Genomic DNA, 288,358 nt, shown 5'->3' with positions numbered 1-288,358 from the left:
TTTTATGAACAATAACTCATACCAAATCTCGTAAAGATATATCGTCAAATGAGAAAGTTTCCCATGCAAGCATTTGATTCCGATCGTTTAGTTTGTATGGTAGCTATAATATACGCTATGCAGATGACACTACACTTATAGCCGATAGCTTGATGGGATTACAAGAACTTGTAAGCCGAGTTAACTTACGTAGTGACGAATATGGCCTACGCATTAACATAAACAAGACGAAGTACATGATTATTAGTAGGAAAAACATATACAATGACACACACCTCATGATTAATAACAGTCCAATCGAAAGAGTTAAAAATTTCAAGTACCTTGGTTGTCAGATCAATGAAAATTGGGATTGTTCAAAAAAGAAATAAAATGTCGAATCGAATTTGCGCGAACGACTTTTCTCAAATACAAAAACTTATTATGTAGCCATGACCTCAACATCACAACCAAAATACGTTTTTTAAAATGTTATGTTTGGTCAGTGCTTCTCTATGCGATGGAAACTTGGACTCTAAAAATCACAGATATGAACAAGCTAGAGTCCTTCGAGCTATGGCTTATTAGAAGAATCCTAAAAATCCCATGGACAGATCGAGTTACAAACAGTGAAGTTTTGAGAAGAGTGAACCGCAATAGAGAGTTGTTAAGGACTATAAAACAAAGAAAAGCAGCCTACCTAGGACATATTATGAGACACTCTAAGTATGAGCTCCTACAAATAATTATCCAAGGAAAAATTGAAGGAAAACGGGGTATTGGCCGTAAACAACTTTCGTGGCTTCGAAACATTCGACAATGGACAGGAATCCAGAACATTGGCAACCTTATAGATGTGGCGAGAGATAGAGAGAAATATGCTGCGATAATTCAAAATCTGTGATATTTTTATTTTTTTTTTTCTTTCAATATACAATATATAGTACATATATTTAACATGTAAATACATTATTATATTAATATTAAGCTTATTAATATTGTACATAGTACTAAATGTTATATGATCACCAATATTCGAATACGAATTGGCAAAAAAAAAGAAGATTTTATAACTATAGTGAGTCGTTCTGAACAATTTCTTCGGAGATTACATTGTTGCCTTCGAAAATAATATATACCAAATTTCGTGAATATATCTTGTTAAATGTGAAAGTTTTCCATACAAGAACTTGATTGCGATCGTTCAGACAGACAGACAGACAGACGGACATGGCTAAATCGACTCAGCTCAACATACTGATCATTTATATAAGTATATACTTTATAGGGTCTCCGACGCTTCCTTCTGGGTGTTACAAAACTTCGTGGCGAACTTAATATACCCTGTTCAGCGATAGGCAGGGGATTGGTGGATAAAATAGACCACATCATCTTCTTCTTCTTTATTGACGTAGAAGCCACATACGCGGTTAAAGCCGATTTTATAACATCACGCCAGTCGTTCTTCCTTTGCGCTGTTTGGCGCCAATTGGAGATTGCAAGTGTAGCCAAGTCCTTATTTTTCCAAAGAACTTGAGATCTTCCTCTTCTTTTGCTTCCCCCTGTGGGTACTGAGCCGAATATTCTCACAGTTGGAGTGTTTTCTTCCATTCGAACGACATGACCTAGTCAGCGTAGCTGCTGTCTTTTAATTCGCCTTGAACTAAGTCAATGTCGTCATACTTGTGTATCTCATACAAAGAACCATAAATCTTCGGCAGATCTTCCGTAGCACCTGCTAGTGAAGAGTTATTCTGCGATGGATTTCGAGACGTTGTTGTTGGTCTAACCTTTTCTTGGTGATAATGCGGGTTCCAAGATACACGAAATTATTTACGACTTTGAAGTTACGACTTTCAACGGTGACGTGGCAGCCAAGTCGCGAGTTCGACGACTGTTTGTTTGATGACGGGGATATTTCTTTTTGCCCTCGTTTAGTATCAGACCCATTTGCTTCGCTTTTTTCTGCAACCTGGAGAAAAAAACTAACGCCGCGGTTGTTATGGGTAATTATATCGATATCTTCAGGGTACGCCAGCAGTAAAATATTGTACTTTCTCTATTCAGATCGGCAGTTCGAATTATTTTTTCCAGAAGAAGATTGAAGAAGTCGCACGAAATATTGTTTGGTATCGAATGGTTCCGAGAGGTCCTTCTCGATTCTGATGGAGCTTGTGGTATTGCTCAAAGCTTACACAGTCATATTAGTTTGGCGGGAATGTCAAATTCAGACATAGCGGCGTAAAGGCAGTTCCTTTGTAACTGTTTGAAATCGGCAAAGAGGTGGTGCGTGCCGATCTGCTTTTCACGAATATTCATAGTGAATGTCTGATCAGTTGTTTTCCAGGCCTGAAGCTACACTTCAATCGGGTTCGCCATCTCCTGGTGCTATGTTTTCACTGCCATTCAACAGGCTGGAGAACAAAGTCTTACTATTTTTTGATCATAGTCATTCTGTCAAGAATGTCCGTTTATTTGAAATTATTATTAAAAGTATACAAAGATGATTTATGTGAAGATATTATTCAACGAATACAGATTTATTTTTAAAAATTATTTTCGACCGAATCATAAAATATTCAAAAGACAATTAAATTTATTTCCAGCGCCTGCTAGCACTACCCCGTTTGCTTGCTTGTTAACGAATGCCTCTCACTTGTTAAAACTGTCTGTGACAATTCTGTAAAATATTTACCGGAAACTGAGTGTAGAAAATCAGGAACTTGGGAGCGAAATTTTCGACTAGATGAACGGCCTCAAGCTTTGCAGTAATTCTGCAAGGTGCCAGGAGATGTTTGCATGAAAAATAAAGGTTTCCTTTGCTTTGAAAGGATACCTAGTTTTACTTAGTTTGTTTGCTTGTTTCGAATGCTTCGAAAAAACTATAGAGCGAATGAGCACTATTACCAAATAGAGCGAAGTCGATTTGGTGTCAATGAAGAATAAGGAGGGTGTGATATTTTACTTTAAAACGTATTTGTCTTACATATCAGAAGTGCTTAAAAAATCGATTTATTTAAAATTTGGCGATCTAATTTTTCTAACTCAATCACCTTCCTTCTAATATTTGTATATATGTATGTATATAACTCATAAATAAAAGTATATGTCCACGTACATATGTATGTATTATAGATTCCCACGCTTTTTTGGTAAAAATTTCATTTTAGTAGGATTAAAAAAATTGATTAGTTTTTCATATTTTTGGTGTGTTCGAACGAGTTTCAACCTGGCAAATACTTAAAAAAGCAATTTCTCATAGAGCTGTCAACACGAATCTTAAGTGCTTCACATAAACGCAAGCATATGTTGCAACAAACAGCTAAGTATGTAGGAGTATGTGGCCGACTTAATAACTGCACAAGCAACAGTGATTGCCTTCTGTTATCCTGCGTAGGTGTGCGTGTGTGTGTGCATGTGCATCATATTGAACTGTAATTACTGTGGGAACTGTGATGAACTCGCTTGGAAAAAGAGTGAGCGTCAATGAAAGTAATTGTTATGCAACAACAAGAACAATACGTTATGCAGCAAGTGCACATCCTTGCACGTGCAACATACAACAATATATATGCATATGGTTGTTGCGCATTTGTTGCTGTTAGCACGTAAAACTCATTAATAGCTGTGTTGCATGCAACCATCTGGTTTCGATTGAGAAGGCAATGCCCTCAAACACACTTGAAGCGACAAGTTCCAGTGAGTGAGTGAGTGAAATGCGTCTCTAGGCTAAAGGATATGCGCAAGGATATGGAAAAAAATCAACGTGGTTTTGAAAAAAATGAACTAGTAAGCTATTTGAATAGAAAAAAAAATGCAAAAATAGAAAAAATAAATAAATATATAGCAAAAGTATGCTTAATTGACACATACAGTTGCATAAATGTCCATCATGGCTGCGGCTCATTTTCAATTTCGTTCTACAACATTTTCCTCCACTAAATACCAGCAATATTTTTGTTTGAAAATGATATGCGTAGTTAATTTTTATGACTTTTTACAGCTGAAAAATAATTTTCTTTCTTTTTTCAAAGCCACAATGGAAATAATGAGCGCAACCTGCGCACAAAAATAACAAAAAACGAAAAAAAGTGTGTTGCACAGACATAACTCAATGGACAACTGTCAATATAACTCATATTATTTATTTACTTTGCTGTGATTTTCTATGCTAAGCAATCACTTTCAGCTTATTTTCAATAAACTGTGAAACCACAAGCCACATAAGAGGATTGACAAGTGAAAATGCTGGAGAAAGTCGAGAGCGTTGCACAGTGCTTGGCGGTAGCAAGGTTTGCGGCGCAGAGGGGAGTGAAGGCAGAGGCAACTACACGCTGTCATGAAACTGTAATGTGAGTCAAGAAGATGTACTAGTAGCTAGAATGCTACTTCAGTGCACTAAAGGTGCGCATACATACACACATACATACATACAAACATAAAAATAACCTTTCATGAAAAAAACACATACAAATACACACTCATACAAACTCCGCATTGTACTTTTCGACAACGCGCATCTGTATGTAAATAACCTTAAGGCTTTGTGCGTGTATGCGCGTAACCAGCAGCAGCTCCTTGAGCAACCATTTACATCGCATCCTGCGAAAGTAATGTGTAATATCTGTCAGCTACCGTTAGCTGCTCTTTGACTTGTTATTGTTATACTTCTGCTGCGTACCATTGCAACGTGTTTCTTTCGTGTCCGTTTGAACTGTTGTCAGCATAACTATGTGTATGCATATCTACACATGTATATACATATATGTTCACAGTTAGTTATTTACAAGTTTTGTTTGTTTTTTGTTGGCAAGGATAAAATTTTCTCACGCATCCTGCGCTGCACCGCACCGCACTGCACTTGACAGTAAACTGTCATAATTTAACAGTTTCAATGTGTCGGCAGAAATAACAATAACTACGCGCATGCAGCGGCCGGTGTGTGCCCTGTAGGAAATCATTAAGATGGATGCAATTCTAATAGGATGAAACCGCTTTCAGTACCCAGTCAAGACAATATCTAAAAACTGCTTTAAAGAAAACAAACATATGAGGCTTGAAACTGTCGAAAGTTTTTCACTTCGAATTATCAAGGAAATCTTTTGTAATAAAACCGAACACAACTCCCTTAAGGCCGTAGTCTGGTAACTTATGCCTATTTTCATGACTTCTTTGGAGGGTGGCTTTTTATAGGAAAATAAAAATGAATAATATTGAATATTTATGTAGAGTGGTTTTTTTTACATATTGACAATATAAAAAAAAAATTATTTGAAAAAATTTAATACTTTATTACTATTAAGTATTAGTGTCACTCGAAGTTAGAACCTCAAAAAAATGCACGTGGGTGGCCCGGGTGATTTTGGCTCTTGATGTTATCTGAAATCAATTATTCTTGATTATTCTTAATCTATAGACATGTCATTCTGGTCGAAACTACTGAAGTTAAATTTTAAGGGTAAATAACAAAATGGCGGACTTTGAAAAAAAAGTCCTTTTATTCTAGCAAAGAAAGGGTTGTAAAATTAAAATTTAGAGGTGAAAAAAATTCTCGTTATTACTGACGAGAACTATAAGTGTGTAGAAGAGCCTGTTAAAATTTGAAAGCAATCAGTTTAGTAGAAAAAAAGTTAGGACCCGGGCCGACCAGAAAAACAATGTTTTGAGAAAAACGCGTTCAAAGTTCAACAACTCCGAGAAAGAGGACTCCGAGGCGCTCTAGGGAACTCGTTATAACTCCCGAAATATTTCGAATTTCTGTCTGAAATTTTCACAGTATATTCTCAAGACATTGTACTTTCAAATTAAGCAAAAAAAAAATTTTAGATTTTTTGAACCCAAGTTACCAGATTACTACCTTAAGTCACTTGGTACATACATATATAATATAATATATGAGAAGTGAGATTCGCCTACTCATACTCACTACAGCGCCCAATAATGTAGCTACATAGGTGGTGCTCCTGAAAAATACTGCTTTGATCAAACGAAGAGTAAATTTAATAATAAAAGGTGATCCGTTTCGAGGTTCCCTACTTTTTTAAAGAAAAAACACAAAAGTCTAAATTTAATGGACAATGTTTATTGTCAACATCTTTTGGCATTCAAAAATGATGTCGGTGAGAACGTAACCGTCAATGGCGCCATGTTAACCGACTATTTGATACCTATCGTTCGAGATCTCGGCGATATTTGGCTTCAACAAGACGGCGCTACTTGCCACACATCGCGTCAATCAATGGATTTATTGGGAGAACAATTCGGTAAGCAGATAACTTCTCGTTTTTAGCCGCTCTACTGGTCACCGAGATCGTGCGATATTACACCGTTAGACTCTTTCCTGTGAGGATATGTAGAATCTGAAGTCTATGTTGACAATCCCACTTCGATTCAGGACTTGGAGCGAAACATGCAAAAGAAGTGCTCGAACGAGTCATCGAAAATTGGACTCAATGGATGAAGCATCTGAGACGTAGCCGCGGTCTACACTTCAAAGAGATAATCTTCAAAAACTAACTGTGAAAGAATGTTCTTTCGAATAATAATATAAATTCCTCATTAAATATGAAGTTTCTGTGTTTTTTTCTTAAAAAATGTTGGGAGCCTCGAAATGGATCACCCTTAGTACAACTTTCATTGGTTTAAAGACCTAATTATATGTAGTACACTGCGAAAATCTCTTTAATGTGAGAATTTTCCTATTAGGCAGCTTTTCAAAGGCTCAAAATTCGTATGTATGTGTTTTTAACTAAAAATGTAAACACAGACTTACACACATGTTCCAGAGTAGTTTTATAGGTATGCACAATGGGTTAGCCAAGACATTGCCCTAGTTCTGGTTCATTACTTTTGATTTACAAAAAGTGAAATATAAGTCAAAGAAAAATAAATATTAGAACGCTTATTTATTGACACGTTTTGGTTCAGTGAAAGCCAGTGTCATTTGTTGAATATATTTGTGCAATGCTGTACCGGTTTCAAGAAGGATTAACTACGAAGTAATAATAAATATATGTGCATAACCTTGACCGAAGTCAGTTGAACTTTTTTACAATATTTTAGAGACTTCCTTTATGTGAAGACACTTGCATCGAACTACTGGTTTTGTACCGTTCCGAACGACAAATTGAAGTAGATCGCGACAAATAGAATTGTATATTTTTAGTATTTCAAAATTTTTACTATAAAATGTCTGACATTTTCTATTCTTTAATATTAAACAGCAATTATTTTTAATGATCCAAAAGTCTGCAATTTTCGAAGTGTCAAAAATGGAAATTTTACATTCTTTTTTTAAACATCTTCGACTTAACCCATTTGGCAAGCTTATACACACGTGCGCATATTACTTGGTATGCATGTGTGTGTGCCCTTGTTTGTGTCAAGTTTTGCCTGTATCAGTGACATTGTTGCTGTTATTGTTTGTGTTTGCATTTAACACTGCCAGCAACACGCCAAGTGTTTATTTTGTACAATAACAAAAGAGCAGACGTGTATGCCATGTCAGACCCACTACTCGACACCTGCCAAGACACCCTCTGCCGCCCACAGAAGCGCTTGACCTCAGTCATAACTGCTCAGCCTGCCGCTTGCAACCGCAACCGCACTTAAGGCTTTCATGCAACATTGGCCAGAGCCACGTTCATTCTGTCTGTTTGCTAGACACTGCTTTTGTTGTAGTTGCCTTCCGCTTTCGTTCCTTTCCTTCTGCTCGATTTTTTAAATTTAATTATTCGTACGAAATTTGTTCCTGTCATTCGTGGCACTTGTCGTGTCGTGTCTTTCGTGCAATTAACACTGGCTTGTCTACAAGATATTTGAATACTTTGTTGTTGTTGCTACATGTACCGTACCAATATATGTTGTTACGTTTTTGTTATTTTCATAACGGATTTTCGATTGAAAATTCTCACAATGGAAGATTATAAATGTTCTGATGGAAAGTGTGCTGGAGGAAATGCTGCGGGGGCAGGAGAGCGTGTAGAATTTAAAACCATTTTTGTGACAACTCACATGTGCTCGGAGCTGTCGAATGCTCATAATAATGCTCGTATTGGTTTACATCCTTCGTGACAGATGTGCATTAGTCGATTTTGTTTTTAATTGGAAAGAAATAATCATGAATAAAAGAGAGAGAAAAGGCTTTTGAACACGACGAAGAGATTTTTAGATAGGGTAGAAGCTTAGTAAATATTTCAAAAAAAGGTGATAAGTTAACAGTGAGATAGAAAAGCAAGCTTCTAAAAATATATTCAGAGCGATAAAGTCATTTGTGGAATGGAAAGCAGAAAGTAATGTAATTTTAGTGGTCGCTTCTAATAAACACTGTTATAAATACTGTTATTATAAGTTTTGTAAAAAAAAAGAAATAACCTAAACTTTGGTTGGACCGAAGCTAAGGGTATCACCAATAAAAAAGTCTCCATACATTGTCAGGACTTTAATTGATCTGTTTGTTTGTTTGAAAACTATGTATATTCTATAGTGCTCTTTGAAGATTGCAATATTGCTTTAGGAAGTAGTCCGTACCGAATTTTCTGAAGATATCTCGTCTAAATGAAAAGGCTTTCCATTTAAGGACTTTATTCGTATTGTTCAGTTTGTATGCCAACTAATGGTGATTTCATTTCGACGATTCCTACCTTTTTAAAGAAAAAATACAGAAACTTCAAATCCCCACTAGGGAATGTTTATTATCATTCGAAAGAGCATTCTTGGCCTTTATTTTTTGAATGGATGACATTTTTGAAGATTATATTTAAAAATCAAAAGTTGGCCTCGGCTACGTCTCAGATGGTCTATCCATTGTGTCCAATTTTCGATGACTCGTTCGAGCTTTTCGACTGGTAACTGGCGAATGACACGCATGATTTGCATGTTTCGCTTCAAGACCTGAATCGAAGTGGCCACCGAGATCGTGTGATATTACAGCGTTAGACATTTTCCTGTGGGGATATGTAAAGTCTGATGTCTATACGGGAAAAAGTCTAACGCTGTAATATCACACGTTCCTGGTGGCCAATCGACCGGCCCAAAACATGAAATTGTCTGCTCATCGAAGTGTTCTCCCAATAAACCAGCTTATTGATGTGATGTGTAGGAAATGGCACCGTCTTTTTGAAACCAAATGGCGCCGAGATTACGAGCCTCAATTTCAGGCATCAAATAGTCGGTTATTATGGCGCGATAACGGTTATTTTTGAAGAAATATGGATCGATGATTCCATCGGCCCGCAAACCACAAAAACCATTTTTTTCTGGATGACATGACAGCTCTGAAATCTCTACAGGTTACTCTCGCTTGTTTTGCTTGTTTACATACTCCTTTGTGCCTAATCGCTGACGCAAAATTAATCGAAAACTTAGGATCTTCTTGGAACTTTTCAAAAGCCCATATGGCGAAGTGATGTCGCTTGGGAAGATCGAGCAGTTTCATTTCTTGCACAAGCAGTATTTTGTACGCTTTCAATTTAAGATCTCGACGTAAAATGCGCCAAGTCGTCCCATACGTCAGTCCGAGTTGCTGGACAAAATTTTGCTAAAAAATGTCGGTTAACTTTACAAAACCCATAGAGAGAAACGATGTCGCTTGAGATGGTCGAGCGGCTTTAATTCTTAAACAAGCTGTACTATCAATTTAAGACCGGAAAATGCGTCAAGCCGTCCCATACGTCAGTCCGAGTTGCTGCGAACTGATCCGAATAGACTCTCCACGGTCTTTGTGTACACCTTCAGCTACAGCTACACCATTTTTTTTTCACTACGTGATGGACGTGGTCTATTTAGTCGAGTATTATCCTCTAATGAATGATGGGTCTCCAGACGAGTGATAGTCGCCCAGTTGACCGATTACGTTGACCATAAGTTGAGCGAAGCGCGCGAAACACATTATTTACAGAACGTGAATTTTCGTAATAAAGTTCAACGATTTGTAAACTTTGTTCAGGCGTAAATCTTTCCATGATGAAATGCCAAACAATACTGAACAAAAATATCTTGACAGCTTGCCACGACTAGCGCGTGATCTGTCAAAAAATGGCTATTGAAAAACTTCTACTTGGATCCCCCGTTATATTTAGTGCTTTGTGAAGCCATAAAAATGCAGTCCTGTATTCGATGTTATAAGTAGCCAAAGTTCTTTGAGACCAATAAAAATCGTCTTTAGCGTGGACCTCTGGATCTCTTACGATCAACCTTAGGCATAAAGAATGTTAGGACAGCGCTGGAAGCGCTGGTAGGCTAGCGCTGGCCAAGCTTTTATTCTACTGAGAGTGGCTTTGAGTTCCGTTTCTTGCAAACTACTGCGATTTAGCTGTGACCTGGCGTCCAATCTCAAAGTTATTCGATGCCATTGATAATCTATTTAAAAGGTCCAGGTTTCTTAGGTTTGCATAGTGACAAAGGAAACGTTATACTTTTTCAGAGTCATTACAAATTATATCTGCGCAATGAAATTAAAGATTTCCTGTTAAAGACAACTAGAAGTTATAAAGCAACTTCACCCAGAAGCGAATGCCAATATTCCCAACAATTAAAAAAAGTTATACTCTATACTGAATTGCAAAAAAAGTGTTTTTACCTGAAATAAATGTGAAATATTTAATAAAAAATTAATACGATTGCAGACAAATTATTAAAAAAGGAAATCTCACATAAACACACACAAATGTTCCATTAGAAACTCTCCGATTTATCAATCCTTTTAACATATTTTCATGCTACAACATTTCCACGTATGTACATATTTACAAGCGTAAACACATATGTACATATGTATGTGTTTGTGCGCCTACAGGCATTGTCTACTCCAATTTGCCTCTTGTGAAAACATTCTCTCAATCATTTGGCGTTGAGCACTCATAATGCCATTGACAATGTTGGCAGGGCTCAGATTTCAATTGCAGCACCATAAACTTAAATAAACATAACCAAAGCGTTCAATGAAAACAATGCAAACCAACAGCAGCAACAGCAACAACAACAACAAAGTCAAATGAAGCATACAATGCATTTGGGTAAATAAAATAAAATAAACAAAGCGTGTGCGCCTGTGTGAGTGCAAAGCGAAAAGAAAATAACAAAAGCAACAACAACAACAAAGCGCTTAAACAAAAACAGAAACACGAGTAATTGGTGACATTTAAAAATCATCCTGTCGAAAGGATCTGTGCACCAATGTACGCCAACACACACGCACCCACTCGATCACACACACACATGTATACACATGTGAGGGGATTTATGTGCACTTGTCAGTGCAGCGAAAATAATTGTACAAACATTGTAAGCCACTTGAATGACAATCAATTGCATTTTTTTTTTGTATTTTGTTGGTTGCTTATTGCTTTTATTTCTGTTTCTACTGCTGTCTGTCTGCATGTCTCTCATGCTCGCATGCTGCTCTTATTGTCGCACATTAAAAGGCTACTTGAGCTCATTTGGCTGCCAATTGTAAGTATTCTGCTTACTTAAATGGCTAACAAGTGCATTGGTCCTGCTCTTGGCATTGTTGTTGTCTTTGCTGCAGGCAGAACAGGATGCGTTAGTCAGGGCATTAAGGACATTAAAGACATTTAGTAGTGCAAGAGTGGCAGTTAATTGAAATAAATGAACTATTTTTAGCTGGAAATTTAGTTAATAGAGGCAAATGAACTTTTATATGCAACAGTTTTCAGATATTTTCCAGTTTTTGGCAAGGAGGCAAGGATTTTAAAAGCATATTGAAATTCTTCAACAAAAAATAAAGACCACCAAACGCAACCTAATTGGTTTTGGCTGCCAGAACTAATATTGAATGCGCTTTCTGATGAGCAACTTTTAATCCGACTTGATACTCAGATTTGTCAGCATGGCAACTCTAATTTAATTTTGATTAACTCAGTACTCAGAGCGAACTATTCGCAACACCATCACACGTCTTGAGACCCAGCATTCATTATTGGATAATATTCGACCGAATAGTCCACGTCCAGCAAGCAGTGAAGAAAATATAGCAGCCGTAGCTGAGAGTATACACGTAGAGCGTAGATAGTCGATTTGGCGGCGTTGGCAGCAACTTGATTTGACGTATGGAAGGGCTTGTCGTGTTTTATGTCGAGATCTAAAATTGAAAGTGTACAAACTACAGTTTGTGTAAGAACTGAAGCCGCTCGACCATCTCAAGCGACAACGCTTTGCTCTATGGCCTACTGTTTCCAAGAAGATCCTACATTTTCGATTAATTTTTTTCAGCGATCAGGCCCACTTCTGGTTCATGAGTATATAAACAAGCAAAATTGCCACATTTGGGACGAAGAGAAACCTGAAGAGATTCCAGAGTTGTCATTTAATGCAGAAAAAACCAGGATTGGTGTGGTTTGTGAGTCGGTGAAATCATCGGTCAATATTTTCTCAAAAACCGTCAATGGCGACCCTTATCGCGCCATGATAACCGACTATTTGATGCCTGATATTGAAGCTTCCCACACATCGCATCAATCAATGAATATATTGAGAGAACATTTCATTGGGTCGGTCGATTTAGACTTTTTTCTGTGGGGATATGTAAAGTCTAAAATCTATGTGGACAATCCCGCTATGATTCAGGACTTGAAACAGAACCTCACGTGTGGCTTGAACGAGTCATTGAAAATTGAACTCAACAGATGGACTATCTGAGACGTTGCCGCGGCCAACACTTGAAAGAGATAATGTTCAGAAAATAAATGCCAAAGAATGTTCTTTCGAATGATAATAAACATTCCCCTTTAAACTTGAAGTTTCTATGTTTTTTCTTTAAAAGAGTAGGGAATCACGAAGTGGATCACCCTTATGTTATATACTATACATTGAAGTGATGCTTCACCATCTATTCTACGCACGCAGCTAATAATTCTAATACGAAGAGATGACATTTTTCAACGGGAAGGAGGCATGTCCTTCAAGTGAGACCTGTCACTCTGCTGCACACTTTCCTTCTCATCAGCAAATGCTGTTCAATTATGATAAGGGAGGAAAATACAACAACGCGAGCTTGTGTTGTGCAGACATTCGTCAAATTTCAGAGCAAACTCGGTCCAGGTCATCACTTGACAACGTCAGTTTGCGTTTACATTTTGGCTGACCTTTTGACATGGTAATGTCAATGAGAAACAAAGTGAATACCGAAGCGGCGGCGTCGCACTCTTTCGATTTCCTTTAAGCAGCTTGTTTGTCTAGATGTCTGTTTGTCGTCTACACTCGGGATTTGTGCCATATGTTCGAGTTCAAAAGTTGACATTAAATTGACTGTATTTATAAACATTTTATTTTCGGCATACGATCGGCTAAGGGCAAATATGATTGGACTCTTCAACACAAACACCAACACTCGTGTATATATTTGTGTTGCTTTAAAAATATATAGATATGTATGTGTAAGGGAGTAGGTGCGTAGGGATTTTTACTGGAACATGCCCGCTAGGAAATGGAAAATCGAGGGCATAGTGGAACTAATTGCTCGCTAATAGTTTCGAACGCTTAAATTTGTCTAACTCGATTCGATTTCGAAACATGACGTATGGGTTTCTCATGTGCTTACAGAATGAAATTTGCTTCGTCGGATTAACGACTGTGGTTTGCTTGTCAAACATCAAAGATGTGAGCCATTTTTTGAAGCGCATTGTTATTGCCGAAGGTTGTTCACGAAAATGTAAAGCACAAAAGTTCATGGTCTAAAATGAATGTCAGTGAGCACGATGAAGAAAGTTCATTAATTGGGCTTCGAATTGCTTCTGCATTCGCCGTATTTTCGAGATCTGGCTCCGAGCGACTATTTGCTGTCATCCGATCTCAAAATTGTGCTCGCTGGAAAGAAACTTTCGTCGAAAGAGGAGATGATGGCCTATTTTGAAACAAAGGATAAATCAAACAGCAAAAATGGTATCGAAAGGATGTTGGGTCGCTATAATCAGTGTTTCATAACAAAAAAAGACAAATTTTGCAAAAAAAGTTTGGTTTCTATACAATTGATCTTAATCGCTTTGAAGAATATGATACTTGTCATCTCTAACAGATTTAACTACAGTGGAAATTTCCAGTGACTTCCTTGGGTAATTTGGCATAATTTTGAAATAGTAATAATAAGAGTTGAAATTTAATTTTTTCAACTACAATTAGTTGTCAAGGTGGCCAAATGGACTATTCTTAAAAATCATGAACAATGTTTATTAATTAGATAACCAATAAAACTGTTACTTATAGTCCGCATACAATTTAGCATACCTTTAGGCTGCCATTTTAATTGACTTCTGTTTAAATTTTCCTGCTGGGCATGCATCTACCATCAAATATTCGCACAAAGACATGCAAACAATTGCCTGTGGCAGTTTACATGCGCCTCACTCTGCCTTCGCCGTTGTCCTTTTGTTGTTGCAACGAGTATTTGTTCATTTTTTACATATCAATTTTATGACAGTTGGCAGGAAATGGGCGTGTACTACTGTGTATAATAAAAACGAAACTGAGAGTAAGTAAAAACAATAAAAACGCACATTTTCCACACCAAAAACAAAAGGGCAGCAGGAATAAGTCAACTACAGTCAACATATGATTGATAACATTGTTAAAATTGTATGTGTGTATGCGATTGTATATACACATACATGCTTACATGAATGCGTATGAATTTGTGTGGTTGACTGTTGCTCTGGCTTTATTTGTCGTTTTTTGTCGCGGCGGTCATTATTTACATATGCGTTTGTTTTTAATTACTCCACAAATGATTTATTTACTTTATACCGTGTATATTATAATTTTATTTCAGTTCCACATAATTACTGTATTTTGTTTGTTTGATTGCCGCAACAGGAGACATGCGAAATAAAAACAACAAATGTGTGTATTTACATGTATGTGCAGATCCTTGGAGATGGGTCCTTGTTTGCCTGGCGGTATTTAATGCGGGTTTTGTGTGTGCTACCGTGCAACTTGTGGCAATAAAATTCAATGTAACTGCAATAAAATCCAGTTTATTCGTTTTGCCTGTCGGCCGACAATTGAAGTAGGAGTGATGATGTACATACTTATGTATGTCGTTCGGCTGTAGGGATATGTGCCGGATATCTTCTTGGATGGTTTTTGGTATGTCTATAAAGAAGTTCAGCAGATCTTTTCCTTTTAACTCTGAAAAGGTATCTTATATCTCATTTCTAGCTTGCTGGTTGTTCCAGCAGAGTTCAAAACATACTCCAAATTGTATTAAAAACAAGAAATAAAAAGTTGACTTCCGTTGCACCGTAGCTGTAATACGCTATAGTGACTCCATTAGCAAAATTTCTTCGAAGATTGCACCATTGCACATTACACAATAATCCATGCCAAATTTCTAGAAGATGTCTTATCATATGTATTAAAAAATCTTTCATATTTCTATTGGTGCAGATACCGCTACACCACTTACACCAGTAATAGCCGAATTTACAACAGCGCGCCAGTCATTCTTCTCTTTCGCCATTTGGTTGCCAATTGAAGATTCCAAGTGTAGCCATGTCCTTCTCCACCTAGTCTTTCCAACGGAGTGGATATCTTCTTCTTCCTATGCTTCCCCGGGCGGGTACAGCGCTGAATACTCTCAATATTGCAGTGGTTTTATTCATTCGTAGCCGTCTTTTAACTCGCTGGACTTTTTCAATGCCGTCGAATATCTCGTAGAGATCATCGTTCCAGTGACTGTGGTACTCGCCGTTGCCAATGCGTAAAGGACCATAAAATTTCCGCAGAATCTTTCTCTCGAAAACTCGTAACGCCGACTCATCAGACGATGTTATTGTGGTGATGTTAGCGAGACGGGAATGATGAGGGACTTGTAGAGTTTGGCCTTTGTTTGTCGAGAGAAAGGACTTTACTTCTCAATTGCCTACTCAGTCCAAAGTAGCACCTGTTGGCAAGAGTTATTCTGGGTTGGATTTTGAAGCTAACGTTGTTGTTGGTGCTTATGCTGGTTTCAAGATAGTCAAAATTATCTATGACTTTGCAGGTACGACTGTCAATAGTGACGTGGGAGAATAGTCGCGAGTGCTATGACTGTTTGTTTGATGACAGGAGCTATTTCGTCTTGGTCTCGTTAACTACCAGACCAATTTGTTTCGCTTCTTTGTCTAACCTGGAAATAGCAGAACAAACAGCGTGTTGTTGAGACCAATGATAACAATATTATCGGTATAAGCCAGCAGTTCTACACTCTTAATGTATAGAATGTATAGTAAATTTCGCAAATTAGGTCTGGCGCTCGTATAATTTTCTTCAGTAATAGATTGAGGAAGTAAAGGGGGCTCCTTGTCTGAAATATGTCACAACCCGTCTACTTCCTTCCTACCAGTCTTTACTTTTACGAGGACATTAACCAACTGGAAATCGACACTTTCCCAATTTAGGAGCCGGAAATTTCAAGGAATTTTAGTCCTTTCGTCCATGCCCTAAACGCCTAAATCAAAGTCTTTATTACGTTTGCTGTGGTCGTCATCAAAAGTGAAGTTTTTCATCCGACATTGGTGGCTTATTTCCATTGGGGTCGCTATGTTAGTTTTATACACATTTATATAGCGATCCGCTTGCTTAAGACCGACGCCCGTTTGCAGCCACACCTATGGTGAAGAGACACTGCAATCGGACTTCAACGACCTCTTAAACCGAATATGTCGGAGTGGCTTCGCTGAAGCTTCCTCTCTTTTAGCCGTGACCTCAGGCTTCACATGGTTTGACTACCGCATCTTACACATGGATCACACACGTTTCCAGGGTGCAAGGCCAATGGACTTAAGAGTAGGAATTGGGTATAGCCCTACGACTGTAACTGCTTACCCAGAAGCATGACAATACCCCATTACACCCATGATGTATTTGAGATATCGATCTGAAATTTAGCACACGTTCTTTTTTTTCAAGAAACTGCTCATTTGTCGGAACTTGCTTTTTTATTTGACGAGATATCTTCCAGAAATTTGGCATGGACTTTTGTCCAAGACGACGATGCAATCTTCGAAGAAATTGTTCAAAACAAGTCAAATCTTTTGTATTTGTGAAGGGTATTAGAGCTACGGTGCAGCGAAGTTAACATTTATTATTAAAATTATGAAAAATAGGAATGCCCATTTAAAACATTACCACCATACATATGTATGTTTAAATAGCTACCCTATTCTACCAAATAAATCTGAAGTTAATGTAACAATTTCAATAAGCTCTATATTATCGCATTGCTATACTTAAGTACTGTTGTTTTTGCACGAAGTTACAATTATTTTATTTAATATTTTAATAGCCACAAAAGAAATTGAAATCAGATCAATGTAAACACTGAAGTGATAGTCAATTGCATTAATTGCGATTTTAATTAGTTCTGCAAGCAGATTGTTTCAATCCTTTGTGCTTTAATCAAAATATGTTTAACAAATTCGTTGCGTTTAACGGTATTTAATTGGTACATGGTTCAATGAAGAATACAAGGCCACTAGTTTGTGTTTAAATATTACATTTCAGTGAACTTATATTATATAATTAAAGCTGGTATTTATTATAAATTTATGTTTGAATCGATCATCAATAACACAGAAACATATACATACATATATACACATACATATCACAATATCTGTATGAACATTTCTTTAAATCGATCTATATATTCGATATATTTATTTTAAAATAATATTTATGCTCAAAAAACTTTTTATATAGATTAACTTCACCAGAAGCACAAGTTAGTTCAGAGAGGATATATTAGAAGGAGGGTATTTCAGTCCCGGTAGTTTCACAATAGATCCTCATAAACCTATCCTACCAACCTACATAAAAAACGGTCTCATCTAGTTTTATTAACATCATAATGAAGATGTCATTAATGGAATTCACAAAGTTAATCCTATAGGAGCTGGAAGAAGGTACAAACCAATTATATAAATTTTTAACACCAAATAACAGTATGAAAAGAATTTAGTTAATTAGAAAGACTAGAACACCTGGCGAATTGATTTTGGATATTATACCACTTTGTTTTCTGATTTCGTGCTTTCATAATTAATAGTTTAGATATCAGTCGCATTTGTAGTATTTTCGTTTGGATACCTTAATTGATCCTTGAGTAGCTGCGCAGAGTCGATTCGGCGCCGTTCTCAGCAACTTGAACTGGCATATGGAACGACTTGGTACGTTTTACGTTGAGATCTCCGTCTATGGGCTCTTGAAAAGTTCCAAGAAGATCCGACGTTTTCCAGCCAAATTTTGTTCAGCGATGAGGCCCGTTTTGGCCCAATGGATATGTAAACTAGCAAGATTGCAGCATTCGGGACGAAGAGCAACCTGATGAGAATCAGGATTCATACAGAAAAAAACAACGGTTTGGTATGGTTTGTGGGCTGGTAGAATCATCGGTCCATTTTTCTTCAAAAATGCCGATGTAAAGATAACCGTCAATGGCGACCGTTATCGCGGTATGATAATCGACTACCGAAAGTGAAGCTTATGATCTCGGTGACATTTGATTTCAACAAGACGCCGCCACTTCCCACATATCGCATCATTCAATGGATTTATGGAGAGAACACTTCGGTGAGCAGATAATTTCACGTTTTGGGTCGGTCGATTGGCCGCCAAGATCGTGTGATATCATACCGTTAGACTTTTTTCTGTGGGAATATGTAAAGTCCAAAGTCTATGCGGATAATTCCGCATCGATTGAGGCCTTGGAGCAAAACATCACGCGTATTGGTCGCTAGTTACCAGTCGAAGTGCACGAACGTGTCATTGAAAATTGCACTCAACGGATGGACCATCTGAGACATAGCCGTGACCAACATTTAAAAGAGGTAATCTTCAAAAAGTAAATACCGAAGAATGTTCTTTCGAATGATAATAAACATTTCTCACTAAACTTGAAGTTTCTGTGTTATTTCTTTAAAAAGTAGAGAACCTCGAAACATATATCAATATCTTATATCAGGATTACTAATATTTTGTGTGCCGAGTTTGGTTTCGATATCTCTAATTTTAATATTTCAAGAATATTATACAGAAGAAAACTCATTTATTGAATATAGTGTTTTTAACCCTTGATTTGAAAAATTCATGTTATAATATTGAAATATAATTTTTCAAAAGCAATTAAACGAAGTCTAGTGCAAAATGTAGGAAATATAACTAAAGAGTTTAGACGTACTTAAAATGAATAAAGCTTCTAGTGTTGAGGCTTTATTCTTCAGCATTTAAGGATTATCTCAATAAATAAAACAACAGAAAGTTACTAATCAAAATATATAATATATAATAAAATATACAATTTTTTACGAAATAATACACTTTTCGGTATTAAACAAATATTTTTCTACAATTATATATCATAATGACACACTGTACCTCTACCCACACAAGCACGCACCAACAATACAATAACGGAGACTGTCAACGTGCGAAAATCGGAAAAAATTTCAAATTGATATCAGTTCACACCTCATTGCATGTCAGCGTTTATAACAAGTCGCCGAAAAAATCCCATTCAATTCATCAGCAGTAATTAAAATGTGTTTTTGTTTATGACATTTACAGCAACAACAAGAACAAATGATGCTAACGAAATGCATTACAATAACAAAATGCAACTAAATGAGAGACGGATTAAATGCCACATAAAATACGACACATAAAGGCATCAACAGAGAAACGCGCACAAAGACATAAAGGGTGCAGAGTCGGGCAGGGGTAGTGGTAAACAGAGCCAAAACGACTGCTGCGGCGGTTTCGTTGCCTCTGATCTTTTGACGCTGCCGTGCAATATACGCTCTTCTTATATGAAAATTTACACAACATTTGTTGTATTTGTTGTCGGAATGCTTCAAGTGTTTTATAATAAAAATTTCAAAATCGTACGGCATCGGCGTGTTTCGAAAATTACCGTTAAAATTTTTCACGAATTTTTAATGGCCTAGCATTTGATGTGTGTGTGCGTGTGTGTGCAACGGCTGTTTTGTTATTGGTCTGTTTATTTCAAATTGCCGACAGCTAATAGACAGAAATAAAACAATTCGTCAAAAAAGAAAACAAATAGAAATGATTTTGTGGAGAACAAATGAATACTGAAACGAAAAAAAACAAAAACGTTCGATTTCGTATTTTTTCCGTGTGGACGGCAGTCCGTGAATGGTTTTTAGATGGCAGGCGAGACTGAAAATGAAATTAAAATTTTAAATTATTTGTGTGAGCAGAAACATATGTATTTCGACATGTACATACATATGTATGTACGAAATATTGAAACATGATTTTGCAAATAAAATTATTTTATGAATATTTGAGTTGTTCGGTATAAAAAGTATGCGGTTTAATAAAATTAAAGTGCGCGAATAATTTGAAAATCATGAAATTAAATTATTATTTTTTGAATTTAATTTTGAATGATTTTTTGATACTGCAGTGTGAAGAAATATATGCATAGTAGTACATATACCAGGACTTAAATCATTTTCACTGGTTGTAGAGAAAAGAACTTAGGAATATTTGAAGTCTCAAATGACAATTGTCCTATCACGCAGCCCATCGTATTACTGTAGGCAAAAAATAGTAAGACTTTTTAGACCCTGAACAGGGTATATTAAGTTCGTCCGGAAGTTTGTAACACTCAGAAGGAAGCGTCGGAGACCCTATAAAGTATATATGTATATAAATGATCAGTATGTTGAGCTGAGTCGATTTAGCCATGTCCGTCTGTCTGTATACATATATATGAACTAGTCCCTCAGTTTTTATTATACTCTCGCAACAAAGTTGCTAAGGAGAGTATTATAGTTTTGTTCACATAACGGTTGTTTGTAAGTCCTAAAACTAAAAGAGTCAGATATAGGGTTATATATACCAAAGTGATCAGAGTGACGAGTGGAGTTGAAATCCGGATGTCTGTCTGTCCGTCCGTCCGTCTGTCCGTCCGTGCAAGCTGTAACTTGAGTAAAAATTGAGATATCATGATGAAACTTGGTACACGTATGTAGCCAAGCATAAGAAGATTAAGTTCGAAGATGGGCAAAATCGGCCAACTGCCACGCCCACAAAATGGCGAAAACCGAAAACCTATAAAGTGTCATAACTAAGCCATAAATAAAGATATTAAAGTGAAATTTGGCACAAAGGATCGCATTAGGGAGGGGCATATTTGGACGTAATTTTTTTGTAAAAGTGGGCGTGGCCCCGCCCCCTACTAAGTTTTTTGTACATATCTCGGAAACTGCTATAGCTATGTCAACCAAACTCTATGGAGTCGTTTCCTTCAGGTATTTCCATATACAGTTCAAAAATGAGAGAAATCGGATAATAACCACGCCCACCTCCCATACAAAAGTTATGTTGAAAATCACTAAAAGTGCGTTAACCGGTTAACAAAAAACGTCAGAAACACTAAATTTTACGGAAGAAGCGGCAGAAGGAAGCTGCACCCAGGCTTTTTTTAAAAATTGAAAATGGGCGTGGCGTCGCCCACTTATGGACCAAAAACCATATCTCGGGAACTACTAGACCGATTTCAATGAAATTCGGTTTATAATATTTTCTTAACACCCTGATGACATGTACGAAATATGGGTGAAATCGGTTTACAACCACGCCTTCTTCCAATATAGCGTCATTTTGAATTCCATCTGATGCCTTCTCTGTATACTATATACATTAGGAACCAATAATGATAGCGGAATAAAACTTTACACAAATACGGCATTTGAAAAATATATAAAAGACGGATAATGAAATCTCGATTATCACTTTATCATGCGAGAGTATAAAATGTTCGGTGACACCCGAACTTAGCCCTTCCTTACTTGTTAATTTAAATTTCGCGCAAAGCCTCGTTCGTCGAAATATTTTTTTTCTAGGTTGGTACGACTGTCAGTGATATCTGTGCTAAATTTCAATAATGAAATGTTCCGTTGGCTGCATTGCATGTAGTGTCGTCTTGGTCATTCATAAAAACGCCTAAGGTCGTCCACATCAACAGCATCCAATTTAGCGATAAAAAAGTTGTAATTGGTGGGTTCAGTTTTGAGAGGATATAGAGCAAGTCCATAGACCACACAAAACTATGATTTTTTTTTTATCATCACTTCAACAATTTTGTGTGTGTGCTTCATGGCTGAAAATCGATACTGGTGGCCATATCGATGTAGGTTCGTTCACTGAACGTGTAATACGCTTGATGACCACTCGGGTTCAATGCTTGCAAGTTCGAAACCTAATTTCCTTCCAGAAAATTAACCATAAAGTATAAGGGCCCAGCCCCAATTGTTGCTTGCGAAGCCGAGAGTTCTCTTTTGTATCTTTTTCGATATTGTGCTCCACAGCAGAAATTGTGTCTCCTGTCCGCACTGTATAGCGTCGCCAAAAATGTACATTATCCGCTAGAGTAAACGTGGTGCGAAACCGGACGAAAGTTTCTTGAAATAAGGTTTCTGCTGGGGGATTATGTTGACCGAACTTGAGTATAAAAAACCAGCAGCTATCAAAAAATAGCAATCTCGAAAAGAGTTTTGCCACACGTTATAAGGGAGCCCATTCGAAGAAGCTCAATATGGCCTTCGCGACGTGGGTACTTGCTGATGACAGCCTTACCCCATGGCGCTCAAAAGTACAGCGAATCAAATCAATGCGTTGATCATGCTTATAATTTTCAGTACCAATTTGCAGTGTGGAACGAACACACTTATCACCTTGAGACGGCTCGATCTAAAACCACCACAATACTTACCGAGGGGCCAGTCCGCATATGCAGCGTCACTGTTGAGATTCGTATCTTTGAAGTCGTAGAGTCTATCTTTGTACCAGTATTAACATCAACAACAACATCAGCCTCGAAATCCAATGCAGAATAACTCTTGCCAACAGGGGCTGGGACTGAGGACTGAGTAGACAATTGAGAAGTAAAGTCCTCTCTCGACAAACAAAGACCAAATTCTACAAGTCACTCATCATCTCCGTTCTGCTTTATGTTGAAGAGACATGAATTACGACTACATATAATGTGTCCGCGTTACGAGCTTTCGAGAGAAAGGCTTTGCGGAAGATTTATGAGCTTTTGCGTAGTCGGTGGAACCATGAGCTGTATGAGTTAAACGATGACATTGACATTGGCTAGGTCATGTCGTCCGAATGGTTGAAAACACTGCAGTTTTAAAATTATTCAACGCAGTACCTGCCGGTGGAAGCTGAAGGGTTAGAAAGTTACACTTTGAATCTACAATTGGCGCCAAACAGGGAAAAGGAAGAAGGACTGGCGGGCTGTTGTAAACTCGGCATAACTGCGTAAGTGGTGTCTACGCTAATAAAGAAGAAGAAGACAATGTGGAGTAAGTTTAAAAACAATGCTTTGGCAACTGTATCTGAAACTCTATGCTACCAATTGATGTCAAAAGTGATACATAATATGTATGATCCTTTCGTTACACTAATTTCATTAATTCCTATAAAGTACTTTGGCCACTTAAGCGATTTATCAACAAACTCTAAAATGCTTTCAATAATTCTCGCTTCCTTAAGGTCAAGGTACGACTACAAAACCCATTTATAGCCACTTGAGTTGCATAAAAGTCATCAACGATCGAAATCATTGACTTAAGGGCACTCGGCAGCCATCAGCAAATTATAAAGACGAAGAAGAATGAACGAGTGCACAAGTGCAATGATAAGTAAATAAAGTGCAACGTAACTGTAAATATATGTACATATATGCTCCTGAGTACATTCATATGTGTAATTACTGAAAGGCTTGTCGAGGCATTTTGAAACATTGCCGCTATAAAAAACTACAACAAGAGCAAAAGGAGGCGATTGGGAAGGAAATCTGCAAATGGGCAAATGGAAGTGGCTGCAATGAATTATCTAAACATGACATAAGCAGCAAATTTAGCTGCAATGGGGGAAAAATTAAATAAAACAATTAAACGGTGTTGAGGCAGCGAAAAGTTGTGGAGGAAAAGTTGCATGTTTGCACATGTGTGCGTGTGTGAAGTGCGGCAAGTGCTTAGCGCAAAGTTTCAGCTGCAGTGGAGGCATGTAGTAAAACAAAAGTGGCAACAACAACAATTTGTGACACCGTAAAAGCGTAAACAGCAGAGTAAACGAGCATTTGAAGATCAGAGCATATGCACAACAACAAAAGTAAAAAAAAAGTTTGAAAAAGAAATAAATAAAAGCAAAAATAAATTATAAGCGAAGATTTTAATCAGATAAAATAAAGTCTTATGAAAATGCAACAAATGCGCGCACAGGGATCAGCTGGCAGTCGCGTGGCCTGAGGAAGCGCCTTGTAACACACACACACTTGCACACATGTTTCATTGTGCTGCCGCTAGAAAGTTATGTTGTTGTTTCAAAGTGCAAAGATCTTTTGAAAAGTTGCCAAAAACCGGCAGCATTTCCTTAGCGGCTGGCGTTGCCACAATTGGCGTCGCAGGCCTCGTTGGTGCCACATTGCCGCCGCCGACGCCGCTGTTGCAAGCTCATCAACGGGCGTGCAAGCGTTGCCTGCGGTGTTGGCACCATACGCACACGACATTTGTTGTTGTTATTTGATTTTTTGTTATTGTTACTCCTCTGTTAGCGCTGCCAGTTGCCATTGTGGCATACATTATTTTGTGTGTGTTTGTGTGTGCGCTTGCATTCAATTTAAGTTGGCTCAAATGGCGCGGAATTAACCGCGGCAAATGAGATTGTAACTTGCCTTTGCAACATCTTTGTTTGCAACTTTGCACTCACACACACACAGCATGCACTTGCATATGTGTGTGTGTGTTTTAGATAAAAGTGCATGCTGTTGGCTGCCGCTGCAGATCTTCGCACGCGTGGGTGCAATTTTCATTGGATTTTATTTAAATCGCTTGCCACCCGCTGCCAGCGCCGACAGCTGTTGCAAGTGTGCACCGGCGTCATTTTGCCACAAACGCGCACACTTGCTCACTTCGCGTGTTTATATTTCGCCTATCATTTCATGTTTTTCCCATCGTTTTTTGCCTTTGTATTTGCTGTTTTGTGATTTTGTCATTGTTGTTGTTGCTGCTTTTGTCTTTATCTCATTTGCAATGAAGCGTTAAAGAGGCCACTTTTATGTGTTGAAGGCCATAAATGCAATCGCCTGCCTCAACAATGGCACTCGGCGAAATGAAACTTTTAATCGTTTTATGCACCGAGTGTTTGAGGAGAGTGGAGAGGAGGACGGAGGACAGCTTACAAGTGGAGGTTAAAAATAATTGTCGGTAATTCTTTTAATGCAGTTCTTATGAAAGTGCAACAATAAAACGAAATTAAAGAGCCTTTGCGGAATAAATTTTGTGGAAATTGTGGTTTTTGGCACTCGGCAGATGTTCCCAACATAAATGCCGGTTTTCATACTGCATTTCCCAAAAAATGAGTAAATTGAAAGTTTGGAAAGTGAAAATGGGTGATCCAAGAAGGGATACTCTTTTCCCTTTGGCTTTTTTGACAGTTCTTCACTATTGTTTGGTGTTAGATATTTCGTTTTCAAAATGATCCTTAACATAAAAAATATTCACAAAATTAGAAAAGTAAGTGTAGTTCCATAATCTAGCAGCATTTTTTTTTAGTTGTTGTTTTATTTAATCATTGGGATTTGCTACTGGGGGAGAGCAAAGCATTGCACAGAGGAAAAGCGGGGAACGATAAAAAATTAAAAAACTAGGAAAAACTTATAATGAGATCCAAGAATCTCTTCAAATGATAGGAAATGTTTGAAATCATAGAAATAACAAGTAAGGAAGGGCTAAGTTCGGGTGTCGCCGAACATTTTATACTCTCGCATGATAAAGTGATAATCGAGATTTCATTATCCGTAATTTACATATTTTTCAAATACCGTATTTGTGTAAAGTTTTATTCCGCCATCATTATTGGTTCCTAATGTATATATTATACAGAGAAGGCATCAGATGGAATTCAAAATGGCGCTATATTGGAAGAAGGCGTGGTTGTCAACCGATTTTACTCATATTTCGTACATGTCATCAGGGTGTTAAGAAAATATTATATACCGAATTTCATTGAAATCGGTCTAGTAGTACCTGAGATATGGTTTTTGGTCCATAAGTGGGCGAGGCCACGCCCATTTTCAATTTAAAAAAAAAGCCTGGGTGCAGCTTCCTTCTGCAATTTTTTCCGTAAAATTTAGTGCTTCTGACGTTTTTTGTTAGTCGGTTAACGCACTTTTAGTGATTTTGAACATAACCTTTGTATGGGAGGTGGGCGTGGTTATTATCCGATTTCTTCCATTTTTGAACTGTATAAGGAAATGCCTGAAGGAAACGACTTTATAGAGTTTGGTTGACATAGCTATAATAGTTTCCGAGATATGTAAACAAAAAACTTAGTAGGGGGCGGGGCCACGCCCACTTTTCCAAAAAATTACGTCCAAATATGCCCCTCCTTAATGCGATCCTTTGTGCCAAAATTTCTTTATTTATGGCTTATGACACTTTATAGGTTTTCGGTTTTCGCCATTTTGTGGGCGTGGCAGTTGGCCGATTTTGCCCATCTTCGAAATAAACCTTCTTATGGAGCCAAGGAATACGTGTACCAAGTTTCATCATGACATATCAATTTTTACTCAAGTTACAGCTTGCACGGTCGGACGGACAGACGGACGGACGGACAGACAGACATCCGGATTTCAACTCTACTCGTCACCCTGATCACTTTGGTATACATAACCCTATATCTGACTCTTTTAGTTTTAGGACTTACAAACAACCGTTATGCGAACAAAACTATAAATACTCTCCTTAGCAACTTTGTTGCGAGAGTATAAAAATGGAACTTGTGGACGAAAGCGCAAAACATTCGCTGCAGACGATAACAAAATAGTACGCTACGCTACAGGGTTTGTCCGGAAAGTAATGAAACTGATTATCTTCCGCCGCGACTGCACTTCGGAGCGTGCGCCACCGACTGGATTCGGTATAGGGCGTTCCTAGCTAACGAACGAGGGGTTCGTCGGTTGTCTCCGAGCAGCTGGAGAGTCAGGGCAAACATTTTCGCACGACGTGTTTCTGTGAGTGGTGCAAGCCTGCATGCAGCATTAGAGCAGAGGTAAATTCTGTGTGAAATTCCGTAAATCTGTGACACAGATGTTACAGGCTTACCCAGATGTTGCTTTTGCAAGAAGTGGTTGTGTTTCTATGGCACCAGGCCTTTTGGGAGGGCCTGGAAGAGGTCGCTGATGAAGACCTTGCTGGGAGACCTGCGACTTCGACAAACACCGACAATGTGACTTGTGTGCGCGAAGTTTTGAACTTAGACCATCGACTAAGTATGCGTTTAATTGCACTGATGTTAAATCTATCAAAATCTGTGGTTCATGACATTGTGACGGTGCATTGAACATGCGCAAGAAGGTCCCAAAAGTGCTTACCAGAAACTGCGGTGAGTAGAAGCGTGTCAAGATAATTAGAACATGTGTGAAAGTGACCCACAATTTTGGAATAACGTAATCACAGGTGACGAGTCATGGATCTTTGAGTATGACCCCATGACGCCTTCAATGCTTGGAAATCGCGCTGGCAGCGCTGCATCGACGCAGAAGGAGCCTATTTTGAAAGTCTCTAAAGAATTGTAACGATTGGTTCAATAAATTTTTTTAAATCAACTCAGTCCTATTACTTCCCGACAAACCCTATAAATTTGTCAGAAGCCCACGAAAAATACCGCTACTCAAAAAGAAACACGTGGAAGTCCGCATACAATTGGCAAAAGAGCATGGCTCCTGGCCCCTTGGCTAAATGGCGATACATATTGTGGTCAGACGCATCTAAAATTTAGTTATTTGGTAGTACAGGATTTAGGAACTTTGTCCGGCGTCTCGCAAACTCAGAATATAATCCCCGGTTTACAACAAAAACCGGTAAACAAGGCGGCGCTAAACTCTTGGTATGGGGTTGTGTTTCACATAGTGGTGTTGCTCCAATTCACTTAATTGAAGGCATCATGGATTAAAGGACATATGTCAAAATATAAGATGAGGTAATGTTATCAGATGCCTCTTGGAATACGGGCATATCTACACGATAATGACCCTAAATATATTAGCAAGTACGCAAATGGTTCAGGCTGGTTATGCGGTGGTTTGCTCAGTCTCCTGGCCTCAACTCCATAGGAAACCTGTGAACCGATATCAAGAAAAGGGTAGCTGAAGAGACACCAACAAATTTGAGAGATTAATGGCAGGTAGTGAAAGAGACTTGGGAAGGAATGCCAACAAAACGTTGCAAAGCAATGTCATGGACTCTATGCCTCGGAGATGTGATGCTGTATTAAAAAACCGTAGTTATTCAAGGAAATATTAATTGTTTTATTATTCTGTGAAACTTTGGAAGCATTATAAGTTAAAATTTTAGAACAGTCTCGTATTACATAAAATACTCATATTTTTAGATGGAACTAGTTTTCTTATCTCGACTGCGACATAAAGCTTTGCTTGTGTTTAATTGAAATATTAATGCATCTTTAATGTTAATTAAAACATTCGTTTTTCTCATGTGGCCACCTTTTTTTTTTTAAGGTCAACTGTACACCTGAACAACGTTTACTTATCATTCAACTTCCCTAGGAAAATTCACGTTCTCTAAAGAATGTGTTTTGCGCGCTATGCTCTACTTATGGTCAACATAATTGACCTGCTGAGAGTACTATTCGCAATACCATCATCCATCTTGAGACCCAGCAATCATTATTGGATAATTGGAGAATAGACCACGCCCAGTATGCAGTGAGGAAAATATAGCAGCAGTAGCTGAGAGTGTACACGAAGACCGTGTAGTGTCATTTCGGCGGCATTCGCAGCAACTCGGACTGACGACGAGATTTTAAAAGCGTACAAAATACAGCTGCAAGAAATGAAGCCGCTCGACCTTCCTTAGTGATATCGCTTCGCTCTATAAGCTCTAGAAAAGTTTCAAGAAGATCCGACGTTTTCGAGCAAAATTTTGTTCAGCGATGAGGACCCTTTCTGTGTCAAATGGGTATGTAAACTAGTAAAATTGCAGCATTTGGGACGAAGAGCAACCTGAAAAGATTCAAGAGTGGCCATCTTATCCAGAAAAAGCAATGGTTTGGTGAGGTTTGTGGTCCGGTGGAATCATCGGTCCATATGTATCGGTAAGAATGTAACCGTCAATGGCGACCGTTATCGCGCCATGATAACTGACTATTTGATGCCTGAAATTCAAGTTTATGATCTCGGCGACATTTGCTTTTACCAAGACGCCGCCACTTTCCACACACCGCATCAGTCAATGGAATTATTGAGAGAACATCTCGGTGAGCGGATAATTTCACGTTTTGGGCAGGCCTATTATTGCCTACCAAGAACGTGTGATATCACACTGTTGGACTTTTTTCTGTAAAGATATGTAAAGTCCAAAGTCTGTGCGGACAATGCCGATCGAAATGCTCGAACGAGTCATTGAAAACAGATGGATCATTTGAGGCGTAGCCGTGGCCAGCATTTGAAAGATGTAATCTTCAAGAAACGCCAAAGAATGATTTTTCGAATGATAATAAACATTCCAAATTTGAAGTTTCTTTGTTTTTTTGTTTAAGTACCGAATCTCGAAATGGACCACACTCAGTTCAGGACAAGAATATTTCTTGTTCATTAAATAAACTTTTTTGATTTCATGAGTGTCTGGGAAGAACTATCAAAACGTTTTCCGTTGGAATTAAGTTGTTGCCCATTTAACCGTTTAGTGATTTTTCCTGCTTTGACAAGGATAGCATCAAGCTGCCGCTGTTTCTGTTGTATGCCCACTCTCTGTAGATCATTTCAAATTTACGAGTGTATTTCTGATTTGGAATATTTTCTCTAAGGATTCAGCGAACACGATACACTGTACCATAAATAAATGTAAATATCTTTGATTTATTTAAAATTCTTCGTAATTATAAATATTTCATTTAATAGCGAAAACTATAAGCTGCTAATTCTATCATGCTACATTTATTTGTTTCAAAATGCCCTTTCAATTTCGTTGCTTAAAAATTGTTGACGGTTCAAATTCATAATATTTTCCTAATTTCTATAAAATACCATGTAAAAGCGAAGAGCAAATAACTACAAAATGAAATTTCGTCAGAATTTCACATTCATACGAAAACAAGAAAAATAATAACACAGCAGTTGAGCTGCAATTATTACTTTCCAAATAAATTCATGCGATTTGACCGACGATGCTGCCGTATTTAATGCATTTATATGTAAATGCTGCAGCTTCACGATTTATATAAATTTTGTGTTGAAAAGGAAACTTTTCGGGGAAACTGCAAATTAAATGGAAGCAAGCATTCACTTTAATTTGGTTGATTCGATTGAAAGGTGCGCATGAAAATTTTCAAGAATATGTTTGGTTATTAAGATTTTAATAACTCATATTATTAAAAAAAAAAAAACAGTTCCTTTGTATGCATAGCAATTTTGTTTTCGAATGAAAAACTGCAATTCGATGTGAACATTTATTTCAGTTTCTGCAGTGCTGACTGATTCGTCGCATGACATCATAATAGAATTTCTACCTTAAGTGTCCACTGGGCTATATGCGTGAATATATGAAACGAAGAAAAATGCAGCCGCCATATTCAAAATCAAAACCATGTTGAAATTGATTGACTGTTAAACCAGATACAGTAATTTATTTCAGAAGAAGTACATTTCAGATTTGACTATCTATTGTACGCTAAGTTTAGACATAAGTTCTGTTACTATTGTATAATAAATTTTTAATAAAGTTAGTTTTATTTCTTAATTCGTATATTAAAATGCGCAAAACTTTATTTGAAATGGTCACTTTTTGCTTTCATGCAAACCATAACACGGTCATTGCTTAATAGGAGTTTGTATTGGTAGTTAGACGCTACCCGAAACAATGATTTTTACAAACTGTCCAAAATTCTGTGGAGTATTTGATGGGCCATGCTCTCCAACACTGACCATAAACTCAGTGGCGTAGCTTGGGCCGGCAAAACGATCTTCGCTGTTTTTTAATATTCAGAAAAATACTTAAACAAATTTTTTTACAAAATTTATTATAAAAGATAAAGAATTGCTCACTCACAATGTAATAATCAGAATAACAATGAAAAATATTAATTTTTTAATTTTTACTCGAATACTCTTCAATCTTTGAATTTGTCTTATATCTTTCTTAAAAATAGTGATAGAACTTAAAGATGCACTTTTCTAGCTTTAATCGCTGCAAAATCACATATCATATCATTGTAATTTAAAGTTGAAGCAGTTTCACATTCTATTGAGAGAATCGCAAGATTGGACAGTCTACTCTGACTCATGGTCGATCTCTTGTGAGAATTTGGAACTTCAGAATGTGCGTGGCTTCTAGTTCCTAAATTTTATATACTTAATATCGAAGATATTTTGTAAAAATTCACTTTTGTTCGAACCACCTCATGAAACCTGTAGGTAGGTAGATAAAGGGGGGCGGCAGAACATCTTTGGCCCCGGGCGCCCGAAGTTGTTGCTACGCCGCTGCATAAACTACATTCCAATGGATTCAAATATGGACATGAGACGGCAAATCAACCTCATCTCAACCCAGGAACCAGGACCACTGCTTTAAGCCACTGCCGATTCGTTTTTTGTCTTGTGTGATGGAGCGGAATATTGATTAAAGTTTCAATGCTGGCGAACGAAGATAGTATTGTTTAACTGCTTAACCACACTTTCTAAAAAATCCTGCTGGATACTTTGGTCTCGGTTTAAAACCCATTTTCACACGAGGGAAGAGGTTTAACGCCTTTGAGCTTCGATTTGCTTTCGCATCCTACCTATTTGTCAGATCAGAACCTCAGAGCTAAGAAGAATACTCTCTGAAATGAAATTTAGTGGCATTGAGAATGACGCCATTGAAGAAAAAACTACAGAAGTACTGTAAAAAAAGGAAAAGGAAAACAAAAAGGTGTGATGGTAATCTCAAAATGCATTTTTCGAGAATTAGTCTCCTTTACAACATTGTTGACAAAGCTATAGCTTTGAACAGGGAAACATTTTTGTTAGATTATCTAATAATAGCGGCTTCAGCTCACATCATAAATGTAACCGTTTTTGACATTAGAAGAGTAAACAGACATCAGCGCTTACATCGACTATGGAATAATTTTAGAAGCAACGGATATATAACCGTATTTATTATAGAGGGGTAGACGATAGTGAGGACTGATGGCGTTTTTTTCTAAGTTACTTTAATTTTATTAAGGTTCCTACTCGTATAATATATTTAGACAAAAAATTAACCTGACGGTCCGTATCAAGTGTCTTTGCTGCTAAAAAAAGAGCAAAACTTGTAAGACTTTGTAAGTTAAAAAGCCATTCTTCGAAATTCTTTTTCTCGGTTGGCATGACTGTCGGTGACAACGATTCCAAATTTCATATCAAAATAATAATTAATACATTTTCTGGTGCCGAAACGTTCGGAATGCTGGAAAAGGCCTTCAGTGATAATTGTTTTTCCGATGCAAGTGTTTTTGTTTTGTCCAATTGGTTCACAGAGAGTCGAAAACGCGTTGACGATGAACCACGTCCAGGACGGCCATCAATATCGGCCATTAATGTCTGTGAAATAATGCTTTCCGACTGCCAGGAAGTCTTGAAACATATTATTGCTGGGAATGAACTTTGGATCTATGCTCACGACCAACAGACGATCTATCGGTCGATCGATCATACAGTGACAAAGGTAAGCCGAAGCTGAAAAGACCACGTGGAAACAGTTCAAATATCAATGTTATGTTGACAGTTTTCTTCGATTACCGAAGTTTGGTGCGCTCCGAATTTATTCCGACCGGCCAATATGTCAACAATGAATACTATTAAAATGTTATGCGCCACTTACGTGAAGTTTATGCGTAAAAAGTGGCCGGAATTATTATATATTATATATTAATTTTTGATTCTCATTGATTCTTCGTGAGTTTTTCGCCAAATTTTAACTATATTGTGCTGCAACCACTGTATTCGTTTGATGTAGCTCTGTGTGACTTCTGGCTATTCAGCAAACTCACAAGACCGCTCTAGGGAAACCGTTTTGAGTCAGTTGAAGACATTAAATGCGAATGGGAAAAAAGTCGGCACAAGCGTATTGGGGCCAAGGGGGATTACTTTGAGGGGTACGGCATAGATTTTGAAGAATAAATGAAGGATTTTAAAATTATGGACAAATTTTTACTATTTTTTCTCATAGTAGTATGATTGGTGATTGTACGTGAGGTATCTGAATGAAATGGAGAGCCTTTTTTTGTATACGTATATGTCATGTTAATAGTTAATATATAAAATAGGATCGATACTACTCCAACTCCCATATACTACGCTGAATCATTTTCGGTTTTCTGACAAATCTTATGTCGAATTTGTCGGCCACTGTTTGAGTTATATAGAGTATATGTAGATATAAAACAGCTTGGATTCCGAACCTGTAGTTGACTTTTTCCGCGGCTTTGATTCCTGCAAGTTTCAAGAGTAGAAAATGTAAGTTTTCACCCGAACTTAGTCCTTCCGTACTATTTCCTATCTAAACGCCAGCTTTTGCTTGCGCAGTCGGCCACTCGGATTTTAACACGTATCATAATCTAGATTTAATTTACATACAATTATCTCATATCTAATTAGTGTTAGCCGATACAAACACTGCAGCAACAAGTTGCAAGAGTATTACAGGATCCAATGATACTTACTCTACATTTTGAACCAAAATCTATCTAATTAGCATATACATACATATATGTACATGTATGCGCAAATACTTCATACACTTTGGATGTAATAAACTTAAAAAAATTCTTAATTAAACAGATACTTAAAAAACAATATTTGTTGTGGTAAAGTGGTTATGATTCACATCCGCTTTTCTATATTGAAATATTTGTATTTCCGGTTGGCGATGCCCAAATAATATTCAGAATTAAACATAATGTTCACTGTCAATTTAGAATAATCCTCAAAATATTTTCGAAAAACAAGCAAAGCACAACAAAAGCAATATTTCATTACAGTCCGTCGCAGGTGTGACGTGAATGAATGAATTTAGTGTGTAGTGTTGGCTGGTGCTGGCTGACTGGTGTAGGCGGCGCGGCGTGGGCGGTGACCATGCTATTGGACAATATTTTATTTGATTTTGCGTTTTTGTTTCAATATTTTGACAAATTTTTATTTTAAATTTAAGCATGATGTAAGCGGTCGCACTTTCGGCTCCCGTTAAACGGAATTGCGGTGACAGACATGATTGCCGTGACAATTGGCGACATGGCAGTCCGGCCGACATGTTGGCCACGCGCCCAATTTGCAAGAAGACGCGACTGGGTGCGAAAAAAGACACAAAAAATAAAATAAAATAAAAGTGAAAAGTGCGGAGTCGAAACAACAAGTGTGGCAAGAACAAGAGCAAGCAAAACAGCGTGAAAAAAGCAAAAAGAAAATGCGTAAGAAAATCAAAATCAACACTACTTGAAAATATCACGACATCGCTGCGAACCGAACAGCCAATGGCGTGTCGTGATGCTTTGCGCGAAAGTGAGAAAAAGTGTTAAACAAATTTGTATTGCGAGCAGAAAGAAAATAAATAAATATTAAGTAAAAAAAAGCAAACAAAAAAAAAAAATTTTTGCAAAGCGTAAATGAAAACCGTTTTATTTGGTGCAAATGGGGCGCGCGGTCGAGCGTTAATCGCTTTCGAATTGAGTGCTCAAGTCGTGCGCCAAAAATTTAACAATCGCCTGACAGTCGCAAAAGTGGCAGGCGACACACACGCACACACACATACACACATGGAGAAGTGTGTGGTGGCAGGCAGCTGCCAAAATTGCAGCAACAACAATATGCAAAAAAAATAAAATAAGTGTGTTTTTAACGCACTTGAGGCACTTGCGGCCGCTCGCGGCACCTGACTCACGCTGGCCAAAATAAACAAGTCCCTGTTGCAACAGAGTGCCAACCGGAAAACACTTTAACCCCTTCGGCGGCAGTGTGGCAGCGTGTTTGCGCTACAACGCTGCCAATTCCAGCGCAATTTACAGAAAATAAAAAATGGAATGACAATAATTACAACAATAACAAAAGCAAAAACAAAGTTAAAAACAAGAGTCCAACAACAACAACAACTAAAATGCATGCAACAGCGCGGTATGAAGTGGAAAATGCAGAAAAATCGCATTCGTGGCAAGCAAATTAAAAACACATTGTCCCATGCGTTGCATGCCGCTTGCAACTGCAGCTGCAACAACAACGCTACGCTGCACTTGAACATTGCTGCGGCTGGTTGCAGCGTCAATGTGGCAGGATTTGCTAAAAATAGGCAGGCGATAGTGCGATTTGGCAAAAACCAACATCCATCCGCTTGGGCTAGCGCACACATGTGGCAGTTGCAAGCGGTTAAGCCACTTAGGCGTGTGTGTGTGTGCGTCGCGCGCTGAGTGTGGCAAGCGGGCGGCTGTGCTCGGTGCATTGACAGTTGGTGGTGGCCAACAACGCCTGCGGTGCGTGCTGCCCGCCTTCCTGCCGCCAACTCCCGCCCCACGGCCGCATCTGCAAGTCATTTCTCCATCGCACTTCATAATAAATTTAAACTGCAAATATATTGTATACAAATTTTCTAGTTGCTGCCTCTAAAGAGCATAAAAAAAAAACAAAAATAGATGTAAAAACGATTTGCGTTTATGTTGTGGCAGCAAAACAGAAAAAAACTGCAGCGCAGAAATTGCAAGTGTTAAAGTTCGACATAATAGCGTATAAATGTGTACACGTGTGCATGTGTGTGTATATATGATTGGCTGTGTGACGTGTCGTGGTGCAAGTAAAAGTAATCGTCAACCCGCAACACACTTGCAACATGTGTGCCAAGATCGCTGTCGCCGCCGTTGCTGCGCTGCACTTGCTGCTCTCGTCCGTGCGCGGCTTTGGCTTATGGCCGCACTTCTAGCAGAAGTGTAAAGGCTTTGTAATTCTTAATACAAACACACATAATTTAATTGTAATAGCACCCTGTAGGAAAGTGTTGAAGATCCTGTTCTCCGAAAGCCCATGGTTTATGATATTTCGCTCGCACTTTATACGCTCTGGAGATAAGGAAAAATAAATAATCGTCTAATGGTTTCAAATAACCCCATAAGAAGTAGTCTAATGCTGTTAAATCACAGCTACTAGGAGACCATTCTATGGCACAATTTCTTGAAATAATCGAATCTGCAAACTGTTTTCGCAATAATACGATTGTTGCCCGTGCTGTCAAGATCAACTTCTTTCAAATACGGTCATGGTTTTCAACGGTCAATACCGCTCTCCATTGACAGTAACGGTGTCACCAGCTTCATTTCGAAAGAAGTACGGACCAATGAATCTAATGGTTATTCATGAATAATTTGTGAAGTTTTTTTTTTGCACCAGAATCCACAGTTTTGTAAATTTACCGCTCCACTGAGATGAAAGTAGAGCCTCATCTAAGAAGAGTACTTTCTTAAGAAAATCGTTATCGTTTTCAAGTTGTTCCAAAGCTAAATCAACCAATTCACGACGATTACGCAGGTCCAATGACTCCAGTTCTTGAGTGAGAACAATTTTATATCGATGCAAGCCGAAATCCTGTCTCAAATTCCTCCAGGTTGTGGTTAGAGACAGTCCTCAGCAACATTTGCCTGAACGGCAGCAATATTTTCATTATATCGAACGGTTCTTTGCTTTATTGGCACTTTAATATTATGTAAAGGAAATGTATGTTCGAAATTTCCAGCAATCCAACGAAAAGCGAATGAACAAGTGGACGATTATTACGACCATAAAATGGCAAAAGTGTACGAATAGTTGAAAGGCTTAGAAGAGCATTGACTCGATTCAACTAATTTTAGATATTCAGACATGCTATTATCAAGAAACGATTCTATCTAAATTTCAATTATAACGAGAGATCCAAGTAGAGGTGCTCTTTTCAATAGCCTTTTTTGGCAGATCACGCGTGTGTCGCGTCAAGCTGTCCTGTTATTTCTGTTTAGTATTGTTTGGCATTTCATCATGGAAAGACTTACGCCTGGACAACTTTTAGAAATCGTTAAACTTGATTACGAAAATTTACGTTCTGTAAAGAATTTTTTTCGCTCGCTTCGCTCAACTTATGGTCAACATAATCGTTCTACTGAGCGTGCTATTCGTAACACAATCACCCATCTTGAGACCCATCATTCATTACTGAATAACATTCGACCGAATAAACCACGTCCAGCAAGCAGTGCAGAAAATATAGCAGTCGTAGCTGAGAGTGGACACGAAGACCGTGCTGATTCGTTTCGGCGCCTCTCCCAGCATCTCGGACTAACGTATGGGACGACTTGGCGCATTTTATGCGTACAAAACACAGCTTGTGCGAGAACTGTAGGCGCTCGACCTTCCCTAGCGTGATCGCTTCGCTTTATGGGCTCTTGAAAAGTTCCAATAAGAGCCGACGTTTTTGAGGCAAATCTTGTTCAGCGATAAGACTTATTTCTGGCTCAATGCGTATGTAAACAAGCAAAACTGCCACATTTGAGACGAAGAGCAGCTTGAAGAGATTCAAGAGCCACCATTTCGTCCAGAAAAAACAAGGGATTTATGTGTGTTGGTGGAATCATCGGTCCATATGCCTTCAAAAATGATGCCGGTGGGAACGTGACCGTCAATGGCGACCCTTATCGCGCTATGATAACCGACTATTTGATACCTAAAATTGAAGCTCGTGATCTCTACGTAATTTGATTTCAACAAGACTGCGCCACATCCCAAATATCGCATCAGTCAATGGATTTATTGAGAGAACACTTCGGAGAGCAGATAATTTCACGTTTTGAGCTGATCGATTGGCCACCAAGATCGTTTGATATCACACCGTTAGACTTTTGCCTGTGGGATGTGTAAAGTCTACAGTCTATGCGGACCATCCGAGACTTGGCAGCGGCCAATATTTGAAAGAGATACTCAGCAAAAAAATAAATGCCAAAGAATGTTCTTTCGAATGACAATAAACCTTTCCGGTTATATTTAAAGTTTCTGCGTTTTTTTCTTTAAAATAGTAGGGAACCTCGAAATGAAGAATTGGTTTGAATATTAAGGTCCAACAGGAAATCTTTTTGTTAAAATTCGAATTTAAATGAGATACATCGACTCAACATATTAAATAATCTATATAAAAAAGTTGGTCCACGATTTCCTACTGTGTTGCAAGCCTAATATAATATAACTTTTTTTAACACAATTAAAATAACAGCAATTTAGCAGAAAAAAGTGAAAACGATAAAAAAGATTGAGTTGGAAAGAGAACGATTTGCAGCGCGCCGAGCAGGCATGGAGCCACGGGTTGAACGCGTTTCGAAGGCAAAAAAAGAAAACGAGAAATTAAAATTTTAGAAATAACAAAGCTAAGAAGTGACATATAGCAACACAAACACAACAATAAGAGCTGTACAAACGTGTGTATGTATGTGGTTTTTTTGTGTGGTGTGTATGTGTGTATATGCATTACATGTGTTTATAGAAGATGCTAGCGCTAGAAAGTGAGTGTGAATAGGCAATACACAAATAGTAAAGGCATAAACAACTATAACAACAACAACAATGGCAAGAGCAGCAGCAGCAGTAACAGCTATAACGGAAGATGAAGGAGTGATCGAGTGGCGCAGATCCTCAGGATGCACGCACAAGTGTTTGTTGCCATGTATTGCTGTGTGTATGTGTGTTGTATGTGAGCGCATGTAAATTGTCGCACATGTGCATCATCATTGGTGCTATTGTTGTTGTTGCTGCTATTTTTGTTGTTACATGTGTGCAGCAGTGAAGACACTACCGCTGCCGCAGTATGCATTTAAAACCTTGCAACAACGGATACACCGATTTATTAACGAACGAAACGTGATCGGAGGCGGGTGTTCCAAGTGGTGCAACAAAAGCGAAAATCTCTTCAACGGCACCGAAAACAATAAATTTTCTTCTACGTTGGAAACTCAAAACCGCGCCGATCGTCTCAGTTTTGCGTAGTCATTGGGATTTCCCGCGCCGATTGGCTTAACGTTTTGGCAGCGTTGCCAAAATTTCGCACAGCGAAACTAAAGGCAAAATTTCGAAGCAACAACAAAGACACAATTAATTTTTTTTGTGCTAAAATGAAATGGACTCGCGCTGGCAGTCTGAGTGTCGCTCTGCAAGAGGTGACAATTTAGCACGTCGAAGTGATTCGCATTATTCAACAGCCGACACGCGACACACGCGCGCCAGCGAAACGCGGGCGGAACTTGTGAGACAAAAAAGTGAGTTAAGCACTTTGCGTCAATGCGAACGCGAAAATTGGCGAACGCGCGCTAAAAACATTAAACACTGGCCGTTTATGAGTGGCATAAAGTATATGATTTTGAATGTGAGGCAAATAGAAATTTAAGAAGTTCGCGACGGAAGTGACTTGAACTAAATGAAAAAATAAAAAATTGAAAAAATTGTGAAATTAAAAAAGTTTTGATACTACTTATTACAAACTAAAGCAAAAAAAAGTTTCGAAAAAAAATTGAAAAAAAAATCGGAAAAAAATTTGAAAAAATTTTGGAACATAAAAACTATTTAAAACAAAATATAGAAAAAAAACTATTTAAAAACTAAACAAAATTAAAAAAACATATTTTCGAAAAAAATTGAAAAAAAAAATATTTTCGAAGAAATTGTTTGAACATAAACCATTATTACTTAACAAAAAAAAATATAGTATATTTCAAAAAAATTTTGAAAAAGTTATTTCGAAAAAAACAAATTTTGAAAAAGTTGTTTGAGTATAAATTTATTACTTAACAAAAAAAAATTAAAAAATATATTCCGAAAAAACTTCGAAAAATATATTTTCGAAAAAAAAATTTGAAAAAATTGTTTGAATATAAAAAACTATTTAATACAAAATAAAGCCAAGAAATCCGAAATAAAATTTTCAAAAATGCGATTTCGAAAAAAACTTGCAGACAATTGTACATACATAAAAGGTTGTAAAAATTCACAAAATGTTTAACAAAATAAATATAATTCCTAAAAAATAAAAAAATATAAAAATGTTTATTTAAAATTTACAAAACATTGAAAACTATTGAGTAACAACAACAAATATAAAGTGACATTCTTTGAAAAAAAAATAATGATAAAAAATAAATAAATACAAAATTGTGAATTAATGTTTTTAATTTTTTTATAAAAAAAATTTAACTACTAAAACCAAAGAATTCGCTAAAAAAAATTTGAAAAACAAAATTAAAAAAATATATATTTCTTAAAATTTTGGAAAAAATATTTATAAACAGTTTTTAAATAAATTAAAAATCCAAATTATTTTTTAATACAAAATCATAGAAAATTAAATAACAACAACACAAAGCTAGTTGTGCCACTTCGCTTGCAGCTCAAAATGTCTGCCACCGTTAAAGTGAGCCCACCAAGTCTCAGCATATCACCGTTAACTGCAGTCAAGGTGTCATTTCCCAGTAAATCGCCAACTAACAAAGACAATAACAAACTTAAAAGTGTCAGTCATACCACTATGTTGCCACAAATTAAATTGCCACCAGCTTCACCGCTATATTCACCACTTTATCCAGCCATGGATGCCGTAGCATCTACACCTAATAATTATGCTAATAGCAGCAACAACAACATCAGCAGTGGCAATAACTGTGCGCTACTCATGTCACCGCCGCTCAGCGCCAAGACTGAGCAGGATAACTACCAGGAATCACAACAGCAACAACAACAACATCTCAGCCTACCACAACAACAGCATGGCGTTGACTTTCTTGCACCGAACTGTAATTTGAAAGCGGCTTACGGCAGCAGCAGTCACAGCTACACAGACTTCACCAGCGCCGAGTTGAGCTTTCCGGATTTTTCGCTCAGTTACATGGTTGAGACGCCCACATCGGTTTATGGTAGTTGCAACAGCAACAACAACACTGCCGATTGCACAACTGGCAATCAATGTGGCAACGACGCTTCGACTAATGTGAGCTTTTGCTGTGCTGACAGCGATGAGGTCATGTTGCAACAACAGCAACAACAGTGCCGACAAAAGCCGACAGCTTGCCAGATTGGTAGCAGCAGCAACGCCCAGGATGTGTTCCGTTTCGAGCCGGAGGATATAGCACGTCTAATATCGGCAGATTGTGAGACAAGCTGCAGCTTTGTGAACTCACCGACAAATGCGGGTGCAGCAATGCCGCAAGGTGGCGGCTTGTCGGTGACAAATACCTTACAAGCGTCTTTTTCGCCACGCACGCCCTACAGCCCCTACGTCGCAGCGACGAGCTACGCACCGTGTAGTGTGCCGCGCTCGCCGGGCATGTTGGGTGGCATGCAGCTGGTGGATGGCAATTATCAGTCACTACAGCAACAACAACAGCAGCAACAGCAACAACCAATGCAGCAGCAAATATCAGCAGCGGTGTTTGGCGGCGTTGAGAGCAATTGCAGTAACAGCAACAGCAGTTGTGACCTCGGTGACGGTAGTCAAATGTTGGTCGCCGGCACTGTGACCACTGACTGTTTGAACTTGGACATCGAGTACTACAACTATGATGAAATCAATTGTCAATCGAAAAATCAGTCGCCGTGCTCTTCGCCGCCGCTGGATCCCTGGATGACATTAAATCTAGCGGATACAATTGCGAACGCCGCAGCGGCAGAGACGGCGGCAGCGCAAGCACAATTGAAACACTCACCGAAACTTAGTAACACCAGCTATGCCGCCTATCAGTCGCACGAGGCGCAGTACATGCCGTCACTTACGTCGGAGATTAAACAAGAGTCCTCGACCATTAAGCTGCCCTCGATGATGTCCACCTTTGGCACGCCCAAATATGAGTCTGTCTACAACTATGACTATGCCTTTGGACATGAGGAGCTCGCCACACAGCCGCAACAGTGTGAGTACCAGTGTCAGCAGCAACAACAGCAACAGCAAGCGCAAGAGAGATGGTTGCCATACGATGCCACTGCCATGCCAGTTGGCGCGGCTGCCGTACACAATTACGATCATTTGCCCGAGAACTATCAAAACTGCAATTTGTTGCATGCGGAAAAACCGAATCGTGAACACAAAATCATTTGGACCATTGACGAGCTGGACGAGATGCATGAGGAGCTCATCGATGAGCTCTGCTCGGCCAGCACCAAACAATCGAATCACATGAGCGGCGATGAGGATGTCGATGTGGACATTGCTGGCTATTTCGAGGAGGAGAACTCACTCGACTTCGCCCTACAGGTGGCGGCAAGCGATGAGCGTGCATTCGATGATGCAAATGAGGATGATAACGATTCTGTGTTTCACATTAGTGACAGTGTCGTCGTCAATGCGAACACCAGCACAAATAACAGCAACAATAAAAACCAATTAGACCAACATGCCACACAGTCGACGCGCCGTCGACGACGCTACACTTCACCAGCCGTGACCGGCAGTGGGGCTGGCGCAAAGAAATCCACTTGTCACGGCAGCGCCACGGATATTGACGCGAGTTATGGTGCACATGCCCGTGGCGTTGTGGCGCGGCAAGAAAAACAAGTGGCGGACTTAGAGCACATGGATGTCTATGCCGATGAGGCGCAAATTTGCCGTTGGACCGATTGTAATGAAGAATTTCCCAACCAAGCTGAATTTGTGGCACACATTGAGAAGCGTCATGTTGATGCGAAAAAGCGCGAAGATTTCTCCTGCTTTTGGTTGGACTGTCCGCGCCGTTATAAGCCCTTCAATGCACGCTATAAGCTCTTGATACACATGCGTGTGCATAGCGGTGAGAAGCCGAACAAGTGTCCGGTAAGTGACAGTATTTTGGTTAATCAGTGAAATAAGTCCCTAATACAGAGGTGTACATATGTAATACATAAGTATGTATATATGTAGCCTAAAAAGCTTAGCGACTAACTTTTTCTTGCTTTAGAAAGTGTCTTACGCCATTAATTCACTTTGAGGTTTTAGTTTCAATCTTTCGGGACCCATTTTCGGTAGCTTCTTTAATTCCAACATTTGTAAATGTTTAGTTAAGCAGCATTTTTATTGTATTTATCAAAAATTGCGTTAGTACCGAGATTTGCGGGTCTTTAATGGGTCTTGGTAAAAGTCGGGCATATGTAAGTGTACATTAGCTTGTCAAGCTCTTTCTCAAAGTTTGAACGTTTATTGACGAGCGTCTTTAAGGTGCGTGGTCCCAATCAATGCTAGGACCTCGAAGCGTACGTACGTCTAAAACACTGGAGACATGTCTTCCGTCTATCATAAGTGGTCGATCTGGTCGGTGGCTTTTCGATCCAGAAGCAGAGGGGTAGGAATTTTCCTATTCTGGAATCTGTTACTACAGTTAACCATATTTCGGATCATCACCCATTTACGGATGTTTCATCATGGGGCCTGAATTTACCGACCCTTGTGACAAATATACATTCTTTGCCAATCTATGCGTTAAAGTCGCCAAGTTCGATTTTGACATTGCGGCGGTCACAGCTTCCTTCTTTTCTGTCGGGGAGTGGGCGTAAATCAGCGATATGTTGAAGAATTTCGCTTTGATGCGGATTGTGGCTAGACATTCATTCACCTGGGTGAATGCTAGGACTCGGCGACGGAGTCTCTCTCCCGCCACGAATCGCACAACAAATTTAGTACGCTCTTTTATATTGCCACTGTAGTAAATGCCACAAGGACTTACTCGTCTCAGTCCTTGTCACGTCCATGACACTTCTTGGACGGCGGTGATGTCAGCCTTTATGCTTACGAGGACATCAACCAGCTGGGCAGCGGCACCTTGTCAATTAAGGGACCAGCCCTTAAATCGTAATCCTTAATAAGTTTGCAGTGGTCGTCCTCATTCGAGACTGTTTTAACTTTATCTTGGGGTTATTTTTTACGAGGCAGGTCCCAAATTCAGCGCACAACCCTCGGGTGGGTTGGTTCGCTTTCTCACTCTAGCTCGCCCTCAAATGGAAGTTTTTAGCTACCCAGAGGTCAAAGACCGGAAGTCGTGAGCTGCTTGAGCTATATGTAAAAGAATCGTTTCTGGCCACTCCCAAGTGAATGGCGCTCAGAGAACTTTCCTCACTTGCATGAACTTTTACATACTCCATCTTCCAGAAAACATATACTTATGTACCTATTAGGAATAAAATTAAGTCGAAATTGCCTTAAATTGACTTAGCATCTTTCAAAATAAAAGTCTTCGAAAATTAATCAAATAATTTTATGCGTTTTTTAATGCGTTAAAGTTATTAAATTTAAAAATATACATGTAGGCACATTTGTATGTGTACAAACATACATACATACTTATGTAAGCACATAAATATTTACATTATAAAGTCTGCGCTGCCTTTGGTATTGATGACAAGTCAAGCTGCTGGCAATGGACTTGGGACCTGAGCACCGAGCACTGAACATCCAAATGCACAGCTGGGAGTTTGTTTGAAGTAAATGAAGCTATATGCACAACACACACACACACACACTCAAACATACATACACACATATGTGTTGCATGCAGCAATCGGCCTCACATGTGACTATGCCTCCGCTGCACTTGTGTTCTTGCTATTTTTAGAAAATAAATCTATGGATGAACGTTTGTTTATGTTAAAGAGTTTAAAATAATAAAAGGGAAAAGTATGAAGCGCATAAAAAACGAGTTGAAAGGGCGGTTTTATGTGCACGTGTGAATTGAAATATATTTGTGTGTGAATACTTAAGAAACATTAGGGTGGTGCTTAAAATATTGAAAAAAAAATTTTACACAAAATTTCTAGAACACCAATCTTACGTAGTAACCAGCAAAAGTGCTTAAAGAGGTCACGTATAAGTTTTGGTCACAGTTGTAGTTGATTAAGTTGTGCATTAATGTGTGTGAAAATGCAGCAAACAGGCTCCTAAAGGGTTAAGAGTACAAAATGTTATATATGACTTTATTTTTACGCCTAAATAATTGTTTTTATTTTTATTTTAATTTTTTATTTTATTTTTTATTTTCTTTTTTATTTTATTTTTTTATTCTATGGCTCCACCCTTATGGAGTTATGTACCCCAACACCTTTATTTCCTTTCATTTATTTTCGAAACAAATGCTTCTTTCTGCACGTAAAGGTATTTGGACTGCCGCTTGCGCTAACGACGCCTCATACAACGGTTGTTCATTGAATAACAGTATCTTCTGTTGAAGCAATAAAAACGACACATGCCATTTTCTGTTTGCCATAGACGATCGTGAAAGGATTATTATTAAAAGAAATATGCAAATGCTAGAGAAAAATACAAAAGCAAAAAAAGTCTATAGCTGCCCCAACCAAGTATTTTATATGCGCCACAAATGTTACAAGGACATTTGTGCGCTGATCTGCGCCCATTTCGTCAAGCTGCCAGCGGTTTGAGCGTTTCTCATAGTCAAAGAGACATAAAAAACGAAATAAACAGATATTAATTTTTTTTTTGGTTTCTAATAGCTGCTGGCGTTTCGCTTGGCACCAGTCGTCAACCTGCCACAGTCGCCGCCTGAAAAGGATATACTAAGCTAAGTAGATAGGCATGTTGATATATACATACACACATATGCGAATATGGTTGTCTAATGCAATGTGAGTAAACGTTGCATATGCAATTCCGTAATGCGTGCAGCATACTGTTGCAATATTGCGCGTTGCACTCTTTCTCCGCTAAAGTGGGCGTGTTAGATAAACTCAAGCGCTGTTGGACAGTGTTGTGCAACTAAAAAAAAGTTTTACTTTAAGTTTTTTTCATATTTCTTAATATCTGTTTTAATATCTACTTTTATTTACTAATCTTAAATTTATTTTCACACATCTCTTTTTTACAGTTCCCTACTTGCAACAAGGCTTTCTCACGTTTAGAGAATTTGAAGATCCATCAGCGCTCGCATACGGGCGAGCGTCCGTACGGGTGTCAATATAGCGGCTGCCTGAAAGCTTTCAGCAATAGTTCGGATCGTGCCAAGCACCAACGCACCCACTATGATACGGTGAGTGAAAATGGCAAACTTTACAACTAAAGGGTGTCTTTTTAGACATACATATGGTTTACAAAAATTAATAGATCGATTATAGTTTAATGTTAAGGTCAAGAATTTAGCTTTATTATAAAGATAAAGTTTTTCAATTAAGGTGTATGGTCATTTTAGGATTTAAAAAAATTGCTTTTTTCGCTTATGCTATGCCTTATAGACATAAGAATATGTTTCATGTAGATTTTTAGAGAGGAAATTTCTTTGAAACGCCTTTCGATGACTCGCTCAAGCATATCGGCTGGTAACTAGCGAATGACACGCGGAATGTTTTGTTTCATGACCTGAATCGAAGCGGGATTCTCCGCATAGACTTAAGACTTTTCATATGTCTACAGGAAAAAGTCTAACGGAGCGATATCACACAATCTTGGTGGCCAATTGACCCGCCCGAAATGTGAAATTATCCGCTCACCGAATTGTTCTCTCAAAAAATCCATTGATTGATGCGATGTGTGGGAAGTGGCACCGTCTTGTTGAAACCAAATGTCGGCGAGATCTTGCGCTTCAATTTCAGGCAACAAATAGTCGGTTATCATGGCGCGATAACTGTCGCTATTGGCGATTACGTTCTCAACAGCATTATTTTTAAAGAAATATGAACAAATCCATTCCTCTGTCTATATAGGTCACACTAAACAATGACTTTTTAAGTATGTAACGGCGTCTCATTCATGTTTTGGAGGAAAAGAAACAGTTTCGAAAAGCTCGGTGAAGAAGCGCGCTAAGCCACGAAACGAAGATGCGGAACCTTTGTTGGTCATTGAAGATAGAATATTAGGTCGTCTACTATGTAATTTGATGTACGAAGGGGTGCTAAGTATACATAAAATAAAAAAATGTGAAAATTATCGCGAACACTTGACGTATACTTCCGGCAAAGCAAACAAAATATGTAATGTTCTATCGAGAATGATGGGAAAAGGGGCGGCGTGTGTTCCAGCCGGCGATTTCTAAAAGCAAAAGCAATGAGTTCCGTGATACATACCAATATGGATTCAGGCGCTGGACATAAAACCTTAGGTAAGACCAATAAAAACAGTGCACAGGCTTTCTGAAATTCATGTAATGAGTGCTTTCCGAACGCTATCAAACGATGCTGCTGAAGTACTAGCCAGCATGCCGCCTATTGACATCCAGGGGGACGAATTCGCGCGACCATACTAGTTATCAGAGCCGTTTACAAGGCGGTAGAGAGAACCAAGAGCCTTACAATGTGACAGCAGCGGTGGCAAACCTCATTTAAAGGACGCTGAATGCCAGCGAAGCACCAGCTCTAATTGTGACAAAACTAAAAAACTTACAATAGATTAAGAATCAGTCAGTCCGTAAAATAGAGACTTAAATGTATTTTTCCCTCCCATTAAGTAGTACCTAATCCGCCAGTTTCGTGGGAGAAACTTGAGTTGGAAGTAGGTTAGGTTTAGCGGGTTAAAGTTTCGCACTCCGGCTTTTGACGACCTCTCTACTAAAATAGAAATAAAAAAAGACTGAATCGAATATGTAAGAAGATTAAGGCGACTATTCTCGATTCATTGGACCAACAACTAGTTCGGGACCACATGTAACGCATGATTTTTTAGTTTTTGTTCTGTAAGTAGGAATAGTAATAACGGTTCCATTTATTAATATCCACGTCAACTCTAAGTGCATGTACTAATTACATCTAACTGCTCTAGCTGCCTCTTTTGTTTTGCGCAGGAGTTGCAACAAGTTGAAAGCTTTTGCATAAAATGTTGCATGCGCCAAAAAGCTAGCTTCGTCGTTAAAATTTGCAACAAATTAAGTCAATTCGCCGTGTGGCGCAGTGCTGCCGCACCATTGAACTATCAACAGCATATGCTTTATTGCAAAATCCATCAGCTAAACTAATAGCTAACAACAACAATAAGCACATGTTTAAATGAATTCGTGCGCACAAAGTACGCAAGCCGGCAACAAGAAAAACAACAATAGCAAGTTGCGAGCACAACAAGTCTGTCAGAAAGCCACACCAAAGGGAAATAAGGCGACGCTGCGGCAGCCGTGTGTATGTAGTGGTATTAGTAGCACTAAGCCCTGTGTTCGCAACAACTCTAAGTAATTGCCGGGGCAGCATTTCTCGGCACGTGTGTTTGTGTTGTTGTTGCACGTGGGTGGCAGTAAAATCATATACATATATTTACATATATGCCGGTGTGGGTGGCTATGTGTGCGTGAGCGTACAAAGTGAATTTCGGTGGCTGCCTGTGTGATTGTTGTCGTTGTTGTTGTAGTTGTATGTGACTGGTGTTGCAGGCAGCGTGCTTTTCCTGGTTATTTAGAAGTTTGGCTGCTTATTTGATTTATCGCTTCAACATGCAACTGCAACGTCAGGCTGCAGCCACACGAGAGCATGCAATTGCACTCACATGCGTGTGTGTGTGTGCGTGTGTGTGGGTGCAGCAGTTAAATGCTGCCGGCTTGAGAGCCACAAAATGGCAACAACAACAACGAAATTATTAGCAATATCGAGGACAAGCGCCGCCATGGCAATGGTAAGGGCAACAACAACAAAATTACAACAACAGTAATAATATCAAGAACAACCAGGCAACAACAGTGCGCTGAGTAGTTGCTTGTAAATAGCAATAATACTAGTACAATATGCATAAAAGGCGTTGGCAACGGCATGCGTGCCACAAACACAAACACAAACACACGCTTACATACAACTACACACGTAAGCGTTTGTGTCCGCATTTCAGCTGGTTGGTTGCTTGCCACTGCCGTTGCAGCGTTTCAAGAAAGCGAAATTTGCTCTCCATCTGCCAGCCAGCCAGCCAGTGAGTGCAACATGTCGTGTGGCAGCTTTATGCTGCTTGCCGCAAATGCTTTCAAATGCATGTATTAAATGATTTACGTTTTGCTGAAGTTCCTATGATTGTTTTTGCCTTTTCTACTTTCATTATTGCAGCTGTTGTTGTTGCTTGTGTTGCATGTAGTAACTAGCTGCCTGTTTGCCGCTTTGTTGCTCGCAGTCGCGTACGACACGGGCAATATGAGTTACTGTGCTTTTGGGTTTGTGTTTATTGTTGGTGCTTAATGAAATTTATTGGTTGTTGTTGTTGTTGTGTTTGTTTCGCAGTGACCGCTTTTAGTGCTCCGCACATCTGGTGCATACCTCTAATACTATGGCATTTTAAAGCAAATTGGTTTTCGTATTTTGGTCGCTCAAGTTCGCTGGCATGGCCCACTTTTAGGCGCATATATCAAATTTATAAATATGTATGTGTGTATTTGAATAGAAATGTGGTACATTTCTTTCATATATAATGTGGTTTATTTTATATACTGTAGTAAATGTGTTTGCTTCTTGCCTCGGACCGTCTTCTCTAATTTTAATGAAACTATTAGTAGAGCGCCCAAAGCTTTAGTTAAATTCCGTTTATGAAAATTTTTCTTTTTAGTTACGCTAATGTGTTTACAAGCGTGTCAAAAGTTGATATTAGAATGCTCAGGAAATAGGATATTAGTGGTCAATAGCGAGTCTTGAGGCCTTCAGTTGTAGACAGCTTGATTATTGTACAATATTTTCGCAGGACATATTAGTTAGGTGGAGGAAAGCAAAAAGAACTAGGTGACACTGCTTCGTAATCGGTTCCACCTATCTCGTCTAGAACCCTTATTTTTCCGCTTTGGAATTCACTTTCGGCATATGATTTTATGCTAGAGATTTGACCACTTTTCATAGTCCTCAGTATATACCCTTCACTCCGCTGTTGCGACTCTACTTAATATTCTGAAGAGCAGACTTCAACAACTTCCTTCATAAAAAAAAAAAAATATTTTTTGGTCACTCGAAATACATACACTCGGTCTGCACTATGCCCTGGAGAGGGCAAAATGAAGGCAGCCACCCACTCAAGGAATTTTTGATAAGGTAGAAAATTTAACTATTTTTCTATGAAATTTTTTGAGCAGACTCTTTTTCATTGCTATATTTTCTCAAAAGTCTAATTATTTCTTGACCACTTAGCATAATTCTGCATGTATCTAGTTTTCTTAATAAATTTTTCATATTTTAAACTTTTTGTACTTGAATGTTGAAGAAAAGTGGCAATATCGTACCAAACTACCATATGTAGTTACCTCTATCTTTAAGCAGTATTTGGATGATTGGTTTATTGTATGATTTTTAAATTGTTGTTTATATTCAAAAAAAAAAAAAATTGACTGAAGCCAGGTGGCAACTCCAAAACTTTTTTGTGCAATATTCGTCATACACTTTTTTATTAAATGTTATTTAAAATTTAATATTTAATAAAATGTTAAGTTCAGAGTTGCCACCTTTAAAAATTCTTTTATTTTGGAATAAATTTTTAAAATTTTGTTTGTAATATGTTTTATGCCTATCATTCAAAATTTATAATTTTGTTAAAAATTATATTTTTTTTATTTTAAGAATATACATATGTACATATGTATGTATGTATGTACATACATACATATGTATGTTCGTGGCAACTTTTTTCATATAATATTTTTATATTTTCTAGTACATGTAGTTACTTCCATCTTTAGGTAGCTTTTGAAATGCTGATAATTAGTTTATTTTATAATTTTTAAATTGTTGTTTTTTTTCAAAAAATAAAAAAAATTAATTTAAGTCAGATGGCAACTCCAAAATTTTTTTTTGCACAATTTTCGTCATACATTTATTAAATGTTATTTCAAATTTAATATTGGGTTAAGTAGATTTTTGGATTTTAGATTTTTAGAGCTAAATTTAATTGAAGTCTGGTGGCAACCCTAAATTTTTTTTGTACAATATACGTCATACACTTCTTTATTAAATTTTATTTTAAACTAAATATTGTCTTAAGCACATTTGCGGAGTTGCCACCTTTGAAAATTTTTCTAATTTGGATTAATTTTAAAATTTTGTTTGTAATATATTTTATGTCTATTCTTCAAAATTTATGACTTTGGGTGAAATTAATAATTTTTTTTACGTGGCAACTCTTTTAGTATAATAATTTTTTTTAACATTTTATGTTTCATAAAATTCAAATAAATTTACGTGGCAACTCTTTTGTTGGTCCGCAGTGTTTTGCTGAGCACATTTACAAGTACGTGGCAACGTTTTGCTAAGTTTGCTTTAGAAATTTTTTATATTGTGAAAATATATTTACGTTGCCACTTTGAAAACAAAATTTAAAAAAATAAAATAAATATACGTGGCAACCCTTGCAGATATATATGTTTTGAAAACAAAAATTATAACATGTGTATGTATATATATTATATAATATATGTACAAGTATATGGCTACTTAAATTAAAAAAAATTTGGTATATTTTTTTTTATCTTTTTGCATATGGGTGGTAACTCGTTTTATTTTATTCTTAGTTTTACGAATACTTTATGCCATTCATTATTCTATTTGTCTCCATTATTTCATTTCATAAATTATTAAATTTAAAAAAATATTAATAAACTAAAAATACAAAAAAATTTCCTTTTGTCCTTGAATTACAGAAACCCTACGCCTGTCAATTGGCCGGCTGCACGAAACGCTACACCGATCCATCGAGCCTGCGTAAGCATGTGAAAAATCACGCGCTCCGCAATGCCAACGGTCATTTGGCCCGGCGAAAGTCGGCGAGCGCGGCCAGTGCCGGAGGCGCCAGCAAAAAAGTCAACAACAACAACAACAACAATGGCCAAATGACAACAGCGAAAATGCGCCGACATTCCGAATCATCGCTGGCGCATGCAACAGCGCAAACAACTGGAGGCGAGACATTAGAGGCGCAAACGGTAACAACAATATCAACTTTAGCAAGCGCCACAACAACAACATCGACAAACGCATTAGCGCAAACGACACTAATTGGCAGCAAATTAATGAATAATACACAGAGTCAGTTGCAAAGTCAGAGTCAGCAGTCAGTGCAACAAACAAGACAGCAGCGCAGCAATAGTTGCAGTGAGATGTCAACACATTACAACAACAGCAAGAACAATTGTAACAATAAGCTGTCTCATTATGATAATCGCGATGAGTTGATGACAACAACAACAACAGCAACTGCTGTGGAGCACACACCACTATTGGCAACACTAACAGCTTCAATGCCAACAATAACAACAACAACAGGAGCAGCAGCATTAGCGCCCATGTACAAAGCTGCAACAGCCATGTCATATACGATGCGGCAACATGCCAATAATGCGTCGTCGGGCGTCAACAGCGACATGGCCACAATATTTGTTGCCACGACTAATACCGGCGGCGGCAAAAACAACAACAGTAATGGCAATGGCAATGAACAACAGCAACACGACTATGCCACAAATGGCAGCAAAAGCAATTCGATGAACTTTAATGAGTTGTCAAATTGCATTGTAACCATCGAACACAATCAAAATGAGAATTCAATTGATTGCAGTGACGACAACAACGGCAACAGCAACAGCAACAGCAACAGCAACAGCAAACGCATTAGCCACTGCGACAACAATGAAGCCATTAACAAGCCTCCCGGCGCAGCGCGTGTGGCATATGGCATGCGACAGCCGGACGCGAGCACACAGGAAATGGATACGTTGAGTGTGTGCAGCAACAGCAGTAGTCGTAGCAGCGCCAGCATCAACAACAACAACAGCAACTGCAGTTGTAGCAGCAATAATGAACACATCAATCAATTAAATGAACTTGGTCAATTTTTGGTATTAAGCCCGAAGGCCACGCACAACAGCAGCGCCGACATCGGCAAACAGTCAATAGCGTGTGCAACAGCTGCAACAACAGCGCATGCCGTTGCGTGGCATACACCAACTAATTGCAACAAATATATGGATCATACAAATACCGCTAATATAACGGCTATTAGCAACATTAGCGCGGATACGGCGCAATCCACAGCTGTGGAGGCACGCACAACGGCCTCTGCGGCGGCGGTGGCGTCGGCAGCTTGTAAGCATATTAACAGCAAAGCCCCACCGCCGCCACTGCAAGAGTTCGTCTCGTTCGAGTATGTGAAGCGCATGTTGGCCGAAACATTCGAGCCGAAGCCCACCGATATCCCCAGCGCCAGTCCCGGCGGTAATGCCGCGTATATGGCAGCCAATCAGCCGACACTGAAGGCCGCAAATAATACGGCCGGCGAAGGCGCTGCGCGCGCGGCACAAGCCATTAGCGCAAATAAACAATGCAACGCGGCGATGGCGCAAACGGCTAATGGACAAAATGCCGACGCGGCTAAAAGCACTTGTGACAGCGCGCAGACAAACCGTGGCAATGGTAATAGCAACAACAATGAAAACGGCAGCGCAGCCAATGCCGGATCGGATTATGCAAATAATTTCGAAATGGATTATTTGCAGAGTTTCATGTAGTGCGAACGCGCGCGCTTTTGCCTGCGTACCCACACATGCCAACACACACGTGCCACATATCTCTCGTGTATGTGTACGCCCTAGCTGCATCGGTGGCACAATCCATTTGGCGGTAGCAGATTGTATTAGCCTCAGCAGCCATGCAGGCTCTGGCCGCGTAAGCCTATTTCAAACTAATTTTAATTAATTCTCTTCGCTCATAACGGTATTTCCTTCGTTGCAGCAGCAGGCGACCAGCTTCTAGTATAGCATAGCGAATAGTAGTGAAAGTAGGCGTATAATTGTATATTAAGTTGCTCATATTTAGCTTTGATAGACACTGCAGTTGACACCAAAGACATTTTCAATTACCAAATAGTTACCAAATGTTATAGATAATTAGGTATAAGTATATATAGAAAATCATAAATCATCACCTGAAATGCAAAATAACGTAACATTACTTTTCGTCAGTTTACAGGCGAAGGAAAAACGTTATAATAGAAACCAGTCAAAGTGAAACAAAAATTGAGTTGTGGTTATAAAATGGTTATAAATTGGTTACTAATTGGTTATCATGCACTCATATTGAATCAAAATTAGAGTTTTGGTTATAAAATGGTTATATATTGGTTATCAATTGTTTATCATACACTCATATTGAAACAAAATTTTAGTTTTGGTTATAAAATGGTTATATATTGGTTATTATATGGTTATATGGTTTACAGGCGAAAGAAAAACGTTATAATAGAAACCAGTCAAAGTGAAACAAAATTTGAGTTGTGGTTATAAAATGGTTATATATTGGTTACTAATTGGTTATCATGCACTCAAGATAATAAACCACACATTATTGAAACAAAATTTTAGTTTTGGTTATAAAATATATAAATATGGTTATATGGTTTGAAAAACCAATAGAAACCAGTCAAAGTGAAACAAAATTTGAGTTGTGGTTATAAAATGGTTATACATTGGTTACTAATTGGTTATCATGCACTCATATTGAAACAAAATTAGAGTTTTGGATATAAAATAGTTATATGTGACCAGGTCTACGGAAAGGGGGCTTAGGTGTCAAAAAAAAAGAGAACAATTAATGAGATAACGAGAAACTGACGATTATTTTTAACAGCTTTTCCCAGAAAACTAGTTTTCGCACATTAGCTCCCTTTTCGTAGACTAGGTCACATATATTGATTATTATATCTGACAACGATTTTCCAGTTTTTTTTTGTTGGTACGTTGTTTTGTATTTTAGGTAACGATATAAAATTCATACTTATCAGTTTCCAAGGATCTCAAAGTATTTGAGTTTTAAGCAATTTAGGCGCATATTTTTTAAACTAGTTGCAAATATTATTAAAAATTGTTTGATATATATTAAAAAAAAATATATATAAATTAATATATAGACTAGTTATATATGCCTTACCAAATGAAAATCGTTCCAAAGCTTTAAAGAAATAAATTTAGTATACAAATTAAATAATTGTAGGTGTAATACAGCATATTTACTCAGCCCAAGGCCGTTTCCAACAGTTAAACAAAGCTTGTTAAATTTTTTTAGGTTATATCTATCCTTTAGATAACTGATATAACAATTCATAATGTTAAATAATATATTTTTGCTGTATTTAACGAAACTTGCCAATCACAACCGCTGTAAATATAACAAAAACAACAACAATAACAACTTTAAACAATTAGAGCTTATAACTTTTTTTTAGAAAAACTAAATTTTATTTTACAAATATTTTCAAAATTTTGACTTTTGCTAAATTTTATGCAATTTTTAATTTGAAACTTTAATATGACAATATTTATCAAATTTTTTTTTTTATTTTTTTATTTATTAAAAATCATAGCACTTACATGTTATGTTTTATGCTACATGTTTATGTTTTACAAAAGACTTTATAAAGCAGTTGTCATGTGTTTTTAGGTAAATAACAGTAAAGGAAAAATGTGAGACACATTTTTTTTATTATTACTTTTATATTAATCATTGTTCACTCTGATATTAAAAATTTTTTTTATTATTGTTGTTATGGCAACACTTGTAAAAAATTTATTAGAAAAACTATAAAAGTTCTTTCAAAAAAAGCATGACATTTTTGCAAAACAATTGAGCGATTCACGACCTGACGTAAAGCATCGTAAAATCGTAAAATTATAAAAAAACAAGTGTAAAAATTTATAATTTTACGATTTTACGATGCTTTACGACAAGTTGTGAATTGAACAAATGATAATAAAGTGTTTGCAAAATATTTTAATTAAAATGTTTTTTTTTTTTAATTTTAAATAAGTATTTAGACACACTAACATTATTTATTAGCAACCCTTTCAATTTTTTTTATTTAAAATTTTTTTTTTATAAAATAAAATTAAAAGTTCATCCAAAAGTTATTTTTATTTACACAAATAATTCTAATATTAAATTTAATATTTTTTTTTTTAACTTTCAGTGGCAACTATTGTAAAACTTGTATTGGCAACTCTTTAAAAATAATTTTTTTTATCAAAAAATTAAAAGTTCTTTCAAAGTTATTCTGCTTTAGACATATAGTTGTAATACTCAAATATTTTAATATATTTTTTTAACTTGTAATGGCAACACTTGTAAAATTTTTTTTGTTGTCAGAAATTTAAAAGTTGTTCAAAAAGCTGTTCTGCCGTTTATAATATAATTTTAATATTAAAATAAAAATTAAAATTGCTTCCAAAAGCCATTCTGCTGTATATACCATATATTGTAAAGCAGAGATGTAAATTTTTTTAAAATTAATTAAGAAGGTAGCATTATAGTTTCAATTTAAATGCGTTTTTATATCTATTTATGCCTTTTTTTTGTAAAATTATTGCTGTTGGCACACTCAACCCAGTTTATTAGGTTTAATAAGTTCTTTTTTCAAATGTTATACCTTTGAAACTCTAAAAATAACAATCTCTTAAATTATATAACATATATATAACATAACAATTTTTCTAAAATTTAAGTTAATTTTTTTGCTTTTATATATTGAAGAAAAAAATTAAGTTTACTTATAAAAATTATATTCTACATGAAATGACAAATTTTATATTTTATATCGATATTTTACATTTAATTTCAGTTAGTTTACCCAATACACTTAAAAGTTTGAGTGCTTCCTCTTGAATTTCCTTTTGGTGATTAAAGCGTCTTCCCCTCGCTAATTTTAAGCATAATATCTACGACAATCTGTAAGGACTAGTAAATAGCTTAGTAAGCATAGTTATAAAATACAAATAATTTACTTTTGAAACTAGGTTAAAGACGTAGAAATTTATTTTATTGACAAATATTTAAATGTTTACAATAAAGACAAATAATTGCTTGAAAAATTAAGATTGTAAATGTTTTTATTTTGTATCAAATTAATGAAATTGGATGAGAGAAATTATTCGCCAATAGGTCCCATTGGAGTTTCGCCAAACAATTTCGGAAAATTTTAAGATGCTGCGCGTTTTTTAGAAAGACTTAGGTCTGTAATACCAAGAAAGGAGTAAGACTACCTACTTTCGACTACCTTTCCACTTTAAAATTAATATTTTTTTTAATTTATTTTTTGTTCCGCTGACAAGAAAGTAGCTTGGTTGAAGCTGTAAGTCGAAAATTCCATGCATAGTCATTACCCTCTTCATCTTAATTGGCGTCGACACCACTTACGCGATTATAGCCGAGTTAACAACAGCGCGCCAGTCGTTTCTTTTTCCGCTACGTTGCGCCAATTGGGTATTCCCAGCGAAACCAGGTCCTTCTCCACTTGGTCCTTCTAACGGATTGGAGCTCTTCCTCTTCCTCTGCTTCCCCCGGCGTGTACTGCGTCGAATACTTTCAGAGCTGGAGTGTTTTCGTCCATTCGGGTAGCCAGCGTAGCCGCTGTCTTTTAATTCGCTTGTCAATGTCGTCGTATATCTCGTACAGCTCATCGTTCCATCGAATGCGATATTCGCCGTGGCCAATGCGCAAAGGACCATAAATCGTTTTGAAATGTTTTTTCATCAAATACAGTGCTTTCAAAAAATAACGCTTTCTTTTTCTAATGTGTAGGTGAAGGAGAAATATAGCTTTATTTAATACTTGTTCCGCGTTAATAAACCTGACATCTTTGATGGCAACTTGCAACCAAATTGTCGTCATTTTGCACAGTAAGCGACCTCCAGATATGTTGGAATAGTCGAATGAAATATTTTGTTGACGTTAAATATTTCTATGATTTTTTGGCTTTCCATAAAGCCTAACAGTTTCCCATTGTATCGGCGTCTAGTTGGTGTGATGACCAATCTAAAGTAAAAATGTGGTTTTCTTTTTACATTGAGTTGATTCTTTCAATATCCAATCATGGTTATATTGGCCGTAAAACATTTCAGCTGACTGCTTGCACCTTTTTAATACAATTTTATCATAGTAACGGTGTTCAAGTTTTCTATGAAGCACCTCTAGACCCTAAATTCAGTAGCAGAAAACCATCCATACACATTCACCGTTTGGTGGTGCCTAACTCCTCTTCTAATAAATGTTTGTCCTTTGCTTAGCCAAACACGCCTCAAGGCGTTGAACAAACTTCAAATTATCAATATTTCATACATGGCATTCAACATATGACCAATTAAACATGTGGTGCATTCGTGAAGAACCGCATCCACAAAAGTTGCACCATCTTTATCAAACAAAAAAAAAAAAATACTTGTGAAACAATTGTTAAAATAAATAAAAGAAGTAAGTTCTAATAGAATAATGATTACTCATCATTAAGGCATTTCGATCCTTGAAACAAGACTACTTCTTCACAAAAAAGTGTTTTGTATAGTAATATTACAGACCATTGAATCTATTTTTTATTGATTGAGCCAGTAGAGGAGCCCATCGACAAACAAAATTTAGTTTAAAAACATCGCGTTTTCTTGGAACTTTCTACTTAAGATCTAAACGTAAAATGCGCCAAGTCATTACATACGTCAGACCGAGTTGTTGCGAACAGCGTCGAATTGACTCTTCACAGTCTTCGTGTACACTCTCAGCTACGGCTGCTTTATTTTCTTTACCGCATGTTGGACGTGGTCTATTCGGTCTGATATTATCCAATAATGAATGCGGAGTCTCAAGATGGATGATGGTATTGCGAATAGTACGCTCAGTAGGCCGATTATGTTGGCCATAAGATGAACGAAGTGCGCGAAACACATTCTTTACAAGATGTGAATGTTCGTATTAAAGTTGAAAGCTTTGTAAACGTTGTTCAGGCGCAGGTATTTCCATGATGAAATGTTAAAAATTACTGAACAAAAATAACATGATGACTCATGTGTAGTCCTTAAAAAAATGGCTATTGAAAGAAGTCCCTCTATTTGTATCATCCGTTATATAGCGTGCTTACCTTAGAATGGCATTAAAACAAGAAAAAACGTTAACTTCGTTTGCATTAAAGCTACAGAATCCTTTATTATTAAAAAGTTTTCATACAAGAACTTAGTTTTGATGGTCTGAGCTGAACAATTTGTTCGGATATTGTAGCCTTGCGTTAGATAATATCCGTGGCATATTTTAATAGGATATCTTATCTTATCAAATAAATTAGTTTTCCATACAGGAAATTGATTCCGATTGTTCAGTTTTTGTTCCCCCTGCTGGTACGGGGAACCCCTCCGGGTTCGAGGGGAAACCGAATATACCCGCGGTAAGGCATGCCTGTCGTAAGAGGCGACTAAGATCCTGGCCACCAATCCAGGGCTGTATGGAAGCTCAACTGGTCGTAGTTTCGGCTACAAGGTCAATACCAAAGACTTTTACCTGGTACCACGGGGAGCAGTAGCCCCTAGAGTTCGCTCCAGTCTGCTCATTGGGTTTGGCCCTTTGTGGAGATTCGTGGTGGCTGTGGTTAAAACCCAAATCGCGGGAAGAACTGACTTTGTCAGTAGAATGAGGAGTTGCATTGCAACCGGGTGCCGGACCCAAAGTACGGCAGAGGTTTTAGATGGGCCTCGAGCCCTACCAAAGTGGTTAGTGTGTCCATGCCACACTGCCGATTGGTACTGAAAATCGTTACCCAATTTTCAGGGCGCTGATCGACGCATTGTATTGATCCGTTGTGCTTTTGAGCACCGTGGAGTTAAGCTGTCGCCAGCAGGATCCCACGTTAAACATTATCACATTGTTGTTCAGTTTTTGTGGCATATATTTTCTACAGGGATCCCACGTTAAACACTATCACATTGTTGTTCAGTTTTTGTGGCATATATTTTCTATAGGGACCCGATATTGGCAGCTGTTTACGTATATACAGAGAGACGGACGGATTAAACTCAGGGTATAAAACAGGTCTTTGATATTTTAGATGTTTTTATATACTTTGTATATTTGAAATTTAGAAGACGGTTGAAATGTCCCGAAATAATGGGTTCTAGTGGGCATGACAGAAGTACATATATATATGTATTTTCGTAACTGTTAGCAAACGTACTGAAGAGTAAAACATATGGTAGTCCAAAAGTCTTTTCGTATTTCGTCAAGATATGACGTTGCAGCCGAATATCTCCAGTGCTACCAATCACATTGCGTCCGTATCGTGCTGGAAAACTGAGATTTTAAGCTTAATTTAACGAAAAAAATCAAATTCGGTCAAGTTGAAAAAAAGTTACAGCTGATCAAAAATTAGTGAAATAATGAAGGAATCCGCTATATTTTGAAATTTTTGTATAAAAAAGGGAATTCGTGAAGTTTACGGAGACGATGCTGTATCAGTTCGTGTACCACAACAATGGTTCGCTCGCTTTCGTTCTGGAAATTTCGATTTACACTGATGAAATAATATCTCTAGCGGAAAAATGGCAAAAATATAAAAAAAAATTAAGTTGAAGTTTGATTAGAAATGCGAAAAGACTTTTTCGACTACCCAATATACAACTTTTATCCGTATAATGTACATTTGCTGGCATTATCAAACACTATTACTCAGACCGATGGGTCCAATTACTGATTTTTTTGTATAATATGAAATTTAATTCAATTGCTTTTTTACTTTTTGTTGTGGAGGCGGACGTAATCTGTCCTCTATGCGGCATTTCACTGCGCTGTTGTCTCAAATATTATAGGTAAGAGCAACAACAAAGTTATCGAGTTGAATTCGTACATGAGTGTATGCGGATACCTCATTAAAGTGGTTTTACCGCTTTTTACAGTCTTATCGAGTCTTGTTGGCATATTTTGGATAGCTTTTACTATTGTGAATCTTGTGAAAATGATAAATTTCTTCTATATTTAACTCTATATGAGTTAAACACTTTTAAAAATTAGCTTATTATTAACAAATGTAGAGGAAGACTGCGAAATAAACGTAATTTCTATGACTTATAGGCTGATAATCAATTAATAAAACTGAAAAAAAGGACAAAAGATTGATTTGATTTTTCCAAAACCCATTGATTCATAGCTTTCGAATTCACAGATCACTTTTCATTTACACGCAATTACTTCAATATATCAACAACAAAAACGTAATTTAACCAAACAATGCCAATTACTGCTGTTTATAATGCAGTATTATGTTGCTGCATCACACACACACACACACACACACACACACACACACACACACACACACACACACAAACAGATAAATGCTACACGAAATGACTGCAATAAAACAATTTGTTAAAAATTTAATTAACCGAAAAATAAGCTTACAGCTGAGCAGAGAAGAAACAAGCAAACAAAAAAGTGCAACAACAAAAACAATGCAAAGTGCGGTGCAGTAGCCGAAGAATGTGCTGGTTGCGCACACAACAATATAAATCAGGCGTGAGCAACGGCTCATGAAAGCAGACTACAGCAAGCACTTTTCAATAGCATGCACACACACACTCATATGTACATATATGCACGTATGTATATGTGTGCGTATAGCGTCACATGTGCTTGTGTGAGTGCCGAAAGTTTGCCAGCGCCACACGTGAGGCAACAACTTTTAATGCTAAACTACAAGCGCATTTTGTTGCAAAAGTGCACACACACATATGCACACATGTGCACTCCAGTGTCAAGGAGCTGCCTTGAAAGTGCCTGCAGTTGCCGCGATAGATGGGTGGTGGCGAGAAAGGCGGTGGGTTGCCGCTGCTGCGCCGACAGTGGCATTGGAGCACATAATTCATGCGCAAATTAAGTTTCAACTTTTGCCACCAATTTATTTATACGACGCAACAATAACAACAACAACAACAAGAGCAATTTGTATTGCAGTTATTTTGCGTTGTTTTTGTGGAAAGTGAACGTCGCTTTGCACTTTGCTCGCGCAAACGCCGTAGCACATACTTGCAACATCAACAACAGTTATCAGCACAGCAACAACAGTTTTCAATAAGCGCTAACTAATAACAATATCACGCGCGCGTTGTGTGCATACAAGACAACAACAACGGCACCGCACACTAAACACAATAAATTAGATTTTCTTGTATATTTCGTGGCCACTTGCATGTTACAACAACAAGAACACAGGAAAGTTATAATGCGCTGGCAGTAAGTTTTTCTTAAGACGGTAATGAAAATGCTGCTCGTAGAATGTGACATTGGTGGTCTTTGTTGCATGCAAGTGCAGCTGTGGGTGTGTGTGCATATGTGGCAGAAACACAAAACGCATTTTTGGTTTACAATTAGTGCTGATATCATGAGCAGTTGGCAACCCTAATGGAAGTGACGGACTACTGTCTGAAAGTTAAAAACAAAACTTCAACAATTCTGGAAATTTCTGCTGCTGCAATAAATGTTGCAAGTTTTAAAATGTGAACGAATATTTTCACCAGAAAATACATCACAGGCGAAAAACAAAATTTTGCGAAGTAGCAAGGACTTCTATATAAAACTTCAAGAATGTTTGCAGATTACCTTTTATTGGGAATGATATTTAGGGGACTCACAACTTGTCATAACGCATTGTAAAATCAGAAAATTATATACTTTTACAATTGTTTAAAAAAAAATTAAAAACCTCTACGCTATGCTTTCGGTTTATTATAACTTAAATGGCGATCCAAGTAGAGGTACTTTTTTCAATGGCCTGTTTTTGACAGATCACGCGTGAGTCGTGTAGAAATGCCATGTTATTTTTGTTCAGTATTCTTTGGCATTTCATCATGTAAGGACCTACACCTAAGCAACCTCTACAAATCCTTCAACTTTATCACGAAAATTCATGTTCTGTATGTGTTTCGTTCACTGGTCTATGTTGACCATCATACGTAATCGGCCTACTGAGCGTACTATTCGCAACACAATCACCCATCTTGAGACACAGCATTGATTATTGGTTAATATTCAAGCGAATAGACCAAGCCCAGCACACAGTGAACAAAATATAGACCCGTAGATGAGAGTACACGAAGACCGTGGTGAGCCGGTTTTGCGACATTCGCAGCTACTCAGACTGACGTATGGAACGACTTGACGCGTTCTACGTCGAGATCTTCAAATGAAAGCATACAAAATATAGCTGTCCAAGCGACATCGCTTCGCTATATGGGCTCTTGAAAAGTTCCAAGAATATTTGACGTTTATATGTCAAAGTTCTTCAGCGATGAGACCTATTTCTGGCTCAATGGGTATGTAACCAAGCTAAATTGCTGCATTTGGTATGAAGAACAACCCGGAGAGATTCAAGAGCTGCCATTTCATCCAGAAAAAACCGGCCACCAATATCGTGTAATACTACACGAAAAATTATTTACTGTGAGGATATTAAAGTCTAAAGTCTAGGTGACAATCCCATTTCGATTGAGGCCTTGGAGTAAAACATCATGCGTGTCATTCGCCAGTTACCAGTCGAAATTCCTCGAGTCGTCGAAAGTGGACTGAAGGAATGGACCATCTGAGACGTCGCCGCGGCCAACATTTGAAAGAGGTAATCTTAAAAAAATAAATGCCAAAGAATGTTCTTACGAATGACAGTAAACATTTCCCTATAAAGTTGAAGTGTCTGAGTTTTTTCCTTAAAAAAAGTAATTAACCTCGAAATTTATCACACTTTATAACTTTATGAGACTATATGAAACCCCTAATTGTCTTTACAATGTCAAACTTAGAACTATCCAATAAATTTCTTAAAAGTTTACTGCTTTAAAAAATACTATTTTCTTTCAAAATCCAGAGTCTTAGCCATCAGTTTAAGCAATCAATCTGCGATCTCGCCAGTAAAAATTGAATTAATCGCCGCTGATCCGATTTATGTAGCAATTTACAAATTTATACTGTGTGAGTTTCTAGAGGTATTCAATTTCCTACATGGTAAGCTGTCAGCAAGCCGTCAAAATTTTTGTTTGACATTTTTTTGCAGTACATTTCGACAATTTGCCACTCTTACAACGAAACAGATGTTGCTTTAGCAAGAAGTGGTGTTTTGGTGGCACCAGGTCACCGCTTGGTATCGAACGGCTCGGCGATGACATTCCTGATCCTGACGGAGCTTTTGCTGTTGATCAACGTCAGTTTAAACAGCCGTATTAGCTTTGCAAGGATACCAAGTTTAGGAGTAGAAACAGTTGCTTTCGTGCTATCGAAGGCGGATTTAAAATCGACGAAGAAGTGGTGTGGGTCTATCTTTCTTTCGTGGGTGTTTTCCATGAGTTCGCGCATGTTGAAAATCTGATATGGTCAAATCAGTGTGTTGACGCTGAGCTTAAGGGGGTTTTCTGGTCTAGGATTTCGAAAAAATCGATTGTTTTTGCATATTTAGAAAGTTTAAACTTTCAAATATATGACCTTGAAAGGATTTTACAAAATTCGACTTTTTTTCGGAGATACAGCCGATTTTGTGACGTGGCGTCCGTGTTCACTAGAACTGTCTCCTAAACTTTAAACGCATTTTTCTCGAAACTACTTTTTTTGAGATGGTTGACATGATATCTCAAGTTCTACTGAACCGATTCCTTTGAAATTTGGTATATATCTTCTTTATATAATGCTCTATCGCGTCTGCTTTGCATCTACAAAGATTTTAATTTGAAGTATTTTTAAAAAATTCGAAAAGTTCGAAAAAATCGGGTGCAAAAAAAATATTTTTTTCAAGGCGACGCCATTTTGTTTAGTTTTTTTTTTTTTTTTTTTGAAAATGGTCAACCCGATAACGACATCCTTACTAATGAATAATCTTCTTGTTTATTGTGTTTTAGATCTCTACAAGGGTTGAAATCACGTCAACCAGGACGCACCGGTTTTTTTGAAGCCCCCACTCCACCGTCACGAAAATGTCAATCAATAAAAAACAAGAAAAAACGTTAACTTCGGCTGCACCGAAGCTAAATACCCTTCACAGGTGCATTTCTGTTAGTAACTATGTATTCAGCTTGTATGCAAGCTATATGCTATAGTTAACCGATCTGATCTATTTCTTCGGAGATTACATTGTTGCTTTAGGAAATAATATACACCAAATTTCGTGAATATATCTTGTCAAATGTGAAAGTTTTCCATACAAGCATTTGATTCCGATCGTTCAGTTTGTATGGCAGCTATATGTTATAGTGGTCCGATATCGGCCGTTCCGACAAATGAGCAGCTTCTTGAAGAGAAAATGACGTTTGCAAAATTTCAAAACGATATCTTAAAAACTGAGGGACTAGTTCGTATGTACATATATACAGACAGACAGACGGACGGACAGACGGACGGACATCGCTAAATCGACTCAGCTCGACATACTGATCATTTATATATATATACTTTATAGGGTCTCCGACGATTCCTTCTGGGTGTTACAAACTTCGTGACAAACTTAATATACCCTGTTCAGGGTATAATAAATAGTAAAAATGTAATTTTTTTTATCTTAGTTTAAAAAATGCCTAAAATTCATGCTTCTAGACCAGAATACCCCCTTCAGTCTTCCGCACACTAAACTCGTTAGAACCTTATATGCGATATTAGGGAGATTTGTCCAACGGTAAGTGGCGCAGATTGTGAAACTCACACAGTCCAAGGTTCCAAACAAGCTGATGCTGATGAATCTAGTTCGCCATCTCCTAAAGGTTATGCCCTCTTTGCTATTCAGCAGGCTGAAGTCTTTCCTCCATAACTTCAGAATGCTCTAAGCATCAGCGACTAGATCACTTGGACTTAATGCCTTGAGAGAAATACAGTACAGAGCTTTGCTTTACTTACTTTACTTTCGAAAACAAAAATAAATGACGCTTGCACGTGAAATGTTGGGAGTAATAATCTGTCCAAATCTATTTCTTACAAGAAACTTCTACCCTTTTCGTGCTAACCCGCGAATTTTGTCCCATTTAGGTGCTTTTATTCAGTATATGTTTATATTGAAAATAAGTGGCGAAGCCTTGTTCAGCAAGCTCTGTTATCAATAATTGGATGCATATATGTATAACAGTGTGTGCGCCCACAATCGTGCGTTTTGACTGTGAAGCTTTTTTATATAAATATTTTATGAGCAGTTTCGATTCGGTGTGAATTCACTGCTTTCTGTATGCAGTTACACAACCGCACCGAGAATTTATTTATTTGTATTGGAGCGAGAGTTTACTTACACATATATATATATATATATATATACATATATATATACATCGATAGTTGTGTGCGGTTGCAAGTAGTTGCAACGGTTTTCATATAATATAAATGACTCGCTACATTTGCATTCGCATTTCATTGCGGTTGTTGGGGGGCAACGCGGCGCTGGCGGACCGGTGGGTAAGTAGGACGTACGAAAGTGAAAAAGGAATTGGCAGGTAACCAGCATACCACACTTGTATTTATAAAACAAATTTCAACTGGTTTCGCTTTAATTAATTAATCACATTAAATGCTGCCCGTGTGTGTGTGTTTTGCGTGTGTGTGTGTGTTGACTTCTGTTGCTTTATATTTTAAATGGATTTTAAATATTTCTCTCACCATAAGGCGTGGGCAGTGGCGTTAGTGGCGGCAGCGACGTTTTTGTTGGCCCATTTCGTTTGTCTGCTGGTTGATAAAGTTGATGTTGATGATAATGATGATGTGGATGGTTTTATTGAAGTACGCTCTGCGGTTAACCGTTGGGTAATAAATGCAGCAAATATGTTGGAGCGCCCATGTATGTGTGGGTGTGTGCGCTTGTGTGCTTACAAGCTCTTTGAAAGCACTTTTGAAGGCGATATTTAATTATATGAGTGCGGTTTTATTGATGATAATGTGTAAATTAATGGATATTAAAATTGATAAAATGACAAGTTTGATATTTTATGTTATCTGATTGAGAAGTTTTGCAATTATATGGTTAGTGCAAGTAATTGCAACATGGGCTTTAGTAAAGTGAAAAGCGAAAGAACTCTCACTATTGCGGAGAAGTGAATCTTGCTACGGACAAGCAGTTCAATAGAGTATTGCGTTCCACATTTCCGGATAGATTTTATCACTGAACATGTGTTTATTGCTGACCAACATTTGCTAAGCTTTCGCGAGTTATATGTATCCAATCGCGAAATGCAAGAGGACAGGAGAAAATCCCCACGTTTACAGCGTAATTGGGGTACGAGTGTCTTTCCTTACGAACTCATCGGCTTACCAGTTTTCAACAATTCAGTAGTGAGCAGACACCCAAATGGGTCTAATAGCGACAAAATAGCTTGTTATTATTGCTGACACTTGGTGACTCGCTTTGAGCACATTGTCGCCGAACCAAATCCTGATTTGCGTCTCTGTTTTTGGAGTGAATAAATACGTACCTCCCTGAAAGAAGCTGCCACCGGACCAACATATCTACTGCCAACTTGACGACTGGCAATTCTGCTTGAAAGACACAGCACAACTGTAGATGTAGTTTTGATTTGATCTCGTGTGGTAGCCGGCGTATCGGTGGAATTTCGAATGGAAAAATGACCACATTAATCGGTAAGTTATATGACATGTAGTGAAGACCTGTGTTAGCACAATTTTATAGTTGTAGTGAGAACCAAGAAACTAGGAACTAAAGATATTCTACACGCTCCCTTACATACAGAGAAAAATACTGTCAATGACATTATTGATTCATAGTTTTCGAAAAATGGAAATGGAACCATGGCTATCGTCAATAATGAGAGAGAAAGTAGAACGATTTGTGATTTTTCTGTGCTTCCATTATACCATAAATAGCTTTTTGAGCCCAAGTTTTGTGTGCTGTTTTTATTTTGTCAATTGGTAGCTAAATAATGTAATTAAATTCATTGGACAATTTTTTTTATAATAGTAAACTAAACGAATAGCAATTACCCATCTGAAGAACAACAAAGCGGCGGGATCCGATGGATTGCCGGTCGAGCTATTCAAACTCGGCGGCGAAGAACTGATAAGGAGCATGCATCAGCTTCTTTGTAAAATATGGTCGGACGAAAGCATGCCCAACGATTGGAATTTAAGGAATATAAAAGGAGACCCCACAATCTGCGCCAACTAGCGTGGGATAAGCCTCCTCAACATTTCATATAAGGTTCTAACGAGCGTATTGTGTGAAAGATTAAAGCCCACCGTCAACAAACTCATTGGACCTTATCAGTGTGGCTTTAGACCTGGAAAATCAACAACCGACCAGATATTCACCATGCGACAAGTCTTGGGAAAGACCCGTGAAAAGAGGATCGACACACACCATCTCTTCGTCGGTTTTAAAGATGCCTTCGACAGCACGAAAAGAGACTGCCTGAAGTTGGTATCGCCGCAAAACTAATACGAATAAGTAAACTGACGTTAAGTAATACCAAGAGTTTCGTTAGGATCGGGAAAAACCTCTTCGAGCTATTCGGTATCAAACGAGATTGCAGACAAGGCGACTACCTGTCGTGCGATTTCTTCAATCTGCTGTTGGAGAAAATTATTCGAGTGCAGAACTAAAACAGGTAAGTACTATCTTCTATAAGAGTGTATAACATCGACATCATTGGCCTCAAAACCGCGCTGTTAGTTCTGCTTTCTCCAGAATAGATAAAGAAGCGAAGCAAATGAGTCTGGTAGTGAACGAAGGCAAGACGAAATATCTCTTGTTATTAAACAAACAGTCTTCGCACTGGCGGCTAGGCTCCCACGTCACTGTTGACAGTCATAACTTCGAAGTTGTAGATGATTTCGTATATCTTGGAACCGTCATTAACAGCAACAACAATGTCAGCCTTGAAATCGAACGCTGAATAACTCTCACCAACTATTGATACTTTGGACTGAGTAGGTAATTGAGAAGTAAAGTCCTCTCTCGACGAACAAAAATAAAACTCTATAAGTCACTCATTATTGCCGTCCTGCTGTATAGTGCAGAGGCATAGACGATGACAACAACTGATGAGTCGACGTTGCGAGTTTTCGAGAGAAAAATTCTGCGAAAGATTTATGGTCCTTTGCGAGTTGGCCACACCGAATATCGCATTCGATGGAACGATGAGCTGTATGAGATATACGACGACATTGACATACATAGCCCAGTGAATCAAGAAACAGCGGCTGCGCTGGCTAGCTCATGTCATATGATATATATAATAAAGTAATATCAGATATTCTAAATCAGAAATTCATTATATTTGCAATAGAAGACTTTAGTAATATGCTTCTCGATTTGTATAAACGCCATCGGTTACACTATATGGCTATCGAAAGGCAGGCTTTCGTACTAAATAAAAATGCTTGAGTCGAAATTGTTTGAGCATGCAATATGGACAGCAACATGACTAAAAACGCCAAGCTGCTGAAAATGTTGATAGTGTTTATAATAATTGTCATGTTAAAGACCACGCATTGGAAAGTAAATAATATTGGGTAGTCGAAAAAGTCTTTTCGTATTTTGTCAGTAGATGTTACTGTAATCATATATCTCCAGTGCTACCAATCACATTGTGCCATACCATATAGTGTTGGAAAGGTGAGATTTTCATTTAATCAAAGAAATTAAATTCGGGGAAGTTGAAAAAGTTTTACAGTTGTTCAAAAATGAGTGGAAATAACGAAGAAACTCGCTATATTTGGAAATTTTTGTATAAAAAAAATAAAAATGCTTCCCGAACCTCTAATGAAAGTTGTGAAGTTTATGGAAACGATGCTATATCAGTTCTTGTAGCACAACAATGGTTCGCTTGCTTCCGTTTTGGAAATTTCCAAATTTCGATTTATACTGACGAAAGTTTTACAGTGATGGAATAATGTCTCTAGCGGAAAAGTGGAAAAAGTGGTCGAACAAAATGGTATATATTTATTTATTTATTTATTAGTACAAATATAAAAAAAAATAAGTTGAAGTTTGATTAGAAATACGAAAAGACTTTTTCCACTACCTAATAGAAATAGTAGAGTGCAATAATCACGTAAGCACTACTTCTCGAAACGAGTTTCCTCCTGCGAGATGTTGCTGAATCTCAACTAAAGCGGTTCATTCTTGAAGCGGATGATTACTGGTGATGAAGAGTAAGTCAGTTGCGATAACATCAAGCAAACTCGGGGTCAAAATGTGTTGAGCCGGTGCAAACAGTAGCCAACACGGGATTGACGGTAAGGAAGGTTTTGTTAGAAGAATTTTTTTGAGATCGACAACCAATCACTTGACGGTCAGGAAGGTTTCGTTTGATATTCACAGCAAATCACTTACTAAGAGCTTCTCCTTTACAGCAACACTATTAATTCGGACTTGCACTCTCACAGTTAGACTGTCTGAAGAAAGCAATCGCCCAAAAGTGGCCAGCTTTGGCTAATAGCAGGAGAGTTTTTTCCAACAAAGCATTGCCAGGCCACACACAGCAATAGTGACTCACCAGATGCCCCGGAAACTATTAGGCTTTTATGCATCTATTATAGATTTTGAAAGAGATACTAAGTGCTTGTTGCTCCCAGTGCATGTCTATGGCGAATGACTTTGCTGTTAAAAAATTTGCCACAATCATGACGTGAAAATCAAAACTCAGTGAGCCAATTGTTTCCACAAGAGTGAAATTCAGAAATGAATACCTTCAAAAGGATTACTACTGCGTTTATATTTCGCTGGTAACTTTTGAATTCATGATGACCTCTTTAAATACTTTTTATGCTCTTATAAATTTTTGTTGACTGCTGATAAATAATGTGTGAAAATGTATTATTATATTGGCTTAATAGATTTTTTTTTCTAATTATTGCTTATTTGCCTCAATTATCGAATTTGACCTTTTTTTGGTAAATTATAGAGAAAAAGTATGCCTAATGAGCGCAAATAAGCATTAACTCATTCTGCTCCATAAATAATTCTACATAATTATGCTGCGTTAAATTTTCTTCGACATTCCGATACATATGGCAAAGCCAAGCTAAGAATGCGTTACATTTTCAATGGACCCATTTGCAATCGCATAAATTAGCCAGGCTGTGCTCAACGCATTACCGCCAGTCCGAAGCGATAATGCGAAGAACATAATTTAAGCAGACTCCTATCATCTTCTGTGCATTTACAACCACGAAGCACCAACAACACCAGCACTACAGATTTTCCAACAACGAAAATGAATTTTTGTCTTTGCTTTGCTGCCGCCACTCGCTGGCGGCCCAGCGCCCAGTGCCCAGTGAAGCATTTGTGCTTGTTTCATTGACTGGATTTTAATTTGTTCTCGTGTAATTTACAGCATTTCAACGAAATGTGGCGCTGTTTGAAATGTTGCAAGTACATCAGCTGGCCCTTAAATGCAATAAATATGTTGCACGTGTACATGTGCATATGTATGTGGAAGGCATTCGCCCAACAGATATCATATTAATGAGCGGTGAGAGAAAAACGCACACACACACATATATGTAAATATACAAACGCTCAGCGGTGTGGCAAGTGCATTTGCATGCGCTTGCAACGGCGGCGGTCAATGCTGAGGATTTAACGCTGAGCTGTGGTCAACTTCTCACCCGAGAAAGCTGCTTTTCGTGGTCGTACGCACATATTGTTGCTGTGGTTGTTATTGTTGTTGCATGCAACTTTATTGCTGCGCTTGCTGCCAGCAATTATTTTTAAATCAATTTTAAAATGTTCGGAAAAGAAATTACGCGCTGTCGCTGTTTTAACAAACACGCACAATCACCTGCATACATACAAACACACACATACATGCAAACATGTGTAGTTAAATATTGGCGGCGCGTGTATTTTTAAAAAGTAACTGCATTTAATGTTATTGCTGCATTGCATCGTTTTTCCTCTTTTTGTTGCATGAAAAAATTATCGTGATCATGTTTTGCTGTTGTTGTTGTACTTTTCAACAAACAGCCGCCGTTTTTTTATTTGTTTTTCCAGGCGTTGCGAGCAGCGCCGGCGTGTGAGTGTGTGTGTGTGTGCTCTGCCCAACATTTGGCTGAAGTAAATGCGGGTTTTGCGCTCATCATTAATTTTACAGTTGTTGCAAGTATCCAGCAATCATGGCAACGGTAATAATTTGCGCTCATTCATGAATAATTAATGCTTATTTATTTTCATACTTACATTAACACACACAGCCAAATTAACATGCAACATAAATATGCACACAAACACACACACACACACTTGCACACATCTCAATAAACATATATGTATTTGTAAATATGTACCGTTATGCCTGTATTTGTGCATATTGTTAATTAAACGCTGTCACGCGTTTGCGTAAATTTGAAGATTTATTTACTTAGCGAAATTGCCATACAACTGTAAGTGCACACGCACACACACCATCACATATGCGCTCATAAATGTAAAGCGCAGTAAGTACTCGCTGTAATTGCCTACATGTGTGCAGTAATGCGTTAAAGGCACAAATTAAATATTTAAATGATGCATTGACATGTCGAAGTGGTCAATTAAAACTGGTAATTTATTGAGGTTAACGGTAATGCCTCGAACCGAAGAAATCACTACTTTTTATGGCGTTTATATGGCAGCCTGTGTAGACATGATTGGCGGTATTTTCAAAGCTACTCGAAAAGTTCAGGTGGAACTTGTAAATATTGGCGTTTGCAGAAGCAAAACTCGCAACCTCTACTTATATACATACATAGCATATGTAATGACGGAAACAATTTGCATTCCGTTTGGCGAATTTTTAGTATATATTATATATATTAAATTCAATTTCAGGTTATATATTACTCAAAGGAACGCTGGAGGAACGCGATAAATAGAAAACAACACGAAACCCGAATTTCTTCGCATAAACATAAGAAAATATACATATTATTATGATATATTATGATTTGAAATCTATTATATATAGAATCTGGCAAAAAAGTACTTGGGAATTATAATGGTTGCGGTATTTTCGCTAGTTGCCGCTGAAAGCGCGTAGTTCTAGTTTTATTCGTCGCATCGGAAAGCTCATTTCATCACACTTGTTTGATTGATTGTCGTTTCTTTTAAGTCGTTCGTGAGTTATAGCGTCGCAAACATGGAGCAAAATAAAGAGAAAATACGGCATATTTTACAGTACTACTATGATAAAGGCAAAAATGCATCTCAAGCCGCCAATAAAATTTGTGCAGTTTATGGACCCGATACAGTTTCCATTTCCACCGCACAACAATGGTTTCAACGTTTTCATTCTGGTGTAGAGGTGGTGGAAGATGCGCCACGCTCCGGAAGGCCTGTCGTCGAAAATTGCGATAAAATCGCTGAATTGGTCGAAAATGACCGGCATAGTAGCAGCCGTAGCATCAGTCAAGAGCTGGGCATGAGTCATCAAAAATTCATTTCAATTTCAAAAAAAAAAAAAATCAATAAAAATACCGCAAGACTTTTTTGACAACCCACTAAATAAAACGCAAAATATTTAATTATTCATCGATATTTATTTTGTTGCCTTCAAGATAATCGCCATCAGTTGTAATACACTTATGCCAACGATTTTGCTACTCTCCACTCCTCGAAATGCTTTTCATAGGCACTTTTTGGGATGGAACCAATCAGGAACAAATTTACAATGCACAAAACCATGAATATCGAAAACAAAAATGAGCAACACCTTGATTTTTGAGCGGATTTGGTGTGGTTTCTTTGGTTTTGGCTCTCCATTCCGATGTTTGTTGACTTTTTTGCATGTCTTACTCATAAACCCATCTCTCATCGGCAGTTATAATGTTGTCCATGAATGTGGGATTGGAATTTGCACGATCAAGCATGTCCAATTAGATCTGTTTACGGTATTGTTTTTGAGCAAAAATCAGCTTTATCGGGACGAGTCGAGCTAGAACGCGTTTCATACTCAAAATATCCTGAAAAGTCATTCGAACAAGCTCGCGAGAGCTGTCGAGTTCTCTTGCTATTTTTCTTACTAATGCTTTTCTGATTTTCAAGCGCCTTATGTTTCACTTTTTCAATATTTTCATCAGTCGAAGATGTCGAAAGTCGTCCAGCACCAGGCATGTTTTCAACGATCTCTCAACCGTCTTTGAAGGCTTTGTGGCTTGTTTTTGTCATAAAACTGAATCAGCGTAAGCCTTTTCCAACATTCGTAACAATTCCGCACCCAAAATTTGGTTAGAAATACAAAATTTGAGACAAATTCCTTGTTCGATATTTTTATCAATTGTAAAAATTTCAACGTACTACTGAGTTTTACTGACTTAAGCAGCTGCTGTAAACAAACTGGTTGAGAGATCACACTCATACTAAGCATAGTAATAAATTTTTTTTAGTTTTTTCAGGTATTTTATTAAAAATCGCCTGCGATTAGGCTCCTGAGCCAATAGAAAAATTCTTAAGCTAATTTTCAAGATACCATAATCGAGAAAGCTAAAGAAACAGTGTTTGAAAATCTTCTGTTGTCATCACAAGAGATAGCAAAGAATTTACATTTTTATTGATCTAATGAAAGGGGAGAAAATTTCGATTTGGTCGAATGAGAAGAAACTAGAGCTTTTGGAAAGGTTGTTGATTCAGATATTAAAAAAGTGTTTACTTTACTAAGCTTTATATAATTTCCGAAATAACAGAATGACAACGGTTCCTATTAAAACTGGACATTAAAGTATATACAAAGTGCGTTCCAAAGTGAACAGGACTCTTAAAAAAACAGAACGAATGGTTTTTTTGGCAAAATCAATTTATTTTATTCAAAATAGTCTCCTTCTGCTTCAATACAGCTCTTTGCAAGGTCCAAAAGCATGTCGAACGAGTGTTTTAGCTCGTTGGCCAGTATGTCGGTGTAAGCCTTTTGAATGGCCTCTTCTTCTTCTTCTTCTTAATTGGCGTAGAAACCGCTTAAGCGATTATAGCCGAGTTAACAACAGCGCGCCAGTCGTTTCTTCTTTTCGCTACGTGGCGCCAATTGGATATTCCAAGCGAAGCCAGGTCCTTCTCCACTTGGTCCTTCCAACGGAGTGGAGGTCTTCCTCTTCCTCTGCTTCCCCCGGCGGGTACTGCGTCGAATACTTTCAGAGCTGGAGTGTTTTTGTCCATCCGGACAACATGACCTAGCCAGCGTAGCCGCTGTCTTTTAATTCGCTGAACTATGTCGAAGTCGTCGTATATCTCGTACAGCTCATCGTTCCATCGAATGCGGTATTCGCCGTGGCTAACGCACAAAGGACCATAAATCTTTCGCAGAACTTTTCTCTCGAAAACTCGCAACGTCGACTCATCCGTTGTTGACATCGTCCAAGACTCTGCACCATACAGCAGGACGGGAATTATGAGTGACTTATAGAGTTTGGTTTTTGTTTGTCGAGAGAGGACTTTGCTTCTCAATTGCCTACTCAGTCCAAAGTAGCACCTGTTGGCAAGAGTTATCCTGCGTTGGATTTCTAGGCTGACATTGTTGGTGGTGTTTACGCTGGTTCCAAGATAGACGAAATTATCTACGACTTCAAAGTTATGACTGTCAACAGTGACGTGAGTGCCAAGTCGCGAATGCGACGACTGTTTGTTTGATGACAGGAGATATTTCGTCTTGCCCTCGTTCACTGCCAGACCCATTTTCTGTGCTTCCTTGTCCAGCCTGAAGAAAGCAGAACTAACGGCGCGGGTGTTGAGGCCGATGATATCAATATCATCGGCATACGCCAGTAGCTGTACACTCTTATAGAAGATGGTACCTTCTCTATTTAGTTCTGCGGCTCGAACTATTTTCTCCAAAAGCAGGTTGAAAAAGTCGCACGATAGGGAATCGCCTTGTCTGAAACCTCGTTTGGTATCGAACGGCTCGGAGAGGTCCTTCCCGATCCTGACGGAGCTTTTGGTGTTACTCAACGTCAGTTTACACAGCCGTATTAGCTTTGCGGGGATACCAAATTCAGACATCGCGGCATAAAGGCAGCTCCTTTTCGTGCTGTCGAAAGCAGCTTTGAAATCGACAAAGAGGTGGTGTGTGTCGATTCTCCTTTCACGGGTCTTTTCCAAGATTTGGCGCATGGTGAATATCTGGTCGGTTGTTGATTTGCCAGGTCTAAAGCCACACTGATAAGGTCCAATCAGTTTGTTGACGGTGGGCATTAATCTTTCACACAATACGCTCGATAGAACCTTATATGCGATGTTGAGGAGGCTAATCCCACGGTAGTTGGCGCAGATTGTGGGGGGATAAAAGAAAGGTTTCCTAGTAGATTGAAAACCATCAGAAACGAAAGACTCACACAAAAGCTGAAAACGCTTTAAACATGTTTTCTTATTTCTTGCACATATTATTTCGTAGTAGGAGCTGTAAAACAAGCTATTTTGGGGCTTTATGATACTACGTCAATGCAAGAAAATAAAAAGTATTTTAAATAAAGAAAAATACGGTATGTTTGGGACATTAGAAGATAAGTTTCAATCAAATTCCTTGAAGGGAAAAAACTTTTTTTACGAGATAAATATAAAAAAACAACAAATTTGTTTGTGTAAATTTTTCGCATAAATTTTGAGGTTATGTGATAAAAGTTTGCACACAAAATTTAGAACCCTTTTTATTACCTACAACATTGCCCTGCAACTTTTTTCTATAGTGCTCGTAGTTTTGTAAAAGATTTCAAATAAGTAATTTATATAACAGAGAATTATTAGACGCCCTGGCGTATACGTAACATTTGTGTTAATGTAAAATACTACAATTACATTAGGCATAAATATTACTTATACGCCCTGGCGTAAATGTAGTACTTTACATTAAGCATAAATGTTACGTATATGCCATGTTATTCGAATATATTGTATCTGTCAGCTTTTGAACTAAATGGATTTGTAGGAAATGTGGGGAACGTGATATTATTACTGTAAGCATGACTATTTTAAGCAAGAACAAATATTGATTTATTTTCTTGTTAAGACTTTCAAAAAAACCGCTTAATTAAAAAAAAATAAATTAATAAAAAACACTTCTTTAAATTTGTATGTACTTAATTGACTATATATTTTACGTATGTAAATATTCATATTTTTTCTATTATAAAACAAAGCTTAAAACGACAAAATTTCTAAATTAAAAATAATGAAATTCAATAGTCAATATGGAGCAAGTTGATCCGAGCAGTATAGGCCAGAGGTCTCAATATGAATCGGGTTGTCTTCATAAAAATCCTCCATAAAATCCATAAAGGTCCTCCGAAATGCTACACCAAAATAATAAAAAATTTCCTTGAATGTTTGCAATTAATATCTTGATGGCCGTGCGCTGTCACGCAAATGTAACACTTATTAAAAACAAACTCTCATCTCCGACAAGAATTAGTGATAACACAAAATTAATTTTTACCTGTAGTCGCCACTAAATTTTTGAAATGATTGCATTTGCGATATGATCAGCGATTTGTATGCGCAAAAACAACGTACGCAGGAAGCAATTACAAAACTAGTTTGTATAATTTTGTGGGAAAAAGGTCCTGCGGTCATAAAATTTTACGCCCGATGTGATTGTTGCACGATTTTGGCACCGATAGTGACAGCATAAACAATGCTAAGCACACAAATGCAAACACAAACACACACCCGCACACACATACATACACATAGATGCTGCTCAGTGCATTGGCGCTAATGCGCTCACCGCTGAAAGCAAACAAATATGCTGATGCCACCTAATGCATAAACAAATATGCGCGAAAAGAGCGCGGATTCGACAGCGTTCGCGGGCGGCGGGCAGATCTTGTTGTTTTCTGTGGTGTGTTTTGTTTGACGCCAAACACCTGCTGGGCGACTTCGCTTCGTGCGTTCATTGCATTATTGGCATTTAAAGCATTTTTGCTTACAAATACATACATACATACATAAATGTATTCAGTATTTGCTCGTGTGGAGCTGCAAAAGTACATATCTATGTGCGTATGCGTGTGCAACAAAGCAATTGAGAACAGTGCACAAACTGAAATTCCCCATTAAGAGGCAAAATAAATAAAATGTATTTATAAAAATTTCCGGTGGCATTAAGGTGTGCTTCTAATTGTATATCCTGTTTCTCGAGACAATGAAATGCTTGAATTTTGTTCAGATATGCTTCAACACTTGTCCACGTTGTATCACAAACTATTTTCCTTCAAAATGCTCTGAAAAGAAAGGCGAATATAGCATTGCGGTTCAATTGAAAAAGCATATTTTTGGGCTGAAGTGTTGCTCTAGATATTAGTGCTCGAAGTCTGCTCAAATAAGGAAATATATAATTGTCTTTTATTAGATAATGTTTTATAATTTTTGCATGTTCTAATTATTTTGAACATTAAAGTGTAAAACAATCCTTTTACTTAAATTTAAAGCATAACAATAATTCCTCGATCTGGTAAAAGGAGCTCTTAAACTAAAATTTAAACTAAATAGTCTTCCTTCTCTGTCAGAATATTAATTGAAAAATTATTGCATTTCAACTGAAGCGTTTAACACATGTTCTTTCTATGTGCTTCCATTCAAAAAGACATCAAAATTCCAGATTACTTAAAAAAAAACGTTTCCAGCTGGAAATTAGTGCAATGCTTAAAGGTTTAGAGCAAAAAAAAGTTCGCCAGACTGTTGTCAAATTGATGAAATAACAAGTGAATTTAAATTACATATATTCGAGAACAGTTTTGTGCCTTATAGCGTTGACAGACGGCAGCGTTAATCCGGATTAACTGCGCACTTAATCAGATCCAAATTTGTAGGTGACAGACGGCAGCTATGCGAGTTTGAAACTCTCATAAACAGCTCATTGTCCTTTTTATAATGTTTTCAATGAAAATTGATAGAAGATAAACATTACGGTTGTTAGCCGACCAATTTTTACCAAACCATTTTTTATTACAAAAGCATATCAACACATTATTTTTAAAACTGCATCATAACATAGAAGTTTTATTGATATTATATTGAGAATTTGATAAACAGCTGTCAGGGTTGCTTGTATTTCATTCACTATAGATGAAAATTGGCCATTTTTAACAATGTTGCCAACGAAAATCTCACAAACTCCCTAAAATTTTGAGAGTTATTTTTGGATTCAGCAACGGAGTTAGCTGTGGTAACTCCCGAAAAATGCAATTAATCTGGTTTAACGCTGCCGTCTGTCAATGCTATTACTGTAAATGCGTTCACAAAAATTTTAAAGGTCCCATATGGAGCACAGAAATATGATCAAACTAAATGTGGTTTGAAATGTGTATAATAATACATCTCTTTATATACCTTATACGTATGTACGTCTATGTATGTATGTAGTTCGGAGCATAAATCAACATTATTGAAATTTATTATCTCATACCTTTGAATAATAAATTTTTATTTTAATTTAATAAGTCGTCAACTTTCTATGTGCACCCTATTGGGTTTTCATTCACACCGAGGGTCTCATAAAATCTGCATTGTTCGGCGCCTGAAAGTGGGCAACAAATGAATGCGCAGGGCATGTGTAATCATTTTCGCCAAAAAGTGTTTGCATATTTTATAATATTCTACTCTAGCCAAGTGCAACATGTTGAAGAATGGTTGAATTACCTTGTGCATTCTGCTGAGCTGTTTTCCGCATAGCATCGGGTGATCCAAGCAGACGTACTTCTTTTAATAGTGTTGTTTTGGTAGGTCATGCGTGATTCGTATTAAGTTGTCATGTTTTTTTTATCAGTATTGTTTGGCATTTCATCATGGAAAGACATACTCCTGAGCAAGGTTTACGTTCAACTTTATTACGAAAATTCCCGTCCTGTAAGGAATCTGTTTCGCGCTTCGCTCAACTTGAGGTCAACATAATCGGCCTACTGAGCATACTATTCGCAACACCATCACTCATCTTGAGACCCAGCATTCTGAGCTGAGAGTGTACACGAAGACCGTGGAGAGTCGATTTGGCGCCTTTCGCTGCAACTCGGATTAACGTATGGAACGACTTGGCGCATTTAGCATCGAGATCTTAATTTGAAAGCGTACAAAATACAACTTGTGCAAAAACTGAAACCGCTTAAACTTCCCAAGTGACATCGCTTCGGTCTATGGGCTTTTGAAAAGTTCCCAGAAAATTCGTCGTTTTCGAGGCAAATTTTGTTCAACAATGAGAGCCATTTCTGGCTCAACGGGTATGTAAACAAGAGCAGTCATTTCATCCAGAAAAAGCAACGGTTTGGTGTGGTTTATGTATCTTTTCCAAAGGATCACGCCATGGTAACCGACTATTTTATGCCTCAAATTGAAACCCGTGTTATCAGCGACATTTCGTTTCAACAAGACGCCGATACTTCACACACATCGCATCAGTCAATGTATTTATTGAGAGAATACTTCGATTAGTGGATATGTTCACATTATGGGCCGGTCAATTGACCACCAAGAACCTGTGGGGATATGTAAAGTCTGATGTCTATAACAACACAAACACATGGCTCGAACGAGTCATTGAAAATTGAACTCAACAGATGGACGGTCTGAGACGTAGCTACGGAAAACATTTGATAAAGATAGTCATCAAGAAATAAGTTCCAAGAATGTTCTTTCGAATGATAATACCCGTTCTCCATTAAATTTTAAGTTTCTGTGTTTTTTCTTTTTCGAAATGGATCACCTTTTAATTGTCATATGAACTGAAGAATCAGAATTAAGTCATTATATGGAAAGTCTTTTCATTTGACAAGATATCTTCACGAAATTTGGTTTGGGTTACTGCCTAGTGTAATCTCCGGAGATTATTATAGAATATAGTAGCTGTCAAACAAACAATTAGATCAATTAAAATCATGATCAATGTATGGAAACTTTTTTTTTTTTTTGGTGATAGGTGCTGTAGCTTCGGCCTAACCAAAGTTTAGATTTCTTCTTGTTTTTTCCTAAACTTATTGTAATAGTACATACAACAAAATAGCAACAAATCAGACACAAGGCTTCGATTTCCGTTCCTATGAAAGTCGGTTCCACATAACATAAAATGGACGCATATTTATGTATGTATATTCGATGAAGAACTCCGAGCTTGGCAGCTTTCCTCCAAAATAATTTGCGAAATATTATTTTACCGCTCCAACAACAACTCAGATCGAATAAAAGCTCCCTTATTATTGCCATACCTGCGATTGCCATGGACGTGTGTATGTATTTTTATGGTTTGTTTGTGCGTTTTCATTGCATCGCATTGCATATTTTCCGAATCTGTGGATTTTGAGCGGTGTGTTTGGTTAAACACAAACACATGTGATGGCTTAGCGATTGAAACTCCATCCTCTGCATTGTTGTTTTTTTGTGCTTGCGCCTGCCTGCGGCAAACGAATTATCATAAACAATGCCAGCCATGGTCACTGGACATAACAAACAGCAAACGCCTGTTGTGTTGTGCCCTGCAAACCCACACACATCCACAAATACACATGTGTCTGCGTATGTGTTGAGCATATGCATGTGGCGGCGTTGCACGGCATCATTTATGAGTTGGCGCTAAAAGACATTCACAAAATGAAAATTGCACCAAACCAATAGCATTTAATGGGCGCTGAGCATATTCTGTGTTAATATCAGCAGAACAGCAGTTATGACCATGAAAAGTATTAAACTAGTAAATTCGAAACACTGCTTGTGGTCTTAATAAATTCCGAAAATTCGTTGACTTTGGCAATTATTTTCAGGGATGCTTTGCAGATATTGTCAAACAGCACGTGGGAGGTTAAAAGCCAATTCATAAATTAATGGACCATGAGATTGGAGCATACAGCATTCGAATGACTATTGTCGTGTAAGCCAATAGTACGAAGTATTTATGGCGAGTTTGAGAGTAGTTTTAACACAGATGACGAAAAATCAATAATTAAATGTGCAGATCCGGTAGCCGCAAACCCATAGAATCTGGGCCCTTTGAAATCTACGTATGCTTTGATTTCATCCCAAAATATTTGGATTACCAGGTCGCCGAGTATAGCCCTGGCTGTCGTTGGTCTGCTCACATAATTTCGGGGGAAGCATGGGAGAGAAGGACTCGCTGTAGAAGAGATTTGTTTACGAATGGATTAAGACTTGCGGAGAGGTTTGGGTTAGGACTACACCGTCAGGGACTTTCCACCAGCACCAGTTTTGGGCTATCTGACCACCACTTCAGCGGTGGTGGCTATCATAAAAGAAGCAGTGGCTATACTGCTCTAGAGTCTAGCTAGTTGGGAGTGATTACCTTCCATTCTGATACTAGTTCAACTTTATTAGCCTTAAGTTTCTTGACTCTGTGCACAAGTGATGGGATATGGTTAGACTGCTTTGGGTGCCTAAACTAGTATGACTCTCGTTTCTTGTTGGAAAAACATGGTCACAGTAGTCTCAGTACATAACGCATTATCGTCGTGAAAAGTCTGTGCATTTTCTGCCCCCAAAACCACTAATTTACCACGAATTTCTTTACGTAGATGCCTTAAAATAGTCAAGTAGTATTCCTTAAGGGGTCACTTGGGTATCCTCGGGTAAAAAACAGCATTTTTTCAAATTTTTTTTTCTCATATTAAAAATGAAAAATTTTATTTGAATTTTAAACATACAAAAACAAAAAAATTAACAAAAATTTTCTGAAATTTTTGGAAAAATATATTTTACACTATTTTACGACGCCATTTCCGGTGATCCCTCAGAAAAAAGATGCGCCCGTGTTGGTAGGAGAACTCCTTACATGATCGTCTAAAATGAAAAAAAAACGTGTTTTAGTTCAAACCTTAACTTAGAACTTGGACGAACGAAAAAAAACCGAAAGTTGGATTTTTGGCATATATTATTACAAAAAAATTGAAATTTCGTGACATTTTTTGTTTTTCTCAAATATTTGTAATCCAAAAAAAAACTTCGTAAAAATCTTTAAGAATTGTATCTCAAAGACCTGTGTAAAATTTTATGTAGAACGTTTGAGTAGTTCTTGAGAAATCTTGCCAACCGACTTCAAAAGCAGAATTTCGAGAAAAACGCGTTTAAGGACTGCGCGCTTATTCTAGCTAACCTCGAGCGCACAAGTTCTCACGGCTGCTGTAACTCCGAAACTTTTACTCGGATCAACATGAAAATTTAGGACATTATTCTATAGGTATTGTAGAATTTGATAAGATAATCGAAAAAAACCGATTTTTTTTTTTAAATCCGTACACCCATGTAACCCATTAACGACCGTTTGACCTTATGGAATGAATTCAAACCATACTACGGTAATCTAAAAGGACAATGAACATGACTATGATTTTCGCCCGATCTTGATTTTAATTTTCGGTTTTTGGTGCGCTTCTTCTTCTTAATTGGCGTAGACACCGCTTACGCGATTATAGCCGAGTTAACAACAGCGCGCCAGTCGTTTCTTCTTTTCGCTACGTGGCGCCAATTGGATATTCCAAGCGTAGCCAGGTCCTTCTCCATTTGGTCCTTCCAACGGAGTGGAGGTCTTCCTCTTCCTCTGCTTCCCCCGGCGGGTACTGCGTCGAATACTCTCAGAGCTGGAGTGTTTTCGTCCATTCGGACAATATGACCTAGCCAGCGTAGTCGCTGTCTTTTAAATTGCTGAACTATGTCAAAGTCGTCGTATATTTCACACAGCTCATCGTTCCATCGAATGCGATATGCGTGGCCATCGCGCAAAGGACCATAAATCTTTCGCAGAACTTTTCTCTCAAAAACTCGCAACGTCGACTCATCAGTTGTTGACATCGTCCAAGCCTCTGCACCGTATAGCAGGACGGGAATTATGAGTGACTTATAGAGTTTGGTTTTTGTTTGTCGAGAGAGGACTTTGCTTCTCAATTGCCTACTCAGTCCGAAGTAGCACCTGTTGGCAAGAGTTATCCTGCGTTGGATTTCTAGGCTGACATTGTTGGTGGTGTTTACGCTGGTTCCAAGATAGACGAAATTATCTACAACTTCAAAGTTATGACTGTCAACAGTGACGTGAGTGCCAAGTCGCGAGTGCGACGACTGTTTGTTTGATGACAGAAGATATTTCGTCTTGCCCTCGTTCACTGCCAGACCCATTTCTTTTGCTTCCTTGTCCAGTCTGGAGAAAGCAGAACTAACGGCGCGGGTGTTGAGGCCGATGATATCAATATCATCGGCATACGCCAGTAGCTGTACACTCTTATAAAAGATGGTACCTTCTCTATTTAGTTCTGCAGCTCGAACTATTTTCTCCAGAAGGAGGTTGAAGAAATCGCACGATAGGGAATCACCTTGTCTGAAACCTCGTTTGGTATCGAACGGCTCGGAGAAGTCCTTCCGATTCTGACGGAGCTTTTCGTGTTACTCAACGTCAGTTTACACAGCCGTATTAGTTTTGCGGGGATACCAAATTCAGACATCGCGGCATAAAGGCAGCTCCTTTTCGTGCTGTCGAAAGCAGCTTTGAAATCGACGAAGAGGTGGTGTGTGTCGATTCTTCTTTCACGGGTCTTTTCCAAGATTTGGCGCATGGTGAATATCTGGTCGGTTGTTGATTTTCCAGGTCTAAAGCCACACTGATAAGGTCCAATCAGCTTGTTGACGGTGGGCTTTAATCTTTCACACAATACGCTCGATAGAACCTTATATGCGATGTTGAGGAGGCTAATCCCACGGTAGTTGGCGCAGATTGTGGGGTCTCCTTTTTTATGGATTGGGCATAGCACACTTAAATTCCAATCGTTGGGCATGCTTTCGTCGGACCATATTTTACAAAGAAGCTGATGCATGCACCTTATCAGTTCTTCGCCGCCGTGTTTGAATAGCTCGGCCGGCAATCCGTCGGCCCCTGCCGCTTTGTTGTTCTTCAGGCGGGCAATTGCTATTCGAACTTCTTCATGGTCGGGTAATGGAACGTCTGCTCCATCGTCATCGATTGGGGAATCGGGTTCGCCTTCTCCTGGTGTTGTGCATTCGCTGCCATTCAGCAGGTTGGAGAAGTGTTCCCTCCATAATTTAAGTATGCTCTGGGCATCGGTGACTAGATCACCTTTGGGGGTTCTACAAGAGTATGCTCCGGTCTTGAAACCTTCTGTAAGCCGCCGCATTTTTTCGTAGAATTTTCGAGCATTACCACTGTCGGCCAGCTTATCAAGCTCTTCGTCCTCACGCATTTCAGCCTCTTTCTTCTTCTGTCTACAAATGCGTCTCGCTTCCCTCTTCAACTCTCGGTATCTATCCCATCCCGCACGTGTAGTGGTCGATCGTAACATTTCGAGGTAGGCAGCCTGTTTTCTCTCCGCTGCGACACGGCACTCTTCGTCGTACCAGCTGTTCTTTTGCACTTTCCGAAAACCAATGGTTTCGGTTGCAGCTGTACGTAAGGAATTTGAAATGCCGTCCCACAGTTCCCTTATACCGAGTTGTTGACGAGTGCTCTCAGAGAGCAGGAGTGCAAGCCGAGTAGAAAAACGTTCGGCTGTCTGTTGTGATTGCAGCTTCTCGACGTCGAACCTTCCTTGTGTTTGGTGGCGTGCGTTTTTTGCTGCACAGAGGCGGGTGCGAATCTTAGCTGCAACAAGATAGTGGTCCGAGTCGATGTTAGGACCTCGGAGCGCACGCACATCTAAAACACTGGAGACGTGTCTTCCGTCTATCACAACATGATCGATCTGGTTGGTAGTTTTTCGATCCGGAGACAGCCAGGTAGCTTGATGAATCTTCTTATGCTGGAATCTAGTACTACAGATAACCATATTTCGGGCCCCGGCGAAGTCAATCAGCCTCAACCCATTTGGGGATGTTTCGTCGTGGAGGCTGAATTTACCGACCGTAGTGCCAAATATACTTTCTTTGCCCACCCTGGCGTTAAAGTCGCCAAGCACGATTTTGACATCGTGGCGGGGGCAGCTCTCATAAGCGCGCTCCAAGCGCTCATAGAAGGCATCTTTGGTCACATCGTCCTTCTCTTCCGTCGGGGCGTGGGCGCAAATCAGCGATATGTTGAAGAACCTCGCTTTGATGCGGATTGTGGCTAGACGTTCATTCACCGGAGTGAATGATAGTACTCGGCGACGGAGTCTCTCTCCCACCACGAATCCTACACCAAACTTGCGCTCCTTTATATGGCCACTGTAGTAAATGTCACAAGGACCTACTCGTCTCTGTCCTTGTCCCGTCCATCGCATTTCTTGGACGGCGGTGATGTCAGCCTTTGTCTTTACGAGGACATCAACCAGCTGGGCAGCGGCACCTTCCCAATTAAGGGACCGGACATTCCAGGTGCATGCCCTCAATTCGTAGTCCTTATTTCGTTTGCCATGGTCGTCATCAAAAGGGGGGTCTCTCATCCGAGGCTGGTTGTAGCTCTTCACTGGGGGTGTTTTTTACGTGGCGGGTCCCAAACCCAGCGCACAACCCTTGTAGGGAATGTTGCGCCTTCTCACTTTAGCTCGCCTTCGAACGGATGTTCTTAGGCTACCCAGAGGATACTTGGTCAAAGACCGGAAGTAGTGAGCTGCTTGAGCCATGTGTAAAAGAATCGTTTCTGGCCACTCCCAAGTGAATGGCGATCAGAGAACTTTCCTCACTTGCGTGAACTTCTACACATGACTCCATCCTCCAATTTAAAACTTGGACGAAGGAAAAAAACTGAAAGTTGGATTTTTGACATATGTATATTATTACAAAAAAATTGAAATTTCGTGACATTTTTTGTTTTTTTTTTTCAAATAGTTGTAATCGAAAAAAATCCCTTGTCCAAATCTTTAAGAATTGTATCTCAAAGACCTGTGTTAAATTTCATGAAGATCGATTGAGTATTTCTTGAGAAATCTTGCCAACCGACTTCAAAAACAGAATTTCGAGAAAAACGCGTTTAAGGACTGCGCACTTATTCTAGCTAACCTCGAGCGCACAAGTTCTCAAGGCTGCTGTAACGCCAAAACTTTTACTCGGATCAACATGAAAATTTAGGACAATATTCTAGAGGTATTGTAGAATTTGATAAGATACTCGAAAAAACGGATTTTGTTTTAAATCCGTACACCTATGTAACCCATTAACGACCGTTTGACCTTATGGAATGAATTCAAACAAGACTACGGTAATCTAAGAAAACAATGAACATGACTATGATTTTCGCCCGATCTTGATGTTAATTTTCGGTTTTTGGTGCGCTTGGCCAACAGTTATAACGACTTCAATGAACATAGGATCCTCAATAGCGTTGTCAGGTATCTATTTGCGACTTCTTCCTGATACCGTTTCAATAAAAGATTCTGGTATTGTGGTACAAGTCTCGCATTTACACATTTTATACCCAAGGATCGATGACTGATTGATGTTGAGATCAACAGCTATCTTACAGTTGCCAACACGTCGACATTCAAGCACTATTTCTTTAACTTGTTCGCTGTTATTGTCATTAACAGAGGTGCATGGAGAACTTACATGTGGCAAGTTCATGACTTCACGACCTGCACAGAATGCTTTGAGCCACTCAAATACTTGAGTTCGTGAAAAAGTAGACTCCCCAAAATAGTTTTCCAACATTTTCAACCATTCATTAATCGTGATTCCAATGGAAACACAAAATTTAAAGTAAAGTCGTTGTTGAATGTTTTTTCCGTGGTAAGAATGGCCGGACATACTTATTGACATGTGGTGACTCCGAGATAAGCGGGCAAGAATCATATAGAATATTTTGCTTGCGGTTTCTAAACAAAATGTTATCCAATCCAAAGGAGGGAGTAACTTTGCTAATTGTGCTTCGACTCTTCTCTCTCTACTGTTAGGATTGCTTACTCGGCAGAGGTAATGCAAATGTTCAAAAATCTGTATATCTATGAGTTCTAATTTTGTAACTTAATATCTTTGTACAAACAAATAATATAAAATAAGGTAGTAAATAACACTAATTGCTTGAGATTCCGGTATCAATTAGAGAAATCAGATTTTACTAGAAATTATTTTTTATTCTTTTATTATGCCTACAACCATGCTCCCTCTAGATGGCTAGCGTTATCCATGCGGCGGCATAACGAGCCCGAGAATCTAATTTTGTTAGCGGTAAACCAATTTCACTTTTTTTGTTGTTGCATATTCTACGCTTCACAATGGGAAAATGCTATTAAAATTGAAATAACCGCACACTCGGTGCTGCGCGCGGGCGAACAATGGCAACAATTTTGCTTAACAAACCAGCCACAAATTTCGCGACGTGAAGCAGCAAACACAAATCGCTCCGTGAACACACAGGCGCACACACATGCACACAATCATACATGTTGGCAAGGTTTTATGTATGTTTGTGTGCGTGTGTGGGGGGAGAGTTTGTACTTGCACTCGTACAGTTACATACTTAAGTAAGCATAAATAAACGGGGAAAACACAATCAAATTGCAACCAACAGCAGCACAAACAACGAAAGCTACAACAAGAACTACAACAAAAACCACCTTAACAACAACAGCAGCAATACAAACACAGGCAACAGGCAAAAGGTAGTTGATAGTCGGTGGAAACAACTGAAAACCGACACCGCGGCGACCAAAGCGAATGCCAACGCATAACAACAGCAACAACAGTAACAACAAAAGCAAAAACCACATGCAGACTAGAAAAGAAGTCGACAAAACAATATTGTGAGTGGATGAGTAAAGCGTGCTGTTTGCTGCTTTCTGGCTACTGGCAATGGCGCGCGCAATAACAACAACAACAGAAAGGCGCATTGTTTGCTACTGTTAACTCTGCGCGCGTGTGTGCGTGTGTACATTAATGTTGGTGTGGCGTACCGGAAGTCAAGCATATAAATAAAAATTAAATTTCCATTGATTAGAAAATTGTAAATGCATAGAATTTTAGTATCGCTGGCGGAAAATCGCTACCAAACGCCATCTTTGATTTACATAATTGCTGCAGCGGATGGCGGATGCGCGCGCAAACATACCCACACATCCACACACATACATAAATACAAGTGAGCAAGCGAATACAGGCGGTTTTGATGTTGTGTGTTGCGGTTGGCGCTGGTCAGCTGGTTGGCGCACTGGCTGATGGCAGGCAACGGCACAAACACCCACCTACAAACCGCTAAGTGCACGAACGACAGCGCAAAATGTGTATGCTTGTGTGGGCGCATGGGGGTGCGCTGGCAAAAAAACGGCGCATAAACAAATGCTGATGCTAATCGCTTGCCAAAGCTACAAACCTGCTGCGGCCAGCTAATACGCGCCGCATCACGACGTGCGCGCGCGGCGTTTTTTCGCATTTTTTCCCATTTTTTCTGCGTGTTTACCGCGCGCAGCAGCACAGCGGATGCTTGTAATTTGCCATGTTCGCCATTTGTCCGCGCTTCCGACTAAGCGCGTCGAACCAATTGCGCGACCGGGCAGCAGGCGCGTTCCTCTCGCGTAGCGCGGAGTGTACATTGCTGCCAGTGCTCCGCGCGTGATTTCGCTGTGATTACAATATTATTGAGCACAAATTTTTACACACTCCACAAATTGGTGAGTATTCGTAGCAACAACTACAACTACAGCGCTTAGATATGGCGCGCAATTGTGGCGATAGCAACAACAAATGTGTACCGTCAACCGCCAAAACCAACCGGATCAGTGAAATATGTGGGGCTCTGGCTGCAGGAGTCACCACCAAAGCATGCACACAATGCGCGCTTGCCATGTAGTTGTTGTCGCTGCTGCTTGCCATTTGATTTCGGTTGGAAAATTGTGAATATTTATGGATATTTCATATTTAGCGCAATCCACGAAATGGCAGATTTACTTAATAAATATCTCGTACGGTTTGATTGCATTGTTGCTGTTACTGTTTTGCCTAACGGTTTATGTACATATATGGGCTTGGAAGTTTTTAATTAAATTGCAAATTCAGGCAGAAATTATTTCTGGGCATAAGGCGGTGGTATGAAAGTGGAAATTTTGAAAATTTGCGTTGGAGGTCCTTGGGTCCACATTAATCGCCTCTCATTTGCAAACAAGAATTTAAAATCCAATTATGCTGGAACTTGCATTTCGAATTGTGCACTTATCAAATGGAGGGTCATACTCGTTAGTGCTTATGGAAATAACTTTATCTTATGTTGTCCTTAATTTATATCCCGCCAGCGACTACCTACATATATAGGCATTTACATAAGGAACTCGGTAAAAAAAGTTGAAAGTCTATAAGTAATGGAAGAATATTTTTTTTTTTTGCTGTTTATTTAAGTACAACCGCTACATGATCTTAAAACAGTTCAACAAATATAGTGAGCATCATGGAAATAACTAGTTTATGATCACCGAACGATAAACAGTAAATTGTTGAGACGAAACGTTCAAAAGGACCTCAAACCGAAGACGCGGAAGCTCCGAAAAAGTCTCTACCTCTCGGGCAAACACAAACGAGTGCAAAAATCTCAGCAAAACTCAGTTCAGAACAGGGTGACAAAGTGGGTGCCAAAAGAACCTGGAAACTTAGTATATCTAGAATATCTGTAGTGGGTTATGGCCAGTTTACGGAATGGTGCCAAGCTCTACTGCTTTCCTTCAGCCAAGCATCGAGAAGAATAAGTAGTTACAGATGTTAATTTCATATTTTGGAACTCGATTCACAGATTCACAGATCACCGGACACCACCTAAATGCGCCACAGACGAGGATAGGTTTTAGAGACTGGAACAATCTATAAGTGACGTAATTGGGGTGCTAATGAAGATTGAAACCCGTTGCCACCAGTTATTTTTATTATTAACAATTTTCTGCTCTGGTAAAAGAAGTTCTCTGTAAACAATAGAATAATATTCTATATGATTTTACTATTTATACTAGCTACTTTTCTGCTGAATTACAATAGTAAAGTCGGAATAAAATTCAAGCTGAATTCGTTTAACTTTTATTTACATTAAAATATATGAATAGTACCGAGTTTTCTTTATACACCAAAGCAAGGAGGAAATCTAAGAGCCCTAAATAATAAGCTTTCTAGTTAGAGATCTCTCTCGATGGAAAAATTACGTTCTGTAAAACTCTCATTATTCCTGTTCTATTATACGACGTGGAAACATGGACGATGACGAACCGATATGAGAAAACTTTTGGAAAATTCGGGAGAACAGCTCTCTGCAAGATTTGTGGAGCCATCCGCGTGAGCGTTGAATATCAAATGCAGAAATATGAGCTTTACGGCGAATTGACTAAAGTTAAACGCAAAAAAAAAAATCCAACGAACACGCTGGTTAGGTCATGATATTTGCATGAGAGATGATGCTCCAGTCAAAATCTCCTTCGATGTCTCAGGTGAACAAATTTTAAGTCTCGTGTAAATTTCTATTGCTTCTTATATTACTGCTTGTGGTAAAAATGCTGAACGCTTTTCGGTGCATAGCGTTACTCTATACTTCTGACACGAACAGGGTATGCTAAGTTTGAAGTGAAGTTTATAACACACAAGAGTAATCTTCGGAGAACATATAATGTATGTATATATGTAAATGAACAGCGGGTCTAGCTGCCTCGATTTAGCCATTTCCTCATATAGTAAGACTTTGTTCATAATTTCAAAGTTAAAATCTCTCTATATCATCTCCCTAAAATTAATCCCTTTTGGCCTCAATACTCTTGTGTCAACGTTTTTTCCACCAAACCTCGATAATCGAAGAAAACTGTCAACATAACCTTGATTTTTGCTTTGCTTTGACATGGTTTTTTCTGCTCGGCTCACTTTTGACACGATATTCGGCCGATTAATTGTCTGTTTCCGACGCTGTTTTTCGAAAAAATTGATTTATTTTTTAGCCAGTCGTGCTTTCACTTTAGGCCCAAATAATCTTTCAAAGTGGTTGTCACTGATCTTTTCGATAATTCAACGATACCAATAAAGTCTCTGACTGTTAATAGTCGATTCTCATTCCTTTATTTTGTTGACCTGTTGGTTATCAGTAATGTTGATGGCCATTCTGGGCGTGATTCGTCCTCAACGTGTTCTCGACCCTCTTTGAATAATTTGTACCTCTCAAAAACACTTGCTCGCGACAAACAGTTATCACTGAATGCGTTTTCCAACATTCTGAACGTTTCGGCACCACCAGAAACTTGATTCCGCACACAAAATTTAATGGAACTTTTTTTGTTGGTTAATTTCACTCATATTAATAATCGCCGAATCCTCTTTATGCACTTGAGAAAGACAAGGGTACACTAAATAGTAATCATGATTTTGATGTGACATTTGGCATAGAGGTTACTCACAGTCATACCAACCTTGAAGAAAAATATTTCGTCGAATGAGTTTTCGCGCGAAATCTAAATTAAAAATTCTACACCACAGTAGTATGAAAACTAGTATTTCAGTTTATGAGATATGGATCTGAAATACGCCTTTTCTCTGAAAGAAGTTGCTTATTTTTCGAATTAGCCGATATCGGGTCACAATAGCATATAGCTGTCATACAAGCAGATCGATGAAGATAAAGTCCTTGCATGAAAAACGTTCCTATTTGACAGGATATGTTTCGGAATTTCTTACGGATGATTGTTGAGAGCTACAAATTGTTCATATCGAACCTATAACATATAATGTCGTACAAACTGCCCGGCCAAAATGAAGATAAATAGATTCGTATGGCATTTTGGGATATGTATAAGAAATGTACCTGTAAAGTAATATATCTGCGACGCAGCGGAAGTGAACGTTTTGTCTTGCCTTAAATGATTTTAACTCGGGCAACTAAATTCTAGTATAATCATATATACATAGAAAGATCTAATTTAAATAAAGATAGAAGTAATTGTACGACGAAGTAATAATAGAAATTTACTTTAAAAATTTGTAAAAGGAAAATATTATTATTATATATTAAGTATAATTGAAATTACAATAAATGTGAAAAAACTCTAACAACTAGGGCTGTCGGTTAGAAAGTATGATATTCATAAGTATTTAAGAGACGGCAAGCATGCAAGAACATATAAATATAACATAATTGTCCCGTTTACAACTACATTATTATATTGCATATACATATGTATGTATCTCACATCCGAGGCTGCTGGTAATTTTACTCGGCTATAATCGCGTAAGCGGTGTCTACGCGAGTAAAGAAGAAGAAGAAGTATGTACATATATATTCCTTACTGATGCATAAAGGTTTGATGGGCAACAATTTGAGTGATTAGTGTCAACCTGACAGTTAACCCGGGAGCAGTAGCATTTCTGAATTGTCCTCCGGTAAAATTCGCAAGGGCGGTAGGAAGAAGTCAAATATCATTCCCGAGTGATGACAATCGACAGGATAGAAAATTAGAAAGCTTCGAGCAGTTGCTATTCTGCGGATATGTTCCTACTTTTAGGACACCCAACTTTCTTGAAAACCAAATATAATATAATATAATTTATTTATTGAAGTTATACTTCTTATACGAGTTCGGAAAAGGTTGGAATAGATTCAGGTTGCGCAACCTTGCTCAATATGAATCTACGCAACCTTGTCTGCGAAGATGTTCGAGCAGCAAGCGAAGCGGTGACAATCGGCGATCGTTTGTTCGTTTCTTTCGGCACAGCTCGGCTTTTCTACCAACAACACAATGTTGTCATGCTTATGCTGTTGTTGTTTTTGTAGAACAATGTTTCAATTTTTGGTTGGTGACATATTCAATTAAAAATAAATTATGTTGGGATTCGAACCTACGTGCTCGTCGTAACTTTTCAAGCGCTTACCACCAACACCACCATTGACACTTGTATTGCGTTGTCATAATTACATATGGTTTGGTTATGCATGAAAGAAATATACAATGGATCGCCGATTGTTACCTCTTTCCTTGCTGCTGCTGCGCATATGTACGTTTGTATGCTTGTTCATTATTGAAGTTATACTGCTTTTTCTTTCCTTTGTCTTTCATTTCTGCGAATTCTCAACTATTTTATGTGAGCTTTTGTTGAAATACCCTGCGTTGGCCGTTGAAAAATTAAGGCTATACTTTACAGGATTATTTCTGTAGTTAGTCTTCATCTATGACGAGGTATGTATATCGTTTTATCTGACAGCGTGAGGTTTAAGAAGTTCATTTCTAATTTTGTCTTGTGGCATATTAGAAATGATGTTTCTTCGAAAATCGTTCGCTTACAACGGATAAAACGACTTCTGAGTGGTGATTTTAATGAATAAATTCCTTTTGGTTGAAATGCTCTGCTTTGGCCGTTGAAAAGTTAAGACTATACTTCTCAGGATCAATCATTCCTTTCATTTCTTCAAAGAAATTAATGACCTTTAGAAATATGCATATTTGCATTATTTCGTTGTCATTTGCATATTTGTAGCAATAGAATTTCTATGGCATAAGTAAAGTAATGGCCGCCGATTGTCACCCCGCTGTAGCAGCTTCGCCTACAAACATGCGTAAATATGTATGTATGTATACGTATGATCGTGAATACATATCGCGCAGATTTTTGCGAGAAGCACCAGAAAGTTGTGCAATTTATGATTTTTAGCTTTTGCCATCGTCGCGAAAAGACGACTTGTTGGCAAAGGCAGGCTCGGGGAGATAATAAATTATAATAAATTTATAAACTGTGAATTTAAGTTTTCTAGTTTTCTTTCATACAAAATGATATGCATTTCTTGGAATATCACTAAGAAGTATAACTTCATCCGCGCGTAGGGACTCCACGCACCTTTTTTTTTCAGATTTTGCAGACTTTACCATGGTTCAAGTCGTATTGTTTATCAGTATTCTTAAAATTAATGTAGCTGGCCCCTTCTAAGTAGAGTGTCTGTTAGATCGGTGAGTTGTATAGGCTTTTGAAGAATTTCTAAATGTTTTATATATCAATATCCAGTAGAAAATTTGGATTGCATATACAGCCGTTGACAGCTAATTAGAAACGCGATCATCTCTTCATTCGACGAAAATTTTTTCCCAGGGAGCATTCCTTTGAGATCTGAGAACAAGAAGAAGTCTCTGGGTGCCAGATCTGGAGAATACGGTAGATGCGGAAAAAATTCGAAGTCCAATCCATAGATTTTGGCTATTATTTTCACTGACTTATGACACGATGCATTGTCTTGATGAAACAGAACTTTCTTTTTCTACAAATACGGCCGTTGTTCGCCGATTCCTTCGTTCAAACGCTTCAATAAAGGTATGCAATAGTCACTGTTGAAGCTCTTTCTTTTTTCAAGGTGGTCCATAAAAAGTATTACATACGCATCCTAAGAAAAAATACGTCATAACCTTGCCCGCCGCCTCTTGTGTTTTTCCACGCTTTGGAGCCGATTCATCGTGTGTAGTCCGCTCGGATGAATGTCGATTGTACTTCGGAGTTAAATTCGTTTTTATCAATTTTTGTTTTTACCATAACAAATGTGCTTCACTCGATATGATAGAATTCTCAAACTAATTAACCGACAGCTGTCAAGTTAATACACGCGTCTTTTGAAGGTTGGGGTTAACTAAAAGTCACAAGGATTTAATTCCAGCAATGTGTAAGGACGAGGACTTTTTAATTGACTAGTTAATTAGTAACACTATGAACTTCTAAGGAAAAAATCGAATAAATTGCTGGATACAAACCTGTTGCAATTGCACCGCCTTACTTCTGAAATCAGTGAATTGATGTCAACACAACCGTGATACCACCACATACTAGTTATATACAATCTGTCACTCATCCTGAAGCAATTAATTGCACTCAATACAAATTTAATGCAGCGCCTTCCCTCAACCGCTACCCTCCACTTTCCAAATGCAATTATAACTCCATTTTTTCTCGGACAACTCTTGTTTTTTCTTTTTTCCTCGCTTTGTTCGGCGCTTTGAATTACACTTAATTCGTTTCTTCATTTACGGCGCGGCACTTTCAGCTAACGCACCGCCAAAGCCCATTAGCCCGCAAAAATCAATTTAACCCCACAATTGGCGCCGAATGCAAGGGGAAAAAGTGCGGAAATAAAATTCAATTATCGCTTTTAAATTAAACTGCCACTTCCGGTTTTGATGACATTATAATCAGTTGATTGCAAGGTGGTGAGCCGTGACAGGCGGCGAGCGGGGCTAAAGTACTCTTACTGCGGTTGCAACGTTAGCATAATAACCGATTAAGCCGGCAAGCGGACGAGCGACGGGCGGATGCACGAGTAAGGGGGGGCATGCGCGGTTATATTTGCTTTTTGTTATTTGGTTAGTGGTGGTCGCCAGTCATCGGCGCTGCAGTTGCAATTGACACGCTCGGCTAATGGCAGTTGGTTAACGGACGCGGATTGAGTGGTTAACTGAGTTGTAGGTTAGCCGCTCGATTGCTTTGCCGACTTCCACCCACATGCAGACAAACAAACTTTATATTTACATAGTTACACTTTTTGCTGTATACATACATTAGGGTGGTACTAAATAGTTGGGTGATATGTTTTTCAGGATCACCCTTGAAATCGTTAATTTAAAACAATAATTTTAGTCACAGTTGTAGCGGGTCAAAGTGAGTCGAATACCGCGTCAAGTTAGGAGCACCCAAGTCATCTCGAAGTTAGCTTAAAATCAATAAGTGTTGTCTTCGTTTACAGTGCAGTTCATTAGTAAGTAAGTAAGCTGTATTTTAAAAATTTCATAAGAACCACAACTGTCTCCAACCAGTATTTAAAGTTATAGTTGGATCTTATCTGGGTTTTCGCTTTCGCCAGCGTTTGCTGGTTCCTTAACTGCAAAGATTTTAGCTCGGCATTGTCGAATTAAAGTCTTAGGCTAATACATCCAACCAGTGTGGTAAGGTTAAGAATATGTTCAGAAGCCAATTACGAAATTTGTAGGAAGAAACGAAAATGGAATTATCTCAACACCTTTTATATTGCCCTTCTTCGTTTGGAGTGAGACGATGTAAAATTGTCTTAACAACATTTAGTCTATCCCCCTTAACGAGTTTAGGCCAAACTCAGATTGAATCTCACACAGTAAGCCCATCAGGTGTGCTATGTGAAATTGAAATCGATAGCATAAATAGGTTTGTGATGAGTTCAAAGAGTTCTTAGAGACATGAGATTCAACTGCCTTTATAAACGATTCGGTAATCTGCTTTAGAACCAAACTCAACCCAATTCAGCGATATTTAGTAGTGATTTCATTGAGCGAGGGGTGCAGGCTGGAAACTTTTTATTGACTCTTGAGGTTCACCCTAATATATGTATTTATATACAACACAAATTATATGTAGTGTGCATCGTTTAACATCACAATTGATTTCTACTGTGTGCTGTACTCGCAGGAGTACGGGAAAGGATGCGAACGAAAACTAATCAACTTGTCATTGTTTTGCATAGAAGAGGCTTGGCGCGCACAAAAACAACGCCGCCTGCAGTTTTCTATCCAATATTGGGCTTCTTTGCAATTTGCGCTCCAATTTCTATTATTATTCTTGATTTTTCTAGCTTCAGCACCAGCGCCTTCTTTGGCAAGGCACAATTTATATATAGTTATTTTAGCAACTGCCACGGTGGCGAGTTGTGTTCGCTGATGTAAGGTCCATTGTCACACGTCAACGCTTGAAAGCGCGTGTCAAGCTCAGAGCTTTTAGCCATAACGCAGCTGTCAATATTCTGTGGCGGTTTCGCAATATTAATTGGTGCAAAGAAATTATTTAATGCAAAAGCTGTCAGTTAAATTTATCGCGAAAGCGGCGGTCGGTTGCAATGGTCAGGCTTTGTGCTTAAGGAAATGCAAGAAAAATCGGAAAATGGTCATGCGACCGCGGTCGTTGCACATGTTGAGAAGGGGAACTTGCATTAAGTTAAGTTTAAGAAAAGATTTCGGAAGAATAGAAGCAGGCGATAGCCCTAAAGAGTAAATAAATGGTATTAATAAATTTAGAAATAACATTTTTGGCGAGATGATTGGACCAAAAATCACATTTTAACCATTAACCACTCCCTGTATTCACCTCATATGGCACCGTGCGATTTCTTCCTTTTCGGAAAGAAAAGCGTTAAGCAAGCGTAGAGGCCATTCAAAAGGCTTGCACCGGCATACTGGCGACCATACCGGCCAACGAGCTAAAACACTCGTTCGACATGCTTTTGGACTGTGCAAAAAGCTGTATTGAAACAGAAGGAGACTATTTTGAATAAAATAAATTGATTTTGCCAAAAAAATCATTTGTTCTGTTTTTTTTTTTTAAGTCCTGTTTACTTTGGAAAGCATCTTGTAATTTAGAGGGAACATTTCTAACGCCATTCGCTATCGCGCTACGGAAGCTTTTATTTTATTTTATTTTTTTTTAACCTTTTTATTTTTTTCTAAGAAAAACTGTCGAAAAAGCGCAAAAATCGCCACTTTTTGTTCAAACCGCAGCCACTTTTACAAATTTCAAAAAAAAAAAAAAACAAAAAAAGCTTCCACTTTCCTACAGATTAATTATCTTTTTGACATTTTTGTTTTAGACCAAAATTGCGGCCGATAATTTATTTAACTATTATCCATATAAATAGTAAACATAAAAAAATCATTTTGTATTCGTCGTGAGTGTATTTATTTAAAAAAATCGGACTGATTAGTTAGCTTCAACATAAAAAGAAATCGCGAAAATCAGTGATTTTCCGGACGGTCACACTGAGACGATCTCTTAAGTACTAAGCCTATAATACAAAATTTATCTACACAATTCATATTCGTTGTTTTCCATTCTGGCGCCTTGTATTTGAAGCCTTATGGTCTGACGCACTACATTTTGCCAATCCACACTTCATATTAAACAACTTAAATATTAAGGTATATGCGCCTTAAAGTAATGACACTAATAAATAGATCAAACCATTCGAGAGCCATGGTCTTTGATGTATAATTTATCGTTGAGGGGTAAAGTGATGGACAAATTCAACCGCATTTGGTTGCGGCTTCCAAAACGTATTTAAGCAACTTTATTCACAGTACACATTGAGGTAAATTTGGATTGCCAAAACATTGGGTTGTGCTCTGCCCAATCTACAAAAAGGGTGATCCAACTTAGCATGAGATAAACCTCCCAAACATCGCATATGAGGTCCTATCGATCGTGATGTGTGAAAGATTGAAGCTTATGGTAAACAAACTGATTGGACCTTATCAGTGTGGCTTTAGACAACCAATGCGCCATGCGCCAAAGATTGTAAAATACCCGTGAAAAGAGAATCGACACGCACCACCTCTTCGTCGATTTCAAAGCTGCTTTCGACAGCACGAAAAGAAGCTGCCATTATGCCGCGATGTCTGAATTTGGTATCCCCGAAAAAATAATACTACGTATTGTGTAAACTGACGTTGAGCAACACCAAAAGCTCCGTCAGGATCGGGAAGGACCTCTCCGAGGCGTTCGACACCAAACGAGGTTTCAGACAAGGTGACTCTCTTTCGTGTGACTTCTTCAACCTTCTTTTGGAGAAAATAATTCGAGCTACAGAACTAAACCGAGAAGGTACAATCTTCTATAAGAGTGTACAGCAGCTGGCGTATGCTGATGATATTGATACCATTGGCCTTAACAAGCGCGTCGTTAGTTCTGCTTTTTCGAGAATGGATAAGGAAGCGAAAAATATGGGTCTGGTTGAGAACGAGAACAAGAAGACAATTCTCAACTTCCTTATCGTCGAAATTCAACGCAGAATAACTCTTGCCAACAGGTGATACTTCGGACTGAGTAGGCAATTGAGAAGTAAAATATTCTCTCGTCGAACAAAGACTAAATTCTACAAGTAACTCATAATCCCGTCGTGCTATATGGCGCAGAGGCATAGACAATGAAAGGTTCTGCGGAAGATTTATGGTTCTTTGCGCATTGGCCACGGCGAATATCTCATTTGATGGAACGATGAGTTTTACGAGTTCTACGACTCCATTAACATAGTTCAAGGCGAATTAAGGAACAATGGATACGCTGTCTAGGTCTTATCGTCCGAATGGATGAAAACAATCCAGCTCTGGGAGTATTCGGCAAAGTACCCACAGGGGGAAGCACAGGAAGAGGAAGACCTCCACTCCACTGGAAAGATCAGGTGGAGAAAGACCTGGCCACACTTGGAATACGTGCTTTGCATTTCTTAGCCTTTAAGATTCCTCCAATGAGCCTTAGATATTAATACTCAAGATTTAAAATTTTTTTGGTCTGGTTATCTTTTACTTTTACCATTTCCGATGAGAAAAAAATAAGGTTAAAGTCGACATTGAGCATTTTGAAGTTAATGACGCTTGGTCTCATAGATTTGACCAAGACTGACAAACAAAAACTATCTTCACGTTTTTTAATACAAATCTTTATTATTGCTTAGAAAGTGACTCCTTTTGAGCCAAATTAAGTTTACCTACAAATGACTTTTAATAGCTTCAAATGGCAACATGCAAACATTTCTTGCTCCCAAATCTGCATCGCTTCAAGTAGACGCATCAAACCGACGTTATTGACCGAGTAAACTTATGCGACGAATTTATTCAGAGCCACATCAAAGAAAACGATGTGCATCGCTTTGATTTTATACGGATTTGGACGAGGATTTTGCCATGCTATTCTCTGCAACGCCGACCTCATATTCATAAATCAAGATCTCGCCACCAGTACTGATGTGTTTGATAAATGTAGGGTTCTCAAGGTATCGGTTCTATAGGTCTCGTATCTCTTTTGTGACCTCCACTACACATTGGTTATGCAAAAAATTCAGGCCTTTTGTCACCAGTCTGGTATTAAAACGCTTCATACCCTAAACATTAAGCAAATGTGTGGAGTCGACACTTTTTTTATGTTTATTCCTTTGTATAAAATAGGCAGACAAACTTTTCGCGTCATAAACAAACCCATGTCAAGTACACACTAATAAATAAGTTTGAAGAATAAACTTCGCACGAGCATAAAGAAAATTGTATCAATCTTCGGGTTGAGTGCACATTTTTAATAAACTAGACTGAGTTCAATTTGATCAGATGGTACAGAGAGTGGTAAAAAGCCTTCAAAGACCGTCGAGAGATCCTCGAAGACCTGTCTCGTTCTGGACGACCTTTTTAACTGATGACAATAGTAAAAAAAGTGAAGGATGTGGCGCTTGGAAATCGTCAGAAAAATGTTAGAGCGATGATAAAATTCGTTCTTGCTCGACAAGATTATCTAAACTTGTTGCTAACTTTTTTTTCAAAAATAGTACCGTAATTAGGTCTCTTTGGACATACTTGATCGTGCGAGTTTCGAGCCCACATTCATAAAGAGTGTTATAACTGCCGATGTGACATGAGTTTGACATGCGAATAAGTCAACAATCATCGGAATGTAGGGAAAAAATGAGTCCAAAAACCGAAAAAAACATGCCAAAGCCGCTCAAGAAACATTATGCTTTTCGATATTCATGATTTGTTGCATTATGAATTTATTCCGGGGGAAAAACTGTCAAGAAGGAGTTCTAATTATTATTTAGGCATTTGCCTGAGAACATTCGTCGAAAACGGGCGGAATCGTGGATGAATAATTCACGAATTTTACACGATCATAATACACCATCGCATCGTGCCATGATTGTGATCGAATTTAAAGCAAAAAACGCAATGAATACCATCCATCAACCACCGTTTCCACCAGAAATAATCCCGTAGGATTTTTACTTGTTCCCCAAACTGAAATTGTCGCTCCGGGGAACCGATTTCCAGTCGATCAAAGAGATAAAAGAAATCGCTGAAGCCGCCAAAGGCAATCCCAAAAAGTGCTTATGGAACATGTTTCGAGGACTGGAAAAAGCATAAGTGTATTACATCTGGTGGGGATTGATGTGAAGGCGAAAAAATAAATATTGTTAAACAATTAAATATTTTGCGTTTTATTACAACTTCCGGTTACCTTTTTGTCACAATGTATGTATATTTAATTACTATCATAGAGTGTTGGCTAATTGTTACTTATCTTTACTAAGTACTCCATATAAATATAATATAAATGTAGGCTAAGTGAACTTGCACTTTAAAAAATATAGCATTATTGTTGTTATTGGTTTTAACCTTCGGCGCTAATGTTATCAGTTAGCGCCTTACAACTTTGTTGTCATATACATTATAATGAGTGCGTGTGTTTTTGTTTTACTTGTTGTTGCTATAGGACCATGCATTGCCTGCCGCCGACGTGGCCTTAAGCTGTGGCCAAAAGGCTGGTGACTGTAATAGCCAGTTGTTTTGTTTGTATTGTTGTATTGGTTGCATGCTGATATTGCTGCAAGCAACTGCTTTCGCTGTTGTTATTATTGCTATTTGCCGCAGCATTAACTATGTTTTGTTGTGGTTGCTTTTAGCTCAGCCACAATGTTGCCCTCTGAACGCCGTGCTTTGACCGCCGCCGCCGATGGCGACCGGAGCACCAGTTGCAGCTCGATGGCCGCTGTGTGCCCTTCTGCTGTCGCTGTCGTGTCACCAATACAACTTAATCGCATTTTCAACACATAATCAGCACTTTCCGCTGTGGTTGCTTGCAACAACGCCGTCGTGTCAATGGAAGCTCTGGAAGAGATGTGAAAATTTTGTATGAAAAAACGTGTTTATTAAATGTTGTTGGAGGAAATTTTTTAATGACTTTATAAGTTTGCACTTTTAGAAATGCTTGTTGTTGTAAAATTAAGTTTAAAATGCTTTTAATAAATTTAAACTCTTGAAAGCGTGACCTCGCTGTCGCGTATCTGAAGCGGTTAGAAAATTATGCAAGTTCAGCAGCAATGACGGGCACTTGTAAGCGTTCTTTTTGTAATTCAACTCTTTCACTTTGACATTTCTCAATAGTCGCTTTGCCTTTTTGTTGCAAAGGATTCCGCTGAAGTGGCGCCTTTTGGTCACATTTTATTTCCCTTCTCTTCTCTTGCACTTCAGCTGCTTCTGCGAGCAACACAAAAGCTTGTCAATACATAAGGCTCTCATGCATACACACATACACAAAAACACACAGATGCACTCACATACTTACTCTTGCGCTTTTATTCTAATCCAACATTCCCTAGTTTGCTCTAGTTGCTTCTCAATATGCCTCGAGTACACATCCTCACTGCTTCCTCCCATATCTTGTTCGGCTTTGTGCATATCCTGCACATCCTTGTTGTCCTTGGCGTTTGGGTCGCCTACGCAATCCGCATTGTCCTTCTGGTCCACTCCACGCCACGCATCACTGAGCGCATTGTCCTCATTGCAGTGATCCGTATTGTTGTTGGTCTTGATGTTGTTGTTGTTGTTATTGTAGTTGGCATTATTGTTGTTGCTGCTGTTGTGTGCACTTTCGTTTGCGCCCGCTTCCAGTATGAGCACCACATCCGCCAGAGGCTGCCGCAATGGCACAGCGACGAGTGCGCGCTCATCACCAGCAAAGCTCAATATTGGCAGGCGATGCTCCACTTTGACATGCCGCTGTAACTGTGATGAGGCTGCAAGTAAGTGAGGCAGTGAGTGTAGAAATTCAAGACTCAAAATTCAAATGAAAAGGAAATCTCTTTCTACGAAACGATCTTAAATGTGCTGGTTTTAATGATATGAGATTTTAATTTGTTGATTTAAGGCGCGGTCTTGGCTTGAAAAGCCCAAGCATGTGGAAGCTAATCGCACAAGAAGCAATGCGTTCAAATTCAATGTCTAGTAACAAAAAAGGGGTTAATGCAAAGAGGTTAACGCGGGATGACGAGCAGATCCAGTGTACCACTAAACAAAGAAAGTTGCCCAACTAGTTTTCGACCACCTCTGAAAGCACCGGCGCTATTTATAATTCAAACTTTGTCTATCAATGTTTTGAATATTACGAACTGTGACCGAGTCGAAAATAATATTCGCCTGAATTCATATGAATCAAGCAAGCAATTTCGGTTTTATACTCCAAAACTTAAATATTGGTTCGGTTGAAAATTGGAAGCAGTTTCTGTATCAGATTCACCCTCAAACAAATTATGATATATAGCCGTTGGATTTTAAGCATGCTCAAAAGGTCTCGGAAAACACACAATTTTTAATCAGGTTATTCTCAAAATACAATTATCCAACAGGTTTGATCGCTGTCGGGATAATAAAAGAAAAGATAAACTGACAGTAAGCTTCGTTTCAAATAATGAAATCACTGTGACTTCAAGATCCAAGTTTGAACTAAACTTAATGCTTGAACTCTCAGTGAAAAATTTTAAAATCTTCTGCTTTTAATCTGTCAGTTCAAACCATTTTAACGGGATCAAGAATATATTTTATTTTTATATCTTAATCGTTGTAAAGGGTGTTTTTTTTTGACATGTGGTTTTCAATGAAGCAATACTTTTTTCGAAGTTGGCCTCTTAGATAACTGTTACCCAGTTTGTTTGCCATTTCATTGTCGACATATTCGCTATGCAAAGTCGGTAATTCGAGAAATGCAGGTATAGATTTCGCAGCAAGTTTACTCTAAATAACCCGAAAAAGTCCATCCGCAATTGCGCACAATAAATAGATCTGTGCCCATCCACTTCAAGGAAGATTTTACGGAAGGATCTTGCTTTGCTGATTTACGAAATCCAGCTCGAGCAAGCATTGAAGCCGAACGACCACTGGTCTATTGACGCAAAGCGAGATGTCTATCGCTCCTGATTTGAACAAGAAAATTTTCTTGAACTATGAAGCTCAATTTTAGGTGAATAGGTACGCTATAAGAAAAATTATCGCATTTGGAGTAATGATAATCCACAAGTCACTGTTCAGACTCCGTTACATTTTCAAAAAGTCACTGTTTGGTGTGCTCTATGGACAGAGAGAATCACTGGTCCATATTCTTCAAAAATGAAGCCAGCCACAATGTTAGAGTCAATTGGGAACGAGAGCCATGGTTACGGACATTATCGTGCCTGAATCTGATGATGTTCATGTGAACGATCTTTGGTTCCAACAAAGCGGCGGTTTATGTCATACAATCAGCGGCAACAATCAATTTTTTAAGAAAACATTTTTGGTGAGCGTAAATCTTGTATAAAGTCGTTTGTCTAAGCAAAAAATTGTCGAGAATTGGGCTTGGTACTTTCGAAAAATTTCCACGCTCCCAAGTGCAGTAGAGGCAGAGGCTGGGTGAGATAAATCTATATCTATTCTCTTAAACTCAATATTAAAGTTTCCGCTCTGGTGGTTATTTTTATCATATTATTTTTTATTTATTAATTTTGGTAGATAGATGAAGTCTAAACGAACCCCAAAGAAAACTAAAGAAACTTACGAACTTAAGGGTTTTAAGTGTTATTTTCCTTCTAAATTTGGATCTCCCTAGCACTGCTTCAAATAGCACTGGTCCGAGAAAGCTTATTATTGTTTGGATCTTAGGATGAAGTTTACCTTCAGTTGCCCATATACGAACATAAATATTCATAGATCGTTGCTATTACACAATTGTCTCAAGCGATCACATAATTAAACCGAAACCTACCAACATTCTACTCACCGTTGAATTTCTGGTCGCAACCGTCGCAAGGACAACGAAAAGCACCAGAAGCAGCTTCACGCAACTGCTTGCGAATAATTGCAGGTGCCACACTGGACAAATGCGCCACCGAAGGTGTGACTGCTGGTTGCTCCGAAGAACTGAAGGTAGAATTAAGAGCGGCAGCAGCGAGACACGCTTCAGTGCTTGTAGCCGCCATTAAGGGAGGCGGCGCATCCTCCGATGCTGCTGAAGAAAAGAGCGATGACGTCAACGACGATAAAGAACGCAATGACGAAGTTATTGATGATGACTGCCCCAAGCTGTCCACTGGCGATAACAACGCATTTTTGTGCGCCGTAATAGCAGTAATTTCTGTAGCGTCATCAGGCCGCGCACGGCATGCTTCAATTGATGCAGCCAAATCGTTAGCATCCACTGAAGTGGAGAACACACCGGACGAAAGCGATGAGGCAGGTGTTAGAATTGAATGCGCCGAGGCGGTGATGTCACTGCGACTGCCGCTGCTGCAGCTGCCACCAATGCTGTTGTTGGAGTTTTTCCTGCTGCTTGCCAGCGAGTCTTCGCTGCACTGCATCAGAACGGCAGATGTGCGGAGCATTGCATCTGTTGCTGCTGGCTGGCAGAATTTATTTAAATATTCAGTGGAAGAAGTCAGCGTGTGGCTGGCGGGACGGCGCTTGTCCACGTAGAGCAACGTGGATGATGGACAATTGCAGATTTCATGCTGTTTGTTGTTTTTGTAGTCATTAAAGATGCTTTGAGACGGCGATTGACTTCGCAGCATGGACGGACAACGTTCCACGGCGATGGCGATGACATTGGCTGGTGGTGTCGCTGTTGACTGGCTGTCAGTAGTGCTGGTGGCAGGTGAGAGCTGCTGTCGCTGCCTTTGATTTTGCTGCAACCGCCACGTACTCAATTGTGAATGCGGTTGAACGTGCTTTTGCTGCGGCGATATTTTTCCATTTATCCATTCTTTAACTGCTTCGAATTCTTCTTTTTCCGCTTCTTCTCCTTCCGCTGCTGGCTGCTTGTTTTCGCACTGTGATGTGGAGTCATTTGTATTCGGTGCGGCTGTTGGTGGCGGTGTTGCCGTGAAAAGCTTTGGCACGGCATTTACCTGCGCCAGCTCGCTTGTTGTTGTAGCATTTAAAATTGTTTTTCTTGTTGTCGCACAATTCAATGGCATTGTCATCGCCATCCTCGTCCCGGTCTGCTGTTGCGTGCGCATTAACAATGCGGGAGTTTTCGTTTCGGCTGCTGTGGCTGCCACCACCTCACATATGCCGCCGTCGCCAGCGCCGCCATTGTTGTCACTCAAAGTCGAGTGGTTTTGTGAATTTTTCAACACCATTTCCACTTCGCTGCCGGCATTTCGCGCAGATCGATGCGAAATGGATGGTGATGGCGATGGCTGGTGTGGACGCGAGCTGGAAGGTTCCACACGTACGTGCGTCACTGTTGCTGGGGTCGTTGCACCAGCAGACGTCGTCAATCCATTATCAATGCTGCTCATACCAATAACTTTGCCATTCAGTTGTCCACTTGTAGCTGTAACACTTGTTGAGAGATTCTCCGTGGATGTGGCTCTGGTATGCCATAATTTCATTAGAATCTTTTTTCTTTTACTCGCACGCTTCGTCGCACACATTTCCGTTGCCGCAGCTGTGTCTGCCATCGGCGCATCCACCTTCGCGGCGGTGTCTATTTCATTTGTGAAGCTAAAATGTCCCAGCTGCCCACCACCGGCTGCCACATGTTGACCCGCACACGACGGCGCTCCGCTTCCCTGTGTCGCTTTCAGCCAGCTCCGCTTTGCGTAGATACTCGCAGTTCTAACTTCCGTTTGCGCATCGCAGTCATCAATCGTTTGTTTGGCCGCCTCGGCGCGTCGCCAACGTCTAGTCAGCACTTTCGCTGCACATTGTGCGCCCGGTCCGTATAACTTCTGGCGTAATTTGTCTTCATTGCCGCTACACAAATTGTATGCGCTCGTGATAGCTGCGTAGATTTGCTCGGCAATTAAAGCGCGCTGTGGCGTGTAGCGGTCCCGGCAGACGGGACAACGTTCGGCGCGTATGCGACAGTCGAGGCACAGCAAGTGACCGTTCTGGCATTGCATTACCGGCGGTGTGATGCTGTCCAAACAGACGGGACACTCGATTATGGTCAATATGGATTGTACGATGGTGGCGAGTCGTTGCAGTGTGCGTGGCATTGGCGCACAGCAAATGCTCTGTGCGTTGGTGTTGTTGTTATTGGAGGAGTGATTAGGAGTGAGAGCGAGCGTTGTAAAATATAAAAAAATTGCAATTATTTATAATGTGAGTAGAGGAAGTTCGAATGAATGATTGAAAGTCTATGAAGTGATTGAATGCTGAGTGGAATTGCGTTGTTTTCGACTGGTCATTAATTATCGGACAGTATTTGTTGATTGCTGTAGATAATGTGCTTTTTAAATTCCATTTTCAAATAAGTAAAAGTATTTGAAGTTTTTCTTGAAGATTATGTCTAATGTGATGAAATTGGTCTTAAAATCTTAAATGCAGAAGAGGAATAGAGGAATAGTTGGTTGTTTGGTTGTATGTTCCTCAGCAGAGTAATAATAATGCCTTACAGACTGTGAAGAGAAAGTTTTCAACAATATTTTTCCTAACAGACTGCTCTTCTGTTTGTTGTAAATCCTTTATTTTGAGGCATTCGAAGGTTTGGTTCTCAATTTAAGCTTAAGATTCTTATGAATTGTACAACCAGAAGCTTGCTGTGGTTAACGATTCTCAATTGCCAAGAAAGCCGTAGTATTTCTAGTAAATGTCTACTATTACATTACTTATGGTATAAGTATATAAGAATCGTTTATGGACCAAGACAGTTCACCGGAGTTTTGGTCGAATACTTAAACTTTAGGTTTTGCTGTTCTGCTAAGAAGAATTAATATTTTTGTTTCGCATATATTTGTTACTTATCAATCGTGGATACATTTAAGTACCAATCCTGAACCAAGTTTAAAGGTCAAATATTTTATGTTGTTTTACGTTAATCTCGCATGAAATAATTGCTAGGTTTCCACACTAAGCTATAGGGTAGATAGACCAAGGACTAATGCAGAACATCAAGCACGTGTTATTTTCGTATGCAAAAGTTTTCACTAGTTTTTGTGTGGCTCAAAAACCTACTGTCACGTATACGACAATTTATCACTAATGGAGCATTCTTCAATACATATTTGTTTCAATTTTTCAATAGGAGAAGAAGTGCAGTGAGAATGTCCACCGGATGGGTCGAAGCTAGGCGGGAAGATTGGAAGCGAAGTCTTCTGTTAGGGGTCCTACGTCAATCTTAACTTTTTTGTACAGGTCCTCTGTAGTGCTGCTATTAAGGTGACCGTAGACGTAGTGCTACAAAGTACAGCTTCTTTTAGGGAGATGAGCATAAGCTCGCAAGCAGAGCGCCAATAACAGCGCTGATCTTGAACAAAAGTGCGCTCAAAAGAAATCAAGAAGTATCTGGAGTCACTATAAATAGCATCAAGGTACTTCATCATCAAGCTCGTTTGGTTGGCTAGTCATAGCCAGCTAGTAGGGGCACCCTTGCTCCGCTTACATTGGAAGTGAATCGAATAGGATCTCCATCTTGCTTCTTGCGTTCTAGCACTTACTCAATGCACTTAACAGGCACTGTTCGACGACGCGCTACTGTGCGACTTCGGGTTCCTTTAGACCTAGGGGCCTAGCACGCAGGAGATCTTCTGAACTACTTACTTGCTAAGCAAAGTTCATCCTGCCGCAATCGTAGCGATTATTGCTATTGCTGCGGTAAGGCCAAAATTCTTTGTTCAATAAGGAAGGGGTGATGGATATATAAAAGCGCTTTCTCCTTCATTTTCCAGGCTTTGCAAGACTGATGTTGAAACATTTCGACGGTCTTACCATCTGTGAACTAGGAAACATAGCAGAAACTGATATTACCCGTATCAACAAATTGTTGATAGGCTGAAAGCGCTTTGTCGATCTGTGAAAACCTTATGATCTATTGTATAGGAATTTTCGGTTAAATAACTTATCGGCGTTCTAAGCAGTTTCTTGTTAGGATGTACATCGTAATACACATGGTTCCCTATGTGATCGATAGAAAAGTCGGAGCGTATTTTTATATGCGAAGCAAATTTCTTTGGATGTGAGCTAATCTGGGAGAAAATTCTACATCAAAATCTATTGACTGGAAGTGAGGACGTTAAGAATATTGTAATATGAGCTTTCGTTTGGTTTTTCGAAATTATTTCTAGGAGAAGAAGAAGAATACTGAGTGTATCAATTATTTAAACTTTAAGTGCTCTCTTTGTACATATTATTATCATGAGTTTATTTGCCACATTTGGTGTTTTTCTATGCCATAAATTATCCTCAAGATTAAATCCTGATTCACACTCTTGCAAACTCAATTTACTGCTCTTTAAAAATCGCTACTTCTATTCAACAAAATTTTAGAAACTATTTAATAAAATTCCAGTCGCCATTCTGTTTGCCCCATCTGCACCGTTCTCAATCTTTCCTCGATTTCTCTATTTCTTTTGGCACATATCGACCACAATTTGGCTTACAGAGAGACTAATCACTTTTCAACTGCAAAATGAGAGCGGTTGCAAGGTAGACTAAGCAGTTTTCGCTTTCACTTTGCTATTATTTCCACACAAACTATGCCATAATTTACTTAAATCAAATCACACATATGTATATGCACACATACACACACCCACATACATATATATATATATATAAAGGCAAAAATGTGAAAATGTTTGTGAGGATGCAATGTGAATGCAAAATTTACCTCCGGGTCACATTTGAAATCACTACCACAGTTCCAGAGCAGCAACGTGACATGTCCTGATTTGGCTTGAACCAATTTTGCAATATCCGTTATGCGCAATCCCAACACGTCTTCGCCATTAACCTAAAAATGAAATTTTAAAAATTGTATTTTCCGCATTTTGCAAACGAACAAAACGAGCAACGCGCGCGCACCCGCACACACACACACGCATACATACATATATGAGAGCATTAGAGTTCACATATGCAAGTGGAAATAGAACGGCATAAATCACACACACAGCCACACACGAAAAATCTAGTAATAGAACTAAATGTGAAGTAAAGCGGCAAAGATGCAAGTTATATACAAATATATACATATATATATTCATATATATATATGTATGTGTCAGTTATCATATGCTTGCGCGTATGTATTTGCGACGAGCGAGAGTGAATTTGTGGTTATATTTACCTGCCAGTTGCCTTGGTATTTCTACACGTTGTTGTTGTTGTTGTTGTCATTGCGGCCAAATTGCTGCAGGTTGTTGCAGTATTCACCAAATCAATGACAGCACTACAACAACACAATACAACAAAACCTCAAAGCTGGCAGAAGGGTAGACAGGACTATATGAGTACAGGATAGCATTAGGTTAGCACACTTTTGATTTACCCAGTACTTCGAAATAAGCGAGAATAAGTTATATTTAGACTCCTGAAACCAGGAGCTTCTTTTCGCTGAATAAGAATAATTCATTGTTAAAGCAATATAAAACTTTTTTAAATATTTTAACAGAACATTGCAGTTTACACCATGTTTCAATGGCTAACGAGCGTGATTATGAATAATGGAAATCAAGACCACTCTGGCGCAAACTAAAGTTACTTTCAAGCATGGAAAGTTTGCTGATATCTCACTTCGGTTCTACTAAAGATGTTGAATGATCTTGCAGTGTAGAAATACCTTACGCAATGAGAATACTTCTCTCATTCAAGAATGTACATATTTATATGGGGATAAATGGGATTTTCAGAAACAGTTAGACAAAACGAAAATTGAAATTTCGGCTTGCTTCCGAACAATGTCTAACTAAGCCAGATCCAGATCCAGACTATACCTCGAGGTATTCCTAACAGCACTCAAATTTCGGTTTAAGAAATTTTTTACAAACAATTTTATTTTCGCATGTCTGGTTATGTTAGTTAGCCAACTCCAACGGCGCAGCTTATGAATTTTGCTTATTTGGATTTAACGTTATTATTGTAGCTAGGAGTGAATGGGCAGTATGCGATCCGACATCAGAAAAATTCTTGTATCGTTTCCAGAAGTCGTCTGCTAAGAAGAAGCACAGGGACGAGCCAAGATCGTTTATTTAACAATAAATATGAGATAAAATGAAAATACCCTAGAATTGGTAGTAATGTTATCTTCTGTACTTAGTGTACTTCCAGAACTTTTAGAAAACAAACAAGAAAAGAATTAACTCCGGCTACACTCTAGCAATAACATTTTTTTTACCTTGAAAGGTTAGAAAAAGATATTTACCTTGCTCTTGATAAATCAGTTTATATGACAGCTAAATGGTATAGTAGCACGATATCAAATCCCACAAATGAGTAGCTTCTTGGCGCGAAAAACTCAGATTGATATCTCAAAAACTGAGGTATTGAAAGTGTACATAGAGACGAACATGGCTAAATCGACTCAGCTGGCCCTGCTGATTATTTATATGAATAATCTATACGTATGTTGCCTTTTATATTTCGGGATTCGAGAACAAAAACAAATTTTAAACAACGAAAATCGCTTTATTGCTTTTAAAAATATTCTCCATTAAGATCTATACACTTCTGCAGGCGTTTGAACCAATTTTCGAAGCACTTTTGCTACTCTGATAGAGGTATCTCCAAAATATTTCTTTTGAACCCATCCACTGCCTCTTCAGATGTCGAAAAGCATTGACATCTTTGTTTTTTTTTTGTTTTTGCGAACGGCAATAAAAAGTAGTCATTCGGTACCAAGTCAGGACTGTACGGAGGATGACTCATCAAATCGATGTTTTGAGTGCTACAAAAAGCAGTTGTTTTAGTCGATGTGTGAGAGCTCGCGTAGCCGTGGCGAAGAGTGATCCGTTTTCGGTGGTTGGTTTTCTTGATTTCTTGAAAGACAACTGGCTACGATCTTGCAATATCAGTTTCCGCATAGCCTCAATAGTTTCCGGAACAACAACAGATTTTGAACAACTTTCCCGACACTCGTCTAGCAGTGATCCACGAACTCAATTGAAATCACTATACATACTATCGATGAATACTAGTACTTTATAGAGCTTCATCGTCAAAATGTAATTAAGTTCATCCCTGCAATTTTGATGAGCTAAACCGCGACATAAGTTGTAATCGTGCGAATGTGTTCGCGATTTGATTTGATTTGATTTTCTGGTTTAAGTTACTATAAATAACACAAATAGCGCTCGTATGTGAAAACGTTCTGAGTATGCATGCCATCAAAAATGTCAAACTTTACTATAAAGTTGTGGGTTGAAAGATTGCGACGATAGGGTTATCAAATTCCGAAATATAAAGGAACCCTACATATGATCTCCGACGTTACCTTCTGGGTATCTTCCCTAATGATAATTGAATATGCTTTATACTAATTTATCGAGTTCTTTAATTCTCTCTTTATAGAGAGGTAAAAAAATTCAAGAATTGTTTAAGATCAGAAGTAACCAAAAGATATAATTCCGGAGCCAGACGTACAACATTGTGGTTTTCAGAATGACAAAAACGATCGGCCCAAAATAATATTGCTACGGAACTAACAAAAAAATAACGCTTGCTAAAACTAAACTAAGCTCAAGAATATCAGCCAGCAGTGAATTAATGACGATTATTTCGTTAGTTTTGATTGACCCACCGTGAACCATATGCCGTCAGCCAACTCAATTTATTATTATTAGCGATTTTTTTTTAATGCTTGTGTTGTTTATCTGACAGGACGATTATGACGACCACAATCTTAAAGTTCAGGCCACCCGCTTCGAATTTCGGTAGTAAATTTTAACAATTTCGACTCATTGTTGAATTAAATATCTTTTCACGATGAAATGACAAACTTTACTGAACAGAAATGTGAAAAGATCGGGAAAAAGTATGGCATCGTTTGTTGTCTCTTTTGGTCTACTATTGAAAATATGTATATAAGTGGGGATATATACATATACGGAATATATGTATATAAGAGCGGGTCGATTTACAAAAAACGAAAAAATTGCGTATGCGGGAAATACTCTACAGATCTTTCTGAACATCGTTGCACAAGGAAATAAATGTTCGACTCGCCCTAATATAGATATGAATGCATAGCTAGCTTTTTAAGCGGTTTTATGCACACAGACATATCAACTATATGCGTATGCGTGCGTGTGAGCATATATATGTATATACATATTTAGTTATATATCCTGTGTAGCATTTTGACAGTCGCTTTGACACGTTCCTCCGGAAATGTCGATCGCAACGCTTAATGATTTGTTGAGTGTCAAAACCGCAAAATGGAAAATCGATGACTTAAATTGACAACATTTCGCTTGAGAGTCGAAACAATGACACAGACTTATTGCTCCAATTATATTTGTGTATACGCTTATATTTATCTTCTGATAGTCATGGTACTCCTGGGCCAGAGTACAAACTATTTCAGTAAGTCAATTACTTATGAGCGATAATTGTGCCGGTAAAGCTTCATAGCAAATGCGTGGTAACATTTTATTAACTTGTTTATTTACCGTTAAGTGTCAGAAATGCAAAATGAGTGAGCTGCGCTTGTCTCTCTTACTTTTCGTTACTCAGAAAATTCAAACTCACTGCCGTTCAACTGCTGTATCGACTGCACGGGCTAAGCCCACTTTAAGCTTACTTGAGTGTACTCACATACATACACACGTTTGGGAGCTTTTCCATTGTCGAGCTAAATGCTTTACAATTTGGAAACCAGTTTGTTAATTTACACAGCTTCCGCAGCTACTTGTTATTGTTGTTACACTTTGTTGTTGTTTATAATGGTTTTATTCGCTAGCCTATTGCATAGACGCATTTTTGGTTGTATATGTCGCTATGTGTATGTATGTATGTTGTATATGTAAGTAACTGGTTCTAGTTTGCTCCCTGAACCTGACCTTGTCTACGATTAAGTACCCATTCAACTTCTATGCTGCGTAGAGTGCGTACTCGAAGAGTGTTGGTGCAAGAGCGGCTGGAAGGTGGCAAGAGGGTTTCATTACATGCTTGAGCAAGTGTTCCGCTAAATGTTGGAAATGCGGAAAATATGTGCGTAACACATTTCAAATTGAAAAAAAAAAAAAAAACTATGGAGTGACCTTTGTTAATAAAATGTTTTTAATAGAATGTTCAGCTGAGAATGTTCTGCCCACTTATAATTTAGTCGTGATTTTATTATGAGTAAATACGTGTAGTTATGTGAATACAGAGTTTAGTTAGTTAAATCGTTATATAAATATCTATTTTTCGGGAAATAAGTAACATTTTCGACGATAATTTAACGGAAGTGATTATAGGTTTTGTAATGAAGATCAACATTTTTTTAATTTTTAGCAGGTTAAGTGTTCTGTCAGTTAGTTTCCGCCAGTTTGTGCAATATCTCATGCATCCCTTTCCAAACTAGTTGGATTAAAATGTACTTCAGCAATGTTTCCCAACATTGGCTCTGCTTATGTTAAATTCTATCTTTCTCATACATACTTGACAAGTACTTGAAGCCAAAAACCTCTCGAAGTAAGATCTCAAGTAAAGAAGAAGCGCCTTGAATTCATTATCTCTAAAAAAACTGAAATTAGGACAGCATCATCAGCTATACAAACTGATCGGTCAAAATCAAGCTCCTGTATGGAAATTTATTAACGGGTGATCCATTAGAGGTATTTTTTTCAATAGCCTTTTATTAACAGATCAACAGAGAGTCCTGTCAAACTTCCATGTTATTTTTGTTCAATATTGTTTGGCATTTCACCATGGAAAGACTTACGCCTGAACAGCGTTTATAAATCGTTCAACTTTATTACGGAAATTCACGTTCTGTAAAGAATGTGTTTAGCGTGATTCGCTTAACTTAAGGTCAGTGTAATCGGCCAACTGAGCATACTATTCGCCACACTATTACCCACCTTGAGACCCAGCATTCATTATTGGATAATATTCAACCGTATAGACCACGTACAGAACGCAGTGAAGTAAACATAGCCGCCGTAGCTGAGAGTGTAAACAAAGACCGTGGAGAGTTGATTCGGCGCCGTTTGTAGCAGCTCGGACTGACCTATAAAACATCTTTGCGTATTTCACGTCGAAATTTTAAATTGAAAGCATACAAAATACAGCTTGTCGAAAACTTAAACCGCTCAACCTTCCCAAGTGTCATCGCTTCGCTCTATGGGCTCTTGAAAGTTTGCAAGAAAATCCGCCGTTTTCGAGCCAACTTTTGTTCAGCGATGGGGCCATTTTCTGGCTCAATGGGTATGTAAAGAAGTAAAATTGCCACATTTAGGACGAAGAGCGACCTAAATATATTCAAGAGCTGTCATTTCATCCAGAATAAATGAAAAAACCACGGTTTGGTTTGGTTTATGCGCCGTTGGAATCATGGGTTCATATTTCTTCAAAAATGATGCCGGTGAGAACATAACCGTCAATGGCGACCGTTATCGCGACATGATAATCCACAATTTGATGCCTGAAAGTGATTTCGGCGAAATTTGGTTTCAATAAGACGACGCCACTTCTCACAGATCGCATCAATGAGTGGATTTATTGAGAGAAGCAGTTATTTTCACGTTTTTCGCCAATCAATTGGCTCCCAAGATCGTCTGATATCACACCGTTATACTTTGTGCTGTGGAGATATGTAAAGTCTAAAGTCTATGCGAACAATCCCGTTTCGATTTAGGGCTTGGAGAAAACCATCACGCGTGTCAATCACCAGTTACCATCGAAATGTTCGAAAGGGTCATTGGAAATTAGACTCAATGGATGAACCATCTGAGACGTAGCCACGGCCAACATTTGAAAGAGATAATCTTCAAAAAATAAATGTTAAATGTTAAATAAACGTTCTTGTGAATGATAATATGAATATGATAATAAATAACATTTGAATTTTCTATGTTTTTTCTTTAAAAAAGTGAGAAACCTCGAAATAGATTACTCTTTATAAGCTTTTATACCATGACTTTGAGAGTACTAGTACATTTTAGGTTTCTTCCCAATACTCAGTATTCAAAGTAGTCATAATATTAGACTACACAATAACCGTAACTAGAATAGAGTCTAAATTTTTATTGAAAATTCTTAAGCAAAAGTGTCTTTATAGAAATATTAATATTTTATTCCAATGTAATTCTTAAAATTCAAAATTTCTCTCCAACATTTTCAGGGCAATTTGATGAAATACATTACTTGAGTTTGAAGTGTCGGTAAGCTGTCTCAAAAGAAGGACTGTAAACGTTTTCGTGGCATTCTAACACTAAGTTTTACAAATTCTAAAAATATCTTCGTTCTGTTATGAAAAACATCTGTCTTAGAAAAAACGATATTTGAACAGCGCTTAAATCTACTTAAGTAAAATAGTGAGTTAATGATATAATGTCATTAAAGCCTTGTTAAGTACTTTGTAAGCGCCGTTAAACAAGCTTTAATTACAGTAACATTATGAACTCAGAATAGTTTACATATGAAACATGTTGATTGCAACAAAAGCAATTTTGTCATGTGAGACTTAGAGTATAAAATTTAGACAGCTGTTTTGGTTTTTGAGTGATATCCGGGGCAGAATTTAGTACCAAAACCAGTTAGAAAAACCTATGCCATATATAAAGTAGATTAAGTCATTACCGAGTTCCTACTTCACTGTTTGCTTTTTTACTCAACCTCGTTAAATTCTCTTCTCTACTAGTATAATAGTGGCAAAACGTTGTTGAAACAGTAACGCTAGAATCCATTACTTATAGTCTGTATCTATAAGTATACATTAGGCGGGTTGATTTGCAGTGAGCCAACAAAAAATGGGAAAATTGCGTAAGCGGCAATTGTTCTGCGGATCATTCTGAAAAACTTTGCCGAAGAGACAATGTGTCTGAAATCGGTTTCGAGCCAACGTTTTTTAAGGTGAAATTTTTACTGATCATAAACATTTATTCAACAGTTTTTGAGATATCCAAATGAAATTTAGTATGGTGCACTTCGATATTATATAGATCAGATGTTGGAACCGGTCAGATCGGACAACTACCTTTATCACATATCTCCCGTACAAACGATTATTCAGACTTTTTAAACTTCACCCTAAAAATATCTGTCTTGAAACCGGTTTTAGACCCATGGTCTTTTGGGCAAAGTTGTTCAGAATGATCCGTTGAACAATTACCGCATTCGCGATTTTTCCATTTCTTTACGTGATTCAAAAAAAAAAAAAAAAAATCGACCCGGTCTATTACTCTTATATACATACGTATGTATCCTACATTTTACTGCAATATTTGCAAATATGTGTTAAGTAAACCCTTTAGAAATTTTCAAAACAACTCACATTGGCACAAGTGAATATACATGTACATGTAAATATGTGTCTGTAAATATATATTTATATACAAGCATGTATGTCATCAAAACAACTGTACATATTTATTTAAGATTGTCGCGGTTATTATTATCTTGTGTGAAATATTATTCGTGCAATTCCAAAGCAATTTGAAAATTAATTCAGTCTATTCGCAGTTACCATAGAAATATATTCTAACTATACAAGTATATTTTCAATATAGACACAGCACAAGTAAATGACGAAGCAAAATATCAAATATTTTTTTATTGAATAAACACTTTTTAATAGATCATGACACTATTTATCTGCTTAAATGTATTAAAAGGCTTTTTAGTATTTCTTGTATAAATTCTTCTGTTCTTAACTAATTGATCTCCCAGCCATGAATAATGTTTCTAGAAAAGCCAAAGTAGAGCTAAATACAAACATTTCATAAATCTTTTTTTGGTTAGAGCTAAGTAATGCCTTAGGTTTAGTGTGTTCAAGCGATACCTATTTAAGAAGAAGTACTAATACATTAAATAAATAAAAATACTAAAATTAGTAAAATACTAATATATTAAAGAAAACAACTCCAAAATTTCAAACAGTCCAAACCGAACAATCTGCGAATTAACCTTACAGTAATCGGTAATGATTCTGGACATAAAATTGATTTAAGAATAGTAATCCATACCTTTTTTAATATATGTAGACTATGAACAATTGGTGTTTCTAAATCTGTTAGGATTCTGATGGTTCATTTTAATATGTTATAGTTTGTCATACTCTTAATTATAATGTAATAGTTTCCTTCACCAAAGATTACTCTAATTAGATATAAGGATATATTAGGTTGTCAAAAAAGTCTTGCGGTATTTTCGCTAGTTGGTGCTGAAAGCGCGTAGTTCTAGTTTTATTCGTCGCATCGGGTCATGCTATACCTTTTTGGAAAGCTCATTTCACGCGCTAACAAGTATTTGATTGATTGTCGTTTCTTTTAAGTCGTTCGTGAGTTATAGCGTCGCAAACATGGAGCAAAATAAAGAGAAAATACGGCATATTTTACAGTACTACTACGATAAAGGAAGCCGCCAATAAAATTTGTGCAGTTTATGGACCCGATACAGATTCCATTTCCACCGCACAACGATGGTTTCAACGTTTTCGTTCTGGTGTAGAGGTGGTCGAAAATGCGCCACGCTCCGGAAGGCCTGTCGTCGAAAATAGCGATAAAATCGCTGAATTGGTCGAAAGAGACCGGCATAGTAGCAGCCGTAGCATCGGTCAAGAGTCATCAAAAATTCATTTCAATTTCAATAAAAAAAAAAAAGTTCAATAAAAATACCGCTAGACTTTTTTGACAACCCATTATATGATACCCACATATATATATAAGTAGATGGAATTCCTTACTTCACAAACTATTTGACCGAGATCAAAAAAGTTTCTTTCATTTCATTGTCATCGAGTTATCTAATCATATTTGGAAAACAAATGAAATTAGACCCAAACACGCGTCTCCTCGCTTTATATTTCAAGTATTATCAACGTAAAAAATGTTCCAAAATCCAAATCTAAAAATTACCAAACAAAAATCCAAACTTTTTTCTAAAATATATATTAAAATCACAGACAAAATTATTTGCCGACAGTTTTCGCGTTTGGTGTGAATGAAGTACATACTTGTGCAATAGATAAGGCGTGTAGAACAAGAAAACATTTTGTGGCAACAAATATTTATGTTTTGCACATGAAGATGGGAAAATGTGTGTTAAGTAAATTAAATAGAGCCACGTGACTTTGCATAGTGGTATCGCTAAGTGTAACAAAGGCTACAAAGAATTTTAGAATAATTGTAAATTAGAAAGGATGATTTCATTATGAATCATGATTTAGTGTTTTTACATTGAACTCTGTCATTTGCATTTCGTTCTTCGCCATAAACACTATTTTGTGAGCATATAAGTAAAAATCTCTTGGGATGCACTAAGAAAATTTTAGCCCAAGAAGGTTTAGTGTAAAGCATTATACCTGATTTTTTCTATACCAAAATATACATGAGCTATATATCCAACATTTTTTTTTTGCTTTATTTCAAGTGTCCAATATTTTGACCAACCCATCATTACACCCTGAAGATTTGCTGAGCAATTCTAGAGCTGCTTTAAAGAAAAAAACTTTTGCGCGATTTCTTAAAGACTTTTCATCCTATAACTGACTCCTTAGAACCAATCTTGTATGAGAATAAAGTCCAAGCTATTGCTGAACTCTGGTACGCTAACTAAAATACTACATGAAAAAAAAACTAAAATATTATGAATATTTCCCATATTTCGCAAGCTGAGTCAACCACGTAATATTATAATTAGAACAAGTGTTCCAAAAATAAGGTAATATTGAATGCATGCCAAGATATCAGGTTTGCCAATGCATTATGCGTATTACAAAATGTCACAATTGTTTACAAATTCAAAACAAAAACAAACGCAAAAACAACAAACTGTATGCATTTGCTGGCCTCGTCATGACTTGCATATGAATCACAAAAAGAAATGCGGCGTTTAATTACAACTCGCATTACATTAATATTTAGTATACATATGAACATGTGCATGAGTGTATGATTGCCTCAAAACAAAACTGAGTTAATGAGAGGCATGAATGGAAAATAATAAAGTGAGGGTTTTAACAGAAACTCTCAAACGCTGAAAATATAACAAACCAGAAATAAAGAATAACGTGAATAAATTTCCATCAAAGGTAAAAAAGTAATAATAAAAAGAAAAATTAAAAAAAAAAAATAAAAATAATATAAAAATAGAACGAAAGTAATTGTTGGCAAAAACGACAACAAAAACAGCGCAAAAACAACACATGTACAAGTATTATGACATCATTACGCCATAAAAGCTATATAATTATAGCAACTATTTTTTTTATATTTGCACAAATCAGAGAAGATTTTAATTGGCATTAATTTAATAGAGCGCGTGTTCGATTGTCAATATTTTTCAGCCGGTACTGGTGTAGCTTTTATGAGAAACGTGAAAATTGTTAAGTATATTCAGAACTGTAGCTAGAAGTTTTATTATTGTTAGAAATTTGTATTACTAAACTTTATTTTTAATAAAAAAAAGTGTGTCATAACTTGAAAGGGATTTCAAAACGTACTAAGCAAACAGCAAATATTAAGCGAATGGTGAAAGATTGGGAAAATACTACACCTGATTGCCTTCAAACTCCACTTTTGTTCGTTTTACAATTCATACAAGAAGGTAGTCAGTGAAATATATTTAAAATGTATATCAAAGCGCCGGAAAACAATAACTTATATAATTTCCAATGCAAAAATTAAGCTGAAGGCTTTTTAAGGCTGTAAAAATTATAAGAAAAGCAAATTCGTAGCAAATGTGAAGCTGTGCTTTGAATACTCATCTAAAACCCTTCAAATTTTGACATTTAACAGCGCTTAAATTATTTCTTCTTTAATATATGGCCATCCCTCTTCCTAGTTGTTAAGGTTCTAACAGCGTGCATGCTGTAGATTGTGAACCTTACCGCACGCTAGCTGCAGAAGATCTATGGCAGCAGACGATGTGGCGTTCCCTCAGCACTTCTTTCTGTATTGCTGTATTGTTTGTGTTATCAAGGCATAAACACTTGGGGCTCACACTTTGAGATGTCCCACAGAACCAATGAGATTGGAAATTTTTATTGGACACATGCTGCTTTGCTCACTTATAAGTTCGAATTAAAGGAGTTCTATTTTTATGGCATCACATAATACAATTCAGAACCTATCTCATTGACTTGATATTGAAGTTGTCCTTTCTTCAGCAAAAATTACGTATACGACATGGCTGTCCTGGCGAATTTAGAATGTGCTATAAGAATTGCATTAGAACGATATGCTTAAAGATTACAGTACATCGGGAATTATTGTGTATATATGTAGTACATACACAATTTGTGTATTACACACTCGTGTAATATTATTAATGTCAGAAGTAGAGAAGAAAATAGTACATTGTCTTCTGGTGGTGAAAATCATAAAAAAAGTGTTACACAGTGAAAATTTCACTTTGATGCGAATTTAGAAGTCGGTTAATATACAAAAAGCGTGTTTAATTCTAAACGTATTCTTATTTATCAAAACAAGACAACTTGAGCTCAAGAAAAACTTAATCAATAAAACTGAGCTGCCTAAATTTACCATGCCTAAAATCTTATATATAAAAATTAATCGCAAAATGTGTTGCTAAGAGCATAACTCAACAACGTCTGGACCAATTTGGCCAATTCTTTTTTTATGTGTTCGTTGAGGTTCGAAGATGGTTTTTACGGCGAGAAAAATTTGAATAATTTCCGGAAAACCCCTAATAGCAGCCCTATTCTTGTTCCCCATATAAACGAATGAATGTTTGTTTGATAGTAACGCTAATGCTTGAGAGCGGCTAAACTAAATTGATGAAATTTTCAGATAGGGGAAGGTTCAAGATAAAAAAACCGTTTGCTTTTCGTGAGGAAAAGTCGGAAAATTGGACAATTTCAAATAAAAACGTAAACATTTTTTTTTTAATTTTTTATTTTTTTTTAATTTTTTTTGTTTTGTTTTTCAATTATTTGAATCGTTCAAATTTGTCATTTGTATTCATTATTCCGGCTTTTCAAAAAAAATAAAAAATTATTGAAAGTTGTTCATTGAAAACGTTATGTGTGTTTCACACAAAGTGATCAATTACAGATTGAAATTTGTTACGATGCCCTAAAGAAGTCGCTCTAATATCGGTCGGCGTTCTTTTTGACATCAACATACATTGGCAGCCCAAGGCACATGACCGAGTACCAGGATGCGATGACATACGTGCGGCATTATGGATCGCGATCAATCAGCGATCGTCACGATGTCACAGCACGACTTTTCAAACAACGATAGTCGATTTTTGATGGACTTTATCTTGAAGCAACGTACGTATATATGTGGTGCTGTTAGATTCTAGATGTACTCTGTTGAGTGGCAAAGGAGAGGTTTGTCGCACGTTTGGAGAATGGCCAAAGAGTGTATTTCAACCCAGAGAATACATTACAGCCAGTGGGAACACCACCAGCAACAAAATTTACCCTGACGAGTTTTTTCTCAACTTTCGTCACTGATCCGTTTGCGAGAACATTGCTCTATTCGGATATACCTTGATATTGATCGTAGAAGAAATAATTGGGCAGAAAGCAAGGCCAACCAGTAGATGGGCATTCAGGTGTGTTCTCAACTAATACATAGGGACGAATTTACACAATCCACCTGAAAAACGACGATTGTTTCTACCTTCGGTTCCTATTGATTAATGCACGCGGTTCAACTTCATTTGAGTCATTGCGTAGTGTGAATGGTACGGTGTGTGCAACTTTTTGAGAAGCGAACCAGCAATTACAATTGCTGGAACATGTTAATCACTGGAATGCAAATGAAGTTCACACACTTTTCGCGATAATCATTTCGACATATCAGCCTTCAAGTCCGCGTCTATTGCACGCGCAATGTTAGGTGCGAAAATACCGATGTTGTTGACTTAAACTGGAAGATTCAACGTCAAATTCCGGGAGACTTGCGCTCATACAAATCGATCGATCATCTTGACAATGAAGACGACGCCGTGAATTATCCAGTGGAATTTCTAAATTCTTTGGAGAAGCTTGGTATGCCACCGCATCATGGAACCCGACTGATTGTGACGCACCTATCGAATACAAGGGGGCAGAATGCTTGATTCTACTAATTCCTTTGAGTTCTATCGATGTTCTATCGATGTTCAAACGTGTTCCGTTTCCAATGAAACTTGCATTTGATATGACAATCAACAGGACACAAGGATAGTCGGATAGTGTATGGCATAAATTCGGAAATGCTATGTTTTTCACATGGCCAGATATACATACGTGGCGTGCTGACGATTCTTTTCTGTACACCGGCATAGAAACCAAAAAATGTTGTTTATTAAGCTGCGTTACATTAAAAAAAAAAATTAAGTAATAAATTTAACTTTCTTTGCATTTCAAAACACATAATATCACGCAGGACAACGGCTGCGGGGTCAGCTAGTATATTATAAAAATAAATACTAGTAAATTGGTGTCATGGAAAAAAGTTCCCGCTAATGTCCTGATAATCTCAGAATCCTAATGTTATTAGTCACAAAAACAAAATATCGCTTCGGAAATCATAAAAAATGACAAAAGAGATGTAGCGAAATGACCCCAATGCATGAAAGTTTTAAATCTTTCTGATGGTACAATATGTCTTTTTGTCTGGTCATTTGTTGAAACCGTGATATAGCTACCTTATTAACATCTCGATCAATTGTCTAAGGAAACGGTACAATCTTTAAAAGAAATAGGATCAGTCAGCATAAGCATAAGTCATATATCTACCATACAAACTGATTGATCCAAATCAAGCTTCTGTATGGAAACATTGCTAAACTTTTAAATAAAATGACTTTGAGAGCACTAGTACATTTTATGTCTCTTCTCAATACTTAGACCCAAATTCATCATCAAATTAGACCAGTTTACACAGTAACCGTAACTGGAATAGACTCTGATTTATACTGAAAACTTTTAAGCGTAAGAATCTTTATAGAAATATCAATTTTTTTCCAATGAAATTCTTACAACTTACATTTCTCTCCTACATTTTGACGCCAATGTGACGAAATACATTATTTGAGTTTGAAGTGTCGATAAGCTGTCAAAGGAATGGTGGTAAACATTTAAAACTTACACAGGTGTTTTGGTTTATGTGTGACATTTGGGGCAGAATTTAGTACGTAAGACGGTTAGAAAAACGTGTGCCATATATAAAGTAGATTAAGTCATTACCAAGTTCTTAGTTCAGAGTCAATTTCTGGTTTCACGAAAAGTGTTTGCTTTTTTACTTAACTCACATTTTCTTCTCTACTAGTACAATAGCGAAAGTCTGTATCTATAAGTACACATTAAGCGGGTTGATTTACAGAGAGCCAAAAAACGGAAAAAATCGCGTTTGCGGGAATTGTTCTACGGATCATTTTGAACAACTTTGCCTAAGACACCATGGGTCTAAAACCGTCTTCGATCCTGCGTTTTATTCAAAGAAACACCGATATTTTAGACCTTCACTCCTATCTAGTGGATTTCTCTTCAAAATTCGTACTATTTAAACAAACTTTAGCAATAATATGGACATTTATGTTTGGAAAGTTCTATTTTTAAATTAATTGGTTTTATCTTAGCATAGTTAACGGATTCATATATCTCAGTTCCATAAATATTTATCACATAATTATCGCATATTATCATATTTTGCATATATTAATATTTTTTATATTTTTATATTTCTGCAACATGTTGCTACAGGGTATAATGGGTTTGTTCACCTAACGGTTATAGGTATCACCTAAAACTAAGAGAGATAGATATAGATGTTCTATCTAATAATCAGGATGACGAAAAGAAGTTGAAATCCGGGTGACCATACGTCTGTCTCTCCGTCCGTGCAAACTGTAACTTGATAAAAATAATTTAAAGGAAAACTTATGTGGGCAAACAATTTTAAAAAAGTAAGCGTGGCACCGCCATCCAATATATTTAATGTACAAAACTCCTAAACCAATGAAGCTACAACAACCAAATTTGCTTAGCGCACATGATATAATAATTATTGTCGAAAATGGCTGAAATCGGAAGATAACCTTGGTCACTCCCCATATAACGGTACTGTTAAAAACTACTAAAATAAATCAATAACTAAATACGCCAGAGACAAAAAAAATTTACCTCCCTGTGAAAATTGGACGATGGGCGTGATGGCGACCAGTTTTTGGTAGAATCACATATCTCGGAACCCAGCCAACCATTTCGGCCAAACTCGATAAGTATCATTCGTCTAAAATTCTTATGTTGCTGTGCGAAAAGAGGCGGTATTGGACTTCAACCAAGCCCATTTTCCAAATAACAGATTTTTAAACTTTATCTGACTCTTTCCTTTCCAGTGATCAAATCAAGAAGCAATTAATATAACGAGATTAAATTTTGCTCGAATAATGCCTTTAGTGTATGCCACTTTATGACCAAACATTTTCCGAATTTAACCAAAACAGTTCAAGATCCTAGGTACCGAATATGTGGACCTAAGTATCTATAGTTGACTATTGACCGAAAATATAGGTCAAAGTGTCAGATATATAATTGAAATTGAGGGAGTATACTTTCCTTACAGTAGTTTTTTTGCATATCAAAAATGGTTTGAATGTGGTCAATACTTTAGCCTTGACAGACGGCAGCCCCTCATATACCAAATAAAAAGATTTTCGAAACTCATAAACAGCTCATTGGTGACGGTTGTAAGCCGACCAATATATCGGGCAAAATTAGTTATCATTAACATAGAAGTTTTAAAATATTGAGAAGAGCCAGGGTTGCTTGTTTTTCTTATAACGTTGCATATTCCCTAAAATGTTGAGAGTTATTTTTGAATAAAATCTGTGGTAATTCTTGAATTAATCCCAAAAATGCAATTAATCTGGTTTAACGCTGCCGTCTGTCAATGCTATTACCCTCCCATATACTTAATAAAAAGATTTTCGAACTTCCAGGTGACTTTAAGCCGCATATATCGGGCAAAATGTGAGTTATCTTCAATAAAATTGAAAGAGCGTGTTTTTCTTATAACGTTGCATATTTGTGCTTAGAGTGAATAAAATCGGCTTAAAATCGCCCTACACCCCATATAATTAACAGACACCAACTCAAGAATATAATAAGATGACAATATGCGCAAATTATTATATTTTACGACTTTACTAAAATTCCGCTTATGCTATTTGGTGAATTTTTCTGACATTGATTTAATTTTGTTGTTGAATAATGTTGCAACGCTTACACTTCTAAGCGTTTGTGCTGAAATTCTTGAATTACCATACTTTCAACTACAAAAAATAAATAAAAATATTTTATTACTTCAAGAAAAAAAGCTGTCTGAACGAGTTATGAATGAATACTGTAGGAATTTTTCACTTTTTGCTAAACAAACATTAACACAGCAAATGCAAATGCAGTATCACACACACACACACACATGCAAGAAATAACAATTGTCAGTTAATTGCATTTTATTGCATAAACATTAAATTTTTATGCTTTTTGTGGAACTTACTGACCTCCAGCACACAATCGCCCGGCTGCAGACCGCTCATTTCCGCTGCGGTATGTGCATCGACCGCGCTCACCTAATAACAATGGAAATCGAGAACGAATGCATCAGTGAAAACGGCAAGGCAAAGCGGTTAACAAATAATATTACAAATTACATAATGCAACTATATGTATATCTAAGTATTGATTTTGTTGCGCTCAGCGATTGCGGGCCGAACGCATAGTATAGACTAGATTAATCGTTAAGCATGCGCAACGAAGCACTTGGCATCACTCATACGCACCCACGGATAGGGATCCCACTTGGTGCGTGTCAAATGGAAGCCACACGAACCCGTTATAGTCTTTCGTATGCGCAACAAACGCACTGACGGCGCGTAATGCGCGTAAATGTCGTCAGAATCAAAGACGGCTGCGGGGTCTTCCTCATTTTCGCGTGGTATTCCTTGGTGTGTAAAACCATTCTGTAAATACGAAGCATTTTCACAACCATTTGCAAATTCGTTCTTCATCGTCGCGAATTTTCCGTTAATTTACTTTACACCCGTTACATTGGTCGCGTGTATTCCATCAATCGCGGCGTCTAAATTCTACTGACTATGCAGCGCACAGCAGATCGTCTTCACACCGGTAGGTGCCGACAGTTACAATACACTTGCATATTTAAGAGCACATACATACATACAAACACACGTATATAAACAATGGCTCGGTGCGGCTAAGATCGTGTGCACGCGCCGCAATCCGCTCTGCTAAGCCAATTTCGATCGCAGGTGGGCTATGCGCAGAGTTGCTACGCGCGCACACACACACGCACACTTATGTTTGAGAGAGAGCGGCTATCCACAATGCGCGCTCAATTTGCATATTCACGTGTGAGCGACAACAATGCTTCATTTATTGGTGCGGTGTGTGTGTGTGTGAGCTGAGAGCACCAACTCGTTTGAGAGATTTTGGAATTTTTCTCAGCTGTGCACAAATTTTGTTTGTAATCTAGGGCAGAGTACGGTGATAAAATGTAAATTATATAGTCATCTATTAATTCACGCTGTGGACAGGTTTACGAGCCAGTTATTTATTTTAATGATTTCTATTAGAAGTATATTGCTCATTCATCAAGGTCAGCGCTGGGCAATTGATTCGCGTTGAGTTACTAGTAATGGAAAGAGAAACTCGTTTTCTTTTTTTTGGGAATTAGAGAGAATCATTTAAGCATAGAAGCTGTAAACCTTAGAATTTGTTGCAAGGAGCTAAGAAGTGCCAAAATCTCAATATCTCAGATTTCAAATGATTTTTAACTACAGCGCATTTTTTTCGAAGAGCCTTTTTTGATAGCAGGAAGAAGCATCGAAAGCCTGAGTGTGGGACTTTAATCTGCTAAACCTAACCTACTCCCATCTCTCGAATCTCCCACGGGACCACTGAACTTCATGGGAATAAAGAAGATATTTAGCAATGACTGATACCTAATCTGTTGAAAAGTTCTCAATCTTATCATAATTTGATCTGCCGTTTTGCTGCCAGCTTTCTCTTTTACAGAGGACTCGCGCATAGTCAAACTGTCCACCGTGCGTCTACTCTCAAGTTTGGTTTACAGCTTTTCCTTTTAATTGAAAACTGAGGGCAATGATAGAGTACATGTTCAGAGTCTTCTACACGCTCTGTACACGTCGCACAATACGGACTAAAGTCATAACAATATTTGTATAGGGAGCTTTTAAAGCACCCACGGCCGCTGAGTATTTGGGTCAAATGAAAAATTAGCTGTCTATGTTATCTATCTAGCCACGAATGTATGCCTGGAACAGTTTGGACATCCATCGTCCTTTGCAGGAAGTTTGCTACCGTAGTTGCCACATTGTTATGCATTTTATTCTCTCCTCTCTTTTTGCTGCTGTAAAATCTCTCGAAGACCTATAATATGAAGGATGTTCAAAAAGATTTGGCTTCTATCATACTTATTTGCACCGAGCTCAGACTTGTAATTTTTTCATTCTAACCGTAAAATAAGGGTTGTAAGCAGTGAAGTGAATGCGTCTACTCTTCTGAAAATGAAGTAAGAGTTGCAATGTTTAACTCAATCTTAGTACTTGCGTTCAGTTGTCATGTCTTGAGTACCATGAGCAACGCAATTTGTTTGACACTATAGTTGGGAGTCAATCTTTCGCAGATAGTGACTAGAGACTAAAGTCTATCGGATGAAGACTCTGTTTCGATGATGACCTCTGCTAATAGTCTAAGGAGTATAATCAAGCGTCATCTGGTGTCTGGTACGGGATGTATTACATAAGATAAAAGTTCGGCATAGCCTGAAGTAAGGTGACTTTGTTTTATAAAATGTGAATTCTTTATTTCTTATTGCAAATTAATCTCTTCTCCTATGAAATAATTCCCGTCTAATAGAACGCATGTCTGCGCACGCTTTTTCCAGTTTTCGCAACTGTCTGAATAGCCTTTTCCGGTATAGCCTTCTCCTTAATCGTGTCAAAACGGCATTGGCGTTTTGAGTTTTTTGAACAGCTAGGGAAAGCACAAGACCATCAGAAACTTATGATGGTTGTTTAACGATCTGAGTCAAGTTTTTGGCAAAAGATTGAGAAGAACTAATGATAGTTCTGTGACATTGTGATTATGAACCACATTTTTCCGATTGTTTCAGATGAAATGCCTGCGTTGTTTGCGTGGATAACGCTCAAATATTATTTGTGGACATTTTGGTCCCTTAAAGAGTTTACGATAATCTTCGCACCTTACTTTTTGATCGCAGTACTATAATGGACGTCGGAGGAGAAGATAGAAGAAGAAAATAGAAGAAGAAGATAGAAGTTACAATGCCATCTTGGAACATGTATTAGATCGAGATTTAGCTTTTAATTAATTAAGCTTTCTATCTACAGTCGATAAAAAGTCTAAGCTAAAGGTGATCGACTCTATTACAAAGCTATTTATTAGGTTGTCAAAAAAGTCTTGCGGTATTTTCGCTAGTTGGCGCTGAAAGCGCGTAGTTCTAGTTTAATTCGTCGCATCGGGTCATGCTATACCTTTTTGAAAAGCTTATTTCACGCGCTAACACGTGTTTGATTGATTGTCGTTTCTTTTAAGTCGTTCGTGAGTTACAGCGTCGCAAACATGGAGCAAAATAAAGAGAAAATCGGCATATTTTACAGTACTACTACGATAAAGGCAAAAATGCATCTCAAGCTGCCAATAAAATTTTTGCAGTTTATGGACTCGATGCAGTTTCCATTTCACTGCACAACGATGGTTTCAACGTTTTCGTTCTGGTGTAGAGGTGGTCGAAGATGCGTCACGCTCCGGAAGGCCTGTCGTCGAAAATTGCGATAAAATCGCTGAATTGGTCGAAAGAGACCGACATAGTAGTAGCCGTAGCATCGGTCAAGAGCTGGGCATGAGTCATCAAAAATTCATTTCAATTTCAATAAAAAAAAAAAAAATCAATAAAAATATCGCAAGACTTTTTTGACAACCCATTATATGGAATATAACATGAAATAAAATAAGGATGATAACTGCCAACAAGTACGATGAAGTATGATCTCCAGGAATTTTTTTTTGATATAATCCATTCCAAATTTCATGAAGATGTCTCGTCAAATGAAAATGTTCTCCATTCAAGCACTTGACTCCGATCTTTTATTTTGTATGACAGCTATATGCTATATTGGGCCGTCATCGGCAGTTCTTAAATATGTGGAGCTTTTTGGAGGAGGTAAGGACAAATGCAGAATTTCAAATCAATATCTCAACTGGGGGACTACTACGCGTATATACATATTTAAAGGGACCACGACGCCTAGAAGATTTTCTACAACCACACATCATTCCATGGGCGATATTATAGCCCTTTGTCATGAGGCGCATTATCATGAGAAACGCTAATAAGTATGAAGAGCTACACTGCGGTGAAGCAAAGAGGAATGCTGTCGAGTGCTCAAATGGAAGAAAGAAGTAAATAGAAGAAATTCACTATTGACTGATAAAGTACTTGTATAATTATTAATTATTATCTTATTTATTGTTTACTAGTAAGGTAAACATTATTATTTATATAAGAAGTAATTTCTTTATCTTTCTAATGAAGTTACTAATTAAATATAAAAAAATATAATAAAATGAAGAAAGATAAAAACACATCGTTGAACACTTACACATTAAATAATCTTTCATAGTGAACTATGGAAATTTTCAGCTATGAAGATAAGGCTTAAATTACGTTCTTATGTGACAAGATGTTAATAAAAATAGTGCTCCACATGTACAGTAAGTTATCATTATGCTAAGTATAAAGATTTACATTTACTATGAACCAAGATTGCCACAGCTGTTAGAGGAGAGGGGCAGTGAGCTTCTTTACGTATGGGTCAGCTTGTGGGGAAGGTTGGTGCCCCTGCACTTTTATTGTCAAGAGTTCTCTATGAACTTCATCTTCAGACCTCCTGACTATTGCAGTGCTTTCCAAGACGAGGTTGCAGCCCTTAAAGTAGCAGTAGATTTATTGCTTCGAAGTGCAGCCTCCTTCAGTGAAGTGACCATCCACTCAGATGTCAGGGCGGCGATATTAGCCTTAAACTCATTAACAGTGCGTTCAGGATTGGTCAAGGGGTGTCTAACCTTGCTGTGAACACCTTTCGGACATCACAACCAACTGACGTGAATGGAAATTAAACGCCTTTGCAAATTTGTATATATATAGCAGTCCACGTGCGATGTCTCGAGATCAGCCATCTAACCTAACCTAACCTGACCTAAGATTACTATCGGCAATATATAATTTTGTTGGCGTAAAGAATGTTGTTTTCAAATACAGAATTTCCTAAAGGGTTAGTTGTCAAATCAGCTGTTAAACAAGAACTTCTACTCATCATCAATAAAAAAATCATATTTTATTATTTCATAACGGAAAGCCGTTCAAAAATAGAAGAAACCTATTTCCAAACGCCGGTTCTGTGCAAGTAAGATATGTGCACTAAAACATTTTGTTCATAATAGCTCCGAAGCTCACCTCAGGTTTAATACTTATGTAGAGCTAAGTTATCCTTTTGTACTGCCCTTTCTCTCCTCTTTTCTTCACTAGCGTTCTAAACGATGATATGAGTATGTTCTCCATAAACAAGGGAATAGGTATCGTAAGGAATCTCACAACGCAACTTGGCAGATAACATTTGCTTTATATCGCACAATCTGCGACATGAACGAAAAAGTCAATACTCGTTGGACTGAAGATAAACAACGCAAAAACGAAGTCCGTGAGAGTCAGTCACTCCAGCAGATGTTACATAAAGACTGACAATCAGGAAATTGAGTTAGTCGACAGCTTCTGCTAGTTCGGAAGCATTATAACAATTGAGGGAGCAGCGGATACCAGCTGCATTATAATTAAGGACAGAGTGATGTTTGGTCGGTGTGGGCAAGCTCGCAGATTTCCAGAAGCACAAAGCTCTAAATAATCTTCACGAAGTCGACGCTTTTGTATTGTAATGAAACGCGGCTGTTATCTCTTTCGAAGACTCAAAGACTTCAAGCATTCATCAAAAAGTGTTTACGAACTGTCTTCAGAATGTTCTGGCCAATTAAAAATTATAAAAAAAGCATTGTAAAGGCTTTATGCTCTATAAAGGAGTAACAAGTAAAAAAGCAGTCAGGTCAATAATCTATACTGTTAAATCCCTTAGGGCTGACTAGTTAGAGAAGAACATTTGTTGCGTTACCGATGCGATAAGATCGGGCATACTCGAAGAAAATAAATTCCATAAAGCTTAGCAACTTCTCAATTCAAAATAACGGAAAAGGCTTACAGTGATTTAGTTTTTTCAAAAACACAAGTCTACGAGTGGTACAAAGTCTTCAAAGACGTTCGCAACATCGTTGAAGACATGCCTCGTTCTGAATAATCTTCGACCTCTTCAAGTGATGAAAATATTTAAAAGTAAAGGATATGGTGCTTGAAAATCGTCAGGCAAGTGTTAGAGAGATGGTAAGAGAGCTTGAAATCTCTCGCGAGTCCATTCGAATAATTTTGGTGGATATTTTGGGTATGAAACGCGTACTTGCTGGACTCATCCCGATAAAACTGAATTTTTTTTCAAAAAGATCACCGTAAACAGGTCTCTTTGGACATGCTTGATCGTGCGAATTCCGATGCCACATTCATGGAGAGCATTATAACTGCCGATGAGACATGGGTTTATAAGGAGGTCTATTTCATTGTATACGTATTGAGGCTTTTGCGTGAGAACATCCGTCGAAAACGGGCGGAATTGTGAAAGAACAACTCATGGATTTCTCGCGATGATAACGCACTATCGCATCGAGCCACGACTGTGATTGAATACCATCGATCAACCACCGATTGCTGTTTTGTTTCGGGCTCATTCGCATAGATCCATGATTCGTCACCTGTGACGATCTTATAAATGTCTTTTGAAGCACCGCGATCGTATTTTTTCAGCATTTCTTTACACCAATCCACACGAGCCTTTTTTTGAGCGATTGTCAAATTGTGCGGGATCCAATGAGAACAAACCTTTTTTACGGCCAGGTGTTCATGCAATATCGAATGTATGCTGGTGGGAGAAATGCATAGGCACGCCTCTATCTGAAAGATATGTTACATGACGGTCTTGCATTATCAGTTCACGTACGGCATCGATGTTTTCTGGCACAACGTCTGTTTTTGGACGACCTTCACGGAATTCGTCTTTGAGCGAGCGTCGGCCACGATTAAATTCGTTGTACCAGTTTTTCACAGTGCTATAGGATGGTGCTTCATAGCCATATAAAGATTTTAGTTCATCGATGCACTCTTGTCGGGATAATCCACGTCGAAAGTTGTGAAAAATGATCGCACGAAAATGTTCACGAGTTAATTCCATTTTTTGGCCGAGATGAATTTTTTAATTCCCTGTAAATAAAACAATTCACGATTAAATGACAAAACGTTCTGAGTGATGTTATGCTAAAAAATGTCAAATTTTCCAATGGAAATGTCAGATTGCACCAGGCAACACTTAGTGTTGCCCTAGGCCAGAATATATATAGCAGCCCTCGTATAATCAGCGTGACGAGCTGAGTCGATTTAGTCATGTCCGTCTGCCAGTCCATCTGCATATACGCCAACTAGTCCCCAGTTTTTGAGGTGTTGATCTGAAATTTTGCACACCCTTTTCTTGCCAATAATTTGTCGGAACCGTTATCAGACAACTATACTGTTGAGTTGCTGTACAAACGAACCGAATAAACTCAGGTTCCTATATGGAAACTGTCTTTATTTTACAAAATATCTTCGCAAAATTTGGCCAATATTATTATCTGCAATCGCACTTAATGTTTTTCCGATATAATGAGTTACAAAATTATACCGAACAAAACAACTTCGTTACAATTTATTGTAATTTACGATTTGCGGCCTAAAAAAATCAGCTGCCGGTTCTTAATTTTTTGGACTGCCTCCACAGTTGTGCTTAATTGCTTTTACTCATTATAAACAAACAGCTAAATGATTTGATGATAAAAAATTAGACGAATAAAAAATTTAGGAACCTGTTTGAATAGCAAAATCTCACAATTTCCCTGAAAAGACAAATCACTATACACAAATTTTTTTCATTCAATAAATACCAATTTTACATTATCTAGAACTGATGGTAAAAAAATATTTTTATTTTTCGTGGTTTTAAGTTCCTTACCACCGAGACAATGCTAAGCTTGTAATGACATTTTAACCGACTGACCCACAAACAATTTAAGGCGACGGTGTATGAAATAAAATGATTTGCCATTATCACCATTGTGACCACAATTTCTATGTACAACAAAGCACAAAAAACCACAAATGATGACTTTTCACAAAAAAGCTGAGAGTAAGCTTCAAAAAACAGGCAAACGTATAATATTCTCTTTGTATGAAATTTGTAGCTTTTTCTCTACATAAAGGAAATTATGGCTTCACATTTCACACCTTTGTGAAAATACAAAAAATTAAAAATAATACAAAAATCACAACAACAGTGTTGTCGAAATCCATTGAACAGATAATTGAGCTCCAAGCAAGCATGACAAGTCTGCGTGCAAAGCTTTTTATTGCACAAACAAATAAGCCTGAGAGAGTGTGTGTGTGTGAGCCATTGTTTGTGGACAAACAGAAAATTTTATAGACATGAACATATATATAATATGTATATATATTTTTTAGCACATATCTGAAATGTGGCGTTTTAGCGCTTTTTGTAGTTCTTGCTGTCTCGGCTTGGAGCCGCGTCTTCCCACTGGCCACACATGCGCTTGCACGCAATTGTTTGCTTGCCATTTCAATAACGTCAATTATAATTAACTGTGCGACTCACAGAGCACACATGCATAACACTACCAAATATCACACACACACCCACACATATATAGTTGATGTATGCGCATCGGATTTGACTACTTGACAGCGGCGGCGGTTTTACAATTGCTCTTTGACAGCATCCGTTTAGCAGCCGCAGCTTCTGTTCGATCGCCCACACACTCACACACACACACGAATAAGTAATTGAGCAGCTGATTGTGCTAAATAATAAACTATAGTAAATTTGATGAAAAAAACAAACAATAAAATTGAGTTTGCGGTTGTAAAAGTTCAGCGTCCCTCCGATGCACAGCGACCGCCGGTGACTTTTGGCAATGAACGAAGCTGTTGACTCCCCGCTGAACTCGAACCAAAACAGTAATTGTCTTGCAATTTGTCTAATTATGTTCGTAAAATAGTTTCGTATGCGCGAAATCGAAAAAAAGGAATTTTATTGGAATTTATTTGTAAGAGTGCATTTACCCTTTCAGTTGAGTTCAGTTCTGAAATTATTTTGAAACCGCAAGAATGGGAGCTTTTAATCGAAAATGAATTATTAAATGAGCTATTTATTTTTTGCTTATATTCAAAGTTTTCTATTATTTCGATATATTTCTGCTTTATTAGTAGAATGTGATTAGTCTCTGACAGACCGCTTAAATGGGTAGCCAATTCGACAGAGTGTCACTAACCAAGCTTGAATTGTACTTCACGGCGAGACGTGAGATCTGTCATGATTTCTAAACAATTTTCTCGTTCGCTTGGCTCCGGATTTATTTTGCAACTTTTATTTCGTCGATCTTTGTTTACATATAAGCTTCTTTAAAAAAAAATCAATTTAAACCATGCTCTGATTTTTGTGAAGTTTTCAATATGTTATTGTTATTGTAGAAGGTAAAAACATTATATAAATTATAAAATATTATATAAATAATATACTGGAATACGTATTTTCTTAAAAACTTTGGGCGAGATTAAAATCGAGTACGATAACGTTTATGTTGATCTAACGATCTTGGCTTCAGTGCTTCTTCTCCTATTGCGAAATTGAAAATTATCTGCATAATTTTGAGGAACACTGTTGTTGAAAGTTTAAAATTCTTGATGGTATAAAAATCTGCATATATGCTGGTTATGGCTGTATAGACCCGACTGACGGGGCTTCAGCGCTCTTTCCTCGTTTGCTGTTGGTTTGCTCAAATAATTTTTGTAATTTTCGATCCCATGATTTATACGCTGAAGTTGGTAATTGTTTCTGGTGGCAAACCCGAAAAGATGTACAAATCCCAAGCAAAATGATCTCGTATTTCCGTTGAATAGTATGCAGACTGTCTGTGTTTGCAACATTCGAAAAGAATTCCATCAAATAATTAATTATGTCTGCTTAATTTGCAGAATAAAAAAGTACTAAATACTTCCTTCGCTGTATATAATTAGCCTTAAGCCAACGGGGAGAAAATTTATAACTAACACATCTAATGTCGTTTGGGTTCAGTGTCTATTTCTGTATTTGGTACGTGTCCATAAGCCCAAGGGCTCCTTTTGTAGCTTCGTTCCGACGTTATAAGTTACCATATCTTTAGTCCCTAGAGTCTATACCTACCTAAGCAAAGGTAAACGCTCAAGAGCTGAGATAGTTGCTTTAATTTTTCCCTATAATAATCTCTGACAAACTTTTAACTCATCGTGCTGTAAAAATTGGCGGGAAAAAAATTGTCTAGAGCTACCATTGCAACTCTTCATATCCGTTTTAGGTTAAGTTTTTAACAGTAATATAGTATTTGTACAAATATTGAAATTGTTGGGTTGTGAAGCCATATGCTGTTTTTTTTAGATTATCTTACTAAATAACGTATCTGACTTTACTTGGTAATGCGGAATGGCGTAAGACCTTATAGACCGGAATAAAATCGAATTATTCTAGAAATCCGAAAAGATTTCTTCAATTACTTCGATGTATGCATAGATCACTAAATTTGTTGTGGATAATATCGTGAACTCATAATTCAAAAATCTACAATACAACCCTTTCAGAAGTTCTTAAACTATGGCCACGACTTTGTAAAACCCAAAAGGAAATGTCGGAATACCAGCGTGGTCAGCGTGACGAGCTGAGTCAATTAAAACATGTTCGTCTGTATAAACGCGATCTAGTCTACCAGTTTTTAAGCCTAGAGTACATATAACGCAGAAGATATACTGAACTGAGAGTTCATCTCACCGCAATCATAGGAGTCTGCGGTATGACTAAAAATCTTGTCAGGCGTTAGTTGTAAAATGGAGCAGGGGGTAGACTTCGTAAGAGGCGACTAAAATCCAATATGTACTATGTCTATTATTTAGCTTAGCTAGAAATTTCGGCATAGAATTATCAGAAATTATACATATGACTCAAGCAGCTCACTACTTCCGGTCTTTGACCAAGTATCCTCTGGGTAGCCTAAGAACATCCGTTTGAAGGCGAGCTAAAGTGAGAAGGCGAAATATCCCCTACATAGGGTTGTGCGCTGAGTTTGGGACCCGCCACGTAAAAAAACACCCCCAATGAACAGTAACAACCAGCCTCGGATGAGAGACCCCCCTTTTGATGACGACCACGGCAAACGAAATAAGGACTACGATTTAAGGGCATGCACCTGGAATGTCCGGTCCCTTAATTGGGAAGGTGCCGCTGCCCAGCTGGTTGATGTCCTCGTGAAAATAAAGGCTGACATCACCGCCGTCCAAGAAATGCGATGGACGGGACAAGGACAAAGACGAGTAGGTCCTTGTGGCATTTACTACAGTGGCCATATAAAGGAGCGCAAGTTTGGTGTGGGATTCGTGGTGGGAGAGAGACTTCGTCGCCGAGTACTATCATTCACTCCGGTGAATGAACGTCTAGCCACAATCCGCATCAAAGCGAGGTTCTTCAACATATCGCTGATTTGCGCCCACGCCCCGACGGAAGAGAAGGACGGTGTGACCAAAGATGCCTTTTATGAGTGCTTGGAGCGCACTTATGAGAGCTGCCCCCGCCACGATGTCAAAATCGTGTTTGGCGACTTTAACGCCAGGGTGGGCAAAGAAGGTATCTTTGGCACTACGGCGGTAAATTCAGCCTCCACGACGAAACAACCCCAAATGGGTTGAGGCTGACTGACTTCGCCGGGGCCCGAAATATGGTTATCTGTAGTACTAGATTCCAGCATAAAAATATTCATCAAGCTACCTGGCTGTCTCCGGATCGAAAAAACTACCAACCAGATCGATCATGTTGTGATAGACGGAAGACACGTCTCCAGTGTTTTAGATGTGCGTGCGCTCCGAGGTCCTAACATCGACTCGGACCACTATCTTGTTGCAGCTAAGATTCGCACCCGCCTCTGTGCAGCAAAAAACGCACGCCAACAAACACAAGGAAGGTTCGACGTCGAGAAGCTGCAATCACAACAGACAGCCGAACGATTCTCTACTCGGTTTGCACTCCTGCTCTCTGAGAGCTCTCGTCAACAACTCGGTATAAGGGAACTGTGGGACGGCATTTCAAACTCCTTACGTACAGCTGCAACCGAAACCATTGGTTTTCGGAAAGTGCAAAAGAACAGCTGGTACGACGAAGAGTGCCGTGTCGCAGCGGAGAGAAAACAGGCTGCCTACCTCGCAATGTTACGATCGACCACTACACGTGCGGGATGGGATAGATACCGAGAGTTGAAGAGGGAAGCAAGACGCATTTGTAGACAGAAAAAGAAGGAGGCCGAAATGTGTGAGTACGAAGAGCTTGATAAGCTGGCCGACAGGGGTAATGCTCGAAAATTTTACGAAAAAATGCGGCGGCTTACAGAAGGTTTCAAGACCGGAGCATACTCTTGTAGAACCCCCAAAGGTGATCTAGTCACCGATGCCCAGAGCATACTTAAATTATGGAGGGAACACTTCTCCAACCTGCTGAATGGCAGCGAATGCACAACACCAGGAGAAGGCGAACCCGATTCCCCAATCGATGACGATGGAGCAGACGTTCCATTACCCGACCATGAAGAAGTTCGAATAGCAATTGCCCGCCTGAAAAACAACAAAGCGGCAGGGGCCGACGGATTGCCGGCCGAGCTATTCAAACACGGCGGCGAAGAACTGATAAGGAGCATGCATCAGCTTCTTTGTAAAATATGGTCGGACGAAAGCATGCCCAACGATTGGAATTTAAGTGTGCTATGCCCAATCCATAAAAAAGGATACCCCACAATCTGCGCCAACTACCGTGGGATTAGCCTCCTTAACATCGCATATAAGGTTCTATCGAGCGTATTGTGTGAAAGATTAAAGCCCACCGTCAACAAACTGATTGGACCTTATCAGTGTGGCTTTAGACCTGGAAAATCAACAACCGACCAGATATTCACCATGCGCCAAATCTTGGAAAAGACCCGTGAAAGAAGAATCGACACACACCACCTCTTCGTCGATTTCAAAGCTGCTTTCGACAGCACGAAAAGGAGCTGCCTTTATGCCGCGATGTCTGAATTTGGTATCCCCGCAAAACTAATACGGCTGTGTAAACTGACGTTGAGTAACACGAAAAGCTCCGTCAGAATCGGGAAGGACTTCTCCGAGCCGTTCGATACCAAACGAGGTTTCAGACAAGGTGATTCCCTATCGTGCGATTTCTTCAACCTCCTTCTGGAGAAAATAGTTCGAGCTGCAGAACTAAATAGAGAAGGTACCATCTTTTATAAGAGTGTACAGCTGCTGGCGTATGCTGATGATATTGATATCATCGGCCTCAACACCCGCGCCGTTAGTTCTGCTTTCTCCAGGCTGGACAAGGAATCACAGAAAATGGGTCTGGCAGTGAACGAGGGCAAGACGAAATATCTCCTGTCATCAAACAAACAGTCGTCGCACTCGCGACTTGGCTCTCACGTCACTGTTGACAGTCATAACTTTGAAGTCGTAGATAATTTCGTCTATCTTGGAACCAGCGTAAACACCACCAACAATGTCAGCCTAGAAATCCAACGCAGGATAACTCTTGCCAACAGGTGCTACTTCGGACTGAGTAGGCAATTGAGAAGCAAAGTCCTCTCTCGACAAACAAAAACCAAACTCTATAAGTCGCTCATAATTTTCGTCCTGCTATATGATGCAGAGGCTTGGACGATGACAGCAACCGATGAGTCGACGTTACGAGTTTCCGAGAGAAAAGTTCTGCGAAAGATTTATGGTCCTTTGCGCGTTGGCCACGGCGAATATCGCATTCGATGGAACGATGAGCTGTACGAGATATACGACGACATCGACATAGTTCAGCGAATTAAAAGACAGGGGCTACGCTGGCTAGGTCATGTCATCCGTATGGATGAAAACACTCCAGCTCTGAAAGTATTCGACGAAGTACCCGCCGGGGGAAGCAGAGGAAGAGGAAGACCTCCACTCCGTTGGAAGGACCAAGTGGAGAAGGACCTGGCTACGCTTGGAATATCCAATTGGCGCCACGTAGCGAAAAGAAGAAACGACTGGCGCGCTGTTGTTAACTCGGCTATAATCGCGTAAGCGGTGTCTACGCCAATTAAGAAGAAGAAGAAGAATGCTATAATACTTACCTTGAACAGATATTATAGACTTTTAATGAAATTCCTTCTGATGAAAATATGTTTGAAGTTCAAGCGATAAATGCCATTGAGTTTGATGGATGTTCAACTGGTGGTAGCAAAAGTTATGACCAAAGTCTTAAATATGGTACCATGCCGAGCGGGCTGACCGCAGTTCGAGCGAATTTGCTCATTGAGTTTGGCCTTTTGGGAAGATTCGTGGTGGCTGTGGTTTAAACCTAACGGCAGGTAGAATTAAAATTCTGTTCAGTGCGGAGTCGCACCGGGGCCGGGTGCCGGGATGGAGAACTATGTATATAAGGCATTGTTACAAACCGCGAACATATTGTTCAGATCAGACCTATGAAGGGAATTAGGGCTTCAGTTTTCCTGTTTCTAGCTGTCTGCGATTCGTTGGTTCTCTACTCGTTAACCTTGAGCCCTGTTCTTTTGTCCTGAAATTAGCATGTGAGTGTGGCGATTTGAATTCGATAACAGAGAGTTAATATGTTTACTGTTTTGAATGGCCGAAATGTCAAATATCGTAAAAAAAATTGTTATTGTATAAAAGCGATTTATTTATCGTTACATAAATTTAATAATAAACTTTTTATACAGAAATTAGATACTGCGGACTTAGATGACGGAAGTTCTACCGTTTTACACATGACTTTTGCAATTTCACATCCAGGATGCTCGTGCCATTGGATTTTGATTTTCTTTGTCATGCTTCTGTCCGGATCGTCATATAGACTATTCAGTGGTTTCCCAATGTTATTCACATTTTAGGGTGTTGGCCGTTTACCATTCTTGGCAATTTCGTCCACTATTTTATTACCCTCGATGCCTTTGTGCTAGTAGAATTGAAGATACTTGCTTCTGTCAAAACTTTCCACGGCTGCGGTTCTTATAATTTTATTATCGAAAAAAAGACTATAAAAGCTCCAATTTTGGGTTCGAATTTTTTACTCGCAAAAATAAATTGTTATACTTTAATAACGTAAAGCTTTGTCCAACCTATTCCATTCTATTCAATTTCCTAAATAATTTTTTAATTCCACACATAATTTCATAGCAGTAAGATAAATATATAAAAGTATAAAGTTGGGACGTAGGCCTAAGCAGCCAGTTCTCTTAGCTTCCTAGTCTGTCTGTAAATTTATTTACTGGTCAAATTTAAATAAATAAATAAATAAAAGAATAACTTTCCACATCACAAATTTGAAAGTAATTTTCAAACATAACAGGCAACGAATACCTCCCACACAACGCGCACTCACTCGAGAAAGCTACTCAAAAAGCTCTGCCACGCAAGCTTACACTCAACTTCGGCTAAATGCAAGGCTTTCAGCCACAAGCGCTAATGTGTTTGGTAATAACAATTTTCAGATTAACACGGGTCTTTGAGTGGCGCGCACATACGTCTCTTAGTAACGCTCGCGCATGCGCATTGAGAAAGCCAAAGTGAATTGTGCAAACGGAGCGAAGTTTTGCGAATTTCACGCGATAAGCCAAACAAGAAATTAGCAAATTTGTGCAATTATTTACACATGTGCATAATATTCGACTGCAACGTTTAACTAAAAACGACTTGCCAGAGTTGAGCAGAGCGCGCGCATGCGTTGGCCGAAGTGTAGCAAGATCAAGCGCGTAAGTTGAAGGCGAAATTGTGGTTCAATCGTTATAAAAAATTAAATATTGTGAATAAAAGCGACGAATAAAATAAGAAGTGTTTGAAAAGTAAATAATATAAGAAAACAAATTTAGTTAATTTTTAAACTAAAATAAATAAAAAAGTGATATTTTAGTTAAAATAAAAAAAAAAACAAATATTTTTGAAGAAAATATTGCGTTGAAAAGAGACTAGCAAGTGTTCTACAGAGTATTTACGCTGCATTTGGTAAGTTTAGAAAACTTGTTCCTTTTTTTGGATAATTGTGCTCAATATTTTTGAAAAAAAGTATTTTAAAAAATTTAAAAAAATATTTAAATTATAAAAAAAATTATAATATAATTTATTTATTTTAAAAGAATAGAAAAATAGTAAAATTATAAAAAAAATTTTAATATTTAAAAGAAATAATAAAAAAAAATATTTAAATTATGAAAAACAAATTTAAAAAAATATGTACATTTTTTATTTTGTCTTTTAATTGAGTACAATTTGCTTTTTTTTATTAATTCTTTTATTAACCGAAATTTATTTATTCTTATCAACTAATGCAATAACGACCGTAAGCCGTACAATTTTTGAAATGTTTGTTTTTTTCCAAATAATTAATTAAAAACTATTTTTAGTATTGACCATATGTGATATATAAGAATTTTTTTATCAGCCCGTGTTATGTGCCAGTCATCTGTAAGCATTTGATGACCAATCGTCATTAATTTCGAATTAGTTCTTATGCAAATACTGCGAAATAAAGACCTCCACATTATTCTTTCGTAAGCAAATCATGTTTTGCCGCACGTGCAGCCAAGCAGTGCGACCAACGTGATGCTGTGCCAATCAGCCAGATGTGGGTTTCATTGAACTTTTTTGTTTATTGAGCATTTGGCTTGCTAATTGACACAGGTGCCTGAAATATTTTCTGCTTCTTCTCCGTTTTAAATATGTAAATCTAAATGTTAATGAACGGATTAATGTGATCAAACAAGAGTTTTGGATTTTCCACTTCCTTAAATACAGTTATATTGAAACTGCTATAATGTTACACAATGGCAACCTGCATTCTTAATGTGTATTTTATATGCACTGACCATGGAATATTAAGTTTGTCATGAAGTTTATAAAAGCTAGAAGAAAACGTCGGAGAATCTAATATTATATGTATATACATATATGAATGATCAACATGACGAGATGAGTCGTTGTAGCCATGTCCGTTTCTTATATACGCGAACTAGTACCTCAAATATCGATCTGGAATTTTACAATTTCTCTTCAAGAAGCTGTTCATTTGTTGAAACCGTCGTTGTCGGACTACTATAGCGTACAGCTGCCATAGAAGCTGACCGATCATAATCCAGTCCTCTTTGTCATTCCAATGTTGTATCACTTTTTACAGCAGCCTAGCTTATCTTGTCAAAAATACATCCACGATCCCTTCGTTCTTCAAATGAGACAACTATGCTAACTTATAGACTTTTAAACAAGAAAATGAAATCATTTATTCACCATTCGTATCGCGAAAAAATTACGGTTTGGTGCTTAGATTTTGTAGGAAATTTACTGCTCTATAAAAATGGTCTTATATGATTTTTCGATTAAGTTAAGCGTTTACGAGATAACCATCGTCAAACATCAATGCATATTAAGAAGGATCAAAAACAAACATTTTTTTTTTTTCGTTTGGTACTCTGAAAAATAGGTTCCTAGACACCTCTAAGAAAGCCTCTCCAAAAACCTATGAGTTTCATCATTCATAATGATTTTTTTCATTGAGTTATAAAATTCATAAGAAATAAAAAATTTTCCCAAAAATAATCAAACTTCAACCGTTAATATCTTTTAAACGGTTGGGTTTACGAAAAAATCGTCACGACCTTTTTTGTAGAGCCTTCAATTTCCTACAAAATCTATGGAACAAGATATTTTTTCAAGTAGTTGGAAGCGAGATATAAATTTTTCTATCTGATAATATGAAAAAATAGAAAACTGTATGTAGGATGACCTTCCCGTTACAATTAAGAACTCATGCTTGGAGAGGCTTTCTTAGAGGTGTCTAGGAACCTATTTTTCCGAGTCTAATGGACTTAGACTATATATGGTTCCAATAGGATGGCGCCACATGCCAAACAGTGAATGTCACAATCGATTTATTGAACATCAAGTTTGGTGAACGTGTTATCTGACGAAATGGCCCAGTCGATTAGCCGCCTCGGTCGTGCGATTTGACGCTGTTAGACTATCTCCTAAGCAGCTACGTCAAGTCTATGGTCTATTCCACCAAGCCATCGACGATTGATGAACTTCGTACGAATATCGAAGGTGATATTGCAGCAGTATCGTCCGATTTATACTTGAAAACCGTCGAAAATTGTGTTGAACGGCTGGACTTCTGCAAGAGTGCCCGTGGTAAATTATAAATAAGGAGTGTCGCCATCTTTTTTAATACCGTGTGTTCTTCTTCAGTATTGCCTTCTGGCATCAAGTTGCGCTCTTTTAAGTTTTTTCCATAGATACGCTGCGGACTAGTTGATGCATCTGTTAATCATAATTTTGCTCGTCCTTTTCTGACCTTCCCCTAATTGCTCTTGTCTTAAGGTCTATTATCAAAACTTTTCTGGTATTAGGACTAAATCAAATTCATTTTCTTCAAGTCTGAAATTTGATATTTTCATTATTGCTGAGACCTGGCTTAATTCTAGTTACTATGACAGTGAGTAGTATTTCGATTAAAATTTCTTTTTTGTTTACTCTAAGGATAGAGATTCCGAAAAAACCGGCTGTCTTAGAGGTGGTGGTATCCCTCAACCTCCTTCCTATAAACCTCCTAATAGCTCTGTAGAGGTGTATTACAAATAATATATCCAAACTGGTTTTAAATAAAATGAAACAGAAAAATATTTGTTTTTTTTATTGACTCTAATCTAAGCAATATTATCTAGTACGGTTATTCCTATAGCATTGCCTTTATTCCCTACAATGTTTCGGCTACTCACGAGTTATATCTCATCTGATTCAAATTAACCCTTATTCAAATAGTCTTAATAGATTTTTTGATTTAGTCTTTCTCAGCGATAATTTAAACTTTAGGTTACTGGATGCTGTTTCTTCCAAAAGCGCATGCCTCCTTCGTTCAATGACAACATTACAAAAAACTGTTTAAATTGCCAAGGCTCTTTGTGATATCCAAGCATTCTTTCATAATTGATTTCGATGGTCTGCTCTACATGTATTTATAAATTATTATCTTAACTTTGTTTGTCTTCTCTCTTCAATAAGCCTCTGTCATCTGGTAATTTTATTTCAGACTGGAAATTGACATTCACTACCTCTACCCTTAAAGGTGGTAGAAAGGTTGTAGTTTCCAATTACAGGCCCATTGCTAAACTCTCTACCATATCCGAAATTCTTGAGTGCCACGCTAAAAATAAGTTATTTGCAGTTAACTCAATCATTAATATCTTTCAGCATGGATTTGTCTCTGGTTTTAGTGATTATTGCCTGCCTGCCTACTCAGCTGGATTTCAAGTAGATTGTGTTTATAAATATTTTTCTAAAGCCTTTTATAAAGTTTCACACAATATTCTAATTAAAAAATTATTCTCTTTCCTTTGTGTAATTATGTCACTCTATAAATATTATCAGGTCGATTGTGCTATGAGGCCTCTTGTTTTTACACGAAACATAGCAGCCAATTCAAGTTACTGCGGATCCAGAGCATGTTTTCGAATTTTTGTTAGTCGAAAGTGTGTGATCTTTATGCGCTAAGGGTCTCCAATGACCTCACTAACATCAAAAATACACAAAATAAATTTGGTTCTGGTTCTGGTTCTCTTCAAAAATTATCGGTTTTCTGGATATAAAGCATAGAAGAAAGTTCTTTAATTTGGTACCCTTTCGCCTTACTTTAGCAATATTCTGTAATAATAAATTTCCTAATTTGAATTATTTCTGTGGTGATTAATTTATAAGCATCAAACCTCTTACTAACAATCAGTCTAAATATATGGGTAGGAATGAGAATTGCAATAATTGGCAATGCCTTGCAAAATATTATGAAATTTTCCAATTTAAGTAATTTACTTAATTTGGAAAAATGGAATTTCTCATAATATTTTCTCCCACTAACTTACACTAACAACTCCCTAATTATTATTTTTCTAGAGTACTTTCCGAAAGCAATTATTAATCAGCAAAATAAATACTCAATGAAATGGGAAATATTTTTATAAGCTCATATTGCGAACTTCCGCCTCTTAATTGAAACAAACATTTGCGCATGAAACTGGTTTTGTGCCAAAAGCGCTTAAGTACATATATATAAATAAACAAATTTTTGTTTAGAAAAGGTATAGGCAGGCCTATACAACTCACAAACGCTTTGGTCGCACCTATGACGACATAAATATGAAACTAACTGCAACTAAATGAGCACTCAGGCGACTGGGTGTTAGTTTGTGACCATTAAGCAGTAGTTAGTTGGTTCGAAGCCCGCTACAGATCTATACAGACAATTAAATTATGTTCTATCTTTTTTTAAAGAATGAAACTGCTTATTTGAAAATCTATTAAATATTAAGTGAGTCTCTAAAGCCATTGAACCACTCAATTGCCTAGTTTAGTATTGTTTTGTTATAGAAACACGGCCACAAATCCAAAGCATCAATTTCAGCAAATCAGCTGCTATTTTTAAGTGCGTTGCGTTGAAGTGACTTGCCGCTAAAATGCAATGTAAGCACTCGTTTGTCTAGCGTATAGCGAAACCACAAACACACACACGCGGAAGCCCCGCGCACTTCGTCCAACTATCTGGGGAATAAAACGCATGCGCAACAATTGTTTGCGGCAACAGGCGATTGGGCCACATTGGCGCGTTTGTTTGTATATGGCACACTAAGTGCTAGTTTCGCATGCTCCGCGGCGTTTTTTGTTATCGTTTTAAAGAGCTTTATTTGTTTTTACACATTTGTGGGTTGGCGCTGAGCTGCCGGTCTGACGGCTTGGCGGCAGGTCTGGCCGATATACTATGAGCTATGAATTTGCTTTAAGAGCTGTACACACAAGTAAATCTGCAAATTTGCGCACAGACGAGGTGCGGTTTTGGTGTTGCCACTTGTGACGTAAGCGTTTTGCTTGGAGCCGCCAACTTTTTTTTTTTTAAATTGCTGCTTTTCGCCGCGTTTTTTGTTTGAAGTAGCTTGCGCGCTGCGAATATCGAAAAAAAAAATATTATATATATATAAATATATATGTATATAGTACATACAAGTATATCATATATTATCACAAACCAACTTCATTGATAATTTTTTTATTTACACTGCCGTTGCACTCCTCCTAAAATTACAGTTAAGTGCGAGTACAGATATATGTATATATATTAGTATTTACTCTACAGTTAAGTTATTATTATTTAATAATGCTTTGCTTAGAGATAAAACCGCAGCTAATACCTGCCTAACCGCTAACTGAGCAATTGGAGCGTGAACGACACTATTCAGTTATTTATTTACGAACATTTTGCAATGCTCAGGCGCCGCTTAAAATACAAGCGTTAATTGTACATTCAAAGGCTTTTATTTATAAATTTATGTTGTAATGATTTTGTAACTGTTCAGTTGTGATTGCCTAATGGAGCATTGCTTCTGATATAATTGAGCTCATTAATAAGGTAGACATAACTGTATATTCCCACGAACCACGAGCCTCACCATCTGATAGAATATATACGTGCTTTTCAGACTTTAGATATACCATATGAAACACTATTGATATACCTTATATAGGATGGTACCATTTATAGGATGGTACCATGTATAGGATGGTATGTCAATAGTCTGAAAAGCGCGTATATTTTCTATTAGACTAATATGACTCGTGGGAAATAATATTTTCGGTTGTTTATCAAAAATTATTTTTCGACGAATAACTATCACTACTTAAAGCGAAAAGTTATTTGTTGAATACTGACTTCGGGAAGAAATCATGAAAAACAACTTTTTTTCAACATTTCTTTTCTCATATAAAAAATTAAATAATTTTTTTTTTAATTTTTGTAGTGTTAAAAGTATACATTATTAAAAAAAATTGTGAAATTTTTGAAAAAAAAATATTTTAAACTCGGCCATTGCGACGCCATTTTGGGTGACTCCTCGGAGAAAAAGATACGCTCGCGTTGGCAGGATAACTCCTTATAAGATCATCTAAAGTGAAAAATACGTGTTTTAGTTAAAATCTTAACTTAGAATTTGGACGAAGAAAAAAACTGAAAACTGGATTTTTGGCAGATATTTTTACAAATAAATTAAAATTTCAGCGAAAATTTTGCGACAATTTTTTTTCAAATAGTTGTAATCGAAAAAAGTCTTCCTAAAAGTCTTCAAAAATTGTAACTCAAAGACCTATGTAAAATTTCATGAAGATCGGTTGAATAGTTCTCGAGACACCTTACCAACCAACTTCAAAAACACAGTTTCGACGAAAACGCTTTTAAAGACAGGGTACTTATCCTAGTTAGCCTCAAGTGCACAAGTTCTCAAGGCCGTACCTCCGAAACTATTACTTGGATCAACTTGAAAATTTATGACAGTAATCTAACGTAATAAAAAAATCGATTTTTGAAACCCGTAAACTCATGTAACCCCTTAAATACGTTACGACATTTTACCCCGAAGATTTAATCGGGACGTACCGAACGCCATGTACCAAATCCAATGCTTCGAAAAGAGAGATTAGGCAGGGAATACTGCTCATCAATTACCTCGAGATGAGAAATCAATTTCATTCGAAGAGTCAGAATAATTCTGCGTACTTTTGCTTTTCGTCATTCTCAGCAACTTTTTTTTTGCTCTCAGACCTTAAGAAACTGCTTGCTGAGGAGAAATTTAAGAACATTGCAAGGAAATCGGCAAGACGCAGGTCTACATCCAAGCAATAATCTTAGGAAAGTAAGATACAAAAGAATATGCGGTTTGTGTTTTGGTGAAAAATAGCATACTTAGAATTAAAAAAAAACCCCTGCTCTGACGTCCAAAATATTTTCTACCTTCCAAACGAAAGCTTCAAATACCTGGGCAAGCGATGTTAAATTTGCTGAGAAATAACCAGGTTTTGTTGTAAATCAATTGAAGTTCTCGATAACAAGTCTTCAATTCGCTTGCGAAGATGTACCTACACTACACATTATGTAGTCTAGTCTGACGTAGGGATCCTCAAAAACACTAGGGGTATTCACACCAGCTTTATTAATTCGTTAGTCGTTACTCAGTAGCTTTTTACGTGGGTTTTGTTTTTGTAAAATTAACAGATTATCGTTTGCAAGGAAATCGACATGAGTTTTTCGCAACATCACTCAGCTGTTTTGTTTAAGTTGTTGCCTCAAAAGTTAATTTAATTCATTGCGAAAAAATACATTTGCTGTCTACTACAAATTAGTTCTTGACAATTTTTTCAAAAGTAAGTATTTAATTTAATTGAATCAACTGTTTTGGAACAAAAGTTACACCCACTATTGATGTACAGCAAAAAGTATGTTCACAGTTAAGTGTTTTAACGAAGTATCAACTAACGAACTACCAGATTAACAAGTTCGGTCTGAATACCCCTACTTTGTTTTTGGTAAATTTCAAATAGATAATTGCCAAGTCTTATGTGCGTTTATCTCTTTATTACCTCTGCTACAGTAGTGTACTTGGATCTACTTTGTTAAACTTAGATAAGGTTAAAGCTCTATGACGATCAAGGTTTTCTTGAGACTTGGTTCCACTTTATGTTGATATAGCAGAAATTTCACTTGAAGCACTCAAGATCTATCCATTAAAAGTACTTGTTACATAAATGTGAACTTTTGTTTCACTTTCACTTCTAGACTCTTTTTTGTTATAGTGAATCATTATATATTTACTTACACGTATTCTCAGAAAAATCGCAAATCCTTTGACTGCAGTTTTTCTATAACACAAGGTTTATGGTCGACACAATCGATATTTGTCTACGAATACCTCTCAAACCTTTCATACGTTGTTTTCGCACGAGATATGCAGGATATTATGTACATATGTACATATGTTAACCCCGCTAAGTCTTCTTGTTTGACTTTCGGTGTGTCAGAGCACCTGTAAAAGGTTTCTGAAGAAGATTTGTTCGTTGGCTAATTGGCGTAACTACGCTGGCTGATGCAAGCTGGACTTTATCACGAGTTTTACTCTGCCAACAAAAACAATAATGGAGTGTCTTCAAGCGGTTGCAAGTGGAACAAAGCGCGTGTTACTCAGTTATTTGAAAGCAGATAAGCAATATTTCGTACCATTTGAAGCACTTCCGTAATTGAACTCACGCTTCTAATCTTTTCCTCTTAAATATTTTACCAAACTAATAAAAAATAGCCGCAGAGCTCAAAAACCAACGCCATTAAGGCAACAAAAGAAGAGTCAAAGTTGACGCGGACGCCAATAGCTGATTAAGTGTACCATAAATCAAAAGTGTTGACAGCGAACGTTCATTCGAAACACCGTAGAGTTGGAAGTACAAAAACGACAGAAAACGTAAGCTTGCAAGCCGCGAGCAAACAATTAAATAAATTTGCATACAGGTGTTCCTATTATTAAACATATATATCTTTATATTCGCATCAACCGGTAAACTATGAATAAATATATGAATACAATTTGAAAACTACCGCATAATTAATAACTCTGCTTTGCCAGAATTTTACATTCAAACAAGTGACAGCGTTCTTTGGCCAGCCGCCAAGCCGCCAAGCGCTCTGTGCTCGCGTATCAAGTGCGTCTGATCAACGTCACGCAGCGCCAATTCTAAACACTTGAAACCGGTATTGAAAACGATTTCATGGTCAATGTCAGTGAGTAAAATTAAAAAGTAGCAATTGTAAAGCTATTCGCCAAAAACCCGTTGCAGTAAAATATGATAACGGCATTTTTGGGAACACTTTTGTCTAATTTAATATGCAAATGTTTGAGATTTATTTCTGAATTAGGTCATGAAATGTTATCTCATAATATTAGCAGTAAATAATTATAAAAAATGTAGCAAAAAGGTCTGTGAAAGATTTAAATTTAAACAGACTTAAAATCAGGCATTAAATCATTCCTAAGTTGCAATATTTTGGTTTCAAAGATGGATTTACTAAGCGCTCTGCTCCTTCGCACGTTTTTAATATCGTTTTGAGCTCAAACCTTTCATCAGATTGAAATATCCTAATCCGATATTTTTTTCAAAGAGATCTATGTAAGGGGATAAATATTGGCTAACAAATTATTTGTGATTCTTCCTGAAAATAAAAAAATGTGTTTCTACAAATACACATAAGGCCACAAAATTAAAAAAGTTCGAAAAGCACGAGAATATTTTGATATTCATTAATTATAACATCAGAAGGCACCCCTAGAAGTCCAAGCATTCTACATTTTAAAAGTTTCCCCAAATATTTAAAGATAAGAGCCATAGCTTTAAAATTTAATGAAGCGATATTATGATGTTCTAATTAATTTTTAGTTTAAAAAAAATAAACACACACTTTTTTGGCAGAAAAATTATTTGTTGTAGAATAATAGAAAGGCGTTAAAAAAATGCAAAAATTAGCCTTTTCGTTGTCGAAAAAGTGAGAATATTCCAAGAGTAAAAAGTACAGAAGAACAAATACTCCAAATACTGTAAGCAAAAAATAGTAGGTAAGACTTTTCAATTTAAATTTTGCGCGAATACCCATTTATAGAAATAAGTGGATTCGGCGATTTTTACACTGAGTGAAATTATCTTTGTTGAATAGTTCCATTAAATTCCATTTCCAGACCGAACCTCAACACGTCACGTCAATAAAATAAAGAAATTGGTGCTTGAGATTCGACGATTAATAGTCAGAGATCTTATTGACCTCGTTGGAATATCGGATGGATTAGTGAAAACCATTTTGAAACATAATTTGGGCCTAAGAAAAGTTATTGTTTTCGAAAACAGCGTCGTCTTAACGTCTGTAACCAACATCGTGCCGCAACTTTGGTATTTGTCAGATTTAGCTCCGTATGACTTCTGGCTATTCAGTAAAGTCAAATGACCGCTACGGGAAAACCGTTTTGAGTCATTTGAAGACATTAAATGTGAATCACTACGCGCATTGAAGGCTATTCCGAAAATTGGCTTTAAAAACTGTTTCTAGGATTGGAAAAAACATTGCCAAAAGTGTATTAGGCCAAGGGAGATTACATTAATTATGAGAAAATTAAGAATTTTAATTTATGAACAAAGTCTTACTATTTTTTGCACACACTAAATATGTCTACAGGGTCTACACTCGAAGTGTAACCAATTAAAAAAGCCATAAATTCGGTTTGGAAAATTATTTTTATTTATTTTAAAGTACAAAATGAGTGGAAATAATCATAAATTCAGGACCAATTCACTTTTGCTAAATATGACCACCTTTTGCCTTAACTATGGCCTTGAGAGGGTCAAAAAACGAGTCACAAGCTGCCCGAATGTAACTTACCGGTATTTTGGCCCACTCACGGACAATGGCTTTCTTCAGCATCTCGAGACTGGTGTATTTTTTCTTCGGATCTTGCTCTCAAAATGGTTCAGAGAGAATAATCATTTGGATTCGCATCTGGTGAATTCGAGAGGCATTGTGTGGTCGTAATGATGTTCGGAACGTTGTTTTTCAGCCATTCTTGGTTCACTGGCACTTGTGAGACGGTGCTGAGTCTTGTTGAAACGTCCATGGCTTGCGACCGAAATGTTTGTTTGCCTACGGCTTCAAAGCAACTTCCAGAACACTTTCCCGATAATATGTCGCATTTACTTTGACGCCAGGCTCGATGAAAACAATTGGAGAGCACCCATCTGCGGTGACAGCGGCCCAAACCATTATTTGTGGCGGGTGCTGCCTCTTGGTGGCCAACCGATGACTTAAATTCTCGTAAGAACGGTCGGTCAAGTAAACCCTATCGTTTTGAGAGGGAATGTTCGGAATTTGACCGCTTTCGGCCAAACGAAGCAACTGCTTCGCTCTCTCAAGTCTTACTTGTTGCTGCTTCGATGTGAGATCATGGGCCTTTTAGAACTTGTAAGGCTTGACCTTGAGCTCATTTTTTAATATGCGTCGCATGCTGCGGTCGGATATGTTCAGTTCTTTAGCCATTTTATTGGCACTTCGTCGTGGATTTCGCTCAAGTCGCTTCTTCACTTTCCGAACCATTTGACTTCCATCGCTGATCACTTTTTTTTTGCGTTCACTGTTGGCAAAACGCTTTTGTACACTTGTGAACAATACTCCGAACTGTCATTCAGCAAATTTATAAACAGCTGATTCCAGTGCGACGGCTGCGCGAACGGTCTGAATTTCTTCGAGTGACGGACCCTGTAAAGTGTCGAATGTGAAGACCACGGTTTCGTAAAATTAGTTATTTTATGGTAAAATTGATAGCGAAATGCTTTAGTTCTTGACGTCATGAGCAACAATTGTTTACAAACACTATTTAACTTTGACAGTTTGCCTCTTTTATGTAACATTCTCGATATTTACATATATGAATGTATACGAAATGTTTATGTTTATTTGCAATATACATAACCTCCTCATATCTTAGCATGAACTTGATGCGAAAAGTGCGTCACTTTGGCATTTTGCCTTTCAAGTGTCACTCTAAGCGGATTTGTGGCCGCTTGGCTCGAGCCAAGTACATCACCTGTCAGCGAGTTGATAAATGAAGTGCGAACTGTTAAACGAAAATAAAATATATGAAATAAAAGTTAACACAAAGTTAAGAAAATCGCTAGAAAATATTACGCTTCCTCATCAGAACTCCAGCATTATCGGCAAAGCTGAAACGCAGCCAGTATTCGAGGTATTCTGCTAAGCCTGAGCAAGAGTGTGGATGTAGGATAGCGCACATTGGAGGGTGTTGTTAAAAAAATAAAGCAACGCGGCACCAAAACTTTTCCGGCTGAGAATGTTGCCGCCGCTGTTTGCCGCCAATTGTGGCGTTGAGCATGTGAGTTGATGAATTACGCTGACCATTTAAGCGGGCGCGCACCTACTTGTTACTGCATATGTACATTTGTTTGTATGTGTAAAGCAGCGCCAATGCGTTTGGCTTGAACATTTATTTATAACTTTGCCGTTCGACAGCTTTTCGAGTTCGTTCATTTGTTTTTACTTTTATTTTTTGCCTTTTATTCATTAAACACTTAAGGTTTATTATTTTTTGTTGTTGTTATTGCTGTTGTTGTGATGCTGTTGTTCATTGTTGTGTGCTTAAGTGCGCTCGGGTGCTGCCAACATTTGCTCTCGTAGTTCCGGTATGAGCTTAAATACCTGAACTCACACAAATATATATAACAGATGTCTGTATATATGTGTAGATGTATGAGTGTTTCGATTTACTCACATGCGGATACGTGTAGCTTCTACAGCAGATCTGCGTTCATTTTTTCCCGAGGTACGTGAACTTTTTTTGCGCGCTCATAATTATTAGTGTTGCTGTCGTGATTACCGTTTAAATCCGCAACTCACTGAGGTACGTAAGTATGTCCGCCTTGTAGCGAAAATATTTTATGATGAGTCAGTGGCAAAATTTCTTGATTTTTGTAGATATATACAAACATATGTAATGCTTATAAATATATATTATATATGTACATGTATTTTACGTGAGCGCATTTTTATTTCCCCCTTTCTCAAGTAAATCACACAAAAGCTCGCACAATGAATTGTGTGTGTGTGTGTGCTTTCATTATTTGAAAATTACTTTAAAGCAGCTTATGCCCATATTATCTATACATACACAATAATCCTGTATATACGTAATAAATAAATGAAGAAAATATGAAGATACTATGAGCCGGCAAAGGCTTAAGCTCATTTCCAAAGAATTAATTAGGTTAGGTTACTAAGTAAATGAAAGTGAAAGCTTTACTTCATATATATTTCAATGTTAATTAAATATAAGTTTTAGGTGTTTCTAATGCCATGGAGACCATTGTATATTAAAAATCAACAGAACTGTTGCCAAAACAGTTTCTGAAAACTTTTGAAGTGATTCTTGTAGGATTTAAGAGAAGAGTCGCCAAACTTTGCACACCACAATCCGCACCAAATGGTCGATTTTTGAGGATGCAATTACGTTTCCTGAACCACACGAGAATTTGACTCACCCTAATAATTTTGTTTGTTGACAAAGCCAATAAGCCATAAATTGGTCTCAACTGAGAATATGATTTTTCGGTGAAATCGGCGTTGAATCTTGAATAGTTTCCAAGCGTTGTAACAAAGTTAAATGTTACATGATGATATGGCAAGCCTTACTGAACACTCTGACGAAATTTGACACAAATCCTTAAACAAACACGGTCGCCACGAGCTGTCAAAATCACGTCATCTCTGTTGGTAGACGCTGGGTGTATTTGAGGCATCAAAACATTGAAAAAATAAAATTTGTATACTTATGACAAAAAAGAACTCAGAAATTGTAAATAAAAAGCAAAATAGTCCTTGGAACAGTTTTTAATCACTTTTTGGGATGTTCTTCAGCTTCTTCAGCGAATTTTGTTTTATCTCTATAATCGACTAAAAACGGATTCCACGGAGAGGCACTTTCAGTTTGGGAAACTAAAAAAAATCACACGGAGCCAAATCTGATGAATACGCTGGTTGATCAATGGTTTTTTGTTTTAAATTCGATCAAAATCGTATTCTTTTAGAAAAATTTCATCTTTATCGGGATGAGTCGAGCAAGAACGCAGTTCATACCCAAAATTTACACCAAAATCATTCGACCGGACTCGCCAGAGATATCAAACACCATATCCTTCACTTTTTTAATACTTGGCATAGTAATTAGGGACAGTCCTACCACCTTAGAAAAATAAATTATTTTGAATTATCATTTACCCGGGAATTTTTTCCATTGGACTTATAGTTTTTCCTAAAAATCGAGATAAACCGTTTTTAACCAGTGACTTGCTCTTTGAAGTAAAGTCTGAGTCATTCACCGCGCATAAATGATTTCATTGACTGTAACTTGTCTAACAAAAATAAAAGGGGTTTACCAAAAGAGTTTTAAATATACATATGTATGTATGTTACTTACTTCTGGAATCATTAGCAACAGTGTTAATTATCTTACCATTTCGGATAACGGAAGTGAGGGGTGAAACACACAATGTTTTAAGCAATATGAAGGCGGGAAACTACAAGTTAAGTAAAAGCCTACTAAACAGGCATGTTTTTGGCTAGATAGCAATTCCCTTATTCTCTAATTAGTTTATCATGAGTTCGGAGTCAGAGTTGTAAGCCGCTATAAATGTATGGTATTCATATTTAAGTTTTGTGTATATATGTAGATATTTTCTACCATCGCAGGCTTACCATTAGGCTATTATGGTGAGCCAAATTAATATAGAGTTTGTGGGTTAAAATTAACGCTAAACCAAGGAAAAATATATCTGGTAATTCGGTGTTCTTCAAGAATCATCTGAAACAGTTTGGAAGTTATGGTTATTTTTAATAATGAAAATTTGTTTGAGCTATTTATATGGGCAACTATTTATATGCTCACTAAGAGAAGCGGAAAAAAGAGAGGTTATACTAAGAGCATTTTTTAGCCGACTTTTGGAAATGGAAAAGAATAAAAACCTATTCTAGCTAGAATTTAAAGTTTTAATAATATATTTAGACATATTTTCCACCACTATTGCAGTGATTCCGGCTTTCTCCGTCGATGAAACCTAAAAAAAATTCTCAACTCATAGATATTGTCCGTACATTGTCCTACGGTCGAAAAAGAAGTTTAAATAATTTACAAAATTTTTGAAAAGAGTTGATTTTACCCAAATTTTGGTAGTTTTTGTACTTTCAAAATTAGATGAAAAACTGGTATGTCATTTTATGTAGAACTATATACAGAACATGCGGAGTTTGATAAGTGATCGAGACATTTATCGGCGAATAATCACTTAAACAAATTTGAAAACTTTGGTTTTGAAAAAAAAAATGGTTAAAGGTCAACTGATGAAGTTGATTGAGCTGAGCGTATACACTTTAAATGGCTTTATGATAAAAACTAATTGATATATTGATTCAAAACCTTAGTATGCTATTTTTATGGGTATAAAATATTGAAATATGTGAAAATCGATGATCGTTTAATTTCACACAAAGTTTTGGGGTGATCACGGTGACAGTTCAAACACCATTGTTTTCTCCAGTAGCTTTTGGTATGGTTGAGGATACTTCACGTATCGTTATAGCACTTTAAGCCTGTTACGAATCTGTGGTGGGGAATAACATATATTCTAGTAATATCTAGTATGTTTTCACCACAGCTTAGGAAAAAAAGAAGGTATGACACTTTATTAACTCGTTATCGTTTCAAATATTATTCGCATTTTCCAAGGTAGAAGTTAAGAAATCTTTTTCACTATAAGTCTCCTGCCATTAAATTTAAACCACCTTTCCATAGCGCCGTCTTTAAACTCAAGGTCACCAAATCGTGTTTAATTTCCATTTCGTTCTCCGCCCGTTTCAGGGCTAAGCCAGGCAATTACCCCGCTGTCATCGAAAATGCCGCCCAACCAACGGCTTTGAGCCATTAATGCGTTCATGCGATGCACACGACGGCGGCTTCACTTTCGATGGCGATAACGTGATCGTCATGTAAACGATGTCATTTGTAATACAACAAAAATTGCAACAAAAACAATAACATTAATGGCAACAACAACAGTAGGAACTGTGCTAACGAGAAGCGTACAACAACAACAGCGAGGTAACACCTGATCGACAAGCGACACACGCCAACAACAACAAAAACAACAACTGAAATTGCAGTAACAAAACAGCAACAACAACATATGTATGTTTAAGGCCGTCGGCGCAACCAAAGAGACAAGCAAATAGCAAAAATTAAATGAACATTTGGGCGCGTTCGGCGTTGCATACAAATAGACGCACCCATACATACACAGCAACATAAATTAATGTTCATATATGTCCACATGCACGTAGCGCCTTGCTCAGGTGTCTACTCACGTGTGTCGTAATGACGCTGTGCACTTTGTTGTTGTTGTTTTTATTTCACCGCTTCACGTTATTGGGGTTTTCTGTGTTAGCTCACAGCTCCGAAAAGGGTTATCAGCTCTGTGGCTGTTGTTATTGTCATGTTTGCACACCGATTTTGTAGGTGAAGGCTTTGTGCCAATTCAAGCGGCAATTAAATTCACGTCAACAAACACGCATCAACGGCCAGCGAACGCCAGTGAGAGCCAAGTGACAAGCACTTTTGCCCAGCGTCAAGCGCTGATGGCACGTTGTCGCGCCCGCTCTTGCCGTCTGTATGTATGTGAGTGTGAGGCAGCAGTTAACGGTGTCTTTATTATTATTGTGGCTTGGCAAGTGGCGTGCTGAGGTCGCTGGGCAAGTGACTACCACATATGATTGTGGGATTTTATCTTTGTTGATATGCTTGCTTTGCTGCTTGCTCGCTGTCCGGCAGAATCGCGACGGAAAGACAACACACTGAGTTGTGGGGTTTGCAAAGCTATTTTTTCTGAAATCAGATGTGGTGGTAACACACTGATTTTTCAATTCTCTGAAGAAATCCGGAAGATCATTATATATAAATTGTATCGGTAATATATAGATCTCAGCTACGATCTGTGGCCAGAGAAAAATGGATTAGCCATAAATTCAAATAAAACTGAGCTAGTTTTATCTAACAAAAGATATAAGATCTCTGACTCTCCCCTTATTGGAGATCGGTATTCTCCGGCCCGTAGATCGCGTAAAATACTTGGAGCTAATCCTTGATAGGAAGTTCTCAAAGAAGCTAAACATCGAGGAAAGAATGAGGAAGGCATATGTCACCTTATATTCTTGTAGGCGAGCAATTGGGAAAAATGGGGTCTCTTACCAAAAGTGGTGCTCTACTCTACTAGATCGCTGCAAGGCAGAACTTTCTTCGGCTCACATATCTGCGAGAGATTTGTGGACGGGACGAAGCCGTTGTAAGAGGGGTGCAGTGAGTTTCTTTATGGACGTATCAAAGTTAAAGGGGAGAGTAGGAGGTGGAGTCTTGTGTCGGGAGCTCTCCATCAACTCTAGTTGCAGATTAGCAGACTACTGTAGCTTCTTTCAAGAGGAGGTGTCTGTCCGCACTCAGCGGAATTACTGGCAACTGCAAAACCGATGACCTGTCCAGGGAGGGCACTCTTTCTTCAATTTGATGTGATTCTCCGATGTCTGCTTGATTCTGGCGAAGGGATCATTGTACCTCCAGTGAGCTTAGAAAACGCTGTTTCACAACCAGATCCAGATCCTTCTGAACCGGAGTGAACCCTATGGGGTCGTCCAAACTACGGGCTTTTAACCAAGTCAATCTCACCACAATTATAAGTATTCTGACTGTGTGGAGGAAGGAAAGGAGAAATCATCTTGTCACTTCCTCAAGCTTTTTCTGGACTAAGATTGAAATATCTTTGAAATCATGATCGATATTTCGTCGATCGATGAGAATCTGATGATATATCTTTAAGGAATTTCTGGATAAAACAAAGTACGAATTTCTGTTCGAGTCTGGTCGTTTATTAGGAGGGCTTGGTTCGATCTGTCGTATTCGTTATACAGCACGTCTGTTTTTTACGAATACTTGACATTTAAGAGGGATACTTCATACAGTCTCTAGAACTGCGAAGTTCTTAAATATCTGAAATGAGTTCTAGATAAGGCTGGATAGAAAAAGAGAAAATTGGCGTAACATGTCTACTTTCCTGCAATTTCGTTCACGTGCCTACTAATGTTCACCCGGCTCGCATATGATGCCAGTAAGTTGTGCCCTGTGACTAAGGCAACAACCGACCGGCAGTCTTTTCGAGAGCGTATGACTAAAATGCATGCTAGTTTCGTTCGCATATGACCTATTCGAATTTACATGTCCCTAAGATATTCCTTCTCACTTTGATCGGTCTGACAGTGTTTTCGGAAAGCGTATTACCTGTACTGGTTCGGTAGCCAATGGATGATACTTTTGTCTCAACAGCTATTTCGTTTCCTGGAATGTTCTTGTTGTCCCCCATTGCTGTTGGAACCCCGTATTTTAAAAGTTTAGAATTGGTTTTTATTTTTACTTTATCGATTTGTAAGCCGAAAGCAACATTCGTTGAAAAATATTTGGGTTTACTGATCGCTTAAGTGATTTAGCAGTTTGAAAGATATATAAGTTTATTCCGACAGAAAAGTGACGATAATTTCCTTTTGTTATATGTGAATTTCTGAGACTCCAATACATAGAAGATTCATAAAGTTTTGATCAAATCTGCTTCTGATTATGACACCTTAATCCCAATTGTTCATATTGATGTAACCTTACCTGACCGGTCTGAGGCTACTTGTATTTACAATGTGAGACAAGTAGGTTAGTTCAGGAAGCGATTCATAGTTATTTCATGATTCCTTGGCAGATTTTTGGGATTGCAATTTGCAAGTGAAATGTTAGAGAACCTATCCATTTAGAACTACAGAACACATACAATCCCTTTTTTCAGAGAATCGAGTTACCCAGTTTTCGCTAACAGATATTTACCAGGTTTGAAATTTATTAGACTGTAAAATACATTGGAAAAGTATACAAAAATTTCACAGAAATAAAAATCGGACTGGACCTTAGCGCCATTGATGGTTTCCAATAGTACCACAACTATTCCGTACTTATCTACTAAGTTTACTAAATACATATATATAAAATTTTTATTTCTAGCCATCACTATCAGGCAAAGGAGAAATTGATCAATAAAGAAATGCTGAAAATCTGCAAAATAAATGCCTGTCCGAATGGCACACTGGGCCTACACCTAAGTCGAGCACCCTGGGATCCCTATCCGTGGGTGAGTGGCATACAGGAGGGCTCCAGCGCGGAAGACGCCGGCATGCGCGTCGGTGATACAGTGCTGGAGTTCAATGGCAACGATGTGTTGGGACAGAAAATTTTTGAAATTGCAAGTAGAATACGGGAACATTGGCAGAGTGGTGCAACCGATGTAAGCGTGGTGATTTGGCGCAATCAAGCGGAGGAAGTCAGCAGCTGCAGTGAGGACAATGATGAAGATTATGAAGAAGCGAGCGTAACGAACAGTAGCGATAGTGAAACGATGGCGTCACAGGTGGAGGGGCAACGAAAGGTGAGTGAAGTATATAACTCTAATATTTGTTAAGGGTTCAATAACTCCTAAGTTAGGTTGGGTTAGGTTAAAAGGTCGCTCTTAACAGATATCTTACGTGGACATCTTAGAAAACCGGTCAAATAGGATATCCAATATAGTTGATCATAAGATTCTCTAAAATCAGCAAAGTTCTTTGGATCTATCACCAATATGTCTTACGGTTCTTCCAAAGACTGAAAAAAGGGAGAAAGCGACTGAATGCTTCCAATTCATCTCCATACAAGTTTGACATCTTTTGTCCAACTCAACTTTTAACTTGATCCATGAATGTGTGTTGGACAACGCATTGCGGCGAACTGAATTTTGCTAAGTTCCTGCTTTCCATTCAAGCACAAAAAAGATCTCGCAGATCCTTTGGGTCAGTGCTAGAATATGCTAATTGAGATCCAATTTCTTCACATTGGAAATTGAGCGGAGCAGAGGTGTCCCCTCTGGCTGGCTCATCGATTTAGCAATTACCAGCTATTCCGCTATGGCCGGGTACCCAAACGAGTCTGATAATGAAGAGGCTTGATGCCATTTATAGTGAGGACAGTTTTGAGCGCAAAGTTAGTGAGCTCAGCGCAATTATTGCCGCTCTGTTGTCGGAGCGAATGCTCATCTCCCTAAAATAGGCTGCTATTAAGGTAGCTGTAGACGTACTGCCAGCAAAAAACACTACAGTGCTTAAGACTAAAACTAAGATTGTGAGCACCTGACAGAAGACCTCTCTTCCAAACTTCTCTCTTAGCTTTTTAACATACGTGCAAAAGTTCATTGCGCCTCTTAGTCAGCGACTACTCCCCATCCACATATGCCTCATCGGTATGTGAGCATATTGTGCTGGGATCAGCAATTTAATTGAAAGAGAAGAGAACTTCAGCGTGTCTTTTTCGGACTCCTTTATGTACCCAGGTTCCTTGAGTCTGAAAACGCCTCTCGCAACATTGTACCTCACATTATTTTGCTAATGTTGGAGTAGTCCGCAGACGCTGATGAGGGCTGCTCATTGGACATATTCAAGCTTCTTGCTAATGTAGCTTTTTCGGGTCTCCTCCTACAGAGCAACATACTATAGAACATATTTGGCTACAACCTACTGACTTTTTTAAAAGTTGTATATAAGTATTTCTCTCAAAAAATTACAATGATTAAGTCTTGAAGGCCTCGATCAACAAAAAACATAGATCGTGTACATTCTTGGGTGATGAGTTCGCACTGCACCGGGGATACGAATAAGCTAGTGTACCCTTTTCGAGTCTGAAGACGAATACCCTATAGAGAATTATTGCCAAGTACCTGCTGAATTTTTTTGAAGTTGAACCTTGAGCTTGAATTCCTAATTCCTGAGTACACAATAGGGAATTAAATTTCTTTTCCGACCCAACAAAGGTACTATGTTTAAGTCTTGATGATCTCGATGAACAAAATGGACGGTGCATATTCTTGGGTGATGATATGATAAGGACAATATCAAGGAATTGGCGGAACAATTCTGGAAACAGAAAGTTTAGAAAATTTTATATCATACAACAAATCCTTTTATGAACTGACTTCACCATGGGAGGAGTTATTTTCCAACGTTAAAATTAGTCTATGCAGTCAAATTACGCAAAAAGTTTGGTTAGGGTTTGGGATTGGTTCCTTTGTTTAGCCTCACAGCCACTCACGGGCACAGCTTTCTACTCTCTTTCAAAGTTGACTATATTATCGCAGCTTTTGATGCCACTGAGTTTCTAAAAAATCAGTTAAAGAACTCTTCACTTCTGTTGTGCCAGATTTAATCTGCTTTTTGAAGTCATTTTCGACGCTTTTTTAGAAACTAAAGCAACATATCGTCAACTAAAATGTAAAATAACGTAACATTACTTTTCAGAAGTTTACAAGTGAAGGAAAATATAGAAAATACTCATATTGACCCAAAATGTGTGTTTCGGTTATAAACTGGTTATATATTGGTTATCATACAGTCATATTGAGACAATATTAGAGTTTTGGTTATAAAATGGTTATATATTGGTTATTATATCTGACAGCGATTTTCGACTTATTTGAATTTACGTTGTTTAGCATTTTAAGCGATTATATGTATTTCAGAAATGACTACGTCCAGCTAGCACCACAGCAACTCAAAGCTTTTTGGCCTAACGGCTTCTTTTTCACGCCAATATAGATTTTCTTTACTGTACTTTTTTTACTGTTGCCAGAACTTCACTACGTGTCGAACATGTTGCAACTAGCACGCGATGCATGCATTTTGTTAGCGTTTCTTTGTTGTTGCAATACGTTAATGACTTCTTCACGCAATCTTCATTAATTAAGGTAGTCATCACGCTTTGCTATTACATAAATGCCAGAGAGTCAGCTACATGTTTGTTGTTGTAATATGTTTTTTGCAAGCATACGACGAGAATGTGGGTCAGTCGTGCCTCTGCAACGGCATTAAACGCTTCGTTTGTTTCCAGCCATAACGGTAGCACTTAGCATTGGCTGTAAATTTTTCACGCATACCTAGCGAAGTTATTAATAAACCGTTTAACGGAAACAAACTCAAGGTCACATTACCATATGAGCAGTTTTAGGTTAGAAAGGCAATAAACCGTTCGCAAAAGTTACGAAATTTGAAAAATTTAAAAATTTATGAAAACAACTGCAGTGCATAAGCGCAAAGTATTGTAAATAATAATACTTGAAAAAGTCAACATTACATTGTAGGGATGAAGACCAGCGCTCTCATTCAATTGAGGAAATTTAGCTTATGAACAACGGCCCAACCGAAGTGAAGGACTTTCAGTGTATGCGAGCATTACCCAAATACAAATTTAATTATGTCAGTATGAGCAGCAAACACGCATACATACATATACATGAGTAAATGCGCTCAGCAAACCAGCAGCCATCCTGCCGCTCCGTTTGACTTGAGTGCAGCAGCCAAACAACTTTATTGAATTATCCATGCAGAGGCAATATATTGACTGTCATTACGCTGCATTACAATTTAATTGACCTAAATATGCAAACGTAAGCCATAAACAACCGCAAGCACATACGCACACACACACACAAACACACTCGATTGTTAATCGCCAAAGGTTTCTAGGCTTCTGAGAGGAGAGTGAGTGAGTTCATGAAGTGGGGCGCATATCAATTTCAATCAATTATCAAAATCTGCCTCACGCTGCCGTCGCACGCTTTGAATATTTACTTAAGACCAAAAACAAAGCGAGTCATTGTGCATAAGTAGTTGTAGATAGAAATAAGGAGGTGGTTTACTCGATTAATATACGCCAAGTCTCCCGTAAAGGGCTTACATATAAAATGGGTAAAATAGTCAAACAATTAACGGCACTTAGAGAAAAATATTGAGATCCGTTCAAAATTCTAGTTAAAACTATATGGATAGATATTAAACATGATATTAAGTATAAGTCTTACTAGTTCGCTTCGCACCTAGTCCATAATTTTTTTTAGACAAATTCGAGATTCCAGACAATAAATAAAGCTTTAATATTACATGCGCGACTAAGTTTTCGCTGAAAATCTTCGCTGAATCTGAGGAATATACCGTTTAAGCGTTTCTAGGTAGGTTGTTACGGGTTTTGCAACGTGAGCCCGAGTGTTGTTGTGCAGCAGATTCATCTTTTCGTGCTTCTCCCTGTATTGAGGTCATAGAGAACCAAAATTACTTGTTTCTGAATCCCTCACAGCGCAATTAGTCGTTTTGAAATGCCATGGGTGGTGACTCCCACTGCTGCAGCAAGCTCTTCTTGTATGTGACATGGATTCTCGTCGAGCAGCGTATCCTTCTTAACGATTTCGTAGGTTTTTGGCCTTATTTAATGTGGATTGTCGTTAATACCGAAATCGCCGTCTTTGAAGCTACGAAACTAATCACTGTGCGCTGTTTCACTTGAGGCAGCACCTCTTAAAAAAATGTCTGTAATTCCCGATATGCTTCAGCCGCTGATATCTTTGACTGAAAAAAGAAAATCAACACTTCGCGCAAACGACTATTATTTGACAAAAGATCGCACATTATTTTTCAAATGTCTAGGTTAGGTTCATCACGTTTTGCATATATCGATATCGATATCGATCACCATTAACTGTTGCAATCTTACTCAAGTGTCGAAAGGTTTTCAGTAAAGTGCTTGCTGCAGCTCAGTAGGATGAAGGCTAAATGTTTGATGAAAGAGTTCATTAGAGCAGACTTTAAAGTTTGTCAGAGTATTTGCTCCGTACTCTTAAACAGCCAATTTCACCAAACTCATGTATTCGCGTCACATATTCCTTATCTATTTACTTTCGTCGTTTTAGGACACATAAGAGGAGATAGCGTAAGATACAGTAAAAGTTGCTATATTTATTGATAGCCTAAGTATTGATATGATCTTAGTAAAATGAGTAAGTCCTGTAAAACAAACAGTCGCAGTAAATATAAGCTCAGTCTTATCTTATTCAAAAGTATGTATACGCTTGAGAATAACCTATAGCTTAGGCATGCCACTGGGAGCCTTGAAAGAGTTTAGGTACTCGTTAAATATTCAGAATTTTAAGTTATTAAGTCCAAACATCATTATGAATAAACTAATTTATTGAGAGCGTTTCTTCGTTTCTACCGACGTTATAGAAATATTTATTATGCGAAAGCTTCAAAATTCATAAAAAATAAAAAAAATATTTCTAAAAAAATTTAACGATTTTAAAAATAGCGGCCAGTCTACTGCCATCGATATCAAATCAAGGTTTATAAGAGTTCGAGAAAATGAGCTGACGATCACTCTGTCTAGAGACATGTTAAGATGTGTATATTTATGTGTTTGTGTATATTTTTAATCACTAAAAAATCACGCTTTGATGAAGGCATTCAATTTTCTAATGTTTACTACTTCGAACAAGTTCAGCGGGTCGAATATGTCGCAAGCTTCTAGACTTGTTGAAACATTAGTCGACGGTCATGAGGTCCTGACGTTGGTGTCAGATCTCGGCACTGGACTTATTATTTGGTACTGTTGTTCAGTTTCAGGAAATATATTGAATTTCTGGAGAACAACAGAATTAAAATGTTTAGCGAATGCCATGAATCTTACCCCTTTTTTTCCTTCTCCAAGAACCGAAAACGTGAACAAAAATTCATCAAAATATAGATAATAAACTTTTTATGCCCTTTTATTTTATAAAAAATGCTATGTGAAGGTGAAGAATATTACAGTTTCGATGCAACCGAATAAAATATTTTTTCCTGTCTTTATTGAAGTTAGAGTAGTGAGGTAGGTTAGATATGAGGTCAAGTGTTATAAGGATTGTCTAGATACTCTGAACACAATAAATAGACTCTACGTCTTTTTTTTTAAATTGTACAGAGATGAAACTTATGTAAATTTCGTCTCAAAATCGCATAGTTAGCACTCATATGGATATCGCAGAGGAACAAGCCAGCAAGACGATAAATGTATATAGTATTAATGGAGCTCTTAAGAAGATGGACTTAGCTCAAAGTTTTCCATTATTGACCATGCTTTCAATGGATCCCATAGGTTGTGTAAATAGTGGTCAACCAGGAACTTTTTATTGCAAAAGAAATTTTATAAGGAATAGAGTTGTGAGTTGTGAGTTCAATCATCTACAAGTTAGTGGAATATTGACTGAAACTACAAACCATGGACGCTGGTGAAATTGATGAAAATCTGAAGAGATTTTGAGTACAAAGAGGCAATGTTGATTATTTGCTACCAAACCGCCGAGTTGGGGGATGGGGTCATGTGTAGAAGTTCACGCAAGTGAGGAAAGTTCTCTGATCGCCATTCACTTGGGAGTGGCCACAAACGATTCTTTTACACATGACTCAAGCAGCTCACTACTTCCGGTCTTTGACCAAGTATCCTCTGGGTAGCCTAAGAACATCCATTTGAAGGCGAGCTAAAGTGAGAAGGCGAAACATCCCCTACATAGGGTTATGCGCTGAGTTTGGGACCCGCCACGTAAAAAAACACCCCTAATGAAAAGGAACAACAAGCCTCGGATGAGTGACTGCGCCACGTCGCGAAAAGAAGAAACGACTGGCGCGCTGTTGTTAGCTCGGCTATAATCGCGTAAGCGGTATCTACGCCAATTAAGAAGAAGAAGAAGAAACCGCCAAGAGCTAAAAAAGTTCTTCTTTGAAATAGGAATAAAGCTTTTTGTCCATGGAGGTATTTTACATTTCTGTTAGGTTTCTATAAATAGTCCTATACTTACAAATCCTTTTCATATCTAAAAAGAATTTACGCTTGCAAATTTCTACTTCCCACTTCATTTATTTAGCCAGCAAAGTCTCAGTTAGTTACAGCTCAAAGGATTTACTCAATAATATTTTATTTTTCGTATTTAGTACCACAATATTTTCTCTCCAATCAAGAAAAAGTTGAAAAATACTAAAATTCCCACCGTGAGCTCCTTAATTGGACAGATTTATTTAGAAACTTTCCAAAATTTCTACTCAAAAATTTACTTTGCTTCTCTCTCTCTTTTCATGTGAACACGGCGACTTTGCAACTTTACATTGCGGCGCATATTTGCAGCGTGTGCAGCGGGCGCATCAGCAGCATTCCAGCATTAATCAGCAGTCACTGCAGAAGTTCGCCACATGCCTGCAACACATTGCCCAATTATTGGAGTGTCCTGTTTGCCTTGAGGTAAGTGGCATGCCTTGCATATCGATGAGTTGGCAATAGTTTGTGGGCAGTACGAAGGGCGGCGGCGGACAGCCGTAGCATACAGTTAGGTTTGTTGCACGCCTAGTTGCCAGCCATGGCAGTAATTTATGGTTGGCGGAGAGGGCGAGGGGGAGTGGGCACACTTTGTGTTCATGCATATTTGCGCGCATTCAATATGTTTAATAAATGAGTATGGGTGTGTGTGTGTGTGTGTCTGTGTATGAGTGAGTTTGCATGAGTGTTTGAGTTAGCGTGTTTGTCTATTTTTGTTTGCTTGTAAGAGTGTGTGTATTATTTGAGTCCTTAACGTGCATAGTTAGGCAATGATAGCGTCAATATGAGTCAACTTGCATGTATGTGTGTGTTTGTACATTTCTGTATGTGTGTGTGCCTACGCCAATTTAGCTAGTTAAGCCGTTTAGCTGCGTTGCGGGCCGAAGCGGCGGCGGCGGCGCGCAGTAGTCAACCGGTCAACTATTAGCTCGAACAATTGATAGCGCATACATATACAAAGCACCCATGAGTGTATGTGTGTGTATGTGTCCTTGTTTACATATAAGTATATGTGTTTGCAGTGGATTGCAGTCACAATTGCTAATCACAGCCTTCGCATTTGTGTTTGTATTTGCTATTTACTTTAGTCGCTGCACGCGTTGCAATTGTTATTGTTTGTTTTGCAGCGCATTGCCAAAAAACGAGAACAAAAATCTGCGCAAAAACACACGCAAAAGTCTTCAAAAACAATATTATGTACACACTTGATATTTCATTTGTGTGCGTCAAACATACAAACACACATATACGAATACAAACACATACACACACACTGAGGGGGCATATATGCAAGCGCTCGCTTGCTTGCAGCGGCAAATTGGGATGCCATGCGCTAAGTAAATATGAACAACTACAACAATAGCGCATATGTGCATGTATGTATGTGTGTGTGTCTAACTAACAAGCACGTCTAGCGAAATTAAGTTTGGCTTTGCCGGCGTGGCAAACTTTTTGCGTGCACAGTTTTCCGCGCTGTTGTTTACTTAGCTCCGTGTTTCCATGTGCATTTCGTGAGCTTGCGTTACTCGTGCTACAAAATAATGCACAAGCACTTGTGCACTCTCAGCGCACCTGAACTAACACTAACACAAATAAAACTGCAACAACAACAGCCAGAACGAAAAGTTAAACGCGGTCTGCGCAATCAATTTGGCGAGCTGAAATATGAGGCCATTGCGCTGTTGAATTCTTTGCACGCCACGGCGTATGAGTAACACTTGCAGGAGCACTGTTGATATGGGCATGAGGGTTGGCATGGCGTATGAGTAACATTTGTTTGGTAGCTGCTTGAAGAAATCTAATGAATATGATTGCAGTGATTGCAGCTGACTTTGCATATGCTAAATTTAGGAAAATAGCAGATATTGAGTTGAAATAATAATGCAATAATGATCAGAAGACGAACTAAAGTATTTAAATATAGAGAGTGGTAGAGAGTGGGAAAGATGGAGCAAAGAAATGAGGTTTCCCTCAAATAGGTAAACAAGGTACGCAGTCACATATTTTCAGGTTTAATTTTGCTATTTTTTTAATGAAATGCTCCTGAGAAAATTTGAGTTTCTGGAATTATTTGCAGAACGTACATAAATTGTCTTCCTTTTTGTTTTTTTGGGTGACAACAGCAAAAAATACTTATATTTTTAGCACTTATAAAAACTAGAATTATTTACTAAATAATTCAAAATTGAATTTAGAAAGCAATATCATGAAAATGGCTTCATTTATTAATTATTGGTTAAAATTTTTATGAATAATTATAATTCTGAAATTTTATGCACATTTCGTAGACTACGAGGAAGTTTTCTACCGAATCTATTGTCTAGTAGCGGCCGCTGAGATGTTAATTGGAGACCCAGTTGAATTTAGCTCAACAGACCTAAGGCAAATTAGAAAATATTTAATAAAAAAATATATTATTTCCGAACGCAAAATATTTCCACTCACATGAAAATAAAAGAGATGTCCAAAAATTTGGCTTTTTGTAGTCAAGTTTTTAATACTACCTACAAAGCTTAAAAAAATCTATTAAAACTTAATATTCTGAATAATATATGAAACCATTTTGAAATACTGTAAGAGATCCTCTTCTGTCTTGACACTATATTAGCACCAATGTGACTCAATGCTAAAGGCAATATTCGTCAGTTACTGAAGGCTGTCAAATAAACAAAGGTAATAGCAGTAAAGGCTAGTTCATAAGATCTAAAAGTCTCTCATTTTCATATTCTTCTCACATACCTAAATGATGCCGCAAGCAACACAAGACTAATATCTTTTTGAGGCTACACTCTTAGTTAGCGAGATCTGCTTCGAAAACAAAACACTTTCCTGATTACATATAGAGGTGTTGCCAAAATCATTAAAGAAATTCAAATGTTTTTTATTTAATGAGAAGTAGAGTCGATAAAAATAAGTTCTGAAGTTCTGAATATAACATCAACATTCAAATGGCCTCCATGACTCCTATTTCAAGAACGAATTTGACGAATTCAATTTGAATAGCACGTTTAGTATTGCCTTCTAAAGCTTGAAGAGGGTCTGGTTTATTGCTGACGACCAATGACTTCAAATCACCCCAGAGAAAGTAGTCTAATTGTGTTAATTCACAACTAATTGAAGGCCATTCAATGTTACAATTTTTGAAATAATCGAGTCTCCAAAGTTTTCTCGCAATAATTCGGTTGTTACACGTCTTGTGTGGCACGTAACCCCGCCTTGTTGGAACCAGGTGTTGTCAAGATCAAGTTCATCGATTTGCGATCATAAAAAGTTGGTTATCATCGATCCATACCGCTCTCCATTGACAGTAACGATGACACCAGGGTCATTTGAAAAGAAGTAATACATCAAGATATCAATTCAGGTGAATGTACTGGTTGTTCATGAATAATTTGTGGATTTGCTTCGCACAAGTTTGGTTTTTTTTTTTTACCACGCCACCAGAATAATGAAAATGAGCTGCGTTGAGGCTGAAATTTTTTTTATTTTCTAAAAGAAATCGTTATACTTTTCAAGTTGTTCCAAGGCAAAATCCACATATACATACATAAAGAGCAATAAATACATTCTTTCGTACCGCTAAATTAATTAATTAATAATATATTTAGCGAAATTCCTCAAACCTTCTCGATTAATATCAATGGAATTTACTGCAAATAATTAAAGTGCAATGCTTTCGTATTCTCCTGCAATTGGGAATATTACATTAACAAACAATTAAAATTATTTGCATTCCGAATGGGAAATAAGACAGCAAGAAGGAAATTATTGCACGCAGCTTGAAGAGATGAAATATGCATGTGAGGTTACTAACACACATATATGCAACTGAAGATGTTATCCACACACATACATTATCAGAATAATGTTTACGCACAGATATCTAAATATCAGGGCCAGCGGCATTGTGTCTGAGAATTCGAAAGCACAATTTCGTTCAAATCAAAATTATTATGTAATTATGCCAATAAATAGTGCAGCAACAAATTGGAAGCGCCTAATTTTGTATTGTGCGAGTGTCAAGGCGGAAATTTCGAAATGAAGGCATACTAAAGTAGAAATTCTAGCATTTTGCTTACTATAGACTGGAAAATGAATTGGCCAAGTGAGACAGCATTGGGATTAGGCTCATTTTAATATATGTATATGTATATATTTACAATTGAGTAACCCAGTTTGAGTTGTTTTGTTATTTATGACCTCTGTATGGTTGGCATGTTCTGATAAAAGTCTCTTTATGTGGAAAATATAGACAGTTCGACATTGTCTGCAGCTTTTTTACCAATACAATACAATTTTTTTTTTGAGATTTTTACTACGATATTGTTCAAATCTTTAACTGCTGTTCGGATCACCTCGTATAGGTACCGATTTTATCGGAATCAGACTATTGCGCTGTTAAATTCTTTGCATGCCATGCCGTATGAGTGTTGGCGATCACCTCGTAACGCTTTTATTGGACTCAGTTATAGCGTTCAAAGGGCATTTCATAGCATATTCTATTTTCGTAGCTATTTGTAGTTGTTTCAGACTTGTTTCTTAGACTGTTTTTCAAGTTTTTCTCTGAGATATCTGGAACCCATTGCTGTTTAGGTTCCGGAAAAGCGGAATTTGAAGCTATAATTTTCACCTGAATAAGCTGAAATTAAAATTTAAATCCCTTTAATTGAAATTACTAAGATAAAGATTCTATTAGGATTTCTATAAGAGGGTTTTCACTGACAAAAATACTCATATATAAGATTTTTTAAGAAAACTCCAGTAATGCTAAGTTTCTACTTTAAAGAAACAGAAATAAATTCTGGAACACGAAAAGTTGTTTCTGTAGTTATGTGTATATAGTACAAGAAGTATTGTGCCTGGTTTTAACTTTATATGAACTTTGAGAACTTGTACTAAAATAATAGCTATAGCATGGCGGTATGAAATGAAGTAATAAGGAGATCGTGCTTAATCAGTTTGGGCGCTCTTATGCAAGTTGTTGGAAAACCATAAACAGTCGATTATTACAAGCTTCTTTTGAAGCGCATTTTTTCGCCACAGACAGTTCATGATCACTTGGTGCCTGGTCCCGACTATAAGATAGAAATAAAAAACCATCTGCCATTGCCGAAATTGCTCGTATTGGGCTGTTGAAGTATTTTGAAGATTCTTCACATTCTCCTGTCCTGGTGTTTGCAAATGTGTAAATATGGCATAAGAAGAATGTGTTGGCAGATGTATACACAGTAAGTCAGGTAAAAGCTTGAGTTCAGATTTTAAAATATTTATTTAATAATTTTGTGCAGACCTCAATAATATTTTATTCCGCATGTGCAGTCAGTAGTTAATTTTAATGTTATATACATATATATGTATATATATTAGGGTGTCCCAGCCAACAAGGGCGAACTTTTTTTTTTCGAATTTACTTACGCATACCCGCGATTTTTTTTTACATTTGATCCTTATAACTCAAATAATAAATGTGCGATGTTGGGATTGAATAACGATAACCCGTGCCGACTTGACGTTAAACTTGAAATATGAAAGTTAGTATGGATGCTTTGTAGGGATTGCGGATTAAAATATTTATGTAGTCAATAATACACCGTTTTACATATATCTTATATTTATTGAATATTTATAAATAACATTATATTATTATTTACTAAATTTTCTTTTCAAAGTTTTCTTTTTACAATCTGGATATATCTGTCTGTGTTCTTGAACGCAACGTAACAAAAATTGCTTTTGTTACTCATCGACGGTGATTAAGCCAAGAAAGTCTTGCATTAACTTAACCGCTCTTTCAGCGGTAACTGCTCTCAGTGTGTAAACCTTCTTTTTAGCATATTGGAACGAAGCATTATTTGGCCATGTAGTTGGAGACTCATTAAGAAAGCTATCATTAACTATTTTAAGTCGATTGAATAAAGATTTGCTTTTTATTGAAACAAAGTTATCGAAGTTTTTCTCTGAAATAAAATGCGACAGTTAACATAAAATAAAACAAATAAAAACTAAAATTATTGACTCTCATACTAGCCGTAAAGTGGACCACAAAGTTCGTCTTTCGATGGTATGTAGCGTTTACCGTTGGCCGATGGATATTCTTTAGTTAAGTTAGCAACTATCTTTACTTTAGTTTCTTGGTCAACGTCATCGTCAAATAGAGACAAGACTGTGTTGGCAAAAATTTTGTAAAGCTGCCTTTGAGATATTTTTAACGATTATTTCGTAAGCTTTCATGGTGCATAAAAAGCATAAGTCTTGGAATGGTGCTTTAACAGCTAAAATACATTGCAGCCAAGGCTTGATGTCACGATGAACAGGCAGACGTCTAACAAAGCTGCCTTATCCTTATTTGAAATTCGTAATTGAGAGCTAAGTAATGAAATTTTTAATGAATAAATTGCTCTTGCCATCCATCGGGCTTGGTGCATTGCCCCTGGAGGCCGGATTCTAATTTTGTTCTGTGTATCTCCGCCAAGAAATATTATTGAAAGCTCAATTAATTCTCGATAATCATCTCTAGCGATTTCTTTAGTCAATTCAGCTTGGTAAAATGCTAATAGTTTATCAATTTCTGATCTACTCAGGCATGATAACTTTTCAGTACTGACCTGTATTTTCTGGGAATCGATATTTTTCCAGTTTTCTCGAAACTTTTTGAATGAAGGTATATCGGGGCTTGTAGCTACCTGGGGAATTTTAGCTTCAAATGCACCTTTTAATACCAATTCGTAGATTGATGACGGCAAGCAAAAATAAGCATCTCTCTGTATAATTTCTGTTCTAGAAGCACACGGGCCCCATTAATACGACCTGTGTTTGAAGCCGTTGTATCACAACAAAGGATCTGCACTTTATCTTCAAGATTCCAGTCAATGATAGAATTCCAAACTGCCTATGCCTGTTCGCATCCTGAAGAACTGTCCAATTTTGGCACATCAATGAGTTGTTCTTTATTATCATACGAAATAACTATTGGGAGACGTTCTTCTTTAGATTTACGTGTATCTAAAGCCGGTAACAGTTTTCCATCCCAGTGAACAGTTACAGTAGCCGGAACCTCGTTTTGAAAATAAACCTTAATAGCTTCTGTGCGCTCTTTTCGCTTTTCCTTGCGAATTCTTTGAATGGAAGACTTGCTAATATGAAATTCGTCAGTGTTATGTCCAAGTGCCTCAATAGTCGCTACAATAATAAACACAGAATGTCGCATACTTAACTGACACCTTTCTAATGCTGCCACTAATTTTGGAGTAATGAAATTTTTTCTTATGTAAGTTTTACTAGTACTGGGCTGTGTCGTCTCAGTTGGAATGGACAGATTTTCTTGTAGATCAATTACTTCAGAATCGGAAGATACATTTTCTTGTAGGGGCACAGAAGATGATGTCGAAGAAGTTAATGATGAAACATATTTAGCCCGCCTCTTTTGCTCTTCAAGGTTTCTAAGACGTGACTTCTCCTCCTTTTCTGTAAATTTTTTGTCCACTCCAGCCAAGTGACCAAGTCGACCTGGTTGTCTCTGTTGCTGCAAGAAGACTCTATCTTCATTTATCCTTATTAACAGTAACGCATCCGCGTGTGCAATATCAAACAAGTTATCCAAATTTGTAACAAACTCTTGTCGACGCTGCTCAAAAACTGCTTGTGTTTTGTTTGCACTTTTTTGTAAATCTCGCCAAACTTGGTACAAGGTTACCAATTTCCTAACACAGTTAGGAAATGATTTAATCGGTGTACGTGCCTTTTCCCAATAGATAAAACACTCACGAATAGTAAGGTTAGCACTTTCATTGACACTTAAATTCACTTCGCGAATATTATGGAACAAAACTGAAAGTACTTGTCCATTAAAGGGAAGTTTTGACCCTGTTATTTGACGTTTGACGTCTCCTATTAAAAATATTCCCTTTGTATAACTACGTAATTCCACTGACATGTTGACCGAACAAAGAAAATGCGTTTACTAATCAAATAAATAAGCAATAACAAGCTCATCGATACATGAGCTCCCGCGCGCCTTAGTATTCAAGTACCGACATGTTTCGATGCAAGTCGGCACGCTTTACCGTAGTTCTAAATAGACGAAACTTTTTTATAATTAATTATACATTATTTAAAAAAAAAATAAGAGGGTATGCGTTGCAAAAATCCAAAAAAAATTTTTTGGGATACCCTAATATATAGTACGTATATATATATCAGAAGTCTTCTCTAATCAAACCACTTTTAATTACATATGTATATGCATATCTCCCTAGGCATATGAAATTATATGTAATAATTGTTGCATCTTTACGAAAATAATTTTATGCCCTGAACATTTCTCTGCGAAGCCACAGAATACTATATTCATGAAAATTAAATAAGTAATAAATACTTGAATTGCACAAGTAACAGTAACTTAATACAGGCAATGTGCAAACTTGGCACTGCTTAAACCAAATGAAGGAAAAGAGAGGCGATTTTGTAGGCTACATACTTACAATAAATACAGCTGAAGTCATAGCACACAGCTCCGGAATGCAGCTATATGCCTTTAGACACATATACACACAAACACATATTCATACATGCAATTATCTAATTTTCGAAAGCTACTGAACTGCTCGAATACTAATACTTTTGAGCCGCAATACACTCAATTTGCTTTAATGGATAATTGCTGTTGTGCACACACACACAAAAATACATTAGGGGGTCCGTTTTCGTAATTTGATTTTTTTCCTTTTTGCAAATGCTCACTGCAGTTTCAGTTTTTGCCCTAAAAGTGGTATCCCACATAAGCAAGGACTTTTTTTCAATTGAAACCGTGACTAAATCATATTTCTTTTGCTATATACAAGGTTTGTCGCAAGAGAAACAGGACTGTTAAAAAAACAACAAAAAATTAATATTTTTCAAAAGTTATATTTTTTTATTCAAAGTAGTTTCCTTGTGCTTCGATACACCGTTTAGCCCGGTCAATTAGCGTTTCAAATGAGTGTTTAAGGTAATTTTTCAGAATGCTCTTGAGAATATCGGTCGTCGCCTTTTGGATAGCTGAAATGTCCTGAAACCAGTGTCCTTTCATGGGCAAATGAAGTTTTCCAAATAGGTAAAAATCACAGGGTGCCAGATCAGGTGAGTAGGGTGAGTGATTAATGGTTAATATAGAGTTTTTTGTCAAAAAACCAGTGACAAGCGTCGACCGAAGACACAGCGCATTATCGTGCAACAGGCGCCAGGACCCTGCCTCACGGTATTGTGGTCGAGCACACCTTCCGTAGACCCAATTTATCTATCAAAATGCGATCAATGGAGTCTTTGGTGATATTTAACTCCATTCCCATGTAATGCAAAGAAGATTTTTGTTTATTCTTAATAAATCCCTGCACTTTTTCAATATTGTTTTGGGTAATCACTGATTTTGGACGGCCCGACTTCTGATCGTCACAGAGGTCCTTCCGACCTTCTTGGAATCGCTTAAACTACTCATGCACATTACTACGGGATAGGCACTGATCACCATAAACTTTTTTAATAATTTGAAATGTTTCAGTAAACGTTTTCCCAAGTTTAAAACAAAATTTAATATTTGAGCTTTGCATTTTACGACCGATGACCAAAAGCTGCTGTCACTTTTTGATCGATAACATCGATTGTAGTTATCCAATTGTTTTGAAATTTTTACGAAATGTCAACAAGAGATCAAACTTTTTATTTCATATACCCACCAATAGGTGGCGCCACCAGAAACAGTTACATTTAAAAAGTTCTGTTTCTTTTGCGACACGTACGTACGTGTAAAATTTTATTTTTTGAAAATTTCCAATGTGAAGGTGAACTTACAACTTTAAAACGGTGATATTTTATTGCAAAATTTTCCGCTTTGCAAAAAAGTTCAGTAATTTTTTTCATAAACACATTCTTTAAATAGTAATTCGCAGCTAAAGTAAAGCATCAAATTAACTGAGCACCATGCAAGTGATTTATTCGTTCTGGATTACTCATACGACATGGTGTACTGCATTGACATAGTACATTTAATGCATGACTCCTAGAGCGGATAACTTTTAAAGAAGACTTGATTTGAAAAATGTATTTTAAAGCCTTTTTGCAAAATTTTGTATTTAGATATTACTTTTCTAAAGTTATAGACTTACTTGCTTCGAGATAAAAACTTTATAGACTAAAGCAGAAGCCCTTAAATATAAAAAAAATCCATAGTAGATTGTTTGTTTACCATAGTAACATAAAAATGTTTTATACCGCCACAAAAAAATTAAACTTCAGGTGGCGTTTGTAAGGAAACAATCATGTTGCAACATAATGAACACCCTAATACACAAATATAAATTAATATGTGTGTGAATGTGTATCGGTGAGTGCAATAATATTAGATCTGTAATTCTTCCCAATACTCGTGCGAACTTCCAAGCCGACGCGTTGAAGTGCAATATTTTGAAGCTTTAGGTGAGCTTAATCCGAGGAAGAGGAAGAAGAAGCAGCATTATGATTTTAGCCTTTGGTAATCTGTTTATTTATTTAAACACTGCATACTAAATGCATAAATCTTAGCATGACTTTGTGTGCAACAACAACAGCAGTTGGTTCGAACTAGTCTCAAACTCATGAGGAAATAGTACCGTTATAAGTGCTGCTAACATTGTAGAATGACAGTCAGTAGACAGAATTATTTACAAATTTCGTAAATAACAATAACAAACAAATGCTTTACATGTGTGCTTAGGTATGTGTAGTTGTGCGTATATACCTTGAGCTTATTGCTCAAATTCTCATAGTTGAAGCACTTTCGCTTGAGTGTTGCAAAATTTATTAGTTGTATATCTAGAATATAATTATATTTCAGTTTGTCTTAAGCCTGAAAAGTAATGTGTTTCCATATAAGTATGGAGCTGAGGGCATTCCAAACATTTTTGATTATATACATATTCTATCGTTTAGACATTGACAATTACTTATGAAACTTTTAGAAAACTACCGCTATTTTGATGATTTGAACAGTTGACTTATTTAAGCTTCTTTAATATATATCAAGAATACGTGAACTAAACACCTTATTCCATCATCTAGAACGAAATACTGCACACTCTCTGGCAAAAGTAAAGAGGTATTCAATAAGAGCGTTGCTATAGTTTTTAAAATAATACAAAAATGGTTTGGGATATCAGTGATATTTTTGATTCCTGTGAAAGTACATTCGATTCCATTATGTATAGAATTCGATTTCTTTTGCATGGGCACCACGGGGACCCTTGCAGAACACCAAACGCCGAAGCCAATTTTCGACAGTTTGCAAGCATAAATAGGCAGATACTGCTGCAATTTTACATTCGTTATTCGTACGAAGTTCATCAATCGTCGCTGGCTTGTTGGCATAGACCATAGACTTGACGTAGCCCGACAGGAAATAGTCCAACGGCATCAAATAGCACAAAAATCGATTGTGACATTCGCTGTGTGGCTTGTAGCACTGTCCCGTTTAAACCACATATTGTCCAAGTCCATATCATCTAATTTGGGTCAAAAATATTCGGTTATCATTGAGCGGTAGCGATTCCCATTCACAGTAACGTGCCGGTCTTGATCATCACGGATGAAGTACGGCCCAATGACACCGCCGGCACATAAACCGCTCCAATCCGTAGTTTTTTCGGGACGCAATGGTGACTCATGGAGTACGTACGAATGTACTTTCACAGGAATAAAGAATTTCATTGAGATCTCAAGCGTTTGTTTTATTTTAAAAACTTTCGTAGCGCTCTTACTGAAAAATCCGCTTTTAAATTTGAGGCCACTGACTCCGATTTTCGGTCGTTTGCTGTCCCATCGGTCTACTCTTTTAGTACCGTATTGAAAAACCCTATATATGTATGTATATAAAAATGGTAAATAACAACGTGTGCAGGATCGCCAACATATCAAAATTTGTTCGCTTTGTTATTATGAGTTGAAATGTGAAGCTGACAGCTATAGACCGCATAATCGAGATCACTAAAAAATACTGAAGTAGCAATTATAAGTTTAATTGCTTTGAAAATAATCAAAGTCTCGGTTCCTTATTAGAGAGAGACTGAAAATCTCGGACAGCTTATGTTAAGTATGATTTATTTTTACAGTTTCCTGGTCCTGGTACTGAAAGGATGGTTTAAACTAGTATAATAAATACTAATTCATTGGTTTTGTAATAGTTATCTTTAGTAATCTGAATGTGGCGTTGTGTGAGTGCGTTTGGGTGTACGGCGTTGGGAAACCAATTTCTCGTGCTAAAACATTTTATCTGGCAGTTTTGTGATAGCTTCAGTCAGTCTTGATTGAGAACGCGTCAAAGATAGCATGCGAAAATGTTGATGAAGAATGGCATTTGTCGAACCCAGCCATCATGTAGGCTCTATTTCATTTGCCTGGAAGCTAAATCCGCAAAAACTGGTGGAAACGCAAAAAGCTCGATGTGTGATGTTTTACTCTTGAAGACTTCAAGCGAAAACGATCGTAGTCGAACCGCGTTGAGTCGCTACAAACGGCCAAGACAGCATTGACCGCGAGGAGGGTTTTGTTCCGTTTTTGGTGAGATTGTCAGGGAATCATCTATTATGAGTTACTCCCATACGACCAAACTATTAATTCGGAACTGTCTTGTCAATAATTGAGCCATCTGGGCTAAACAAACGCCCAAAGGTTTCTAGCCTTGGCCAAAGGTAAATGAAATGTTTTCTATCAGAATAACCCTAGTTGAAACACATCGAAAGTGACCCGTTAAAAGTTTCAGTAGCTTGGTCGTAAGAAATTGCCAATAATTAATATTAAGCTCAACAAGGGTCAATGCATTTTCCGTGAAAAGAAGGAGAGGCGTACAAAAACCATATGCGAAGAATGTCAAATTTCTTTTTGCAGGATTGCCTGCTATCAAGTGGTTACAACACTTTCTTTCTATTTATGGCGTATAATTTGGTTTCAAAATGGAGAATATTGGCATTGGTTTCTAATTTTCCTCACACTCAAAGCAACAAAGTTTTATTTAACCTTATTTTATTTAAAGTGATTACTTTAAGTTCTACTAGAGTATAAAGCATTGAGATTTTAGGTTCATAACTGCTTAACTGATGAGGCGCACCTCATAATACATAACTTTATAAGTTAACTCATTATGGGTCCGTATTCACTGTATTCAGGTTTAAGTTCTCCCAAACCAAGGAGATATATTATACTTAATATATAACTGAAAGAAACTTAAGTAGCATTGGCTTTTGGACCACCTTCCGAGTTTAGTATTAGTCACAAGGAAATATTCTATCTGCTTAGAAGAGCACGGCATTGGTGCAGTTTTTCAAAACTTGCAATTGATTTGTATTTAACAATGTGAAATAAGACGAAATTGTTGCTCAACAATAATAATTTTGCATACTTTCAGAGACAAATTATAATTAAATTAATTAATTTCTAATTGCAAATAGAGCACCTGCCGTGTTAATTTATTGTTTCTGGATTTATAGTTGCCAATTCTTATCTCACTGCACGTGAATCAGCAATTTCTAATTGCGTGGCATAAGCAGCGATGCTGAACGTTTGCAAATGTTGTTGTTGCTGTAATTGTTATCCTGGCAATTTAATATTTCATTACCGCCGGCTACTGCCACAAACAGCAACTGTGTCCTTGTAGGCCTAATATACACACATAAGGTATACAAATGAAATGCTGTTTCTTTGCGTGTGTATGTAAGGTAATATCTACACACACATACACATAGCGCAGAAGACATTGTTTAATGACTACCTGTTTTACAGTTAAGCTTTGTTTTATTAAACATTTTCTTAACAAAAACAAACATATAGAGCACAGAAATTATTATAAAATATATTGTGTGCATATACTTATGCATACATATATATTAGGGTGGGTAAAAAACCTTATTTTCAATTAAAAAAATTCTCAAATCAAAACATCAAAGTTTTATAAATTGTTTGTAGGTTTTCTGTTCGCCGAACTTAGATTAAGCGAGATGTGAATTTATTTATATTAGGGTGGCTCAAAAAAATTATATTTTTTTCGCTTTGTACGCTGAAAAATTTCCTACAAAACAATGAGTTTTGCAAATTAAAATGTTTTTTTTTTGTGTTTTGAGTTATAAAATTCATAAGAAAAAAATGTATCTTTAAAAAAAATCAAATTATACGCGTTAATATCTTTTAAACGGTTAGGTTTACGAAAAATTCGTAAGAGACCCTTTCTTAGAGCATTCAATTTTCTACAAGATCAATGCAAAAGGGTATTTTTTCAAGTTGTTGAAAACGAGATATGAATTTTTCCTTCCGATAATAAGAAAAATAAATAGAAAACTGTAAGGCGGAGTAACTGTAAGAGCTCTAACCTGGAGAGATTTTGATAGAAGTGTCTAAGGATCTATTTTTTAAAGTACCAGGCAAAGAAAAAGTCATTTTTTTGACTCAAACTAATATATATGTATATATTATATACAAGGGTGTTTGTTTGACACACAATTTTGTTAAATTTGTTCGTAGCAATTATAGTTATAAATATATGTTTTTTAGTGCAAAGGTCACTTGAGGCTATGCACACTTGTATATACAAGTATATGAAGAGAAATGTGTGTTAGTGATGTATTAATGCATGTGTCCGTGCTAGCATAGTACTTGCTTATTTGCATGCTTGCATTTATTCTAGCATTTAAGCTTATATTTGCCAGGCAAACAATTCAGAAGACCATACATATTGGAAAACTATTGTTATATAACATTTAACTAAACATTTCTTTATACATATATGCATATATAAACATATATCTACAATTAAATAAATATTTATGATCATCAATAATTTTCACTATGTGGAGACTGACTTAAGCATACAAGAAGCCTATAGATTGTCTATATTATCAATATATATAAATATATGCACATACTCTTGTATATATAAACATACATATATACATACACAGTAAATACCCAGAATTGCACTCTCCTATTTGCAGCTACTAATTTTCTTCTTCTTCTTCTTCTTCGTCTGCCAGCAAATGGTATTAACATTTTTGTCATCATCTAATTCTATCATTGTGGTTGTATTTGTGGTTGAATTATGGTTTCATGTGTAGTTTTTGTTATCTTGACTTTTGCATTTGTACACTAATACATACATATCTACATATGACTTATATGAAAAAGTGCATATACATATACCCAACATACCCAGTAGGGAAGTCGAATGCGCTGCCACTGAGTGAGAGAAAAAATGAAAAAAAGTTAAAATCCTATAAACTGTTATCAAATAGAAATGTACAGTTACATAAATGAGTACTACAATAGCCAAATTACCAGTCATCAGTTGCAATCAGCCGATATTTTTCCGCTTGACCCGTTCCACCAACGCAGTCTTAACGCAGCCTGTTTACTCCCTCACTGATCAATTGTTCTATTTCTCTTGATTAGACAACATTATAATAGCAAAATTTTGTCTATCCTTAAACCTTATACTTGCTGAAAATATACCAAATGCACTGGAGCTATTGTAACCTTCACAGGTGTATTTTCTATAGAATAAAAGGGTGGGAAAAATTCTTTAACTTGATTTTGTTCGATCAGTTTGTATGGCAGCAATATGCTGTAGTGGTCCGATCTAAACAATTTGTTTGGATATTGTACCGTTGTCATAGATAATAATGCATGCCAAATTTCGTAAGAATATCTTGTAAAATAAAACAGTTTTCATACAAGATCTTCATTTTTATTAGTATAGACGCTATATACTATAGTGGTCCGATATTGATGAGACCGATAAAAGAGCGCCTTCGTGAAGAGAAAAGGTCGTCCACGAAACTTCAGATTGATTTCCCAAAAACTGAAAGAGACAGACGGTCCAATAGACATGACTAAATCGACTCAGCTTGTCATGCTGATCATTTATACATACATATATGTATATAATATACAAGTATATATATGGTAGGGCCTCCGACATTTCCTTCTTCGTTTTACAAACTTCGCGGCAAACTTAATACAACTTGTTCTGGTGCAACTGGCCTTGCGTCTAGAAGAAAATATCTCATCCTCTCTCTATCTTTATCAGTTTCTGGTAGTCATTTAATCCTTCACATTAGATAAAACTCAATTATATTCATAGTCTGTTGTGGAAATATTCATGCTCGTTAAGACGCATAACTGGGATTTGTTCTAGTATATTCCACAAAGTTTCTAAAAACTGTCAAAGTGTCTTCTTAAACACATAGGTTGGATTATGTACGAAGCCTGAAGGCAATAACACTACGAAAACAAAATCCACGGTCTTTGTAATGCCAAAGACTCTTTAATTTGCACGTACGTAAAGCTTCATTCGTTGATAAAGCGTCTTGCACCAATCGCAAATTCGCTTAGGCGGTTGATTTTTATTCTAAAAAGCAGCTAACTCACCTGAGTGATAAGGATATAAGAGCACAAGTGTTTCACAAAAACTAAATAGTTGATTTTTCCGTTTAATTTGAGCCACTTAGAACCCTGTAGGTGTGAAAAAACTCTTGCCATTTACCAGGTCTCAGAGGAACGCAGTAATGACATAATTACAGAAACCAGCAGCAGTAGTCAGTCTTAAGTCGTAAAGTACAACTCTACCCGTCTCATGATATTACGACTAAAAAATACTTCCTCAAGCTCATCAGCTTCCCATACTAATATCTGTTTCTAAATAATTTATTTATACATACATGATCTTCAAGCTTGGATGCCTTCGAAAAGCGAGTAGATTTAAAGAAACCCTCTTTCAATTCAAATACTCCCTTGATAATTGCATTTTAGATTTTCCTTCAATACCTTCAAAAACCAATAGTAGTCTCCAAATAAACCAGTTTCTCACTATCTCGAAACCCGTTATATTTACTACAGCGTCTTGTTTTCTTTGCTCACTTGGCAAACATGTACATATGTAGTATATTTCTAAGCAATGTTAATTAAATTAATTCGAAAGATTCGCCAAACAAATTGCAATCAACTTTACTAGCAACAGTTGTCATTTAAATTGGAAAATATCTAAGACATTTGGCAACTTACAAATATTATGTCGTCAGTTTTGTTTTAAAATTGCTTGCACATTAAATAACAATTGAGTTTTGTGTACATTTAAGTTGTAAATTTACTTGTTAATTAAAATAAATTTAATTTCTCATATCATGCCTATATTTTATATACTATAATTTTGTATTGTGTGAAGTAAAAAAATGTTAAGCGATTGTATTATGTGAAGAAATGTTATCTTTATTGCTTAACATATCACTGCCACTTCAACGTATAATTTTCTAAAATATGTACATGTAATTCTCAAAGGATTATCGTTTTCGATAGTTGAGTGCAAATGAAGTTGTTCTTCATTAGGTTAGAGATCTAATAGGCATATCATATATCCTATATGTATATTGGATATTAGACCCTTACAAATGAACAAAGCGCAGTTTAGGCTATGTTTTCTGGTTTGCCGAAGATAAGGCTACTAAGGCAGGGCAATGGAGGAGAAAGTGCCTACAACTAGTTTCCGATAGGGTTTTAGCCTTTCCACATGAATGCCTTCCTTTCATTGGGGGTGTTCTTTTACATGGCGGGTTCCAAACCCAGCGCACAACCCAGCGAACGAGGGCGAGACGAAATATCTCCTGTCATCAATCAAACAGTCGTCGCACTCGCGACTTGGCTCTCACGTCACTGTTGACAGTCATAACATTGAAGTTGTAGATAATTTCGTCTATTTAGGAATCAGTATTAACACCACCAACAATGTCAGCCTGGAAATCGAACGCAGGATTGCTCTTGCCAACAGGTGCTACTTCGGACTGAGTAGGCAATTGAAAAGTAAAGTCCTCTCTCGACGAACAAAAGCCAAACTCTATAAGTCGCTCATAATTCCCATTCCTATATGGTGAGGCTTTGACAACAACTTGATGAGTCGACGTTACGAAGAGAGAAAAAGTTCTGCGAAAGATTTATGGTCCAATAATTATATTGGCCAGATATCGCATTCGATGGAACGATGAGCTGTACGAGATATATGACGACATTGACATAGTTCATGAATTCATTTTCGGCTACGCTGACAGGTCATGTTGTCCGAATGGACGAAAACAGTCAGCTCTAAAAGTATTTACCCGCCGAATAGAAGCAGCAGATTTAAGGAAGACCTCCACTCCGTTGGAAGGACATATGGAGAAGGATATTTGCTTGGAATATCCTATTGACAGAAGAGATACTCGGCTTAATCGCAATCAGAATCAGGCCAAGATGACATGAATGCCTATTACACCGTGTTAAGTAGAGCGTTTTAATATGTCTTTGCTTAAAGCAAGTGTTTCGAGTAGATCTTCTGGGGCTGAAAGTGGTAAATCAAAGTTATCTCATAGTCATAAATTTTTGGTAGTTTGTCAGTATATCGAAGAGTCTATATTATTTTTCACAACTCTTCCAACTTTTTTTTTTGGTTTTTTTGGTGACATTTCTTGGCCCTAAATTCACATAACTGTTTATATCCAGTAAAATTGCTTTAACTCAGTTCTGTTGTCGTGATTGACAACATCTTGACCTCATTTAGAAGAACAAAAGCTAGAAATCAAATTCCCAATAATTATATTTAGATATCTATAGACGAAGTAACAGGCTCAAAGCAACGACAAGTCATGAACTTTATTTTCGTAGTATTGACGAGTGATTTACATGAACGAACAAAAAGTCATTTATTCAATGTTGCAACTGTTGATACTGCCAATACTACCCGCTGTACTTGTCTTTCGCTTTTAAGACTTTGTTCATATTTTTAAAATTCTTAATTTGCTCCTCAAAATCTATGATGTCAATGTTTTGTTTGAGTTTGCTGAATAGCCAGAAGTCATACAGAATTAAATCTGGCGACGTAGTTTTCTCGGCTCACCTTTGTCACAATATTCGGCCAATGGATCGTCGTTTCCGGGTCGTAAGTATAGATCCAAGAGTCATCGCCAGTAATATTTCGTTTCATCACAACATGGTAGTCGGAAATCATTGTTTCGCAGACACGACGGGTTGCTGTTTTTCAAAAAAAAATTGAGTCATTTTGGAACCAATCGAGTTTTCACTTCTCTTAGGTCCAAATTATCTTACAAAATGGTTTTCACTGATCCTTTCGATATTCTCACGATGCTAGTAAAATCTCTGACTGTTAATCGTCAATTCTCAATAACCAATTCTTTTAGTTTTCAACTGTTGATAATCAGTTGATGTTGATCCGTCTTGGGCGCGCTTCATCATCAACACGTTCTCGGCCTCGGCGTTCTCTTTAAATAATTTGTGCCAATCAAAAACGCTTGCTCGTGACAAACAATTGTCACCGAAAGCCTTTTCCAACATTCTGAACGTTTTGGCACCAAAAACTTGATACCGCACACAAATTTTAATGGAACTTCTTTGTTGAATAATTTAACTTATCGTAAAAATCGCCGAATGCACTTGATGTACTTCAGAAAGACAAGCGTATACTAAACACTAATGATTATTTTGATGTAACATTTGGCACAGATAACACTAACATTCATACCAAATTAGAAATAAAATATTTCGGCGAATGAGTTTTCGAGCGAAATTTAAATTAAGGAGTCTTAAAAGTCCTTTCAGAGAACGCTCTAATCCTCTCTTTGTTTTTGGCATACTTATGGAGTGTATAAAGTTGTATTTGAAATACAATTTTCCAATGATCGAATGATTATTGATTATTATTTCGTTGTTTGAGCTTTGGAAAGCTCTTGGACTGTGCGTCTTTTTCAGTATATGCCATTCATTTGAAGCGGAAACAACTTTTTTCAATTAAATATGTCACACTTTGTGCCTCAAAAGGTGTTTTTTGGGAAAGCTCTTCTCAAGAACTTTCTTCTCTTTCTTCTCTTCTTTAATGGGAAAAATATCTTAGCTGAAAGTCATTGTATTTTGGTGCGAGCCTGCGGTGAATATGTTCTAGCGGAGTGGTCATGCCAAAATTTTGCCTTGAAAGACGAGGATCGCTCTAAGTAGCCATAATAGTTTGAAGATGTGGATTGATGAAAGTTATTGCCTAATACAAGAAAAACTCGCTGAATCTTTCGGAGCCACCAAAGCAGCCTTTCAAAACGTTTAAAAACAGCCGAAAATCTTTAAAAGCAAAGAAAGTTGGTGAAATATGAATTAAAGCCAAGACACTTTAACAGACATATCAGAAATGCTATTTGAACGCTAGAAGAAGAATTCGCCTTTGGATATAATTATGACTGATGTTGAAAAATTGATCCATTACGACAATCTGAAAGACGGAAACTATGGCGCTAAGGTAATGCTTCATTGATCTGCCTCTGTTGCTAGCCCGTTTAAACCATATTTCGGAAACAGCGGATGGGAAGTTTTTCCTCACCCTTCTTATAGTCCAGATCTTGCCACGTCTGACTGCCATTTTGTTCCGATCGATGCTGAAGTAGTATATAGTTCTCAGCAGAGTAGAGTATAAAAATAAAATAAAATAGAACGAAATTCGAAAGAATTTCTTCACAGTCACATGGTGATCCGGAGTAAAACTGCAACAAAGCTCTGCAGTTTTTCTGTTATTTAAATATTTTTCTATAGAAATAGCATGTAATCATGTCAAATGAGTACATAAGTATGTACATATATTTGTTTAGCTATGTCACTTTGTTGTTGCGTGCTTAATGCGGTGTACACGGTGTGTCAATGGGACCACTGAGCTTTACTATAACATATCCATATTATGATAATTAGTTCATGTAATTGCGTTGTGTTAGAATTTCTACATTAGCGTTTCCTTGTATAAAACCACACGTTGTTGTTGTTGATAAAATTGTGCATATGTGAATGTGTGTGCCTTTGCGTGTTAGTTAAGCGTGCTTGCTTAATATAATTAATTTTGTAAAATTTTTTTGAGTTAAAAAGAAAAACCAAAAAAAAAAAATAAAAATAAAAACAAAAACAAGCCACAAAACGTGCTGCATATCAACAATTTTAATTACATATATGTCTGTATAATATCGCCCAACAACACACACACATACACAAAAGCGTGTCTCTCATTTATTTGCTCAATGTTTATTTGTAGGTGATTCGGCCACCTGGTTGGCAGTGCTGTAACGGACATGTGTTGTGCAACAACTGCCGCAGTCGTTCGGTCAAATGTCCGGTGTGTCGTGTGCCGTTAGGGCCCAGAGGACGCTGCCTGCTCGCGGATAAATTATTCACCGTGTTGGCTGAGAGTTTTCCCTGTGATGGCGGTAAGTTAACCACAAAAACAACAACTCACTCAAACCAGAACGCTTAGTTTTTGAAAATTGAACTTCGCGCGTTTTTGCAACTTTTTTTTGGAAAATGTGAGTGCATTAGAAGTGTATTCGATGGGGGGAAAGTCCGGCAGAAATGTTGTAGCATTTTGTAAGTATCTTGCCAAACTCATTAGTTGCCACAAATGATATACTTATACCGGAAGTTGCTTGGATTTAAGGTGATTAAGTGGGGGAAAAGCGTTTAAAACACAAAGTATGAACGAAATACCGTTAGGGAAATTAGAATGCATTAGGCGTGTTCTAAACGCAAACTACTGAAATCAATGTAGTCATAAGAAAATCAGGTTATGCGATACCCTAACACGGCTTTTTATTGCAAAAGACCATGAAATCTCTAGAAAAGAGTTAATATTAGACCCTTTGTTCGCTCAGTTTGTTGGGCAGCTATATGCTGTAGCGGTCCAATATCGGTGATATTTCGTCAAATGCGCAGATTATTGGGAGGAAAAGGGTAATTTTATAACCCAATGATTAACTTCCTCCCACCTAACCAATGCGGATCTCTAAATTCTTTAACGTTTATCAAAACTGTGAATACCTTTTGTTTTCAAGACTATAAAACCAATATGAAAACTAAAAATGAGCTTATTGTCCATTGAAACTCGTAGATCAACAAAATTAAACACTTTCTGTAGTAAATAGTCTATTATTACGTAATGAGAGCGGAACCCTGAACTGCGAGAAAAGCAACCAACTTTTTTTTGTAACAGACACCTTTCATTAATAGAAGTATAGGATTTAAAAAGCTTTACGTCGTCGGCATATAAAGATATTTGAGAATTCTATGACAGAAGAGATATCGTTAATCAATCAGAATCAGGCCAAGATGACAACATTGCGGAACACCTGAAGGGAACAATAAATGAATCGGTTTTTTAATAATTATATAAATCTTTCGAAAATTTAAAATTTCAGTATGATAACTCAAAAACTTAGAGACTAGTTCGCGTATATACAGATAGATGGATAGACAGACATTGGTAAACTGACTGACTGAAAATGTGACAAAATGATCACGAATAACCAATACAGTATGAGATGGTGCATTATCGCACTTTTTTGTTCAATAAATTCAGACTCAGTCGTAGTAAAAATCGAAGAATTCACTCCTAGAGCTTCTCAAAACGACTCCCAAATACTAATGAATATTTTGACGTGAAATTTAGCATAGATATCACTAATTTGATCACAGTAGTATATATAAACGATCTCCTCGAAAATTAATGCCTGGCGTTGATAGTCGTATTAAACATTTCATTTGAAATATAAAACAGTGTTCTTCGTTAGAGTGGTTGTAAAAAGGAGCTCTTGGAAAGTTCATAAATTAACAGGAACTCCGGTCGATATGAGTTTCCCTCCGATTCTTCAGTAAAATCGTTATATCTTCTGTTTTTAAAAAGAGCGAATGGATGTACTATTGTGGGCAAAAAATACTAAGACTTTTCAATTTAAATTTCTCCCGATGATCCATTCATCGAAATATATTTTTTTTAGGTTGTCAGTAGTATCAGTGCTAAATATCACTTCAAAATAATCATAAATGTTTAGTATACGCTTGTCTTTCTAAAGTACATAAAATGCGTTCTGCGATTTCTATGATGAGTGAAATTATACAACAAAGAAGTTCCATAAAATTTTGTGTGCGAAATCAAATTTCTGGTGCCGAAATTTTCAGAATGTTGGAAGAGGCCTGCGGTGATAATTCAGAGAAGATCAGAACGCATTGACGACGAATTTCATTACGTCAATAAACTATAGGAATTGAGGCTTGATAATCGACGATCAGAGATCTTACTGTTATCGTTGGAATATCAAAACGATCAATGAAATCCATTTTGAAGGATCTTTTGAGCCTAAAAAAGAGATGAAAGCATGATTGGTTCCAAAATCACTAAATTTTTTCGAAAAACAGCGTCGCGTTAACGTCTGTGAAACAATGCTTTTCGACTACAAGGATATCATGAAATGTATTATTACTGGCGATGAGTCTTAGATCTATCCTTACGACTCGGAAACAGACGATCGTTCGGCCGAATATCGAGGCAAAAGTGAGCCGAAGCCGAAAAATCACGTCAAAGCAGGTCAAGAAAGAAAGATTATGTTGACAATTGATTATCGAGGTATGGTAAGCTCCTTATTACTTCCAAATGGCCAAACTCTCGATAAGGAATACTATTTTAATGTCATGCGTTGTTTGCGTGAAGCTGACCGACAAGTGTTGGTGAATGCATCGCCGTATCCCGCATTGATTCTTCGTGAGTTTTTCGGCAAATTTCCAACCAATATCGTGCCCTCACCACAGTATTTTCCGGATTTAGCTCCGTGTGACTCTTACCATTCAGAAAACTCAAATGACCGCTCGGAAAAAAGCGTTTTGAGTTAATCGATAACGTTCAATGTGAATCGCTATGCGCATTGAAGGCCATTCCGAAAATTTACATTGACAAATTTTGTGTGCGGTTTCGAGGATTGGAAAAAACATTGGCACAAGTGTATTGGGGCCAAGAGGGATTACTTTGTGCGTGAGGACAAAGATTTTGAAGAATAAATTAAAAATTTTAAAACTATGAACAAAGTCTTACTTTTTTTCTCTTTGTAGTATATAAAATCTATAATTGCTTTCTGTACTGAGACATTTCCCAAACGTAATATATAAGCAGACCGCATACCAATGGCCTTTCCTTTCCGGAAAATAAGAGCAACCCTAGCATATAGATTATAATACAGTTTTTCCATTAAACTAATGGCTGTGTGATTTTCTTGTCCTGCCACAACAAACTTTCTAAAAAACGAAGACAAAAATAAAAATTCGAAAAAGGAAAGCAAAAAAAAAATAAAATAAATAACTAAAATTCTTAAAGGAAAATATACTTCAACTTGTTGCCCCTAATGACCTCTCCAGTGCCCAATTACAGTTATGCAGCACTGCGCCGCTATATGCTGATAACTTTTGCAACAATCATTAGAATGTGCTTATTAATTTCCGTTTAGTCGCCGTTGCCACTGACAGCACTTAGCTCGGTCGTCCGCTCGTTCGCTGGCGCGCTTACTTTTGTCATTCGAGTCTTCAGCAGTTTCGTTTACACTCACCGTGACTGCCGCTGCGTGACGTGTCGAACTCTCGACGCTATCTGACTTCCTTTCCTTACATTTTTTTTGTTTCTGTCTTTTTGCACTGTTGGGGGCCGTAAGTTTCATCTGCTATTTTTCCGAGATTTTTCTTTTATGTTCGGTGCAGTTTGTTTTTTATTCACGCGCTTCAACTTGTTAGCGCGTCCTCAAGTTTTCCAGAATGACGTTCAAATTTGCGTTAAGATTAAGTTGATGTTTACAACCATTAATGATGTCAAATAGACCTCTGGGCGTCAATGACAGTGTAGAAGAAATATAAGTAAAATTAAGACCAAAATTATTAGAAAATGTAAGGAAGTGTTGTGTGTGTTGTTCCTTGGTTGGTGGAGTAAATTGTTGGATGACGCTGCGTGAATTTTATGTTACTTAAGTGCTCTTTGCCTGTAGAATGTGGACTGAAATGAACTATCTCTTCGGCGTCATTAAAATAATGAAATTTAATAGAGTCTCTTTAAATAAGTTTCGCCTGTGCACAACTCTTCGAATCTGGAATCTCGAAGACTAAAATTAATGGGTGTAAACGGCGGCTGCAAATCGATAAATCTAGAAGTTCGAGGGTTAGGTAAAGTTGGCTTTGTTGAGAAATCCCTGTAATCTAAGTAAGATATAAGTGCAGATTTCAGTTTGGTTGGCCGGTAGGAATGTTTTTGTTAGTATTGGCATCCATAAAACAGAACTAAAATGCGGAGTTTTGAAACAGTAAAATGAAGATTAGTGTGGTAGGTAAAGGTAAAATTTGTTAATATAAAGTTGAATCCGCCAACTACTAAATGTTTGTCATAAGGTCAGAATTTCAGGCCGTGGCGATAGACCTTTGTCGGAGATGAGAAAATTCTCTTCAACTTTTCTAAGACAAAGTGGGTTTTAAGTCAGAATTTCCAGTTAAAATTAAATTCTTTAAGATACCATGCAATTCCTGTAGGGTTGGTCTTAGTTTATAATAGGTTTCGAAGAAACTCTTTAATCAGTGGCAATAAATTTTTCATAAAATTTACCACCTTTTATAGAATATTTTTCTCTTTCGTTGCATTGAAAGTAATATGAGCAAGATTTTTTGGGTTTTTACAATAAGAACATATCACTACAGCAAAACTTCAATGAGCCGTGACTGTCCAACTTATGCTATTCCAACTCTAAACTCCATATAGGCACTTGTAACGTCTCATTCTGCTCAGCATACTATTAAAACTCAAACATCTCATCGCCTTCCTCTATCGTTCTCACTTAAGGAGCAATAAAACTTACTCAAAAGCTCATCTTTTCATCATCCACATATGGAAAAGTGGATATTCTTTATCACAAAGTTGCTTTTGGAGAGTTAAGAGTATATTTCGTTTGGTTTTTGTCTCCTAATTCCTAAGTAACACGTTTAGATGATTATGCGTTGAATGATTCTAAGGAATTTGAGGTTAATTCCAAAATGGACGTGGAAGAGTATAAGCTATGTGAAGTGTTTTATATGCCCCTTGATAATAGTAGCTTGGAATTTTCCTTTCTTTCCACCTCTATGTTTCTCTATGCCTATTCGGGAGCTTTTGCCACAATACTTTTTTTAACTAGTCCTTGTTACCAAACCAAATGAGCCGCTGCAACTATCCAAACGATCTTGAAATTGTTTGATGTCTTTAAATTTATACAAAATATAACCGCGCTCTTTGTTAGGCACAGATTTAAGAACAAGTTTCTCGCAGTTTCCCCCAACAGCTCGGAATCCTTCGGCTTTTAAGTCACAAAAGTACACGACTGCGCTGCCGGTTATCCATGCAGCGCATGTTAGTGTTACGTTGTGTGCTGTCGTAGCTGTCACAGCACGCATTTACACGCTGTTTCCTTCCTCTCGGCCGCACTCTGAGCGGCAGCTCGTTACGCGGCGCTGGTTTATTAAGCTTTATTTTATTATTTCTCTTCTTTACTTTTCTGGAATAATTATGTTACATAAATTACTAAAGTTTTTCCATATCGTTAGTGTTATTGTTAAAGTAATCGCCGCATCCGGTGTGCCCTACGCATCACACCGCCCGCAACAGCACCGCACCGCATCGCAGAGCATGGCGTGGCATAGCATAGCCGCATTGTTGTTGCGCTGATGTTTTTATGTTAATGTTGATGTGCAGCCTGTTTTGTTGTTATTGTTATTTGTTATTGTCGTTGTTCTTTAAGTAGTTGCAGTGGTTATTATTATTACGCTCGCTACTGTTGTTACTGTTGTTGTACATTTTGTTGTCCCGCTATGTTTGGTAGGTTATGTATGCGCCGGTGTTTGCGTTGTCGTAAACTTTCCGCGTGTTTGTGATTTTCAATCTGCGCGCATTCACAATCTTAAACTCATACCGCTCCAGCTCACGGATAACAGCGAGTAAGCGCGTCCGCCCCACACCCCCATTTTTAGTTCAGGATTAAGTGAAGTTGTTCGCATTTTATTTTTTCGTAACAACTTCCATTGGTGGTGTTGTTTTTGTACATTTAACTCTTCTTTTGTTTTGTTTGCCAGGTCTTAAGGACCATCAGCCGTAGTGACGTTGTATTAGTTAACGGTATTTTTATTTTTTCCCCATTATTTATCTTCATGCTGTTGCAATACTTGTTCTTCTAAAGTACTCCACTCCACCCACTCACAAAATCAGCTAGACTTGTTCCCCGCGCAGCTTTACCCTTGCCCCCCCATCGACCATGATTGGGTGCTGGGTACGGACGTCGCTCGGCGCAAGCGAAAACTTTTTTATGATGTACCCTAACGAGGCCAAGGGACACTTTCAACTATAATAAAGTTGAAATTGTGTAAACATTGACTGTGAAAGCATATTGTTGTAATCTTTGAGAGTATCCATTACAACAATAACAACGCCAACAGCAATAATAATAATAATAAACTATAAACACAAGAACAAAGGCAACATAAAGCAGAACGCGTTACTTGGTATTCAGTACCCGGTTAAAAGGGTTGACGGGTGTAAAAGCGGGAGTAAAGAAGAGCATGTAAACTTTAAATATTCTGCATAAGTAGTATTAGCGTGCCGTTATTTACTGTTACTTACGAACTTACACGGCCGCATTGTTGCAAGTGCATTTAAGCAATTTTCTACTTTCATTGAAAGTGCAAGAACTTAGTTTGATCAGACTCCAAAGCAGGATTAAAGGAAAAAGGATTAGTATTGTAATGCACTTTAATTTCAGAAAAAACGTTTTTTACATGTTTAGGTCTCAACATGTGCTATAGCAGTTTGTTTACAATTTTATGAAGTTTTAAAGATTGTTATATTACATGAAGCACATTCGAAGCGGTTTCGGACTCACAATGCACTGTTATAATTATATACAATTTGTAAAAATATTGACTTTTTGTTATTGCCTTTCCAATAAGCTTCAAAGGAGATCTTTTAGCGAATATCTTTAATGACTGGAAACGACTCTTGAGCTCCGAAGTGGTCCGATTTAGACAAATGGGCAGTTCCTTGGGAAGAAAGGGACGTTTGCGATATTATATGATATCTCATATAACCAAGCTCGTTTAAGGAAAACATTTTTATATAAAAATATTATCACGATTTGATTATTTTCTAAACAAACGGTTAAGTTAGGTTATGTCGTAGGGTTAATACTAATCGATGGACCCCACTTAGACAGATATTCGTACTTTGTGTTACCCAGAAACTCTTAAAAGTAAATCACCAGATAGATCCACCGACTTCTGGATCGATGAAGCGTTTTGTGCTTACCATATAGGGCAATAATGAAGGCAAAGAGTGTTCAAAAAAAACATGTAGCCACACCGCATGTGAACCTAATAGTCCAATCAGAACAGCTACATTGGCGCCGAGATTGACTTTACTGAGAGCAAGTAAGACTTTTTACGGTTCACTTTGGGGCAAAAGGATAGCGCAGTCGCACATCCTTCATTGGCGTGCTCATCGGATTTTCAGTTTCCGGCCATTCCAAATCAACAAGTCCGATATGGAAGAAGCTTGAAGCTATTGCTACCGATGTCGTGCACTTTTTTTGTAGTTTTGAGCAACAAACCCCAGTATTGACGCTTGGCTACCGGAGTGAATGCAGATCTCGGAAGCTGCACTTCAGAGCAATACATCTAATGCTGCCTTGATGGCAGCCACCTCTACTTGACAGACGCTGCAGTGGTCTGGTAACATGAAATGGAGTTCATGGGGAGCTCCTGACAGAAGGTTCCATCTCTTACTCTCCTCTGAACTTCGACACAACCGTAAAAGAGCTCACTTCACTTCTTCTTCAACATAACCGCCTGAAAAAGTCTCCGGGAGGTCTTGATTGTAAGGAAACCAAACGAAGCAGTGTAGAGTTTTAGTGTATCCCAGCCCTGAATACATCATATAGCCAGCTTTCCCAAGCCTACAAGAGGTGCTACGTGAGAAACCTCATTGCTCATTTGCAACAGTGTAAAGCTCTCGATGACTCCCTCACACTTTCCTTGATGTTTTGGCTTCCATGAGGGCTTCCTATCAAGGATAAGCCCCAATTACTACACCCTCGCCATCGGTTAAATAATAAAGCCTCCCAACGAGGGTAGAGTACAATCAAAGATTTTGTAACTCCAAGTAAATGAAACTAGCTCAGTTGTATTTGGATTTATAGCCAATTTATTTCCATCTGCCCATTTGGTTTGCACAATTGGATATCCTTGAGTGAGATGGTGAACGGTGTTTAAGAAAAAAAGGGGCTACAGTCTTGTTCCTCAAGTTCCTTCAAAAAGTCGTTCATCGGTGCAATTGAGAGCTACAATACTGACTTTATTAGAAATAAACTGACTTTATTAGAAATATTTTTGTTTTATAAAGTAACCTCAAGATTCTTTGATCTTTAGTCAGCTGTTTATTCAGATTCAGAGAACTGTGAACTGAAATTAAGAACTTTCTTCCTTTCGATATTGACCGAAATTGATTGCAATTTGCAGTTCAATGGGGAAAGGAAATTACTAATTAATTTGTAAATTATTAGACAAATGAGTACGACTTATGCGTTTCTTGCTTGCAACCGCACGCATGAATCTTCTTTATTACAATAATCAGAATGAATTTTTTCATCAATCAAGGGCAATGTAAATGATCAAAGAGAATCTTTAGGTGTTTGACTTGCTAAGTAAACTCATTAAATTTGTTTATTTTGTGAGAACGCGCTTACTAAGTAATTAACGAAATTAATCAAATTGACCTTGATGTGGTGAGCTTTGCAATACAAACACGGCTGCTTGAGTCAAACCTTTAAATGCTTTACTATAATTGGAAATAATAAAGACATTATATACAGAAAAATAAAGAGACGGCGGTTGCTGTAATTAAATTAGGTCATGCGGCTTAGTTCTGCGCTCAATCCTCATAAGGTATGTGTGCAAAACTACATATGTACAAGTGTGCAGTCGTTTATGCGGCATCTAAGCAGAGGCGGGCCGATGAGTAAAGCTTAAGAGCCGAGCCAGCGCAACATGGAGTGTGAGCGGCAACAATGCGGCAGCTGCTGATGAGTAGCGCGTGCTAATCGCTTAAAATGTGTTCAATTAATTAGAAAATATTAACTCAATTAACGAACGGCAGCACAGAGTTTTCGTACGAGATGAGTGGACTGATATTGCGCTTACAAGGCGGTGAAGATGCTGGCGTTAGACAGACTTGATTAGTCCGTGTTGGGCGAACGGTGTGTACGGTAGGCAGCAACAATAAACGGAAAAGTGAATTTATGTAAAAAAAAAGAGTTTTTTCTAAAACTGATATTCCTTCGCTGAAAGAATCCATTAATTCGAAAGTGAAATGTGCGCGACAACGCACAACAAATGGCTGCTAGCCACTTTAGTACTCCTGGCTAGCTTTAGCGCCACGCTGCAGCAAAGCATCGCGCAAAACTACAGCAGCGGCGTCCTGCGTATGGCCAAGGCGGCACAAATACGCGCCTACATCGACGCCGAGCGCGCATCTTGTGATGATTTCTACGAGTTTGCCTGTGGCAGATGGCGAAAATTGCATGCGAGCAGCGCTTCGAAGCCGCGTTCCGCCTACTTGGATCAGCTGCAGGATCTGTATGTGCGCAAGAGCGCCGATATGTTGCAGAGCGGACGCGAAACGGACAACACAGCCGATCGCAAGTTGACGAAATTTTTCGAATCCTGTCGCAATGAGGTCGCTGTGCAGCGACTGGGCTTATTACCGATTATAGAATTTGTGGACTTACGTGGCGGTTGGCCGGCGATTAAGTTGCAGAGCTGGTATGAAAATGAATATGATTGGTTGAAAGTGGTTGGCGAGTTGCGACGTCGTTTAGGTGTGAACATACTGATTGGCTTGGAGGTGGTGCCGGATTTCGAGGAGAACGATATGAATCGACTGAAAGTTGGTGCGCCTCAACTGAAGTTGGGCGGTAAGCAACTTTATTTGGATAGCAGCTATGATGATGAACGCGAGGACTACCGCGATGATATTGCCGAAAAGTTGCACAAATATTTTCCTGACATGGGTGAGCGTTGGGCCAAAGAGGTGGCACAGCAAGTGCTCGATATTGAACAGCATTTAGCTAAAGGTCTGCCGGATAATACGAAGCTCACACTGCCGCAGATGACGCGCCAACGCTTCGTCAGTGAACTGAAGTCCGCTTACGGCAATTATGTTGACCTAAACCGTTACCTAACGCTTGTGGTAAATCAAACTATCTACTCTAAAGTCTATGAGACACCTGAAGAGTACTTCTCGAATCTAGTCGAGGTCATAAGGGATACACCTAAGCTACACATAGCCAACTATACAATGTGGCGGGTGTTGGAGCATCTGGACTTTGCCGGCGAGATCAACACGCCGAACAATGATAACTGGTGTGTGCGTAAGATTATCTCCTTTCTACCCGCGCAATTGCAGAACATGTTCAATCGCAACTACAACAACATATTGATGGTGAATGAATTGCAATCGACGTGGGCCGATATCAAACGCACTTTCCATGACGAACTCGCCACGGAGCTCGACTGGCTTTCGGAAAACACACGTCAGCATGCCAAACAGAAACTAGAGAAAATACGTCTGCGCTTAATTTCTCATGAGGACACCGAATTGGCGGATCAATTGCGTGACCTTGACATACAGCCAGGACAATATTTCAGCAATTTGATCAACGTTTTGGAGTGGCAGACACAGCATAAACTGCAAGCTTTATTTTCTAAACCGAAAAGCGCACAACCTGAGGTACGCTTGCCCCGCTACAATCCACAAAACAATAATATTGAAATACCCATTGTCTTTCTGCAATCGCGTTTCTTCTGGGACGCCGAGTATCCGCATGCCTTACGTTACGGCACACTCGGTTACCTGCTGGCTCATGAAATGCTACGTGGCTTTGACGCCGCCGGTCGTCGTTACGATCAGCATGGCTATCAGCGTTCGTGGTGGGATGCGACCTCAACGGAGACTTACGATGATCGTGCCAAATGCTTTGCCGAAAATCACTACAACAATTTTAAATATCGCGGTCAGAATTTGTTTAGCGCCAAAGCAGAAGAGCTTTCCATTTTGGATAGCGGCGCTGTGGCGATTGCTCAACACGCTTACCAGGATTGGTGGTCCAATGTCGAGGACAGGGAAGATGTGCTGAGTAAGGAGTCGCTGCCACTGTTGGAATATACTCCACAGCAGTTGTTCTTCATTGGATTCGCGCAACTGTGGTGCGTCGATTACCATGATTCGGTAGAGAAATTCGAGTCGACGCCGGAGCCACTGCGTGTGAACGGTGCCTTAGCCAATCTGGTTGACTTTGCGCGTGAATTCAAATGCGATATGGGCAACAAAATGCATCCGCAACGAAAGTGTGAACTATTCTAAGTCACAGTTAAATATAAAGAATGGCTATTTGATATACATATAATAACATATATATTATGTATTATAATTAATAATTTACGATAATTCTCGAAAAAAAATTTAAGTATAAATAAACATGTGTTTCTACCTACTAATAACCAATTTGAAATATTTATAAAAAAAAATATAAACAAAATATATTTAGGTGTATAACGTTCAATGTCAACGCCTGAGTAGTGATAACCCCGCGACATCCACTAAGATAATTCATGGATTGCTGTGAATGACTTACATAATTATATACATACATACATATATAGGCAAAGTTTGTAATCTACCCGAAGATTTTGAAGCGTTTCTGTGTAGCTCGCTGAATTTCAAACAAACTACTTTGGAGGTTGCCACCTGAAAGAGATATTTTAACAAAAACATTATAAAGTAAATAAACATTTTGCAAAGAGGAAAGAGTACATAAAGACAAAAAGTGAACAAGTTTAGAGTTGCCACCTGTTCAAATTGTTTATGTTATCAAACTCAGTAGATAAATATGTTAGTACAATGTGTATATTGAATGCAAGAGGTTCATAAAAGCTTGCTCTTTGAACCTTTTTTTGCAAGAGTTGCCACCTTTTCGTTTTTTTTTAATAATTAACATAAATTAATTATTCTCACTGGGATATAAGCTAGCAGTGTGTAATCTAGCTAATTATTTACCATATTTTTCAAAAGAGCTGCCATCTGCAACCAGTTTTGAATTAAATAAATGAAATATTGCCCATAATAGGGTCTACATTTATCGCGGTCGAACATATTTTTGAGAAGAGTTGCCACATATTTTATGTATTTAAATATGTACATACATTTTTGAGATGTCGGTACAATTTTCAAAGAGTTGCCACCTGTCCACAATTTTTTTCAGTATGTAGGGTATGTAAGTTTTGAAACAGTTAACAGGGTATATTAAATTTTCAACGAAGTTCGTAATATCCATAAGGAAATATCGAAGACCCTGTAAAATGAGCTGAGTTAATTTAGCCACGTCATCTGTACATACATATATGCAAGTACACCGAGACTAGTCCCTCAGCTTTTGAGACATCGCTCTGAAAAACAAATCCTTTTTCTCTAAGAAGCTGTTCACTACGTAACGAATTCTATGGCATATAGCTGCCCAGCAACGAATCGGAATAAAGTACTTGTATGAACATGTTTTTATTTGACCAGATATCTATCATGTCTGAAGACATTTTGCAGATCGATTCACCATAGCACATATGTATGTACGTTACTGTCATACAAACTCAAATCCTCAACATCAAGTCAGGAATATTTTGTATTTCCGAAGGGTATTAAAGCTACGTTGCAACCGAAGTAAAAATCCTTTTTTATTTTATAGTATTCTTAAGGTCAATATCCCAATTTAGTATTCATTTGATTATGGCAGAAATGTAAACAAGATTAAGATGAACTCTTATCACTGAATAGAAGCTTTTAATATTAGAAACATGAACCCGACTTCAAAGCCAAAGTCTCTTTGTTTTCAGGCACAGCTCTAAAATAATTTGTATAAACATAATCATATGAGCAGATGAGTTATAAATATTTTCTATGGCAATATTTTTATTTCAGTTGTATATTCTCATATTTACAACCTCACAGAGCAAATTCCTCTCTCAACTCAGAGAGTAATAGTGTGTCACTCTTTACCCTCAGTTCACATAATCTTTTACCGAAAGAGCACTGCTTAAGGTTGAAGTAAAAGACACATATTCAAAGCAGGACCTATCCTAACATATAATTTACATGCGAGTGCAATATTCTGGCATTCAGTTTTATAGTGAGCAGTACTAAAAAGTTTTCATATGAAATTCATATTAGCTTTACTGAAGCTTCTTGTTGGAAGTCACTTTGAAAATTGTTCTTGACTCACACCAATCAATTTACTATTCTATATGCGATTACAGAAACAGTTTTCTGTCTCTAAACCGCACTTGTTGCTATTATCATTGAAAATTTTGGGTGAATATGGCACAAAAAACAATAATTTTCTCGAGATATTGCCACGTAGATGTCTCTTTCATACTTAAAAACCGTAACTATTTGCCAGAGTTTGGTAAGCTGGAGCTCTACAAGCAGCCTTTTGGTTTTCAGCATAAGATATTGATGGCTGGGCATCTTTTGAGTTTACTAATTATTTGATAAGTGAGTAAGCTTTCAAGCTGAGAGTGATACTACAAGTGAAAATTTTTATTTACAAGAAAAAAATTAATCAAGTTGAGGGGCAGAAGTTATTACAAGACACTTATGCTAATGATTCACTTGAGGCAGTTGAAATATTAGTGAATCCACAATAGTGAATCTTACGCGGTTATGGCTGAGTTAACAATAGCTCGCCAGTCGATTTTGTTTTTTACAATTCGACGCCAATTCGAGATACCAAGTGCAGCCAGGTTCTTCTTCACGTGATCCCTCCAACGGTGTATAATTCTTCCACTTCGTCTGCTTCCACCGGCGAGTACTGAATCGAAAACCATCAAATATGGAGTTTTCTCCTCCATCCTAACGACATGACCTAGCCAGAGCAGCAGCTGTCTCTTGATTCGCTTAATTATGTCATGGTCGCCGTATATCTTGTACAGCTCATCGTTCCATCGACTACAGTACTCGCCGTCGCTAATGCGCAAAGGACCATAAATCTTTCACAAAACCTTTTTCTCGAACACTGCTAAGGCCGACTCAACAGATGATGTCATTGTCCGGGCCTTTGCATCATATAACAGGACGGAAGGAAGAAGAACTTTAGAGTTTTTTCATTGTTCCTAGAGAGAGGAATTTACTTTTCAATTCCGTAATCAGTCCAAAGTAGCACCTGTTGACAAAAGTGAATTAGATTTTCAGGCTGATATTGTTATTGGTGTTGATGTTGGTTCCAAGATAGACGAAATTTTCTACGCCTTCAAAGTTATTACTGTGAATCCACACAGTCCTCTCATTTCTCTTGATTAAGTTTAAGTATCACCCAAAGCGTAAAATGTAGGAGACTTATGCAGGCTAGTTTCCTTTACATCCATGGAATTTCCAATTAGTTTTGGTGGAAATTTCCTAGGAAAAATAATGAGCTTATTGTTGGTTTCCTTTTAGCGACTGATAGCGGTATAAAACACCTAAAAATCGAGAGTTCTTCAAAATGATTGAAAATCAGGAAGCTCCATTTGCGAAATTTCGGAGAGACACAACCACAAGAAAGTCGCAACTAGCAGCGATCCAAATAGTATATTACAATAATACTGTAAATCGTTATGTTTCCATGAATGTTCCTACACTCTATAATTCCATAACTAAAAACTGCTCAAAAATTTAGAATACTTTAGAATTGAAATCAGTTTACATATCTTTTCATTCCTTATTCAATTTCTACTTCTTTGCAGTTCGGAGCAGTCGAAATTCCCCAAAGGAGAAGCGCAAATGTTCACCTGAATCCAAGGGGCGTCCCAAGGCGACTACAACAGCAAGAATTCAGCAACATGAAAGTGATCAGCAACACCCACATCACCAACACCAACAACAACAGCAACAAATCAAAGCCAAAGAAATGCAACAGCAAGATAAGAAGAAGGTCAAAACTGCTGTTGGTAGCCAAAAGAATGCGTCGAATGGAAAAGTTGCAGCCAAGGAATGCACAGCAACACCAAATGCTCACGCCGAGGCAGCACAACAAGTGAACAGCACGACTGACAATTGCAAGGGCAACAACAAAAAGCTAGCGGAGGCTGCAGGAGCTGAGAACGGCAGTTCAACGCAACGCTGTCACTGGCAATGGCGGCGGAGTCGGGCGCGAGTTGGCAAAGAACAGCAGCAACAACAGCAACAGCAGGCGAGTGAAGCATCAGAGCAAGTTTATAAAAGTTACGCAGATGAGCAATTGTCCATCACAGCGTCCAGGGCGGCGACAGCATTGAGGAGGGTCCCACCAACAACAACGACGACGATGACGACAAATGTCAGTTGTTGAAGAGTACAGTCCTATAACTTAAGAGAACTAGCGCGGTATTAAGGAGGTTGGAGGGGTGTTTGCGATGCTTTTTGTGTAACTGTGGGCTGGACCACGCGCGTGGTTGGGTGAGGGGCTTGAAAAGTATTGCTGGGCGGTTGCATGTGCGTGGCGTTGTGACGGAAGGAAATGCGCTGGTCAACAATGTGCTCGTTAAACTCAAGTTGGAGTCAAGTAAGAAATCAGCAGATAACACAAAACAAGGTAGAAAAGTCACGAAATGTTCAACAAAAACGAGCGCCAGGCTAAGAGTACGAAAGTAACAATTTAAGTCGAAAACTAAAAGTAGAAGTAAATAAAGTAAAAAAAGGGCAGAGCTGTTGCAGTTGCAAAGATGAAGTTCCAAACAACAACAACAACGAGTTCTGCAACTAAAATAAAACAACATTTATAATGCCCAGATTAGCAGTTGTTGGCATTAGGCGAGCCGAGCTGAGCCGAGCCGCGTGTGGCACGCCGTTGTGTTTTGCCGCTGGCAGCTACTGCTGGGGATTAGCAACAATATCAAAATTATCATTGTCCAACTGGGAAATCATGTGGCATTTGGAACGTGCAACATTCAGCACATTGAAGTGTGGTGAAAAAGCGACCAAAACAATGAGTGGCGCTGTGCTGGCAATACAGCAACAATAGTTTTTGCAACAAATTACGGCAAATAACAGTGTGTAACGACGGCACTATCAACAACAACAACAAGCTGAGACAACACAATATGTAGTAAGGCAACAATCAAGTAGTTTACACAGAGATGTGGCAACACACTTTGAGGTACAGTGTGGCAAAAATTGCTTTGAGAATGACTTAGGCATTGACTTATGTGTATAGTTTATTGATAGCACGCCTTCAATGATACTTTTTACCATAATTCTGAAATACAAATAACTCAAAATTTTTTTTTTAATTTTTGCTTATTATCACTAATAAAACTTGTTATGTAACTAGTTATGAACTAGTTGTTTATGTACCAGTTTGTATTTAGCCATATTTGGATAAATAACGATGTAGTTAGAAACAAAAATTATAAAAAATTTATATTAAGAAGTAAAAAAAATACTTTGATATTATTTGAAAACAAGTTTTTAGACTCAAATATCCTGAAACCCCCTAATATTGTAAGCTTTCATTCCCAAAAACAATTTATGAGACTTAAGTGGCACTTTCGTCCCACTGTAGCTCATGATAATTTTCAAAAACATAATAAATTCTCATCGAGCGTCCAAGTGCATTGCAGTCATTAGGTGCTTCGTCTAGTTGTAGGCTAGTCTTCTTCGCCAAAGCAGCTAATGGTAAGATAGAGAGTAAGACTCGCAATTCCGTGTAACAACAAACAATTCATCAGCACAAATGAAGGCTTTGCAAGATTGGCGCACAGTTGTGGAGAGCTGCAAAGTGGCCGTTATTTCAACGTTAAATATTGTTATGAAAGAAGTAAAGTTTCAGTCTTTTGTAGGTAAATTGTAGGGAAATCACGTTTTACATCATCTGCCACTTTACGTATCCGAAAATTACGAAACCTCAAGTATACCACTTCCAATTGATATTTTTAGTGTATCAAGACAGTGCCTTTCTTTCACGCTCTCTCTCTTTATCTGTCTATTTCTCTCTATATATATGTATATATATATCTCTCTGGCTTACTCACCTTCTAGGCGGTAGCTAGTGATTTCATCAGTCTATGGAGAAGTCAGCAATGAAGAAGTATGTATATTGAGTACTTTTTTTGAAAATTCATTTCGAGATCAAAGGACTCTTAGGGATGACAGGCATAAATTTTGGCATAACAATCCATATGTGAATTAGATCAGCAAACTTTAATTGGAATATATACGTATACATGCTCTCTTCTCGTCATATTACTCTCTCTCTCTAGTTTCTTTTACTTTCCTCTTCAACCATAGCTAGTGATTTCCCCAGTCAATGACGAAATCTCTAATGAAATTTTAGAAATTTTATTTCGAGATCAATGGACTCTTAGAAATGGTAAGCGTAAAGTCTTAAGTTCTTAAATTTTAGCATTATAATTTTTATTGGAAATGGATCGGCAATATTATTTATTGTTTCTAGGATGGTTGTCCTCTATTTCCTTTTAATAGATTTTTTTTTTACTTTCTGTTTGCATTACAAAACTTCTGCTCTTTATTCGCGTTTCTTCGCAGGATCTTATTATTATCTATGAATAAAATCCAGTTTTGAACCTTTCTGGGAAAAGTTACAGTGTAAGGCTGACTCAGTAGTGGAAGCTATCGAATCCAACACAGAGTAATCATAGTCCACAAATGTGTGCTAATATACGTACATACAACTCATTTTTAAAAAATTGGTTCTACTTGAGACAGTTTCTAGACTCTATTGTATATACAAGTACTGATATACAAATATGACATTGTAATCTGCTGATAAACTAATGACTACTTTTAAAGGGTTTCCGGTATTGGATTACCATTTTGCGAATATATTGTAATTTCGCGCTAGATAATTTAATAAATTTTATTTAAAATCATTATAGTATGCACATCTTAGGCTTAGATAAATGTAGTCGATAATATAGCCTTTACTTGTCATATAATTTTGTCAATGTTTATGTAATATTATTACTGTTATCGTTTTCACTTTAAAATATATATTTATTTAAACTTGTTAATTAGAAATACAACACACAGTTAAAAGCAAACAACAATTATTTTTTTATTTCATTATACTAAAAGGAAAACGTATTAAGGATATGTAAGTTCTATGGTTGAAATATTTCTCTAACAGTAAGCATCAAGAGTCTAGTCATGATCAAGAACTTTGGTTAGCTCAGCGGAGGCATTGGAGTTAAAGTTCGTTGTAACTCCTCGTCAAGTAAGTCACTAGTGGATTAGTATAGATCTACAAATATCCGATTCCGATTTTTCACTCCGTAACATAGAAATGTGAGAGGAATGCCATGTATCAGACTTGGTTGAAATCGGTCGGGCGGATCTCGAGATATGTGATTTCACCTAAAAGTGAGCGGTTCTACGCCTATCGTCTAATTTTGACTCCGGCTCCTTTAAAGGCCACTCATGTCATCTCGGTGGTAAAATTTAATATATCTGTCAAACTCACTTATTGATTTATTGCGCTTTTAGTAGTAATGTTATATGGGGAGTGAGCGGGGTTATCATCCGATTTCTTCCATTTTCACACTTTCGGTAGGAGTTCATATATTTGTGCCAGGCAAATTTGGTTATTGCAGCTTTAGTAGCTTAGGGATATATACATTAAACTTATTAGATGCTGGACCACGCCCACTTTTTCACAATTTTTTGCTCACAGCTGAACCGATCCGGTTTTTGTTTTGGGACCACCGGTGTAGTCGAGAGTATTGCGACTCTTTTATCTTACACTCAATATGCTGTATAGGTAAAGGTAAGTAGGAGGTCGACAGGCAATAGCAGGTCTTATTTTCAAAGTGATAACTTTCAAAGTTAGCCCTACATCCCAGAAGCGCATATGTCATCTTAAAGTTTTCTGTACTGAACAAATTCTATAACATCTATGTATTTGGCAAGAGAGTATAATTTACTCACACATTTCGAAATTTATACTGCTCTCTGGAGGCGATATTATCTACAAAGTTATGAGCCTCAGCACTAAAATAAGAGCCTCGAAACATGTAGACTGCCATTGCTTTGATCATCGTTTTCTTGAAAAAATTTTCTAATGGTCACGACTCTTTATAAAGCGTTTACTGCGCAAAACTAATCATTTCAATTAAAATAATGAAGTTCAAATGAAAACCTCACCGTAGAGAAATCATTTCATTTGTATCCGATTTTTGAAAAGCGTATAAAATTCACTTCCAGAATGTTTCTTTAACTTTTCACGACCTGCTTTCGCTACTAACAATATCTCTAATTAATTTAAGAACTCAGCGTTTCAATAGAAATATCAGCAAATTAGATAAAAATGGATTTGTTCGAAATGCAAGTTGACATGCTAGAATTTCAGCTGTCAATGTGAATATTTTCGGAGCAAAATGTAATTGCGAACGTACCAAGTGCTTTTATATAGAAAGAGCGCAGAAAATAAACCAAACTATATCGCCTCTAACAAAAGTGAGGAACGGAAGAGAGAAAGAGGGAGTGAAAAGGATATAAAAATAAAATATGCTACCATATTTTGCGAAGAAAACAGAAAGTAGAAAATACGAGCGAAGATGAATTGGGGAAGAATTCGCAAAAAAAGAAAGAGCGGAAAAAAATGAAATCACTTGCATGGCGTAGCAGTAATATTGGGGGAAAAAGTGAATTATTCGACGATTGCTACTATGAGTTAGCGTCTTGGTTTCCGTTGAACTGCCTGTCAGGCAATTGGCTGCATGTCTTCTCTGCTGTTTTTCTCGTAACTGCTGCCGTTTGGGCTGCTCATTTCCAGTGACATTTAGGTGGAGGTGCAAGTGGACGAAAATAACACTCACACACAATTGCGCATACAAGCACACAAATACTTGAATGTATAGTAAATGTGTATGTATGTATGTATATGTGTGTAAGTGCACGCTGGGAGTGGTATGGAACTACTTGGGCGTTGTGTCTACCGATTTAGGACAGCTGAATTAAAATGTTCAAATGTTCGAGGTCTTCGGAAGCAGAAGCAGCGCTCAAATTGTTTGTTCTTTTACTGGCAACAAATGGAAAGTGAAAGCAAGTGAAATGAATTGACATTCGAGAATTGTTGGATTTGAAAGTGTACCGAGTTTGGACAGAAATAATCAGACGAGCTGAGTGTGCTATTTACGCAATTTCAATTGTGAGGTCAAATGGGTATGGAAGCTTAAGTGCGAGTGTACGGAAAAATTGGTATACATTTTTTGTTTTATTTTGCTTTTTGACTGCCTTTAACCATGCTGGTTTGTAATGGTTATAGCTGCGAATCATTTTATAATATCATGATGGATGGCAATGAGTTATCTTCAGACTATGGTCATTAGAGGATCGAACAGCGTGACCATAACATTGTGTACCAATTGATGTTTTTGCTTAAACAGCAAGACTGGCCGTCTGATATTTATGTTTGAAATTTTTCAGGTTCATATTTAAAAAATCATAAATATGAAAAAAGACCCTCAACAATACCCAGTAAGGTTATACACACGGAATTTATATTTAAGGGGAATAAGGTGTAAAATCTATAACAGGGCTTGCTAAAGTTTAAAATATTAGGAGACCCGTTATTGGCAGTCGACATCACCTACTGTTTAAATGAGTTAAGCCTCTGCCCACTCTACCCGGGAAAAACTGGCGCACCCTAGCTAGACACAACACCAATACACCACAACTGGAGACATATCGGATTTCACCACAGCAAATGTCAAAAGATCATCGCTATTATTTACGACACATTCGCTATCAACCTTCGACCATATACAAGCCGTACTTTTGTTTTACACACACGGAATTTATATAACATCGTCATGTAACCTTGGCCGGGTTCGACAAATACGAATATTTCTTCCGTCACGAGCGTGTGTTCTATATTGATATAAATATTTGATTGTTAAACTAATCAAATTCGTCTGTCAATAAAATCATCGCTGAATGTAACATCGTCATGTAACCTTGGCAGGTTGTATTGAGAGAAATGTTAATCGTGTTCACTGATTAAAATAAGGAATATGATAGAAGTTCGAAACACGTCTATGATAGTGACAGGTGATGAATCGTTGATTTACATGTATGAGCCCGAAAATAATTAGCAGGAACTGTATGGTTGTTTCCAGATGAACCGAATTAAATCTGCCTGTTTTTTTGAAAAAATTGGACACATCACAAACATACCACTAGACAAACACAATAAAGAAAATTCTCTGTGATACATAACATTTTGTTGCTAGTTGTCCTTCAAGAAATCAGGAAAGCTAACCACCGAAGACGGATCACTCTTCACCACGACAATGCGAGTTCTTACACATCGACTGAAACAACTGCATTTTTGTGCCCTCAAACAATGATTTGAAGATGACACCGTATAGTCCTGACTTGGCACCGAGTGGCTTAATTTTATTCCCGAGCGTCAAGGGCAACGTTTTTCGACACCTGAGCAGGAGGTTGATGCATTCAGAATGCATATTTTGGAGGTACCATGATCAGATTGGCAAAAGTGCTTCGAGAATTGCAAAATTAGGTAGATTTTAATGGAGAATATTTTGAAAAACAATAAAACGGCTTCGATGATTAATTAGATTTGTTTTTGTTCTCTAATCCGGCAACTGAAATGGTAACCGTAAATGCAAAATGGGGAGAAAAATAAAATTACTTTGTAGAAAATCAATTTGCATTAAATAGGGAAGGGTGATTTACAGAAACCATGGCATTTCCCGTTTTAGGTCATAAGTCAGTCTCGTTAAGTAATTTCGGTTCGTAACTAAGTATTATTGCATATACTGCTAATATATATATTAACAATTTGAGCTTCCTAAGCTAAGAGGCGCTTAAGAGTTGCTGGGTATATGAATGATTGCATACAGACTCACGCTGAAATTCTCTGCTCCTTCAATTGCATTCTTGAAAGCTTTGACCATTTCGTTGCTGAATCTATTCCTGGGGGTGGTTGCTCTGCTCACATACCAAAAAGGAATATGTGGAAGGGACTTAGCTGGAGAAAAAGTGTAGTGAGCTGGGAGGGAAGGTTGGAGGAGTAGTCTTCTGTAAGGAGCTTTCCGTCAAGCTTAACTTTAGGCTACCGGACTACTATAGTAGTCAGACAGCAGCGCCTGCAATTAAGATATCAGTAGAAGCGCAGTTTCTTTCAGGAGTGTGTTCACTCCGGCAGCAGAGCGGCTAGTGCTCAGTGCGAAACATGCATCCACAACCCCTAAGAAACTGTCTCGATAGAACACCTATCCATCGGAGGGAGGCAATAGAGCGATGAAGAACGCTACAACATAAACCGTTAAACAAAAAATCTCAATTGTTAAATTCAGCCGGGCTCCCAGATGGCGAATAGTGAAAGGCCCGCAAGACGTAGGTTGACACTGAAAAACAAATTTCCACAGCACAGATGCCAGATGACAAGAAATGTAGAACTTGCGCTGACGGCTGTGCCCTCAGTATGCAAGAGTGACATCTTGCCGAAATGGTTGTAAGAGTAATGTCTCAGACGTCTCTGTCCTATTAAAGCCATAGATCGTCGCCATTAGGTCGGCGGTAAGGACTCAGTTGCTTTAAGTCCGGGCTCTGGCTTTGGACATGAATTTTCATAAGGTTTTGCATCAACCACCTAAAAAAAATTATTTTTTCGACAAACACTTTTGCCGCTGACACTTTTTACAAAAGCTGTTCTAAAAGCTTTATTTTCCGTGAGTCGAAAACATATCTCTATCTAGTATCATATGTATTTGTCAGAAGAACAACTGAAATGCCAGAAAAAGAACTGGAATCCACGAAAAAATATTAAAATAAAGCAACTGTGCACAAAGCACCGTTGTATTTGCATGTTAAATGTGTTTTAATATTTTCAATAAATAAATTTGCGTCACCACTTGAAAAGAGTTTTTATTTTCCAAATTAAACGCAATAATGTTGCCACTGCAAAAAATTGCGTATTTCAATCAGCAATGGCAATATTCTCTTAATAAACCAGTGCCACATGTACACTGCCAGCGAAAAACTGTGTACTCGCTGTAAAAAAGTTCAATTTACATAATTTTAAAAATGACATCGCTTGCAGATTTTCCACAAAGTAAAAAAAAAAAATCTCTCCATTATAATGCTGGACGCTTGTGTGGCGAGATCCGTGCAACGCTTGGCGGCTTATAAAATGTTTATGGCATTCTTTTTTTTTTGTTTAAATTTTTAACATTTCTTATTTTTTAGCGGCAGCTTGCCTGCCCAAAAATATTTATATGTCGACATATTTTACTCTATGCGGCCACGGTTTTTTCAATTAACGGTGATTATATGGAAAGCATATTGGAAAAAATGGCGTTCTGCCCGCTGCACTGTGCAACATTTTTCGCATTTCCTTTTTGTAATCAATATTTTGCTTGATCAGCGAAATATTGCTGAACATGTGTATGTGTGCCATGGTGGCGGCTGTGACAGCGGCGTGTAGTAAGTACTGTGCCGAGCTTTAGTTGCTTTTGTGTGAAGTGTTGTGTGTGTGTGCGTACATTATTCGCCGCGTTTGTGGTGTTGCGGGTGCGAGAATTAATAGACAGCGGTTTTTAAATTTTCATATTCCAAAAGTATGAGTGAGGGATTTCACAAAAACAAAAGAAAAATACGGAATATATATTATTGTAAAGACAAGCTGAGTGCTCGCAAATTGAAATGAAATAAATAACAACATTATTTAATTGAATAATTTTATATTTATTACTGTCGTTGCATTAGTAAGCAATAAGGTATTTTGATGGGCATTAGTTCATTTTTAGGATTAGCGCATGTTTTACATTTAAATCGGTTAACAGTCTAATAAACACCACATCTGGTCTTGCTAAAACACATTAAATGGAAACGCAATTATTTTATATGACGCCTAAAGGTATGCAATGAATTTGTGGTTTGCGTTAACTTGCTCATTCGAGTGATTTGAGTGTTTTTCATGCCACTTGAGTGCCTTTCTATGAAGTTGAGTGGTTCGGTAGTGATTGAGCGAGTATGTAACATATATAGATATGTGTTGCAATAGTTTTATTGACGTCAAAGTGACCAGATTTATTCTTAGATAACTGCGAATAGTTCAGTCTCTCTTTTCGTTAACAGCTTTGGAACAATGATTCTTCTTCTTTACTGGCGTAGACACCGCTTACACGTTTATATCCGAACAAAAATAATTGGGCTTTCATAAATTACGTGAAGCTTCTTAAAGATTTTTTGACCCTGAAAAATCAACTTTATTTGCTAAAAATATTTTCAGAAACAATGCTGGCTGATCGATAGTGGGTTAAACAATCGAAACGCTACTGATGACTTTCAAAAATTAGGACTTATACGACAACCACTATTGTCTCAAAATGCTCTAGATATTCATTCTAGAAAAATTGGCGATTTAATTTTGTGAAAACCACTGTGCCCTAAGTGAGATTTGGATAGATTTTGCTTTACCTCGTCATCTCTGAATACCTCATGTTAGGACATAATGTGTGAATGCTGCTTAAAATGATGGCAATCAAGTTTAAAGGACTGTTTTTTCTTTATAAGTGGAAGTCTATATTTGTACATCCTTTGCTTAAATACAAAAGAGCGAAAGTGCAAGTCATTGACAGCATGAGAGAGACTCTCGCCTACTTTAGAAATTATTTTATACTAAACTTCGGTATTGAAGACAGAACAATTTGCAATTTATAAATAACGCTGTAATATATTTTAAAGACTCACAGTCATCTTTTGTGAACAAAAATTCTACATTCATTCTACATTAGGACGCTGTTATGAAATACACAGAGTTTCATTTGTTAAAAAAGCAAAAGTGATGGGTGAACAAATTTTTTTCATGAATATTGCGCCAAATTATTATAACGACGCAAATATTCTAGAATGTTGTAATTTAGAAAGAAAACACATGTTTTGCCGGTCTAACGTAGAATGTATACCAACAATTTGTCATAAGCTTAGATCATCACTTAACTCTTTTACTCATTTAGACCAAATAACTATTTCTCTTTGGCTGAGGCTATGGTATTTGATATCAAAATTTGATAAAAAACAAATAAGGAAGAGCTAAGTTCGGGTCTCACCGAACATTTTATACTCTCGCATGATAAAGTGATAATCGAGATTTCATTATACGTCATTTACATATTTTTCAAATACCGTATTTTTGTAAAGTTTTATTCCGCTATCATCATTGGTTCCTAATGTTTATAATCATACAGAGAAGGCATCAGATGGAATTCAAAATAGCGTTATATTGGAAGAAGGCGTGGTTGTGAACCGATTTCACCTATATTTCGTACATGTCATCAGGGTGTTAAGAAAATATTATATACCGAATTTCATTGAAATCGGTTGAGTAGTTCCTGAGATATGGTTTTTGGTCCATAAGTGTGCCCATTTTCCATTTTTAAAAAAAGCCTGGGTGCAGCTTCCTTCTGCAATTTCTTCCGTAAAATTTAGTGTTTCTGACGTTTTTTGTTAGTCGGTTAACGCACTTTTAGTGATTTTCAATATAACCTTTGTATGGGAGGTGGGCGAGGTTATTATCCGATTTCTTCCATTTTTGAACTGTATATGGAAATGCCTGAAGGAAACGACTTTATAGAATTTGGTTGACATAGCTATAGTAGTTTCCGAGATATGTACAAAAAACTTTGTAGGGGGCGGGGCCACGCCCACTTTTCCAAAAAAATTACGCCCAAATATGCCCCTCTCTAATGCGATCCCTTGTGCCAAATTTCACTTTAATATCTTTATTTATGGCTTAGTTATGACACTTTATAGGTTTTCGGTTTTCGCCATTTTGTGGGCGTGGCAGATGGCCGATTTTGCCCATCTTCGAACCTTCTTATGGAGCCAAGAAATACGATTACCAAGTTTCATCATGATATCTTAATTTTTACTCAAGTTACAGCTTGCACGGACGGACGGACAGACGGACGGACGGACAGACGGACGAACGAACGGACAGACAGACATCCGGATTTCCACTCTACTCGTCACCCTGATCACTTTGGTATATATAACCCTATATCTGACTCTTTTAGTTTTAGGACTTACAAACAGCCGTTATGTGAACAAAACTATAATACTCTCCTTAGCAACATTGTTGCGAGAGTATAATAATACAGAAACTAGTGAAGGAATTGTTTTTATTTTTTTTTCGAAAAAAAGAAACTTAACGAAATGTACCAGTTGTGGTCCCATATGCATCAGAAACGAAGTACTTTCTAGTATTTAGTGTAATTTCTTTTCTTACTAACTCTGGTCACCTTAATTGAGTCTAGGAGAAACCACTCTCGAGCACTTCTACATACTTATTACTTATATACTCGAGTGGGCAACAAATTCTTTGTTTATTTACTTAAGTTGCAGTCGCATGTTAATAGGAATATGTAATCGGCTATTAATTAGTCAAACCGTGAAGGGCGTAAGTGACCTCTGAGACGAGTTAAAATATCAGTTTTAAACCTTTTTTTATATAGAAGCATATTCAGTGTAAAGATTGTGAAAGGGTAATGCTAAAGACTGGATTTTTTTCAAGAAACGAGAATAGAATAACAAAATATTTGTGCAAATATCAAATAATAATTGTCTGTAGAAAGAGAAGAGAGACGGTAAGCGTTAGTAGTGAAGTTAGGTTTTTTGTAAAATTATTATTAATGATATTATATATTATATATATTAAATATTATATATATATTATATATGATATTATGACATATTTTATTTGAAATAACTTTAAGATTGAAATAATAAATATGCGAAGAATTTAACTTTTGTTCAGATTTTCAACATTTTCGAAATTTTCAAATATTGACATCTGAGATTTTGTGCACAACGAACGCGCTAAATGCACTACGCCCCCGTTGTTACTGTTCGAAAAGTCATCCGCACTGCGCTCATCGCCTTTGGCGCGCTCTTTATGAAGGAATATACATTAATTGCAAATTTTTTTTTTTTTGTTTAATGATTTTTTGTTTTGAGTCACATTTTATTGATTAAAAAGCGTACGCAAGCAACGCAAGAACACTCATATGATTTCCACCAGTGAGCAAAACCGGTGCGGCGTTCATTCACAAGAGTTCAGTACTCACATGTGTACATATGTTTAAACATACATATATACATATACATAAATAAATATTTATTTTTATGTAAGCGAACGCTTGCTATATCAGCAGAGTAGACAAAATTTTTGCGCTGTGATTTTCTTTAAGAAAACGTTTTATTTTTCCATTCGAGTGTCGGCGGTGATAACGCGGTGAGCGGATTATACACAGTTATTCCGCATTGCTTTTGTTGTAATTAAAGTGCAATTTCGTTGTGTTGAAATTTTTATACAAATCGAAATTTTATATATCCGACCAAAGTGCCCTGAGGTATGTATTTAAAAATATCTTAGTTCAATTAACCACTATATACCAATAACAACACGTGCTTTTAGCGTTTTCACTTATTTATATCTATTACCTAAAATTTTGTGCTCAAATTGTTTGTTTGCGCGCCTCTCCACTCTGACTGCCCGTAATGAAATGATCGGCTGTTTAACGCGTGTGACGTTTAATGCAGCACTCAGAGTTGAGTGAGTGACATTTGACGTGTTGACACTGGCCAACTCAGCGGTTCCGCTCAATGCAGAATGCGCGTCTACTGTTTGCCTTGCTAACTAAACTAACTTTGTTTTACTAACTATTTTATCAGTAGTTTGAGTCACAGATATATAGAGTAATTTATTATTCCTTATAAGGTTTTGGTTAGAATTGTTTACTTTTTCACTTTCATTTACTAATAAAAAAAGAAGTCTGTTTAATTGAAGATTTGTATGATTTTTTGCTGAAGAAAATTTGTGAGCTATTGTTGTTGTTTCGGAGATATCCGCATCTTTTGTGGACTGACTGAAAATATATTGGTTTCCGGTATGAAATGTGTCAATGCTAAAATCGTACAAACCTGAATCTTTTGCATAAACGACGTCGAATAAAGGTCATAAAAGACATGTTTGATAACTCAGCTGCGGACTCTACGCATCACTACTGTTGACGAGTCGTGGATTTATGGTATTGAAACCGCCCAACAATCTACCAATTTGGTTGCTTCCAAAATGTTGCCGATAGATATTAACATAGCTTTGTATTAAAATAAGTGAAAGAGAAGTTTTTTCGTCAGTTCAGTCGAATATTATAATATGGTACAGTACCCAAAGTTCTTACTTTACTCTAATGAAATAATTCCAATACGAACCCTTAAAAGCTAGGAGTTGTGTTACCCGTACATTGCTAATTCATTCCAGATACTTAGGTGAAATGTGGAGATGCTCAGTGAGCGTTTTCGAATTTTGGGGTTCTCAATCAACTCTTGCTTCGAAACGCAAGACTACTGTAGTGTCTTTCAAGCAGAAGTGGCAGCCATTAAGGTAAAAGCTGATATACTTCGTCGAATTGTGGCTTCTTTTAGAGAGGTATGCATCCATTCCGAAAACAGATCTGCTATGCAGGCCTCGAGTTTGCTGACAGTGAGCTTAAAACTAGTCAAAGAGTGCTTGACCTCACTACAATACCATGGACTATAAGTTACGTGGTTCCATGTTGCCAACAGATTTCTACGATCTATAGGATCTCAAACTCCCATTCTGATCAGTCCTTCACCGTGCTACCCATTCCTATGGTGGTAATCGTTGGTGAACGTCAAACTCGCAAAGGTGGTCACCTTTCGGTTACCGCTCGCTTCTTATCGGTTAGAAGAATCGCTGAACGCGACACCTTGCCCCATGAAGATCCCTGTGATCCGATAACTCTCCTTCCCCTGGCAGTGAAAACACATTCACTCATAAACTGAGTCTAGCAAACCAACAGCTTGGCTCGCAAAATGCATAGCACCACCACAATACTTAGCGTCTTAAATGCCCAGATAGTTTATGGCCTCAATTAAAATCCACCCAGTGAGGGAATGATCCTCGTAGCGGACTTGTAATAAGCCTATGATACAATCAATCATACAAAGCTACTAGAGAACATCGAACATATTTCGTTCCCTCCGGGGCTTAAGAGGTGGACGATGAACTACCTGAACGGTCGGAAATCATTCATATTTCGAGGTAAAAATTACAAATTATGAAGAATTAAACTAGAGGTTCAGAATGGTGGTGTCCTCCCCCTTAACTGTTTATTTTCTACATTTCTAAATTCCCACAATCACCTGAGGTAATTTCTATCTCGGACACTGATAATTTCACGATAAAGACCTCAGACAATTGAATCGATGGGATGTGCATAAAAGAAAACGGCTATATCTCCGTACTTTCTCGCTTCTTCGTTGCAATTAGCCAAACACAAAATGGACAAAGGTGCACAGACTTGACCTTAATAATGCAATCGAAGATGTTGAAACTCTGACTGTCAATAACCCTAAGATTTTCGGCGTGGCACTAGACAAGCCCGTGCTCCTTCACTCCTCATACGACTGCGATTATTGCCAAAGTACAAAGCCGCAACAAAATCCTCAAGCCACTAGCCGGCAGCACATGGGAAAAGACAAAAAAACATTGTTGATAACATACAAGTCAATCGGAAGGCAAATCCTTAACTATGCCGCACCAATACGGTCGCCTGGATGTAGGGAAATGCATACGAAGAAGTCTCAGATATGCCAGAACATTGCACTCCGAACTATAACGGGATTTCTTCTGATGTCTCTATCTGATACCACTCTCCTTTTGGTCCGACCCCGTCAAAACAGCACGTTTCGTGGGCTTACCCTTAGATAACCTCGTTGACAACTCATCTGAACCTTACCAAACCTAAATATTTGGTACGTAAACGGGGATTAGATAACCGTTACAACAACAACATTAGCGACCTCATTACCAATCAACCTAACCTAACCTAACCTAACCTAACCATAATACAATTGATCGCCTACTTCGGCCTGATGAAATCATAATTAAATTTTTCGTTTGAAGATAAAAAAATTTACTTAAAAAAAATTAAAAATTGCAATACAGTGATGGCCATGTATTAAAACAATTGTATGACCTATATGATTCTTTCCGATTTCTACGGAATTTCAAAACTTTTTCTGCAGTACATGGCACGAATTTTTTGCTGCTGCTGCGCACCTCGAAAGTACTTAATTAAATCCAAGTCTTGGTACTACAAGAAAAAAATCGAAACTTTTAATTTGAAAATATTTTATTAAATTTTAAACTGATTACTTTTTAATTATAACGTTTCTTCATTTCTAACAATATAACATTATTATTGAGTACTATTCTATATTTTCAGCAAATAAATGGAACCAAAACCGCCGAGAGATAAGTCGGAAGCTGTCCCCTTATTAGCGCAAAGCGATCAACTAGCTGGTGAACCGCTAAAAAATATTATAATATTGCCACAACAGGGAGGAGTAGATAGGGCGGAAGTTAATGTTGATGGTGATGCGGTGACCAGCTCAGCCAAACAATTTCAAGAAGTGGAACAGTACTTAGAGGAAAAAGAATCGGATGTGGACACTGCTTTAAAAAGTGGTAAGTTCCTTTTTTTTATTCTTATTTATGTATAATTGAAGTATAAAGAGCGTAAGTGAATTATTTAAAACCTGTTTAAAGTCGAACCAGTTAGTTTGCTCAAACTTAAAAAAAATATTTCGGCGTATTCGTTTTCACAATTAGAGAGATAACATCATTAATGAGTATTATTGACATTGTGGTATTTGCTAAGCTCACTAATTGAAGTGACAAATTAAACTATTGAAGAGCATATACTTTAGATAATAGTATTTGGAAGCTTTAAGTGATATTTATAAAACTATTTTAAATTTTTATTTGAAAATTTTTATTTGATACTCGCTGTAAAAAGTCTATAAATTTTTGGGTGTGAGTATCGTCGTATTCATATGTTTTTCTATCTCTATTTAATTTTATACCAGTTTATACCATATATAAATTATACCAGTTTTTATTTATACCAGTTACTAATGCAAAGCTTGAGTCAAACAAACTGGTATAAATAAAAACTGGTATAACTGCTATAAATTGGTATAAAATTAAAAAGAGATCGGACAACATATTGATATACAAGAAAATTAGTTTAAAAGGAACTTTTAAATTTATATTAGACAAATTTATAATTTATATGAGATACGTTTTTTAATACTTCTGTGATACAATAAACATACATATACATATATACCATGTAATATTAAAAGGCAAATTTGAGTCTCCACTTTGTTGCAGCCAACAAACTGGTATAAATAAAAACTGATGACAACAAAAAAATATGTTATCAAATTTAAAAAAACGTGAAAACAGCAAAATTAAAAAGACGATCTTGACAACATATTGATATACAAAAAAATTAGTTTAAAAGGAACTTTTAAATTTATATTAGACAAATTTATAATTTATATGAAATACGTTTTTTAATACTTCTGTGATACAATAAACATACATATACATATACATACATGTATGTATGTATGTATATATAATTTAATATTAAAAGGCAAATTCCGCAGTCTCCACTTTGTTGCAGCCAACAATACCATACGTAGTAAAACGAATAATATGCTGATGACAACAAAAAAAATCTATCTCAATCAAATCTCGGCAAAAAAAAAAAACGCGAAAACAAGCATTCAACACATTTTATGTGCCACAAAATGACGAAAACGGAATTTATATGCTTGTATGTATGTTTGTAAATAAATATATATATATGAAGAAGAAGAGTAGAGCAAGTATTGAAATGTAAGAAAAACTGCAAGCTGCAACCGGAATTCGCTAAGCTTTCTTCACATGTAATACGTCCCGTCTAAACAAAAACATAGTCGGCTTTTAGGCGCTTGTTGACTGTGAGTGGCGGCAACCTTTGCGGCTATGGGCGTGAATGTGTGTGTGTGCGCACCATAAAACTCAAGTGTAAATTGTGGCATGCATGAATTGACTGCGGAAGCAAACAGGCACAAATCCACACACATATCCCAGTGTATGTGTGTGCGTGTGTGTATTGTTAAGTAAATAGTCTTATGCCAACAAAATTGCTTGCAAACATTTGCAGCTAAGACCGCAACTGCTTACTCTATGACTTGCATTTCCGGCCGATTGTTCTGGTGGTCGCCATGGCGGCTGCCTCAACGGTGGAGCCACAGTCAATACACGCATACACACAAACGTACAAATAGTATTTGCACTTCGTTCTTATTGTTGTTATTTTTTTATTTTTACTACAGCAAAAGGTATTTTCCATGCTTCCACACTATCTCCTGTCTGCAGCGTTTCGTAGTAGGATAAGCGGAATCCTTGCCAAACAAATCTGCATCGCTGACAACATGCTTTCCGTTCAGCGCACTCACACATAAGCACACAAACACACTCTTCCACTTTCGTTTACAATGACTTGCTTGGTTTGGACTGGCTTTGCGTGCTGCATACAGAGTTGGAGCTTTGGCTTTAGTTGCAGCTTCGGCTTATGCAATCCTACATGCCAGTTTATCTCCAGGAATTTAACACGCTCTGACTGTGCTCCAGCTCCGCTATGTGTTGGCTCCTTGTCTTCGTTCATATTTGAGCCGCTGAGACTTGTGCCTTAGCACCGACATAATTATTACTGAGCACTGCTGAGCAGAAGGTGGGTGCGCGGCATTAGGCGCTGTCAGTTTTGGCAGCCACACCAAAGGGCTAAGATAGTCTCTGCCGGCTGCAAGGTAGAGTTGTGCGCTCAGACCGTAACACGGTGGTAGTATAAAGAGAATTTCACAGAGAAAAAACAACTGATGGGAAAGTGTGTTGTGGATATGCAGTTTCGGAGAATACAAACGGTTCTACATATGTTCATATATTTTGCCACCTAAGGAGTCGCACTGCTGTGAAGTGTAGATTAGGTTAGATAAAAAGATCTCACAGTTTATAAGTAACCCTCATAATTCGACGAAACACTTTGCGTCGATCGCAAATTTGTTAGCGGTAATGTCCCTTTCGGCTATGTCTCCTTGAATCACCTTCTTCCACACAAATTTGGTAGTTTGCGTCCGTCGGAGTTTTTAGTCTTACATCACGAATGCCTATTGAACAACTTCCATTAACAGCTGCTATTGCGGCAAGACGAAGTCTTCTAAGAGCAAGTAGTTCAGTAGATTTCCTACGTTCTAGGTCAAAAGCATATAAAAATCGCACAGAGGCTAGTCGTCAACCAAGGTCTGCTAAGATTAGGTACTTCGATACAAATACTTATTATTGTTTGATGCTATAACCGACCAAATAACTATGGTCCGCCTCAGCCATCACTTCGAGCCTTAGAAGATGCTTTGTTCTACCATAGACATTAAATGAGACCAAATCTTCTTCTATATGTTCTTTCAATTGCATTGGTTTATCTGACTTGCCTAGCAAGGACCATCCTTTATACACAATAAGCTACTGAACGTCGAATGATAAATAAATTGTACTGTTCTGGTTCTGTTCTGTAGTTTCTAATGACTTTTTGTTACCATACTTAAAAATCTGCCTGAAATTTAGCGACCGAGTTGATAGTTCATCGGGTCTTGGCGCTAATTTATCTTTTTTGTGTCCTGTAGCTTCCCTAACTTCTTCATAGTATATTAATATTGTCGTAGTTTGAATATCCGGCTTATTTTATTGGTCACATATTAATTAAGAATTTTGCTTTGTTGGAGTATTGGTTCCACATGAAAGGGAGGAGCATCTATCTATCGCTGGCCCTAAAATATGTCTGGCGACATTAATGTATTCTTATTGAATCGGTCTTCTTTCAGGGGAGGATCAGGGGATCCACATCTAGGTGCTTTGGATATCGCAGAGAACTATAGGGATCCTACGTTCCGTTTGGTGCACGGCATAACTTAACCTAACCATTTGTTATCAGGTTGTTTTGTGGGTTCCCATCTTTTGTATCCAAATGTTCATTTCTCTGCCGATTTAAACACACTACGATATTATGAAAGCTCCATAGATTTGTAGACATCAAGCTAAAATAACCGCACAAAGTCCGTTTTGGATAATCAACTATCTTAAACAACATTTTTTTAGGAAATTAGCATTTGTGTCTACTGGACTTTCCAGTACCTTGTAGGCTTCTTTGGTGTAATTTTGAGGAATTATGCAATATCATCGGAATTACAATTATCTGGGGTAAAGTATTAATGAATTATTCTAAGTAAGTATTGGCTAGGTTCGGAAGGCTGAATTGAGCTCAGACTACATTCTCGTTCACTGGCATTCAATTTATCGCCGCCTTTCTTGAGATCACAAATATTTCAATTAGTCGTCATAAGGGTTCTAAGGAACCAAAAATTTCAAACTCATTATACTTAATCATGGATATAGCCTTAAAGTAAGCTCTTTTAGAATCATGCTAAGAATTGATAAAATTTGGTTATATATTTTCTTTTTATCTTTCTGTAGAGATGATCTAAGTTTGTCACGAAGTTTGTAACACCCAGAAAGAAGGATCGGAGACCCTATAAAGTATATATATAAATGATCAGTATGTCGAGCTGTGTCGATTTAGCCATGTCGTCGTCTGTCCGTCTGTCGTCTGTCTGTCTGTCTGTATATATACGAACTAGTCCTTCAGTTTTCAAGATATCGTTTTGAAATTTTTCAAACGTCATTTTCTCTTCAAGAAGCTGCTCATTTGTCGGAATGGCCGATATCGGACCATTATAACATATAGCTGCCATACAAACTGAACGATCGGAATCAAATGCTTGTATGGAAAACTTTTACATTTGACAAGATATATTCACGAAATTTGGTATATGTTATTCTCAAAGACAACAATGTAATCTCCGAAGAAATTGTTCAGATCGGTTAACTATAGCATATAGCTGCCATACAAACTGAACAATCGGAATCAAGTTCTTGTATGGAAAACTTTCACAGTTCACAATGTATTTTCACAAAAGTTGGCGCAGGTTATTTTCTAAGATAATAATGTAATCTCCGAAGAAATTGTTTAGATCGAATTACTATAGCATATAGCTGCCATACAAACAGAGTGATCGGAATCAAATGCTTGCATGGGAAACTTCCTCATTTGACGACATATCTTCACGAAATTCGGTATGAGTTATTGTTTATAGAAATAATGTAATATCAGAAGAAATTGTTCAGATCGGTTAACTTTAGCATATAGCTGCCATACAAACCGAACGATCGAAATCAAGGGCTTATATGGAAATTTGGCATCGGCATGAATTACTGCTTAAGGTAACAATATAATCTCCAAAAAAATTGTTCAGATCGGTAAACTATAGCTTATAGCTTCCATACAAACTGCACACATAGTTACTAAAAGGAATGCATTTGTGAAGGGTATATTAGTTTCGGTGCAGCCGAAGTTAACGGTTTTTCTTGTTTTTTATAACTTCAGTGATTTTGCTATCCCTTGTGTATTTGACATATATTCGGTGTTTTTTTTTCTGGTACAAACTCCATTATATTGGTGTCGAGGGCCATGGGTGTATTGTCCGATATCAATACGTTTTTTGACTGCTTTTTTTATACTTTGTTGGTGGTTTCCTTCATAACTCATGGAAAACCGTGAGGTGGTGTCTCCATAAACATTAACCCGGAAAGAGATTATTTATGGTAATCATCTGGAGTTCTTCATCATGAGATCAACGCGGCTGACTCTACCTTAACCTCAAAAGGTTTATCTAAATCAATAACGTAGTTTTTATCCGATACTTCTCAGTTTTTAAAACCGATGCCAAACTATATTTATAACATTTCCCAGTCCTTTTTATTGAAAACATGTCATAGTTTTACTTAACTATATGCTCACACAGGAAACTCATTGAGTGCCCACTTTTTGTACCTTAACAGTTTAACAGTAACTGGTGAAAAGCAGAATTAAAAATTATTATAATTTTAACACATCCACTTATATTTATGAAGCACCAAAAATGTGTAATGAGTTGCATTCACTTTACACAGACTTTCATATCGCAATTTGTTGTACTATGTGATGAGAGAGATGCGCTGTGGTATTTTCCATTATTGCTTTTGCATTCAAAAAGTTTTAGTATATGATTTTAATGTATGCGAAAGTGTTTGTAAGTATCCCAACAGTGCAATATAAATAATAGTTTTGAGCGTAAGTTTTTACGATGCAAGTGAATATTATTGTGCATAATATTCTGTAAACACTCGTATTTAAATGTTATTCAATGAAGAAAATGATAAAAACTAACCACTAAATGTTTAAAAATAAAATAGGAAATCGAGTTGAAAAAGATCTGACGTTATGTTCAAAATAGCAGTCTTTATCTAAAGCCTTTTTACGAATGTTTTACCCAAGCTTTCATCGCTTTCATCGCTTTTATTTTAGCAGATTTATCATTTAATGGCGAACGTTCCTGCGAGCATTTGCCTAGTTAAAAGCCTTACAGCTTTATTCAAAAAGATTGCAAGAAAAAGGTTGAAGAAAATCATCAATTTATTTCTTACGTTGGGTTTTGGAAACTATAAATATTATGGAATAATATATTTAAATTCATCTCATGTTGATAACGTCAACTGTTCCAAACGCATGAAAAATGGTTTCTGTCGAATATACCTAAGTATATGAGCTTAAAAGTTCTGGGATTTTGCCAGTAGGTCACAAAGTATAAGACTTTTAATGTTAATAAAAAGCAAGAAAAAACGTTAACTTCGGTTGCAACGAAGGTAAATACCCTTCACAGGTGCATTTCTGTTAGTAACTATGTGTTCAGTTTGTATGAAAGCTATATGCTATAGTCAACCGATCTGATCAATTTCTTCGGAGATTACATTGTTGCTTTAGGAAATAATATATACCAAATTTCGTGAATATATCTTGTCAAATGTGAAAGTTGTCCATACAAGCATTTGATTCCAATCGTTCAGTTGGTATGGCAGCTATATGTTATAGTGGTCCGATATCGGCCGTTCCGACAAATGAGCAGCTTCTTGTAGAGAAAATGACGTTTGCAAAATGATATCTTAAAAACTGAGGGACTAGTTCGTATATATACAGACAGACAGGCGGACGGACAGACAGACGGACATGGCTAAATCGACTCAGCTCGACATACTGATCATTTATATATATACTTTATAGGGTCTCCGACGATTCCTTCCGGGTGTTACAAACTTCGTGACAAACTTAATATACCCTGTTCAGGGTATAATAAAAAAGTCGAAAGGATGAATGAAAAAATTAATCTATAAACACGGCTATAAGCTTCTATTAAAACAAGTATATTGATATTCTTAGTTTATTGCAGCCGAAAGTAGAGAATTTCCAAAATAAATTTAATATATTTGCACAGTATGGTTGGCTGTTGCAAAATTAATATATTTACTCCGGAACAACGTTACCAGCGTGCAAATTTATTACTCATCGCCGCTAGCAGAGTCGATGATTCTAGTAGCCATGGATCGGTTTCGCGGCCGCGGACAAGTGTTATTGCTGCTGTGGAGCAGATTATCCAAAAGAACCCCAATGAGTCCATCTGATATCGCCGTGTGCCCATCAACTTCATGGAAGATTTTGCAGTAGGATCTTGATTTACGAAGCTACAGAACTCAACTCGTGCAAGCATTGAAGCCAAGCGACCATCAAGCAGGTTTAACGTTCAATGAATGCTCCCCCAACGTGATGGCCACAGATAATGATTTTCAAAAGACAATCTTGTTCAGTGATTATGCTCTCTTTTGGTTGAATGCGTACGTTCATAAACCAAATAAAGCCGTTACATTCTCAAAAATGAAGACAACCATAATGCTACAGTCAATGGAGGATTTTGATGCGTGCGGTCATTGGTTTCAAATGTCACTCAGCCAAAGAAAAAATCAATTTATTAAAGGAAACTGTTGGTGAGTGCATTATCTCGCATCGTGGGCTTATGGTGTGGCATCCCAGATCGTGCGAAGTAACACCGATTGATTATTTTTTGTGCGGTTATGTGAAGCGAGAGTATAAGACTCTCACAGGGAGAATAACAGCGCCATCAGCTCTAACAGTATTCTTAGTGATCAGTGGAAATAGAGCTGATGTCGCTGTTATTCTCTCTGCGCCAGTCTGGTACGCTCTCATCACTTGCTACTTACTCTGAAGCACTCACTTTGTGCGAAGTGTAACTGTCTGACATTTTAACTCAGCGTACCCATTAAATATTTGCTTCCATATAAGTGGCCCCAAGCGTCCATGTAATTGGAGAAGAGAACATATCTTTCTACTATGCCGAACTTCCATTTTCATTGGACTGAATTTAAAGTTCTCCCATCTGATCGCATATAAACTTTCATTCCACTAACACAGAGAACGCAATACAGCACAGCTGCACTTGATGCCACCACTTACTTAAGTCCTTGCATTTGCTAATCCTGTAAAAGAGCTCGCTCGCTCATCTTAATTCAACCCTAACTCGCTGGCCAGAGGAATGTAATGCACTGAAATGTTGCATTAAAGCGCAGAAGTGGAAAACCCAAAGGCAAAGTTGAGTGGCAAAGTGGGATTGTTGTACTGTGGCAATGTGGCCGGGCACTTGGAGCGCTACAACTCTATTTATATGCGTATGTGTGTATGCGTCTGCGTGTTGTGGTCTGCTCAGCAATGCTGAAAGCTTCGCAGATAATCAACATCACATCGCATCGCATTGCATTACATCATCTTGTTTTCGAACTCAATTTCACTTGTCCAACAAATGTGTTTCATATTTGCCAATATGGTGTTGTAGTTGCTTTTGTTGTTGTAAATATATGTATATACATATATAGTATGAGATTCTGTGTGTGTGTGTGTGTGTGTGTGGAAGTGCATATGAATATTCTGTGTACACTTGCTGGCATTTTTAATGCTTGTCCAGACCAATTCCCTAGCTCAGTCGTCAGCGTAATCCTCTCCGAGCGGCCCGAAGCGAGTCGAATGAATGAATTTCTTTCCAAAGCCAGTTAATTATCAAGCGTAGCTCATCAAGTGCCTTTTACGCACCCCCTCACAATGCACACACATGGATACATGAAAAGAGTTACAAGTAAATTCATTGGCGTCCAGTTTGGGCGCTTTGTAAATGTGAGGTTATGTGTAATTGAGTACTGAAGCAGTTTTAATGCTGAATTGCCTTCGAATGCATGAAGTGCTGAGAATATACGGGAATGTAATCAACCTAAATGACAGCCAAATAAGTGGACTGAATGCATGAATAGCAGCGCAGGCAAATGAAGCAACAGATAAGCATTGACTGACATACATACATATGTATCTGTGAAAGAGATTTAGTCTGTTTGGTTGTGAATTCCAGTATGGTTTTTCTTATTTTGGTCTGCGGCGTATGTGGCTTTGGTAAGACGGCTGCACTCTTTGCACTTAATATTGACGGAGTTGTATTTTGGTTTCCCAACCAAGTTCTCACTAAGTCTGAACACATTTACCGCTATGAAAATCGCATACGAAGCTGTCCAAATTGAGTCAATCATTTCTCGAAATTAGTCGCTTTGCTTCAATTAAGATTAAGTTACTTTAGACGGAGAGACTCAGAGACTGATTAAGGTGTAACCTTAAAAGCAGTATATTGATTAGAGCCTCAGTCAACAGCCATTTCGAGAGTTTTAAGTATTGTGGTGCACTTTTCTTTTGTATAACACTAAGTGCGAGTAAAATGTGAAAAGAAACCATAAGTGATCTCAACGGTATACATTAAGCTAAGACAAAAACCAACTGCGATCGCGAAGTTCAAACTGCAGCGGCTCCGAAAAAGAGGTTCGTGAACCACGCTTTGTGTTAACTGAAACTTATGCTAACTAAATGATCTGGGCAAGGTTTTTCTTGGAAGCAGATAAAACTTCAATATTTATAACAAGAAAAACGTTTACCGTTTACGGCAGCAGCGAAGCTGTGATAACTCTCCCAGTTGAACTTTTTTAGTCCATAAAATGGTACAAATCTTTATGCGGATTTTGATGGGTCAGTTTGATTGGCTATAGGTTATAGCGGTCCTTTTCGAGAAAAAGTATTAACTGCCTAGTCAGCTTATTGGAGTGATCAAAAATTTCGGATACAAGTTTATGTACAATGGGTTAGAGAGATTCGTTTGTACTCAACTGTATGACTTCATCTGTAGTAAGTCTCACTGAGTCATCGTTGGAACGTGATATTGCACATACTTTTTTAGTAATTTCGTAGCGATTTAACCGTACGATAATTTTAAGACCACCAGATAGGCCCGATGGAACTTCGAAGACTACAAAAGTGGGGTCCATATAACACGGACGATTAACAGCCCACAACATTTGGAATTACTTCGAAACTGATTTTAAAATACGATACAACGAATGATGTAATAAAAGAGAACTCCGTAAAATAAACTAAAACACGCTGACACAAAATTCGAACAAATAAAGGTAAACAAAATTGCCAAAATAGAGTGGAACTCAAATGAAATATAAGCACCAAAAAAAGCAAAAGCACAAGAAGAATAATAAAGCACACAAACAAATATCAGTATAAGTAAGAGCAAGTGGAACATCCTTATATTAATTTTCCTCTCAGTCAGTCAGTCAGAATGTACCGCAAATGCTAAAGAGAAGGTCGCTTGACATACCGTGGTTGCCATTTTTCATGCAACACTCAACGCCCCCTCCCCTCCCCCTACTTCAAAAGCGAAATGTCGACAATATGTTGCATGCTGTTGGCAACGCCGCTGCCGGGCGTTTATTTGTGTGTCTTTCATTCAACGGTTTTTCACATTCTCAACCTTCTCTCGTCTACATAACGGCACGCTGTGGCTGCCTGTGTAAATAGTAATACAAATCATAGAAATCAAATATAAACATGACACAACAGAAAATTCTATGCGAGCAAAGTTGAATGCGGTGAAATGTGGAAAAAAAAGCGGAACCACAAAGGTGGTGGAAGTGGGGAAAAGTGTGTGAAGAGGCAACATTTTGATAAAAGCAGAATAATGTTGTGCGATGCTTTAGGTGCTCCTTTTACCTTCGTCCGCTAATGAGTTCGGCGAATTGTCACAAAGAAGACAAGCATTTATGGTTGGGTGCTACGAAAGGGAGAGTGAGGCGTGGGGGAGCATAAGAAAATATTTGTTTGTGACTCTTAGAGTAATGTAAATACAAGTATTTACTTTTTTTTAAGAAATTGCAAAAACTCTGTAGTTAAGCAACAACAGCGAATATTTTAACCCCACTTCGGTTTGAAAAAAGTTTTGTAGAGAATAAAGGGTAAGAAAGATATCAATATTTGAATCTGCACTGACTGGTTGCTGGAGTACTCCATTTTCACCGTGTAGATTATTTAAGAGTTTTTAGAGATATTAGGAGCTAGCTTTTTCACTGTAGTAAAATACTATCCTACTTCGAAGCTATTATTTGCTGCTGCCGCAACGGAATTCCTCAATGTTGAACGTGTGCACAGACGTTGTGACATTTCAATGTCGTTGGCTAGTGTTCTTATTTTCACTTAAGTAAAATGATTCCAAAGAACTCAGAGGAAGTGGCTAACCTCTGAACGGAGTGTTAAGACAATGAGCTCTTAGAATACAGATCTTGTAAGAGATGGAAGGAAAATTATTCCATTGACAAAATCAAGGAAGATAACGAAAGGTTAGACGGTTGGAGCCAGATGGCTGAGACTCTTGCGAGCAGTGCTCTGTTACGACAGTGATCTTGCTTTGATATAACACCAATAATGCATACATTGGTAGCTTATCTTCAAAGCCTAGAGGCAGTATAATTTGTAGAATGTAAAACTAATTAGATTACCATCATATGCCATCCCATTTCACAGGAAATCGAGCCAACAAACTCAGGAGTAAAGCATTTCTATGCAAGTTTTTTCCCCGAATATTTTCATTATATGCCATATAAGCTCCACTAACAGAGAATTCTTTTAGAACTATTACCCCTAGTAATTATACTCAGATCTAAATGCTTAATAGGAGGATTATGTGGTGAATATAGGCGCATGGAGGATTTTCTAAAGTCTCATTTTAATTTTCCATAAACCTTTTAGAAAACTGCTTTCATGATTATGGCTTAGTTTGTAGAAATATTCGATCACATTACTTGATTTCAACTCCGTCGGGTTACCAATTCGTTATTCCGAACCGTTTCTCTAAAAATGAATGTCTCTAAAGCCAAGATTTAGTTTCTCATGAATTTGTTTGAGTTTTTATACTCTGAATATAGTATATTACGTTTCTCAATAGACTGTATAAAATATGTGCGTATATAAATGATCAAGATCACCATAACGGGTTGACTCTCTCAATGTCTCAGTTGTTTTTTTTTCTTCGAAGGGTAAATCTTCTATATATACTGACACTTAGCAGTATACACGATTAGTACTGCTCACCAAAGATACGCCCCTTTCAGGACCACGGCTAATCAGTATTATATTACTATATTAGACTTGCGGACCAGTACGCCTACGTACCAAACCCTTAACTCCGTCATCTGTAGCTTTGTGGAAAGGCGCTGCGGGACCGCCGCTAAGCATTACATCGCAAGGCCGGATTAGCCTATTGGCTCACATCTTTGGCTCGCTATTCGCGGCTCTGGCTTCACGGTTGCTTTGTTTTCCGTCTCTTCATAGAACTTGCAGTATCAGAGCTGTCACTCTTTCCATGGAAACTGTGATCAAATTGAAAGGTGAATTTTTAATTTATACTTCGCGTGTTTTTGGAATCGGTAAACTTTTTTTCTGTAAGTTGATAGTACTGTAAGGAACGTCTATGCTAAATTTCACGTCAAATATTCTTTAGTATTTGAGGTATGCGTCGTTTTGTGAGGCTCTAAAAGTGAATTCTTCGACTTTTACTACGACTGAGTCTGAATTTATGGAACAAAGAAGTGCAATAATGCATCATTTCATGCTGCATTAGTCATTCGTGATCATTATGCCACACTTTCAACTAATATTGTGCCGCAACCACCGCATTCGCCTGATTTACCTTTGTGTAACTTCTGGCTATTCAGCAAATTCACATGACCACCCCGAGAACACCGTTTTGACTCAATTGAGGATATAAATGCTTAATCGAAAAAGGCTCTGATGGCCATCCCGACGCAGGATTTTTCCATATGCTATGATAACTGGAAAATTCGTTGGCATAAATATATTGCAGCGGGAGGGGATTACTTTGAAGGAGATGAAATGAACAAAATTCACCTGTCAATTTGATCACAATTATTATATCATACTTGTCTCGCTTGCGCCATATTAGGCACTATATTATCAGGTGTTATTCGGTCTGCCATTGCCATCTCCAAATCCTGCCGCTCTGTTCCCCTGCCGGTTTGCTTGCCTTCTGTAATAACACTAGTCGTTGCATCCCCCATATCTTGAGGAAAACTCCTTCTCATAGACATTGTGTAAATAGCTTCATAAATGATTTTGCGTTGTATTTCACTGCGGGCTTCAGGGCCCTGTTTGGCATTCCATACAGGTCGGGTGCTTTGGGATTACCGAACCGTTCAGCAGCTTGCAGCACTTAGAGATAATTTGTCTGTGCTGTATCTGTGGTCGCTGCTTTTTCAAAAAATAGATTTCCGCATTTTTGGCTTTGCTTAGGGTGTAGCGTTTCTACCACAATCCAAAGGAACGAGGGACAGGCCCCCTTCTATAGTTTTTCCATTATTGAGCTTCTTCCTTTAAGAAACTGTTCATTTGTCGGAATTGCCGATATCAGACCACTATAGCGTGTAGCCGTCATACAAACTGATGAGTCAAAAAGAAGTTATTGCATGAAAAGATTTTTTTATTTGACAACACACCCTCATTATAGTGAGCATGAAGCGTTTCTTAAAACAGCGCTACGATATTCGTAAAAAGGCTTTAGATCGAAATACTATATTATAACATATAGCTGTCGTACAAACAAATTGTTCAAAATCAAATTACTATATGGAAAACCTTTTTATTTGACAAGATATTTATACGAAATTTTACACAAAAATAAATATGTATTTTACCAAAATCAGAAAAAAATCGCCGAAAGTATTTTCGAGATCGGATCACTACATCACATAGCTGTCATACAAACTGACTGATCAAATTAAGTTATTTTATGGAAACTTCTTTATTTGTGAAGGGTATTTTTTATAGCCTTGATGCACCCAAAGTTGTATTGATTCTGTATAAAAATAGTCAATTTAAGTAGAGTCTAGATCTATTAATTGACGGTTACTTAGTCAACGCATATAATGATGTTCGCCTCTTTAAGTTGCATACCTCATTAAATAGCAGTTAGATTCTTTTATATAACTACAATCAAGCGAAAATTTTGCTGCTTATATAGTATGCCATATAACTTAATGGCTTGCACCTACCCTTCGCCTAAGAAACAGGAAGAATAAATGCAGGAGCATCTTTCTCTTTGAAGTCTGAAATCCCAATCTGTCAAATACTAATGCATGAAAATCCTAACCTCAAAAAAATCACCCGATACATAATATTGCTTGTCGAGGATCAGACGGCGGTGGCGTATGAGCGACATAATTGCGAAGAATGCACACCAACACAGTTTTAAATCTGTAATCTGGAACGCCGCTGGAAAGTAGGTGAGCTGTTCTCCAGCTATTTATTTTGCGAATTCGCCAGCGTAAGTGCACAATTTACACGTTTTTATTTAGTGTGGGAGGTGCGCCTCCAGTCGCTCCACTAAACTACCTGCTTTCCCACACAAACCAAACACAACAATTGTATACACACATGATTGCTCTTCCGCATGTGTTGGTGGCATGCAGCAGTAAGTGGTTGTACTTCCACTTGCATTTACGGCGGCAGCCCAGAATCGGTATTCGGCTTAAGTAGCGCTTTTATTTAAATGCATTTAATTAGCGGGCTCAAAATTGCATGGAAACGCTGTTGTGGAATTCACTTATTTACGCATACATACATATACACATGCCACACTTCCTTTCAGCTGGCTTGTGTTCTTTCTTTCTTTGCTGTTGTAGAAATATGCAGGCGCAAGTATTTATACCACAGTTATTTGTATGTTAGGTTGTTATGACTTTCTGCTTAACGGTATTTTATTAATTGCTAATTTAATTAATTTAATCGAGTAAAGGTATGCTAATCTAAAAAATACCATAGCTCTAGCCGCGCAAGCGAACGGGAGGAGAAGTTGTATAAAAAATGCTTGCATACTTCAAGGCGTTTCAATTATTTTTCTTTTATTTGCGGCCTTAAAATGCTTCGCAGGAATATTTTTACTGATAAATAACTATTCGCTGGACTTTAAGTGATTTACATTGTTCCACAAAATAGTTCTTCGTCAATTTTATTAGGTAGTCGAAAAAGTATTTTCGTATTTTCAATCAAATTTAAATTTTTCTTTGTTTTTATATTTATACTAATAAATAAAAAAACAAATATGTACCATTTTGGTCGACCACTTCTTGCCATTTTTCCACTATAGATATTATTCCATCAGAGTAAATCGAAATTTCGAAATTTCCAGGACCGGAGCGCGCGAAGCATTGTTGTGCTACACGAACTAATACAGCATCGTCTCCATAAACTTCACAAATTTCATTATTGGCTTGCGTGGCATTCTTCTTTTTGTATACAAAAATTTCAAAATATAGCGAGCTTCTTCATTATTTTCACTCAACTTTGAGCTGTAACTCTTTTTCAACTTCCCTGAATTTAATTTTTTTTGTTTGAATGAAGTTTGAAATTTCACCTTTCCAACACTATATGGTATGACAAAATGTGATTGGTACCACTGCAGATATACGACTGCAACTACATCTATTCACAAAATACGAAAAGACTTTTCCGACTACTCAATATTAAAGTAATATATGAACTTCGTCTTAATAAAGCCACCAACTCCTTCTTAACTTGTTATAAAAATGGTCTGATGTGGAATATAAAATAATTGACATGAGTGCAAAGAAAAACAACAACAAAACTTCAATTTCGACTGCACGATTTGGTTCCACTAGCACTTGCCTAACCTTACGCCAGCCGATTATATGTATATATGTATGCACGTGTCTGTAGTTCCCTACTCATATAGAAGATTTCATGCCAATTTGCACATTAATCCGTTGAATACGTTCCACAGCCAACATTGCACGCTTTTTGGTGCCTTCAAGAGTTTCTAGGTGCTTAAGAAATGCTATTGAAAACACCACACGGTTTTTTTTTTGCCAGATCTGCACATACAAAGCCCAGCACTTGGCGCGTGTGTCGAAGTGTGATGCGGAAAAATTAGCAAATCAAGTATAAATGGCTTCACACACATACACACAAACACCTTGCACACACATACGGGTATATGCCACTTTTCACTTGTCGGGCAATTAAATGCAGCTATTTGTTCATTAACTCAATACTTGAAATTACACGCATGAGAGCATACATAACTCGCTCATGTGCTCCAATTAAGTTGAATCGCTTTTTCCACTGAGCAGTTATAAAATTATCTACAGGTCACTTGGCAGGAACAAATTCCAAAAGATATAATGGAATTCGTCCATTTTTGGGGTGCGATTGCAAAAGGGCACTGAAAGCGCTCAAAGTGGTATTGAATTATGGGTCCTAAGATGATAAGTTGAAAATAGTTGTATAATTATATTTGAAGCAAACTATGTGTGCTTTCAGAGTACTCCTTTGTTTCTTTCAAAACCACATATACACTTTTCATAGTCTACCCTCTCCTTCGCCTAAATATCTTGTACCCTCCAAAGTACAAATATCTTTCGGAAGTTGATGAAAAATGAAATAAACGTTTGAACTGCATAAGTAGGTGTTCTGGAAAACTGAAAAGCTAAGTCAAAAAAGAAAAGGGCCGTGAAAAATGGTCCGACATAGACCAACTCTTCGTCGACTTTAAAACTGCATTCAATAGCACGAAAGAGAGCTTCCTCTATGCCACTATTTTCAAATATTTTTCCGCAGCGAACATAATACTTTTGTGTAAACTAACGTCGGGCCATACCAAAGGATCCTTTAGGATCGGGAAGAATTTTTTCGAGCCGTTCGATATCAAACAAGGTACCATACAAAGTGACTCTTTATTGTGTGACTTCTTCAATTTATTGCTGTAGAGCCTAAAAAAGAAAGTATAATTTTTTATAGGAGTGGAGAGGGCCTTTTTGAAGGGCCGGGAAGAGGTCGCTGATGAAGATCGGAAGAATGAGCAAATCCAAAAGGAAAACCATGCTCATTGTCTTTTTTAACATCAAAGGCATCGTCCACCACTAATTTCTTCCTTCTGGACAAACCGACAACGCCAAGTTTTACATGGAAGTCCTCAAGATACTCAAACGAAGGGTCAATCGAGTCGGACAAGACAACGCAGCCGATGAGAAGTTGGCTCACACTGCCTTTCTTATGAACAGCTGCCTTACCAAGGCCAGCATCCCAACGCTTCCGCTGCCGCCCTACAGTCCAGATGTGGCGCCCCTGGACTTTTTTTGTTTCCTTGCCTGAAAAGGCCGATGAAAGGCAAGCAATTTGAGCAGACCAAGGGGATCCAAGCAGCATGCTCCTCGGCTCTCATGGCTATTCCAGAGAATGCCTTTTGTGATGCCTTCAATGCCGCTGGAAGAAGCCTATTTTGAAAGTTTTTAAAGAATTGTAGCGATTTGTTCAATTAATCCTATTACTTTCCGGACAAAGTTTGTATAATTGCTGCGGTTTTAATAAGTGTCGGGTCTAAATGTCGAAAAAATATCAATCATGTTTCATACTTAGACATTTTTTCCTTCTCTTTAACCGCAGTAAACTGTTATATTTCAATATTCATAACTGCTGCGTTCCCGCTGGGCATCTGACAATGGCACTGTTAGAAATCCCTTATTTTATGACTTTCATTGTAAGTTTATTTTTCCGCCGATTTTATAATTTTTTGACTGACACAAAACTTCGCCGAAAATTATTGTGCAAACTTTTGGGTAACAATTGAAAAACTCCGGTAATTTATTTCACTTGCAGCTGCACAAATGGACATTCGCAAATGCAATGAGTATGTCGGTGTTATGTCGGTATGCACGAGGAGCCAACTCGTAACTCTAAAACAACTCAAGCGCTTGTGGCCTTTGCCTTTGCAAAGCCTTCAACGGCGTGCACAGCGAGAGAGAGAGAGAGAGAGTGAGCATGAAAAAAAATTGATTTCAAAATTTACATTTCAGCCAAAAGATAGAAAAAATGGGAAATTTCATAAGCTCCACACAGCTCGTACTCGTCGTGGGCGCTCGAAATTCATATTCAAATTGTAAATTTCGTGCAGTGACTACCAGTTTGACAAGACAAAGTACCAAAGTGTGCCGAAGTACGTCGAGTTCTTGTACGCGTGGCAAATGAAGCGTTTCGGAGAAGTTGCAAAAAAGTATTAAGTGTTAAAATAATTCAGCAGGCGGTAAAAGTGCAGTAAGAAATGCCGAAATAGAGTTCGGCGAAAGATGGAGGAGGACTTAGCTTAACTTGGCATACAAGTGGGTTGTACATTAGGGTGGAACTTGAATTAGAGAAAATTTGTATATTGGATTAGTTAGTACTTAAAGTAACCTAATTTTGAACACGATTATATAAATTAGCAACCATAAAACCATGTGATCAAAAATTTAAAATCATAAAAATATTTTCACAACTGAAAATCCAAATACTTACTTGGGATTGAGGAGAGTTTCTGGACTTTGACGAGCTCCAAAGAGAATCTAAATTGTAATTGACTGCATCGTGAATAGCCAAGGCTTTCTGTACTTTGATGCACTCCGTAGTAGGATCTCCAATCAGATCAAAATCTGAACTCTGCTCTATCGGCCTGATCGGCAAGCCTAAAAATTTCGTGCTTTTGGTTTTCACCACCACCCTAGGATACATATCATAAGTGTATGTACAATTTCAGTTAGATATATGGGTATATTTGTAAGTAGTTGAACTAGACGAAGTTCATTTTCTTGCGAAGAGTCGAGTCATATCTTATCAACTTGCATTCTGCATTAATATAACTTTTTAAGACATTTGGCAAAGGCTAAAAAGTTTCATTATTTATTTGTTTGAGAAAATGACGAAAAATAATGTAGTTTGGCAACACTGGACTGATTTATTTCATGCAACTACGAAGATTTTTTGAATTTTGTTTCATATAAAGTTTTGGTAAAATTGTCTAAGACCTCATATTACATGTTAAAACTGTTATTTACAGTTGCTTGGCTATTTCATGTAGTGCAGGGATCAATTAGCTTGCGAAGTCGCACACAACTTGCTTTTGAAAACGCCAAAGCTCTATTTCTGAAAACTAATAGAGATTTCATGTTAAAGTTGTGTGAGCTTAAAGTTCGAAGTTGATATACTGAACATTCTTCCTCTTTATGTTCACTAATAACCAAATACCTAAGTGATTTTGGGTTTAAACTAGTTTAGACGAATATAAGGACAAACGGAATTCGAATTAAGGCATATATTTGACCTATTTTTACATCAGTTCACATTTTACTCATTAAAACTTTATCATTCTACGTTTTAGTAACATCCGACTCTCTCATCCATTTCTACGTCAAAAAGTCATTACAGATACCTATAGTATACCAATATATAGTATATATAGTAGGTAGGTAGTAGTGTTGTCACCCTAGGCTCCATTAGTGCTGAACACGCTCTTTTGGTTCACTGTCTTAAGACCTTTATAATATGTATAGTTATTACTGTTCATCGTTGCGCTCAAACCATTTGTTGTTTTTGATGAAACTGTATTCATTATGTTTTGTGTAGACAGCCCTTGAAAGTTTGATGCCTGATGACTTCTAAGTATTATATGCCGGATTTATGATAAAGTTGGGTATTCACAGAGAAAGCGGAAAACAGTTTCCTTTTTTCCCTTTTAGGTTACAGTTGCCGCATCTGTCTGTGAATGCTCTCTAAAAGACCGGTAACGTACCGTTAATTCTGTTTTTCTTAGACTTGATAAGAAAGCAAAGTATGGGTCTGATTGTGAACGAGGAAAATAAGAAATATCTCCTATCACACAATGGGCAAATAACTCAATGACTGGTGACATTTGTAGCTTGAACTTCAAATATCTTTTCAAGTGGAAGCATGAAGTGGAAGATCCCCTCTCTGTTGGAGTTCAGGTAGAGAAGGATCTAGTTTTATTGGTACCTCGAATTTGTAGCAAATAGCGAGGAGAAGAAATGACTGGCCAGTAGTCCTGAACTCGGCTATAACCGCGTATGCGCTGATACGCCAGTAAATCATATGTCTATACTAACCTTTGACCTATTTCATAAGTATTTAGTTTTAGCCTTGTTATACTTTGAGTCATCTATTCTGAGCTATATGCTCCCGTTTTATCGTTCTCAGCGTTCATGGACAAACCTCCGCCTCGGATTCGTCTAAATAGACTCCTAGCTTGGTCAACTAATCTGCTTTGTAGTTCTTAGTAAAAGGCCCTTGGCTTGACCAACTAATCTGCATTTTCGTTGTTGAAAAATATGCTGTGGTCGGCAATCCAAATTATGGACAAGTAGCTTTGAACTGCCGGTGAGCTCATAACCTTTCCACAATTGTTGCCTCCGCTGAAATTAAGCTGTGTCGTCGATAAGACCAGCAATGCCGTGGATATCCGTGTATATGGCTGTTTTCTGTATCTTCCTGACGGTAGTTATTTAATAGAATTTCACAGGCCTTCCTACACCTATTATTGCCTCTTTGAAATAGTTATGTACAGAGAAAGAGAGAGATGCCAAGATCATTGGAGTACACAATCTTTTACTTCGCAGTCCATTTGGGACACGGGTCCTATCATTCTCCCCTACTAACCCTCTCTCCATTCACATCTAAAGGGTAACACGAATTTGGCTACTTAAATTAATCTTGAAAGGATATAGTCTTATTTATTTCAGTTTAGTTGGTTAAGGATGGCGCTTCGTGCCTCATATTTCGTGTTCCTTCCTCCTAATAACTTTATTTTTATACCAAACCTTGCTATTGATTTCCAATATTGACCTATTGACCAAAATGTGTAAGAGCAAACAAGTGATGATAAGGTTTCTTAAAACATTCCAATCAAATCTTTAATAATTGAAATACCGATTATTTACAATGTTCGTAAATTAATTAAGAGCCTCGTGTAAACAAGTGAATAACAACAAACTACGACAAATATTGTGCAAACATCGCCTTAACATCTCTTTAATAACTGTAAAGATAATATTTTTGTTTACCAAGATACAAAATGACGATAACAGCAACGAACAAAGCGAATGAAACGAAGCAAGCAAAAGTAAAAGCAATAACTACTCGAGTGCAAATATTTGAATTTCCGTGTAAGGCGTCGGGTATTTCTAATTAGATGCACACGCACAAGCCTGCATACATATTTACAAAAACAGTGCAGTTAGAATTTAAGAAGCTGTGTGGCTTCGGGTAATATGAGTATACTAAAGCTTAAATTTATTAAATTCCGCTTTAAAGTAAAGTGACAGGCAATTAAAGCTAAGGGAATTTTGTATTTCATTTTTCATAATGGGTTCTTATTGATCTACCATTTTAGACTATAACGCGCACAGAAGTATCTTATTTAATACTCTTTACGGGTTTCAAGATATATTTTGATGAGCGATGAGGCCCATTTCTGGCTCAACGGGTATGTAAAGAAGCAAAATTGCCATATTTGTGACGACGAGGAACCTAGATTCATCTATAAAAAGCAAGGTTTTTATATAATTTGTGGGCCGGTGGAATCATCGGTCCTTATTTCTTCAAAAATGATGTCAGTGAGAACGTAACCGTTAATGGCGACCCTTATTGTGCCATGTTAACCGACTATTTGATGCCTGAAATTTAAGCTCGTGATCTCGGCGACATTGTCATCAATCAGGGTTTATTGAGAGAACACTTCGGTGATTAGAAAATTTCACGTTTTGGGCCGATCGATTGGGCACCAAGATCGTGTTATATTATACCGTTAGACTTTTTCCTATGAGGATATAAAAGTCTAAAGTCTATGTAGACAATTCCGTTTAGTTTGAGGTCTTAGAGCAAAACATCACGCGTGTCATTCGGCGGTTACAGGTCGAAATGCTCGAACGAGTCATCGAGGATTGTACTCAACGGATGGACCTTATGAGACGTAACCGCGACTAATGTTGTTGAGATAATCTTCAAAAGATATTACCAAAGAATAATCAAATGATAGTAAACAATTCGAATTAAATTTAAAGATTCTGGAAATGGATCACTCTTTCTATGGTATAAGTGTATTGTAGGAGTCAATCTGAGAGTTTCCAGTTTTTTGTGTTGCTTATGTGAGAATATTCTCCGAAAACTTGAAGTTGGTACGGAAAATAGTTTAGGGGCCTATTTTTAGAATATTTTAAGTTAGTGTCATCAGCTGCCAAAATTTAAATGCATGCGCAACCCGTTTTCAGAGTTGGTGAGGAAAATTCTTCCGAAATGACCGTACCGAACAACTTCAAATATCCACACGACCTTCTTAGATATATTTGTCAGGGCATGATTAACGGAATAGTCATTACCTGATTTCATCTATTGTAAAATTTGTTTAGTCTTTTGTGTTAAGCTAATTTGAAGCTGAAAAGTCTTTCTCATGGCCAGACACTGTTTTTCGGAGGTCCTCCTGGAGATCGACAATGGATTCAAAGCAAATGAAAAGTTGTCAAAATTTATCGCCGATTACACCACTCAACAAATCTGAAGAAAAATTTGCGACTGATGTCTAACTGACTAAGAGGTCTGTGGGGGTATTTGAAGTGTCATGATTGCGAATTTGGGTTCAAAAATTTTCCTTCACATATAGCTACATTTATAATCAGTAAATGGTGGTGGTTCGAAATTTCGATTTCGAGGGAATAATAGCTCTAGCGGAAAAATGGCAAAAAGTGGTCGACCAAATGATAGATATTTGTTTATTTATTTATTAGTACAAATATAAAAAAATAAGTTGAAGTTTGATTAGAAATACGAAAAGACTTTTTTGACTATCCAATAAAAAAAATAATCTATAAAAATTATTCACAAAAGACGAGTTTCTTCTGGCTTGTAAATGGCTTATACCAAGTACATACTAATCAATTGTATTATAGTATTTTAGTTATTTTTAGCTTCATTGATATTATATTAGTGGTAATTGTATACGAAATTATTAATATGAAAATTGTGCCATGAGTTGATACCTAAATCAAATATTATTCTTTGCTAAATATTTCCGTCTAAATTTATCTGTTACAAGAGATTGCTAATATTAGCGCAAGACAAATAAGTTTATCATAATGTACTAATTAACATTTCCATACTTAAAACAATTACCTGAAATATTCCAAAGATAAGATAGTATTATCTGCTGAGGATCCGCATTTGGGAAAACAAATAAAACAACTACATGGATATGATTTCCCTAAAAAAAAACACACACACTCTAATTGTTAAGTTTTTTCAAATATTTTTTATTTTTTATTTAATGTGAAGTACAATCGATACAATTTAGTTCTGGATATAACACCGTTAAAATGGCATTCATGGATTCTTTTGTAGGAACGAAATCGATGAATCCAAATATTAACTTCCAAAGTTTTAAAAGAACGTGACTTATTGCTAAAGATCAATGTTCAACTAAATCAAAAATGTAAGCTAATGGTGAAAAGCATTTCAATAGTTTTTGATCGTCTTGTTCGAAAGATTTTAAAAGAACTGTTTTAAATTGACTATAAAAATTTGGTTATTACCAATCGACAATAACTTCTCTCCATTGACAACGGTGTCCCACAACAAGTAAGCGGACCGATGATGTTAAATCACAACACGAAACTATTTCAATGCTTGTTCATGAATAATTTGTGGATTTACTTCGCATCAGAATCGATAGTTTTATTATTATTATATTTATTTTATATTATTTTCTTATTTATTGTACCACTCAGATGAAAGTGAGTCTCATCGTAGAAAACTATTTTCTTAAAAAAATCAGTATCGTTTTCAAGTTGCTCCAAACCAAAATCAGCAAATTCACGATGTTTAAGTTGTCCCAATGGCTTCAGTTCTCGAGTGAGAACAATTTTATGTGGATGCAATGCCGAATCATTTCTCAAATGCGTTCTTCAGCAACACTTGAACAGTGAATTTTCATTACTTTGAGCAGGTTTTTTGTTTTATTGGCACTTAAACATTATGTAAAGAAAATGTACGCTCGAGATTTTCAATAATTCGACGAATAGCGAGTACAGGTGGACGATTATTACGATCATATAATGGCAAGCGCGCACGATAAGTTGCAAAGTTGTAGAACGATTATTTTGATAATAAAATGGAATAAGTAGTCAAAGTTTTCGCATGTATCTTTAAACCCTCTTACCACAAAAGGGCTGTGGGCGTGATTTTTGCTCGATTTTGTTGATATCAACCATTTTATTATTCATCCAAGTGGATTGAGATGAAAATCCCAAACAAGAGCAGAAGGTCTGACAAATGTATGAAAAATCTCTAAGTCCCTCGTATAAGCAAATACATAAATGGGATTTTAAATGGGTTATGGATATGTATACTGGATACTAAGGTGTTTGACAAACTTTATTTCGAATGGTCACGTTGTAGGAAACATAACATTTCCTACAACAGTGAGTTCATCGATTAATGCCAGAAAAACAGTCGCTTACAAGCTGTTCGTCATAATTATCCGCGAATTTGATACTACCTCGTAAATTTCTTAGAAAAAAATTCCATGATCGCTGAATAATTTCTTACAGGGTTTTCACCTATATATACATATATGTATATTGAACTACATCTTCATCACTGCCTGTCACAAATAGTAGTTATGTTGACAATTTTCGGTTTAACAAAAAATCATTCATGTAATTTACCCAACGAGTTAACAGTTGATTTAAAGTGGTTCGGTAATGTGTGAAATATCGAGCAAATATTGATGCTCCCGGTAATAAAACAGCATATTACACCGCACACAGGTGCAAATAATATTCATGTAGCGGTGACTGTTGACAGCTGCCAGTGTGTTAACTTTTTTTCTCATTTATTGACAGTTCGCTCAGCTCACGTGTTGGCCGTAAATACGAAAAGAGTATATCTCTCTTTGTCTGCAACACTTCAGCACTGATGCTCAGTTAAGGTATAGGTGTTCACAATCCTTTTGTGTTGATCTCCGCAAATGTGTCAACTGAATTTGCGGTTCGTTGAATAATGACTCTCTTTTAACGTTGCTCGTAGCTTATCAGTTCTTTGTTGTATTCATTTTTAATTTATTCTTAAATGTAAATATGTGGGTTTGTTTTCATTTGCTTGTCTTGTTTATTTTGCACTGTAGGAACTAATATCACAACGAGAGCATCTCCTCTGCTCAAATCTTTCATTATCTCGCCGGCGCTGTGTAATCGCTTGCGATCTGCGTCGCTTGCTCGCCCTTTTAGCGGCTCAGTTGCGGTTTTTCATCGAGTTAAATCGGTTCGCTGTGGTTGTATAAATGTCGCCAAATACGCTCGTCATCGCGGTGCTTTGTTGATCTCCGTATTGATTTTAGTTTTCCAGAAAAATTATTTGTCAATAAATATTGTAAGCTCGCAAAAGTTCTGAAGTAAGTTTCTGTTAAACAAAATTCATTTCGAAATATTGTTGGATTAAGGCCGGTAATTAATTGTTAGTTATAATTATGAATGCGTGTATCTTAAAGATTAAAGCGAAAGGTGTGAGTGAGTGCGGTAAGCGCCAGCCTTTGAACTTTGAAAAACAAGCTCATTGATCGCGTCACTCGGACGTCTCTTATTAAAGGGTTAAAACCATGCGCGTATTTTTTGTTTGATAAGAAATATTCAATTCAATCTTTTATGACTCAACTTCACGAAAAAATTATTTTTAGATCGAGTTCTGTTACGGCAGCAAATTAAGGAGTATCAAATAATTTATTCTCACCAAGACAAGCTTTTATATCTTACATTTCAGTATTTTTGAATCGCTAATTTAATCCGACGTTATCTCCAATTCTTCAATAAATTAATTAATATTAATAAATCCAGTTCTTTAAACCATGTACCAGCTTGTTCGCAAAAGCTGTGTCGGAGTATCAGGTATCATTTCTGTACGTAAGGCCGCAATCATTCTAAGCTAATCCAAATGCCTTCATTCCCGATCAAACCTATGACTATGTCCAATGCGTTGCAGTAAAGTTATGTCGAAGAACATTTTGTCAGTCGTCCTCGAGAACTTAACTATTCTGTTAAAACCGTATCCCTCTCGAGTCTTTTTAATTCCTAAAGTGAGAAGCATTAACGAAGCAGATAATCTTGCGATGTTGCGATCTATTAGGAATTAGAATTTGGGTTACTAAATTTATAACTGGAGACGCGGGTTTGTGAATATGACGTCTCCAACGATCTAGCAAATCGCGCTACAAAAGTGAGTCGAAACCGAAAGCCCTGAAGCCACTGAAGGTCATCGCAGCCGAGAATTAAAACAAATGAATAGAAAAATTGGATTAATCGTTGGCATGTTAATATCGGCTTAAGAGCCTAATACGTAGAAAATAATAAAGCTAAGCATGAAAAAATGTTCCCTTTGTTAGTATGTGTCAAATTTGATTACAAGTTATAAGAATATCTGAGACATTCTACTCCATCATCATATCATACTTTCGATATAAAGAAGTTCACAAATCCACAATTGTAAATTTATGTGATTTCACGGGTATTTCGATCTTAACGGTCAAATGCTCTTGGAATTTTTAGAATTTAATGTTACACCCACCAGGTTTTGAAATCTCTTTTATTTGGACATGATGTCTGAAGCCATTTTTATGCTTAGGCGTGCTATCATCGATTACTTCAAAAAATAAATGCCAAAGAATGTGCTTTGGAATGATAATAAACTTTTCCCTTTAAATCTGAAGTTTTTTGTGTTTTTTCTTTAAAAATATAGGGAACCTCTAAACGGATCACTTTTTATATTGAGGGCCGGACGAAACAAGTACTTTTAAATAATATAGTTTCAAGACTATTTTCTTCCAATTTTAAATCGATAACTCGAATAGTTTTTGAGTTACAGTTTTCTAAAGTGTAGTCGTTGGGTGCCATCAGCTCTTGCTTGTGTGATTACCCAAAAAAAATTTCTAATTATTATGAATGCTTGTTTTGTGTAAAGTTCTACTAAACCCAGCAGTTTTTGGATCTAGTTAAGGCAGGTTAGGTTAGGGTTAGGTTAGATGGCTGATCAGAGATCACACGTGGACTAATAATGTAGTCCTTTTTTAAGCCATTGAAAAAAGAACTTCCGTGTTCGGACTTACAGATTGGCGAAACGCTTTGTAGCCAATACATATTTACAAAGACGCTTAACTTCAACACCCGCCAGTTCGGTAGGATGTCCGACGGTATGCGCCCCCAAGTGTCTAAGCCTTGACCTGCCAAACGCAGGACAGTCAAGAAGGAAGTGCTGCCTTGTTTCTACCGCATCTTATTCCAAACAGCTTCTGCAGTCAGCATCCGGTAAGATGCCCATTCTTACCGCATGCATGCCAATAGGACAGTGGCCTGTCAAGAGTTCCACTACTAATGAGAAGTTAGCCTTACTGCCACAAAGCTTTTACCCATCCGTAAAGATGCTTGCTGCCCCTCTCCTAAAACGGCTTCTTCCCCCCCCGTATCTCCCTCATCAGTATATGGGCAGAGAAGGAGCCGCCAGAATTCGATATGGCGACTCCATGATCCAGATGATCCTGTATGCAGTCAAAGTTTGTGAGGATATCCGAGTGTCCAGATACGCCTGGTCACCTGTCCAGAGCAGTACGGAAGCTCAACTGGTAGTAGTTTCGGCTACGAGACAGGAGCCCTTGAATGTTGCTCCAATCTGCTCATGCGGACTGGCCCCTCGGGAAGTATCGTGGTGGTTGTGGTTCATACCCAAAGAGTGCGTTGATCACTCAAAGTGGAGTTGCTTTCAACCGGGTGCCGGACCCAAAGTACGGCAGAGGTTTTGATGGGCCTCGAACCCTACCAAGGTAGTTAGTATGTCCATTCCACACTGCCAATTGGTACTGAAAATGCTTGGTATTTTCAGGGCGCTGATCAACGCATTGATTTGATCCATTGTACTTTTGAATACCGTGGGGTAAGGCTGTCGTCAGCAAGTACCTACGTTAAACACACCGGACGTTGTCCAGATACGCGTTCCTTTAAGAATCCATATTCTCTGAGCCTGATAGCCACCGTCGCGCCTATACAGTTATGGCAGGCTACAAGCTACCAAATTATTAATTTTAATTTCACGCGGCAGAAAATATGTTAGCACAACTAACGTTTGTTGAAACAGCTGATGTAGTTTGTTCGATTCGCTGGAGAATAATGCCTGATAGTGCCTTTTTTTTAAGAAGAAGAACAGAATCACTGCAACAGTAAAGTACCTATCATTAAAGCCGTCGAAGATCATGTGGTTCCCGTAAGATGTTTAATTCTTCGAAAATGTTAACAAGTTCTCTTATATCCTGTATAAATGTACCTTCAAATTTTGAAAGAAAATTTAACTAATTAGTTTTTCAATCCTCAAAAATCGACCGGTTTTTAGGCGATCACACTAGGTGTACCCCTTGAGGTGGATGGTGGATTACCTTTGAAGCTTTCTCTTCTTCAGTATACAGATATCACAGGAGAATTTTAATCCCTCCATTTACGTTCTCATTTCAGTGACTCAAAATTAAAATATATTTTCTGCACGAATTTTTGTTCACGTCCATTTCCACACTCTCTGACGCTGGAAAGTTACCGCAAATTAATTATACAAAATTTATTTGACAGAAAATTTATTTGGTTGCGCATATCCACACATACATATGTGAAACGATAACAAGCAACAAAGTAATTTAAAAAATTAAATTAATCAACATGCAGATTATTATAATTCACACCTCATCAAAATCGCTTGTTAAAAATTATTTGCCGCGAGGTAAAACATGGAGGCGATTGAAAGCGGGCATTAATCAACTTATACACACGTAACCGAATGTGTATATGTGTGCGCTGTGAATAATGTTGTCACATTGATCGATGCGCAAAAAAAAAACCAATAAATTCAAATATTTGCACATACAAGTAACGGTTAATTGCAATATTTAATTTACACGCAATAAAAGTCGGAGGGAGAAAACTTCCGCGAGGCAGCAGCAAGTTCGCGCACGCCCTTACGTAATCAGCTGTCTATGAACCGGAAAATTGGTGTTGCGACATTTGACAGGGCCACTTCCGCCGCCGCGCTGCTGCGTCCGCGTGCGCTCGCAGCGACAGCAACGTCGACAATGGCTTTCAATTTAAATTATTAAAGGCGCGAAAATGCGCTGCAAGGAAGCAAAATGAAGCCAATTAAGCGACCAAAGCTGAGGCGCCACGTTGTGTAGCTGGTATACACGTGGGCGGCGGAAGCAGTTGCGGCATGTGGCAGGTGGCAGCGATGTCTCAGGTGTTATACAACTTGTTGTTCTTGTTGTTGCTGTTATAGTTGTTCTTGTTGTTGTTACTATACACGTTGTTTTTGCTGCTGCTGTTATAGTCACCATTGTGTTTTTGTTATTATTGTTGTTGTTGCTGGTTGTTGTTGTCGTTATAGTTATTATTGTTGTTGTTGCCTGTCTTGTAGTTGCTGTTATAGCTATTGTTGTTGTTGTTGTTACTGTTATTATTCTTGCTGCCGCTGTTACGCCTGATGCCCTCAACGGCGTTGCTGCCGCCTTGACTTGCGTTGTGGCAGGTGCGAAAAGTGGCAGCTAAGTAATCAGTGCTTATCAGCAGCTGACAATCTGCTTATGCCACTCGCCACAATATGCCAGCGGGCTGAGAAGTGAGTTGCTCATGCAGGGGCAATAAAAGTCGCTGCGTTGCAACGTTGCAACATTGGCGCACCAGACAGCCAGGCAGCTGGCGCGCTCACTCAGCTCCCATTTAAAGGGGCATAGACAAGATAATGGCGGCCCACAACAAAACGGGAAATGTGGCAAAAAGTATGCTACACCGTTAGTCGTTAACAGTACACACAATTCGTGCCCCCTTAATAATGGCCAAGGGCGCATACGGCGCACAACACAACACTTGCGTGCAACACAATGAGTTGAGAAATGCAAGTAGCGTGTTAATTTTGTTGCATCACAAGCTTTTCTCATTGCTTTCATTTACATTTGCACACAATAAAGTTTATGTTATTCTTGTCTTATTTCAGGAAAAGCCGCAGTCGCAGTGCAGCCCTCGGAATCTTTCCACAAAATGACACAATATGGCAATGCAACGGCGGACCAAACATTAGACGGTCAAAAAGCAGCAGACTACGGCCAAGGACAGGCAGGCCGACGAATGGAGGCAACAGCACCAACAACACCGAGTACAACAACAGCTGAAAATACTATAGATATAGGTGTTGGAGGTGACGGAGGTCCGGATGTTCAGAGTGCAGACGGGCATCATGATTACAAAGGTCCCAAAATGTAAGTTCATATTTGCATATTAAGTTGAAATGGTTAAAGACTGCTTAGACTGAATGTTTGAATTTTCTTTCAATAGGATTCATATATAAAATTGCTAAACTAATATCGCTCTACACTCTTCTGTGACTCCAATCTAAAGCAACTAAATTTAGCTAACGTAGAAAGGAATCAGTAATCAGTCCCTTGAGAAATATGGTACAATGTATATTCGGAAGTAAAATATTTTCATCAGTTAAAAAAATGTCAGATGAACCTCAAATGGCAATACCACTAGATCACCTCTGGGTGTTCTGCAAGTGTAAGCTCCGGTCGTAAAATTTTCTGTCGCCGCATGTTTTCGTAGAATTTTCATCCATTACCCCTGTCGGCTAGCTTCTTAAGCTTTTCATACCCACGCTTTCCTCTTCAACTCTCGGTGTCTATCCCACCTCGCACGTGTTTTGGTCGATCGCAACATTGCGAGGTAAGCTGCCTGCTTTCTCTCCACTGCGATACGACAGCTCTCATCGTACCAGCTATTCATTCGAACTTTACGAAAACCAATGATTTCGTTTGCAGCTGTACGCAACGAGCTTGAAATGTCATCCCACAGTTCCTTTATACTGACTAGCTGCAGTCTAAGTCGGGTAGAAAACTGTTTCGCTGTCAGTTGCAAGCGTAGCTTATCGTCGTCCAACCTTCCCTGTGTTTGTTGACGGACGTGTTTTGTGCAGTGGCGGCCGCATATCTTCTATACAACAAGATTGTGGTCGGAGTCGATGTTATGACCTTGGCGCGTACGCACGTCAAGGACAATGGAGACATGTTGTCCACCTATCACAACATGACCAATCAGGTTTTCGATCCGGAGAGAGCCAAGTAGCTTGGTGATTTTCTTATGCTGGAATCTAGCACTACAGACAACCATATTTCGGACCACTGCGAAGTTGATCATCCTCCACCCATTTGAAGAGGTTTCGCCGTGTAGGTTTCCAACTGTTCTATAAAAGACACCTTCTGAAAAGAATTAGCTGTCATATACATTTTCGTTGGATGCAAACTTTTTGCTGGTTACATTTTCAGGTACCGGGTATAGATAAGCTCTATTGAATAACTATTGAAGGATACAGAAAGCAAATACATAGACAGTCAAATGAAATGTTGGTCTTGTCGACTCCAAAGATTAATTCGAGCGAAGCAAGAAATGGCAGGCAGGTTTTATGTCACTGACGGGACAACTCCACTTGTCCATAATTTGGGTTTTCGGTCATAGGAACATTTTCGCCAACGAAAAAGCAGAAGACTTGATCATGTAAAGAGGCTGTCTAAAAGAATCTGAGTCAGAGCTAATACCAAGTTCGCTAGTAACGATCAGGAGAATGTGATTATATGCAATTTGAACAAATCAATAACCGAATACAAGAAAACGAAGCAGATATGATCCAAGTATAATACGACTAGAACTTATTAAATTGTTTCACGACAGGTATATACATAGTATAGCGACTCACAACCACAATTGCAGGGCACTGGCTATTAAAAGTGCATTTACTAAAAATGGGTCTGCTTTAAAACAATATTTTCCGTAGCTGAAATTATGAGAGAATCAGGAGAAAGTTGTTCTTCTTCACTGTGAATGCACAACTCTATCTCAAACCCGATATACATTTTCAGATTTTGTTATAAAAGGTGATCCATTTCGAGGTTTCCTATTTTTTTTAAATTCGAATGAACTTTTTTGCAATTTATTTTTTGAAGATAGTCTCTATCAAAAGTTTGCTGTGTATACATCTCAGACGGTCTTTCTGTTGAATCTAATTTTCGATGACTCGTTCCGCATAGACTTTAGATTTAACATATCCCTTCAGGAAAAAGTCTAAAGGAGTAATATCACATGATCTTAGTGATCTATTAACTGGCACAATAAAACCATCAATAAATCCATAGATTGAGGCGATGTGTGGGAAGTGGTGCCGTCTTGTTGAAATAAAATGTCGGTGAGATCAGGAGCTTCAATTTCAGACATCAAATTGTCGGTTATCACAGCGCGATGACAATTACTTTCTCACCGGCATTATAATTGAAGAAATATGGATCGATGATTCCACCGGCCCTCAAACCACACCAAACAGCTCTTGAATCTTGTTACAATTTAGCTTGTTTACATATCCATTGTGCCCGAAGTGGACCTCATCGTTAAACAAAATTTTACTCGAAAACTTCGGAAGTTTGTGGAACAAAACAGTTATCAATTAACTGTTTAAATTAAATTGTAAGTTCTTCTTCATTGCTACCGTAGACGGTTGTAGCAGGTAAATTGTGAGTTTTTGAGATGAAAAAAGACTCTTTAATAAAGAATTCAGTTTTGAACAAAACGAGTGTTAAGTTCCTCGATAAAAACAATATAGGTTCCCCCGAACAATATCCATATATACATATATTGAAACCGTTGACACCAATATCTTACTAGAATATAGCTTTATTGTTGAAATGACTAACAGAACCTAAGCCGTCTTCTACTTAAAACATTCTATTAAAACTACGTTCGTGAAGCGCGCTTAAGCAACAGATCTAATTAAACTAAATTGCTGCATATAATATTCAAAATGTATAATATTGATTTATAAGCCAAATATGCATAGTTAAGTTTTTCAGTTTAACTTGTACAGTAAACAAATGATGTTCGCTATGTCAAGGATTTAAAGAGAAATAGAAGATTTCGACATTTCGAAGAAATTACACTTAACGAACACGCGTATACCTACTTCATTTAATTATTCATGTTGAGGACTAGCGCAAAAATGCTGTAGGCATTGTTGATGGTCTGAAAAATGAAAAAATAAATTTGAATTTTAATTAGAAACATTGTTTTCTTTTATATGTACGTTATATATTATATGTCAGGTAGACAACTAATATAATCAGAAACCAAAAAGTCTTGGACATATTTGCTACCACAGCCAATATAGTATGAATATATAGGTATTCATATATTCACCTTTACAAAAATAGGCAAGCCAATTTTAAAATAGTTGGCTGACTTCAAATTTGCTGGCCGTTTCAAAAGTTCCATATATAAAATCATAAATTTGCGTGTCGGCCCATCAAATGTTGTCCAATCCGAGTTGAAGATGTCATCTGTCAAGGCATTTGAGTACTCGGTTACCTTATTGCCAAAGTAGCAGGGCAAAAAAATTTGCACAGCCATCACTGTGGCGAATTGAACTGTACTAAAAAGCACGCCAAGATTTTCCAGGTTGTCCATCTAGATATATAGAAGAGTAAAAATGAATAAAGCAGCTAAAAGCATCAAGTTCACGTTCAGTCGAAGTTCGTATACACAGTTTTAGATTTCTGCGAACGTTTCTCACATTTTCTTCGCTTTTATGTCACAAATCTTCACAAAAACTTTTGATTCAAAAACTAAAACTTTGTGTTGCAATCACTTACTTGCTGCAGCCGATAGCCACAAAAGCAGAGTATGAAAGCGCTGAGAATAATTTGCCCAAAAACCGGTATAGATACCAAAGTCTCGCACTCAGTCGTCAATCTGGGAAGATACTCAATGAAAAAGAATTAATTTGCTATATTCGAAACTTATGCGATTAATAAATTATCCTACCTTCTTACATTCATATGCATTTGAAAGATCTCGGACATTTGCTTAATCACTGGTGGTTCGTTGGCACGTCGCCGTAAAGCGCTCAGACGCCAACCAATCAATTTGTACAACAACGACAAATGAAACATAAAGTAGCAGTATATCATGTCCAGCGTAGTATTGGAGATGCATGTCATCAATCCGGCAACAGTGTTATAGGTCCATACATACCAGTACCTACGCGGATGATGCCATTCGAAGGGCACATAAATGTTGAATGGCAAAACATAGACATCGGCTGGTGTCATCATGACACCGATGGAAGCGAACACGATAACGGCGGCAGAGGCCACACAATATGTGTACGTAACGATGGCAAACGAACGCTGAGCGCGCTGCCAGTTGGTCCACTCGGACTGTTGGCGCAAAGCGTATATGGGATCGTTGGCCACTTCGTCCATAAAGCGCCAGGCTGCGCCACCTTTTCGCCAAATATGCAATGCCTTTACGACCAATGCGAATTCGGTTAGCAATATGTGTAGTATACTGCTGATCTCCTCGAGATCTTGCGATAATAACACACCCGTCAACATTAACAAAATTAAGCTGGACGTTGCCGTTATGTGTAGTACAATGCGGTATGCACGTTCGACTTTTTCGATGTATGGTTGGCGTGGGTCCCTTGTCCATTGCCAAAAGCCTAGTGGCTTCAGCACAGCAATAATGATGTTCGCTGCTGCGGTCCTCGACGTTGAAGACGTGTTGCGTGGTGACCACTTTTTGACCGCCATTTTCAATTTGGAGCGTACACGACTGAAGTAAATGGAATAAAAAACTGTGAGCCACAGTGAGTAGCGCTGCTTTATATAATTTTTCACCTTTAAGGTAAAGGATACACGTGTGTGTGGTTAACGGATATCATCGAAACCTTTGTTCGCTAATGAGTCGGCAACAGTCTGGTATGGATATATGGAAGAGTTGGGTGTATGTAGGTGAAAGAGAAGAGCAAGATTTCGTTTCTAGTTTTTTGGTCTTCAGTCTTAGAAATAAACAACAAGTCGGCATGTCATTCCATAACACAAATTCTGATGGTGATACGTAGTTAATTTTATGTGAGCACGTATGCTAACATAACATGGCGAAAGATCGAGCGGAAAGCAAAAACCAGCAGGTTTTTGGTAGACCTCCGATGTCATCTCATCTAAATAGCGTGAGACCGCCGTTTGAAAGCCTTGGTATAATAAATTGGAAGAAGTAACGAGTACACCAGTAATCACCTCTACTCATATAAGGTTCCTACCCCGTCGGAGCGACCTAACGAAACAATTCGATTGCTGGATATTCGATAATAATGCCTGATATTTTTACTTTAAAGTAAGGTTTGAATATTTGAAGTTGGGAATAAAAGAATGCGACAATGATGACTTCTTCGAAAATTCGAAAACGTAATTGTTCGAATGGTCGTTTCTTCAAACATTTGGTCTGTAATCTCCACTATTGTTATTGACTTGACTGTTATGGACTTGTAAGCGGTGTCTACTCCATTTATTACGAAAGAAAATTTCGGCCTGATCCGAGATGAAGTGGCTATCTTTAAATGATACTTTTGTTTAAAGTACTAAACTTCTATTAAAAGAAATGAATTTAACTTGCTAAATTTAACTAAACGCTGTCACTATTATCCTTTCACCCGGCTTTACTTTAACTGTTCATAAAGGCTGCAATTTCCATCATTTACTTTCCGCTAATTATAATAGTTAATGCATTTACGTATCGAGAACGGCTCAGTCCTTTGGTGCGAAATCTCCTTTCATGCAAACAAGTATGTGTGTGTGAACAGTAATTGCTGTTATTAGTTTAATTTATTTGGTTGTCACATAATTGTGTATAATAACAGTAAATTCGTTGTACATTGTTAAACATTGCAGAATTTAATGAGAAATTTGAAATTTCTTAAACGAATTTTAAATTATTTGTTTATTGTCACACAAACGCCATTTATTACCATTTTTTTAGCGAATCGAAAAATTCCCGGTCTACCATTGCAAAATAATATTTTTTTGGCATAATTCGTGATTTTTATTCAATATGTCGTAGTTTCTTTCAAAGGTGATACATTTATTATAGCGGCCTTACAACTTTCCGATACCATTTTTGTAGTACCATTTGTTCTTTGCTACAAAATAGGCCTCAGTTTCGGCTATCACCTCTTTATTTGGCGAAAATTTTTTCCCAGCGAGCATTGTTTTGAGATCTGAGAACAGGAAAAAGTTGTTGGGAGACAGATCTGGAGAATGCGGCGAGTGCGGAAAAAATTTGAAGCCTTCTTTTCCTTTAAATGCGGCGGTTTTTCGGCGATTTCGCCTTCCAGTCCAACAAGGCCAACAAGGCAATATAATAGTTGATGGTACTTTCTTTTTTAATGTAGTCAATGAAACCATTCCATGTGCAACCCAAAATACAGATGCCATAACCTTGCTAGTCGACTGCTTTGGTTTCCCACGCCATGGAAACGGTTCATCGTGTGCAGTCCACTCCGATCACTATCGATTGGACTTCAGATGGAGCCATGTTTCATCCGTTGTCATATCGATGCAAAAGCTCGGTTTTATTACGCTTGAGATCTCCAAACACTGATTCGAATAGTCAACTCGGTTTTTTTTCTCGAACTCGAACTCGAACGGTATCCACTTTGCACAGAGCTCTCTCATACCCAAATATTGATTAAAATTATGTACTTGCTCAATTGATATCTTTAAAATCCTAGCTATCTTGAACAACTTAACTTTATGTTCATCCAAAATTATTTTGTGGTCTTTTTTGATGCTTTCCTCCGAAACAACCTCGGCCGTCCATTGCGTTTACTGTCTTCGGTGCTCATTTCACCACGTCAAAACTTAGCATACCAATCCTTGATGGTAGATTTTCTTGGGGCAGTGTCCAGAAGCGATTTTATGCTACACTTGTACTCCTGATATCTAAGATCACTCATCAGAAATTTAGTAACAGGGAACTGTGGGACGAAATTTAAAGCTAAGACAAGATGGCTCTCCAATCTACTAATGGAGAAAATAATTCGCGCTTCAAATCAGATTATAGACGGTACAATCTTTTACAAGAGTGTACAACTGCTGGAGTACGCCGATGACATCGACACCATTGGTCATAACAACCTCTCGAAGTAACCATGCATACGACTACGGATATTCTTAGGACAAAAAAAGCAGTTAATTACCTAGGCGTAAGACTGGACCCCAGACTAACCTTCCGGGTACAAATCCAGCACGCCGCAGGAAAGGCAGCGAAGATCACCTCTCAACTGAGCCGACTAATGGCCAACATAGGAGGCCCCAGTCAAGAAAAGAGAAAGCTCCTAATGTCGACAACAATCAGCGTTTTATTATACGGAGCTGAGATATGGGCAGATGTACTTAAAAAGAAAAACCGGTGTAAGGTAGCGGCTAGAGTGCACCGCACAGCAGCCCTCAGAGTTGCATCAGCCTACCGAACAGTGTCCGGCGAGGCAATATTAGTTATAAGCGGAAATGCCCCAATTGACCTTCTAGCACACGAAAGGAAAAAGCTGTGGGAGCTAAAGCAGTAAAGCAGTCATCCGATAACAACAAAAGCGCAATAGAACAAATAAAGAAAGAAACATTAATAACATGGCAACAAAGATGGGACACCGAAAGTCGCGGCAGATGGACGGCCAGGCTTATAAAAGATCTAAACTCATGGACAGGCCGAAAATTCGGAGAGGTAGATTTTTACACAACCCAGCTGTTATCCGGTCACGGGTACTTCAAAAAGTACCTCCACAGAATGGGAAAAGTCGAAGAGCCGTCATGCCTATATAACGACGCGACAGAAGACGACGCTGAACATACATTCTTCGAATGTGCGCGCTGGCAAGGAGAACGCACCGCTGTAGAGGACCTGGTTGGCCCAATAAACGCGGACAATTTAGTCAGCGTTATGTTGGAAAGTGAAGAAAACTGGGGCATCATCAAGAAATTCGCTGCACTCTTGCTACGCAGCAAAAAGCGGGACCTGGACGCAGGTGCGCAGATGTAAATCTCTCAATGAGAAAAATGGAACGCCACCCCTGAAGTAATGCAAACGCGGTCCCAGGGTGGGCGACGGTTCCTTAGAGGGGGGGTTTTTAGTGACCTGCAAGTGGCACATACCGCTGCTGTGACGATAGCACCGACGATGCGGAAGGCATTTTCCACCCCCTCGCCCGCAAAAAAAAAACTGCGCTGTTAGTTCTATTTTCTCCAGGTTAGACAAAGAAGCGAAGCAAATAGGTCTGATAGTGAACGAGGGCAAGACGAAATATTTCTTACAGTCAAACATTCAGTCGTCGCACTCACGACTTGGTTCCCACGTCACTGTTGACGACCATAACTTTGAAGTCGTAGATAATTTCATGTAGCTTGGAACCATTATCAACGCCAGCAACAATGTCAGCCTCGAAATCCAAAGCAGAATAACTCTTGCCTACAGATGGTACTTCGGACCATGTTCTACAAGTCACTCATCATCCTCGTTCTGCTTTCTGCTTTATCATGTCATGGCATCCGAATAAACGAAAACACTTCAGCTGTGAAAATATTCGACGCAGTACCCGCCGGGGGAAGCAGAGGAAAAGGAAAACTTCCACTTCGTTGGAGAGACCAGGGCAAAAAGGAAGGAAGGCGCGTTGTTGTAAGCTCGGCTATAACCGCTTAAGCGGTGTCATAAAGAAGAAAAATAAGTACTCTGAAACTCGTCATCATGCCAGGTTTCTGCTTTAACCGTATTTTTTCTGTTCAAAAAACAAAAAGTTGCTTCACTGAAAATGATATAATTCACAAACTAATGATCTGACAGCTGTCACATTTATGTATGCGCCGTTTGAAGGTTAGGGCTAACTAAAAGACACGTGAAATTAATTTTAGTCTCGCCATCTATGTGTTAGGCCGGGGGTTGTCAATTGACTTGTTACATACTACTGTGATCAAATTGAAAGGTGAATTTTTGCGTCTCTTTTGTAAATTGGGGGCACTACATAAAAATGTCATTTCCGGCATTGATTAGGTCTTTTGAGGCTATTTTTATATGATTTCTTTTTCGAATGTAATGTATATACATATGTATATTTCAGGTTAATATTCAACGCTGTTACACTATTTTCAGAAACACTGAATAATGTACGAGTATACTAAGTTTACCACGATGTTCGTAACAGCTAGAATGAAAAGTGGGTAACTCTATAAAATAAATGCATAAATAATGAGTAAGACAAACTGAGTCGATTTAGTCATCCTTTTCTGTTTATATATATGCGATTTAGTTCTTCAGTTTTTAAGATAATGCTCTGAAACTTGGCTCAAATGTTTTTATTTTTCAAAAGCTGTCTTTAATTGGAACCGCCGTTATCGAACGACTATACTATAGTCCAACATACGTCCCCCGGGCCACCATTCGGCCCGCATAGGCCCTTCATCCGGCCCGCCATCTCTTAGAGCCTTTGGGCATCCCAGTTGTATAGGCCTGAAACACGTGATGGATAAAGTAGTGCAGACAGTTAATTTTATACGCGCAAGAGGGCTTAACCACAGACAGTTCCAGGCTTTTCTGGCTGATGTCGGTTCAGATCACGAAGACATTGTACACTTCAGTCGCGTTCGCTGGCTCAGCAGAGCAGCTACACTAAAACGATCCTATTCCCTGCTGGACGACTTAAAGATTTTTCTTGACAACAAAGACCAAGAAATTACTTTCCTTACTGATGAGCAGTGGTTGGCTGATCTGGCTTTCGTGGTTGATATAACTAAATATCTTTCTGAGCTTAACTTGAAACTGCAAGGGAAAGACCAACTATGCACACAGTTATACGAACAGGTTCTAGCTTTCACAAAAAAGCTTTTGTTGTTGGAAAAGCAGATGGAATAAAAGCAAGATGGAAAGACCTTATCTACAAGAAAGCAAGATACCTTGGATTTTGACAAGTACGTGTTGATGATACAAAGATTAAGGAACGAGTTTTACGACAGATTCGCTGACTTCAAATCACAAACTCCCTGCATAAATAAATAAGTAAATATTTCAAAACTGAAGGTCATTTTATTTTTTTTGGCCCGCTACGGTTATGAAAATGCTAAACCTGGCCCTTCACAAAATTATGTTGGACGGGCCTGGACTATAGCATATAGCTTCCATACAAACTGAACGACCAAAATCAAATTTAGGTATTGAAAATTATTTTAATTCCTGGAGCTGTTTGTGGTTGGCAAGAACTCATTTTCGGGTACTGTGTTATATATGAATTCCATCACCAACGGCACTACTCTCCTGCTCATACCGGCTGCAGTTTCTATCATTTACCTTCGCCCAATTATAATACTTAATGTATTTTCATATCGATAACAGTTCAGTATTTTGGTGCGGAGTCTCGCTTCAAGTGGCTAGAGAACTACATAACAGCTAATATTTTGGCAATTATGTCGGTGCGTGCTATAAATTTAGGTATATGCTTATGTGTGTGTGTGAACAGTAATTGCTGTTATTACTTTAATTTAATTGATTGTCACATAATTGTGTATAATAACAGTAAATTGGTTATACTGTATTAGCATTGTTGAATTTAATAAGAAAATTGAAATTTCCTAAACGAATTTTAAATGATTTGTTTACTTTTACAAGTACGTCATTTATTGGTCATAAATCCAAACAGTTATTATCAATTTATATTAGCCGTGCTTTAAGTAAAGCTAAGTGTCAAGCAGCAAGTGCTTGCATTTTGTTGGTTGGTCAAGAGGTTTAAAGCAAGTGTTAGCTCAGCAAAGCCATAATCTTAAATAATTTTGGTAATTTTTATTGAGAATTTGTGTGAACGACTAGCATAGTAACTCAATGGCACAATTTGTGACTCAATTAGCTCAGTAAAATTATATTCTAAGAATAACTTTGCGATATTTCTCTTTTCTGGCAGGAGCGAAGTAGTAATCTTGTCTAGATGAATTGAAAATATCTGTGAACAGCATACTTAATTACTCAATTTGTAAGCAGTACAATTTTTTAATATAACTTTGACATAAAATGTGAAAAATTTTTAATAAGATTCACTCTGAAACTGTGTAGGCTTTCAACTACCAATCGGCCTTATTTTGGATGCTGTCACTCTCTGTAAAAATTTAACAAACAATTTCATAAATTTAATAAAAAAATAATAATAGAATAAAATGTAGTGGAACCTGCAGAGTGCCGTAAGGTTAGTCTCTTCATATTTCTCAGCTCTTATTTACTCATATTCAATAGCAGCGCTAGAAGGCTATAAGCGTTATTCATGGTCTATTAGGAAATAATAGAAAGTACAAATATTATATCAATTTAATGCATAACGGTTTGAGTTAAAAATATAGAGGCACCTTTGTGAAAACGGGCAGGCCCACCAAGAAGAAATTGCCAGCCTTTATTTGTTCCGGTCGCTTCAGCAGCTCCATATACATATTCATTAGCTTACGCGTAGGCGGTGAAAATTCCTCCCAATTGCTGTTGTACACACACGTTGTCAGCGCATCCGAATTTATGGTAATCTCATTGGAGAAGTAGCATGGCAGGAATATTTGCAACGTCAGCACGCTGGCAAATTGCAACATGGCAAAAAATTGGCCTGGATTCTCGTTGATTTGCATCTGCAAGGCATTTCAATGCAAAGCAAAGTGAAAGCAAATCAAAAAGCACGCCATCGTGGTCCAATTACAAAGCAAGGCACTGTGCACTTATTGCATTTTGTTATGTGCAACGTGAGCGCCATTAAACACACACACAAAACACATAAAAGTGCTGCTGCACTTGTACTTACACTTTGTAAACGATAGGCGGAGAGGCATAAAATGAAGACGCTGAGCACGATTTGCACCAGAATGGGCAGCGACACCAGCACCTCACATTGCGCTGTCAACCTGCATATTACGCACAAAGTAACATTAGAGCTGCTGACGCAACACACGGGCATTTCTAATAAAGAACGCGGCGCTTAAAAGCGTACGCAACGCAATCTTTCTTACCGTTTGACTCTTTTATGTAACTCGATTATGTTGATCAGCTGTTGCACGGCCAAACGTTCACTCAGATGCTGCAACGCCATTAGTCGCATGCCAATTAACTTGTATAAAAGCGCCACGTGAAAGAGGTAATAGCACAGCATCATATCCATGGTGACGTTGGCGATGCACGTGAGCGACATCGCCACCAACTCATAGCCGTAGGCGTACCAATAATTCTGCGCATTGTGCCATTCAAATGGTAGCCAATAGTCGTAGGGCAAGGAGTAACCATTCACCAGCAGCGTTGCGCCGAACGCCGTGCAAAGCACACCCGCGCCGCCGCCTATGTAACAGGCAGCAATGCGCGCAAACCAGCGCTGCTGTCCGCGCCACCACTGGCGCTCCGCCTGGTTGTGCAACGCCAAGTGGTCGCTGTAGCTGAGCTCGTGCATGAAGTGGTAGGCGCGCTGCTCTAAGCGCCAGAAGTTCAGCGTCAACGCCATCATGCCCACTTCGGTGATGGAGATGTAGAGTATGTGATCGGCCCGTTCCCAGCGTGTCAGCGCTTCCACCCACATGAGCGTATTGTAGGTGAAGGTGAGCGGCACGTGCAGCAGGTAGCGGTAGTTGCGCGCCAGCCAAGTGCGGCATTTCGTTGATCTGGCATTTTGATGGTGGCGTTCTGAGAGTATTGGCCAAGCTCCTAAGATCTGTAGGAAGCGCATTAGCACGCGTGCGACACCTATGCGTTCTTGCTGCGCCGCGGCCGATGGCGCCATTTTGAGCTCCAGTTTTAGAATGTGTTGCGCCCACATGTTCTAAGCTAATTTATAGCCAAAATACTGAGCAAAGCAGCAAGGCAGAATTTTGTTTGAGTATGAGAGCCATTGCTGAAATTTCTGGTATGTTTTTTAATGATTTATTAAGATTTTTGAATTTGGACTATTAATTGTTTGTTATTGATCGAACGTCACCCCATCCATCTTAGCAATTATAAGCATAATAACAACACAGCGTCTACATGTTAAATGGTTCACAATTGTAAGCTTCTTTGCATAGCTGTGCTACCATGATTCGATAAGTTATTATTGTTGTATTTCATTGGATAGTTTTAAAAAGCTGAGTCGAGGCTTTACTTCTGAAGTTCTCATTACGAAGTTATCTATACCTTGATTTGATATTAGCAATAAGAATTGTAAAATCGCCGCTAAATATTTGTACCTCGAATAATTTATCCCCAAAAGGGATTTTAAGCCCCGCGCTAATTAGTTGGGGAGATCTCTTGCACAAATACCTGTACTTCGAATTATTAGCGGCTCATTTTATTACAGTGATGTTTTATGGAGAATATTAATAACAGAATAAGAAATATTATCGAGCAATGAAAATTAGAGACAACTCGCCGGAATATTTCTATTTCTTCTTCCTTATTGGCGTAGGCACCGCTGACACGTTTAAAGCAAAGTTAACCACAACGCATCAGTCGTTCTTTTTTTCGCTAATTGGCGCCATTTGCTGTTTCAACGTTTAGCTAGGTCCTTCTTCATCGTTTGTTTCCAACGGAGGAAAGGAAATATAAAATGTGTTCACTATCAGGGATGCATTTATAATGAAAGTAGATTGTTATCCAATTCTTTCAGTAGGAGGAAGCTTCGAAAGCCTAACCAATTTCCAACTTAAGATTGTTCCCTTCAACCATGATTAACTTTTGGTTTTCTCTATAATGTAGACTCACGGAGGCCTTGCTTTTCATGTTTCAGTTTTTTCATGATTGATGCTGCCACTTCGCTGACAGCTTTCCATTTTTCCTCTTAATTTTGAGAACCACATACAATTTTTTCTCTATTGTCTTTTAAAGTGAGTTGTTGAAACTCCCGCAAGAGAAGCATTCAAAGAAGAAAGAATTGCTTTTTCAAAAATTGTTTGGTTCTCAGCGAATTTTCCTGTTCTCAGAATCCTCAGCAGCATTCCCACCGGATAAAAAGTTCACGACAATAAAGAGATAATGAATTACACTAAGTCATGGTTTGGTGTTGATATGTACGACCTTTGGTTCTAACATAACGGCGCTACATGCCGTAGGTAAAGGAAATAATCAACTTATTTAAGGAATCTTTTGTTCAGTACATTATGTCGCAGGTTGGGCCTTTGGCATATCTTCCAAGATAGTGCGACTTAAAACGGCTGGACTAAATTTTGTTGGGCTATGTATAGTCGCCTGTTTACGCAGACAAGCGCCAGGCGCTTCATGTTTTGAAAAAAAAAAAAAATATATTCGTTTCGTAGTTGTTGACAGTTGGTGCCAATTACTGCAAAAAGTAGTCGAAAATTGTAACTCTTGCCTTGAACGTATCCTTAAGGGAAGTTGCCTAACAGGCATTCATTCTGTAAGGATAAATATCCTGTGGGACGTAAATTATCATAGTTGCATGGAAGAAGGTGTGGGGTAAACATTCAAGCACTTTCTCCTCCATTGTTCAGCTTTTGCAAGACTGATGTTGAAACATGCAGGCTGTCATATCTTCGCTGAACCAGCAGACTTAGTCGAAACTGATATTCTCAACAAATCTGTGGTAAACTCAAAGCGCTTTGAGGATTTGTAATAGCGTTGACAGACGGCAGCGTAAATCCGGATTAACTGCGCAATTAATCAGATCCAAATTTGTAGGTGACAGACGGCAGCTATGCGAGTTTGAAACTCTCATAAACAGCTCATTGTCCTTTTTATAATATTTTCAATGAAAATTGATAGAAGATAAACATTACGGTTGTTAGCCGACCAATTTTTACCAAACCATTTTTTATTACAAAAGCATATCAACACATTATTTTTAAAACTGCATCATAACATAGAAGTTTTATTGATATTATATTGAGAATTTGATAAACAGCTGTCAGGGTTGCTTGTATTTCATTCACAATAGATGAAAATTGGCCATTTTTAACAATGTTGCCAACGAAAATCTCACAAACTCCCTAAAATTATGAGAGTTATTTTTGGATTCAGCAACGGAGTTAGCTGTGGTAACTCCTGAATTAATCCCGAAAAATGCAATTAATCTGGTTTAACGCTGCCGTCTGTCAATGCTATAAGCGTCTTATGATCTATACGTATTATGTAGAAGTTTTAGGTACCACAAACGGCTTTATAGGATCACCATTTCAACCAAACCAAGCCTTATGCATGAGTACCACATTTTTGAAAAAAAACATCCTTTATGAAAAGGTATTGAAAAGTTGAAGATCACATTAAGCGATGCATCGAAAGGAAGAAATATGTTATTTTTTTTAAGTAACGACTCTTTCAGCGTCTCAAAAACACATGTGGAAGTAGTAAATACGAATTTTTCCACATTATATTTCCCTGTTTTTAATCATACCAAAGAACTCTGCAGGCAGCTACTAAAATATTTTATAAATTTCTGCTGGAAAATTTCAAACAGCCTCAAAAATTTCAATCCATTTAATTGTGGCTTAATTCTTTTGACTGAAGCCAAATCATATCAAGAGGAAATCTCATTTGTGATAACAAACTCTTAAATTCGCTATAAATCACAACTTTTGCAGCTGACAAAAAGTAATTCAAAATATGCTGGCTAAATCAAGCCAGGCATGTGGCATTATACATATAAAAAGAAATATTTTAAAATCCTGGAAATCCAATTAAAGTCATTAACTTTTTAATTGACAATTAACATAATTTTCTCTTTTAATGAAATGCGCGAGGCATGGCAGCGCTTGTGCTGAGCCATCACATATGAAAATTAATATTTGTTTATAGACACACGAGTACCATATATACAGATATGTAGTATATAGGACAAGAGGTGTGTGTGTCTACGCAACCCTTGAGGCTTTTGTGCTTACCGGGGGAGGGCGCGGTTGGTGCAACTGCTTTTTAAAATGTAAACGAACGGCAATTTCATACAATTAGCTGGATAATAACAACTGCATATTTAATGAAATGAATTTTCGTCAACAACAACAAATGCAACATGCGCATGCATAATTATCTCGTAGAGTATAGATACGCGGAAAATATAACGGGATTTTGTGTTTTCAGTGTTAAATACCGCTCTTTAACTCAGCGGCTGAACATTGTTTATCTTGCGTGCACCGAGGCGGTACTGGTTTGGTGACAACAACGCCAAGTGTGCGCACATAATTTCCAATTGAAAAAATATTTAAAAATTACTATAATTATTTGTGGTTTATTTATACATTTATTTTTATGCACTTTAAATTAAATTTTTGCTTAAAAAATAAATTCTTATTTTAATTTTGCATTAAATTCGATTTTTGCCACACACAGCTGGCGTATTATCGTCCAACACTGGCCTTTCATCTCGCAACCGCTGGCGCTGGTGGCCATCGCCATCGGCTTATGGATCATCGCTTATGTGCTACTGCCCGAATATACGCTGCCGCATATGCCGATCATGCGTATATTCTTCTTGTTTGTAGGCGCACAGTTGTCGGGGGTGCTGGTGACCTTCCTTCGCCTGCCGGACATGCTGGGCATGCTGTTCTTCGGTGTGCTCTACACGAATGTGGGTTTGGCCGATTTCACGGGTTACGATAAATTTGAGGCGTTTTTGAGGTAAAACTTCGCACTTTGCTCGCTTATTTGTTCGTTTATTCGTGTTTTTGAGTCTTACAGAGAGATGGCGCTGATAAATATTATGCTCTTAGCCGGTTTGGGGCTTGACGCGAGCGCCTTCAAGAAGCTGTGGCTCATGATCCTACGACTCACACTCGTGCCCACGATTGCTGAGGTGACGATTATTACATTGATCGCAAGATTTACTTTGGATATGCCTTGGTTTTGGGGTATACTTTTAGGGTAAGTGTACAATCTTTTTTAGATTTAGATTAGTTTTCGCATGATCTTCATTCATTAAGTTATTTGCGTGATTGAAGGATTTTAGATGAAATCCTCTTCTAAACAGACGGACGGAGTCCTAGTTGTGAACTTAGTAGACTTGTTTACTATTGTCAAAATTGAAACTAAGCCTTCAGGGATCAAGGTGATCAATTTCGGTCTTGCTCTGAAAGTGATAAATTAGTTGACAGAAGTAGTAGCTTTAAGGGGTTACCAATAAAATTTCACTCTAATAAAACAGCCTTCGTTGTCAAGCTAATCGAGTTTATAAACATATGCGATGGCGGTTCGATAAGTACTTAGCCTTACCACCCGATGGCAACGCTATCACAATTAAAATTTAAATGTCATGGAATCGGATTTCCAGTTATAGTTTAGGACGTGTGGTCTTCCCAAGTGTGGGTTCATGGTTTTGAAAAAAATGGTAAAAGAGCAATATCGGTCAGTGATTCGATTCTAGCTGTTGAAAAGGAAATCTCGCAGTGATATTAAAAAGTGCCTTGACGCTTTACACGGGGACCTTTCTTCGTCGAAGGCGACCAAATCTTAACAAGTTTCGTGTGAAGTGATCGCACGTCAGTTTTTGGTGATCCGAGTTGCCAAGAAAATGCAGAAGAGGAAAAATGTGCAAAAGTTCACGATTTTGTATTGGCAGAGCGCGAGACATCCGAGAAATCAGATATCTCAAAAGACTGTGTGAGGCATATCGTGTGGCATACTCCAGAGAGTAAGAATACTGTGTTGTCGACCGGAAAGTAATGGGTTATTGAACTGAAAGTTGATGAACACTCGTCTGGCAGGAATTTGAGTCTAATGAGGACATTATCGCCGCCACGAAGGCCTACTTTCTCTAGACCTCCAGAGTTCTTTATTCTTGTAACAGTACATTAGATGCAATTATGTATGGAACTTGATTTCTGTTTCATGGCCACCATCGATTGTGGCATTCACTGTGTGGCTTGTGACGCCGTCCTATTGAAACCACTTATTGTCCAAGTCCATATCATCCAATTTGGGTCAAAAATATTCGGTTATCATTCAGCGGTAGCGATTCCCATTCACAGTAACGTGCCGGTCTTGATCATCACGTAGGAAGTACGGCCAAATCACGCCGCCGGCCCATAAACCGCACCAAACAGTAATTTTGTCGGGTTGCAATGGTGACTCATGGAGCACGTGTTTATTGCTGCCTGACCAATAACGCTTATTTTTCTTATTGACAACGCCATTAACACAGAAATGAGACTCAACGCTGAAGTTGATTTTTCGATGAAAGTCCGTATCATTTTCAAGTTGTGGCTCAGTCCAATTCACCAACGTACGACGATTCTGGTGGTCAAGCGGCTTCAGTGCATGTGTCAATTTGATCTTGTAAGGATGTAGGCCGAGATCTTTTCGCAAAATTCGCCACAACGACGACACAGAGATACCAAACGCTTGAGAGCAACGTGTGACAGACAGATTTGGGTCTTCCGGAATTGATGCGCTACGGGCATTACTTTGTCTCACTGGTACAGGAACATTCTGTACTGTGCCCTGTGGATTAAAATTTTTCCGCTAGACGCTCAATTATTGATCTGACAGCACGATTATGACGACCATACATTGGACGCAGCGTTCTTAAGTTGAGGCCACTGAGTTCGACTTTCGGAAGTGAATTTTTATTAATTTTAAATTAAAACTATTTCAACAAACGATTGGTAAATGTTCTTAAGGTTCAGAGCTTTATGGAGAGCTTTTGTACCTTGTTTAATATTTTTAAACTATTTTTAAGAACTTCTAATAGCATGAATATCGCTTTAAGAGGAATCTGGTTTGATTTCCAGCGCTCGAATAGAGTAGTAAAAAATTATCATTCCAAGCCAAAAACATACTAACATTTTTGAAACTAGCACTTGATAAATCGAAGATAGATGTCGCTAATTAGTGTTCCGTAGATAAAATTGCTATAACTTATGTTTAAGAAGAGTTTATCTAGTGATTTCTTTATATGAGAAATGAGTAAATAGAGTAGTTCTGAAAGGTCATTGAGTGGTTCTCTCCAAATAATGCCGAACAACTGAAGTTGAACTTGAAGCAAAATGTTACTACACTTGGTAAAAGGGAAAGTTGTCATTCCTTGACTTTAACACATACATATATTCACTTTAGAACGACTTCGACTCCGACTTAGGTGCATCTCCTTCATATATATATATATATATATATAATAAGAAATGTCTTTAGAACTTAAAATCTAATTACAACAATTAAACCCTAAACTTAAGTTCATTATTAAACTTATTGCGCTTCAACTTCAAAAATAACCCGCATACCCTACCCTTCACCACACCAAGGCGCCTTCCAGCGAAGTCTAAAACACATTTAACGCTTCGCAAACTCACATAAATCGCGCGCTCATTAATGACATAAAATAACATGGAACATTTTCCCTTTAATCCCCACTCTGACAGCCTTGTCATCACCGCAGTCTCTCCGAACGTGGTCGTCACCGTTATGCTGAAGCTGAAGGAGGAACGGCTGGGCCTGAACAGCGGCATACACACATTAATATACGCCATGACCAGCTGCAATGACGTCGTTGCGATTTTTCTCTTCGGCGTCTTTATGAGCGTCATCTTTTCCACGGGTTAGTAAATGGCGGGCATTAATTATGCCGCTTAGATAGTAGTTTGCCCAGTTGCCCAGCGCAAAATTGCCTTTAATATACTGTATTTAATGTGCTATTCATCTGTAGATAAATCATTGACGGAGCAAATACTGCAGGGACCCATTGGCATTGGTATTGGCATTGTATTTGGTTATGTTTATGGATTGATGCTGACCATTTTGCCCTCAACAAAGACGGTAAGTGAGTTTTAGCGACAATTTTCGTGGAAATAAAATAATAATTTTAAATATTACGATATTATAATGTACCGTTACAAAGTGTGGCACTCATATGAGGACATAAAGCTGATTATTATTTTCCGCTTTAACATTGGTGAGCAGCGAATTGAGTAACAAAGATAGAGTGAAAAGATTATTTTGAAATATTTTAGCATACTTCACGGCGCGCCATCGCATACACATACATGCGCACTCACACATGCAACAAAAGCAGTTTAAAACTAATGCTATTAATTTTACACACACAAACACACACACGTACACAGAAATATACACACACGCATGCTTGGCGAGGTCACCGTTGTATCTCGAAATTACTGCATTTTATCGTTCATAAAGCGCAACGCAAACGAGCTGCCGCTGCCGCCACTGTAATCTTCGTCGCCACAATTGCGCTGTAACAAAGTCTTACGTAATAGCCCAGTCGCAGCAACAGTAACAATGACGCAGCAGCAGCGTTGTTGCCGCACGAGCCCCATATCACTTCCGAAACGTCACATATCAAGTGCATCGCATATCTATTTCCCGGTGCTTTACACACACATATACACACACACTCGCGCATATATGTATATATGTATGCGTTGGTCCGCCAACACATTTGCTGCAAGTTGCAGCGTTAATGGCGCACATAATCAAACCTTGCCACGCCACTCGCACTCGAGCAGCGCCATCATCATTACCAGTCTTATTATTTCTTTATGCCTCACAGCGGGGGTTCAGTTTTTACACTCGAGTCGTTCGGCGCTAGTACCGATTTCGGCAGCACATTTATTGCTGCAGCTGCTGCTTTGCTCACACTGCTCTGCTGGTTCGGCTGCCGAAAGTCGGAGGCATGTGTGCTGGTGTAGTTGGACCTGAGCCAGTACAGGGTCAATTGACTAGCTGGGCTCATACTTATATGTGGCAATTTGCAGTCCTAGGTTGTGTTTAGACTGGCTAACAAAAGCCGAAATTTGTTTGCAAATTGAACTAGACACATAACCCAGATATATAATTGTAGAATCAAGCTGGAATATATAATTATTGAACCAAGAATGTGTAGTATTATATAGTCCTCTCAATGTCCAAGCATCCATGGAAGGCAATTCAAAATCGGAAGTCTTATGGCTTGCTGATAAGCGTCTTCCATTTACAGAGTTCGTTGCCAATAATACAATAATGAATTCTTCAGGCGTCTCCAAGGATATGAAATGTACCAACTCGCTATATCAGGCATCTGGGTACTCGTATAACCCCTCAATATAGGCGCTAGATCAAGGGTTTCGCAAAACAAGCAATCGTTCATATGGCCTCTTAGGGTGCCCGCTTAATTCTTAATTTAGAAGTTACAATGTTATTAAAAATTAGAGACGAAACCTATGAGGGCACATATCTTTAAGACCTGGACCAAATCTGCTTTTTACCATTTTAAACACGTATCTGTTGACTTTTTTTTGGGTGCATACTTGTCACGATCGGTCATTCGGAAGTAGTTTGAAATTTGTGGAGCTCCTTAAGAAGTTTATAGAAAATCTAAGAGCAAAAGAGATGTTATATAGAAAATTATAGGAAATGATGAAAAACTCATGAAATCTGTCATCTATTGGTAGTTGACAGTCTGTTGTGCAGCACGGTCCATTTCTAGTTTTTTCTTAATGTTCGTGTATAAACACCCTGTAGCTGAAACATAAAAATCTCTATAACATCAAGGCTTCCGCACAAAACTACAAAGTGCTTCAGCAAACACAAAAAAAACGGTATCAAACGGTGAAGTTATGAGCATAAATTTTCATACACTGAGCGCTTTACATATGCACGCTCGTCAGCAACCCCGACAATGGCACCGCAACGAGTGTGCTTTTTGTGTGCTTTTAAGCTTTTTTCGACAATTCTTTGTCATACTGCAGTAGCGCCAAGTTAGTACGCAGTATTGTCAGTGATTTTTATTATACTAATGTAAGGTTGTAACTTTAACGCATACGACGCAGTAACACGCTGTCCTCGCAGCTTTAGTATGTTATAGTGTGTGGAAAGCGATCACCGCCTTTTGAAATGGTCGGCGCGCAGCCTTCTTTCTTTACTAGCGCCACACGCGCACAAAGCGAGCGATTGAAAGCGAGTGTGGCGTTAATAAGAATGTATTCTTGCGCAGGCTATGGAAAGGATAATAGGAAATTAAGTGATATGATGAGATATATAATGCGTCCAAGGGCATGTATAATGAGCGTGCATCTTTTTAAGGCAGTGAAATTAAGTTCACTCTCTACTGTCTGTTAGTCTGAAAGTTTCGCTTTGCTGCAGCAGCAATGAAATATGCCAGCTTTTATGCGACACAATGCATGTGAACTTAGGTAGAGACATTTAAAAATGTTAAGCTTCACACGACGTATACAAATTTATGTTTAGCTTTCTGGCTAGTTCTTTTCTGGCGGAATTTAATTGGTCCTAAATCGCTCAATTGAAGTCCCTCCATTTCGCGAAAGATCACAATTTCAATACAAAATGTTTTTATTCTTAATATCAGCATTATATACTCGTATAGATTTGTACTTCAACTATTCCCATACCTATAAATACGTATTCAAAGGTTTATCTACTCAACAAAATTAATCCAAAAGTGATTCATTAAGCTAAGAAATATGGAAAAAATCGAAAATCGTTCTAATTGGAACCAATCTAGCAACCTAGACAAGAAGAACAAGAAAAAGTTGATGAACAATCACAGCCTGAATATACAATTGGATTGCTTGTACCAAACAATTTGTATTCATCTCGGCAACTATTGGTGAAAATACTCCTGATCTACTGAAGACAAAAAAGATAGTGTCAGTTCCCCCAATCTCAAGAGCCATTCTGTTAAAGTTGTGCTTAGGTTGCCTTTCGTATTTCGTCTCTATCATTGCAATCTGCCAACCCATATTTTTATGGTAATGTGTCACATTTTTGATGTTATACATACTCAGTTAGTTTTGACATGCGAGCGCTATTACTATTGTTTACAGTAACTTCAAATATTCATATAGACCAAAAAATAAAATAAAATCATGATACAGCCCTATAGGGAGATTGAGATACCTATAGGCATTAGTGGAACCAGCATACATTCTATATTGCAAAAATATTTTATTGAAAAAAAAAATTTTGTTCATGTGTGATTTCACACAAATTGTCAATCGCTCGAAAAAAGATCGTGTTGATTAGTCAAGAGTATCGTTAAAAAAATAAACGTGCTTCGAAACACGTCTGTGACATCGTGACATGACTACTGAATTTACGCATATGAGCCCGAAAGTAAAAAGCAGTCATCTGTTTGAGTGTTTCCAGTTTGGGCGAATGCAATAACAGAAGTTCGCGCACACTTCCCAGCAAATCCTTGCCTGTATTTCAGAAAATCTAGACATGTTGCAATCAAATCCCTAGAGCCAAGCAGAATAGTAAATTCTGAGTAATGCACAAGGCTTTGTTTGTCAGTTGTCTTTCAAGAAATCAGGAAAACCAATTACCGAAGACGGCTCAGTCTTCACCACAATAATGCTAGCTCTCACATATCACCTGAAACATTTGCATTTTTGAATACTCCAACATCAATTTGATGAGTCATTAACTGCGACAGGTCCCCGAATGACTGCTTTTTATGCCCCTAAGTAAAATATGAACTAAGGGTTAGCGTCTTTTAACGCCGGTAGAGACGATTGATGAGTACTGAATGTATGTTTTGAAGATACCTCAATCAGAGTGGCAAAAGCGCTTCTACAATTGGTTCAAACGCATGCAAAGGTATATAGTAGGTCTTAATGAAGAATATTTTGAAAGACAGTAAAGCGATTTTCGATGATTATTATTTGTTCATTTAATCCCGTAATGTGAAAGCAACCCTCGTAACCTGTTAAAATGTCCATCCAGTGATCAACAATTCAATATTTTATTATGTTAATATTATTGTTAGTTGAAAATCAAAAGCCTACAACTGCCTTCCATAAAGAAAATTTTAATATTTCAAATCCAGCATCAGCTCTGATCCGATCTTGACTCTTTAACAGCGCTGTAACAAGAAAACTATCAAATTATTTTTTCCCTGTCTTCATTGCTTACTTTGCCTTTAGCAGCCACTAAGCTTAGACGCTCATACTAACCAAATGTGGCCCCGTGTGACTTTTTCCCATTTTCCAAAAGTGAGTTTAAGAAATGCTTCGACGATTGGAAGAAGCGTTGGCAAAAGTGCATAATATCGTCTATTTTGAAAGCGACAACATTAATGTAAACAAATAAAAAATATTTTTTTGAAAAAACGAAGGGTCTGTTATTTTTTGAATACATTTCTTACAATATACTGATTTTATCAAGATTTGGGACTTTCTTTTTATGCGTCCAATGTACTAGTTTTAGGTTTTGGATTCAGTTTACCGGACTGCAATAAAAAATAGATAAATGTGAAAGAAAATCTCTCATATCTCTCACTTATTTACAAGTGGTTTTTGGCACCATATGACACTGGTGTTCTTATGGATATACATATATATTAAAAGTTCATTAAAATGAAGGATCTACATATGTGTGGTCCCAGGTAATCTTATACTTCATCATAAACTATGAAAGCAATTATCTAACTCTCGCGCGCGCGCTATCTCCTTAACTATAAAGTTATGTAAATACATAACTACTTAAAGTCTTCTTGATATTGATTGCAATAGTTGCGTTTGCTAATAAATATAAGTAAAATTGTCCCCTTAATTTTGGTAAAAAAAAAATTTGAGCTAAATTTACCGACATAGTTTTTAGCTTCTTTACTCAATATGTACTCTTCGTTTGTACGTTTAAATTTAGACTGATTTACTTTCGTTTTTTCCGCCATATTTCAGCCATACCTAAACGGATTGCGTTTTGTTTTGACCATCTTGGGCGGCACAATAGCGGTGATGGGCAGTCGAGCCATCGGTTATCCCTCAGCTGGGGCACTCGGCTGCATGACGATCGCATTTTTTGCGGGCATCGGTTGGAAGCGTCAGCAGCGACAGCTCACGGCGCAGCAACGTCTACGTCAGTTGGAGAATGAAAATGTAAGTTTTTGTTGTTGTTTATTTTTTTTTGCAGCACTGCCAGCACTAGTAAGACTCCAATGTGTGGGTTCATTTGCATATGTGCTCATTCGAGGCATAAACGAAAAAAAGAAATACAAAAACAGCAACACTGTTACTGTAGGTACAATTGTAGGCTTAAGGTCACACAGATCTTTCCATTCAAATTGGCTTTCAGTTAAGCTAAGTGAAATGTTTTTCAGACGAAACACTGATTTCCTTATAAAGTCTCTATTTGTATGCTTTTCGTGAGCGCATTTGTATTTGGAAAATGTGCGTGTGTTTGTGTGTGTGTGCAGCATGCAACGTGGGCGTCCATTTGGAAATGACAACTGCGTGTGTTGCAGTTGCAAAAGCTAGTCTTTGGCATTTGACATGTTGGCTTTATGCTTATGCGCTTACACACACATATACATGTTTTTGTGCGAAAAATTTGCTTTTCCTAGAAGGAAAATATTTTTTGTCCGCTTTTGGGCTGTCAAATGAATTTTTTCCGTATGTCGAGGTGACTTGTCTCCCAGATATACTCGTATTTGGTGCTCGCAAGCGTATTTTCTGCTTTGCCGGCTATTGGATGTGTGCGGATTTTACATTAACCTAGAAATGTAGTTCGCTGGAAAATTGAGTGTGACTTGTGCCACAGTATTTTATGTGATCTACCTGGAGTTTTTTTTTTTTGTTTTTATTGAAATTTTTCGTTGAAATATTGTTTTTTTTTCAGAGATAAGGGGCAGATCAGCTGCGGTAAAAGCTTTGAAATATTGCGCATAAATGTTAGTGAATCATTCTGGTGAAGTTTCTCGTAGTAATTAGCTATAAAACTTACCTTTTTGAGATTACAGGGTTTGTCAGGAAAGTAATAGTATTGGTATCCAAGTTTTCTTTTGAGCGTGACAAACTTAATATACCCTGTTCAAGGTTTACAATTTTCTGCTGAAATTTTTATACAAAATGGCGGCTACTGGGTCTACCTTTGGAATCACATTTTTTAAGAAGGTCTTGACAGGCAACGATAATTCCAGAAACTCCTGCTATCAGAAACAAATTGAAAATCATTATCTTCATGAGAGTTGGTAGTAAAAAAAGTAGTTTAAGCTTCATTGGTTTACTTGCAAACCGAAGGTTAACATTTTGATTGAAAAAATGAAATCAAAATGAAGGGAAAAGTTGAACTAATAATAAAAGAATACGACCTTAAAGTGATATGGTGGCCCGTAGATTATGTTTATACATAACACTTATTCAAAATTCAAAAATAAATCAACTTCTTTACAATATATATATTATATATTAAAATATTATACAAGTATTAGGACTTTTTTGCCTCAAAAACGGCAGCATAGCTCATTACTATACGGCCTGTTTCTTAAATTCTTTAAAATTTGTGTTTTTATTGTTGTTGTTGCTTTTTATTTTATTTATTTATTTATTTATAATAATTCATATAACAAAAAGAGTTTTATTATATAAATACATAAACGCAGCACTGGCTACGAGGCCTTCAGCCGTCTTGTAATTATAACTAGGTGAAAAATTCTATTTGCTAAGGGTTAGTAAAGATGTAAGTTGCTTAAATATATTTTAACAAATCGTTGGTTTTTAAGAATCTATATACAATCATCACGTTTTTTTCTGAAGGTTCACTTAGTAGTTTTATGAGATCAATGTTGCCAGAGTTGTGGGCTGTTGGGTGAAGCATCGGACAGAGTGTGAGTAAGTGTTTGATAGAAACGGTGTCATCGCAAAGGGGGCAAATGGATGGGCTTTTACCCGATAGTAAGTGGGCGTGTGTTATGACAGTGTGTTTCCTTAATCGAGTATATGTTTCATTGCGCTAGTTGGAACTGTTGACGAGTAGATTATACGATTTCTGGTGGTTTATGACCGCGTAGTGATGTTTAAATGTTTTCATTCGCTTGCGTTTTTTTATATATTCGTATATTAATAAGGTTAAGAATGTCTTGCTTGGATGAGACGTAGTATGTTAAGGCAGGAGTCCTGGCTACATTTTTCGCAGCGAAATTTGTGTTTTTATTGTTGTTGTTGCTTTTTAAACTCATCTACCTCAGTTAAAATTCAGTAAAAACAAGTTAGCAAAGAAACAAAATCACCAGCAGCAGATATGTTTCCTTTACACCCGCATATTAAATAAGGCATGGCGTATACGCAACATTTGACGCACAGAGTTTTTGCAGAAAATTCGCATAAAGAAATGCAAAAAATATACTACACATACAAACAACCAAGAAATTTACTTATAAAAAATTGCTCCCAAGCAATGTGAAATAATCGTATTGACTGACGTCTTCCCGATAAGGCTGCCCTACAACTGCCAGCCAAGCAAGCCAGTCAACACCTACACACCAACTGCATATTTGTATGTATGTTTGTGGCTATACAATTGCATGCTATTACATTTTGTTGACATTTCACAAAGCAATGAAGCTTATGACAGTTGATTTGTTTTCTCATTGCTTTGGCATTTCTCTCAGCAACCGAGTAGATACGACTGCCTTGAAAAAAACACAGAGCTCAACTGCATTGCTCATACGACCCGGCAGACAGCAGCAGTCAGAGATGCACATAAACAAAAGCTGTCAGTCGTGACCCTACGCTTTGCATACGGAGATTGTATGAAGATTTCAGCATTGCATTTTCTGTGCATACTTGGGCCACTGCTTGCTGGGCTGTTGGCACTGCCAAGGCGAATAAGGTGTTGGAAAAACAAAGAAAAAATTTATATCAAAAGCAAATGTAATTGAAATGCTGCCAGTGTGTTGTTTTCATACTCAAGTTTTATAGTGTTTTTTAGAGCTTCCAAAGTGGCTGCTCACTGCCAACCATATTACATATTTGTTTGTCTCAGCGCCCGGCTCAGATCACAACTAAGCCACACTCGCAATGCCTGACTCCATTTTTTATTGCTCAATGGTTGTTGCATTGCATGTGTGTTGCTATTATTGTTGTTGTGTCTTTTAAAAGGTCAAGTGTGTGTTTCATGCCATTCATTAGACACTTGACGGAAGTGCAAGTGGCAGCCAGGCAAAGTGCCGGTGAAGCATGTGACACCAACGACGTTGAGACAAAGCCAAATACAGTGCGGAGCACAATGCAATAGGAGGGGAAGAAGGAGGGTGAGAGTCAACCCAAGTACGCTTCTAAATCGCCAGTTAGCCAGTTTATTGAGCAATGAGCGTGTGTTCGGTGGGCAGGTAGGCAGTGCAGCAGCAATTGAATCGAGTGGTAAACAACGAACGGAAATGGAAACAAACGGAAAATGGTCAACACTTTTAATTGTGAGGAAATGCAAATATTTTGTTTGGTTTCTCGTTTCTGCACTCTGGTTTTGGCTTAGTGACACAGTCGCAGTGGAAAAAATTTTTGATGTTGGCTGTCGATGAAAACCAGCGTGCCACAAAAAAAGTGGTGAAGCCAAAAACAATAGCAACATATTTTTTGTGTCGAAGTTGAAAAACGGCTAAGCCCTTCAGTTGGCAGTAAACAACACAAGTGGATCGAACAGCTAATATTAAGTGGTCGATTAACTTTGTTAGCTCCGTCGAAAACTGGCTGCAATCGGCAATGAACTTCGATGGCTTTTGGGTGCGAAACAAAAAAGTCGAAGAGCGCTGCATGCTTCAGTTATTTTGTATTTTTGAATTTAATGAGTTAAATTTCAATGGTGTTGAACATGGTGAGCAGAGTTTTTAGCTCTTATAAGGCTTGGTTAGGTTAGTTTAGTCTGTTAGGCCAATGAGTCACGCAGAGGTCAGTTTGGTCTTTTGCGATACCAGATGAAGTTTAGTTGCTAGGTCCAAGAGGAGTAGTCATCCTTTAGTATGCCTGCGCTTGACACGAATTTCAACAGAGTCTGCGGCCTCACTATTAATACCTCCTCCAGTGTATCATACCGTGGGGACCCCAGCTGCTTACAGCGTAGTCTTGTCAATGCGGGACAAGCGCACAAGGGATGCCCAATTGTTTACATTTCGTACAGTTATCTCGATACCTTATCGTTCCGATTCATAGGAACACCCAAGATTTCAATTGAAATTCTACGAGAAATAATAGAAATAAAAATTCTATACCAAACATATAAAGTTTTTTTTATTAGCGATGAATAATTTTTTAGAAGAATAGCTAACAAACCAGTAGTCAAAGTCAAAACATTTGTTAGACAGCTTTTTTTCTGAAAATTGTATGCTATTACCTGAATGGTTAGGTTACATTAAGATAAGATGCAGATCTTAACAAAGATCTCATTTGGATAGCTTAGAATGCCAGTCCGTTGTGTTACCTAAAATTTCTATATAACAGATCATAAGACCCATATACCGGAAGATTGGCTGAGTTTTACACCAGGCAAAAGAATCTTGCGGTCCTACAGGAGCGCATCGTCGACCTACCAAGCTCACGTTGGAATGCAAGCGGTCTTAGAACAGGACAGCACTCCGTGACTAACTTTGAGACCACAATTATCAGGCTCAACACTGTTATTGCCTCGAACTTGGATTTGGGTAAAGCCTACTGTTCTTTGTTTGCAAACTCGAAACCTAACTTGCTGACAGATTTTTTTATTAAAAGATGTAATTATTTAGATTAGATCATAAACAATAAATACTTTGCACGAATAAATCGTGACTTTTTCTTTCTTCTATCAATACCAATCAGCGTGTGAATCTAACTTTTTGTTATAGCTGTAGAAAATATTCCTCACATAACTTTGAAGAATGTGCCGAGCTGACAGTGCTTGACTTTTTTAAGTTTCCTTCAGCCGATTAACGTGAAAATACTATATGTTACATAAGGTGAGGCTGAAGATTTAAAATTACGCAACTTGTCAAAGTTACAATGAAGAAGATGAGGTGGAAACATCTGGACACTTTTTGTTTCACTGTCCAGCTTTCGCCAGACTTAGGTTGAAACATCTTCTGTGCCATACTTTCTGAGAACTCGGAATTGATTTTAGCCGTTTCAATAAATCTTTGGAAAGCTCTAGGCGTTTTGTTAAAATCATATTCTTTTTAATCATCACCAAGAAATTCAGAGCATAACAACAAACAAGCATTTCCAGCTGACCATGTGGAATTATTCGTGGACTCACCAGAGGTCAGCCTATTTACCTAAACGTATCCCAAATAATGGAATTTTAATTCATTTTTTTTCTTATTATCCGTTCTTAGTGTGCTTTGATGTTCTCCGATAAAAAAAAAGTGAAGTTAAATTTTTATACAACTCTAAACCATTAATTGAGCTAACGAGAGGCCATGACCGCCATATCTTCGGAGGTCAACTTAAGAACAAAATTATATAAACTGCGCTGAAATTAAAAGTTAGTATCATAAATCATTCCTTGAAAGTGTCTTTTTACGTGGCTGGTCCCAAACCCAGCGCACAACCCTGGAGAGGGATGATTCGCCTTCTCACTTTAGCTCGCTCTCAAACGGATGTTTTTTGGCTACCCAGATCTACGACCAGAAGTAGTGAGCTGCTTTAGCCATATGTAGAACAATCGTTTCTGGCTACTCCCAAATGAATAGCGCTCAGAGAACTTTCCTCACTTTTCCTCATTCCATCCTCCTCGGCTGTAACCGCGTAGGCGGTTTCTACACCAATAAAGATAATCATAAAGCATAGTCCACCAAATCATTGCTTGGCTCTTAAAAATCATTTTATCACCTTCAGCCCTGCGCCATAATTACGGCAGATACTGTCTGACAGCTGTCAGAAGGCATGTTCATTAAAATTCCTCAGACTGCAAAATTTGAGAAAACTGCTAACTACGCACATACATACACACAAACGTCTGCGCTTAGGTTGCAAGTTGTTTCATAAATTTTTTGGTGCGAATTTACAAATCATAAATGTAAATAACGGAAAACGAAAACTTTTCATTTATTTTACTTATGAATATTTTCGCGATCAATTAACGCCAAATTCACCACACCCACCACGCCAACCAGCAACTTATTTGCGTATTTTCACACGCTTTTCCATTTTTGTTTTTTTTTCTGTTTTTTCCGACTTTCATTAATTTGCTTTATTTTTGTGTGTTTGTTTACTTGCAGGCGACGGTGCCGGCGCGTCTTGACCTATTGTGGAAATTCCTGAAGCCTGTCTCCTTCTCGCTCATCGGCAAAGAAATTAATTTCGCCGTATTGGATGGCCGTGTCGTCGGCTACGGTGCACTGCTGGTGCTGCTCGGAAGTTTGGTAATTAAACTCGACTGTTTTGCAACAACTTTTGCCAGTTTGCAAATTTATTTTGCGGTGCGGTTTATTTGCACTATGCGGCGGTGGCAGTGGCGGCGGCGGTCAAGAGTATGTTGGTGGTGCGCCGCGTCCACCGATGCCATTGCCTTGCGCTTGGCAGTAGTTGCCTTAAATTTGTGTTGTTTTTGTATTTTTGGCTGATTTTGGAGTGCACTTGCGGATGTTGTTGTGACCACAAAGGTGCACACATTAAAGCTTTCGACCAACGGCAAGCAATTTAGTGCTCTTTTCGTGTGAAGACTAATCATGGCTCAGTATATTCTTTAGAAAAATAATTTTAATATATAATCAATATTTTTTTAAATAACTTCTTAACCTTTGTGATTTTTAAAATGTCCTCTATTTCTTTTTTGCAGTTCCGTTTGGTCTTCGCCTACCTGTCGACCTATGGCGGCAATCTGACGCGCAAGGAACGCGCCTATATTACAATTTCCGGTTTTCCCAAAGCAACTGTTCAAGTAAGTTTCCGTTTGCAAAGTAGCAGTTTTTTCGGTGTTCCATTTCGACTGTCATCTTCGTGCCAATTCCCTTGGCTTTGCCATGTTTGCATTACACTCATGGCTACGTAACATGACTAGGGTTGTTCTTAATGGGACAAAATTGAAACTTAAAATTTGTGACAAAATTTCGAAGAAGAGTGCTATACTCTTCTCTCTTTTTTTATTTTTTTAGTTCAATACCGAAATAAGCAGGAAACACTTTACTTAGGAATGGACTCGCCCATAATTCTATGTGTGGGAATAAGTACCCAGTGAACACTTGCCATCTTTCGTTATTTAGCCGCATCGCCCTCGAGAATTATCACACTGATATTATAAATAGGTAAAATGTAAGGTTTTTAGAACTTGAATCAAAAGAGGAATCATTACACTTTCGACGAAGATAACACTCTGTCGAAATATTGCTAAAATAGTGTAAGGATGTTAACGTTTCCAATTTATGTCCAAATAATGTTTTGCTCCAAGGTCTGAATCGAAGCGCATTTATACGCATAGACAATATACTTTACATATCCCCACAGGTAAACGTCTAATGGTGTGATATCACACGATCTTGTTGGCCAATAGAACTACCCAAAACGTGAAATTATCTGCTCACCGAAGTGTTTTCTCAATAAATCCATTGATTGGTGTGATGTGTGAGAAGTGGCGCCGACTTGTTGAAACCAAACATCGCCTAGATCGCGAGCTTCAATTTCAGGCATCAAATAATCGATTATCATGGCGCGATAACGGTCGCCATTGACAGGTTTTCTCACCGCCATCATTTTGAAAAAAAAAAAACACACACAAAATCCTTTTGTTTACTGTAAGAAATGGCAGCTTTTGAGTTTTTTCAGATTGTTTTTCGTCCCGAATGCGGAAAGTTTGCTTGTTTATAAGACCTAAGACCCAGAAAGATAGTAGGCCTCATCGCTGAACAAAATTTAGCTCGAAAAGTCGGATCTTCTCGGAACTTCTCAAGAGCCCATAGAGCAAAGCAATGTCGCTTGGGAAGGTCGAGTGGCTTCAGTTTTTGTACAAGTTGTTCTATGTATGCTTTTTATTTAAGATCTCGAAGTAAAATGCGCCGAGTCGCCTCTCCACGGACTCTCTTCCACGGCTGCAATATTTTTTTACTGCGTGCCGGACGAGGACTATTTGGTTGAATATTATCTTCTTGTCTGGGTCTCTGGGTCTCAATATGGGTGATATTGTTGCAAATAGTAAGCTTAGTAAGCCGATTATGTTGGCCATAAGTTGAGTGAAAGGCGCGAAACACATTCTTTACAAAAAGTAAACTTTTGTAATAAAGTTGAAAGATTTGTAAACATTGTTCAGGCGTAAGTCCATGATGAAATGCCAAGCAATACTGAACAAAAATAACATGACAGGTTGACACGAGATGTTAGATGAGTGGGGTTAACTGGGTATGCAAAGCGGTGGTTAGAGTCATGCGGGCACTATTTGATTGCTGGCCATTTTGTATAGGGATTCAATGCTGGATAAGTAAAAGTATCTAGAATGAAGTAGCTCAAGAGTCAGTATAGATTATACGGGCAACTGGAGCTCTTTGTCTGCTATGAGTTGTGGTTCGACTTTAAGTACACCGCTCACTGAGCTGTTGAAAGATGTTGATGGCTCTTCAATAGATAGCGCTTGAAACGGACCTGATCGGCATATCTTTCTTTGAGAAAAGACCTCTTGATGTACCTAGAAGCCGGTTTCGCTTCAAACAAAAGTTTTTGTGAAAACATCCCAGCAGAAACTGCTTGGAATAGAATGTATTGTTTTCCATGTAGGTCTCGCTATGTACTTATCACTACATCCAGACGAGCACATCGATGTAGCGTTGTTGATGGGTTTTGGACGCAAACTCTTCGGTTTAAAAGGCGAAACTTCACTGTACATAATTCCTAAACTTTTCCTTCAATAATGAGCCGAGCTAATAAGAACGGCATTAATATGCATAGACACATATGGACCGTATACAGTCGAAGTCATATGTAAATATATTTGTATTTTTGGCAAAATATTCCGAATGCTCGTGGCGTCGTTATTTAAACACATGTACCGTTATGTTGCCGGACGTTAACAACATGCTTTGAGACCGCGTCAAACCGCAACGGTGCAGCAAAACATGCCACAATTCGAAGACCAACCGTCCTCACCGCCCTTGCGTTCCCACCAACAGCAGTAACTAAGGGTGCACTACGACATTAAATATTGTGTAACTCTTATGTATTGGTAAAAGAGCATATGTGTGTGTGCGAGTGCATGTGAGAAGTTTTTTGCGGCTTTTTGTGCTTGTGGCAGATGAATTTAAATGCCACGTTTGGAAAGTTATTTTCTAACACGACCGCATTGACTGGCACCTCTGCTTACATAACTGTAAATAAATATGTTTATATACCATATGTATATATATATATATGTATGTATATAAATGTCTCATATATTCTATGCATTTCGGCTTTTCTCAACCTTTCTCACACACCGCCTGACTATGAATTCGACAATGAGCTCGCTTCTTTCAATGTTTGGCCTTTGTTCGCTGTCAGCTTAACCATTTACTGTTAGTTGCTTCGCGCTGCACCCCTTTTGAACTTTTATTTTTCGGTGCGGCTTTGGCTTTGCAATTTCCTTGCTGCATGTTGCAGTGTAGCCGTATGTGGCACATATGTTGCATGCTCCTGCGGTCAGCTTATACTTTGTTAGGCTAAATATGCGGTTTGCTGCGATTCACATTTTTCTCGCCCGCTTGGCTTTGCTTGAACCCTGTGCCATTTGCGCTGGCCAGTTGACTAACTTGTTGGCCGGTCTGTTGGCAGCAACAGCAACAGAGGCAGCAGCTGCTGTGCTGTTTGTTTGTTCGGTAAGTCACGCGGTTGGCCACTTTGGTCAGTTTGTTTGCTGCTGGTTGCTGTGTGCTTGCTCGCGTTGAGAATTACACTCGGAGCGTGTGATGCGCTCGAGTGCCAGAGAAAAGTTTTGTTGTTGTTTGTAATAAATATGAAAAGAATATATACTTTTTTTTATTTAATTTCCTTCAATTTTAATAAATTAATTTAGAGAGTTATGAGTAGACAAAAGAACGTAAAATTTAGCGTTATTTACAACAACAACATTGAAATCATCAAAAGTTCCCATTTTTGAAAAAAGTTGCGTCATTGAATATTCCACCATTTATTTTTCGTATTCAACTTCAAACTTTGCCTGTGACATGTTTCGTAAAGAGTTTAATCTCCGAGGATTTCACCAATTTTTAAAAGGCAATTTTGTGTGTAAGAAGTAAAATCACTATAATATTCACCCAATCGCTGTAGTAAAATATCAGCTCAACTCTTAGACTAAAACTTAGCAAGTAAACTTTTATTCTTAGTCCATCTCATTTCCATTAATTTATTTACTTCGCCATTTTCGTTTGCTCGTGACCTCGTGTCTTAAGTTTAAAAGACATATCAAAGAAATGGATGCAAAATTTTTTCCTGGCTTCTCACGAAAGTTGTTGGAAAAAGTATGCAAATATATAAACATTTATATATGTGCTTATATATTTAGATATATATCTTCAAGTATGTTTGTATATATATCATTAAGTATATGGAAATAGTCCAATCACACTGAAAAGATGGTGGGGCGGCGAAAGAACGAAATAAAATGTAATGTGCGTAAACAACAAGGGAAAGCTCACAAAGTGCACAAAAAGAGCACGCGGTTTTCCGCTTTACGTCCGTTTTTCTACGAATTCTCTTTCAAAGGTTTGCTGCAGGGACTAAATTTCACCTTTTGAAAATCGTTAATGCATTTTTAATGAACGGCAATGCATTGAATATAGAAACTTGAACTAGTTTAGAGAGAGACTTCAGTAGTACGGGTGTTGTTTAAAGAAAGATGATGTGTAGTCTCATCACAAGCATCACAAAAAGCTATATTTTCTCTTCTTCCAAGATAGCTTCCCATTTGTTTTTTTTTTTTGTTGATGCTGATGCTCCGTCAACCTCGGTCTTGGAATATTGTTGAAATTGACCGCGAAAAAGATCCTCATTGAGTAAAATAAAAGCTATTTCTTAATGTGGCAATTTATGTTAAATTATTTATGAGTTATTAAGATTTAAAGTTTTATTTTAATTAAGCTTTTTAAAATCGTTTTCGGCATCATTTTTGAAGCAATATGGACCGATGAGTTCACCGGTCCACAAACCACACCAGATTGCTCTTCCTACCAAATACGATAATTTTTCTTGTTTACATACCCATTGCGCCTGAAATGGGTTTCATCGTCGACAAGTTTCGTTTGCTTTCGTATGCTTTCGATTTAAGATGTCTACGTTAAATGCGCCAAGTCATTCCTTACGTTAGTCCGAGTTGCTTTGGACGCTGCTGAATCGACTCTTTACGTCCTCGTGTACACTCTCAGCTACGGATGATATATTTTCTTCACAGCGTAATGGATGTGGTCTATTCTGTCGAATGTTATTCAATATTGATTGCTGGGTGTCACCCTCACCCATGGTGTTGCGGCGAACAGTATGCTCAGAAGGCCGATTATGTTGACCATAAATTGAGCGAAGTTCGCGAAACACAGAGCGTGAATTTTCTGAATATAGTTGAGCGATTTCTAAACTTTGTTCAGGCGTAAGTCTTCATATGACAGCTTGACATGATTCATAAATGAACTGCCAAAAAAGTGCTATTGAAAAAAGTACCTCTAATTGGATCACCCGTTAAAATAATGTAATAAAATAAGAACACCTTTAATGTTGCGAGCTTTTGAGCAATGTACAGTGAGGGCGTGTTTGCTTAAGTATTAAAAATTTGTTCAGTCTATAATTGAGGATTTACGCAGCTATAACATTTCACTGCTAATCACATTTATCCTTCTTTCTCGTTAAATTTCTCGTCAAAAAATACTACGAGGTAATTAAAGCTTTAGTTTTTGGCTTACAGAGAAAATAAAAGTTGCCTCTTACATTTCGAGATTAGAGAACACAAAAAAAAAAGAAAAATTAATCACCAAAAGTCACTTCACAGTTTTTCATAATATTCTCCAATAAGATCTTTACACTTTTGCTTTTTTTTTAACAATTTTGCCACTCTGATTGAGGCATCTCCAAACCATGCGTTTGGAGCGCAACAACCACTTTTTCAGTTGTCTAAAAACGTTGATCTCTTAGTTCATTTTTGGAAACAGCCATACTGTCGACTACTGTTCACTTTAGGGAGTAAGTCCATTTTCTTATTTCACGATGTCTTAGATGTATTTCAAAGCACCGTTTTCGTATTTTTTTTTATTTTTGCTCGACCAATGAAGACAAGTCTTTTATAGTATGAGCGATTGACAAATTGAGTGGGTCTCAAAGTGAAAAAATTTTTTTACAGTCAAATTTTCATATAATACTGATTCAATGCTGGTCGCACTAATGCTTCTAGTTGTCTTAATCTCACCATAGGTCATATGACGATCTTGCAATATCGGTTTGTGCACGGCTTTTATAGTTTCCGAAACAAGAAATAATTTTGGACGACTTTTATGAAGTTTGGCGTGGAGTAATCTACGACCTACATTGAATTCACCATACGGTAAATACTGGTCTTGGATGAAACTTCACCATCAACCATTGAATTAAGTTCATCGATGTATACTTAGCACTTTTATATGCGCCAAGTTGTGTTCATTAAAACTCTTAATATTTACCATGAGCTCAAAAGACCTTGTGATTGCACAGTGCCTTGTATATTGTTGTCGCTTGAAGAGCTCATCGGATGCACACCCTTTTAGTAGTGAACCGTAAGAAGCCAGTGGAGCTCGAACTTCCTAGCAAACTAGATACTGAACACTGAGCTAAGGTAATGGTGAGATTCAAAAAAGGCCAGTTTCAGAAAGAGAAAAGCTTTTGAAAAGCTCAACTAAACAAGCCTGCTATTAAAAGCTGTTTAATGTTTTACCGGAACTGATATTTTCAGCCATACCACTTCTATAACCTGGCTCAATAAGATGTTATAAGAAGAAACCTCAAAACAAGTCTAAGATAAGGTAATACGAGTAGTCGTGAATAAAAGGGTCTACAGCAGAAAAAAATAAACATTATAAGCTCATAAAACATATTTCTATTTTGCATTTCGCCCAAAACGCCCATGTGCAAATACATACTCATTTAAACTCAGATTTTATTTCAATTTCCTTGAATTCAGCATGAAAAATCTCCAATAAGGCGGCTTTGTTTTGCTGCCGCCAAAAATAATTTATGCTGACAGCGCTCTGATTTTTCGTTGACGATATCGCTTGACTTCCTACAACGACAGTGCTTTGCTATGGAGTGTCCTCGCCACTCCCACCGACATATCAATGGGTCTGAGCAAGTCATCTTCAGTCATTCTTTGCCTGCCTTGCTCTCAACCATGGAACACTTAATTTTATTTGTTTAATTTAATATCTCAAATAATAACAACGCCACTGACAATATGGCATTTTATGAGCGTGTAAATTTCTTTATTCATCTGCGCCTTCAATTTTAACGCTCACTTAGCCGGCAGCCGTGGGCCAGCGCAGGCACGTGTTGACCACGCGAAAAGTGACGGACAGTGGTTGCAGTTGATAGCATGGCAACAATTTGTGAGAGGCTGTCATTAAAGTAGCACCACGGCCCCATATTGGGAGGATTAACCATAGATAAAGTTGAAGACTCGGGTAGGCGGAGATGACTTTCAGTATTTTACTTCGTATATATTTTAATTTGTGCTTTCTTTTATTTTCATGCTTTATTTTTATTAACATCACAACTTCATCCATCATTTCACCTACATACCTCCTCACATACCCACACATATACAAAATTTTTGTGTTTTTTTTTTAGTATTAATATTATTTTTTATATTTTTCCTGCGTCTCGTCCTGCGTTTCTTAATTTCCAACACATTTTCACCCTTAGGCCGCGCTGGGTCCACTCGCCTTGGATATGGCCAGATCATTAAAAACGGTCGATGAGCAGAGCCTCGCCTTGGCCAACAATGTGCTTATCATTTCGGTGTTAGCCATCATCTTCACCGCACCGCTGGGAGCAGTGCTCATGTTGAGATTAGCGCCGCATTGGTTACAACGCAGCGAAAGCGCTGCTGGCGGCAGTAACAACAACATGGATGGCAATGTAAATGGAAATGAGTACAAGAAGAAGTGCCACAGCGATGGCAGCAGCCTTGGTGATGCGGTAAATTACACGCAAAAAGTCGCGCAGAGTCTCAGCGGAGCGCGTGGTAAAACCGAGCACAACAGTAGCAACAGCCTCAACGTCATGGCAGCGGTTGATGAGCCCAGCGCTGTGGGTAAGGAGACGCGCATTGATGTGGGTGCCACCTCCGTGGTGCGTACACCGCTGCCGGTGGCGAAGACGCCACAGCACTTGGTTTGAATCCAATTAACAATGCGGATAAGTTGGCGCCTCGCCTGGCCAACAGTTGTTCAACGGTCAACAGTTGTGTGTGTATGTGTGTGTGATGTTGACGTTATGGCGTTATCTTTAGCGGAGGTTTGCGCGTGCGTTTGTGCGTAGGCGGCATTTAAACACGAAAATATATGCGAAGAAACACTTTAAAAGTGAAAAATGTTAGCGTCTAAGATTGGAATATTATTTTTGTCGCATATATGTATATTTAGTGGCTTAATATTAATACTTAAAGTGACTTACCAATTACTTAATTCCGTAGAAAATGTAAGTGAGTTTTTAGATTGGCGTGTCCTCTGATGTTTTACTTAATTTTTTATTTAATTTCGGTTTTAAGATAAAAATACTTAATTGAATACTTAAAATTTTAAATAAAGCGAATATTTTTTATAAACTTATTCAAATAATATTCTTTTTTAATTTGTTAAGCTGGTAAGTCTTCTCCTGGGGCTTAGTTGACTTGGTATCTATACTTATATAATTAAAAATATATACTGTCTTCATTCATCGGATATACCGATTTTAGGCTCAAAGTTTTTAATTCATGAATGCTACTTAAGACATCATCGAATCAATAATCACTCTTTATGGTGTGTGACTTGACTATTCA

General features: G+C 37.7%; 6 protein-coding genes and 1 pseudogene across 13 annotated transcripts; 5 read left to right on the top strand and 2 right to left on the bottom strand.

Moving 5' to 3' along the window:
* The first annotated feature begins 40,430 nt into the window (after positions 1-40,430).
* On the top strand, positions 40,431-53,436 carry LOC126753531 (uncharacterized). Its single transcript, XM_050465053.1, has 3 exons — positions 40,431-42,836; positions 45,871-46,032; positions 51,574-53,436. Exons 1-3 carry the CDS (start codon positions 40,431-40,433, stop codon positions 53,434-53,436), a joined length of 4,431 nt encoding a protein of 1,476 aa, XP_050321010.1.
* A 40,200-nt stretch (positions 53,437-93,636) lies between these two features.
* LOC126751836 (small nucleolar RNA U3) lies at positions 93,637-93,819 on the top strand (annotated as a pseudogene).
* Positions 93,820-101,465: 7,646 nt separating this feature from the next.
* LOC126753541 (uncharacterized) lies at positions 101,466-127,268 on the bottom strand. Of its 5 annotated transcripts, none has more exons than XM_050465064.1 (6): positions 126,965-127,268; positions 126,686-126,754; positions 109,908-110,030; positions 105,075-107,313; positions 102,609-103,059; positions 101,466-102,151 (listed from the first exon to the last, which is right to left on the bottom strand). In XM_050465064.1, the coding sequence occupies exons 1-6, from the start codon at positions 127,190-127,192 to the stop codon at positions 101,917-101,919; spliced, it is 3,345 nt and encodes a 1,114-aa protein (XP_050321021.1). In that variant the 5' UTR covers positions 127,193-127,268; the 3' UTR covers positions 101,466-101,916. The 5 variants fall into 5 exon arrangements, with proteins under 5 accessions (XP_050321021.1, XP_050321054.1, XP_050321043.1 ...); XM_050465086.1 differs by having other exon boundaries at positions 102,103-102,151; positions 102,601-103,059; XM_050465078.1 differs by lacking the exon at positions 101,466-102,151 and adding an exon at positions 102,174-102,520 and having other exon boundaries at positions 102,601-103,059.
* Positions 127,269-142,012: 14,744 nt separating this feature from the next.
* Positions 142,013-206,714, top strand: LOC126753687 (uncharacterized). Its single transcript, XM_050465365.1, has 5 exons — positions 142,013-142,500; positions 161,037-161,457; positions 168,039-168,152; positions 188,821-188,992; positions 203,427-206,714. The coding sequence occupies exons 2-5, from the start codon at positions 161,077-161,079 to the stop codon at positions 204,008-204,010; spliced, it is 1,251 nt and encodes a 416-aa protein (XP_050321322.1). The 5' UTR covers positions 142,013-142,500; positions 161,037-161,076; the 3' UTR covers positions 204,011-206,714.
* On the top strand, positions 197,824-200,495 carry LOC126753610 (phosphate-regulating neutral endopeptidase PHEX-like). Its single transcript, XM_050465197.1, has one exon. It carries the CDS (start codon positions 197,968-197,970, stop codon positions 200,017-200,019), a length of 2,052 nt encoding a protein of 683 aa, XP_050321154.1. The 5' UTR covers positions 197,824-197,967; the 3' UTR covers positions 200,020-200,495.
* An 8,380-nt stretch (positions 206,715-215,094) lies between the features above and the next one.
* LOC126753601 (sodium/hydrogen exchanger 9B2) lies at positions 215,095-288,146 on the top strand. 3 transcript variants are annotated; one of them, XM_050465170.1, is made up of 11 exons: positions 215,095-215,291; positions 218,958-219,199; positions 248,853-249,114; positions 265,040-265,327; positions 265,388-265,570; positions 268,063-268,238; positions 268,347-268,456; positions 273,340-273,537; positions 279,624-279,767; positions 280,184-280,285; positions 287,239-288,146. In XM_050465170.1, the coding sequence occupies exons 2-11, from the start codon at positions 218,965-218,967 to the stop codon at positions 287,713-287,715; spliced, it is 2,175 nt and encodes a 724-aa protein (XP_050321127.1). In that variant the 5' UTR covers positions 215,095-215,291; positions 218,958-218,964; the 3' UTR covers positions 287,716-288,146. The 3 variants fall into 3 exon arrangements, with proteins under 3 accessions (XP_050321127.1, XP_050321119.1, XP_050321138.1); XM_050465162.1 differs by lacking the exon at positions 215,095-215,291 and adding an exon at positions 215,723-216,056; XM_050465181.1 differs by lacking the exons at positions 215,095-215,291; positions 218,958-219,199 and adding an exon at positions 244,067-244,233.
* On the bottom strand, positions 251,562-253,512 carry LOC126753707 (odorant receptor 94b). Of its 2 annotated transcripts, XM_050465391.1 has the most exons (5): positions 252,716-253,512; positions 252,544-252,643; positions 252,092-252,358; positions 251,859-251,917; positions 251,562-251,779 (listed from the first exon to the last, which is right to left on the bottom strand). In XM_050465391.1, the coding sequence occupies exons 1-4, from the start codon at positions 253,483-253,485 to the stop codon at positions 251,864-251,866; spliced, it is 1,191 nt and encodes a 396-aa protein (XP_050321348.1). In that variant the 5' UTR covers positions 253,486-253,512; the 3' UTR covers positions 251,562-251,779; positions 251,859-251,863. The 2 variants fall into 2 exon arrangements, with proteins under 2 accessions (XP_050321348.1, XP_050321341.1); XM_050465384.1 differs by having other exon boundaries at positions 251,562-251,917.
* Positions 288,147-288,358: the final 212 nt, after the last annotated feature.

The sequence above is a fragment of the Bactrocera neohumeralis genome, chromosome 2 (genome assembly GCF_024586455.1).
Source record: "Bactrocera neohumeralis isolate Rockhampton chromosome 2, APGP_CSIRO_Bneo_wtdbg2-racon-allhic-juicebox.fasta_v2, whole genome shotgun sequence".
Lineage (NCBI taxonomy): Eukaryota > Metazoa > Arthropoda > Insecta > Diptera > Tephritidae > Bactrocera > Bactrocera neohumeralis.
This window is presented reverse-complemented; position numbering and strand designations above follow the sequence as displayed.

What these genes read in the sequence shown, in the direction of transcription:
- LOC126753531 (XM_050465053.1), top strand. Translation starts at nt 40,431, where the DNA reads ATGTCTGCCACCGTTAAAGTGAGCCCACCAAGTCTCAGCATATCACCG. An exon ending in AGAAGCCGAACAAGTGTCCG is followed by an intron (nt 42,837 to 45,870) that starts GTAAGTGACAGT and finishes TCTTTTTTACAG; the next exon opens with TTCCCTACTTGCAACAAGGC. An exon ending in AACGCACCCACTATGATACG is followed by an intron (nt 46,033 to 51,573) that starts GTGAGTGAAAAT and finishes CTTGAATTACAG; the next exon opens with AAACCCTACGCCTGTCAATT.
- LOC126753541 (XM_050465064.1), bottom strand. Translation starts at nt 127,192, where the DNA reads ATGAAGAACGAATTTGCAAATGGTTGTGAAAATGCTTCGTATTTACAG. An exon ending in AGTGGGATCCCTATCCGTGG is followed by an intron (nt 126,755 to 126,964) that starts GTGCGTATGAGT and finishes CATTGTTATTAG; the next exon opens with GTGAGCGCGGTCGATGCACA. An exon ending in ATTTCAAATGTGACCCGGAG is followed by an intron (nt 107,314 to 109,907) that starts GTAAATTTTGCA and finishes ACCAACGCACAG; the next exon opens with AGCATTTGCTGTGCGCCAAT.
- LOC126753687 (XM_050465365.1), top strand. Translation starts at nt 161,077, where the DNA reads ATGCTGAAAATCTGCAAAATAAATGCCTGTCCGAATGGCACACTGGGC. An exon ending in AGGTGGAGGGGCAACGAAAG is followed by an intron (nt 161,458 to 168,038) that starts GTGAGTGAAGTA and finishes GCATATTTGCAG; the next exon opens with CGTGTGCAGCGGGCGCATCA. An exon ending in GAGTTTTCCCTGTGATGGCG is followed by an intron (nt 188,993 to 203,426) that starts GTAAGTTAACCA and finishes ACTTCTTTGCAG; the next exon opens with TTCGGAGCAGTCGAAATTCC.
- LOC126753610 (XM_050465197.1), top strand. Translation starts at nt 197,968, where the DNA reads ATGTGCGCGACAACGCACAACAAATGGCTGCTAGCCACTTTAGTACTC.
- LOC126753601 (XM_050465170.1), top strand. Translation starts at nt 218,965, where the DNA reads ATGGAACCAAAACCGCCGAGAGATAAGTCGGAAGCTGTCCCCTTATTA. An exon ending in GGACACTGCTTTAAAAAGTG is followed by an intron (nt 219,200 to 248,852) that starts GTAAGTTCCTTT and finishes GTCTTATTTCAG; the next exon opens with GAAAAGCCGCAGTCGCAGTG. An exon ending in TTCCCAAAGCAACTGTTCAA is followed by an intron (nt 280,286 to 287,238) that starts GTAAGTTTCCGT and finishes TTTCACCCTTAG; the next exon opens with GCCGCGCTGGGTCCACTCGC.
- LOC126753707 (XM_050465384.1), bottom strand. Translation starts at nt 253,485, where the DNA reads ATGGCGGTCAAAAAGTGGTCACCACGCAACACGTCTTCAACGTCGAGG. An exon ending in ATGCATATGAATGTAAGAAG is followed by an intron (nt 252,644 to 252,715) that starts GTAGGATAATTT and finishes GTATCTTCCCAG; the next exon opens with ATTGACGACTGAGTGCGAGA. An exon ending in GTGGCTATCGGCTGCAGCAA is followed by an intron (nt 252,359 to 252,543) that starts GTAAGTGATTGC and finishes CTATATATCTAG; the next exon opens with ATGGACAACCTGGAAAATCT.